Consider the following 243,793-nt stretch of genomic DNA (forward strand, 5'->3'; position numbering starts at 1 on the left):
AGGGCTCTGGAATGCAAAAGGAAATGTGTTACATTCGTTACAATGATTCCTATATCTAAAATTCCATCTACTCAATGCTCTTACTGATTACTAGGTAACTGTCGCTATATCTACTATTCCCTTTGCTCAATGCTCTCACTGGGTTTCTGGGTAAAAGTCGATATATCTACCATTCCATTTATTCAATGCTCTCACTAGTGTTTGGGTAATTGTCGATATATTTACCATTCCATTCATTCAATGCTCTCACTGTGTTTCTGGGTAACTGTCAATATATTTACCATCCATTCATTCAATGCTCTCACTGGGTTTCTGGGTAAATGTCGATATATTTACCATTACATTCATTCAATGCTCTCACTGGGTTTCTGGGTAACTGTCGATATATTTACCATTCCGTTCATTCAATGCTCTCACTGGGTTTCTGGGTAATTGTCGATATATTTACCATTACATTCATTCAATGCTCTCACTGGGTTTCTGGGTAACTGTCGATATATCTACCATTCCATTCATTCAATGCTCTCACTGGGTTTCTGGGTAACTGTCGATATATTTACCATTCCGTTCATTCAATGCTCTCACTGGGTTTCTGGGTAATTGTCGATATATCTACCATTCCGTTCATTCAATGCTCTCACTGGGTTTCTGGGTAACTGTTGATATATTTACCATTCCATTCATTCTATGCTCTCACTGGGTTTCTGGGTAATTGTCGATATATCTACCATTCCATTCATTCAATGCTTTCACTGGGTTTCTGGGTAATTGTCGATATATTTACCATTACATTCATTCAATGCTTTCACTGGGTTTCTGGGTAACTGTCGATATATCTACCATTCCATTCACTCAATGCTCTCACTGGGTTTCTGTGTAACTGTCAATATATCTACCATTCCATTCATTCAATGCTCTCAGTGGGTTTTTGGGTATATATTTACCATTCCATTCATTCAATGCTCTCACTGGGTTTCTGGGTAAATGTCGATATATCTACCATTCCATTCATTCAATGCTCTCACTGGGTTTCTGGGTAACTGTCGATATATCTACCATTCCATTCATTCAATGCTCTCACTGGGTTTCTGGGTAATTGTCGATATATCTACCATTCCATTCATTCAATGCTCTCACTGGGTTTCTGGGTAACTGTCGACATATTTACCATTCCGTTCATTCAATGCTCTCACTGGGTTTCTGGGTAATTGTCGATATATTTACCATTACATTCATTCAATGCTCTCACTGGGTTTCTGGGTAACTGTCGATATATTTACCATTCCATTCATTCAATGCTCTCAGTGGGTTTCTGGGTAAATGTCGATATATCTACCATTCCATTCATTCAATGCTCTCACTGGGTTTCTGGGTAACTGTCGATATATTTACCATTCCATTCATTCAATGCTCTCACTGGGTTTCTGGGTAACTGTCGATATATCTACCATTCCATTCATTCAATGCTCTCACTGGGTTTCTGGGTAACTGTCGACATATTTACCATTCCGTTCATTCAATGCTCTCACTGGGTTTCTGGGTAACTGTCGATATATCTACCATTCCATTCATTCAATGCTGTCACTGGGTTTCTGGGTAAATGTCGATATATCTACCATTCCATTCATTCAATGCTCTCCGTGGGTTTCTGGGTAACTGTCGATATATTTACCATTCCATTCATTCAATGCTCTCACTGGGTTTCTGGGTAACTGTCGATATATCTACCATTCCGTTCATTCAATGTTCTCAGTGGGTTTCTGGGTAACTGTCGATATATCTACCATTCCATTCATTCAATGCTCTCACTGGGTTTCTGGGTTATTGTCTATATATCTACCATTCCATTCATTCAATGCTCTCACTGGGTTTCTGGGTTATTGTCTATATATCTACCATTCCATTCATTCAATGCTCTCAATGGGTTTCTGGGTAATATCTACCATTCCATTCATTCAATGCTCTCAGTGGGTTTCGGGTTATTGTCTATATATCTACCATTCCATTCATTCAATGCTCTCACTGGGTTTCTGGGTTATTGTCTATATATCTACCATTCCCTTTACTCGGTGTGCCTACTTCCTGACTGCATAAAGATTCTGTATGGTGTGCGCAGTCTGTTTGATTCAGTTTATGTATCACTATTCTAATTTCAGTGTTCCTTAATTCTGACTTTGGTATACATGTATTCTGAATTCTGATATCTTCATTATGTTTTGTCTACAGTTTTGCTATAATTTACTTGTGTTCAGGTTTTGTCATCTCCTTCTAATTTCATATTTTCCAACATTCACACATATGAACATTTTTTTTCAGCTACCATAACACAAGGTATATATTTGAATGCCTAGGCAAACCTTAGCAGATTCAGCTGTTGTGGGCTATTTTTAGTGATGTTTAACATTGGTGTGTTGCAAGTTTAACTGTTATGCCAAAGATACGCTCTGACTTTAAAAAAAAAATAATGGCTAGAATTTATTGAAAAATGTTTGGCTACAACACATCAGTTTGGCCAATTCAGCAATCTTTGTTCAGTTCACTTACTGCAGAAGGTCTCATTTCTCCACTGAAGGAGGGTCCCGTTTGCTTTCTGACAAGCCCTGGTGTATGCCGTGATCACTTGGCAGAAAATTGCCTGCCTTCCTTTGTAGAAGCATGAGTCAGAGACGCAGTTCTGAAAGTATACTTCTGGATCCACCACACTATGACATTTCCGAAAAGGACCAGTTTTGTTAAGTAGTATCCCACAATTTGCATAGCTGTTTCTCTGAGACTGTCTCATGGCAGGCAGTTCCGCACATGTCCCTGAATCATACTCTCCACAGCCAGCAACTATCATTTTTGTCCTCCAGCTTTGTCCAAAGACTTGAATATTTTCTGCTATTTGACCATTTGTCATCTTTAAGTCATCATTAGGCTTGCCATTAAAATTGCCACAAAGTCCACAAACTGCACCAGAATAGGATTGTGGGAGCGTAACCGTAACTTCGCTCTGCCAGTCAAATGTAACTTTTAGACCAAATTGCATTAGAATGACAGAATTCCAGCCCTCCTGAAAAACCACTATTTGGTCCAACTTATATCTATACGGGAGGTTTATGGAAATACCATTTACCTAATAAAAAAAGGCAAAAACACATACATTCAATTAATACAACACACTACAATATATTTATTTGACATTGTTGTATTTGTTTAATAAACCTACATGGTTATTGCCATAAGTTGTAAGTATTGTCAATTGTTAAAATGTACATCTTCGATTGCTATTTGGTTTCTTTGTGTATTCATAGAAAAAACAAACCAGAAACAATGCAAAATACAAAACATAGTGTAGGACTGTGTGGCAGTGTGTATAGTGATTATTAATTTACCACTGACACTTGAGAAGCACTCTATATAATGCTAAATCCTTCCCTGGGATAGATATTCCAACTTTCTTCCAGGAACCAGTCCAATAAAAGGAACGATGTTTGTCATGCAGTTAAAAAAACAGTGGGAGAAAAGAGTATTTGATGTATTTAATACAGGTAACGAGCTGAGATACGGAGCACTAAGAGAGCGCTCCTAATCTCAGCTCGTTACCTGTATACAAGACGTTTGGGAGCCACAAATCTTGCTGATTGATAGGGGATCCAATACTTATTTCACTCATTGACATGCAAATCAATTTATAACTTTTTTGACAGGCATTTTTCTGTATTTTTTTTTTATTCTGTCTCTCACTGTTATAGACTGGTCATTTCTTTGTCAGTGGGCAAGCGTTCAAAATCAGCAGGGGGTCAAATACTTTTCCCCCTCACTGTAGGAATTGTAGCAAATTAAAATCTAATGGATGAAATTTCAGAAAAAAATAATGCTAAAATTAATTAAACTTTATATATAATACATTTCTTTTATTTCTATACATAGTTTATTTTTTCTTTATCATCTACTCAGACTATTGTTTCCAATAAATATACATCGGAATATTCCTCATGTTCAGATACATCCAGAAAGCTGTTCTGCCTCTTCTGACATCCTGTGAATTGCTGAGGAATGGATAGGGATTACACCAGTAAATGACATCATGCTTGAGCAAGCTGAATAATTATTCATTGGAATCAACGTGGTGCTGTAAGCACAAACACAAGGCAACAGCAAGCTGCATCTGATTCTAAAGATACAAACAGTGCCTTTGCAAGTGAATGGAAGATGGTGAAGTCGCCATATTCTGGCACCAGCATCTCCCATTCATTTTTACCAATAGCGATGATGCTGCTCCTGGCTACAGGACACGTTTATATACAGCATCGGTTCTGGGGTAAAACGGGTGACAATGTTTCCAGTTGGGATCTCTCTATTCCTAATGGATAATTGCTAGACTGCATGCCTTTTATTAACATTTGAATACATTTGACATTAAACAATGTTATTTCACTATGAGCTTCCTCAAACACCAAAACGGTCCTGGTCGGGGTGACTCCAAGCATCATAACCACTTTGGTAATTTGAAGTTGTCATGGTGTCTAGAGTCTGTATATGGACCATTTTGCTAGAAGCTTCAATATTGTACACATTAAAATGTACATAAAGCACGTGTGCCTACCATAGCTTTTCCAGGGTTCTCTCTATTGAAAATGATTTCGACGCCATACGCATTCACCCACACCGACCTAATATACGAGACTTTGGAGATAAGACTCTTCATTTTCAGGATGTTGACCTGGAAATCATTCAGCCCTTTGTTTTTGTTGCAAAGTCCTGAAAGTTTGTACTTGCAGCTCCCTTGGAAGTCATAACGGGCACCTTTAAACGTTATATAGTGATGGTCTCCGTAGACAGAGCAGGTGCTGTAGTGCATTGGGCGACAGTATTTCATGTCTCTTGTTATTACACATTGTTCTCCTTCCCTACAGGTGGCATTCACACAGTCGACCTTCCGCGTCACAGGATTACATGAACACTTCTGGTTACAGTGGCCCTCTCCCCAAAATACTTCTGTTGGAGGATAGTGGCGACCTTTCAAAAAGCAGCCGCAGCTGATCTTTGGGACACATTTGCCCTGGCTAAGCACAGAGCCAGGATTACACTCACAGGTCTCTATACAAGGAATTGGACAGCTGGAAGGTCTACCGAAACACGTGGCAGGACAAGCACTTCCACAAGAATTGTAATGGCTGTTCTCAGGGCACACGATCGCTGCGGATTAAAGGCACAGCACAAAGAAAATTATATTCTCATTCAAAACTCCTAGAAACAATGCAATTGCTTTTTATCCTTATATTTAATGATGTTTTAGTTCTTTAAAACAGTGACAGACAATACCACTCCGAAGAACCCTTAGAGCTTCACCTTTCTACATTTGAATTCTTAGGAACAAAAAACAGCTGTTCAGGGAGTATGAGAACTGTCTTAAAATCGACCTCGTTGTAAGCAGAAATCTATGACCTTGTTATGGAGGGGATTGTACATTGTCATGGCAGTTTGTGTAGCTGTCACCTGCACAGAAACTTATTATAACCTAAGAAAGGGTTTGGTGTAATAACGAAATTGCAGTTTATAAAAAAATGACTGTTTAAAAGATATGTATTCATTGTTTTTTTCTAACCATTAAGCTATATTTAAAATATAGGCATTTCTTTAATATCAAGGTCTAATATTTATTACTATGCCTTCTAAGACATACAGAGTCAGCTACTGAAATGAGAATTAAAAACAAAAATAAAAGTACCGTATATACTCGAGTATAAGCCGACCCGAATATAAGCCGAGGCCCCTAATTTTATCCCAAAAAACTGGGAAAACTTATTGACTCGAGTATAAGACTAGGGTGGGAAATGCAGCAGCTACTGGTAAATTTCTAAATAAAATTAGATCCTAAAAAAAATATATTAATTGAATATTTATTTACAGTGTGTGTATAATGAATGCAGTGTGTGCGTATCTGTGTGTGTATGAGTGCAGCGTGTGTGTATGAGTGCAGTGTGTGTGTGCATGAATGCAGTGTGTGTGTGCATGAATGCAGTGTGTGAATGCAGTGTGTGCAGGGCCGGTGCAAGGATATTTGCCGCCGTAGGCAAAAAACTTTTTGCCGCCCCCCCCCCCCCCCCCCATATGTCCTGACTTCCCCTCCTCCTCCCTCAGTGGTCCTTACCTCCCCACCCCCGTGTTCCTTCACTCCCCCCCCAGTGGTCCTGACTCACCCCTCCCCTAGTGGTCCTTACCCTCCCCTCCCATAGTGGTCCTTATCCCACCCCCTCCCTCTCATAGTGGTCCTTATCCCCCTTCTCCCTCCCATAGTGTTCCTTATCCCCCCCCCCATCCCTCCCATAGTGGTCCATATACCCCCCCTCCCTCCCATAATGGTCCTTATACCCCCCTCCCTCCCATAGTGGTCCTTATCCCACCCCCTCCCATAGTGGTCCATATACCCCCCCTCCCTCCCATAATGGTCCTTATACCCCCCCTCCCTCCCATAGTGGTCCTTATCTCACCCCCTCCCATAGTGGTCCTTATACCCCCCTCCCTCCCATAGTGGTCCTTATACCCCCCTCCCTCCCATAGTGGTCCTTATCCCACCCCCTCCCTCTCATAGTGGTCCTTATCCCCCTTCTCCCTCCCATAGTGTTCCTTATCCCCCCCCATCCCTCCCATAGTGGTCCATATAACCCCCTTCCTCCCATAATGGTCCTTATACCCCCCCTCCCTCCCATAGTGGTCCTTATCCCACCCCCTCCCATAGTGGTCCTTATACCCCCCCTCCCTCCCATAGTGGTCCTTATACCCCCCCCCCCTCCCATAGTGGTCCTTATACCCCCCTCCCTCCAATAGTGGCCCTTATCCCCCCCCCTCCCTCCCATAGTGGTCCTTATCCCCCCCTCCCTCCCATAGTGGTCCTTATACCCCTTTTTTATTATTATTAATTTTTTTTTTATTATTTTATTTATATTTTTTTTTTCGTCCCCCCTCCCTGCTTGATATATGGCAGGGAGGGGGGCTCTCCTTCCCTGGTGGTCCAGTGGCAGTTCAGTGGGGGGAGAGGGGGGCTGGCAGAGCTGTACTTACCTTTCCTGCAGCTCCTGTCAGCTCTCTCCTCCTCTGCGCCATCCGTTCTGCTCTTCTGTCAGCTCCCAGTGTAAATCTCGCGAGAGCCGCGGCTCTCGCGAGACTTACACTGGGAGCTGACCGAGGTGCTGAACGGACGGCGCAGAGGAGGAGAGAGCTGGCAGGAGCTGCAGGAAAGGTAAGTACAGCTCTGCCAGCCCCCCTCTCCCCCCAGTCTGTATTATGGCAATGCAAATTGCCATAATACAGACTCTGACTCGAGTATAAGCCGAGTTGGGGTTTTTCAGCCCAAAAAATGGGCTGAAAAACTCGGCTTATACTCGAGTATATACGGTACCTTTCAAATTTAAGACCTTAATAGCTGATTTTTTGTTTGTATCAATTTGGCTATTTTGGCCTAATTGGAAATTCAACTTTAATTCTCATTTTAGTAATTAACCGTGTTAATGTTATTATAGTGATTTTGTATCACCATTTTTCATCTTGGTCTGTTTTATAGACGGTTTTCTAGAGCATCATGGAATGTATCCTACTAACTTGAGCTTTAAAAATTGATTCTCTGCCATTTAGGAGTTAAATCACTTTGTTTTTGAAGCCACAGGCACACCTCCCCTGGCTGTTATTCACATTCACATTTTTTTCATTTTTAATCAGTTTGTACAGCACAGTGGGTTTATTCTATATCCTGAATAGCTCATTCTCTGTTAAATGGAGTGGTCTGGGTGCCAGGCCCCTCTAGTTTTAACCCTTTCTCAAACTTGTCTAATGAAAATAAAAAGAATCTATCAAATCAAATTTACTCAGAGATGTTAAAAATACAAGAACAAATTAATTTTAAATTAAGACAAAAATCAATTAGACAATTAGTCATTAGACAAGTTTGAGAAAATTATATATAAATCAGTCAGGTTTTTACCTTATTTTTTTTTTTTGCATTCATGTTCTAGCTTAATTAAATGGACTCTAATGACAACCTTAAAGGCACACCAGTTATTAGCTATGGATGTATCTTGTGATTTATTTTGTTTGAAATATAAGTTGATTAAGTTTGAGATATATACATTAGGTAAATATACATTTATCAATGCAAATACCTCTTCATTTATTTTACAAACAATTATTATATAACGTCTCATAGGGTCCCTATGAGACGTTATATAATAATTATATAATAATTGTATAATTATATAATAATTGTTTGTAAAATAAATGAAGAGGTATTTGCATTGATAAATGTATATTTACCTAATGTATATATCTCAAACTTAATCAACTTATATTTCAAAGAAAATAAATCACAAGATACATCCATAGCTAATAACTGGTGTGCCTTTAAGGCTGTCATTAGAGTCCATTTAATTAAGCTAGAACATGAATGCAAAAAAAATAAGGTAAAAACCTGACTGATTTATATATAATTTTCTCAAACTTGTCTAATGAAAATAAAAAGAATCTATCAAATCAAATTTACTCAGAGATGTTAAAAATACAAGAACAAATTAATTTTAAATTAAGACACAAATCAATTTATGCACTGATAAAAATCAAAATCAAATTCTATGCTAAAGGAAATAGAGCGGATAAATTATTATCTGATAGACTTAAAAAACAAGAGTCCAAATCAAAAATATCTAAACTGATAATAAATTATAAAACCTTATTATCCTTGGAAACTATAGCTTTTAATAATTATTATGAAGAGTTATATAATCTAGATAATTATTCACAAGAATTAGATATAGATAAATATCTCCAGAAAATACAATTCCCAAAGCTTTCACAACCACAAAAAAATAAATTAAATTTACCAATATCTACTGATGAAGTAGATCAAATTATATCGAAGTTACAACTGCAAAAAACTCCAGGCCCTGATGGTCTAAGTAATCCTTTTTCTTTATTATTCTAATTAAATCTGGTACCTCAATTAACAGTTACATTTAATGGTAGAGTAGATCAAAAATGTTTTCCCTCAGAATTAACAAAAGCTAATATTATCCCAATTTTGAAACCCAACAAAATCCCTTCTCAAATCCAATATTATAGGCCAATATCCCTCTTGAATACTGATATCAAATTATTTGCATATATTCTTGCAGAAAGACTAAAACAAGTGAAAAAATTATCTAATACATCCAGATCAAATAGGTTTTGTTCCTAATAGATTCTCAGGTTCGAATGTTAGACGTTTAATTGATATACTTGATTTAGCGGAGAGAGACAGCGCACTCCCCTCCTGACTCTCTCGATTGATGCTGAAAAAGCATTCGACAGGGTCGGGTGGGGATTTATAAAGAAAAATTACAAAGTTTTGGTATTCAGGACTGGATGCGCCAAGCAATTATGTCTATGTACCATGCTTCATCAGCAAGAACAGTTGGTATTCTATCCAAATTGTTTCCTATAAAAAAAAAACGGCACTAGGCAGGGTTCTTCACTCTCCCCTATTTTATATATTTTATCAATAGAACCATTTGCAATAAGATTTAGAAGTAATCTAAATATAAAAGGAGTATGTATTAAACAGAAACAATTTAAAATCAGCCTATATGCAGACGATGTTCTAATAACAATATCAAACCCACAGGAATCATTACCAAATTTATTGGAAGAAATTCAACAATTTAGTATTGGCTCCAATTATAAAGTCAATATAGATAAATCTATGATTCTGAATACAAAAATGGGTCAGCGCTAGATAACAATGAAAGTGAACAATAAGGCAGCAACTCAGTAAAAGGGTATCCCTCTCAACCCTTCAAGCAAATACAAAAGTAAAAGACAGATAAGGGCTGCACCACATGAAATAAAATAACTCTATTTTATTGCATGTGGCGCAGCCCTTATCTGTCTTTTACATTAGATTAAAAAAGTTAAAAATTGATAACGCGTTTCGTCAATAGACTTTTTCAAATGGTTTAGAACATACAATCTGACTTGTAAACTTCAAATAGGGGTAGGGACCATTAAAAAAAATGGCGCCAAAATTATGTGCACCAATCAGAGTATAGAGAAATGATAATAACTTAAAATAGATAAAAATCACATTCATACTTCAATATATAGACATAAGAGGTGTTGGGTATTAAAGGAAATCAAAAACGAGGGTGTAGAGGAGTGTAATTTGTCAAATCAAAGTGGTCATGTGATTTGCGACACTTTGCCGCATAAGAAATGCAGTTCCCCTTGGCTTAATGGTATTTTTAGCATTATAGGCGTGTGCAACCGCTGGAATGGTAGACGGTGCACACGTGGTTGTTTGTATTTAGTCATTGCGGCAATTTAGCCGCTTAAAGTATAGACCTGATGCACACGCCTATAATGCTAAAAATACCATTAAGCCACCAGGAACTGCATTTCCCATGCGGAAAAGTGCCGCAAATCACATGACCACTTTAATTTGAAAAACTACACACCTCTACACTCTCCTTTTTTATTTCTTTTAATATCCAACACCTCTTATGTCTATATATTGAAGTGTTAATGTGATCTTTATCTATTTTAAGTTATTATATTTTCTCTATACTCTGATTGGTGCACATAATTTTGGCGCCATTTTTTAAAGGTCCCTACCCCTATTTAAAGTTTACAAGCCAGGTTGTATGTTTTAATCCATTTGAAAAAGTCTGTTGACGAAACACGTTATGGATTTTTAACTTTTTTTTATCTAATGTAATAAAGGACTTTGGTTTCACAACACGTTTTATTGTACCAATACCTTTACTCATTTATTCTCCATGTCTTTTATACAAAATGAGTAGATTTTATTTTATTTTACTTTATTCTATCTTATCCCATTAAATTTGTATTTTTTAATTTTTTACTTCTGATCCATCTACTACTATTCTCAAGTATATCCACAGGTGGGGATTATACCACCAATGCTGATTCCCCAGAGCAGTGAGCCTGCTCTATGTCTGTAAGTAGAACTTTTTATATTCATATAATAACCGTATCTTACTGAGAGCACTATCTGTGACCTTTTTATTTTTGTCTTTCAGCATCCAAGACCCACCACCACCATTTTCTAAATAGTGGGGGTTATACCACTATTGGCGATTCATACTAGAGCTGGCGATAGCTCTCTGAAATTTGAGTGCAATACTATTATTTAATAACAGGCCTATTTAGCTCTGGCTTACTGCCCTAGTAGGTCTTCTTTGTGTTCCTTCTCACCACACATACGGAGACCCAAGACTACAAGATCCCCACAGTACCAAGAACCGCAGGTGAACCTACCTCCTGAATAAGAGACAATCTTATATGTGTCAATTTGGACATCTGGAATAAGACTCACAGCATTTACTTTTAATTTATTTTAATTTATTTTTATCCTACCAATTTATTTTTATCCACCTATTTTTTACTCTATTTTATTGCATGTGGCACAGCCCTTATCTGTCTTTTAAATCGATGATTCTACCTACAAAAACGTTTATATAATTTCACTTGGGTTAAACATAGTTGTATATTTGGGAGTCAAAATCACAAAAAAATATAGATAGATTAATGGAAGTTCACTTTATGGAAAGGTTAAAATCAACAAATAATTCTATTAAAAACTGGAGGAAGGTTGAATTATCATGGTGGGGTTGTATCAATTTAATAAACAGCTATATTATTCCCAAATGGTCATACATATTCCAAATGACCCCCCTTGCAATTTCTAATCCTTGGCTTTAATTGTTACAATCTAATATATCAAATTTCATATGGAAATTTCCTAGGATTAGTCATAAGATCGTATCTATGCCTAAAAAAAGGAGGATTAGGATTCCCAAATATTAAAAATTTGTATCAAGCCAGTGTTCTGACCCACTTATATCGGTTACAATCTTATTCCCCAGAATTTGAGGCATGGCAAGACATTGAAAGGTTTATGACAGGGTTTCAAGATTTATCTTTAATTATATGGAATGTTAATGAAAAACAATTAATTAGCTCCTTAAAGCAACAAAGTTTAGTTTTGACTCAATTAATACAAGCTTGGGTAACTATTAAAAAAAATATATATAAGTCAAGACTATTACCAATAAATAAAATCTGAATTTTGGAGGGTAACAACAAAAGATCTGAACTTGACTCTTTGGAAACAAAATAATATTTATAATATATTTCATTGCTTCCATAAAATCATTTGCAGATTTGAAAGATGAATTTAATCTCCCTATTTCCCAAATCTTTAATTACCTTAGAGTGAAAAATATGTTAAATACATATCTTATATTCCATGATTCCAATATAATTTCAAATATATATAAAATATTTAATCATTCAAAAATGGGAAAAAGTCTGTCAAAAACTAGACAATGAATTACAAATCTTAACATATAACACCTGCTATATCTAAATGGGAAAATGATTTGAAATTAATTATTGAACAAAAGGATTGGAACAAAACATTAAAGGAACACTATAGTAACCTAAATTACTTTAGCTAAATAAAGCAGTTTTAGTGTATAGATCATTCCCCTGCAGTCTCACTGCTCAGTTCTCTGTCATTTAGGAGTTAAATCACTTTGTTTCTGTTTATGCAGCCCTAGCCACGCCTCCCCTGGCTATGATTGACAGAGCCTGCATGCACAACAGCATGTGAAATTTATTGTCACTCAGTGTTGCTTCCTAAGTGGACAGTTTGATTTCACAGAAGTGTGATTGACTAGGAGTTACATTGTGTTGTTTAAGTGTTCCCTTTATTTTTTTGAGCAGTGTATATATTTTTTATTTTTTTTGGTGGGGGGGGGGGGGGGGGGTGGGGGGTAATGTTATTTTATTTGTATAGAATAATATATATTTTTACATTTCTGTTTATATTTCACATTTTATCTTTTTGTATTCCCTTTCATTTATCAAATCAATATAAACTCTTATATACATAGAGAAGAAATACATAGAAATACAACGTATACAAATTCTATACAAAAAAAATCAATTCATACAACAAAGATACATCCATCCCAAGGGAGAATGAATTACTTCCTCTTATTGGTCGTTAAATCATCCACCCTCTCTATATTTTCTATATGCACCCAACCTATGATTTACTCTTTTCTTTTTCTTTCCACAATTTTTACCCAATTATTGTCTTTCGTCAATCCACATGAGTTTTTTTAGTAATTCCCAATTCCATTTTACATAGATATATCGTTTGATTTTTTTATTTAATTCCACTTAAATATCTTATTGCTCTTACAATTTCTCGCCAGAACTACCTTTGTGGCCATCAAAATATGTATTATCATCATGCTTGTTTTAATAGGCATGCTAGGCCAACCCTAATGTAAAAGAAAACTCTGTGGAGTCAAAGGCATATTTACTTCACATATTACATTTATCTGATACTTAATATGCCTTCATTGCTTTTTTGTCAATCTTTGTTTTATTGTGCAAATCATGAACAAAACAAGCTTGCTGCGCCACGACAGCGGTACAAGCCCAATTTTAACATACATGAGATAACAGTGTCATGACATACAGATTTCTTGCACATTTTTGTGAGTGTAAGTGAATACTTGGACGTTGAGTACGTCTACTGTAAATAAGCAAAAACTAGTTAACATAAAGCAAACCCTCTCGCAAGATAGTTATCAGTCGCAAAACTAAAAACATTAAAAACTTAGGAATAAGCTAGTAACACCACTGGCATTAAGTTGTCGCGTTGACATATGGCAGTAAAACAGTGTGAGAATAACATTCGCAGGACACATAGCTATGACACATGATGAGTGTAGCTGGTTTGGCTGTGGGGGGCAATAGCTGCCAGCATATTATGGGTTACATAGAGTTAGGTTCTGAAGCATAATGATTCGCCGTGCATGGATGTTCATGAGAGTTATCCTATGTTGGTATGAGCTGTGTTGCGTTGTGTGGAAGCTCGGGGGAGCCATAGATAGATGGCGTGAGAGTGCTTTTGATTGTCGGTATTAGTGTGGGTGCTCCTGTAATATGTACAAAAATGTCAACAGTAATACGTTTTGTCTGGTTTAAGAGTAAAGTGAGTGTAGGAAGCAGTGCTGCTAAGATAGGATGGTCGGCCTAGTGTGATGGGTGATCTGTGATAGGCATAAGGGTCACAGCCTAGTGCTGCATAAGACCAGACCTGCAACGTTAGACCTTTATCTGCCGATGTCACCGTTTGGTGGCGCGTCGCAGCTGAAGCGGGTCCAGTGGAGGTGTGGTACTGCGTAGGAAGCCCCTATGCTGTAAGATAGTGTGCACTGTGTGTGTCAACATATGTGTAGGCATGGACTTATTAGGCACGTTCTGGTGAGGTTAGTGAAAAAAAAAAAAAAAAAAAAGAAAAACTAAAAGATTAAACTATTTCCGTAGTGTAAAATTAAAACTCGAAATCGTTTCAGCTGTAACATATATAGAGTCTCATGCAAATGGTCGACGGTGGGGGTATTGTATGTCCTAAAGTGAGTCCCATATTATCGAGCTCCAGTTCATGTAGTGGCTGCCACGTAAGGGTTTGCAGGGGATCGTCGAGGGACAAACTCCGGTGCGGCGGCTGCGTTCCTCCCTAGTGGGCGCGTGGATCCAGCCTTGTCTGTCGCTGTAGTGAGCGCGGTCGTGGGGAGGTTCAATAGTCCTAGTGCCTCCGTGGCCTCCTGAATGTTATGGACTATATGAAAGCTGCCTCCTCGGTCAATCTGAAGGGCGCGCCCTGGACCCCAGCGGTACCGGACTTGGTGTCGTCGTAGGAGGGATGTGAATGGGCCCAGGGATCTCCTCCACGCCAATGTCCCCCCTGATAGATCAGAGAAGAAGGATAGTGTCATCCCCTCAAAGGTAAGTGTCGGTTGGCCTCTAACTGCCGCCATAATTGCCTGCTTGTCACTGATGGACTGGAACCGGACTATGAGGTCCCCTGTGGCGGTTGGTGGGGCTCTCGCTGACTTTGGTAGGCGGAATATGCCATCGAGGGTGATTGCCTTGGCTGCTTTCGGGGTCACTAGCGTGGTAAGAAGCCTTCTGGCCAAATGTGGTAGTTCCGCCTCTGGGACGGAGTCCAGGACTCCCCTAAGTTTTAGGTTGTTACGGCGAAGTTTATCCTCTTGGGAGGCAAGTAGCTGCTCGTGGAGCAGGGTTTGCTGCTTCAGGCTATGTAATGCCGTTTGTAATTCTGCGATCTGTGTTGTGTGATTGTTGGCGGTGCCTTCCACAGCTCCCAGTCTGGTTGTGATGAGTTTAAAGTCCTCCCTAAGTAGGGCCACATCTGCAGCTATCTTTCTATGGTGGTCTGCCATGAGTTCCCCTAGGGCCTCCATAGTCACTGGGGTGGGTGCTTTCATGGGTGGCTGTGCCTGTACCAGCGCTTGTACCTGTATGGTCTCGGGCTGTGGGTGGTCCCCATCCTCTCCTTCAGAGGTCCCGTCCGAGAAATCAGAGCATCCGCCATGCATGGCCGCCATGTGCGCTCCGGTTGCGGCCTGTGCTTGCCGCCACATCGCCCCGATATCCATGCCTTGTCGTGGTTTTTCGGCTCTCGCCTTTTTCATTTTCCGACCCATTGAGGATGTGTGGGTCTCGGTGAGTATCTGGAGCGTATGTGGGTCGTATTTGCTCGTTTGTAGAAGGGGTTTGTCAGCTCGATTGTCGGGAGCCCCGCAACCATCCTTCATTGCTTTTTTAACTGCTCACATTGCCACCATACGTGGAGGTAATCCCCTTTCCTCATTTCACATCTCCAATAAATTTTTCCTATCTTTATATATTTTTATATAAGTTTTTCTGGGACCATGTACCAACTATTTACTCATTTATAGAAATTCTTGACAATATCTAGGCTGTGTACTGTTTTGTTGACATTTACTATAGCCAATAACCAATCTCCGTTAGTGATTTCTATATTAAGATCTTTTCCCCAGCTAATTTTAGCCTTCCAATCAGAGTTCTTTTTTATCTCTTTTACACATTCAAAACATCTAGATATATGACCTTTTTGCTTATAATTGATGATGGTATTTCTTAGACTATTATTACACTCTTCAAGCTATTATTAGCTGCTAATCCCCCATCTTTTTTTTGTTTGTTTCGATAATGTATTTACATTTATTCTGGGTTTCTTCCCTTTAGAAAAAGCTAACTGTATCATATTCAACCAGGGTAAGGGAACTCTTACTTGTAACATTCTAAAAATGTAAATCCACTTGGGCAGGATATATGATCGTATCGTATTTATTCGTTCCAACCAGGAAATCTCCTTACCCACTCATTCTTTTAAGATTTTATTCGTATATTTTATAAGCAGAAGAAAATGTGATTTTCTCCTTTGCCCAATTAAAATTAAATGTTATTCTAATAAACTTCATGTCCTCGGTATCCATCTTTCTTGTCATTATAATGGTCTTATTTATATTTAATTTATATTTTCAATCTTCACTATAATGTCCTATTACCTTGATCAATTCCGGCAGAGATGTCCTTGGGTTCTGCAAGGTAACCAAGACATTGTCCACGTATAGATTAATTTTATGTTCTGCTTTTTTCATCCTAAATCCTACAATCTCTTTATTGCTCCTTATATCTGCAGCTAGGGGTTGTATTGTTGGAACATATAATAAGGATGACAGGGGGCAGCCCTGTCTATTGCCATTTGTTATAGTGAACCATTCTGCATCTATTCCTGGGCCTACTGCCCTAGCTGAAGGTACCGTATATAGCACCATTACTGCGTCGTGCACATCACCCACCAGACAATATGCCGTCAAAGTGTTACTCAAAAAAATCCCATCTGACCCTGTCAAAGGCTTTCTCAGCATCCAGTGACAGGGTCAGAAGGGGAACATCCATCCGACGTGCTGCATCACATACATCCAAAACTCGTCTAAGACCTCCTGCTGCCACTCTTCCTGGGATAAAGCCAACCTGATCATTTTGTATTAAATCAGAAATACAGAGTTTTAATCATTCCACTAGGATCATTGCATAAATCTTAACATCTCCGTTAAGAAGGGAGATTGGGCGATAATTAGTTATTATCGCTGGATCTTTATCAGGTTTCAAAATTGGGACAATATTCGCTTGGAGCACCTCCCTAGGGAAAATACGGTTGACAATAATCTCATTAAATATCCTTGCAAGGCGTTCTGCTAGCACATCCCTAAATATCTTAAAAAAGAATTGAAATAAAAAAAAGAATAATATGATGTTTGTATACCATGCCCGGTTAAAGTGTAAAGTCATCTTAGAATTTCCTTCTTTGAGAGAAGTAGAAAGCCATTCTATACGCTGCCTGGTCAAAGAAAAAAACAAACTTAATATTTCATGCTTTGACTTAATGCTCAGTGTTGAAATAGAATTGTCTGTAAAACATTATTTCTTTGTATTTTGTCTGGTGCATAGTTCTGTGTAAGGAAAGCATATTTTGATTGAACAAACATTTAACCATTTTATTTACTATAGTTTATATTGTACTTACCACAGTCCGTGGTCTTTCTCCATTCTTCCACGTGGATCCCAAGTGTCTGACATGCCACTTGATACACATTAATCGCCTGGCACAGACTCTCTTTATGGCCTCCATTTCTTACAATATCGTATGTGCAGGCCTTCACGAATGGCTTAGGGTCAATGACCGGGTAGCAGTATTGGAAAGGTCCTTGCTCCTGGCTGCTCAGAAAACAAGAACAAAAATGATAGGGGTTTCCTGGTACCCGCTTAACCAGGTATATAGTAGTCAGCAAATATGTGTGTATATAGGGAGAGCAAATAAATAATGCAGAGATAACTGCACTATAACCATTTCAGCTTATTTAAGTGATTATAGTGCCTGAAGTCCCATGGCAATGTCTCTCCATTCAGTATTAAACCATTTTCAAGTGATTTAACACTGAATGAGGGTTTCTGGCCACCCAGAGCCCAGCCCCCATGGGAGGTGGGGCTAAGGCAGAGGTTATACACTTCCTTTTAACCATACCAAGTCATACAAGCAATGGGCACTGTGATAGGGTGAATGCGGTCAGCTGACACTCTCATCCAGTCACGGCCCCTTTAGATCCAAGTTACACTTTTACATTTCAAATTTCCTCACCGATCCTCCAGAGAGATTAAATAAAGAATTATATTTTGCTTTCACATCAGAGCATGAGCTGAATATTTAGAATATTCCCGCAAGCTTGATTAATTCTTAGAAAATACCCAATAAATATTGTCCTCTAATATTTTGGATTAACGTTTAAAATTATTTATCTTTAAAAAAATATTGTAATATTTTGATATTTGTTTAATATATTTTTATATACTATATATTTTTTGATATTTTAATATTTTTGAACAATCAATTTAAAAGTTTATACAGAAATATGAATTCATGCAAAAAGCTCGACCAAAAATGTATATCGAAGCCAAAATAAATTTTTGCCAAGCAAGATGTAATAATTATTCTGCTAATTCATATGAAAGATTCTCTACACAGTGTTATTAATTCATTACTATTTAACACATTACGATTTAATTGTCTACTATTTAATACTATATTATTTATTGTTCTACCATTTAGCACACTGCTGTGTATTTGTACCCATACAATAATATCGTAATAATTTATCAAGGTCGTGCATCTTATTAAGTATAAATAATGAGGCAGTAATACAGAAATATAAATTGTAATTTGTTTAAAACACTATGAAAGGAACAGTGCAAATATAATCAAATATAATGCATTAGACACACATGACATTTTGGCATAAGAATTTGGCTAATATGCTGCCCTACAGGCCACATATTTATTACATATATATATATAAAATGCCTCATGATTTTAAGGGAGAACAAGTTGAGTTACAGGGAGTACTATTTTCGGGTTTGTAATTCCTCTTTTCTTAGTATCCTCGTATTTCACATATTTTATCGAGTTATGAAGGTTTACATTAAATTAAATTGAATATGTTTCCACACTTCACATATATCAGTTTGCGTGTTACATTTATGGTTTTGTGCATGTAAACACACTCCTACTGTCAAACACCAACACTACATGGAAACACACATACAGACATTTTATCTATTTGAAGGATTGTTGTTGATGGTGGTGGACCTAATGCAGAGAGGACCACGGTGCAAGATTATTTTGGGCCACCATCTTGCCAAAAGGAGGCCAAAATATAGCTTCCCATCTTTTGTACATATCCCATAATGCATTGCCAGCTTTGAGCAGATTTTATAAGTTTGAATATATTTATTATTACTATTTACCACTGGCATTTATAAAGCACCAACTTCCGGAGCGATGTAAGCATGTTTATTGGGGTATGGAACATAGTGTGTTTACATGTAGTGTTGGTGTTGTATAGTAGGACTGTGTTTACATGTAGTGTTGGTGTTTGAAAGTAGGAGTTTGTTTACATGTAGTGTTGGTGTTTGATAGTAGGAGTGTGTTTACATGTAGTGTTGGTGTTTGATAGTAGGAGTGTGTTTACATGTAGTGTTGGTGTTTGATACAAGGAGTGTGTTTACATGTAGTGTTGGTGTTTGATACAAGGAGTGTGTTTGCATGTAGTGTTGGTGTTTGATAGTAGTAGTGTGTTTACATGTAGTGTTGGTGTTTGATAGTATGAGTTTGTTTACATGTAGTGTTGGTGTTTGATACAAGGAGTGTGTTTACATGTAGTGTTGGTGTTTGATAGTAGTAGTGTGTTTACATGTAGTGTTGGTGTTTGATAGTAGGAGTGTGTTTGCATGTAGTGTTGGTGTTGTATAGTAGGACTGTGTTTACATGTCACACTACATGTAAACACACTACTACTATCAAACACCAACACTACATGTAAACATACTCCTTCCATCAAACACCAACACTACTAGTAGTAGTGTGTTTACATGTAGTGTTGGTGTTTGATAGTAGGGGTGTGTTTACATGTAGTGTTGGTGTTTGATAGTAGGGGTGTGTTTACATGTAGTGTTGGTGTTTGATAGTAGGAGTGTGTTTACATGTAGTGTTGGTGTTTGATAGTAGGAGTTTGTTTGCATGTAGTGTTGATGTTTGATAGAAGGAGTGTGTTTACATGTAGTGTTGGTGTTGTATAGTAGGAGTGTTTTTGCATGTAGTGTTGGTGTTGTATAGTAGGATTTTGTTGACATATAGTGTTGGTGTTTCATAGTAGTGTGTTTCCATGTAGTGTTGGTGTTGTAAAGTAGGAGTGTGTTTACATGTAGAGTTGGCATTTGACAGTAGGAGTGTGTTTACATGTAGTGTTGGTGTTTGATAGTAGGAGTGTGTTTACATGTAGTGTTGGTGTTTGATAGTAGGAGTGTGTTTACATGTAGTATTGGTGTTCGATAGTAGGAGTGTGTTTGTATGTAGTGTTGGTGTTTGATAGTAGGAGTGTGTTTACAATTAGTGTTGGTGTTCGATAGTAGGAGTGTGTTTGTATGTAGTGTTGGTTTTTGATAGTAGGAGTGTGTTTACATGTAGTGTTGGTGTTTGATAGTAGGAGTTTGTTTACATGTAGTGTTGGCGTTTGATAGTAGGAGTTTGTTTGCATGTAGTGTTGGTGTTTGATAGTAGGAGTTTGTTTACATGTAGTGTTGGTGTTTGATAGTAGGAGTGTGTTTACATGTAGTGTTGGTGTTTGATAGTAGGAGTGTGTTTACATGTAGTGTTGGTGTTTGATAGTATGAGTTTGTTTACATGTAGTGTTGGTGTTTGATAGTAGGAGTTTGTTTGCATGTAGTGTTGATGTTTGATAGTAGGAGTGTGTTTGCATGTAGTGTTGGTGTTTGATAGTAGGAGTGTGTTTACATGTAGTGTTGGCGTTTGACTTGACAGTAGGAGTGCGTTTGCATGTAGTGTTGATGTTTGATAGTAGGAGTGTGTTTACATGTAGTATTGGTGTTCGATAGTAGGAGTGTGTTTGTATGTAGTGTTGGTGTTTGATAGTAGGAGTGTGTTTACAATTAGTGTTGGTGTTCGATAGTAGGAGTGTGTTTGTATGTAGTGTTGGTTTTTGATAGTAGGAGTGTGTTTACATGTAGTGTTGGTGTTTGATAGTAGGAGTTTGTTTACATGTAGTGTTGGTGTTTGATAGTAGGAGTGTGTTTACATGTAGTGTTGGTGTTTGATAGTATGAGTTTGTTTACATGTAGTGTTGGTGTTTGATAGTAGGAGTTTGTTTGCATGTAGTGTTGGTGTTTGATAGTAGGAGTTTGTTTACATGTAGTGTTGGTGTTTGATAGTAGGAGTGGGTTTACATGTAGTGTTGGTGTTTGATAGTAGGAGTGTGTTTACATGTAGTGTTGGTGTTTGATAGTATGAGTTTGTTTACATGTAGTGTTGGTGTTTGATAGTAGGAGTTTGTTTGCATGTAGTGTTGATGTTTGATAGTAGGAGTGTGTTTGCATGTAGTGTTGGTGTTTGATAGTAGGAGTGTGTTTACATGTAGTGTTGGCGTTTGACTTGACAGTAGGAGTGCGTTTGCATGTAGTGTTGAGAAAGCACCAAGGAGGGTGCGAAATGCATCCAGGGCTTTCACACTCTTTTTCAGGGTAGTCTTCTGAGTGGTCTTTCCCATGTCTGGTAGTTGCAGGTAGTACAGCAAATTGATATTTCCCCCCCCCCCCAAAAAAAAATTATCTTTTGCTGGGAAATTTGTGTCATCTACTGAGAATTTTTTTACTACAATGTTTTGGTGTGATTTGCCTGTACTACCTTTAGCATCTATGAGGGCTGCAGTGACATCATCATACCATGACTTTTTGATATGCATACTTTTTTAGATTATTATTATTATTATTATTATTATTATTATGCTATTTATAGAGCGCCGTCAAATTCCACAGCGCAATAAATGTGGACTCTTTTTGTATACATCATATTTCTGTGGAATATTTAGAATTATCTATGTGTGCGGACCTACCTACTGTGAGACATTATCCATATTTGGGAAAATTCCAGCACCGTGGCAAGAATCCTGATAATTTAACGGTGGAATGACTCACACGTACAATCTAATAGTATTTGCCATTTCTGAGATAATTTGGTGTTGCGGCTACACATGTGAATAGAATTGTATTTCCTGTTCACACTATCTTAATGCTCTAATTAATGGTAGTTCCTCCAATGGTTGTTGAGAGACAAACGTCATGCGACTGCTACACTACATATATATTGGTTTAGGGTTTTTAAGTGCTTCTGTTATTATCTGTTTATCTTAGTTTAGGGATTTGATGTATTAAACTTCTTATGCAGGGTTACTCTTTACCTGAGTATATCACACGATTTAAGATCTGGGTTCTCATTGCTATTTAGCGGCAGTGTAGGATCGCATGGCCCATTGCAATCGTCCGAGCACGTGTTATCATTCAGACCCTTCACTTTCCAGCTCTTCCCAAATTCCACCACCTTGGACACCAGGACCCCTGCTGGTGTTTGGAAATCATCCTCTGGTTTATCATTGTAATTACCGCACAAACCACAGACGTTCTCAGAGAAGCTGCTCGGGATGTTGATTATGAGAAAAGTGTTCCAGTCAAACAGAACTCTCATAAAATCTGTCTCCAGTAAAACGTTGAACCCAGTCATCGCGATTTGTATTCGTCCGGAATCCAGTGACAGGGGGAGAGGCCACCTCACATTGTTCACCTGAGATAATGATTGTACGCAAGTTCAGACATTTTAAATTATTCACATTTTTGGGCATCTTGAATTTCACTGGACATGAATAACCAGCCTTGGTGTGACTTTATAATGGTTACTATATGATGTATACTTTAAACAGATAACTAACACTACATCGCTTCTTATAAAAGAAGTCAATGTTTTAAAATGTAACACATAGACACATTAATATCATTAATATTTGTTTTCTAGTACTTCAATCTCAATTTTGTGACATTTCTGAAACGCTTTGCCTAAGTAAACTTATCAATCTCAGCGATAATTACATGAAAACAACATGGAGTGTGTCATGCTTCAATAATGGATTCTCTCTTCTTTGCATAAGATACATAATATTCATGAAGAATAATGATTTCCTTAGATAACAGGTACTCACCGTGACGTACCCAACTTCAGAGCGTGCTATACTAATGTTGAACTTCTGAAATCTAACATACACCATGGCAATGTATGAAAACTCCTGGGATGCATGGTTTGCGTTTTGTGCTTCAACTGCAAATTCCGGCAAGGTATGGTCTCCCTCAACCCCATTAAATCCAATGCAAGTCTTGGCCACAGTGTAAGTACAGGTCCCTTGAAAGTCAAAGCTGAGTCCATCAAAAGTGTAATAATGGGGGTCACCCCAAATCCTACAGTAGGCTTCACTATCAGGAACGCAAAGCGGATTATTCTGGAAGAACTGGCAAGATTCTTTTTTCCTGCATTTTAAACTCTCACAAATTCTAGTACCTGATAAAGGAACAAATACATAAAACATATTAGAGAGGCTTCCTCAATTGCTATACACATGCAGCTTAGAACAGTACAAAGCTAATAAAGAGGGGCAGTGCGATATTATAAAGAGTTATTAAGTGTTACTTACATACACAAGAAGTGTTCACTATAAAACTATTTTATACAGTCCAAAGTGCAGCAATCATCTACAGATTCTCGGCAAAGCAAAATGTTTTGTTTGATATAAACATACAGCAACAAGACAATGATATGTACTGGACCAATCAGCAGGAGATGCACACTGGTTCCTATAATGACTACTACACTTTAGGCCGCACACTTGATTTAAACAATGGACGTCATTTGACAGACCACAATAACATGTTTTTTTTTTTTTTTTTGTTGTTGGTGTTGTTTGTCTGTTTGTTTTGTGTGTGTGTTTTGTTTATATGATAGATGTACTTTCCTTATATTTTTGGACATTTTCCTCTGAGAGCACCATATTAAATATTAACTGGAGTCTATATTTTGGTCTAGACAGTTTGTAGGTACATTATATATTCAGCTCTGTCATAATATATTGTCCCCTCTGTTAGAAATATGTTTCCCCGAGTGCTTTAGTGTTAATACATTATATAAATAAAAGCAGGGAATATTTTTCCCAATATATAACAATCGAGTTAAAAAAAAAAAAGTAACGATGGGCGGAGCTAAAAGCAAGGTTCTCTTTCAGTTGCCAATCCGATTTACCCAAAATCTTTCGGTAAAATCAGTCCAGCAGAATGACAAACTGACGACATCATGGATGGTAGAGAATAAATGGTGGCGTCCAGGCATTCAGATCCAGCACAAGGAAGCAAAGATTAAGAAAACAGTAAAGGCATTTGGCAACAGGGGGTTATAGTCTTTAAAAACAGGGGGCACATGGGATGCAACAGGGAACAAAGTCTATTTTAAATGTATATCAGGCTGTTACTGCATTTAACTAGCCGGTATCTGGAAGAGCTGGATATGGAGAGAGCGTATCTCTTGTCAGACCATTGCAGAACACGGAGCAGTCAGTAGAATGTATATCAATCATTAACGGCATATATCAGTGACCACAACACATGGTTCATATAAAGCCTGGCTGATACCAAGTTCACAAATATACATTGCACAAATCATGCAATCACGACTAATTGTAACCGTATGCAAACTTCATAACAGGTGACAGTATTAGGGGACAGTTTTGTAAAGTGCAATTTTTTTGGAAAACTTACGTTTTGTGCAGACTCCCAGTAAGCCATAGCTGCCTTGAGAAGATGATAAACCAACACTCACGACTGAAAACACTGATCCAGAATGGCTAATACTATGGGACTGGAATCTTCGTCCATATCGATACTGGGTCCAAGAGTATATTGTCCCAGGGATTTTCCTCCAATTAATTTGTTGCAGATTTAATTTATTGAATTTAATTCCCTGAATGCTCTCAGTTTTGGCTGTGATTAGCACGGCATTAATAAACCCTTGGAGACCTTGCACTTGGTATTCAGTACAGTATCTGGAGGTGTCAGGAACAGAAATCAAAAATGGATCTAATAAGAACCCCTGGGCAGTGCCTCCAGTGCAGTAAAACATAACTTGGATTGAAACATTGGCACTGATGGCCAATGCCCTGCTTAATCGAATTTGAATTTTTAGCACCTGCCCTTCTTGAATGATCTGGTTTTGCTGCGTTGGTCCTGAGATGTAGTTGACTTGGGTGACTTGAGACGCAGATATAAACGCAAAGTCCCGATGGTACTGAAAAGGCAAGGGTTGGACAATGTATTCTTTGCCCCAGTTAGACACAGAGTACAGTTGCTCATAGACGTGGTCACAATGGTTGTTTTTCCACATGCAACTATAACCAGTGAGGACAGCAACTGGATTGTCAGATGCCACCATGGATCCTGACAGATCATTACCACTCTGTAACTGCAAAACCTGGAAGGGCTGGAGCTTCAGTGTTAATGGTACATCAAAAGTATGTTGGCGACCCTGGAAAATTATCGATCCTCTGACAAAGACCTGAACATAAGTGATATAGTTATAATTGACAACAGCAAACTCATTAGAGAAACCATATGGTTCCTCATTTGGAGTCACTATAAAGTACTGTTTGCCCAACATGTTCACTGGGTGTGCTATAATTCGGGATGATGACAAACTTTTCTTAGAATTCAGACACATCACTGAAATATCCTCATCGGACGTTATCAGAACAGAAGAGTTAAATAACCCTTTGCCGATCATCTCTGCACTGGACGGTAGTTGGATGGTTACTGTCTCGCCTTTGCTAAGAAGCAGGGACCATGTGGTTGGTGGGTTTGTCAGTTGGACTGTTACAGAAGTTGGAGTGCTGAAGGCAGTAACACTTATATTAAGCTCAGCAAGGCCAAAGGAGGAGTTTCCATTCTGAAGGAAGGCTGTGATAAACGCTCGGCCAAGTCTTGTGGTCAGGCCATTTCCTAAAAGATTTTTAAAAGTTTCAAATTATTATATATTGAAAAAGCATTGCAATACATCATATTCATATACTGTGTATCTTCATGGCATGCTCATCTCCCTTATAGAGTCTGGTTAATTGGTGTAAACACAGCACTTTGGAATATGTTGGAGCTATATAAATACCAAATAATAATAATAAATATTTTAACCCCTTGTCAAACAATGGTTTGCAAAGAATCCAGAGGTTGCAAGTACATTCTATAATGATCTATTAAGTACCTAATAAAGTATGCAGTGATTACTACATTATTCTAATTTAGAATATACTGCTTGTCCAACATTGATTGCCCTAGGAACAAAATAGGAGCAAGTACACTGTCTGCAGACCATTAGTGAGCACTCTTCTCTGCATTCATAAAAGGAAACAGATACATTTTAACTCACTGACTCCTGCAACTTACTGTAGGCAAAGATAATCAGCTCTGATCGTTAATCGTCCTTTCCTTTGGTAGAAAACATGTAATGCAGTTGGGTTTATATTTAACTAGGTCGCTATGTAACTATGTTTTTTTTTTTTGGGGGGGGGGGGGGGGGGTGTTTGTTTTGTTAGTTTTTTGTCATGGGGAAGAAGCACATACTGTTGGTGGTAAAATGAATGCACCTAATGGAATACTCTGTTTTCTCCACTTGTAAAACTCCATGTTTTTGTCATGGTTGTAGCTTCAAATGGTGTGCAGCTAAACTATCACAAGAGACCCAAAGCCTCAATGGCAGTTGTAAACTAATCGATTTGTCCTGTAAGTAAAAAAGTGGGAATCGACATTGAGCAAAAAAATGAATCATGATATTACATTTCATGTGCAAAAACACAAGAAAATACCTAAAAATATTGCAGTGATCGGTGCTAAAATAGCTCAATATATCATATTAAAAAGCTGCATGGAGGGAGTGTCTAAATTACAGAATACTTTCCTGCCTTCACAAGGTAAGATACATTGAAGTATTGTTGTCTGTATTCAACACTTAAATGCCAATTGTTCTGGTAAAACTGTGAAACAAAAATATGTATCGATGGGTAAAAAAGCAAATAAGATACCGCACTCAAAATTGAAATGCTCAGACTAGATTTGATTTGGAGGTAATATATGAGGGATATATCACAGGTCACCAGGGGCTGCCCGCTCGGGATACCAGGGCCTTTGAAGGGATGGTATCTCGAGCGCGCAGCCCTAGTGACCTGCACCCAGGATCAGAAAACACGACGATGGTGGCAAATGCTGAAACCGGATAAAGTCGGAGGAAGCCTTTCAATACCTACACGATTGGATACAAGTTGGATTCCCTCTGCAGGATCTTAAAAAAACTTTTTTCACTGAGTACTCAGCTGATTTTCATTTTTTCCCTTTTTTTCTCTTTTTGTTTCTTTTGATTTATTTTTAAATTTCTTCTATTTGTGTGTGTGTATACATATACGGACTGTTTTTTATATACATAGAATGGAAAGCAAATCCTTATTGGATCAACTTTTTAGATTTCATTGGTTGTCTTGTATAAACTCAGGTATTGGTTTTCTGGGACTGGGGCAGGATACGTTCGCTCTCCACGGTTTGAAATGTGCAGTATCCCCCATTTTTTGTACATACGAAAGTTTGTACAAGGATCACTTTATTGATTTAAAGACTTACTATAAATATACAGGTAGTATCACACATACATTACCTCAAAATAAAATCTAGGGTGAGCATTTCAATTTTCAGTGTGGTATCTATTTTCATATTTTAGGTTTATATTTAGAGGTTTTTTTACAGAGGAGGGGAACCTCAATACCAGCACCTAATTACAGTTGAGGGCAAACGTATATCTGATCTTATCAATGGGCAAAGTCTAACTCTTCGATATTGAAACGAGCAGTGTCTTAAAAAACGAAACTAAAACAGGCGTGAATGCTCTCCATGAGAGAGATGGTTTTTGTGTTTTAATAAATGTTTTCAAACCATTAACACAGTCATCACAAAGCAAACAAGGAGCACACACTGCGCAAACACAGTAAACACAACGCCAACACAGAGCAAGCCCAGCACAAAGAACAAACACAGAGCAAGTACAGCACAAACACAGAGCAAACACAGCGCAAACATAGTGCAAACACAGACAATATGCACAAAACAAACAGAACAAACACAGAGCTAACACAGAGCAAACACAGCACAAACACAGAGCAAACGCAGTGCAAACACAGACAATATGCACAAAACAAACAGAGCAAACACAGCACAAACACAGAGCAAACACAGACAGTATGCACAAAGCAAACAAAGCACAAACACAGAGCAAGCACAGCACAAACACAGAGAAAACACAAAACAAGCACAGCACAAACACAGAGCAAGTACAGTGTACACAAAACAAACAGTGCAAACACAGAGCAAATAGAAAACAAACACAGATAGCATACACAAAGCAAGCAGTGCACACACAGCACAAACACAGTAGACACAGCGCATAATGCAAAATAATACATAAAGTAATTTAAATAAAGAGATTGGAGGGAATTTATACAACATGAAAATAAACTATTTAATATTTTAAGTAAATCCAAACACTCTGCTCTCTCTGTATCTCTCTCTCCTTCTTTTGTCCTCCTTCTCAGTTTCTCCCATTCCATCTCTCTCTGTCTTTCTTTCTCTCCCTCTATCTGTGAGTGTCTATTTTCTGTCTCTTTCTCGCTCTCATTCTCTTACTTTCTCTCCCTCTCTCTGTGTTTCCTCTCTGTCTTTCTTTTTCTCACTCACTCTCTTTTTCTCTTTCTTTCTCACCACCTCTGTCACTCTATCTTTCTCTCTCTCTTTCTTCCTTTATTTCTCTCTGAGAGTGTCTCATCTCTATCTCACTCTCTTTCTATATCTGCCACTCTCTTTTCTTCCATTATTTCTCTCACTCTCTCATTTTCTCACGGTATCACTCTCTCTTTCTCACTGTCGTTGTCTCTCTTTATTTCTCTCTCTGTCTCTTTCTCTCTCTCTCTCTCTCTCTCTCTCTCTCTCTCTCTCTATATATATATATATATATATATATATATATATAGTTTCAAGTATAATATTTACTCACCAGACAGATAACAGATGCAGATGACAAGTCTGACGATCAGGGTGATTCTCATTTTGGCAGAGTGCACCTAGAAGATAAATACATCAAACGTTCTGACTGACACATTGTGCGTCATGTTCTCTTAGATTGTAAGCTTGCATGACAAACTTAAATACTCTACGGCATGTCTGTCAGATTAACTCTTGGCAGCTTTGTTATAGAGTGAAGAACAAAAATAATGTTTCCGTTTCTTGGAGCCTTTGTTAAGTCTAACTGGTTATAATAAAGTTGCCTACTAAAGAAAGCACCGCGGGTGCCTTGATCTACATTGTTCTGTTAGATCTTTCCTGGGTTTGTGGCCCTGCCTGTCAAGAGCACCTTGATGGGATTACTCCCCAGATAGTGTGTGCATGTCCTTTGCAATAACCCAGAGTGTAAATCCAAATTAGCCATACAGGGCATCAGTGATGGGCGGCCGTGATACTCTGTGAGCGCTCACTGCAAGAAGCAGAGCGTGGCTGGACTGCAGGGTGGCTGGGGACCCTCATTTAACACTGAACAGTGGGACAGCACCAGAGGACACCTGGCACAATAACCACTTCAATGAGATGAAATGATTATAGTACCTAGAGTGTCCCTTTAAACATTCAAGTTCAACAGCAGATTTAATTGTGGTCAGGCTCCTTTTAATTAATGTTTTTACTTAATTATTAATTAAATGGCTAAAAGCTTTGGAGCCTGCTAATAGTTTGCACCTGTATTGTCGGGAATCCGTCATGCTGGGCTGAGATTCTGCCTTCTAATTATTAAAATTAAAGGGGGTAAGACTGAGGGCACTGTAGCAACTTCAATAGTGCTTACAGAGCTCCTTTAACTGGAATCCAAACTGAATAATCCCGGCTACAATAGCCACGCGGTGACAATAACTGAGCTGTCAATAATCCCGGCTACAATAGCCACGCGGTGACAATAACTGAGCTGTCAATAAGATCAGCACTTTATTGGTTTCAGAACATTGCAATTTGGAGTTTAGTAAAATTTGTCCTCTGTTTTTTCAGCCTAGATGGTGTCAGTTACTCACATTTCAGGATCTCCTTTAACACAATCAATAGATATCAATCGATATGAGTTTATCACACAGAACGTACATCAATAAACACAGAGAGAGACTAAAGAAAACATAAATGGCTATTTACTGAACTGAGAATTGAAAGTGAATTTATAGCCCAAACAATCTCGAAATCGGCTATGCTTTCAGTACCACTACCAAATTTGAAATAATCTTTGAGTTCACTTTGAATTCCCATTTAAGTGAATAGACCTCTTTGAGATAAAGGGTGTCAGCTGAAACCTCTCTAATCGTTTCTAAAATCCAGCCTCCCAAAAAGCTCTAATAGTCTGTGAGTAGCGAGGATTTCAGTATATCTGTGTTCCTAGGATTTTACCTCTACTACTTTCTGTCAAACCTTGTTGTCAAACTCTATAGAATGGACTGGCGCTTTACATAAATAAACAGTTTTATAAAGAAGATATAAGCCAGCTCTTGTCTCATTTCACTATTTTACCTTTAGATTATAAGCTCACGGGCTATCTAGCTAAGCACTTTGTATAATAGAGCTTCAATGGCTAGATATCAGCTTACGGGCAGGGTCCTCTCTACTTCTTGTATTTGTCTGTGTATATTGTACGTTCTCCACTAATTGTACAGCGCTGCGGAATCTGTTGGTGCTTTATAAATACCAATAATAAATAAATAAATAAATAAATATACTATACAGTTCAATTTATAAAGATACACAGAGCAGAGGGTTAAGACAAAGCTTACACCTTAAGATTTACAACCATATGAATTTACAAAGCAAACATGGGGATTTAATATTCTCTAATTAAACTCACCCAACAGTAGCTACCCGCACCAAAATGCAATCTAGTCTCCTAGATGCCATCTCATATAAAGAGACTTTCTAAACAATGACAGCCAATAGCAGTGAGTCTTAAATGTGAGAATGATGGTCTATTTCAGCAGATAGACAAATGATACCCTACTGGTCTTTCATACTCTCCGTGATGTTGATTTAAAAAGAACCGCACAATTAATTGAACCATTGTTAATTGTTTTGTGACCTCATCTTCAGCAGAGCTTGAAGCTAGATTAGAGTAAAAGTGGAAATAAATGAACAGCTGTGAGCACCTTGTATTATGAAATGAGGAGAAGATCTTCAGTTGGAACAAACAGTCAGAACTTGATTCCAGGGTGCGGTTTATCGGTCAATGTGACTTCCACCAACTAAACATCACGTTGAAAGTATTATTTTATTTATCAAGCTATCATGTTTTCCAACACCAAATAATGAGGGACGCAGCAATCACGCAGTGATGCAAAAAGTCTTGGCTTTAGAGCTTACAATCTATGGAAAATGCTGCAGCAGTAAATGTACTGAAACAGCTTAGTATAAATACAGTTTGTGCTACTGTATGTAAAGTAAATTATAACAAAACAGTAGTGAATTTATAATTTAAATTTGACTCCTGTAAACTCAAATGTAAAGCAATATTTTGTTTTAATAATATACGATTTAATTGACTTGCTCCACATCCTTTGTCTCACATTCAGTTTTTAGAAATGTCCAGAAAGGGTCCATGGTTCCCCGAGCATATTGGGGTGAGCTTATACTTGCAATGAGTTTTCTTAAATGCTCTTTTTATAATTAACAGTCTATAGGCACATTCAGATTACTCTGGTTTTCAAGTACGTTTTCAATGCAGTGGAACATTCAATAAGTATAGGTAGTTAAGGATGCGTGCAGAGTCTTTAAGCTCGATAACACTTCATTTCTTCTCTCAGATTGCCACCTCCTATAGTTTGTTCCTGAGAGTCCCCTCACCCAACATCCTCAGCCTAACCCTCTCAACTCAGAAGGAGTTTTACATTATTAAGTTCTATATACGGGTATCCACTTGAGGTTTTATCTGAATCTGCCGAGATTTAGCAGGGCTTTTGCCGTGAAGTTCACATGCTTGCGCAGTGGATCTGTCGCTAGCGTGAATCTCGGCGGCTATTTTTTGGTTCCCGTTTTTGGATCCCCATGTTGTAGGGGTTCTTGGAGGATTGCCCCACTAGAGATGAACCTCTGGGAGAGGAGTGATAACCTATTTGTCACAGTTTGATCACTGACGTTGGGAAAGGCGACATATTGTATTATGTCGCTGAACACGATCCCAGCGGCCATCTTTTTGTTTGGGGCTAGAAACATGTCAACAGGAAACACGTGTTGTACACACAGAGAGACTGATTAGCCTGACTGGTGGGCTTTAAAAGCGGAACTTTCAGCTCCTGGGGATAAGCTCTGCCTTGAGGAAGAGACGAAAACCGGTCGGCATTGAGGAGCATTTTATACATTAGGATTTTGTTTCTACTCCCCCACTTGAAGGGATCCAGACCCAGCACAGGAAGGTTGACTAAGGACTGAATCCATTTCCAGAGATATACCTGCCAAGTACTACAGGTCTTTCAGACCTTATGATATGATCTACTGTTGGTTTTAAACTATGTTATTATTATTTTTTTATTATTCTTTATTTTTGTTGTGCAGGTGAGTACAAAACATAGTCATGCGCCACAACAGCATAGAATAATATGGAAACATAGATAGGTTGAACAGTGGCTCTGAGAACTTGCACATTTTTTGTTTAAAGGTAATATTAGTTACGTAGGTATGTCTAAGCGATAACAAATTATTTAAGAGTAAATATGCCTGTAGCATCCTGACACCTTTAGTAGACAGGGTTACACATATGTGTGAAAGCAACGCTCTAGCATAAACATTCATCCCCTCCTGTAACGTCTTATTATGCTTGCTGCTGTGCTAAAAAGGTCTATTAACTCACAGTTTAGTAGCTCACGGTCTGCCCTATTAAACTATGTTATTATTTTATGTATTTCATATCCAACAATTTAATTGCTGCTAAATCTCGCAGCCATTACTCTATCCTGATTCTCCTTGATCTTTCTGCTCTCCTTTGATCATCAACAGCTTCTTCTCATTCTCCGTAATTTTGGTCTATGGGATACTGCTCTCTCCTGGTGCTCCTCCTACCTCTCCCAGCGCTCTTTCAGTGTTTCTTTCTCTGACTCTGCCTCTTCCCACCCACCACTCTCTGTCGGCGTCCCCCAAGGTTCTGTCCTTGCCCCCCTACTGTTCTGTATCTACACTGCCTCCCTTGGTAAACTCTCCTTTGGCTTCCGTTATCATTTCTATGCGGATGAAATGCAAATCTACCTGTCCTCTCCTTTTCTCTCTCCACCCATCTTGACTTGTGTCTCTGACTGCCTCTCTTTGATTTCCAAATGGATGGCTGCTCACTTCCTTAAACTCAACCTGTCCAAAACAGAACTTCTGGTCTTTCCTCCCTCAAGTGTTACTACTCACGTGTCTGTCTCCCTCCAAGTCAACAGCGCTACCATCACCTCTACCTCGCAGGCTCGCTGCCTGGGTGTTCTTTTTGACTCCAACCTCTCCTTCACCCCTCATGTCCACTCAATCACCAAATCCTGTTGCTTCCATCTCAAAAACATAGCATGCATCCGCCCCTATTTAACCCCGGATGCAGCTATGGTGCTGGTCCATGCTCTTGTTCTCTCTCACCTGGACTATTGCAATACTCTTCTTAGTGACCTTACGTTTTCCCAGATTGCACCGTTGCAATCTATAATGCATGCAGCGGCAAGGCTAATTTTCCTGTCCGCTCACACCTCCCACGCCTCCCCCCTCTGTCAGTCCCTGCATTGGCTTGCAGTTAGATATAGGGCTCAATTTAAAATTCTGGTGCTTGCTTACAAGTCCTTACATAATGCTGCTCCTACCTACCTATCCTCCCTAATACACAAGTATGTCCCGTCAAGGCCCCTATGCCCTGCCAAAGACCTATGTATATCCTCTGTCCGTACTCCCATCTCTAACGCTCGACTCAAAGACTTTTCCAGGGTTGCACCTCTTCTGTTGAACTCACTTCCCTCCTCCGTAAGAATTTCACCCAGTCTCCACTCTTTCAAAAAAGCATATAATTAAACTGTTAGCAAACTCCTCTCCTGCAACTGTCAAAAATTACCTACTAAGCCTTCAGTGAATACTTTTCTAACAACCTACTTCGTACCCCTTCTTTTACCCTTTGTGTCACCCTACTCCCTCTAGAATGTAAGCTCATTGAGCAGTGCCCTCCACCTCTCTGTTCATGTACATCCAGTTGTCTGGTTAGTATTACATGTCTGTTAATCTACAGTGCTACGGAATCTGATGGCGCTATATAAATAATAAAATAATAATAAATAATAATAATAATAATATCAACTCAGAAGGAACCTGAATTCTATTGACCTCCAGCTACTCTCAGCTGACGTCAGTTCTGAACTCTCACCCATCCCTACCTTCTCATGTCCTTCTCTAGCTACCATTACTCTGCCCTGGACACTGCAGACCCACTCCAAACATGCACCTCAAGGAAGACGCACCGTAGCACACAAAGTCGACCCGCTACCCGCAGAGATACTTCCGTTCAGCTGAATGCTGCTGGAGGAAGTCCCTCAAGTCTCAGACTTTCTGCATTATAATTTAATTTTGCGTTCATACAGTGCAGCCCTCACCCTTGCTAAACAATCATACTTTTCCTCTGTCACTAGTTCATGCTCACACAATTCCAGGCATCTCTTGAAATCTTCAACTTTCCCTTTTCCCTGCTGAAGGCACCCCCAAAACTAACTTTTCAGTCGATACCTTTGCATTCCACTTTACCAACGAGATTAAACAGTTAAGGAAAGAATTCTCCCCCCATTGCTCCTCTTTCTCTCAACAGCATCTGGATTGAACCTTCCCTACCATTCAGGCCTTTTTCTCGGCGACTGAACAAAGGTGGTTGCACTTCTCCTCTCCATTCGTCCCACCACTTGTCCACTTGATCCTGTCCTTTCCTACCCTCTCAGATCTCTCTCCCCTTGTCTTGTACTCATGTCCTTCACTAGCTACCGTTACTCTGCCCTGGACGCATGTTTAACACACATCTTCAACTGATCTTTTTCATCTAGTGTTGTCCCTACTCGCCTTAAACATGCTACTATCGTACCCATCCTAAAAAAAAATCTCTAGACTCGTCTTCCCCTTCCAACTATCATCCCATATCCCTGCTCCATTTTTCAACAAAGCTTCTTCAAAGACTTCTCTTTACACTTCTGGCTTGCTTCCTTAATTACAACTCTCTCCTTGACTTCAGTATGGCTTACACCCTCTCCACTATACTGAGACGTGTCTGGATACGTCTGGATCTGTCTGTATGTGTCTGCACGTGTCTGTAAGTGTCTTTTAGATTGTAAGCTCTTCTCCTACTGTTCCTCTATATCAAGCCTGTTTTGTTGGAATTCATGTTTTGCTTACCTATATTATGTGTCTGTATGTGTCTGCATGTGACAGTATTGTGACAGACCTCTCTGTCCTTGGATTACTGTGATTTAACCTTGGTTCATCTGTTTGTTCGGTAATTGCCACTTGTCCGTACGTCTCTATGTTTCATTGCCCTTTATGCGAAAGAACTACCGAATGGCAGGCCACCCAGCAGGGAAATGTGCTGCTTGTTAACCTTTTTGCCCTCATTAATGTTGTAGTTAACCGCAGACATTTCCGACTCCCGAATGGTCGGCTGGGTGGTCGTCGTTCGTATGAACGAGCATGTGGCGGCGGCCATCTTGGACATTCGAACGCCCAGCGGTGTTCGTTGACAAAACCCATGGAACTAAAATCGGACACTATTTCATACGAACAGCGTTGAAGTCGTCGACCCTTCCTCGCCATGTTCCCGGTTCATACAAACGCCGTCCTGTTCGGTAAATTGACAATACGAACAGAGACGCCCAGATAGTCATCCCATGGAGCCCATTCGTACGACAAATACACTATGTGTAAGACTTTAGCTCCATGGCGATTGAACTGTGTTAATGGGATCTGAGCACTCTTCGGTGATATTGTGCACTCAGATCTAGGCTATCTGGGGATACTGAATGTGGTGATAATGAACGTGGGGATTCTGTTCGGTAGTTTGGGAATTATAGATTTTTATTGTATTTTACTATGCCTGTAAAATGGAGGTTATGCTCTATCCCTGGAGGTAATTGAGTTACTTCTAGCACTTAACCCAATTATCTCCAGGATAGAGAGGAGGGTTTGTAATGTCCATGTGGGAGTGTTTATCCATGTGTCTGTTTGTGATTGGTTAATGCATAAAATTGTCCCAGGCTTACACAAGGTCCCTATGGGAGTGTCCCTCGCTGTAAGACCTGCATAAAAGACGGGCATGTAGCCCACATTAAACAGATTCCTGCTTGACCCACAATACAGAGCCTTGTCTCGTACTTGGGGGGGATTATTCGTGTGTTTTCCTGTTCGGCGCTTAGGAGTGTTCGGTAGCTGCCTTCGTATTCGGAAAGGGAACATCTTTGGTGGCGTTAACCCCTTCTATATCCGGGGTGCCATTACAAGTATGTGTCTGTATGTGTCTGCATGTGTCTGTACATGTCAGTATGTGCCTGCATGTGTCTACACATGTCAGTATGTTTCTGTGTGTGTCAGTATGTGTATGTACATGTTTGTATGTGTCTGTATGATTCTGTATTTGTCTGTAGGTATCTGCACATGTCAGTATGTGTCTATATGTGTCTGCCGGTGTCAGTATGTATCTGTATCTGTCTGTAGGTGTCTGCATGTGTCAGTATGTGTCTGCACATGTCTGGGTGTGTCTGTATGTGTCTGCACATGTCTGTATATGTCTTTTAGATTGTAAGCTCTTCTCCTACTGTTCCTCTATATCAAGCTTGTTTTGTTGGAATTCATTTTTTGCATATCTCTATTAACCTAGAGTCGATGGTAACTAACTTTTTATACCTTAATTGAGATCACGGGAAAACAACTCATTTGTTCATTTTAGTTTTATCAAAGGAATAATGTGCAGGTAATTTAAAGTACAGGATGACTTTCTGTTACACTAAGCCCTTAATTGTTTTTTCTAACACAGCTGTCTAACAAAAAGAATGACGAGTCAGTCCAAAATCAATTTCACAGCCAATTTTCTAAACAAGGAATTAATTTCACCTATAATAATAGAGGTAAATGATGATCTTCTTGACCGTAATTAGACCAGGCCCAAAATCTTTTAAACATTTGGCAAAAAAGCACATTATAAAGCATTACTGGGTTAGCATTTAGCTCGGAACACACATAGAAATGTTTCAATATGACCCCAGAAAATTCACTGATATCTTTCTAGATCCAAGGTGTCAAATGATAGAAGCCTCAGTGACCTCAATAAGTCTTATTAATATACCCAACTAATCCGACATTATTCTTAGAGGCAACATTAATATTCTGTTCACTGGTGTATTCTCTAAAATTCTTAAACAACAAGAATTAGTTCAAATTTACACTGCGTATGAACATTAATATATCTGAATATGCCTGTACAGAAATAAAAGGCTATTAAAAAAAGGTTAAATCAATCATGAAATATTGTACCAAGTGGTTTTATCTTGCCTTTATCTATCACTAATTAGGTATAATATACATGGTGGCATTAAAACTATTTTTCTTGTAAAAGTTACAGGATTGAAACTTATTTTTTAAATGTATTTTGTTTTTACATTTATCCTATTTTTGAGCCTTTTAGATTGTTACAATAAAATTATCAGACAGAGAGACAAATTAAATATCACGTCTTGTGAAGTAATGATAGAATATCTCATCAATGACTCAGTAACAACAGAAAGATAATAATATTTTTGGGGTCCCTTTGAGACTGTAGGGTATGAAAACTGTACTGTAATACCCTGTATGTCCTCTTGGGGTGATGCAGTCTTCGCATGTCCCACCGTCATTAAATAGTCTCCATACCCCTGACAGATCTGGTCGTTGTAACTTCATATCTCTCTGTGCAGCCACACTCGCCTCCCCCTCTTATTTACTAACAAATCTTCCACCAAATGCACTCTCTTCTAATACAAAACACAAAGGCTGTACAGGAGGCATGTCTTTCTCTTCATGCCTGCTATTACTGGGGAGGCTCTATGGATCTTTCACATACTGAGAATATGGTGCAGCTTTTTCATTCACTAACTGTTGGCTGTAAATTGAGGCATGTTTCCAATAAATCATGTTGTTTTTCCCTTGTTTTTGAGTGTGTGTGTGTGTGTGTGTGTGAGTGTGCATGCGTGTGTGTGTCTGTGTGTGTGTGTATGTGAGTGTGCATGCATGCGTGTGTGTGTGTGTGTGTGTGTGTGTGCGTGTGTGTGCATGTGTGTGTGTGTCTGAGTGTGCATGTCTGTGTGTCTGAGTGTGTGTATGTGTTTGCAAGTGCATGTGTTGTACATATAGGTGTGTGTCTATGTGTCTGTTTATCTATGTATCCATGTGTTCTTGTGTGCCTATGTGTTCATGTTTGTATATGTAGGTGTGTGTGTGTTTATGTGTGTGTATCCATGTGTATATGTGCACGCGTGTATTGTAGCTGATCTCTCCATGAATATCAGTTATTATTGAATCTGTAGCAGTATCCTGATTTAAAAAACTTTGTTTTCAAATAACAGAAAATGTGCCATGTTGATTACAGAATGCATAAATCACAGGGAACGTTACACAATGGATCAACCTGTTTGTAATCAACAGAGCGTGATCAGAGCGGAGTAAAGAAACAGATTCATTTACACAAATCCGGCATCTAGTCTCTTCACTTTTATTTACAACGTTCTCTTTCAAAGTGTTCGCTTCTACTTTTAATAAAAATATTGATCTTTGGATCTACCATTCCCTGCGTACCATACCTCCCCCTCCCCCCCTCTAATCCAAGACACTGTCTACATATCATTTTTATTTTAAACAATAGACGAGCTTGAAAAGCATTATCACTACTAGCAAAACAACTGACATCATATTATCACTTATTGTGTCTCTTCTTCTTTTGATTCGTTTGCATCTGATTCCTGGCTGATCCTTGTAAGTATTGCCATGCCATCACGGACCTATAACTTCCTTCTCTCCATGATAGAAACACGGCATTCACATGCAGGAAGAGAGAGTCACTGACCAGTTCAACGTTCGGGTAATAGATCATTTGTAATGCCAATTTAGACCAGCAGGTGACAGCAAAGAGATCTCCAATCACAGCTAGTCACTAAGGTGTGAATTACTAGGAATTCAGAGCAAACTGAAAGTGAATTTAGATTTTTAAGTCAAAAATATCAAATTGAACAAATTCTTCATATCATTTACGTGTTTCAGCTTAGCTGTTGAGCCTAACATTTGAAAATCACTTTTGTTTTGTGAAAACCCTGTAAGATTTAATGTGCTTGGTTAATAATGATAGCTAAATGGATGTCATGAAAATAAATGAATTTTCCTAAAATGCATTAGTCAAAAATCATATCCCAAATAAATGAAACATTCCTGATGTATTGGTATTAACAGTGTGAGTGCATCACAGTCCCTTCTGCAGAAATACACTGACCTGCGGAGAGGTGAGACAATACAAAATGTTACGTCCGATACTGTAAGATAAACACGGACGTTTTCCCCTTTCACTGGTTTTCTAAATGTGTGACAATTAAAAGCATCTTATTACTATCTTATACAGCACCTGGCTCACATCAAGGTGAACAAAGGAAGAAAAGAAAACCTTAGCGAGACCTGACTGTCAGGCTGAGAAGAAGCTAGTATCCCACCATAAAACCATACGGAGAGATCACTCCAAAAATATCACATCCGGTCACATACAAAAGCCAGAGTGCCCCCAAACTCAACCACAAGCTCTACCATGCAGCCAACACAACAACCTGTAGGACATGCCCACTCCAACCCCCACAAGGTGGTACCTACAACCCCCAAATTCCACAAAACTCCTTACACGTTTTTGCATCACACGATGCTTGTTTATACTTGTTAATGTTTCATTGTTAAGTCTGCTTATAGCATTTGCAATACTTGGCATATCTGTAATCGTATTGACGTACACCCCATATGTATCATTATGTATCAGGTTGACAGAAAGCTGAGCTTGTATGTACACCTGAATACCAGCACAGCTATATAAACCACATGATCAAACCATATTCATACACATTATTCATATATAGTTACCACTAACCGGGCTTTTAGTAGGGAGGCAACGGCTTAGTATTCGAACTGTGTCTAGTATTGGAATCCTATCTGTTGTATAATTATATTGAGTAGCGTTAATGAACACTGGTGTTTATATGTGAAGCCTGTAGAATTAAATGTGTGTAAGTTACGTGGCTGGTACTATTAGGTATTGGTAAGTTCCTTCTGTCCAATTACACTGGATTAGAACATCACGTGATGAACTATATTAGGTACACACAGTAGTTTTGGTTATCAGTGGCAGGTATAGGTCCATATTTGCAATACCTGTTGGGTAGAGGCCGTTAGCTGGTTGAATACAGTAGGATTATACACTGCTCAAAAAAATAAAGGGAACACAAAAATAACACATCCTAGATCTGAATGAATTAAATATTCTTCTGAAATACTTTGTTCTTCACATAGTTGAATGTGCTGACAACAAAATCACACAAAAATTTAAAAATGGAAATCAAATTGTTCAACCCATGGGCATGCTCCTGATGAGGTGGCGGATGGTCTCCTGAGGGATCTCCTCCCAGACCTGGACTAAAGCATCTGCCAACTCCTAAACAGTCTGTGGTGCAACATGACGTTGGTGGATGGAGCGAGACATGATGTCCCAGATGTGCTCAATTGGATTCAGGTCTGGGGAACGGGCGGGTCAGTCCATAGCATCAATGCCTTTGTCTTGCAGGAACTGCTGACACACTCCAGCCACAGGAGGTCTAGAATTGAGTTGCAGGAACCCAGGGCCAACCACACCAGCATATGGTCTCACAAAGGGTCTGAGGATCTCATCTCGGTACCTAATGGCAGTCAGGCTACCTCTGGCGAGCACATGGAGGGCTGTGCGTCCCCCCAAAGAAATGCCACCCCACACCATTACTGACCCACTGCCAAACCGGTCATGCTGGAGGATGTTGCAGGCAGCAGAAAGCTCTCCACGGCGTCTCCAGACTCTGTCACGTCTGTCACATGTGCTCAGTGTGAACCTGCTTTCATCTGTGAAGACCAGTGACGAATTTGCCTATCTTGGTGTTCTCTGGCAAATGCCAGACGTCCTGCACGGTGTTGGACTGTAAGCACAACCCCCACCTGTGGAAGTCGGGCCCTCATACCACCCTCATTAAGTCTGTTTCTGACCGTTTGAGCAGACACATGCACATTTGTGGCCTGCTGGAGGTCATTTTGCAGGGCTCTGGCAGTGGTCCTCCTGTTCCTCCTTGCACAAAGGCGGAGGTAGCGGTCCTGCTGCTGGGTTGTTGCCCTCCTACGGCCTCCTCCACGTCTCCTGATGTACTGGACTGTCTCCTGGTAGCACCTCCATGCTCTGGACACTACACTGACAGACACAGCAAACCTTCTTGCCACAGCTCACATTGATGTGCCATCCTGGATGAGTTGCACTACCGGAGCCCCTTGTGTGGGTTGTAGACTCCGTCTCATGCTACCACTAGAGTGAAAGCACCGCCAGCATTCAAAAGTGACCAAAACATCAGCTAGGAAGCATAGGAACTGAGAAGTGGTCTGTGGTCACCACCTGCAGAACCACGCCTTTATTGGGGGTGTCTGGCTAATTGCCTATAATTTCCACCTGGTGTCTATCCCACAACAGCATGTGAAATTGATTGTCACTCAGTGTTGCTTCCTAAGTGGACAGTTTGATTTCACAGAAGTGTGATTGACTTGGAGTTACATTGTGTTGTTTAAGTGTTCCCTTTATTTTTTGAGCAGTGTATTTGTTAAATTATAAATAAAGCTGTGGCCTGTTTTATACCACAGATATGTCTCGGGTTTTTATTGAGGGGAGAATGGATGGTAAAAGAAGGTTGGTCGCACTACAAAGTAACCAGTACCTGCACACAAGTTACTAGATATCTGTAATTCATTATTATTATTATTATTATTATTATTATTGCCATTTATATAGCGCCAACAGATTCCGTAGCGCTTTACAATATTTTGAGAGGGGGGGATGTAACAATAAATAAGACAATTACAAGAAAACTTACAGGAATAATAGGTTGAAGAGGACCCTGCTCAAATGAGCTTACAGTCTATAGGAGGTGGGGTATTAGAAACATTAGGATAGGAAATATCAAGTAGGAGTGAAGCAGAGCTGGAGGAGAGAGCAAAGCACTATCCCATAGGAGAGCAAGAGACAGGTATGTAAGGGAGAGATTACTCTGGGAGGCCATACGCTTTCCTGAAGAGATGGGATTTAAGGCCCTTCTTAAATGATTGAAGACTAGGGGAGAGTCTTTTACAATTCATGGATTGTAAGCGTCAATATTCTATGTGTCAGTTATTTATTGACAGATATCCTCATTCTAAAACGTAACACTATTTATAATAATAATAATAATAATAATAATAATAACAATACGTTAATAATAATAATAATGGGTGTTATATTAGACTCCTTTCCCTATCCATGCCATGATATAGATTGAAAAAAACTGAAAATATGACACTATACATTTGCTCAGTTTTGGAACTAATGTAGTGAGTTTCCCTTTAGCGCAAAGATGGCCCAAAGATAGACCCCCATCTGTCGTACAACTCCCATGATGCTTTTGATGCTTTGCCAGCTGTGGTCTACCATGTTCCCACCGTTGCAAGGATGTATTTGTGAGCAGTGTTGGTGCGTTTGAATGTGAGCATGATTTTTATACAGTATGTGTGTGCATGTTGCGAAGTATTTGTATTGGCTTTTAAATGCAGGTGTGCATTTGTGCGTATTGTTGGTGTTTTAATGAAATGGTGTGTGTGTATAATGTTGACGTTTTAATGCAGGCGTGTATTTGTATGTAATGTTTGCATTTGATTGCAGAGGTGTGTTAACATGTAGTGCTGGCTTTTACATGCGGGTGTACATTTGTGTGTAGTATTGGTGTTTTTATGAAAGGGTATGTTTGTAAATAAGTTTGGAGTTTGAATGTTGTGGTGAGTTTGTATTGATTGTATTTAATTGAGGGGGGGTTGCATGTTGTGTTGGTGTTTGCTGGAATGTATGCACATACACACATATATTGCCACATACATACATAATTACACAGATATACATGCAAATTAACCCACTGACGCACACACATTCAGAGATACACTCCTGACTCACAGATATACACACTGACACACATCTTGGCACACAGATACCTACTGGCACATACACACACTGACTCACAGATATACACACTGATAGACACTGACACACACTGACTCACAGATATACACACTGACACACACTGACACACAGGTATACACACTGACTCACAGATACCCATTGACACATACACACACTGACACACACTGACATACAGATACACATTGAGACACAGATATCCACTGGTACATACACACACTGGCTCACATATATACACACTGACACACACTGACAAACAGATACACACGCAGACTCACAGATACCCACAGACACATACACACACTGACTCACAGATATACGCACTGACACACACTGACACACAGATATACACACTGACACACAGATACCCATTGACATATACACACACTGACTTACAGATATACGCACTGACACACACATACACACGCAGACTCACAGATACCCACAGACACATACACACACTGACACACAGATATACACACTGACTCACAGATACCCACTGACACATACATACACTGACTCACAGATATACGCACTGACACTCACTGACACACACTGACACACAGATATACACACTGACTCACAGATACCCACTGACACATACACACACTGACTCACAGATATACACACTGACACACACTGACACACATATATACACACTGACTCACAGATACCCACTGACACATACACACACTGACTCACATATATACGCACTGACACACACTGACAGACAGATATACACACTGACTCACAGATACCCACTGACACATACACACACTGACTCACATATATACGCACTGACACACAGATACACACACTGACTCACAGATACCCACTGACACATACACACACTGACTCACAGATATACGCACTGACACACACTGACACACACTGACACACAGATATACACACTGACTCACAGATACCCACTGACACATACATACACTGACTCACAGATATACGCACTGACACACACTGACACACACTGACACACAGATATACACACTGACTCACAGATACCCACTGACACATACACACACTGACTCACAGATATACGCACTGACACACACTGACACACAGATATACACACTGACTCACAGATACCCACTGGCACATACACACACTGACTCACATATATACGCACTGACACACACTGACACACAGATATACACACTGACTCACAGATACCCACTGACACATACACACACTGACTCACATATATACGCACTGACACACAGATACACACACTGACTCACATATACCCACTGACACATACACACACTGACTCACAGGTATACGCACTGACACACACTGACACACAGATATACACACTGACTCACAGATACCCACTGACACATACACACACTGACTCACATATATACGCACTGACACACAGATACACACACTGACTCACAGATACCCACTGACACATACACACACTGACTCACAGGTATACGCACTGACACACACTGACACACAGATATACACACTGACTCACAGATACCCACTGACACATACACACACTGACTCACATATATACGCACTGACACACACTGACACACAGATATACACACTGACTCACAGATACCCACTGACACATACACACACTGACTCACATATATACGCACTGACACACACTGACACAGAGATACCCACTGACACATACCATTCTATCCAGTTTACTATTATTTTTCCCCACATTACATCATTCACCTTTTCTACACAAACATACTACAATCAACACAAACAAATAATGATAGATCTCACTTACTGTCTTGGATTTAGGTATTTTCTACTAATTCAATCATTGCCGTGTATGGTAAACTTGTACAAGGTGAGAAATTTCAGTTTTGTAAAAAAATATTTTTTTTGGAATATAGGAAACGTTTCAGGACATCCAAAATTCATCCAGATGTCAGTTTGGGAACTGCATTAGGGGAACAAATCAAAAAGGCCCCAAAATTTGCAAATGAGTCTGCTGCAGTATATATGAATCATATAAAATGTAATTATAACGTAATATTCTGCAGGACATTGATAGGAGCATGTTCTCACCATTTGGTTCATAGATGAACTGAGATAAAGGAAACAATAGAGGAAAAACAGGAGGATCAGTTAAAAAAAATGAATCTTTATTTATATATTATACATGCGTGAAATAAATAATATGCATATTAAAACATATCTATTTTATTAAATATACAATATAAATATATATATAAATATAGCTAGTGTTTTCTCTTTTTAGTAACTTCTTGCTTGATCTGTACATAAAACCAACATTTAGTGGCTGTTCTACTGGTGAAATCCAGGATATTGACTGCCGCCCCCAAAACCTGTTTGGAATTGGGAGCTGTAATGGAGGCCATCTGGAGGCTGTGGGCATGTAATCTAAACATGAAAAAGTAGCTGATATAAAGGGCCCCACCTATGAAAAAGTGGACACTGAGTGGGGCTACTTCCAATTTTAAGACCTATTGTGCCCTCCCCTGGTCCCTGCTCATTGTTGACAAATAGGAACCTTAATATTTATCATAAAGAGGGGGAGAATTAGAGTCCCAACCCAGGCCCTCGCCTATGCCGTTGGGGAGGCTAATATTAACAATTGTCCCCTCTCTTGTTCATCACCCATGCCGGGGGTGGTGGAGGGGGGCTAATCTGAGAATACATTTGGGGGACTATTTGTCTCCTTACCCCGGCCCTATGTGATGCCTATTGTTTCCTTCCCAGGATGGCAGGTGGGGGCATATGGAGGTAATAGTCTACCATTATAACAATATGAGGGTCTTATTGACCCCATATGAGGTTTGTTTATACATTTTATTGCTAGCAAGCGCTGACTAGCCACCACAAAATTAAATTTTTCTCGCTCGCTGCTAGTTTAAACCCTCTGCTGCTAGTTGAAGCCTCTGGACCTGATTTTATTCCATGTGGTCTGTATTTCAACCATTCGGTTTCATCCAGTTACAATATCCAAATGTTGATGGAGTCCATGTCCAGTTTTTGCAGTTTTTGCCACATTCGGTTCAGTGCCATTTAGTGAATAACCCTATGAATTTGGAAATTTAGAAGTGCACCGAATTGACAGAAATTTGTCTGAATTTCGATTTAGCTTGAAACAAATCTCCAAGTCTCCAAGTGCCTGGCATTATATATGCAGCATAGTTTAAAACATTTCATTAAGTAATGTAAATGTGAATGATTATCGCGGTCACACATACCTTTCCATGGCTTTCCGCATTGCATTAATTATACCTTGATACTTACCAAATGACTAATGAAGGAAGCAGCTTGCATTCTTATTATTGGATGAAAATGAAAAAAAAGTGCACACAAAAAGAATATATATACACAAGTACACCTAACCAACTTAATGGTAGGAATATGCAGAGGTACTTAACTGCGTATAAGATGGATACAGCTTCCCAAGAGGTTTCCCCCAAACGAACCTCAAATATAAGTATGGATATAGACAAAAAATGGGATACAGCTGAATAATGTAGCTGAACTGACTTTCTGCAAGATAGCTTCTTCTTCTGCAAACCTTGTATTCTATAGCTCAATGGGATGTATTGCCTTGCTCTTCTTGTACAGTCTGCCTTCCGACTTCAAAAGCAGAATCCACTTTCACTCTCTGCTCAGTTTCTGACAGACCAAAATCGTCAAAGAATTCTTAATCCTTTAGGTGTTGACAGATTCTATCAAAAAAACGGAATAGCCCCGCTGGAAAGACAATCACCTGCGGCGAACGCAGCGCTACCATTATTATTGGAACTATATTTACAGAACAAACATAATGATCACAGTATAAGATGCCGATGAAATGGCTGACACAATGACAGTGGGATAGGTTGAGTTTGGGATAACGCACAAAGCAAGGACAGCCATGATGGCTGATAATTGCTTTATGGTCATGTTTTCTAGCTCTGTATTGTTATGTGCAAGCATTAGGGTTACGGCTGTAGCGACAGGTGCACACTTCCTGTCCTGGTGGAAGATGCCAAGAAACAGGTCAGAATTTCTCATCACTCTGGTATTTGGTGTGGGGCATCAGAAAATTTCAGTTGGGGCAGATTTGGGGTCAGTTGATTGGGACCCAGGATCAGAATAATGTAATCAGGGCTGTAGGTGATGAGGTTATCGCCAGGATGTGAATGGGATGAGGTGATGGGCATATTGTAGAATTAAGGGTTACTGTGAGGGAGTTAAGGGCATTGTGATAATATGATGGGGATGATGAGAGTATTAAAATAAATGTGGTGATATGATGATGTGATGTGGGTTATGGGAAGGCTAAGTGGATATCATTAATGGATGATCATTTGGCAAGAGGTAATGATGGATAAGAGGCTATGGTATGTGGCCTTGTGTTTGAGCCTTTGGAGTGTAAGTGAGATATCACAATAGAACGGGGATGGGGCACCCTCTGGTCTTACAGCAGTTAAGATGATGAGATTGGACATTGCCTGATCTGTCTATCTAGCATTGGTTTAGCGATTATGATATTTAATGCCTATTACCCTTCACCCTTATGGCCCAGCTGGTGGAGAAATGGGTTGAGCCCATTTGTTGGGCCTCTGTCTAGTTTATCACTCCCACCCGCACTGCACATGTTGTTGAGGAAGATGTGAGGCCATTTCCTGAGCCGTCTTAATGGCTGGCTTACATTAGATAATACATATCCAAGTATAACTAGGGACAAACAGCACAGGTTTTAATAACATATAGTATATTTTACCTTAATCTACTATAGCTGGGAATATAGCTCACTCAATCAATCCATCTGATATTCAAATTAAAAAGTCAAAGGTTCACTACCTGGTGCACTCAATTAAAACATGTTTTGTTTGTTAAAGGAGGAACTGTTTTTGTACAATAGCTATAATGTGAGTGCCATCTGGGATTTAAAATACTACAATACATCCTTGTTCGTGTTACTCTGATTAACTACACTAATGCTTTGTAGAGGTTGGAAAGACTAATACGTGAAGATTTGCATAATAACACTTACTTTGAAGATATATCCACATTCATTTCCTGAAGACAAGCCTGGGACTCTGTTCGGCATTATTAGAATGTAGCTGTATGTGTTATTAAGAAGGAGGATGTATCCAGGTTGTGGGGGTCTTTGATTGTTTTTAAGAATGTTTTCATGTAGTATGTTTTCTTCACTATCTGCACTTGGTTTCACAATGTTACAAACTGTCACCTTTGGATTAAGCAAAATCTCTTTTTTTTTTTTTTTCCATAAATGAGGATTTGGAAAATCAATTAAAACTAATAAAAAAAAAAGTAAAAATTATTTGAACATTATATTTTGTGACAAATAGCTGTTATATAGCACAGAGAGGTGGTTTATGTGTTCCCTTCCTGAATTAATGAAGGATTATATTGGTAAAACTAAAAAAAAAAGGAATGGTTCAATGAAAGTAACAATATTTTAGTTGGTTAGAGCCATGTTTCTTCTCTGCCTTAGAGCTGGGAAATCCAGGACAGACTGCCGTGCCAGAAAAGGGATTTAGGCAGAGACACCTACTATATCCACCTACCTCAAATACTCATAGACTGTAAGTTTTGAGGCTTCCAAATATCTCCTCTCTAAAATTGTAAAGTGCTGTGGACTATATTGATGCTATTAAAATGAGGATATTTATAAAGAGAAATATAACAAAGGCATAATGTTATTATGTGAATTCCTTGTTATATTTCACTGTGAGCACCGGAGTGATTGATCCCCGGTCTGTTTCATTGTCTAGAAGAGGTCTTCTCGTTGCGTCTCTATATCTACGTGCCCATCCATGTAAGTCCTTTATTCATCAGGCCATCAGCAGTTTTGTGCGCTCACCATTCCTTGTTAGAGGGGGTTTAACCACTGGGGAATCCCCTCAATGCCGGGGTCTTAATGAAGCAGATTCCCTCAGTGATTGAAGGCTGGAACAGCGAGAATCATTTACTACTGCTTTATATTGGCATTGAATTAGCGTTTTGTTGATTATGCGGAAAAAGTGTGTGGGAGTATGCATGCACTCAGGTATTGTGTGGTCATTGAGGTCCACATACATTTATTCTTCAATCAGGCAGTAAGTGCTTTATTTGAATTACAGAACAGAAAATATTCCAAACTTAACTACATAACATATTTATTATACTGAACACAGAGAAATGAGTGGGTTCAGCTGAAAGATATCAGATAAAATTCCTGCCAGAACCTTCTTCTTTTTTAGCGAAGTGTTTCTCAACATCGATGATATAAGCTACATATCCCGTCTCTCAGCTGGTATCCCTCATTCTTTCTTTATTTCAGCAACTGGCAGGTACAGAGCCGGCTTGGCATGTACATCGCTGGCTGCAGTCCTCCAACACCACACATTAATTTGCCTGGAGTCAGGGGACAGAACACGTTCACATTAGAAAGAGTAGAACCTTGACACAAGAAGAATTATTAGAATTAGTTCTAACAACCCATCACATTCTTACTGCATAGTGTCAAAGATGTACCCACATATGTGTTTTAATTTTACAAAACCACTAGTCACCAAGATATTCCTGCCAGAGTCTATGCTGAATCAAGAAAGGGGGTGCAGCATCACAGCCTCACAAATGTCCCTAACAACACCCCCTTTTTGTCATCAGAAAATGACAGAAAATCTTAAAGGGTATCTCTAAAATTGCTGTTCCACTTATCACCACCAGACTTCCGATAGATGGGTCTATCTATAGATTACTTAGCAATCTACTTGACAAATTCCCATTTGATCCCAACTCGAACCTGGTGATCAAATCTGCTATCTATTTAGCTTTCTATGGGTTCCTAAGACCTAGGGAATTTACCGTTGTTTGTCAAGGAGATATAACACACAGCCTTAAAACCTCACAACTCACAAAAGTAGAGGATTACTACGTTCTCACGATCCCATCTACCAAAACTAATCATTCACTACACCCCACTATCATTCCCCTCTTTCCAACAGATAATGTTTGGTGTCCGGTTAAGGCACTAGACCACCTACGGTCAACTCATAACACGCACTTACCAGATTCATCGCTCTTACAACTACAAGGGCATACACTCACCACAGCAAAATTCACCACGCATGTTAGAATCTTATTGAAAAAACTGGGGTACAACCCAGCTTTGTTCTCTGGGCACTCCTTCCGCAAAGGAGCCGCTTCATCAGCTTCTAGCAAAAACACCCCGGTCCACATCATCAAGAGACTGGGTCGTTGGAAATCCTCCATATACAATATGTACATTCCACGACCGGAAAGAGAGCTCCGCCAAGCCTTCAGGAATGTAGTTAAGTAATAAATGCAATAAAGTGTGTTTTTTTCAAACTTCTCTTTGCCCTCTTTTATTTAAAGGTCCACTCGGACGTTGGTTTCAGCACACCATAACCAACTTTCACCTCAGACACTATCCATTACATATTAAATTCCGAGCACAAGTAAAAATGCCATTAGGCCTGAAATTGTGGGAAGAGTAAGTCCCCTACTTAAAATCCCAGCCCCTACTCATCTCTGACATTCAAGTCCAAGTGTTCCCCACCCACCAGCACCCTTAGAACATACAATTCTCCTTGGTGGGCTCTCTTTTATTTACAGGCCCACTCGGACATTGGTTTTGGCACACCACAACCAACTTTCATCTCAGACGCTGTTCATTACATATTAAATTCCGAGCACAAATATATATATATATATACACATATATAGATAGCCGTATATTAGTCCAGTGATGTAGTTGTAAAATAGCGGATGAAACTAGCATTTTGTAACATCGCTTTTGAAATGACTATGAATTCTGTTAGTATAACAAAAAAGGTGTACAATACAATGAATACAATAAACGAAAGCTACAGAAGAAAATGTAAACTGTATAAAGCGTCCCCATCGTGAATCATGAAATTGTGCATCTCAATTAGAATTTCTGTAGGTGAACAAATATTTTTTAAAAGAATGGGGTAAATTATAGTCCAGTATCTGTATCTGGTAGATAATATTGTCTTAATTCTAAAATATATTTTCTGAGCTTTCGGTATGGATAAATTGTTATTGGTTAAAAGTGAACTTAATTTGTCAGCGTCATGAAAATCATGCAATTATTTTCTAGACATCGATTCTCTGGATTGTGAGGTTTATGACAAACCTGATCTCCCTTTATGACCCATTTTATAGTGCATGAGACGTGTTTTTAATCTGCTGTTTTGCATTCTGAAATTGATATGTTTTTATAAGAATTACACTTGTACCTGCGGAAAAATTTGTATCAGCCAACCATTTTTCCAAAAATACAATTTAGTTTGTACCCTTGTACGTTAATTCACGTGGCAATTCTACATATCGTGCATAAAAATTAATTGGGTGAACAATTCGGACAAACAAAATAAAGGTGTGAAATTGGGCCAATCAGTGTGCTGCAATGTCCATACATAATATAAATATGATCTATGTACTTTATGGTGTACTGATAGAACCATTTTTCCAAATTTAGTTCTCAGATCAAATGAGAAAAGAAGGAAATATCTGTATTTATATTTTATATATGAATTATTTTAGTGCTTCTTATTTTCCCTCTAATGGTCACATGATCTGTAAGTAGCATCAACATTTAGTTGCTGTGCCTTAACTATCATCTTTTTCCCATCGAGCATCTCTTATTTTGCGCTGTGGGTGAAACTCCAAAAACGGAATCAAGTGGACATGCTCGTCCAGCGCGAAGGTCTTTTTCTCGGTTACAGATCCCCATGGCACTTCAAAGATACAGAAATCAGCTAATTGGTCTAAGTTTACGCAAAACTGTAATTTGCTGAAACTGAATATACAAGTGTGATTTGAATCGGGCATTTTTAGTATCGCTCATGTATGTGTGTTGTGTTATTAATTGATCTTTTGTTGTTAAAGTACTTATTTGTGCTTTATTTACTCAATTTGATTAAAAGTAAATTGAATACGATTTCAGTTCCATGAGATTCATGCCCAAACACCGCTGCCTGCATTCATGCGAACAAGATGGCCACCACCTTGTGGTTGTTCATAGGAATCGCTGCCACCCAGGTGAACAATTAGAACACTGAGGTGAGAAACGTTCCAAGTTGTTAATAGGTGTTAACAAGCTCCAGGGTGGTCACTGTTCGTGCGGTTGTTCAGTAAACGAACCATATAGTCCCAATTGCACAAACGTAGCCTGTTTGAAGTATTTTAGCCAGGTCTATTGCAGGGTCCATCGTCATAGGGTAAAAGGCTGGCAAGTAGTCCCCTCCAAACCCCAGTGGTAAAGTGGCTTTCACCACACATCTTCCTTCCCAAGGGGTCTTCCTTCCTCAGTCGGTACCTGAGTTAGTCGAGTAGCCCACACACAACACGCAATTGCTGTACATGGTAGTCTGTCTCTGTCTTATAGCCAGCATTACAGCTGTGTAGTGGAGGGGAGTTGTTAGTTCCTGGATCAAGGACCAGAGGAGGGAAGAGGCTAACTGCGCTCTGCCCGATTGCCAGTGCTTCTGCTGAGGTGGCCTGCAGGTAGTCAGGCCCTGGACAAAGGTAAGGGGAGGGCAGAGGTCAGCAGTGCTCTGCCCTGATTCCACCTCTTCTGCTGGAAGGGGGTCAGTGGGTATGGTAGTCCCATCCACTAACCCCAGGGCAAGGCTGGTAATTGGCTGTGGAGGGGAGAAATCGCTTACCTACTGGTATCCCTTCGAGGTTAGTTGGGGATTTGGATTGGCCGTCCATCATCCCTGTAGATCCAGTACAGAGACTGCGGTCCCATCTGTACTATTAGGGTCAGTGCTGTCTCCTCTCCCTGCAAAATACACTGCCACTGGGGACTGAGACTGGTTGTCTCTTCTCTCAGTAACTCTGGCTGTAGCTGGGGATCTGGGCTGGCTGCCCAGCATCCCTGTAGGGCCGGTAGAGAGACCTTGGTCACTGGGGAGGTCTCTCTCCCTGAAACTCTGTCGCTGGGGAGTAAGGACAACACCTTCTGCTCCGTGTGATGCAAACTGCCGCTGGGGAGTGGGACCGACCATCTCTAACTCTCGCTGTAGCGGTGGATCTGGGCTGGCTGCCCACTATTCCTGTAGAGCCGGTGGAGAGACCTCAGTCCAGAGAATCCACCTCCACCTGCCATCTGGGGGTCTTCCCAGAATCCGCCTATGATGTCTGTCCAGATGAAGGGCTCTAGGTCTTGATCTGCCACCCAGCTCTCCTGCGGGGGGGGGGGGGGGGGAGGGGGGAGCGTCTCGATGCCCTATTATGGTTTACGTTTGAGCTACAGGCTGGGTGCTTCCCCTGCAGTGGTGGATAGAAATATGGCCATGCTCGCATTTTGGTTTCAGCTGCACGGTTAGGGGGATTTGACGAAGCACTTTGTGATCCGTCAGGCTTTAAACTGTTTCAAAAGGGGGCATGTCATTCCAGATGGGCAGTGGCCGGTGTCTATCAGTGTTTTGGGGAACCTGGTGCTGGTGTTGCCTGAGATTTGCTTCATGGGCAAGAAGCTGGCTTGTTTGGTGCTGCATTTGTTTTGGCCTTTTTCGGGGCTTTTCATATTGGGAAGCTTGTCAGTGCGAACAGGCAAGGTGTTGGCGGCATTCAGGTGGCTGATGTCCTTACAGGGGTAGATAGGGTGGTTATTCACTTATCTAGGTTGAAAACAGATGTGCGGGGGAAGGGGTTTGATGTGGTGTTGCACACTTTCCCAGGATCACAGTTGTGCCTGGTTACCATTCTTGCATGTGGGCACTTTCTTCTTGCATGACGATAGTTTGGGACTGTCACGCTTCCAGTTTGCCAGGATTTTTCGCTCGGGGCTTCGGCGGTTGGGTCTGAGGCTGGACCAATTCAGTACGCACTCCTTCTGGATCAGGGCAGCTACAGAAGCCATGCCACTGTGGCTGGGGGTACTGGTGTGAATGAAGTGGGTTTGGGGGATTCTCCGCTGGTTCTCCTAGGTTGATGGTCTTGTTTTGCTTCCACAGGTCGAGTTGCTTGGATCACAGGCCATTCGTTTATGTTCTGGGCAAAGAGGAGGGCTGCAGCTCATTTCCAGGGTCCACAGCTAGGCTTTCCTATGGACCAGATCTCGATTAAGTGGTTTGGTTGTCGGGGAGCTAGTTGGTAAGATGTTATTGGGGCGGTGTTTCGGCTAGTGGAAGGTGGGGAGTCTCCTGATTTCCTTTTGCTACATGCAGGGGGCAATGATTTGGGACTAGTGTCGCAAAGACGCTTGGTAAAATGGATGAAGCAAGATATTTTGGTTGTTCAGTCCGCTATCGGTATGGTCACTATCAAGCGTTGCCGGGGTAAGGTGAATAGTCTGAAGGTCGGGGGGTGGTAATTCAGCACAGGGAGCTTGAGCACAGGTTGCCTGGGTGTTTTAGGCAGGACAGGGTCCACCTCACGGATATGGGGTGGGATCTCTTGATTCTAGGGTTCCAGGAAGGGTTGAGTAGAGCCTTGTTCCTTTGGGGTGACGGAGCTCAGATGGCTTAAGGGATCAAGGTCTGAGCTTGTGGAATGGGGGCTGGAGAGAAAAATGTTAGGGGACAAACAGGCTCTGGGTTAGTGTATTAGAATAGGGCAGTTAGGCTGCTGGTTAAGAGTTTGGTCAAATTGTTCGTTATGAACTTTGGTAGGTTTCATGCTCAGTCGTGGTTCAGAACCTGGTGGGTGGTAGGGGTATCTGGGTATACCCCCACCGTGGTTATTTAACAAAGTGTGGCACTTATATTATGTTTATGATGTTTGTTATTATAGTTATTTATGATATTTATATTTACAGAAAAATATGGGTCATTACCTTTTGTTTCAGGGGCATATGATGTTATATGGCGGGATGGGGGGCAACGACTTTAATTTTATTGTTATAATATTAATAAAGCTGTGGACATATTGACCCATACATTAGTGTCAGTGTGTTATTGGGTGTATGTTTGGGGGGGTAATTCCACTTGCCCATATGGTTGACTATGCTCCTGTCATTCATTTTTGAGACAGTAACCTCCAAGTAGGGCAGGATTTACATATCTTTTGCCTATAGGTGCTGAATAAAAACGCAACACCCCAAAACATTTTTTTTTTTTTAAATGTACTTGTCTGTTGCTGGATTCATGCTTTCGATGATATAGGAAGAACACAACTCCCTCTAAAGGAATTGGTAGGAATGAAACCCACTAGGTAATTATTTATTGTAAAGTGCTGAGGGATATTTTTACTCTATATAAATGCTAATAATAATAATAATAATAATACCTAGTCCAGGGTCAAGATAAGGACCTGAGGTCTGCCTGACTGTGTGATCATATCCTTGAACAATCCCCCTTCCCGGCTAGTCATGTAATACATCTATACTCTATGTTTGGGTAAAGGTCAGGTGACTCGGGGCACAGGTCCTGTGTGTTAGCTGCAGAAGTGATGCATTATGGTCCTGCTCTCCATGCTGCTTTTGCTGACAGTACTCCATAACAATATAATAAATGTTAGATAAATAAATAAAAAGACTCAGCAGAGAAAGAGACAGACCTCCAGTGGCCACACTACATCACTAACCACATAGAAAGCAAGGAAAGAAGACCCGAAAGGTGAGATCCAATTGAATTAGAGAGAATAGAGGAGAAATAGAGGAGAAACACAATTTTACCACATGACAGGAGGCTTTATATTTGCATAAACATTCTTTACTTTAAACTTCAGCAGCACAGATCAATCAAAAAACCAATGCCAGATCACACAGACAGACAGGCACGGGCAGAGAGGCCATGACAAATGGGGTTTAGCTTGAGCAGGGACAGTGGGGAAAGTAAAAACAACATATATAGATAGATGGTGTTGCGGAACACTGGTGTCTCACAGACTATTTCCTCTGGTAGTCCAGGTGTGGCTCAGGAACAAGTAATAATCCCAGATACAATATCCATAATGCGAGAATAATCTAACAGCATAGTAATCTCCATCAGCAGTAGAATCCAATAATATCCCATCACCTTTCCCAATAAGTGGACGACACACAGTATCAGGAGTAGAACTGAGGTTTATTCACGCCATGCCTGCTTTTATGATATTCTCCCATGCATGGGAGGTACTCACCATAATTACCACAATACCCAATCACACAGACGTTACCTCCCACACATCTCCTCCCCTTAGCTCAACAGCTAACATAATTAAAATGCACACACTTTTCTACAATTCCTGGATGTACCCCAAATATTGTAGGTACACCTTTAAATTTAAATTTACCCCTTGGTAGCCCTGATCTGGGTGAGCAACATATCCAAAAATCACCCAGATCAGACCAGGGGTTCGGGAGTTATGAGGAGGTAAAGATTTGACCGACCACATGGGTAAAGTAGCCGGAAATAGTTCCATGAGATTTGGCCCTGCGGTCGGTCTCTGTTCATGCATCAAAAGTCCCGGAAGTCTATGCCATCCATGGCTAATTTTGTATTGGATGAATCCCCTGGTTTGTGTGAATATTTCTACCGAACGGCGGCTCATTCGGTAGTTTTGGCACGAAACCATGGAAGTCTGGAGGTCTCAGCTGTGTTTGCCTAGTGGAGTGTCTGATTTTAGTTCCTGACACTTGACGGCAACATACCGCTGTTCGGGAGTTTAAGATGGCCGCTGCCACTTGTTCGTTTCCCGAATGGCGGCCACCCAGAGGACAAAGAACACATTACATGAATTGCCAATTACCCATTTGCAACATTGCTGCAAACTGTAATTGGAGGCACACTTATTCCTGGGTGGTCTGGTTGTTCGGTAGTTTCACTCAATATAATGAATGGAGTGATTCTACTGAACAATCAGAGGAATGCTGTATACAATAGCACAATTTAACCGAACACAAGAAATATATATAATTTTGAAGCCAGCCTTACTGCAACCCGCTACAAAGTCTTAAAGGGGCATTGTTCCCAAAAGTCACAGTATGTCCACAGATGATTCTTAAAGGGCCAGTAGTGACGAACAAAAATCCCCTTAAGCCCAGTCAATGTGTTTAAAGGGTCCCATCTTCCCGGGACCATAATCACTGGGTAGGAGATGAGCAGGCAGTCCCCTCCAGGAAACTGGGGCAGACTCTGGTACAGCGCCTAGTCTGCTACAGATGGTAGTAACTGAAAACAGGGTTTAGTGTGTAGTAATAAAAGCGAGATTCAATACTCTGACCTGTACTCAGGGCCGGTGCAAGGATTGGCGCCAGCCCTGCCTGTACCCTAGCAGGAGCAGCAAGGAAAGAGGAAGAGGCAAGTACTACAGAACTATGTGTAGTAATGATTCTTGATTCTGATTGGTTTAAACGATGTGATTGATCTGTGCTGCTGGAGATTAAAGTAAAGAAAGTTTCTGCAAATATTCGCCTCGTTGTCATTACTAAAATGAAGATTATAGGTACACAACGTTAGCATAATCTACAATTTAAGGTTAGGGCAGTGATAAATTTGCCCATAAATCAGGCAGAGGGAGAATAAAAGAAATGAGGGGTAATGAGGACAGAGACACACAAATTAAATATATCTGTGCATTTGTATGTTTGTTTGCCTGTGCATGAGTGTGTATTTTCCTGGCTATGTACATTTTTGTATGTGTGTCTCAGTGCACAAGTGTACCTGTGTGTGTGTCTCTGTGTCTGCATACATGTATTTGTGAATGTGCATTTCTGACTGTATGTGTGTAACTGTGTGTATGTCTGTATTTACGCATGACTATGTCTATGTACTTCTATCCTTGCATGACTATGTCTGTATGTAAGGCCAGTGCAAGGATTTTAGGCTAAACGGATGAACATATATTTTGCAGCCCCTCCAGATAACATGTGTCTTTACCTGTGTGTCTCCGAACCCACCCTTTTAAATGTCTTACTCAGTTTACTGTATCTTACCTTCCCTTTTACCTCTAGGGGTCAGAAGGGAGGACGGCCCATGGGGTGGTGATGGTTCAACATGGCATGGACATCACATGACGGTGTTGCTGCCTGGTGGCGCTGCGCAAGGGCAGCACATGGGGGGGGGGGATGGTGCCAGTGAAGGAGGGGTGCAGGATCAGAGTCACCCCCATGTGTTGTCTGGGGCTGTTCCCATTGCCACGGGGATCTATGCCAGTAAAGCTCAATGTGATGTTACCATGGCTAAGCCTCTACGGTGTGTCTTTCACCATCTTTAGTCTAATATATCTCCCTTTTGGGTGTCTTAGACCTTAGTGTGTCTCTACTCCCCCCCCCCACTCCTTTGTGTGTCTCTTACTCCCCCCACCCCTTTGCATGTATCTTACTCCCCCACCCTTTGTGTGTTTCTTACTCCCCCACCCCTTTGTGTGTCTCTTTCTCTCCCCCACCCCTTTGTGTGCCTCTTTCATGGCACCCTTTGTCTCTTTTTTCAACCAGGCCCATTTATGTACAACTTACCCTTACAGACCCTTTGTGTGTCTTGTATGCAACCTTCCAGTTTGTATCTTTTTTCCATAGCCCCTTCATGTGTCTCTTTCTCCCCCAACCCCTTTGTGTGTCTTTTACTCCCCCAGCCTGTTTGTGTGTCTCTCTCATCCCCAGACCTCTTGTTTGTCTCTTTCACCCCATCCCTTTGTCTGTCTCTTTCACCCCAAAGTCCCTTTGTGTGCCTTTCTTCCCTCCACCTTGTACCTTCTCATCTCCTGTTCAAGCATAGGCGTGCAGATCTTGGTAGAGGTCTTCTTTGTCTGGAACTCAACAGCTTGCCTTCTGGTAAATCCCTGTTCAGGTCCCAAACATAGCTTTTACTCACTTTGGCCATCACAGAGAGAACATATACCATTTGCATATCAAGACTGATTCTGCCTATAAGTGCAGCCCATAATCGAAATCTAGGCAAGTTCCCTCTGCACGAGAGATACAGCAACCTTGATCAATTTAGCCTTCTTTGAGGTGTAGCTGATTCCCCTCTAGGCGCAGTGAGCACAGGGGCCATGTTTGAATTATCCTTTTAACTTAGGGAGAGCCTTAGCAAATGCATTAAAGAAAAAACTGAGAATATGATATCTTTCTGATTGTTTACATTTTATATAAAAAATTATTTGTCTAACACACCAAGCTAAAATTATCATTCATGTTTTCACACAAGAGACTTGGGTAAATATTATTTTTTTACAATTATTTATTTTTCATTTTTCGATAACATCGAATATGTTTGCTTAACATCAATGTAGACAAGTACAACAAAAATTAGGAAGGAGTATAAGAACAGGAGACAGTATCATCAATAATCATATAGCAAGGTTTTTACATTGTTACAGTTGTGCTGTTCTGACCCTCTCGCTGCCCTGTCCACCCAGGAGGTGGGTTGGTGGAGGAAGTAAAGGAGGTGGGGGGGTAGGGTTGGCTTGGGGTGGGGGGGGGGGGGGGGTTGGGTGTACGACATGTGTCAAACCTATGTGTAAGACATTGTAGTGATAGGTTTGATGTTAGATGTAACCACGCTAACGAGATGTCGCCTTTTATCCACCAGTCCCATGTTATGTGGAATGATGTAGGGGCATCTCGTATTTGTGAAGTGAGTATGTCTATCTGGACTCTGTCTTGTATTATCTTGTGTATGATGTGGGGATGGGGAATGTGTGGGGTGGCCCATAGTTCCACTATTGTTCTTCAGGCCGGCAGGGCAATTTTAGCTTCATGTTTGTGTTTGTGGCATGTAAAGGTGTCTAGGTGCTTTGAATGCAGTAGTGCCCATGGGTCTTTAGGGAAAGGTCTTTGAAGGAGTTGGGTGAGGTGGCATATGGTGCTGTTCCAGGTGGGTAGTAATGCGGGGCATGTCCACATTGTTTCCAGCATAAATTTGAGCTTGCTCAGTGCATTTCTGCCAGGCGTTGTGAGTTATTCTCAATTACACATACAGTTAAAACATACTTTCTACCCAATTTTCATAACTCTAAAACCATACATCACATTCACAATCAATCCATTCAGAGGAACAACATATTAAAAAAATTCATGAATCAGACCAGGGGTTCAAAAGTTAGTAAAGTATCTTTTGGGCCCTGGCTGGCACGTGGCTATCTGGCTCAAACCGGTTCCACAGAGGCCTCTGTCCTGGAGACAATGGGGAAAATAATCCAATTATATCCAGGGATAGAGGCAGACTCCATTGAGCACATGGTTGCAAAAAGACATAAAACTACACAATGCCACAATTACTACATAAAACATATACATGCAACATTTCCCCAGATAGCTTAGGCCTGAGCGCACATTATCGAATGGTGCTCAGACCACACACATACAGTTAAATTGCCATGGAGCTAAAGTCTTTCCCATAGTCTTTCATTATATGAATGGGCTCCATGGCATAGCTATCTGGGGGTATCACCGCTCACACAGGGCAAGTACCGAATTACCCCACTGTATTTAAAGGGCCAGAATGAGTGACATACACTCTGGTATGGCCAAATACTGTTTTTTAAAGGGCCCAATCTCCCAGGGCCATAGTCCAAAGGCAGCAGGCGAGCAACCAGGCTTCTCCAATGCAATGTGGCGAGAATGCTCTCGTCACACCCCTATATACTTATTAACCCTTAATAGGGAACACATGGGATGGGCGGCAGCATTGTAACAAAGCTGTGTGATACAAAGTAAATACAAATACAAAAAGAGAAGTCCTGCGCTCACTCCCATCACTAATGGGCCGGCAGCAAGGACTACAATACACATCAACCCCAATATATAGTAAAAAACAAAGAAAAGAGAGATCTATATTACATCTGGTATTGTCCGATGCTTCAAAAGAAAAAACAAAAAAGGCTGCGCCAGGGGAAATCAATATATAAATGACAATTAGTCCAAGTAAAAAGAGAAAGTCTTATCTAGAATATGCTCCTATGGAGAATGGGAAGTCTGTAGATCCATGGTCAGGGGAAAGTTCCTCGTTGGTCTCCTTCTTAGGAATTCACTCGTATGTGGAAAAAAACAGATACAAAACAGGATAGTGCCATACGTCTGATAGTGAGGTAGATAGGAAATTAAAAGCTGGTATAAAACTCACATTTATAAGAGCTATAACTCGCTCTAGTGTTGAAGGCGTACAGCGGTACAATCCTCGCTTATGGGATATAGGGAAAATTTCCTCCGTCAGTGATATGTTCCACGCTCAAAGATAAAAGAGAAACAACCAATAGTGCTCACTGGGTAAAATAGTGATAAAAAATATTTTTGTATAAAATGGTACTCACAATAGAGGAGCAGACCGACTGCTCCTTGAAGATAGCGCTGGTGGTATGATCCCCACCTCGGATTACTTGGATCCAGGGAAATAAAAATGCCAGATAACAAATTAATATACAGTGTAAAAAAGATAAATGGCACTAAATAAAAAGTGTCCAAAAAATCTTTAATATTAAAATACACAGTAAAATTCCATAAACGCGTTTCGCCAATGTGGCTTTATCAATATGGATTAAGAACCTGATACCTGGCAGAAAGAGGTTTAAATAACACATGTTATTTAAACCTCTTTCTGCCAGGTATCAGGTTCTTAATCCATATTTTAATATTAAAGATTTTTTGGACACTTTTTATTTAGTGCCATTTATCTTTTTTACACTGTATATTAATTTGTTATCTGGCATTTTTATTTCCCTGGACTCCAAGTAATCCGAGGTGGGGATCATACCACCAGCGCTATCTTCAAGGAGCAGTCGGTCTGCTCCTCTATTGTGAGTACCATTTTATACAAAAATATTTTTTATCACTATTTTACCCAGTGAGCACTATTGGTTGTTTCTCTTTTATCTTTGAGCGTGGAACATATCACTGACGGAGGAAATTTTCCCTATATCCCATAAGCGGGGATTGTACCGCTGTACGCCTTCAACACTAGAGCGAGTCATAGCTCTTATAAATGTGAGTTTTATACCAGCTTTTAATTTCCTATCTACCTCACTATCAGACGTATTGCACTATCCTGTTTTGTATCTGTTTTTTTCCACATACAAGTGAATTCCTAAGAAGGAGACCAACGAGGAACTTTCCCCTGACCGTGGATCTACAGACTTCCCATTCTCCATAGGAGCATATTCTAGATAAGACTTTCTCTTTTTACTTGGACTAATTGTCGTTTATATATTGATTTCCCCTGGCGCAGCCTTTTTTGTTTTTTCTTTTGTCTCATCTTTTAAGGGTATTTGAGGGATTCCCTTATTAGGTTGCTGCCTTTTTGTTACTTAGCGCTTACTCTCTCTCCTTGGTTTACATTGTCCGATGCTTGCCTATTGAGTATGAATCCTACCTGGTCGGGGTGGATGAGTTTTTCCATATGTGGTTTTAGTCTCATTGTCATTACCTTGGACATTAGTTACAAGTCAATGTTCAGTAGCGAAATCGGTCGAGAATATTTGGGTCTCTTGCCGGGCTTGGAGATAACTGTTATGTTAGCGCTAACCATTTCTGGTGGCAATAGTTATCCTTGTAGGAGTGTGTTGAGGACTTTAGTCAGTTTAAGGATTAGGAGCTCACTGAATGTTTTGTAGTAGAAGGCCATGAAGCCATCGGGGACCGGCTTTTGTTGGGCTTGAGGGAGCCTAAGGCTGTTGCTAATTCCTCGTCTGCTGCCTCAGCTGACAACGCTGATATTGCCGCTGTTGATAGGGTTGGGAAGTGTAGGTTGTGAAATACATTTTTCGTTAAGTTGTGTATAGAGTCAGCAGGTTTTATGTATTTTTTAGAATTCTAGTGTGGTCTTAAGTTTGTGGTCTAGCATTGTGTCTGCCTTGTTGCCCTTTTCTGTCTAGTCCACATTGGTGCCTCTGCTGTGTCCTGTAGGGATAATTGTTTAAGAGTGTCGCGGACAGCAGAAATTTGTGTGTAGAGAGTCGGGATAGGTGTTCTCTTGTGTAGATTTCCTAATCTTTTGAGTTCAGTCATGGAGTCAGTGAGGAGTTGTAGTTGCTTTTTACGTGTGGAGGCTATGGCTATTAATTTGCTTTGGATTACCATTTTATGTGCTGCCCACACAGTGTTAGGGGAGTTGACTGAGTGTTCATTCAATGTGTAGTATTCACAAATGTCAGAAGCCATGGTGGCCTGTGTCGCTGTTTCATGTAGGAGCAGGAGGTTGAGTCGCCATGTCCAGGGTCTTGTTAAGTAGTCTGAACGTTTTGGAGATCTCGGCATGTTCGGACCATGTGATGTTCCCTATTAGTGAAGTTGTTACATGTGGGGTCAATTGGGGTGAAATTAGAAAGTAATCTATGCAGGAATAGGAGTTGTGCGGGTACGAGTAGACAGTGAAGTCTGTTGTGGAGGGATGTTGGGCTCTCCAAATATCTAATAGATTATGGGTTTGTAGGAACTGTTAACAATGTGCGTCAGAGCTTGTTGGCCGTGGTCTTCCTTGGGATTCAGTGCATCTGTCCATTGTCATCGAGGCGGCTGCATTAAAGTCCTCGCCCACTATTGCGTAGGTGGTCTGGATGAATGACATGTGATTAGAGAGTGTGGTCTAGAAGTTTGGGTCCGGTGTTGTAGGTGTGTACACTGAGGTGAATGAATATGTGTTGTTGCCTATTTTCCTGGCTATTGTGATTAGTCTGCCCTCTGCCCTCTGCATCTGTGGGAGTGGTTATGATCACCAAGGGGCAGGTTGATTTAAGGAGTATTGCGACCCCTTTTGATTTGGCATTGGGGAGTTGGAAAAAAGGAGAGCTTGTAGCATCTCTCAATGAGGTGAAATTGTGAAGTGGGTCTCCTGGGCTAGAAGGACATCTGCTCGCTGCCTGTGGGCCCAGTGGAGCATGGAGTGTTGTTTGGTTGGATTGTTAATGCCTTTTGCATTGATAGAGACACAGTGTAATTTGTGTGGTCTCGTGGGGTTTTTGGTGTCGTGAGCCATAATTGTGTGTTGTTGGACGAGGGGTAGGAAGGGTGAGGTAAGGAAGGGGTAAAAGTCTCCAGGGTTGGCAAGGACCACTGAAGCCCAGTGGAGTTAGTTAACAAGAGGGAGAGGGAAACTGGGAGAGAGGGTAGCTACTGGTCTTACAATAGATGTTATTGGGACTCTGATTCGCCTGCCAACGGGTTATCCCTATTGGGTGGTAGGTTGTCCTTGCATGGGCTTAGTGTGAGTTTGCAGTATGGCAGTGGCTGCAGACATAGGTTGCAGATGGTTAGGTGGATTGGTAGGTTGTGTAGCGGAGTGACAGCGACAATGCTAGTTGCTCGCCCCAAGTTCCGGTTGTCCCCTCCTGTTCCCCCCCAAACAGGGCATGGTGAAGGGGAGGGGGCATGCTTTATTATATTGGGTCATGGGAAGTTTGGTTACTAGTTTAGCAGTCTGTATTTTGTCAGGGGTGGCATTTCGGGTTGCGATTGGAAGTTCAGTTGGTGGCTATGGTGCTGGGTATGTCCCAAGTGCTTAACAGGGAGGTTCTGTCCCTTGGTGAGAGTTCGGTGTCTCTGTATTGGGTGGTTACATGGGCTTCAGAATGTGTGTGGATGAGGTTAGTGCATTTGAGGTATGGGTTGAGCAGGCTGCACCACTGGAAGGCAACTTAGGTAACGGAATGAAGTGTGCCATTTTCGTGAATCTGGCCACTACTGTTAGAATTACCGTAATTCTCTCAGACATAGGCAATTTAACTATGAAATCCAAGGCAATGCTTGGCCAAGGTTTATTGGGTATGTCGATAGGTTGCAGTAACCCACAAGGGAGAGTATGAGACAGTTTGGTTCTGTTACATATGCAGCAAGCGGAAACATAATCCATGATGTAATCCTTTACGCATAGTCGTGCACCAGTATTCCTTATAAATTAAATTGAAGGTTTTGCGTATACCTAAGTGAGCTGTGATTTTACTATCATGGAAACAAAACAATAACTCTTTCTGGTGTTCAGGAGGAACGCATATCTTGTCCTCAGGAAAATTCTTAGGAGCTAGGTTTTGTTTGGAATACATTTCTGAAGCCAGTGGAGACTGTATATTTATTCTAGTATTAACAATATTACTTTGCTGAGCAACAATGGAAGTTATACTGGTCTCAGGACATGCAAGAGGTTCAAACTGTCTGGACAATACATCAGCTTTGGAGTTTTTCGACCCAGGTCTATATGTCAGCACATAGTTAAACCTGGTCAAGAAAAGAGACCAACGAGCTTGTCTGGCAGACAGATGTTTTGCCTCTCCATTATAGGAGTCTGTAAGCATAGTTATTGGAGTTGGAGTACCTTCTAAAAGATGGCGCCATTCCTTCAATGCCAAAATAATAGTTTTTTAGAATAAAATCCACAGGGATGTAGAGGTTGATCAGGTTCTTTATGCTGAGACAACACTGCTCCTATACCAGTCTCTGATGCATCGACATCTAACAGAAATGGAAGACTAAGATCAGGATGGACTAGTATTGGGGCGGAAGAAAAGGACCTTTTGAGATCTTCAAATGCCAGAAGAGCTTCATCAGACCATTTTGGGGGATTTTTGCCTTTTTTTGGCAGATTTGTTATGGGTGCTACTATGGACGAAAAACCCTTGATGAATCGTCTATAGTAGTTCGAGAAACCAAAAAATCTTTTAACTGTTTTAAGGCCATTAGGTAGTGGCCATTTGAGTATGGAGTCCAACTTACTGAATCCTGACTCCGAGATTACATAACCCAGAAAACCAATTTCAGTTTGGTCAAAAAAACATTTCTCTGACTTACAAAATAGATTATGTTGTAAAAATCCAGACAATACTTTTTTAACCTGTTTGTGATGTGTTTTATTATCCTTCGAGTATATAAGGATATCGTCAAGATACACTATCACACACTCTTGCTGGAAGTCATGTAATATGTCATTAATGAGGTCTTGGAAGACAGCCTGGGCATTACATAATCCAAAAGGCATAACCGTGTATTCGTAATGCCCATATCTGCTGTTAAAGGCTGTCTTCCATTCATCATGTAAGCACTTCTCAAGTCTAGCTTGGTAAAAATCTTAGCCCCTCTCAGCCTGTCAAATAACTTGGTTATCAGTGGTATTGGATAGGCATTATGTACATGAATCCTATTCAATCCTCTGTAATCTATGCAAGGTCTGAGGTTTTCCTTCCTTTTTTGACACAAAGAAAAATCCTGCACCAGCTATTGAAGAAGAGTTCCTAATAAAACCATTTTTTCAGGTTTTCTTCAATATATTCTTTGAAGACCTGATTCTCTTTCGCAGAAAGAGGGTATACAGTACTTCTAGGGGGTATAGTTCCAGGAATCAAGTTAATGGCACAATCATATGGTCTCTGAGGTGGTAATAATTCAGCTTTGCCTTTGTCAAAAACTTATTTCACTGTTTAATACTGTTCAGGTATTTTGACGGTCAAAGGGGATATATTAGGTACATTAGTAAGACAAATTGGAAGTACTTTGGTGATACAATTCTCAAGACAATTCTTACCCCAAGAGACAATTTCTCCCAATTCCCAGTTGATAGATGGGTTAGGGATATCTTAGTACTACTGGGCAGGTAGGATAATTAATGTCTTGGAATACACAGACCTCCTAAATCAACACACCCACTATTAGGATAACTGTAATGTATTCTTGTGTGATCATGGGTACCTGGAGGTCGACCGTCTATGGCTTCAACGGCTAATGGCGTATTCCTTCACCTAAAAGGTAGAGTTAACTTTAGCAAAATCCCTGTCCATAAAGTTCTCAGCTGTGCCAGAATCTATTAATGCCAAGGTATTAACCCTCTTATTGTCCCAAGTTAAGACAATGTGAGCTAGAAGTCGGTGCTCCTTATGAGCATTAGTAGAGGACACAAAAGAATCACCCAAGACCTGTCCTCCTCGTGGACTTAGGTGTGAGAGTTTTCCGTCCTATTAGGGCAATTAAGGCGAAGATGACTTTGTCCCCAATTGTCCACAATAAAGACACAGGCCTTCCCTTTTTCTGTATTGTCTATCTGCTTCACTTATTCTAGTCACCCCTAGTTGCATAGATTCTGGTAAAGCAAGTGTCATAGAATTGGGATGTTAGATCCAGGTGCCATAAGAATAGAATTCTTCTAGGTATATTTCTAGTATTCTGTCTGTATCTCAGGCATTTGTCTATGATTGATATTTATGTTATCATTTCCTCAGGTTCTCTGGAATATCTCTAGTAGCTATTTCATCTAATATAACATCGGAGAGACCGTTAAGAAACACATCAACAAATCCCTGATTGTTCCAAGCAATTTCCGATGCTAGAGACCAAAATTCTAGAGCATAAGCTACCAAGGTTCTGGTTCCTTGCTTAAGTCTGAGCAGAGACCTGGCTGCATTGTCCTTCCTACCTGGAGGGTCAAAAGTATGTCTAAATGCTTTGATGAAAGCAACACAATTATACACCAGAGGATTGTTATTCTCCCATAAGGGATTAGCCCATATCAAAGCTCTATCTACCAAGAGCGTGATAATAAATCCGACCCTGGTTCTATAGGATAAGATCGTGGCTGGAGCTTGAAGTGAATGCTTATTTAGTTTAAAAAAAAAAACTGTCAAGCTTCCGGTGCTCCACAATAGCTTAGGGGTGGTTTGACATGGGACAAGGCCACTACAGTAGCTACCTCCAGTCCCCCATATTGAGGAGTCATGGAGGGAGCACTGCTTTCATCTGGTACAGGATTCGACCTGTTAATTAAGGTTCGCAAAGCACTAGCTATCTGGTCCATACGGTGATCCATTTCTTGAAAACGGTTGTCGTATGGACCTTCCTGAGTAGTTACACCTGCCGGATCCATATGGCCCTGTTCTAATGTCAAGAACGTTCGGGGATCCTACACGCAGAATGCAAATACTAGTAATGATACTGGACCTTAGGATGGCCGTACTAACACTACACACACAAAAAATAGTCAAATAGCGAGCAGAGGTCAGGGGTACCAGAAATCAGGATCAATGATAATGCAATAGCCAAGGTCAAAGGAACACAGAAGGAGGAATTTTTAAACAAAGCCAAAGTCAGAATACAAGAATACCAATACGGAATACGCGATTTTGGGTCAAACAAGAACCACAACAAGGCAATGAGTCTCTCCCTGGTTTCTCTTTAAATACTGTGTTCAATTAGGTAGGTAACCATGCCCCCAAAATGTTCTTGTACGAACAGCTTCTAAGCAGAATGATGTCGGTGTTCATTAGCCGCATCATAAAAGGAGGCAGGGTTATCGTGGTTGGTGTGAGATTCGCTGGGGACAAGCTGAGAGTTGGTAGGAGTGTCCCCAGTACCCTGCAATGTGACGCCAGTCTGTGACATGTCTCTGACTGATACACAAGGTAACCTGACAGCTTCTTCGAGTAAGGTGAGTTGCTCTTTTAATTCTTGAAATGTGGCCTCATGTTCGTTGGAGGTGGTAACCACCTGTTCCATCTTGTGCTCTATCTCATGTGTTCTCCTAGTCAGATCCGCAAGGGGGCCAAGTGTTTTGACAGTTCTGTTGCCAGGTGGGATTTGATGTTGGCTGACATGTTTAGTAAGTCTCCCCTGTTGAGGGGTGAGGTGTCGGGGAGCCGACTCGCTGGCGTCGGAATCTGAGTCCGAGGCTTGGCGATCCTCCGCACATGGCGTTGTCGGCATGGCGCGAAAGATTGGAGCCACTGCCAATCCAGATTCGCACTTCTTGCCGCCACCCATGTTGTGCCGGGGAGCAGGTGTTCAGGGGCTTGTGAGGGTCTGTTTTGTCTGCTTTAGGTGCAGTCCAGTGCTTTTTTTAGCTAGTGTAGCACCCCAATCTGCGGAGCCTCTGAGATCTGCATCTGTCTACATTGGAGGTTTAGCGTCATCCCCGAGTAAATATTTTTAATAGTTTAAAACAAATAATGGATTTAATGTTTCACAAACAAGTGGAATTCCACTGAAAGAGTGGGTGGATGAAATTAGGAAAGATAAAACAATATTATATAAGATAAAGAAATAAATTAATGATGCAGACATTTCATCTCTGCATAAACAAAGCAAATTAAAAGAAGAGCATCAATGGTCATTAATTTCGAGTTCTTTTTGTTGTTAATATTATATTTCATCCATTTCTTATTGTTATTTGTATATATGTTATGTGCGTTATTCTTCATATAGTTATGTAGTGTAACAATTAGACAACTATGTATACCTGCGTGAATATAACCGAAGCTAAAACAGAGGGCAACTTTAGTAAAAGAGGCATTAAGAAAGTTAGCTCCTCAGTCTAAGAATTCAGAGATTAGAAACCTGTGGCTGTATCTTGTTTTATACTCAGACAGAGATACAAATCTGATAAGAATTATGTGTGAATCAATAGGTTACTGACACTGTGTTATGGTTTTAAGACAAACCACAAACAGAAGGAATTGCAGAATATGACATTCAAGGTGTACATTCCTTGGCTCTCTGGGTTAGTAAAGGACAGATGGTGTCAATAAGTCACATGGAATTCTAGAATTTGGCTCTAAACCAATAAGAATTGTATGTTTGTAAAGTTTATCGGTTTAACTACACAAGACAAGACAGGCTTCCTCACACATCCTTTCATCCTTTATATTAACTTGAGTTTTTGGTGACATTTTATTGGCCACATCTGCTTTACTTTCTATCGTTCCTGAACTTGTTCCCTTGTAACATCAAGCTGAGTTTATATTTCCATGTATATTTATGTTTTGTAGAATTTATAAATATAAATAGAAAAGTTAGATGCATTTATATTTTTTTGTGTAATACCAAAGAATGAATAAATATACTCACTGAAAAGATAAGGGTATTTTATTTTTATTTTATTTGTTAGTTTTTTTACACACATCATATTGCCACCATCACCCCAGGAGCAACTCTTCAAGCCACTGTATCCTTCACAAACAGATTATCTGACACAGTAATAACATCCGTAAACTAAGCTCCGTTATAAACTCAGCGACACTGTGAAAGAAGGACGGACACTCCTTCACTTATGCAAAGATAGAAACATAGAAACATAGAATGTGACGGCAGATAAGAACCATTCGGCCCATCTAGTCTGCCCAATTTTCTAAATACTTTCATTAGTCCCTGGCCTTATCTTATAGTTAGGATAGCCTTATCCCTACCCCATGCATGCTTAAACTCCTTCACTGTGTTAACCTCTACCACTTCAGCTGGAAGGCTATTCCAAGCATCCACTATCCACTCAGTAAAGAATAGCAGTTTCGGAGTCCATTTCTCACACTGCATTCTTCGCCAACTTTGCATGATGTTTCACGGCACGTCACTTGCAGGGTGATTGCATTGCAAATGCACTTCAGGGTACAGGTATCGTCCCCCCAAAATAACTGGTTAGGAGCATATGAACGCCCATTAAAGAAACAACCACAATTTTCTTTTGATAAACACTTTCCTCCGATCAGAAGAAAACCTGGATTACATTGACATTGCTCGACACAGAGCAGAGTACATTGGGAGGATGCAGTCGGATCTTGACACGTTGGGGCACATTCCCTCCCGCAGAGCACATATCTGCTGTTCTCGGGGCAGACTAAGGCTGGGGGAAATCAAGAAAAACAGTGTAAATATGATTAACATCTCTTTCACCAGATTTACTAAACTAGGTAGCGTTAATTTAAATAAAGGGGGTTTGGTACTCCTAGTAACCGAGGGTGGAGAAGACCATGCCTCCCTTGTATAGCTATTTAAAGCCCACACACATGGTCCACAGGTAAAGGATGGGGTAACCAGAACCCCCTGATGCTAATGGGTGGGGGCTGGGGTGAGGAAATTAGGTTGTCACATTATATCGCTATACATTCAGAATTCGGTCTGGCCAAGCGAATCTGCAGCAATCGGTGTCCGGATTAAAACCTTTGCTTTCGCATCGGAATCCTATACGTTATAGAATTCAGGATATTCACAAAGTATAGGTTTTACTAGAACTCTGAACAGATTGCATCCAGCAGGATACACAGTCACACATTACTATTCACTTGCTTTTTTTGACTGATAATCTGAAGTACTATCCTCACTGACAGTCCTAGCAGACAGATCAAATCTACTGCATGTTTGAAACTAATGACTGGGCAGCCACTGCCCCCATGCTTTGCTTTCTCATTGTATCACTCTGATTGGAAGGCTTGTAAACCAACCAATCAGAGCGTTCTGACAGGCAAGTCTCACTTGCTGTGGCAATTGTGTAATGAATTTAATTTGGCCTTTTTGAGGCAGAAGAACAGAAGAGTTAGAAGAAAGAAGACCTCTGATGATAAGTATAATTAGATTCATGAACCCCTCACTATTGTTATGGGGGGTGGCTAGGATCTTTGGTACCCCTAGCCACCGAGGGTGGAGAAGACCATGCCACAAATTGAGTGGGTTTGGACAATGGCATGTCCTCCTCTCTTGTATAGCTATTTAAAGCCCACACACACTGTCCACAGGTAAAGGTTGGGGTGGGGGTAACCCCCTAGTGCTAATGGGAAAATTAGGTTACCACGTTATATTGCTATAGCACCTACCTGCTGCCGGTGTGTCAGGACTGGGTGAGATACTAGGTCACCAAGTATAAAAATAGCAGGTCTCCTTAGTATAAAATTGACCATGCATGGGGTAGGAGAGGACAAAGGACACATTGTTAAATAGTGTGAACAAATTTTGCAGTCCAAATGGACTGGATGGTTTTGCCCCATTCAGAACAGGGCCATTCAGACTTCATTGAATAACCCTAACCGTAATTTAGTAAAAGAGTAGGAATGATCTGTGCTAACATGCATGCAGATGATTCCTGCTCCTTACTTAGAGATAGATATATAAATCTCAGGGGTCCAGTTGCAGCTGGAAGACTCACTAAACCATATAAATAAAAAAACAGGAATTAATTCTGTATGGTTATGTTGCAAGCACTTACGACATCTGGCTGCCCGTCTCCAGTCATTGATTTTCGCCCCAGCCCGCTGACAGGCATTCACATAGTCCTTAATTGCCTGACATAAAAGCTTCCTGTCGCCATTATTTACACACACATCGTACACGCAGTTATCCATGTATCTGCTGGGATCCACAAGAGCATGACATGCGCTGAAGGGACCGTTATCTTTCTTGGCAATAAGCCCACAATAGTCATCTTTTTTGAATGTCTCTGCCACAGCTGGAAGACAGGGTAGACAGGGCCCATTGCAGTCATCCCAGCATTGTGTGCCATCATTCACCTGGAAGGTCCAAAAAAAAAGAAACATAAAACTTGTAAAGAAAAAAAAAACGTGTCTTACTGTAACTGTAATTATTATTTTATATTGTTTAGCTTCATTCCATATCTCTCTAACAGTTCCCATCGCTGTCCATTGACAAGGCCCTGGGGAGATAGTACAGCTAAGCAGACAAGGGCACATGTATGAGTGTGGGGATGGATGTGTGTTATTGGTTGTGTATGAATGTGTGGGTGGGATTATGTGGTGTGTGAGTTTGGTGGGGGTAGTCTTACCTCAGTGCCACTTGGGATTCGGACTAGCAAACAGCTTCTTTTCCTCCTGTTTGTCCTGGCCCTGTAGCCAATCTGCTTGAGGGATGGAGGTTGAGGCTATCCTGGCTTCCCAAAGAGCTGCTGCGCTGGATGGTGGCTGGCAACTCCGCAAGCAATATGCTTGCCTCAACTACAGGTATGGCTATCCCCGGATGCTGCACCTCAGGCCTGGTTGAGGAGTAGGAGTCCAGGCCAGAGGCATCACCAGGCCCATGTGGTTGGGGCTCCTGACACACAGCCTGCTACTGCCAAGCAGGATGCACGGCTTACGACTGCCGCAGCCTTCCCTGGCCTCCGGCGTGGGATCGCAGGCCGGTGGCTGAGGGAAGCGGGCAACACCTTCCTGGCAGTGTGTGGCCATCCAGCAACCCTCTAGATCCTCCCGCGGCAGGTGCGATGGCGGGGCTGTGACCGGGCCCTGGTTGTGAGTAGGCACTGGGGGGCCACGTGGTGTACCACGGTACTGCCATTTGGGGACTGGGGGAAAGCATCGGGTGGGGTCGGGAGCCTCCTTTTCCAGTGAGGAAGACTCAAATGGGTCTCTTTCCCCTGTCCCCTCTTCTGTCTCTTCCATTTCCTGGTCTTTCCCTGGGGTCCTCTCTTGGGTCTTCCAGGGGGTCACCCTTCTTCCTCCTCTGGTCCCCCTGCTCCCTTCCCCCACCCCGCCCTGCTGGGACTATGCAGACCTTTGTTGATAATTTAATATCTTTCGTTTTTACCGGCTTGTCCAAGCTTGCCATAGCTTTCCTCCACAGAAGCAAATGTCTTTTAATTTCATGACTACAGTCACTATCTGAAGAGATCTTTGATCCCAGAAACCGAAAATCTGTCACTGCCTCCACTTCTTCCCAATCGATTTGCCAAGAACTAAGATTGCTGTTTGCAATGATCTTAGTCTTTTTAACGTTAAGCAGCAAGCCAGCTTTTGCACTCTCTTCTTTTACCCTCATGAACAGGTCCTTTTAGTTCTTCCTCACTCATATCTGAGGTTGTTGATATTTCTTCCAGCAATATTGATTCCAGCGTTGGATTCATCCACCCCAGCCTTACGCATTATGTATTCCGCATATAAGTTGAATAAATAAGGTGACAATATACAACCTCGTCGCACTCCTTTCCCAATCTTGAACCATTCTGTTGTCACATGTTCAGACTGGTCCACATACAGATTCCTCGGGAGCCGGATGAGATGATCTGTTACTCCCATCTCTTTAAGAACTTGCCACATGGTGCTGTGATCCACACAGTCAAATGCGTTAGAATTGTCTATGAAGCAGAAGTAGGTGTTTTTCTGGAACTCTCTGGCTTTCTCTATTATCCATCGTACATTGGCAATTTGATCTCTTGTGCCTTGTCCTCTGTGGAACCCAGCTTGTATATCTGGTAATTCCTGGTCCATATATAGTTTGAATTGAGCTTGTAGGATATTAATAATTACTTTGCTGGCATGTGAAATTAGTGGCATGTGAAATTCGATAATTGGAGCACTCTTTGGTATTGCCTTTTTTGGGGATTGGGATTGGGATGTAGACTGACCTTTTCCAGTCTTTTGGCCACTGTTGAGTTTTCCAAATTTGTTGGCATAAGTCAAGCAGAATTTTCACACCATCATCTTGCTGAATATTAAATTGTTCAATTGGGATTTCATCAACTCCTGCAGCTTAGTTATCTGCAAGGCATCGTAGGGCCCATCTCACTTTGCTCTTCAAGATTTCTTATTCCATCTCATTGCACCAACAATTGAGGTCATCACTGCTGTTAAGATCCTTCCTGTATAGATCTTCAGTGTGTTCCTGCCATCTCTTCTTCTATTAAGTCCCTGCCATTTTTGTCTTTTATCACACCAACTTAGGCATGAAAGGTAACTTAATACCCAATTTTCTTAAATTGTTCTTTGCAACAGCGGACTTTCCTTTCCCCTCCAAATACATCTGCAGTTGGGTGTCCTCTCGGACAGTAGATCTGGTGCTACTCGTACTCGCCCTCTGCTCTTCCTCAGTAATGTGGTAGGCACCTTCTGACCTGAGGGGCTCATATCATTATGTCTCTGGTTGTGCTTTTCCATATAGTTATCTTAGCAAAGTTACTAGAGTGGGTTGCTAGTTCCTTCTCTAGTGGACCACGATTTGTCTGACTTCTCTGCTATGACTTGCCCATCTTGCGTGCCCCTACATGGTATAGCTCATAGCTTAATTGAAGTATGCATGCCCCTTCACCGCGGCAAGGTAGCGATTCAGAAGGATCTGGGTGCTAAGACCCTAGGACTGAAAAACTAACGATGACCCTGCATTCTGTGTTACCACACCCTGAGTACATGAAAAAGTGAGTAAAGTAATTTGGGGTCCCAGGAACCTCGGCATTTACTATACTGCTTGAGCAAGAATGGAAGCGAGGGGAACGGCCTACAGTGACCCTTTGTTATTTCACTTTTCACTTATTTCTGATATTTGACAGATACACGTCCCTTTCTGCTGATGTTGCCTTTCTTCTGATGTTGACATAGCAAACAGCTGTTAGGTCTTTGTATTCTATAATAGGTTTAATAACTGGTGGCCAGGAATGATTTTTCACTCAGATTTCAATATGTTCTCTAAGTGCAGTGTCTCTGAAGAACTCATCAAAGGGGCAAATAACCCAGAAACGTCTAGAGCTCACTCCGTAAATCTATTATTTTACTGGAAGTACATACATTTGGCAATCAAATACTTGAACTCTTAAAACAGTAAAAAATAATACAGATTTTGAATCTAGTCATAAAAATGTCTTACCTTCCAACTCTTTCCAAACTCAATGGCATTAGGGGCCTGTGAGCCGCTAGGCATTTGAAAGTCATCTGCCGGATCCTGGTTGTAATTCCCGCACATGCCATCAACATTCTTCGAATAACGCCTTGTGAGCTCAATGCGTACAACGCTATCCCAATCATACGATACCATTACATCAGTCGTGAACTGGATGATTGCTGTATTCCCACTTTGGAAAATGTTTATCATAGAATCAGTTCCACTATTCAGGTTCACCGGCAGAAGGGACATTACGTTATTGATCTGTTAAAAAAAAAAAATGCGTGATAGGAGAAACAAATAAATGTGTGTACAGGAAATTCAGGGAAAATAGGTAAGAGTGATAATAGGAAAGCAAACATCAAAACCAACTATTAATCAATAAAACATGCAGGTTGGTTATAAGGACAGCTAAATAAAACATAAAAACTGTTTTTATATAGAATCTTTAAACAGTTTATATGTAAATTCTCCTTTTGCTCCATATTTTATGCATTTAGCTGAAATTCAGTAAAATGTATGGGTTCTCTCTTTGTACTCACTCTCACAGAGCCAACTTCCCCTTTCTTGATATCGATGGTGTAGCCGCTTGTTTTGAAGGTTACCAGAGCCACATAGGAAACAGCAATATTTCCTCGATTATCATTCTTGGCCAGAACTGTAAACCGTTTAAGAGTCATCGCCGCATCTTTAGTGACATTCACCAGAGTATATGTACATGTCCCCATAAAATCATAGTAACGTGTATCAAAGGTAGTGTAATGGGGGTCTCCTGAAGCCCAGCACGCATCCACTTTCAGAGGAATACACCTTGGCTTTCCATTCTCCATAATGCACGCATGTCTCCAAGGACAAACAGTGGTTCTACAAGATGGAAGTGGGTCCTGAGAATCTGAGCAAAACAAATAGGCAGATTCATTATTTTCAGGCTAATTGAAAGAAAATGGGCATCTGTAAAATCTGTCACATTTAGCATAAATAGGTGGAAATATTTTAACAACCAATTAGCCTTCTGTCCAATTAGCCTTCTGTCTGCATGTTGGCAGTAAAGCGTAAATAGGACAAGCTTGGGTGATTTATTTTGTGACGTACCACCCACTCAGAGTGTCTTGTTTGTTGTATTTCGCTTCTGTCGTTACATAGGAATACACTTTCTTCTAAAATCTGTATATAATGTGTCCTAAATATATGCATTGTGTCACAACATGTTTTATAATTATTTAGGAAATAATAAGAGAGCCCATACTTTCCATATGATGGATTAGCGATTTTATCAGAAAAGGTTATCTAAAAGTTCTACCTCGGGACTACCAGAAATCATTGCCTCTTACCTAATGAGACCCAGGAGTATGTATTTTATATAAGCACCCACGATAAAATCAGTGATTTAGTTTCTCTAGCCTAAATTTATTTTCACAGTTCTAAATTATAGTACATATATTCTCCGATTGGAATTTTGGACTTGTATGCGATTGCTTCCTTGCCGATTTCTGACTTCCTGTTGGCTTATGTGCGCATCAGCACCTTGTTGCCACCTACAGGAGTCTTAACCGAGGAACTTGGTTTATATGACCTGAAGAACAGCAGAATAAAACTGAAAGTCAAACCAAGCAGAGTACATCTTCTAAATGAGGCTTGTCCAACCATGGCCCTCCAAGCCAATGGCTGGCAGAGAATTTGGGGAAAGTAGTCTAAAAAGACTGCAAAACCTGTTTGTAATGATTATTATATTTTTTAGATTACAAATACATATTTTGTTGTTTTAATAGAAAGTCAACTGACGTGGTGGGATGTAATGTATCACCATCTCAAAAGTTGTCTTAGTAATATGACCAACATGAGAAGAGAACTCACAGTGAGAGGTACAATTATCGTTTAATCTCTACATAAACAATGGATTAGGATGAGTAAAATGGGAGAGAGATAACACTCTGTGGTGTGAATGGGTTCAGCCTTATCCAATAGAAGTACATTTTCCCCACAATCATACTCAATTCTTTTTAGGTCTGTTTAACCTTTTATACAGGATCTTGGTGAGCCGTAGCTGAACTGAACACCAACCCCGATGCTCTAAAGGCCAAATGAGTCACTTGGATGCTGCACCATGTTAGATATGAAACTGTTCCCAAAGTTGCCCATAAATGCTTGATATCAATACTAAAGTGCTTCCACACTTGTTATATGTTTTCTTATAATGATTAGAATTCCAATAAATCTAATAGGGGAACACATTCATTTTAATAACAAGCCAAGAAAAAGACAAAAGCCCACAGGCTTACACCCAAAGCATCTCTCTCACAAATATCTCAAGTTTCACTAGCATAGACCACTCAATCAGGTTTCTCTTGTATTCTTCACTGACAAGAAGACATCAGGGATGAACTCAGATATGACAACTGGCAAAATATTTGGAAAACAACATCTAAGCTTTGCACTTGTGCGACTCCTAAAGAACAGGTTTATAAGACACTCCTTCGGGGGTTTATTATTCCTACACAGCTTCACTAAGTAAAATAATCCTAATTAACAAACACTGCAAAGGGTTAAACTGGAGCTTATTACAACTAATCTCTACTATCTGTTGTCCATCTTTAAAGCACCCCATGGGGCACGATCTGTAGATTTTTAAATTTACTTTTCTATCTTATCACTTATTTTAATTCTAAAGTTTAAAATGTTCATTTTGATTATGTTGCTGTTTTGCTCTTTCCAAAAAGTAGCAAAAATATTATGAAGAATCTATAAAGAAATGTGGATTCTAAGTATTTATATGTTAAATTTGATGTGTAACATGCGAGATCCAGCGCACTCACACATTCACTAAACAGCAACTTAAAGCTCACAAAATGTCATTGATTTATTTTTTAAACACCTACAAAAACCGTGCAAGGTTTAGTTACAGTACATGATCACACCTTTCACAAGTCTGCCACAACATCAATGTACCCCATTCATTGCAGGTCCTACTCTAGCACCCAATGCCTGCACTTGTGAGGTTAACCCACTTGCCTGGTAAATCCTTCCTCCTGGGGCTCTATGAAGGACAAGGTCAAATAGGGTCCTGGAATGAGGTACCTGTGACAGGGAGGGGTACAGGGAGTTGGCCTGGACTCCTAAATATAAATATATGAAACCAAGAGGGCTGCACTTACCTGAACATTATAAGGGTGCTGATGGGGTCAAGTCATACAACATACAGCATCCGTATAATGTGTTCCTGTTTAGGTGAGTCTGATTGGTTTCACATGTAAATTAGATATGGAACTAATGATAGACATACTATTGACTTTAAAAGATTTGTTCTATAAAACCTTTCAACAAACCCTGCAGGAGGTTATTGATGAAATATGCCAAAGTGGAGATCGCCCAGCAGATATTACGATGACAAAAATTGTTCTCCTACCAAAAATGGATAAAGACCCTGTGTCAGTGGAATTAAAGCTAATAAATGTGGATATAAAGATAATAGCTAAAGTTCTGGCCCTATGACTTTCTCCGCTTCTCCCCACTCTGATTCACCCAGATCAAGTAGGCTTTGTTCCTGGAAGGCAGCTGTATGAGAATACGCGTAGAGCTGTAGATATTGCATGGTATGTGGAAACAGGGAAGACCCCATAGATACTCTTGTCATTAGATGCAGAGAAAGCATTTGATAGGGTTGCCTGACCTTATCTATTTCATTTACTACAACATTGGGGTTTTCTTGATCTCAATGTCACTAAAATTCAAGCCTTATACTTTAACCTTTAACCAAGCACTAATACAACTCCCTGGTACAGATAAGACCCCATTTAGAATATACAATAGACAAAAAAAGGTACATATAGACGAAAGATGTACATATGGGTTAACATTCTTGTTGAGCCGTTAAGATGTGTATGGATTGCTTTGGCCGAGTTTCGGCAGTGTTGTCACTATGGAATAATTTTCAAATGAAGGTGAGTACAGCTACTAGGTAATGAAAGTTAGAAATGTATCATGTATCTCGTATGTGCCTGACAGTAAAGTCAGAGTAATCTCATATCTGAGAAATCACGATTAAGGGCAGATGGAAAGAGTGCCTTCAAGGGCGCTCAGTATAGGCTAGATAGAAAAGAGAAATGAGATGTTAGTATCTACAGGTAACGGACATCAGCAGTAACTAATAAAGGGAGGCTGCACGTCCACTCGCTGCTGTCTGCTAATCCTGCTTAAATAGCCACAATTGATGCCCTGGTCGGAGTGTAGCGAAATTCCATGATCGGTATGAAGTTAAAGACTTGTTTGGGACACTGCCCCTTTAAGCCTGTGTCCCCAGTGTACCCAGACTTGGTTAAAACCCTTTGTTCCTGACTATTTCCCACTTGGTTCAGTAAATGGGGCTTACTGAACCAAGTACCACACAGGCAGACCACCCAGAAGTGGAAGTGTGCAGGCAATTTACCTCCCAGGTTGTGGGATTGCTGTAGGTAAATTGTCGACTGCTGGGTGGCCGCCGTTCGCGCAAATGAACACGTGGCGGGCATGAAAATGTGCTTGCGGTCTGTCATAAAGGACTTCCATCTATCTTTTTATCCACTGGAGGGATTTGTGTGATTTTTTGCTGATTCTGAATATGTAATTTTTCTGAAGATGGGATGTATGGTTTTAAAGTTATAGTACATGTGTAAAAACTGTATTTTTTCTGCCTGTGATGATTATGTTAACCATTGTGTACCATAATTATATCACAGGCAGAGGAGAGGATTTTGTGTGGGATTGTTTTCTGTAATGTACGTGTGTTATTGGTTGTTCTGTAAAACCCTGTGGGTGGTCCTATGTAAGGGAAACCTGCATAAAAGAAGGCCCTTTGGTGCCAATTAAACAGAATGACTTGACCCATGGGCGTCCGCAGGGAGGGGCAAGGGGGGGCACTTGCCCCCCCCCCCCTGGATTTTTCAGCTTGTTCTGCTATTTTTCGTGTGAGATTTAAAATGAACTGCAATACCGGCGCCGGCCAGTAGGTGGCGCTGTGTATGGAGAGAGACAGGGATAGGAAGCTGCATCTATCTCTGCTTCTCTCTGCTGAGTGTAACCGCAGGGGAGCAACACATGCAGCCAGAGACAGCCTACAGATCAGGGGAGTGAGGGATGGGTGGGGTTTAAAATAGCCTATAGATTAGGGGAGTGAGGGATGGGGGGGCAGCCTATATATTAGGGGAGTGAGGGATGGGGGGCAGCCTATATATTAGGGGAGTGAGGGATGGGTGGGGTTTAAAATAGCCTATAGATTAGGGGAGTGAGGGATGGGGGGGCAGCCTATATATTAGGGGAGTGAGGGATGGGGGGCAGCCTATATATTAGGGGAGTGAGGGATGGGTGGGGTTTAAAATAGCCTATAGATTAGGGGAGTGAGGGATGGGGGGGCAGCCTATATATTAGGGGAGTGAGGGATGGGTGGGGTTTAAAATAGCCTATAGATTAGGGGAGTGAGGGATGGGGGGGCAGCCTATATATTAGGGGAGTGAGGGATGGGGGGCAGCCTATATATTAGGGGAGTAAGGGATGGGGGGCAGCCTATATATTAGGGGAGTGAGGGATGGGGGGGGGGGGGCAGCCTATATATTAGGGGAGTGAGGGATGGGGGGGCAGCCTATATATTAGGGGAGTGAGGGATGGGGGGGCAGCCTATATATTAGGGGAGTGAGGGATGGGGGGGCAGCCTATATATTAGGGGAGTAAGGGATGGGGGGGCAGCCTATATATTAGGGGAGTGAGGGATGGGGGGGGGGGCAGCCTATATATTAGGGGAGTGAGGGATGGGGGGCAGCCTATATATTAGGGGAGTGAGGGATGGGGGGCAGCCTATATATTAGGGGAGTGAGGGATGGGGGGGCAGCCTATATATTAGGGGAGTGAGGGATGGGGGGCAGCCTATATATTAGGGGAGTGAGGGATGGGGGGGCAGCCTATATATTAGGGGAGTGAGGGATGGGGGGGCAGCCTATATATTAGGGGAGTGAGGGATGGGGGGGCAGCCTATATATTAGGGGAGTGAGGGATGGGGGGGCAGCCTATATATTAGGGGAGTGAGGGATGGGGGCAGCCTATAGATTAGGGGAGTGAGGGATGGGGGGCAGCCTATATATTAGGGGAGTGAGGGATGGGGGGGCAGCCTATATATTAGGGGAGTGAGGGATGGGGGGCAGCCTATATATTAGGGGAGTGAGGGATGGGGGCAGCCTATAGATTAGGGGAGTGAGGGATGGGGGGCAGCCTATATATTAGGGGAGTGAGGGATGGGGCAACCTATATATTAGGGGAGTGAGGGATGGGGGGCAGCCTATATATTAGGGGAGTGAGGGATGGGGGGCAGCCTATATATTAGGGGAGTGAGGGATGGGGGCAGCCTATATATTAGGGGAGTGAGGGATGGGGGCAACCTATATATTAGGGGAGTGAGGGATGGGGGGGGCAGCCTATATATTAGGGGAGTGAGGGATGGGGGGGCCAGCCTATATATTAGGGGAGTGAGGAATGGGGGCAGCCTATATATTAGGGGAGTGAGGGGTGGGGAGGGGCAGCCTATATATTAGGGGAGTGAGGGATGGGGGGCAGCCTATATATTAGGGGAGTGAGGGATGGGGGGCAGCCTATATATTAGGGGAGTGAGGGATGGGGGGCAGCCTACATATTAGGGGGGTGATGGATGGGGGCAGCCTATATATTAGGGGAGTGAGGGATGGGGGGGCAGCTTATATATTAGGGGAGTAAGGCATGGGGGGCAGCCTATATATTAGGGGAGTAAGGCATGGGGGCAGCCTATATATTAGGGGAGTAAGGCATTGGGGGGCAGCCTATATATTAGGGGAGTAAGGCATGGGGGGCAGCCTATATATTAGAGGGGTAAGGCATGGGGGGCAGCCTATATATTAGGGGAGTAAGGCATGGGGGCAGCCTATATACTAGGGGAGTAAGGCATGGGGGGGCAGCCTATATATTAGGGGAGTAAGGCATTGGGGGGCAGCCTATATATTAGGGGAGTAAGGCATGGGGGGCAGCCTATATATTAGAGAGGTAAGGCATGGGGGGCAGCCTATATATTAGGGGAGTAAGGCATGGGGGGCAGCCTATATATTAGGGGAGTAAGGCATGGGGGGCAGCCTATATATTAGGGGAGTAAGGCATGGGGGGCAGCCTATATATTAGGGGAGTAAGGCATGGGGGGCAGCCTATATATTAGGGGAGTAAGGCATGGGGGGCAGCCTATATATTAGGGAGTAAGGCATGGGGGGGCAGCCTATATATTAGGGGAGTAAGGCATGGGGGGCAGCCTATATATTAGGGGAGTAAGGCATGGGGGGCAGCCTATATATTAGGGGAGTAAGGCATGGGGGGCAGCCTATAGATTAGGGGAGTAAGGCATGGGGGGCAGCCTATAGATTAGGGGAGTGAGGCTTGGGGGGGGCAGCCTATAGATTAGGGGAGTGAGGCATGGGGGGCAGCCTAAAGATTAGGCAAGTGAGGCATGGGGGGCAGCCTAAAGATTAGGCAAGTGAGGCATGGGGGGGGGCAGCCTATAGATTAGGCAAGTGAGGCATGGGGGGGCAGCCTATAGATTAGGCAAGTGCGGCATGGGGGGAGGGGGGGTCTAAATGAAGAGTCAGCAAGGAGCAGGAAGGGTCTGCAACGAGCAGGGGCAGCAAGGAGCAGGAAGGGTATGCAAGGGGCAGGAAGGGTCTGCAAGGAGCAGAAAGGGACAGAAGGAGCACAACGGTAAAGGAGCAGAAAGAATCAGAAGGCGCACAAAGGTAAAGTTGAAGAAGGAGCAGAAAGGGACAGCAAGGAGCACAAAGCTAAAGTAGGAGAAGGAACAGAAAGGGTCTGCAAGGAGCAGAAAGGAATCAGAATGAGAAAGGAGCAGAAGGGCGCAAAATAAGCAGAAAGAAGCAGAAAGGTAAAGGAGCAGAAGGAGCCAAATATAGAAGACAGTGTCAGAAGAAAAAGAAGACTGTCAAATGAAGGAGAAGAAAAGGAGATTGGAGCAGGAAGGACAAATGAAGTGAACCCTCCACTTTATTCTGGACACCACATCATAAGGCTTTGGTACCTGGGCCTGGCAGGGAAACTCTGGACCTTCTCATCTCCCCCGGTAAAAAAAAATATCAGTGTTAATGTGTTCATTTTTTTTTACTGGGTGCCGCTTGGTAGGGGTGTTGCTGATTGGCTAGAGCGGTCAGCTGGCACTCTAAGCCAATCAGTAGCTCCCAATTCATAAAAAAGTAAAAAAAAAAATATGAACCGGGAACTAGCGATTGGCTTAGAGCGTCAACTGTCAACTCTAGCCAATCAGCGGCACCCATGCCTGACGTCAATCTGCACTTCCTGACACTCCGTTTCAGATGCCGAATACCACTGAGCGACCTGGAGCTGGAGGAAGCCTTTGGGGTTAAACCATTTGAGAGCGGTTTAACCCCTTAAAGGGAAGAGCACTCAGGGGCTTCCTGGCATCATAGCATTTTCATAGATTTAGATGAAGTTGTTATGGTGACCAGAATGTTACTTTAAATTGCTTAAAGGAACACTATAGTGTCAGGAATACAAACATGTATTCCTGACACCATAGTTGTGAAAACGCTATTCACCCTGGCTTTATGTGATAATCACTATGCTCCTCCCCTTCATGACGCTGTCAAAAAGGGGCCAAGCATAGATGTCATTACAATTATGCCCCCCCCTGGAAAAATTCCTGCGGACGCCCATGACTTGACCCTCTAACTTGTAGCCTTGACTAACCTATAAATATTATTGCTTACAATGTAAAATTCTGCATATTCTCGTGATTGGAATAAATACTTACTGCAACACACTACCATCCACAAACACAGGACGAGAACTCCACGGACCCCCATGTCTGGAAATGGAAAATAAAATGTTAAAACACCACTCAGGACACTTAGTGAAATACTATAATCTCCTGGTGCGTTAAAAGAACACTTCAGAGTAAGAACACACACATGTATTCCTGACACTACAGTGGTAAAATGACTATTTAGGTCCAGGCCCCCCTCTTTAATGTAAACAGGTGATTTTACTCACATTTTGTCCAGCATACATTTGGCAGTTATCACACCGTATGTGTTTCGTGCTATGTTGGCACCCTTTATAGACATAATTACATATAACCCTGGCATAATGTGCAATTTGATCTGCTGAGGTACCTTCCCACGTGTTATAGGGTGACTCCAAGCACCATAACCACTTAACCGATTTGAAGTGGTTGCCGTTTGCAATATTATAGAGATATCTGCAGTAGGTGCCAAAGTTGTAATAGTTATAGGTTTGCTATTATCAAATTCCAAAGGTGATACGCAACATTTTTTTATCAACAATAAATTAAACAAAACCAAAAATGTACAACATAAACCAGTGTATTGAATGTAATTTAGAGTAATGTTACTTCTCATTGACTTCCCCTGAGTCAGTGACATAGTGAACCTTTGTTATAAAAAAATAGGTAATAACAAAAAATGACCTCAGACCTTCCTTCTTTCATATAAATCATCCTCCAAATGCTATTATAAATCATACATTTTATATTATCATTATTATAATTACGTAAAAATATGTTATTTCTTTCTAAAGAGATTTTCAGTTAATAATGTAAATACAAATATTTTGGTTCTTGGGATTATATAAACATGATCAGAATTCAAGAAGCCACTTACCTGTTCCACACCCGACTAGCATAGGATGGCACCGGACACTGCTTATATAGGATTTTGCTGCATGACTAAAACCGAAGATTATTTGCATAACGTAATCTGATAAAGAAAACCAAAAAAAAGATTGAAAATCCATCCGCCAATTTACACAATGCAAGAGCGCGAGGTCGGCATGATGTCAATGTCACCTTGTACCATGTAGGTGGATTTAATGTACCGCTTCCCTGACCATTGTTCCCAACATTCGCTCATGTCAGTAAATCTGTCACAAGTCAGTAAGTCAGTAACCCTTTACTGAGTTAGAATTTATCGTTGTGTAAACTCACTTTCTTTGCAACTTTTTTTTTTCTTTTTAAATAAAAATGCTTTAATGATTCCCAGAAAGAAAGATAAATTATACATATATATTATTATTATTATTATTATTATTATTATTATTATTATTATTTATACATTCAAATTCCATAGCGCTGTACAATGGGTGGACTAACAGACATGTATTTATAAGAACAGGAAAAGAGGCATTGGGGGCAAGTAGGTGGCAAGGATAGTATTCACTGAGGGCTTGATGATAGTTGCAGGAGAGAAATCAGGGTGCAGGGAGGGAAAGCTATTGGCAGTTTAATTGATGAGTTTTCATTGATTTTTTTAAAGGAATGGAGACTGGATGAAAGTCTAACAGAGATGGAAAGGGAGTTCCACAGGAGCAGTGTAGACCTAGAGAAGTCTTTAAGGTGAGCATTACAGGTAGGAGTACGAACAGAGGATGACGTAGGTCTTTAGCAGAGCGGAGGGGCCTAGATGGGACATATTTGTGTTTTAGGGAGGATAGGTAGGTCGGAGCAGCATTGTGTAGAGATTTGAAAGGAAGCACCAGAATTTCAAATTGCACCCTATATCTTACAGGAAGCCAACATATGGACTGACAAAGGTGAGAGGTGTGGCAGGTGCAGGCGGACAGGAAGATGAGCCTCGCTGCAGCATTCATTATAGACTGTAACGAGGCAAGTTGGAAACATGTAAGACCACTGAGAAGCAGATTACAGTAGTCAAGGCGAGAGAGGACAGCAGCATGGACAAGCACCTTTGCCGTATCAGGTGTTGAATAGGGTCAGATGCTGTAACATATTCAGCCTCACCTCATGGTATCTGCAGTAATCGCCTTCCTGACAAATGCAGAAGTGCTGTTCAGCGGCCATGTGTCAATGTGTCTGACTCCTGCAGCATGTTGGTGGAAACCGGCCACTGCAGATCCACACCAATTTGTAACCCCGCCCACGTCCGCCCATTCTGGGGTCACAGGCCAGATTTGGCCAATCGGAGTTAAAGGAGACGTATTTAAACTCCTTTATGACTTTCCTAGTTGCCCTGTTGTGGTTTCCCATAATGGTTGTCCAAGAGTGTGTTTCTGAGCATTTAATTCTGGTTATTGATTTTGGCTTTGTTTTGTCTTCCCTGTTTTCTGGTATCCTTGACTTTTGGCTTTCCCTCATCGTTGTGTCTCATTCTGTGTCCCCGACCTCAGCAAGTATCCTGACTATTCTCTGGTACGTTAAGTCCGGCCATTCTAAGGCCCGATGAGACATTACCTTTAGTCCTAGGTATGATACAGTTCTGCGTGCTGGATGAACTTGTAATCCTGACAGATGCGCACAATGTTTTTGAGATGGAAGCAGCAGGATTTGGCAATTGATTGGACATGAGGGTTGAAGGAGAGGTCGGAGTCAAAAAGAACACCAGGGCATTGAGTCTTAGAGGTAGAGCGGATGGTAGCGCCATTGACTCAGATGGACACAGACAAGGGATAAGCAATACTTGAGGGAGAGAAGATCAGAAGTTCTGTTTTGGACAGGTTCAGTTTAAGGAGATGAGCAGCCATTCAGTTGAAAATAGCAGAGAGGCAGTCAGAGACATGAGTCAAGAGGGGTGGCGAGAAATCAGAGGAGGACAGATACATTTTTATAGGACACACTGAACCCAAACCACAGACCGGCATGAGCAAGGGCCATAACACTTAGGCCCAGAACCATATCTCCGCAGACAAATGCCGGACCAAGCCATGTGCAAGCCCCCCCCCCCCCCCTTAAGGCGACGCAACCCCCGATCCTCGCACCTAGCCGGAAGATCAAAACCCAGTGGATGATGGGAGGGCATACCACCCTTATCCCGAGACATGACTAACAAACCACCATACTCCATGACCCCCACACCAGGGTGGGGGCCACGCTAAATGACAGAATCTCACAGGCCCAAATCAGCACCACAGCACATCTACATCCACAAGTCCCTTGGGGATCACCAACAGAGAGGGATGGGGGAGAATAGGCAGAGCCAGAGAAAGAAACATGGAATGAGCATTGGGAGAGGTAGGAAGAGCACTAGGAGAGATCTGTATCTCGTAGACCAAGATTACAAAGGATGAGAAGAAGCTGTTGATGATCAACAGTGCCAAAAGCAGCAGAAAGGTCAAAGAGAATTAGGATAGAGTAATGGCCATGGGATTTAGCAGTGATAAGATCATTGTATACTTTGGTCACATCTGTTACAACAGAGTGACGAGCATGGAATCCAGATTGAAGTTGGTCAAGCACAGAGTTGGATTCAAGGAAGTTTGCCAATCTCGCATACACAACTCGCTCAAGGATATTGGAGACAAACAGCAGCAGTGAGATAGGGTGGTTGTTGGACGGAGAATTAGGGTCAAGGTTGGGCTTTTTCAGAAACATGATATCAGCAAGGATTCTGATAAACCTTTATTTCCAAGATAAAATACACCTCCACAGAATGAGTTATCTTGTCCAACATTTCCATCGGTTTGCCACCGTTTCCAGCGATCCACCAGACTGCCGACACTGCACTCGTAATGTAAGAATATGAAGTAGTTAACTTTTCTTGTTCATATGTATTTTATGCTTAGATAAGGTGTATAATCATTAGTGCTGACAGCAAGGATATGAAATAGTTAAACTCTTTTTGCTTTATATGCTTTAAAATAATGTTTGAAATAATTTTGCTGACTTTGGCAGATGTGTTTTGTACCAAGGTCTTCCTTCTAGAGGATGTGGGACCTTGCTCGACCTCAGGATGTTCCTGTCCCGTCTTTATTCAAATGCTTATCTTTTTAATGTCAGACAAGTATGTACTATTAACTATAAGGAAGTGATAAATCTCGCTGCTTGCGTGACAAACTGTGTATAAATGCTAGCCCTGAAAATACACTCATTTGAGAATCTTGTTAAAGCACATTTGTGGCGTCTGTGTCTTTATTGCTAACAATGATTCTCCATCAATATTGATTATGGCAACCGGAGAATCGAGAATCGAGGGGAGTTGAGTCCAGAACAGCATTAACCCTTTCATGTAACTCTTCCGGGAGGTGAGACTTTAGTAGTGCAAGTGATGATGTCACATGTGATGCTTGCATGATGATTTTTTCACCTAGACGGCTTCTTCAGTCCACTCTTATCCATACTGCCAGTCCATATTTAAGTCTGCCCAAAAAGGGCGTGAATATTGCAAGTCCCATAATAATTGGATGTTTTCTCAGCACTCTTTAAGAATATCACAGGGGTGCGCATACATTTTAAAACATCCTCATATAAAACAGTAAAGAACCTATTTCAAATCCAAATCGAACACATTCAAAAAGGACTTTTTTTTTCAAAACTGCCACAAATGTCCCATATGTTAAAAACAGCCCAAGCAATATGTGACATATTGCAAAACATTATACATATTGTATGTGGCATATAACCTAAACATTGTAAAATATTACCCAAAGAAAATCAAAAGTTTATTATTCATAATGCAAAGTCTACAAAAGGACAAGGAAACTTCACACAATGCATATACCAGACACAGTCATGTACATATAAAACTAAAATCACATATTTAGGGGGAAAAAGAGAAGGATATTAGTACCAATTTAAAAAAAGTAAACAAAAAGTAAAAAGATATTAAAAAAACAAAATAGAAAACATAAATACAGTTAAAAATACATATTTAAAAAATGTTTTTTTTCAAACAATTGTACAACTCAAAATCAATATTCAGTCCCTTAGGTTTCAGCGTCTCCAACCTACAGACTCATTTCCTCCCTCCCTATCGTACTAGTGATAAAATTACCACCATGCCAGGATTTTTTACAGTTTGAATTCCTAAAAATATTAAACTACTTGGGTCTTTAGTGTGACACTTTTTTTTAATGTCATTCTTTATTCATTTAAGTTTAATTTTTTTATGAAAATCACAGAAGTACAGAAAGTATTTGTGATATAATAACAACCTTGATAAAACATAAAGAAAATTGGTTGGCAGATCTTGTGAAAACACATTACCATTGTTAGAGTGTTGATCAGATTACAATGTTAACATTATTCATGTTTTAGTAGAGTGACACAAGTTAGACATGAATCTCATCAGTCTGCCATCGTGCAACAAAGAAGATGAACAATTATATACAGAAAACCAGTAAACATTGCATTTCTTCCAAGTTTATCGAGAGAGAATTACTGTTTATCAGAGTGGGTATGCATTCTATGGAGCCAATGTCAAGAAAATGTGATCATGTTGGGTAGGAAACAATGGTTTTTGACGAGTGTTCTTATTTGATACCTGGTACCAAGGATGATGAGAACAATGAGGGTATGAACAAATTGCAATATTGATCAGGCGCTATGCCACGAATTGCGACCAGTAACTGTCCCAACAATAGGAGGATTGCTCATCATAGGATCCCGTGACCCAATTATGAGGGGTGCCACTTTTGTTTCATATAAGAGGAGCATGGGTGCTCTCGGAGGGGCTGTGCAAAGTTAGTAATAGTGAGAAAAGGAAGGGTAAGAAGTTAAAAGAGAAAAGTAGGGATGAGGGAAGAGAAAGATTTAAAAAAAAAAGGTGGGACCCCCTTATTTACCTGATTGGGAGGGGGATATATTATCTAGAAGATCCGTAAAAATCGAATTACTTCACTTTATGCTTTATCTGGACATTTTTTAGGATAATTTCTCTGTGTATATTTTAAAATAAAAAGTATGCCTGTTCCTTAAAAACATCTTCATTCTTATTCTTTGCAATTGACCCTTGGGGTTATTATCTAGCCAAGGCGTGTAATATCTGTAATATTTTTTTTTTAATGTCTTTATCACACCTTCTTCTACATAAATATCCAGATCTAAAACATTTATATTGAATGTACTAAAATAGCTAGTCAACTCAAAGCCCCATTCATTCTTGTTAATATTGTTTAAAAATGCTTCAAGATTACTAGCAGAACCTTTTCATATGAAAAACAGATCATCAATATATCTATAGTATCTGACCAGATCCTCACCCCATGATGGGTTGCCATATATAAATATGTTCTCCCAGCCCAGGGTGGGGACCACGCTAAATGACAGAATCTCACGGGCCCAAATCAGCACCACAGCACATCCACATCCACAAGTCCCTTGGGGATCACCAACAGAGAGGGATTGGGGAGAATAGGCAGAGCCAGAGAAAGAAACACTGAATGAGCATTGGGAGAGGTAGGAAGAGCACTAGGAGAGAGCTGTATCTCGTAGACCAAGATTACAGAGGATGAGAAGAAGCTGTTGATGATCAACAGTGCCAAAAGCAGCAGAAAGGTCAAAGAGAATTAGGATAGAGTAATGGCCATGGGATTTAGCAGTGATAAGATCATTGTATACTTTGATCACATCTGTTACAACAGAGTGACGAGCACGGAATCCAGATTGAAGTTGGTCAAGCACAGAGTTGGATTCAAGGAAGTTTGCCAATCTCGCACACACAACTCGCTCAAGGATATTGGAGACAAACAGCAGCAGTGAGATAGGGTAGTTGTTGGAACAGGCATACTTTTTAATTTAAAAATATACACAGAGAAATAAGAATAAGAGTCAAAATGTTTTTAAGGAACAGGCATACTTTTTAATTTAAAAATATACACAGAGAAATTATCCTAAAAAATGTCCAGATAAAGCATAAGGTGAAGTAATTCGATTTTTACGGATCTTCTAGATAATATATCCCCCTCCCAATCAGGTAAATAAGGGGGTCCCACCTTTTTTTTTTTTATCTTTCTCTTCCCTCATCCCTACTTTTCTCTTTTAACTTCTTACCCTTCCTTTTCTCACTATTACTAACTTTGCACAGCCCCTCCGAGAGCACCCATGCACAAATTGGCATAACTAGGGGCAAACCTGGTCCCCATAGCCGCACCCGGACTTCGCAAATAACATTGAAATAAGGAAAATTGTATTATTGTTTAAAATCCATCCAATGATATCACTTAAAAACTTAATATGTCCTTTGTGACAAACTCCCCTCTCCAAGTGAGTTTGCCATGAGCTCCTGGAGGAGCCTGCTTGCCAGTCTCCTGCCCACAGACTATGGGCCCTGCAGGGAAACCTGTAAAAGACTACCAAACTTGACCGACCGTTAGCACTGATTTCATGGAACTGTTTTGGGCATAGGACCATGCTTGCAGTCGGTCAAAATGATGACTTCCAGGAAATTCCTGAACCCCTGAACCGATCTGGGTGATTTTTGGATATGCCGTTCACCCAGATCGGGGCTATCAGGGAATTATGGGGTTTTATGTGTTTTTAAGTTACTTTTTGGGGTTTCATAAAATTGTATGTTTTTTTTCCTGTGCTTGGAGATAATTGGGATAGATTAGTACAGTTCCTGATTCAATTATCACCCAAGCACAGAGGAGGGATTCTATTGTTTGTGTATTGTTTGTTTGTGTCTCACTGTATGACTCTTTTTAATGTTTGTTCACATTGTGTCCCTGTGCCCAACAAGGTCCACCTGGGTGTCATCCTTGTTGGGAAACTTGCATAAAAGGCCAGTGTGCCTCCATTAAAATGCTATTCCAGGGGGGGCGTGGTCTAACCCGCAACGAGGACGGTCGCATGTAGCCGGAGCTCCGCTCTCACAGACCCGAAATAAGCGTCTTTTAACAGCGAAATACAGGGTAAGAAGCCACCGGAGACCCTAAGAATGTCGCAAACAAAATGCAAGCCCAAAAACCCGGAAAAAGGGGACAGAAACACGTTCTTTGGAACGAGGCCGCAAACTCACAAACCGGCCGCAATGCGAGGAAGCGAGCAAGATGGCGACGACGGAGACGACACGCTGCCTTTGCAGCAAGATCCTACAGATAATTTGCCGATCACACAAGGAGTACTACAGAAATGCCTAGATTCAATGTCGGACAAAATCCTGACCAACATCAACAACACCTTGGCCGACATGAAAAAGGACATACAAGATCTAAGTGACTGCACAGCGAGAATGGAAAATAGAATGGGAGAATATGCGGAAGCCCATAATGACATGGCGGAACATGTACAAACCCTCGAACACCAACAAGAACAGCTACAACTGAAAATAATGGATCTGGAAGACAGATCAAGACGCCAAAACATAAGATTTAGAAACATTTCTGAAGAGGTGAAACAACCGGACTTACAGGAATTTTTGACTGGAATGTTTAAGTCGCTGGCTCCAGATATACCCGTCGATATGCTGCTCATTGATAGAGCGCACAGAGTGGCCAAACCGAAGTTTTTACCAGCGGAGGCCTCACGGGATGTGCTGGCCAAACTCCATTACAACCATGTAAAGGACATCATCATGCAAGCATCAAGGACGAAGGACAACCTACCAGAAAAATACAGAAATATCCAGCTTTTCTCAGACTTATCTGCCCTTACCCTCCAGAAACGCAGAGAATTCCGAGGAATTACAGAGGCCTTGAGATCCCAGAAGCTCCCTTATCGATGGGGCCATCCAGTCCGTCTAACCATCCACAGAAACGGGACTCTAACCACCATATTGACACCAGAGGAAGGCAGGCGTATCCTGAAAACGTGGGGAATCAGCGTCCGACCGAGTCCAGAGGACTCAGGGCCCCCACGGGACACTCGCGCGGACTGGAAAAAATCCCGCAAATGAATGATCTTCCCACAACCAGAATAACATCTAATGGTTTGCATATCATTTAACAGCCAATCTAATATGTTAATGTTGTTATATAAGTTACCGTATGTTTGAATAGCAGTAAATTTGCAATGTGTTACTGTGACCTAAAGAATGAGGTCCAGGGTCATAGTAAAGTAAATTGTTGTGTTTAAAGCTAAATAACATTCTAGATTCCATAAGCTATGCAATTAACTGTTATGTGTTTAGAAACAGTGAGACAATGTCATAATGTGCTTATTTTACACACGCAAGAACACTTATCGAGAATGTACACATAGCAACCCATAAACAGCAAAACGGGTAGCGTCTCCCACTCAATCCTCTTCCTCCAACAATCACCAGGCTGATCCATAGCACACTATTTAGGAGCTTGATACGAAACCAGCCAGAGAGAGGAAAGGGTGACAGTGGACATAAGTAAGGGTCACTGCAAAAACCCTATAGAACTAAGAGCTTAGACCAATACTCCGAGGAGCTCAATCCCTACGCATTCAAATTAAATATCAACCCTGCCAGCTAAAGACGAGGGTCGAGCAATATTGTTACCACACCGTTAATTAACCCCACATCACGCTCTCCATTAGTGCTAACCTTTAGCACTCAAGCCCGCCCTTGGGCATTAATAGTCGAGACTACTAATTTGTTACCTCCTCCCATCCCCCATTACCTAACCCCATCCCAGTTCTACGATAAACCCCATCCCGATTCAGTGAGTTCAGAACTACAAGATACAGCAAGGTCTAGATTTAAACTAGACATACGATACATAAGTACCGCAGGCCACGACACAGAGCCGAGCGACATACAAGATAAAACCACTACTACTGCCACATACGCCACCGCGCGCTCCCTATCACGGACAAACAATTGGGAAACAGGCAGGAACATAACACTAAATAATGAAAATATACTCTCACAATGTGAAAGGACTGAATACTCCTTACAAAAGGTACTGCTTAAACCGCGACCTAAAACAAGAACAGGCTGACATCGCATGCCTGCAAGAAACTCATTTCAAAACAGCACCCGCTTTTAGACCAGACCTATACCCTCACCAATACCACTCTGTCACGGGACAAAAATCCAAAGGAGTGTCAATCCTCATCAAAAACACAGTAGCATTCACACACCATGAATCACATATAGATCCCGCAGGGAGGTATATTATGCTGCTTTGTACGATTAACAGCGTAGAGTACACAATAGTATCGATATATGCTCCAAACACTGACCAGCGGAATTTCCTCCACAAACTACTGGCGAAAATAACGAAAATCCAGAGAGGCATGCTAATTCTCTGTGGAGACTTCAATCACATTGTAAATCCCTCCTGGGACACCACAGCACGCCCGAACTCTAAACAAAAAGCAAAAACCCAATCCAATTGTTTAACTTACAAAAAGCTACTAGATGATTATCAACTATATGACGTATGGCGGGTGCTACACCCGAACCAAAAAGATTACACATACTACTCTGCACCTCATAAGACATACACCAGAATTGACAGGTTCCACATCCATAGGCAGCACTTAGATCAATTAGCAAACAGCAGTATACAGGCGATCAGTTGGTCGGACCATGCAGCAGTGACAATGACCATCAAAGATCAATACGAATACAAACATAAAAGCCCATGGAGACTTAACGAGTCGCTACTAACAGATGAAACATTTACATCCTCATTAGAAAACGAAATTACACACTACTTCACCACCAACCAATCTCCAGAGATGCCAATGAGCACGATTTGGCAGGCACACAAGGCGGTGATCAGAGGACTACTACTGCGAAGAGCTGCGCAGATGAAACATAGCACACAGGCGCAATGGGTAAGCTGGCACAGACAACTACAAGAAGCACTAGCGCTACATAAAACCGAACCAACCGCCAAAATACAAGCAACCATAAAAGACTTACAAGACAAACTTAAAGAACATACTCTTCAACGAGTGCACTACAACCTAAGAAGACTCAACATGCACCAATATACTCAAGGAAACAAAGCCGGCAAACTCTTGGCGTCTCGACTCAAACAAAGAGAAGCAAAGAACAAAATCGAATACCTCATAGACCAATCCAACAAGAAAGTAATCTCACCGGTAGAAATCAGCAAAACCTTTGCCACATATTACCAGGCCCTATACAACTTGAAACAGGCAGAAGACATAGTAGAACCAAAGAAGGAAGATATCCGAAGGTACCTGGAGGACCTTCAATTGCCATCTCTAACGGATACACAAAGAACAGAATTAGTAGCACCTATCACAGAAGAAGAAGTAGAGAATACGATCAAATTATTACCAAAAAACAAAGCTCCAGGTCCAGATGGTTTCTCTAACTCATACTATCAAACCTTCCGTAAATCTCTGGCACCGCACTTGGCACAATTGTTCAACCAGGCCACGCAATTAGGCACCTTACCCCAAGAACTACTAACAGCACATATCATCACACTCCCTAAACCCGGCAAATCACCAACACAATGCCCTAACTTCCGTCCAATATCGCTACTGAATACTGACGCCAAACTTTTCGCCAAAATTCATGCACAAAGACTAAGCAAGATACTCCCATCACTAATCCACAATGACCAGGTGGGTTTTGTGGCAGGAAGGCAAGGATCTGACAACACACGTAAAGTGCTGAACCTAGTACACAGCATACGTAGAATGGGTAAAGAAAGTCTCCTAGTATCATTAGACGCAGAGAAGGCCTTCGACCGCCTCAGCTGGCCATTCCTTCAAGAGGTCCTCCATAAGTTCAATTTTCCCGAACAATTCTTAGGAACAATCAGCGCACTATATAATCATCCCACAGCTAGAGTAGTCAATGCGGGTTTTTGCTCGGAGGCCTTCGAAATAACAAACGGAACCAGACAAGGCTGCCCACTGTCGCCGCTATTATATGTACTAGCACTGGAACCGCTAGCAAGCAAGATTCGTAGTGAAACCTCGATCAAAGGTGTCAGATTGGGAGATGACGAATACAAGCTGAGTCTCTTCGCGGACGATGTTTTTCTCACACTAACAGAACCGCACATATCAATGCCTAACCTAATGAAACAGATCGAACAATATGGGAAACACTCATACTATAAGCTAAATGTAAACAAAACACAAGCTTTGGGGATAAACATCCCCACGCAAAAACTGGAAAGATTACAAGACAGCTTTCCCTTAGATTGGCGCTCAGACTATCTGACATTCCTGGGCCTAAAGATCACAAAAAACCCAACCAACCTGTTCAAAGCCAACTATAGACAAATCTTAGCCTCTATCAAAACGACCCTACAAGAATGGGAGGGGAAATTTCTATCATGGGTAGGCCGTATAGCAGCCATAAAGATGTCACTATTACCCAAACTACAATATTTGTTCAGAACCCTACAAATATCATTACCAAAGAGTTTCCTCATAGAAACCCAAAACATATTCCTAAAATTCGCCTGGCACAACAAGAAAACAAGAGTAGCTACCAAGATACTGCAGAAACCCATCAAGGAAGGCGGGCTAGGCTTCCCAGACGTCCAAGCATATTTCCAGGCAGCACTACTCAACACTATTGCACAAACAATGTCGAAAGCCAACACCCCCCAGTGGTCACACATAGAGACTCATTGGGCGAAACCTGTAGAGATAAGAACCATTCTATGGACCCCACCGAAGTGGAGACCGCAAACGTACCAACTACTACCCACGACGCAACTACTACTAGAAACCTGGGATTTACTCAAACACGACATGACTAATTACCAAACAATCCCGCTATCCACAAGCATAGAAGCACTTACGAAAATTATCCCTACATTGGACAAACAGCCGTGGCTGACACAAGGAGTGACACACGTAGTACAACTATTCGAAGCAGGGAAGTTGCTACCGTTTCCCGAGTTGCAATCTAAATATAACCTTCCAAGTCGGCTATTATTTCCATACCTACAAATCAAATCCTGCATGGCAAGCATAAATCCAACCGACAGCAAGACAGGTGCAACATCCATGCTGTCACACTTTGAGAAACTATGCCTAGATAGGATACCCCATAAGAAAACGATCTCGACATGCTATAGTCAAATACTATCCAACAAAACTGAAGGCAAAATTGGCTTCAAGCAAGCATGGCAAAAAGAACTTAAATGCACTATAGAAGAAGATCAATGGAAAAAAGCGTATGTATCACACAAAGGCGTCACATCATGCACGAACCACCTGGAACTGCAAAGGAAACTGCTTTACCGCTGGTATCTAGTGCCAGACAAAATACACAGAATATGGCCTAAAACATCCACAAATTTATGCTGGAGATGCAACACACAAGTTGGAACAATGCTCCACATCTGGTGGTCATGCTCGATATTGCAACCCTTTTGGAAGAAGGTCCAAGACCTCATAACGCAGGCCTCACAAACAGATATAACACCTGACGCAAACACCTGCATCCTGTTCATACAGCCAGAACACATGAACAAGGTACAATGGGCAACTACGTACCACATACTCATTTCGGCGGCGACGGTGTTAGCCAGACTATGGAAGAAAACATCCCCACCCCGGATAGAACATCTAATAGACCAAGTAAACATCAACTGGAAATACGAATCTATGCATGGGCGTCAATATGGGGAAAAGAAAATCTTAGCTAAGGCCAGTCTCATGTGGAAGGAATACTGGACGAAACAGAACAATAGTGGACCTCCTCAAGCTAGGGCAACAAACAAAACATAATAGAAGGGGAACACAAACATAGCCCAAGAACTATCAGACACCAGGCGCAACTACAGAGGCCCTAAAGGGGTAGTCGGACCCGTCAACCCCAAGCATCACAACCTGCATAATCTCCCCTTCACCTCCCGCAAAAAACAAACACATAGACCCCAGATACCAGAAGCCACCACTATGCACCCACCATTAGATGCCCAGTACGAGACCCTGGTTATTAGCAAGTGCAACATCCACATGTAGCATGTAAAGTACAGATAAATAGAATTAGAGTTGACCTATGTACTTTGTAACTACGCCAAACAAGTGATAATATTATGTCTACTAAGTAAGTACTGATTGTATTGTAACTGATATGTTGCAACAAAATTTTCTTGAGCTTGCTGATGATATACCCCCCCCCACCCACCCTTTTCTTCTTTCTGTACCCACCTCCTGTTTACTCATGAAAATAAAAATTGTCAAATTGAAAAAAAAAATGCTATTCCAGCTTGCACTCCCAAACTGTGTGTCGTCCTGTTATTGGAGGGAAAGAAGATTTGCTCCTGTGTCTGCTGTTCCAGCTTGCAGGGGATTCAATGGGGAAAGTCCTTGTAAGGACTAGAGCTAATTCCCCATTCAGCTCCCGGAAGGAGCGGTTCCAGGGCTCCAGTCAAGCCATGGCGACTGTGGGCAGTAGTGCTGTGGTCTGTCCCCTGTTCCAGCTAGGAAGCGGCCATTGGCGGAGTTGGTTTTAGGAGAGTCATTTTTATGGACTATTGCACTTTGTTGATGTTGCTATAGTTGCACATTTTTTTTCCTTTTGCATATATTAAAATTTTATTGAATTGTTTAGCGTCTTTTTACTTGTTTTCTATTTTATAAAGAACCTTCTGCATGAGAGATACAGTAACCTTGATCAATTTGTCCTTCTTTGGGCTTCGTCAGCGAGGTATAGCTGATACCCCTCTAGGCGCAGTGAGCACAGGATCCATGTTCAAGAACCCCTTTAAACTTAAGGAGGACTTAAGCAAATGCATTAAATAAAAAAACGAGAATAGGAGATCTTTCTGATTGTTTACATTTTATATCAAAAATAATTTGTCTAACACACCAAGCTAAAATTATCATTCATGTTTTCACACAAGGGACTTGGGTAAATATTTTTATTAGTTTAAAGCAAATAATGGATTTAATGTTTCACAAACAAGTGGAATTCCACTGAAAGAGTGGGTGTATGAAATTAGGAAAGATAAAACAATATTATATAAGATACAGAAATAAATTAATGAGGCAGACATTTCATCTCTGCATGAACAAAGCAAATTCAAAGAAGAGCATCAATGGTCATTAATTTTGAGTTCTTTTTGTTGTTAATATTATATTCCATCCATTTCTTATTGTTATTTGTATATATGTTATGTGCGTTATTCTACATATAGTTATGTAGTGTAACAATTAGACAACTATGTATACCTGCGTGAATATAACAGAAGCTAAAACAGAGGGCAACTTTAGTAAAAGAGACATTAAGAAAGTTAGCTCCTCAGTCTAAGAATTCAGAGATTAGAAAACTGTGGCTGTATCTTGTTTTATACTCAGACAGAGATACAAATCTGATAAGAATTATGTGTGAATCAATAGGTCACTGACAATGTGTTATGGTTTTAAGACAAACCGCAAACAGAAGGAATTGCAGAATATGACATATTCGAGGTGTACATTACTTGGCTCTCTGGGTTAGTAAAGGACAGATGGTGTCAATAAGTCACATGGCTTATCTTGAGTTTTGGTGCAATTTTACTGGCCACATCTGCTTTAGCTGTCATGTTCTATGAAGACAAGGAAGATCTGCCCTGAACTTCTTCCCTTGTAACATTAAGCTGAGTTTGTATGTGTGTGTATATTTGTTTTGATGAAATAAATCTACTTCATTTTTATATAGAAATAAAGTTAGATGCATTTATGTTTTTGTATAATACCCAGGAGTGTATGAGAAGGTTTCCCCCTTTTTTTTTTTTTACACCAATCATATTGCCACCATCACTGTCGATATGACTCTTTAAACAACTCTTTTCTTCACAGTCTCTCTGACAGAGTAATAAGCTCAGTTATAAATTCAGCGACACTGTGAAAGAGGGACAGACTCTCCTCATGCAAAGATTGGGGGGAAACAGTCTCGGAGTCCATCCCTCACACTGCATTCTTCTCTAACTCTGCATGATGCTCTACTGCACTCCACCTCCTTGGTTTTTTCATTGCAAATACACTTCTGGGTACAGGTATCGTCCCCCCAAAATGACTGGTTAGGAGCATATGAACGCCCATTAAAGAAACAACCACAATTTTCCTTTGATAAACACTGTCCTCCGATCAGAAGAAAACCTGGATCACATTGACATTGCTCCACACAGAGCTCAGAACACGTGGAAGATTCTTGTTCTTGACACGTTGGGGCACATTCCCTCCCACAGAGCACATATCTGCTGTTCTCAGGGCAGTCTAAGGCTGGGGGCAATCAAGAAAAAAAAATATGATTAACATCTCTCTCACCAGATTTATTAAATACCAGATTTTGTCTGTCTGGAGTTCTGACTGCAATGCCAATTCCCATATTTACTAAAGCCAAATACAGTCAGAATTTGGTCTGGCCAAGCGAATTTGCAGCAATCGGTGTCTGGATTAAAACCAGTGCTTTTTGAGGAGTCGGCAAGGCCTAGACAGGACAGGGACGAGTGAAGGGGAGTGTATAGATAGAATGGTAAGGAGTTGTTTAGAAGAGAGGGAGGAGGATTAGGGGCAAAGGGGTGGGATAGTATAATTAGGTGGACATTTTACAGAATAAGCAGCCATCTTCATAATCAGTTGGTAACAGCTTCCCACCCTCTCTCCCCTTGTCTGTATCTTTATTTGCGTACAGTTATGGATAACAGACGTGCCTACTGAGCCAATAATCAGCTAGTGGTTAGCATTACGAGAATGGAAGGCACAGACAAGCCTTGTGCTGGTTGGGAAGAGGGGGTAGGGCAGCTTCCCTGTTGAATGTTTTTGGTTGGGAAGGTGGTATTTAGTGATGGATATATTTACTGACTAAATTATGTATAGGATGTTTTATGTTATAAAGTTGAAGTTTAAAGATTTATACATATTTATATATTTAATAAAGCTGTGGCCTTTTTTCACCAAGTAAGTATGTGGTTTGATTATTTCGGGCAAGCAATGTGGTTGGGGTTTAGCTGTGGCTATGGGTTATGCCCATACACAATACCCTCTACCTACGCACAAGGTATAGGTTTCTGGATGTTCACAAAGTTTCAGTTTTACTAAAATTCTGAACAGAATGCATTCAGCAGGATGCACAGTCACACATTACTATTCACTTGCTGTTTTGCCAATGATTGATAATCTGAAGTACTATCCCCACTGACAGTCCTAGCAGCCAGAGGGCAAATAATTCAATAACCCTCAACGCTGCAAGAGTTTATTATGTGAGGTGCTGCTCAGAGCTTGCTAGCTAGCTGCCACTGAATGTTTGAAACTGATGACTGAGCATTCTCATCGGAGCACTCTGATTGGATGGATTGTAAGCTAACCAATCAGAGCGCTCTGACAGGCAAGTATCACTTCTCACACGACTTGCTGTGTAAATTTTGTAATGGATTTAATTTGGTCTTTTTGAGGCAGAAGAAAAGAAGAGTTAGAAGAAAGAAGGTTTCCATTGGTAAGTATAATTAGATTCATGAACTCACTATTTTTATGGTGAGGATGGTAGATTGGGTTAATTTAAATTAAAAGGGTGGCTAGGAACTTGGGGACCCCTAGCCACCCCTGGATGGGGAGGATCATGCCACTAATTGAGTGGTTTGGACAATGGCATGTCCTCAGGGCCAGCGCTACCCGGAGCGCCGGCCTCTAGGGGGCGCCCACCTGGTGGTTTCCCAGTGGACTGCCCTGCTAATGTCTGGGGATGCTGTGCTGGGCGAGCGGCTCCTTAGCCACCCCCCAACGCAGCCATACAATCAGACTCTCCCCTAGTCTTCAAGTGCCTTAAAATCCATCTCTTTAGAAAAGCTTACGGCCTCCCAGAGTAATCTCTACCTCACATACCTGTCTCTTGCTCTCTCCTAAAGGACAGCACTCTACTCTCTCCTCCAGCTCTGCTTCACTCCCACCTTATTTTATTGATATTTGCTGTCCTAATGTGTTTTACACCCCACCTCCTATAGACCGTAAGCTCGTTTGAGCAGGGTCCCCTTCAACCTATTGTTCCTGTAAGTTTTCTTGTAATTGTCCTATTTATAGTTACATCCCCCCTCTCATAATATTGTAAAGCGCTACGGAATCTGTTGGTGCTATATAAATGACTATAATAATAATAATAATCTGAGTGCTTTTTGGATATGTTGTGCACTTAGATCCAGGCTATCCAGGGATATAAGACTTGCTTGTACATGGTTGTTTTCTGTATGTTTTGGGGGTTATAACATTTTTTTAGATACTTCTGTACCGGAGCGATAATTTAATTATATGTTGTTTTTTTCAGGTAATTATCTCTCAGGCACAGAGGATCGTGGGAAGGATTACCCTGTAATGTTGTATTGGAAACCCCATGTAGGGGCTTTTGCATAAAAGGCCTTGTGTGGCCCTGAATAAAACAGTCTACTCCTAGCATTAAGTCTCGGCTAATGTGTGGAGGGAACAGCTATACTGCTATGCCGGCTATACTCTCTGGAGGAGAGGTCTACCCACTAGAAGCTGGATCCAGGACTTGGGTTCAGGGTGCGTCAGCTAGTGCTGAAGTGCTTATGGTGTCCCAGTGAAGTGCTTATGGTACTTGGTGACTACGAGGAAGCGTGATTGGCGGAGGTACCCAGTCGGGGTACCAGCTGGTCCGCCACACTGATCATGTCCCTTCTATTACTTTTCAGGCCCTCTCCCATTTGAAATGGATGCCTAGTTGCTAGTTTTTAAAATCTAGTAGATACACCCACACTTGCCATGTGGGCCAGCCTTAAAGTAATATGTGGGTCTTTTATTTTTTACCCATATGGTTATCCCTCGCAGTGTCATGGGTTTTTTAATATTTGAAAATAGTTTGCATTTTTTTTTAAAGTTAGGACCAGATTTGAAGCATTCTGATCTGGATTTTGGCCATTTGGCCCGTTTGGTGCATGAATAATTTTTTTTTTTAAATTGTTAAATAGTGTGAACAATGTCCGAATTTTGCAGTCCAAATGGACTGGATAGTTTTGTCCAATTCAGAAAAGGTCCATTCGGACTTTAGTGAACAACCCTGACCGTGTAAAAAGAAGGAATGATCTTCACAACCATGCACACAGATCATTCCTGCTCTTTATTGAGAGATAGATGAACATATCTCAGGGGTCCATCTGCTGCTGCAAGACTCTCTAAATCATATAAATGAAAGGTCTGGTATAATTTTGGCATTGTTATGTTATAAGCACTTACGACATCCGGCAACCTTTCTCCAGTCACTGATTTTCGCCCCAGCGCGCTGACAGGTGTCCGCATAGTCCTTAATTGCCTCACATAAAAGCTTCCTGTCGCCATCATTTAAACACACATCGTACACGCAGTTATCCATGTATCTGCTGGGATCCACAAGAGCATAGCACGCGCTGAAGGGACCGTCATCTTTCTTGGTAAGAATCCCACAATAGTCGTCTGTTTTGAATGTCTCTGCCAATTTGGCATGGCAGGTTAGACATGGTCCATTGCAGTCATCCCAGCATTCCGTGCCATCGTCCACCTGGAAGGACCAGAAAGAAAGAAACATAAAACATGTAAAAAAAAAAAGTCTCCCAGATCTGTGTCTCACACGGACTGTAATTATTTTATATTGTTTATTTTAATAGCACATCTCGCTAACAGTTCCCATCTCTGGTCATTGACACAATGAGTGACACTATCAAACTGTAAGCAGACAAACCCTTTTATAAACTCACACTTAGAATGCAACTCTGCAATCCAGCACAGAGTAAACAAACATGTTGAATATTTACATACAGAAAGAGCAATAAATACAAAGTTTAAACCAATATAAATGAATTCATGAAATGTTTAAGTAATGATTAAAGTCGGCCGCCATTAACGTGTCCACTGCTTCTCACTATCACCTACTGGTGGTGGATCCTCGGGACCACCTATGAAATGCAGGCAGCTGCTGCCCCTTCCCCCCACACCCAATTCTAATGCTTAATGTGCAGACTGTAATCCCCCCCCCCCACTAAAATGTTACAACCACCCCATGATACCATTTCCACTTGTACAAAATCACATGGTTTCATCTATGTTCGCTCGGTATGAGGGCAATCTGATTATTTTTTTATTATTATTATTAAGTATGGTTACCTTGCTAGATAGATTTTTTAAGGTTTCTATACCCATAAATAGTGGCCTTTTTCATTGTGTGTGTACTTTAGGGGAAGGCTGGCTTTAGCCATCTGCATTTTGAGCAACAGCGCCATATTAATCATAAGAAAAACTAGAAGCGAGTTGTACAGCGGGGAAGGGGGTGGGGGGGGGGGGGGAGGAGGACCGGCCTGCTGTCACCTACTGCTTTGTTCATTTTTCACTCAACTCTGATATTTGGACAACACTCATTCCTTTCTTCTGATGTTGCCAGTAAAGTACCACTGACATAGTAACCAGCCATTAGGTCTTTGTATTCTATAATAGACTTAATAACTGGTGGCCAGGATTGATTTTCTACTGAGATTTCAATACCTTCTGCAAGTGCAGTGTCTGTGAAGAATCAATCCAGGAGACAAAATAACCCAGAAAAATCTAGAGCCCGCTCCGTAAATCTATTATTTTACTGAAAGTTCATACATTTGGCACTAAAATACTTGAACTCTTAAACTACTGATAAACAAGATAGAATTTAAATCCAGTCATAAAAATGTCTTACCCTCCAACTCTTTCCAAACTCAATAGCATTGGGGGCCTGGGAGCCGCTAGGAGTTTGAAAGTCATCTCCTGGATCCTGGTTGTAATTCCCGCACATGCCATCAACATTCTTTGAATAACTCCTTGTGAGCTCAATGCGCACAACGCTATTCCAATCATACGATATCCTGACTACAGTCGTGAACTGGATGATTGCTGTGTTTCCACTTTGGAAAATTTCTATCATCGAATCAGTTCCACTATTCAGGGTCACCGGCAGAAGGGACATTACGTTATTGACCTGTTCAAAGGAATTCAGGATAGGAGAAACAAATAAATGTGTGCAAAAAGGAAAGTCAGGAAAAAATATAAGGAATATAAGGAAATAAATATCAAAACCAAATATGAATTAATAAAAGGTTGATTATAAGGACAGCTAAATAAAACATAAAAACTGTTTTTACATGGAATATTTAAATCTATTTTGTGCATATAGCAGAAGTTCAACAAAAGGTATGGATTCTGCCTTTGTACTCACTCTCACATAGCCAACTTCCCCTTCCTTGATATCGATGGTGTAGCCACTTGTTTTGAAGGTTACCAGAGCCACATAGGAAACAGCAACATTTCCTCGATTATCATTCTTGGACAGAATTGTAAACCGTTTAAGACTCTTCTCAGCATCTTTAGTGACATTCACCAGAGTATATGTGCATGTCCCCATAAAATCAAAGTAACGTGCATCAAAGGTATGGTGATGAGGGTCTCCTGAAGCCCCACACACATCCCCTTTCTGAGGGATACAATTTGGCTTTCCATTCTCCATAGTGCACTCATGTCCCCAAGGACAAAGCGTGGTTCGACAAGATAGGTCCTGAGAATCTGAGAAAAATAAAAAAGTAGATGAATCATTTTCAGGCAAATTGAAAGAAAATACGCATCTGTAAATTCTGTCACATTTAACATAAATGGAGGGAACTATTTTCCAGAAAAGCAATTCCATTCCATTAACAACCAATTAGCCTTCTGTCTGCATATTGGCAGCAAAGTGTAGCAGGTAGGACACACTTGGGTGAAGTACTGCCTACTCAGTCTTGTTTGTTGTATTTGAGATTAACATGTTTTCTTCTAAAATCTGGATTTAATGTGTCCCAAATAGCCAAATATGTCACCACATGTTTTATAATTATTTAATAAATATCAAGACAGTCCCTGCCTTCTATATGATTGGTTAGAGATTTTATCAGAAAATGTTATTTAATAGATCTGCTTCAGGGCTGCCACTTAAGTATACACCAATCATTATTATGTTTTTAATTCAAATCCAATAAAGTATGTATTTTATATAGGCACCCATGAAGAAGTCAGCAATCTAGTTTCTCTGGCCTAAATGTATTTTTACGGTTCTAAATTATAGTAAATATATTCTCCGATTGGAATTTTGGAATTGTATGCGATTGCTGCCGATTTCTGACTTCCTGTTGGCTTATGTGCGCATCAGGAACTTGTGGCCACCTACAGGAGTCTTAACCTAGGAGGCACTTGGTTTATATGACCTGAAGAACAGCAGAAAAAAATGGAAGCCAAAGCAAACACAGTCAGGCTTGTCCAACCATGGCCCTCCAAGCCGAGAATTTGGGGAAAGTAATCTAAAAGCAACCGTAAAACCTGGTTCTAAAATCAACTGAGTTAAAATCAAAGTTTTTGTTTTAAAATGATTAATGTATATTTTAGATAACAAATACACATTTTGTTGTTTTAATAGAAATTCAACAGACGTGGTGGGATGCAATGTAACGACAACTCAAATAAGATCTACAATTATGGTATTAAACAATGGACTAAGATGAGCAAGATGAGAGGGAGATGGCACTCTGAAGTGAATGGGTTCAGCCCTATCCAATAGAAGTGCATTTTCCCCACAAGCATAATGCATTCTTTTTAGGTCTGTTTTACCTTTTTTTCCAGGGTCCTGGTAAGCCATAGCTGAACTGAACACTAACCCCGATGCTCTGAAGGCCAAACGAGTCAGTTGACTGCTGCACCATCTTAGATATGAAACTGTTCCCAAAGTTGCCTATAAGTGCTTGCTCTCAATACTAAAGTGCTTCTAAACTTCTTATATTTTTTACTTAAAATTATTATAATCATTATTCAAATAAATATAATAGGGGAATGTCTACAGGCTTGCACCCAAAGGATCTTTTTCACAAATATCTCAAGCTTAGCTACTAGCTAGCATAGACTACTCAAACAAAATGACAATTAGCAAAATGTTGGTGAGGTGACTTCTAAGCTTTCCCCTTGAACCTTGAAATAACAGGCTTATAAGACACTCCTTCGGGGGTTTATTATTTCTACACAGCTTCACCAAGTGAAAATAATCCTAATTAACAAACACTGCAAAGGATCCGGTCAAACTAGAGCGTATTACCACTGATGGGGGACAGACATGTCTGTATCTCCAGCCCTTCTAGAAACACGTGACATCATCGTTACCTTCACAGCTAGAACCAGATGCTATCCGAACGGAGCCTGGCTTCATGACAACTCTTCTATCATAGCAGCTCTCCATCTTTAGAGACCCCACTTTTTCCTGGGGAACAATCTGTAGAGTTTATAAATTAACTTCTCTTTTTTGTTATTTTTTACTTGCTTCTCTTACTCTTCCTTATAACTTATTCTTATCCTAAGGTCTGAAATGTTAATTTTGGTTATGTTATTGCTATTTCCAAAAAGTTACAAAAATGTTATGAAGAAATAATAAACAATTAAAAAAAATAATATGAACATTCACAAAACCTGGACTTATCAGTCTTTATATGTTAAATTCGATGTGGAACAAATGATAGACAGACTATTGCCCTCTGACAGGTAAGGATTGTAAATCCCATCAAGTTGGCTGACATTTGTTCTCCAGAATATCACTAACCTATAAATATTATCGCTTACAATGTTAAGTTCGCCATCTTCTTTTGATTGGTATAAATACTTACTGCAACACACGACCATCCACAAACACAGGACGAGAACTCCACGGACTGCCATGTCTGGAAATGGAAAATAAAATATTAAAACACCACTCAGGGCACTTAGTGACATATGATAATGAAGCCATGACCTCCTGGTGCTTCAAGGGAATCTTTTATAGTAAGAGCAGAAACATGTATTGCCTGACACTAAAGTGATAAAATTACTATATAGGCCCCCGGCCCCCCGCTTTACTTATAATAGATGATTTTACTCCACCTCGCTTTGCCTTCATGGCTGAGATCTCTTAAAGATCTCAGCCAATCTAATACTTTCCCATAAGAAAGCATTGGGGGGCTATTGTAGGGGAAAACACAGCCCTGGCCAATCAGCATTTTCTCATATGGATACATTGAATCAATACATGTCTATGGGGAACCATCAGCGTCTCCATGTAGAGATGGGTAACGCTAGTGCTGCACATTGCAACACTGACCCAGGAAGCATCTCTAGTGGAATTCTGAGTGACTACAGCTTAAGGTGTTCCTAGGCTTCAATGTAATCACTGCCTTTACTCTGAAAAAACAGCATTTACATTGGAAGGCCTGCAGAGACAGGATATAGAAATCAGAACAACTACATTAAGCTGTATATTATACAATAAGCTGTATACCGTACATTAAGCCGTATGCCATACATTAAGCTGTGTATTATACAATAAGCTGTATACCGTACATTAAGCTGTATACCATACATTAAGCTGTATATTATACAATAAGCTGTATACCGTACATTAAGCTGTATACCATACATTAAGCTGTATATTATACAATAAGCTGTATACCGTACATTAAGCTGTATACCATACATTAAGCTGTATATTATACAATAAGCTGTATACCGTACATTAAGCTGTATACCATACATTAAGCTGTATATTATACAATAAGCTGTATACCATACATTAAGCTGTATATTATACAATAAGCTGTATACCGTACATTAAGCTGTATACCATACATTAAGCTGTATATTATACAATAATCTGTATACCGTACATTAAGCTGTATACCGTACATTAAGCTGTATATTATACAATAAGCTGTATACCGTACATTAAGCTGTATACCATACATTAAGCTGTACATTATACAATAAGATGTATACCGTACATTAAGCTGTATATTATACAATAAGCTGTATACCGTACATTAAGCTGTATACCATACATTAAGCTGTATATTATACAATAAGCTGTATACCGTACATTAAGCTGTATACCATACATTAAGATGTATACCGTAATTAAGCTGTAGTGGTTTTGGTTACTATAGTGTGCCTTTAATCAAAGTGCGAATAAACAGAGATTTTCATTATAATTTGTATTAATATGATTATTACCAAGTTCTTCAGTAGCTGATACTTTGTATTCGGACTCAGATAACAGCATGTCATTGCCAGCAGTTTAAGTAATCGTAACATTAATTAACACGTGATTCACTAAACATAGAATACACTTGGCAGTCATCACACCGGATGTGTTTCATGCTATGTTGACTCTCATGATTTGAGGTGGTTGCAGTTTGTAACATAACAGAGATATCTGATGCTGGTGCCAGAAATGTAGTACTTCTTGGCTGGATAATATTAAATCTCTTGGTATTATGTAAATATGTGCTGGTAAAATTGTAAACGGACATAAAATACTAAATTAAACAAAAACAAAAATGTACAACATAAACCTGTGTATAGAGTGTCATTTAGAGCAATGTTAATTCCCCTGAGCCGGTAACATAATGAACCTTTGTTATAAATAGACAAAAAAAAGACTCATATAAATCACCCTCCAAATGCTATTATAACCCGTACATTTTATATTATCATGATTATAATTAATTATTACGTTGTTTCCTTCTAACAAGATTTTCAGATAATAATTTAGATTCAAATGTTTTGGTTTCTGGGACTCTGTAATTATGGTCAGAATTCAGGAGCCACTTACCTGATCAACACTCGATCAAGTTGCCTAGAGTAGCACTAGACGATGCTTATAAAGAATTGTTCTACGTGACTAAAACCAAACAGAAGATAATTTGCATAACTTAAACTTAAAAACAACAAGAAAGAGGGAAACCGAGCCCCAATTTACATATTGCAAGATCCCTAGGTTGACGTAATTCCATTGTCACCTTTTAGGTGGATTTAATTAACTGACACCCTGGGCCTAATTTCAGAACATTCCTTCACGTCAGTAAATATTTCACAAGTCAGTAATATTTATGGAGTTCGAGTTTACTGTTTCAAACAAAGCCCACTATCTTTGTAACTTCTTTCTTATTATTTTTTTTAATAAAAATGACAGATGGTGAAACAGAGCAGCTATACTTATTAGAATATAATAGAAAAAACACATAGTATAATAATTAAAATAGCAGCATGGCTAGCCATCAGGGGCCTTTCATTCTTTCTAGACTTTGTTTGGAATAAATTACATTTTAGTCAAATTTGGACCAAATCGGGTGATCGGAAGAATTTCTGATTTCCAAACTGCCAAATACCAGAATCTCAAGGTAACCAACTTATATGAGCAGAAACATGATTTGTTTCCATTCATCCCCCCCCCCCCCTTTGTATAATTCTAATTGGTTTACAAAAGAAATAAGGTAACAAGCATTGATGGAACATCTTCAGAGGTGAAGAACAAATCAGTTCATAATACAGATACTCAGCATACTGTAACGTAAGCCATCGTACATTAGGGTTAATAGAAATATTCAACAGATTGTGGGGCGTCTAGTATTACAAGTTGCGTGGGTGCTTGTTGCTAATTGTGCCATAAGGTAGGGTAGTGTGGCCAGAACAAGTAAAAGGTGTCACACAAAATGGGTATTATTTACATCACAGTAATCGGTTAGACTGCAATATACATTTAGTTCCATACCATTACCCTTGTATGGGTGGTACCTGTACAGTTACTGTGTGCATGTGCTGTCTGCGATATACCCAGTCAGGTCCTACCATCATGCTGAGATCTGTCAATTCCATAGAGTGACTTCTTTGAGGCACCACTGCTCTATCACCTAGATAATATGGTACTCCCGTCAATGTGGGTGTTACCCAAAGGATGGTGGAGAGGGAGTGGTAAGGGTAGTAGAGGTGAGAAGAAGGTTACTATGTAGGGGTAAGGAAGGCTTTAGGGGGAGGGGGGAAATTAAGATGAAGTAAATAAATAAATTAAATAAGGTTCACTGAAGGTAATGTAATGAATTCACAAGTTGTTAACCAGTTCCCAAGTTGTTACGTACACTGTCATGTTCACGTTCCTTTGGTATATTGTAAATAAAAAAGATTCTTAAATTTTCCTGGAATTTCACCATGTTACCCCTTTTGGCCCATTCTTTTTCGTGGTGGAATGTAAGGTCAACCCTTCTGAGTATTTCTGGTCTTGAAGGGCACACTGTGCTTTTCCAATGAAATGCGATTCCAAACTTTGCTGCCAGTAGAAAGTAAAGGACGGCAGTTTTAGATGGCATTGTTCCCAACCCTGCTGCCTTTGGACTATGGCCCCATGTTGAAACGCCTTATTTTCCCCTGCAAAGACACAAAAGCCGGGTCATTCGGTACTTGCCCTATTTGAAAAGTTATACCCCAGATAGCTATGCCATGGAGCCCATTCGTATAACGAAAGACTATGTGAAAGACTTTGGCCCCATGGCAATTGAACTGTATGTATGTGATCTGAGCGCCATTCAGTAATACTGTGCACTCAGATCCAAGCTATCTGGGTATATGTTGAATGTACCTGTTTTATGCAACAGCTGCGCAGTTATATATTTTTATGTATTTTATTGTCTTTTGCTACCATGTGTTCAATGGAGTTTTGCCTAAGTCCTTGGAGATAATTGGATTACTTCCCAATTATCTTCAAGGCTAGAAGACTCCGTAAAACTGGTTTTGGGGAGAAAAGCCATGCTTAATTTGGTCACAAAGGACTTTGATCTATCTTTTGAACCACTGGACCAAATTGGATGATTTTGACATATGTTTGTGTTTGGAGTATGCTGATTCTGAAAATGTAATATGTTTATGTGAATGTGATGCATACTTTTAAAGTTATGAATAATGTGGAAAAACTGTATTTCTCTGCCTGTGATGATTACATTAACCCATTGTGTAAGGTAATTGTATCACAGGCAGAGTGGAGGATTTTGTGTGGGAGTGTATTGTACGTGTTTATTGGTTGTTTTGCAAAACCCTGTGGGTGGTACTAATGTGTAACAATGTGTATATAAGAACAATAAACCCACAGCTCTGTCTGTTCCTGTTTTGACCCTCAACACAGAGCTTTGTCTTGTTCTTAGGGGGATTTTTTGTATGCTGTTCCAGTTCGACTGCTAGGAGTGTAAACCTTTCGTATGGTTTTTCCTATTCAACTGTTTACAGCATTTGTATGTTTGAGAGCATTCGTATGCTTCTCCGGTTCAGTGGATTCATGTCTACAGTAGCTGTGTCTCTGGAAGGGAAGATCTACTAAACGGCGGTTTAACCCTTTTATGCCTGGGGGTGCCGTTACAATAGGTGGCAAGCGGCAGGATCGTTCCTACAGCCAGAAGGACAGCTACAGGAGACACCATTCCATGGATTTTACAATTTGAGGGCAACGCATGTCCCAGTACAGTGACCCTGACAGCACCGGGATGGAACCAGCAGTGGAGTACGATGAGAGTGTCATGGATGACCGAGATGCAGTCCGCAAATGCATCTGGTACCAGGCACTGGGTATTGTGGAATATCTGCGGGACGAAAGGCTCCCCAAGGATGAGCAGCGACAGCAGAAGCGATTAGCCCTGCGGATATCCTTCCTGGGAGAGCAGCCCCTGGAAGAGTGGGTAGGAGATCTGAAGCACCTGGTATGGCGGGAGATGTGGCTGGAAGATGCCTACCAGGCACTCTGGTGGTATGAAGCTCAGTACCTACCCCGGACAGCCGAGCATGACAAGCAAGAGGGAGACGAGTTTTATGGTCCTGGCTTGTTACGGGAGACTTTTGCAGAATCTGACTTTGGAAGTCCTGAAGACCCAGTTCAATGATCTCTTTGAGTGGAGGGAGAGCAGGTATGACTGGGATGACCTTCATGAGATTAAGCAAGACCTGGTCCACCTAGTGACCCGACAGATGGAGCTGGAGCAGTACTACCAAAATCTGTTCCACTCCAGTGAGAAGGCTCAGCTGGAAAGTGGAGACCCAGATCCAGAGTGTCCAGCAGGGAATAGAGAGCCCAGTCTCCTTTCCCCAGCAGCAGGACACTGTATTGGGAGCGGAGACAGTCGGTCTCCCTCCCCAACGGCTGGGAGTATGTATGGGAGAGGAGCTTGTTACCCCCTCTACCCAGCGGAAGCTTAACGCACCAGGGGGCGACAGTAAGCCCCACGACCGTGCAGATGGGACCGCGGTCTCTGCACTTACAGTACAGGGGGTAGGGACAGTTGGTTCTGTCCCCCAGCAACAGGACTGTGTATCCAAAGGGGAGACAGTTGTTCTCCCCCTCCAGCAGCAGAGCTGTGTATCCAAAGGGGAGATAGTCGGTCTCCCACTACAACAACAAAGGTGTGGAAAAGATGCCTCTGCCACGTGTTCCTGGAGGGGCCTACTGGCCAGCCTCCTGCCCACGGACTATGGGCCATGTAAAAAGACTGGGTTTGGACTGTTCGGCAACTGAACTACTATTAACACCCTATTAACACCTTGTAACAATTCTAACCGCAGTGTTCTAAGTGTTCATCTGGGTGGCTGCCGTTCGTATGCACGAACACGTGGTGATGGCCATATTGTTCGAACGAATGCAGGCAGCGGTGTTTGTTCGTTGAGTGCATGAAACTAAAATCAGACACTCGAACTCCTAAACACCGCTGAACTTCCATCATCGCCTGCGTTCGGTAGGATTGTTCGTCTGGATGAGGGGAAAAAGCTCTATGGTTTAAATATTATTATTATTATTATTATTATTATTATTATTATGTTAATATTTATATAGTGGCAACAACTTCCGCAGCACTTTACAGTTGGTGGACGAACAAAAAAGTAGTTGTAACCAGACAAGTTGGACACACAGGAACAGAGGGGTTGAGGGCCCTGCTCAATGAACCTACATGCTAGAAGGAGTGGGGGAAAGTGACACAAAAGGTAAGGATAGTATTAGACTAATGACAGTTGCAAGAGAGGAATCATTTTTGAACTACCAAAGTTGACCGATCGCTACCACTTTTCTCATGGAACTATTTTGGGCAGGAGCCTCATGTGCGGTCGGTCAAAAGTTGACTTCCATGGAACTCCCGAACTACCAAACTGATCTGGGTGATTTTTTGGTAAGTTGGTCACCCAGGTTGGTGCTATCCGAAAAATGGAGATAATTGAGTTTGTACAGTTCCTGACTCAATTATCTCTCAGGCACAGTGGAGGGATTACCCTGTGATTTTGTGTGAAAAAAAACCTTGCATGGGCTTTTGCATAAAAGGCAGTGTGTGGCCCTGAATGTTTTATAAAAATGTGTGTTTTTGTGTATGGAGATAATTGAGTTAATACAGTACTTGACTCACTTATCTCCCAGGTACAGAGGAGGGATTGACCGAGTTATGTGTGGGAGTGTCCTGGATCTGAGAGCTAATGTAATCATGTATTTGTTTCTACTGTGGATTACTCTCAGGTACAGGGGGGGGGAGTGCCCCTTGCATGGGGACTGTCATAAAAGGCCAAGTGTGGTCCCATTAAAGTTGAGTTCACCTCACCCTCAGCACGCAGCCTCGTCTCGTGATTGTAGGGAACATCTATACCTTCTTCAGATTGCTATACTGGCTTTAATCACTAGCTCTTGTAAGAGCTACACAGCTATACCTGCTACACTCTCTGGACAGCGAGACCACAGCCAAGCTGCGATAGCTAAGGGGCTACTGTGCCTGCGGTGCTTATAGTACTCCAGGCTACTAGGAAGCAGTGATTGGCAGAGGCACCAAGTCAGGGTGCCATGCGGTCCGTCACATAAAGACAAGGGGTACAGCCCTTGGATATATCCGTAAGTGGGAATTACAGCAAGAAAGCAAGTCCAATCTATTCTATTCTAACAACAGTAGGCTAACATTGAATGTTTAAGGAAAATACATAAATTCTTACTTGCGTACTTCAAAATTATAGACTCTGCTGTTTCCACCGGGGGCTGCCAATTCATATATGGAGCCAATACCTCAGCCAGAGCAAGATTAAGATTGCCCAGAGCTCTAGGCAGAATGCCAGACTGTGACCCCCTGGAGCCCTTGGCTCTGTTCTATGTAGGGTTTCTTAGTGTGTTCCAGTGGAGAGCATTCACTGGTGATCTAGTGGGAAATGTAGATCACTTTGTGTGGTGGCAGACCCATGAGTAGCCACCCCTTAGCTCGCCCTTTTCCTTGTGCTTATAGCTCCAGAGTGATTAAGCTCTCTTCTGCAGTGTGTATCGCTGTCTCGCCCAAACACTAGCCGAGAATTAGTGAAGGGTGAAGAAGAACTGTTTTATTAGCATTCAGGTCACACTTTTATACCCAGTGCCTTCGTGTCTGTGCCTGATCTGGTACCTTAATTAGTGACCAGAAACCTTGGCACTGGGTTAACAAAAATGGCTGGAAAGGGCTTTTTGGAGCACTCATTATGTCCATAAAGATCTGGCATAGAGTTCCAGAGTGCTGGGTAGAGTTCCAGGTCACCTAAAATGACAGCGCTTTCCGTGTGTACATCGAGCTCCCCCAAGTCCTTGGTGCCATTCGATGCCTCACCGCTCCCTTTATTATCTCTTTAAAAAGCACCCTGATTGCTGGTTCTAGGACCAAGAGCTTCATAGTGGAGTCACCACAATGTCATGAGTTTGGGGTTAATGGGTTCAGTATGCAGAGATTTGGACAGACCCAGTTGTGACCGACCTCTCAAGAAGACATGCCCTGTTAGTTTTAAACTAATCTGGGGAAAGGGTTATGACCGGGAACCATCGCCAAATCGTCTGGAACTCCTATTCAGCTCAGGTGAACGCCCCGAATCGGTAAAAGGTTTTCTAGAGCGATTTTCGGTCCCAGATCAGGGCGTCGTTTAGACAGACTATGCTGGAGACTGAGAGGCATCCAGAGATACCAAACTTGTGGGAGAGTCGAACGCGCCATGGTAAAGTATTGACCGAGAAGACCCACCCTGAGCATTGGAACTCTGCACTCGAACCTTGCTAACCACATATGATTCGAGCTAGACAGCTCTGATCCTGGTGCTTTTTGGACACAGGGGACGCTCCAAAGAGACCTTTTCGAGGGATATAAGTCTTGTTTCGAGTTATGTCTATATTATGTGTATTTTTCATGTTTATCTATATTATACTAAGTCACACTGACACTGTATTTTGTGTGCATTGTGAGCCTGTATATGGATGATTTAGGGGTGTGTTTTCTGTACTCATATTTTGTATATGTGGGCCATTTGGCTGGATAAAACAGTTCTTCACCCTTCACTAAATCTCGACTAGTGTTTGGGTGGTATCGCGGTTACCCTTCTGCAGCCGCTATAATCACTGTCAAGTGGCTATAATCACTCTGGAGCTGATCACAACTGGAAGGGGCAACCTAGGTGGTAGTAACCCATCTCGGAGAGGGTATACCGCCACAACAGTCTTTAAATTTAAGGTCTTTATTATAAAGCAAATACATATAATGACAAAGTCCCAATGCAAAATAGGAGTGGAAGATAAGGCAATATCTTTTATCAAAATAAATAAAAGTCATTTTGAAAAAAATATAGTCTTTTACCAGAGTTTCAGCACTTGGCAAATAATGAAAGGCTTGATTGAAGCTGTAGCAGGATTGCAGGCGTTAACCCCACGCAGGAACAGGTTTGCAGGAGTTAACTCAGGCAGGAACAGGGCTGCTGGCATTAACCCAGGCAGGAACAGTGTTGCTGACGTTAACCTAGGCAGGAACAGGGCTGCTGGCATTAACCCAGGCAGGAACAGGGCTGCTGGCATTAACCCAGGCAAGAACAGAGCTGCTGGCATTAACCCAGGCAGGAACAGAGCTGCTGGCATTAACCCAGGCAGGAACAGAGCTGCTGGCATTAACTCAGGCAAAAACAGGTTTGCAGGAGTTAACCCAGGCAGAAACAGGGTTTCTAGTGTTAACCCATGCAGAAACAGGTTTGCAGGAGTTAACCAAGGCTGGAACAGGATTGCTGGCATTGATCTAGGCAGAAACTGGATTGCAGTGGTTAACCATAATCAAGACAGCCAAAGGTTAATTTAAGAAGCAAAGAGTATTATCAGAGTCCAAACAGGCAGGGGTTAATTCAGGAAATCCAGAAAGCAAAGAGTATTACCAGAGTCCAGACAGGCAAAGGTCAATTCAGGAAGTCCAGGCAAGTGAGGGTGTGATGAACTGGACCTCGTCACCGGTTCTTGGAGGGTTATACTTGCCAGCCTCTTGAACACAGACTATGGACCCTGTGAACTGTGATATAAAAGTCTCAGTTTGTCTATTTGAATTACATGGTTCGGTAACTGAGCAGCCGCCCGAACTAGAGATCACCCTGGAGCTTCTTAAGCTTAATTGATACATTGTTGCAATTTCCACCGCAGTGGTCTAAGTGTCCGTCCGGGTGGCCGCAATTCCTATGGACGACCACGAGGTGATGGCCATCTTGTTTGCATGGACCAAAACCACGAATAGATTTCAGGGGGAGTTAGCCGCGAATGCCCTGGAACTATTTTCGGCATGAAAACTTTGCAGTTCCCAGTTGGTCCTCCAACGGCACTTAGCTGCGATTCTATGGAACTATTTTTGTCTATAGGACCATGCCTGTGGTCAGTCAAATAAATGACTTCCATAGAATTTCTGAACTCCTGAACTGATCTGGGTAATTTTTGAATATGTTGGTCACCCAGATCAGGGCTATCAGGGAATGTGGGGTTTTATGTATTTTAGGGTACTTTTGGGGTGTTTTAAAAAAATATTTTTTTTCTGTGCTTGGAGATAATTGGATTAGAGTTAGTACAGTTACTGATCCAATTATTTAACAGGCAGAGAGGAGGGATTGTATGTTTGTTATGGGAGTGTCGAGCATTTCATCACTGTTCTTATTGGTCTGTGTCTTTGTGTTGGAATCCCCAACAAAGTCCATGTGGGTAACCTTTGCATGGGGATTGTTATAAAAGACCAGTGTGGCACCATTAAAATTAATTCCTACTTAAACCTCAACACGTGATTGTAGGGAACCGCTATACAGCTATACCACTAGCTCTTATAAGAGCTTCACAGCTATACTCTTTTGGAGCAGAGGCCCCGACGGCGAGACCCCAACCAAGCTGCGGAGGTTCATGGGGTCTACGGTGCTTATGGTGTCCGGTACAGAGGGAGAGAGACACACGTTGTGTACAAGGTAGATGGAGAGAGACACTCAGTGTAGAAGGTAGATGTAGAGCAACACACATTGTGTACAAGATAGAAGGAGAGAGACACACGTTGTACTTTGTACACAACATGTGTCTCTCTCCACCTACATTGTACACAACATGTGTCTCTCTCCATCTATCTTGTACACAATGTGTGTCTCTCTCCATCTACCTTCTACACAAAGTGTCTCTCTCCATCTACCGTATACACAAAGTGTCTATTCCCATCTACCGTATACACAAAGTGTCTCTCTATCTACCTTGTACACAGCGTGTGTCTCTCTCCATCTACCTTGTACACAACATGTGTCTCTCCATCTACCTTGTACACAGCGTTTGTCTCTGTCCATCTACCTTGTACACAACATGTGTCTCTCTACATCTGCCTTGCACACAATGTTGCCTCTCTCCATCTACCTTCTACACAAAGTGTCTATTCCCATCTACCATCTACAAAGTGTCTCTCTCCAGCTTCCCAACAAGGAAGTTTTTCCCAAGTAAGTGGATTAATCTCATAAGCGCAAGCATTAGGCTGTTAGAGTAGGACCTGCCAAGAATGGGGTACATTGATTACGGCCTATCAGATCCAGAGGAGGGGTATTTAGGCCCAGTTCTCATCCTGCTCAGTGCCCTGTCGTGGTTTCCCTTGTGGTTGTCCGAGAGCATGTTATTGATTCTGGTTATTCTGGTATTTTGACGTTGGCATTGCTTTTGACTTCCTTGTTTTCTGGCATCCCTGACCCCTGGCTTTTCCTTATCGCTGTGTCTCTTTCTGTTTCCCTTGACCTCAGCTATTCCTGACAATTCTTTGGTACGTTAGTCCGGTCATTCTAAGATCCAGTATACGTTACCTATTAGTCCTCTGTGTTACACAATTCTACGTGCTGGATCATACTGTAATCCTGACACTCCCCTCCCCTTCCCCAATGGTAGTATTCAGCCGCAGATAGTGGGATTAGCCGCATGTCCATTATGTCTGATTCAACACCCAGGAGGCAATTGTTTGTGGTGTCGATTCCACTGTCACTGCAGCTCTTTCTATTACAGCTGGGGGAGAAGGGGGAGGGGGGCAGCAATATGACAAAATGTTAGACTTCTACCTCTTAACTTCACTCAAACAGTGCACACTACCAAAAGCCTGAACAGGAAGAAGAAGGACAACCAGAGGAAAACCCCCAACACATGAATTTAAATTAGGATCTGATGTTTTTTTTTTTGTATATCGCTGTGTTTCAGTGATATCCCCTAATGCTGAGTATTTAGAGAATCTGTAGATACCTTTGGTAATGCGTAAAGTCAAAATATCAGCAGATACGTGTGTGGGCCTAGTGTCTCTTACAATATATATTGGTGTGTATGGCATAAAATAATTCCATTTATGGTTCCTGGAGACATAACACAATCCTGAGTCTTCAGAACCTAAATATGGCATGGGGATCTTTTATAAATACTACTGTGTACTTGTGGTAATAATATTCCATAATAATTAAGAATGCTTGATTGATCACTATTGAGCAAATTAAACTCTTATAGATAGTTAAGATGGCGCCGGTAAGCAAATAAGCACACAGAGGCAGTATAACTAGATGCAGGCCTGGATGCCACAGCTTCTAATACACAGCACTGAAAATGTTAATAACCACAAAACACAGCACCAGAATGACTCATGCATACCATCACAAGTTAATTGTTGTTACATAGCTAGCTTTTAGATACAAGATAATTAACCGCACAGACCTGGCATGGCATTGTTGATGGGTCTGAACAGCTGCCGGTCCCATCCAACGCTTTTGCAAGGTCTTTTCTGGCCTGCACTGATAAGGATACTTGGTGGAAGAGTTACAGACTTTCCATCCCATAGGTAAACTTATAAAAGACGAGAAAACTTTGCACTTGCTGGGAGTACTAGCCACCAGCGTATTGCTGGTTCTGCTGATTCCCAGTGAGAGGGTCCTCTTCAAGCCTAACTGCCCGAAGTTCTCTAAGTCGAGTGCAGCAAGCTTCTCTTATGGTGATGTATTAAGCTGTTTCCTTAAGCTGAATGATTACTTATTAATTAAGTCTCTGTTAATCAATAAAGTTTGTATTGATTATTTACAAGTACTTGGTGTTGGTGTCTTTCCCTTTTTCAAATACTCAATTCACTCATCCCGAAAAGGAGTAATTGATTATTGCTTTTTGATATTGGCACTTCATGAATTTAATGATTAGGCAGAACAGTACTGGGCTTTCATCTAGTGTAAAGACTATTAGGTACAATTGATTAGTTGTTTAAATTATAATCACCGAAACTCATCATGACTTGATTTGAGTATTGCCTGGTGACTTCATCCTTTAGCTTCAGTTTACTAAGCTTTCCAAGTTTATGTTTTGGTCATTAGTTAGTATCTGAATGCAAAGGCATCAATAAGAGAATTCTTGCATGACTGAATGGCTCACAAATCAAAGTGTGGTGGGTGCCATTCGGTCATTTGGTCATTGCATTACGCATGTCCTGACTGGCTGTTCGTTGTTTATCAGGCATGTCACCAACTTTTATACCTCCAACGTGCACCTGTCTTCCACAATACTAATGGGTACATGAGTATAAGGAAAGAAAGGTGTCTGCAAACACAAAAAGCTTGATAAAGGCTCCAGCAGAGAGAGAGACGAAACATTGCTTTGAGTCGTTAAAGATTGCTCACTAACAGCTCATGTGTGCCAAGGAAGCTATCTTTCTTAATACTGAAGTTATGATTTTTGGTTTCGCCAGCCCAGTTTGGATGCACCTTGAATGTGTTTGTCCTTCTCCTGGATTTGGATACTGACAGGGGCATGTCCGCCAAACTGCGGGGAGCCTAGCTATTTGTATTGTACATGTTTTTTAATAATGGTCACTGAGGAAGTTCTAAATGGGAGGAAATGTGAAGGACTTTAATTTGCTTTTAATATATTTTTAATAACCCTGCTTAATATTTAAACCTGCTGGACTACCTGGTTCCTACTTCATCGTACAGCTGTAACAGCAAGTGAAAAAGATTTTTCGGAGAGAATGTTGGGCATTTTCAGTCAACCTTGAAATTAGCAAAAATGAAACTCTTCTGTTTGAAAAATCTACAGTGAGGAATTTGAGCTATGTAACAGATCATGATCTCAAGTACTCACTTCATTTGACATCTGCAAGATAGGCTTATGGTAAAAAATCTGTGCAAAGTGCATCTTTTTCAGAAAACAATGAATTAATGGTTCTCTGACCCACCTTTTCCAACAGGCATTCAGTCCACTCATCTGACCATCAGAAACCCCTAACTTTTTTGTCTTTATGTTTTTATATTTATAAAGTGCTTTTAGTCTCACAGGGAAAAAAAACACTAAAAAAATTCTCTGGGTTGTGAAAACATTTATTAATCCACCAAGGGTAGACGATACAATCAGAATTTGTGTGACCTGTGAGAGAGATCTTCCGCACTCCAATAATTAACAGATTAATATAAAGAGAATATATGGCTGAAACAAAATTATGGAAGATCTGTGTAGGATACATGAATGTTTTACAGATAAGTGTTTAGATAATGATTATATATAGGACGCCATTTCCAGAGCTGTATCTGATATCACAGCAAAATGGGTTCCAGCGGAGGTAAAGGGTGGAAAAGCAGAAAACGTCTCACAAACTGCCACTCTTCATGGGACACTAAACGGGGAAACATAAAGAAGGTACACACAGATTATTTAATTCAACCTATTATTCCACTGAATTAAATAGTAAAATCAATCGTTTCTTTTACATGCATATTAATACCTTCACTACTGAGAACTTTTTGTTTGATAACATATTAGCATAACATATGTTTAATACAAGGGATGGATAGCTAGCATATAACCATTTAAGAAAAAACTTAGAGGAACAATTTAGTGTTAGGAATGTATTCCCAGCATAAGTGTGTTCCTCTACCCCTGCACGACCCAGTGATGTGAAGAGTTAAATAACCCTTTATTCACTTACCCGATTCCAGCTCTGATCTCCCTCGGCGCTAGGTTGCACTCAGCTTCCTCCGGTATCAACCGATGTGGTGACATAATGCGCATGCAATGAGGCAATGCTTTCCTTTGGGGTTTACCTTGACACAGAATGTCCACATGCAGAGCGTGAGTAGGTCCAACGTCGTTCCACAGAGTCAAACTCTGTGAAACTCCACAAAGCGCCTCTAGTGACTGTCTGGTAGAGGGTTGCTAGAGGCAGTCTTAGTTTCTCTAAACCTACGTTTTACATTGCAGGGCTAAGGTGGACAAGGATATTGCACCCAGACCACTTCAATAAGATGAAGCGGTCTGTGTGCCTAAAGTGTCCCTTTAAAAAGTTAGAATTATGTACATTTACACTTCTGTTTTTTATTTACTGATTTATCCTTTACAGCAGGGAGGCCCAAAAAGGTAGATCCCCAGCTGTTTTAAAACTACGACTTCCGTGATGCAAAGCATCATGGGATTAATAGTTCTACAACATCTGGGGGTCCATCTTTTGGGACTCCCTGCTTTCCAGGATGTGGACAGTTCTATTAACCAGGAAAACAAATAATAATAAAATAGGTGTGACATGGTTAGACATTGCGCTTTCAGTGGCTCAAGTCTGCAATTCTGTAAGGTGATTTACTAAACAGTGAGCTTTTATAAACTAACTTCGGAATGCAAAATATGGACCAATGTATCCAAGCCATAAAAATATCTAAAATGTTCTTATTTTGCTCCATATTGTGTGATGCAGCTCACCGTTAGCAAATCAGGTCCTTTGGTTCTATGCTATTTGTCATGATGTCATTACAGACATTCTGGTAACACCTGACTTTGATTATCACGATGGTCTACATCAGGGGTTGACAACCCTCACCACTCCAGACGTGGACTGCATCTCCCATAATGCTCTTTTAGCCGTACTGTGTGCAAAGCATCAGGGAGATATAGTCCACAAGATCTGCAGCTCTGAAGGTTGCCTACCCCTGCCGTGCATGCATTATATCAGTGCTGGTATCTATTTCTCTGTTTGTACATGAAGGCTAAGGTAAATCTAGGGAAGAGCAGTACCATGTGGAGAAGTATCTCGCTGTCCAGGAATGTATGGCGTATGTGACACTGCTAGCTGGTGTCCCATTGTCCAGACGAAGATCATCGTTTCCATCTCCGTTGAAGTTCCCGCAAGCTCCAGATAAATTTCTGGCTAATTTTTCTTTAGCAATCAAGGTAACCTTCCCATCATCATGTAACACTGCGGTGATCAGGTCAACCACCTCAATGGTCACGTTTAATGAAAATACTATGATCCGGGCAGAATCAAACGATTTGGTATCTTGGGCTTGCAGGTGCTCTCCATTCATCTACAAAGACCAGACAAGAAAGACCATTATTACATAGCAAGAAACCAAATATACAGCTACACATAATGATACTCTATGTTTATCTATTTGAAGCTGGATACATCATCTCTCTGTGATATTTATACATTCTGTCTGTTACTTTCTTAACGTTAACTAGCCTGGTAGACTGTGATTTATGATTTAGCCTGTGATACCTAGTGGGATATGTGATTGGAGCGGACTCCACATATGACATGCTACCTCACGTTTTATTAGGGCGTAGCAAGATGCCAAGGGGTATTCTAATAAATGGTGCCTATTATTTGTATTAAACTTTGCCACATTTAATAATCCTCCCCCAGCTTACTTAATAGGACGCTCTAAATACTTTCCATTTCCCACATAAGAAAAAAAATAAAAAATAAATACATTTAAAAATAATTGACATCTATGAGGCTGTGTGTAACTGTGAAGGTGGGGAGTTAAATTATATTATTATTAGTAGTAGTAATATTATTAATTGCCTCAGCAAATAACCCCAATCTCTCAGACAGCAATGTTTTACCTCGAAATGTGAAAACAAACCTAGAATGTGAAATTCTAAATAAACTCATCCGTCGGTCAAATAAATATATCTTACCCATATTTCCTGTGCTCCACTTGCTGTGATCAGGCCTTCAGAGGTGAACACATGCAGGGTTTTTCTGCTTGATGAACCAGTTTGACATTTTCTTGTGTCCACAACCACACTGAAACACCAATCCCTGTTTATATTGCAAGATGATGCCATCACAAAGGCCCCTTCAGAGGGGTACATGCCAGAGGCTCCATCAAAAGTGACAAAATGCTGCTCAGAACTGATGGTACATTCTGAATCCCGTGAGTAGCACCCACGTATACCATCTCTCAGCTGGCATCTCTCAATTTCTGTGCAACTGGACTGCAGGCAGGACACGGAGCCGGCTTGGCATGTACATCGCTGGCTGCAGTCCTCCGACACCACACTTTCATCTGCCTGGTGTCAGGTGACAGAAATCACTAACATTAGAATCTGAAGAACTTCAACACAAACAGAATTATTGGAATTAGTTCTAGCAACTCATTAGGTTCAAGATATCAAACATAGCAAAAATTTGGTAAATTACAAACGGTCATTAAACATAAGATTTGTTATTGTAGTAAAATATCTGTATTTGACCAGTACGTTTTACATTTTAAAATATAATAAGTTACTAATACGTTGACGTACCATTAAATATCGCCCATTGTAGAGGCAGCCACATTGCCCCAGAGTTACGCATTTATTCCCATCAAACAGGTAACCGACATCGCACTCACAGCCCTCGAAACATCTGTCAGTGCAAGAGCTTTCTGCAACAAGGCCACTACAAGAGTAATCGCACGTCTTTGTGCATTGTTCATAATGGCTGTTTGCTGGGCAGGGAAGTGCTGTGGAGACATAAAAACCCCAGATGTAATAAATATTATCAGAGATGACTTATTGAGTAGGGCCACCGAGTCTGCCACCAAAAATCTGTCCAATGTCAGTGAGTCGTGTCATGCAACCTAGAAAGCAGTGTAGGAACCTGGTCACTACCTTTATTGTAGGTACTTAGAATTGAGAAGATAAGAGTGTAAATATATGGTACATTCATCACACTTGAAGAAGCCTACACCTTACGTGAAACGCTTTGTGTTCTATTTTATTTCATGTTAGTGTTTAATAAAGGTAATATTACTTTATATTTGCTGTACCTCCTGATTCCTTTGCTGGTGGAACATCCTCTTCCATGATGGGGAATATACCACCTAAACATTCTGAATTGAGCAAAACCATTGTTTGTTCTCCCTAATGTGAGAGAGTATGATTTATTCCAATCCAAGCGCTACAAAAGGAGCCATCTAGAGGCTCCAATAAATGTGAGTGTGCAATTTTATTATACCTATTACTCAATTTTATCTTCTGACATTTTACACTATCCTGGTGCTCTATTCTATATCTGAACTATAATGTGTTGGACCAAGAAAAGAGAAAAATTACCTATATCCACAGACAGGGGTTATACTGCCCAAGAGCTGTAATTGGAGCTAAAAGTCACTTTCATTAAGTAAATGTCCTTTTTTCTCTTCAAGTTGAAATGTTATTATACTACACTATATAATTTTCTTGTCTCTTCTACCACATATAATCATGACTTTGAAGACTTCTCCAAGATGTTGCGCCCTCTTACTACATGTAAACGACCGGATGAGAGATACTCTGGTTTGGGTGTTCGAACTTGGATAATCAGTGCTATAAACCTATCTTGGCCATTAATTGAATTCCAAATAATACTTACTTGAGTGAATAACCCTAGTTGAATGCATTCCTTAATGAGGCACCAACAATGTGTCCTTTTTCTGATCTCTGATACAGTGATCTGATATAGAAACTTCTATGCTAGACCAAGTTCCTGAAATTTTTGATGCCTCTTTCCTGACTACTGATACTATAGCCACTCTGTTTTATAGCTATTGTTGGACTGAATTAAACTATTCTTTTGAATGACCCATGTGTGTAGCTCACTGGCTGTTCTCAGCAGAGCAGAATTTAACATAATGTTACATTGCACAGCTGATTAAGGACCAGGGGTTAGGCAAGGTCCTCATGACCAGGATTTGCATTGCTCTGTTCACCATTGCTACATGAAAATTTAAGGGAACACACTAGTAACCTTCCTAGGGCCCTGTGGGATTTTAATCCTTCTCTGATCCTCAGCAAGTCCAGGATGAACTTGCTAATTCAATCTACATGATGAGGGCAAAGAAATAACCAGCTTCTCTGCATCATAAACTCAATCTCTGGGGGAGGGTTCAGCGATGACGTAGCACGCTTGAGGTTTCGAGACCCGAGCGGCGTGCTTGAAGGCGAGCCGACTAACGAACCGACAGGTAGAGACCTCTACAAAGCAGAAGCCAGCAAGACGCGCTGGAAGAGGTGAAAAAGGTGCAAAGCACTGATGGCTAAACCAATTGTCACGACCGACGTACAGCAGAAGAGTACTGCTAGAGCAGAAAATTAAGCTGTGAGGTGGAGAGGTGGAGGGAATTGGGAGCTGTAGGTGTACTCCCACAGTCCTTTATGCCAAGATCCCCCATATATTGAAATATACTGAAATAGAAATATTTAAGGGCAAGACTGTGGGATAATTAACACAAAAGAAAATACTAATCTGACACCCCTGTGAATAGGGGAGAGGCACCAAAAATCACAGAAAATTCCCAGGATTAAATTTATATACGGTGTAATTCTGAACCTAATTTACACAAAGGGAATCTGAAAGAAGAAAGGAAATAAGGTGGAAGGATAGAAAATAAAAAAGTAAAGGGGGAAAAAGAAAAAATGAGAAATATTCTCTAAACTGTGAACTCTATCGTTGCACCGCATAGAATAAAGATATATCCCACTTAAAAATGTGACGCAGGTGAAGCTCTCCACTAACAAGTTCAGTGCTTCTGCATGATTGAAATTAAATCTAGAAAACCCGTCAAAGAGACAAAAAAAGTTTGTATTATTTTTTTTGTTTCTGACTAGTTTTTACACGTTGCACTTAATTATCCCTATTGGGATTAGCAATACGATATGGCAAACAGAAAGACCCAAGATCAAAGGCCGACAAAGAAAAAAAGCTTTCTTTTTCCACATACTCCTAAGGCTGTTTTTCAAATCCAATTCGAAAAAAGAAAAAATGAAATCATCTGGTTTACAGTATAAAATAAAGACCTTCTAGCAATAAACACAAAGATCTAAAAATTCTGAAAAAAATCAAAATGTAGAGCATACTTTATCACAAACTCACTTGGAATTTCAACAAATACAAGCTTAAGTGATCTCATTATAACAAAAAGCTGCTGACCTAGAAGATAGGACAAGATGCAATAATTTAAGAAACATCCCAGAGGAAATAACTAAAGAAAATTTAGAAGGATAATTGTAAAAATGTTTTGTATCCAATGTCCAATGAAATATATAGCTGTCTTATGGAACGCTGGCACAGAGTACCAAAACCACAACCTGCATCTTCAAATTCCCCTAGTGATGTCTCGATATGTTTGCTCACCGTTTCTTGTAAAAAAAGTAAACTTCACTATCTTCAAGAGAAGGGACTCTACAAGAGCTGGTATATCGTTCTACACTAGATCAAAGAGGAAAACATTCGCTAAATTAAAAGAGATTCTTAGAGCCAACCACTTACACTACCGATGGGGTTTCCCTGTGAAGCTCGTTTTGAAATTTGAAGCTAGAACTTTCGTCTTTGACACACCTGAAAAATTACAACACTGGATGAAAGAAAGGGATTTGATTACTCCTGAAAAATTAAAGCCTAAAGTAGATAAACAACTAAGGGAAGTTTACATCATAGATAATGAATATGGCATGTTCTTATTTATTACGCTGCGTTTAAGGTTTAATTCAAAGAGAAAAGAAGATGGGGGAAGGATTTGGAAGGGGAAAGAAAATGAAAAGCTTTCTAATAGCAGATAATACAGGAAGAATACAGGCTGAGCTGCAAGAAAACAGGACTGGCAAATAATTTTGGGGGTAACAAGTAAAGAAGATGTGGAAGAAGAATATGAAAAAAAAAAAAATTACTCCAATCATGTACAACACAACGGAGGAAGGCAGACAAAGAGCATCAAATTTAATCTTCAAACCTCTTGAGACGTCCCGACAAGCTGCTCATTTTGCTAAAGAACTTTTTTAAAGCCAAAAGAGAAATGTCTCACTGGCTCTACAGTTTCAACTTTTTTCCTTTTTCCTTTAGGAAATATTGGTACATATTTGATCAAAAAGGAAAGTGTTTGCGTAATTAATGGGTATCTTAGAACAAATCTCCTATAGAAACGTTATGTTTTCTCAGGGTAGGCCATTGTGAAACATGAAGCTAAAAAAAATTTCCCCCAATATTTCTGAAAAATGATAGAGATAGATGAAAAAAAAGAAAGTTTAGAATACAGTCGAAAAAAGAGAATGACTAGGAGGTCAAAGCTATTGACCCGATAGTCAAAAAATGGACTATATGGGTAAAAGAAGGGGCATTACCCCATATATTGTTATAACAGAGAAGAGAACAATAATTTATAGACGTATACTCTACATAGTCAGCTTTTGGATCTATCATAGCAAGCTCCACTAGAGCCCCCTTTTTAAATCACCGATACACTTTGCACTGGTTTGTTTAATTAATTGTGTGTTTTTTCTCACACTATTTTTAATGTCAGATGACTCATATAAAGGTTTTCTCTTTTCTTTTTTAGATGCTATTTTCCTATTTTTTGAGTTGTCTACCTTCTTACATGGTTAAAACCTGTGGATGGTCATTGCAATTAGGCACCTAAAGGATACTTTGGGCCCTTCTCTCCATTGCACAGACACACGGGAAGTTTAGAATACTCCTGTAAAACAAAAGCCCTCAGAACAACAATGTTTGGCCGACCGCCTGGCACCCCGACTGGGTACTTCCGCCAATCACGCTTCCTATTGCTCACCGAGTACCATAAGCACCCCACCGGACACCATAACCACTGTAGCCCCCTTTAGCCGCCACAGCCTGGATTGGGTCTTGCCATCCCTTCCCACCCTGGACCAACATCTAGATCCAGTTCCCAGTGGGAAGACCTCTCCTCCAAGAGAGTATAGCAAATATAGTAATCCAAAGAGCAGTATAGCAATCCCCCCTCCACACATGAGCCAAGGCTTAATGCTTGGAAGTAGTCTGTTTAATGGAAGCACAGTCACAGAATTTATACAAGTTACAAACTCCTCCTCTGTGCCTGAGAGATAATTGAGTCAGGAACTGTACTAACTCAATTATCTCCAGGTACAGGAAAACCACAAAGTTTTCAGACACCCCACAAGTACCCCTAAAACACATGAAAACCCCACAAAAGTTACATCCCCTGATAGCCCCCATTTGGGTGACCAACTTATCCAAAAATCACCCAGATCTGTTCAGGGTTTCGGGATTTCTATGGAAGTCATAATTTGACCAACCGGTCTTATGCCCAAAACAGTTCCATGAATTCAGTGCTAACAGTTCGGTAGTTTAAAAATTAACAAACTACTAAACATAGTCAATAGTCCTAACGTGGAGTTTGTTCCCCTCATCCAGACGAACGATTCCATCGAACCAGGCCACCAGGCCCCTCCGGGAACACGTAGCAGAGGCATTTCTGCCACACAATGTGTTTATTATTAACTTATTTATATTTTACAAATGGTACAAATTGCACATGTAATAGTTTAAGAATTATATCAATTCTTTATACACTTCAATATAGACTGAAATACTAAAAAGGGATTAGAGCATATTTTAAAGTTTGGAATGAAATTAAACATCCTCTTTATTTGCACTGAATTAAATAGTACACTAAAATTTTGTTTTTAGTACAAGATTGGATGAATTGCAAAGAATAAGATAACACGTGGTACATAATAAGAGATAATAATTGAAAATAGCCACGATGAAAAAGGGGGAGATAAGAAGAAAAAGGAAGCATAATGTAACGGACCGTTTCAGCATAGGAGGGGTTAAATCCGTTTAGGCGATAATCCCCTTTCCAGATGCACAGGCAGCTACTGCAAACACCATTCTCCAGACTGGAACCACACGAACACTGGAACAGCTGAACAAGAAAAGCAGACATCGGCTTACACTCTTGGCAGTCAGCATACAATCCCATTCCCCCAAAGACCGAGACGACACATCGCTTTGAGGGTTAAGCAAGAACTCAGGACTGGGACACCCAGTCTGGCTTTTATTACAAACAAGTACATACAGGACACTCCCAGGGGGAGGATGAATTTAACCAATCACCTGGATGTACCTCCCACACATTTCCTCCCCTTAGATTAACACTTAACACAATTATACCGTACACCTTTTTCCCCAATTCCTGGATGTACCCCAAATACATAGGCTACACCTCCAAAACAGGTATCCCCTGATAGCCCTTATTCAGGGGGACAACATATCCAAGAATCAGGTCATTCGGATGAATGGTTCGGGAGATATGAGGTTCCAAAGATTTGACCGACCGCATGGGTAAAGTATCCGAAAACAGTTCCATGCATTTTGGCCCTGCGGTCGGTCACAAACAAGGGAATGAAAACAGACGAATTGCCTGTGTTATAGAGCCTGGAGAGGGTTTGAATGAATTCCCTTGTTTGTGGGGTTCTTTCTACCGAACGGCGGGTCATTCGGTAGTTTCCATACGAATTTCTGGAAGTATGGAGGTCTCAGCGGTGTTTGCCTAGTCAAGTGTCCGATTTTAGTTCCAGACACTCGACGGCAAAACACCGCTGTTCGGTAGTTAAAGATGGCCGCCGCCACGTGGTTGTTTCCTGAATGGCGGCCACCCAGAGGACACAGAACACATTACATGATTGCCAATTACCCGTTTGCAACATTGTTGCAAACGGTAATTGGAGGCACACTTAATCCTGGGTGGTCTGGTTGTTCGGTAGTTTCCTCAATACAATGAATGGAGTGATTCTACCGAACAATCAGATGAAGGCTGCATATATATATATAACCCAGGTTAACTGCATACATAAATACATATACAATATACAGGCAGTACAATAGGATATGCTTCACAGTCTTAAAGGGACAGTAGTCCCAAAATGTCCATGGCTGATTTTAAAGGGCCAGTAGCAGCAATATAAATTAGTACATGCCCAAATATAGTCTTTAAAGTGCAATATGTCCAGGGGCCATAGTCAGCGGGCAGGAGGCTAGCAGCCAGGCCTCTCCAGTTCACAGTGGCGAAGCTGGTTTCGCCACATTTCTCCCCTTGGCCAATTAGACTAACAGGGTACCTGACTTTCTGCCGGTCAGTGCCCTGGTTAGTCCAGCAACCCACCCACAAAACAGAAATAACAGAGCAGCCCACCCACACTAACCGGTTACTACATCTGGGTGAGGAAGGATTTTGTCCAAGTTCTGGTGTTTCACCACTGCTGGGTGGGAGACGGGTAGGCTGCCTTGGTGGGTTGCTGAGGGGGCAGAGACCAGCGGTACTCTGTCCTGTTGCCAGCACTACCACGGGAGTAGTCTGGTGGGCGTCTGGTTGCTGGAGACTGGCTGTCTCCCCTTTAGGTGCGCAGCTCGACTGCCGGAGGGGGAGACCGACTGTCTCCCCTTTGGATCCATCACACTGAGGCTGGGGAACAGGACCGACCGTCCCTATCCCTTGTGCTGTAAGTGCAGAGACTACGGTCCCATCTGCACAGTTGTGGGGCTTAACATCTCCCCTTGGTGAGTTAGGCTGCCGCTGGAGAGAGGGTGTAACAAGCTCCTCTCTCTGGACGGTAAACTGCCGCTGGGGAGGGGGGTTAGCAGGCTCCTCTCCCTGCCACTCTCTCTGCTGGTGGAAAGGGGGACCAGCTGTCTCCCCTTTCATTCTCTTGTCCGGCTGCTGGGGTGCGAGACTGACTGTCTCTGCTCCCTGCAGGACACACTGCCGCTGGGGAGGATGGACGACACCATCAGCTCCCTGGGGCACACACTGCCGCTGGGGAGGGAGGACGCTGCTCTCCTCTCCCTTCGCTTCACACTGCCGTCTTGGCATCTCACTTTGCTGCTGGGGGGCAGGAACAACAACCTCTGCCCCCTGTAATTCAGCCTGCCGCTGGGGAGGAAGGACTGCACCTTCGGCTCCCTTGGACACACACGGCTGCTGGGGAGGATGGACGACACCATCAGCTCCCTGGGGCACACATTGCCGCTGGGGAGGGAGGACGCTGCTCTCCTCTCCCTTCACTTCACACTGCCTTCTTGGCATCTCGCTTTGCTGCTGGGGGGCAGGAACAACAACCTCTGCCCCCTGTAACTCAGCCTGCCGCTGGGGAGGAAGGACTGCACCTTCTGCTCCCTGAGGTACACACTGCCGCTGGGGAGGGAGGACGCTGCTCTCCTCTCCCTTCACTTCACACTGCCTTCCTGGCACATCACTTTGCTGCTGGGGGGCAGGAACAACAACCTCTGCCCCCTGTAACTCAGCCTGCCGCTGGGGAGGAAGGACGACACCTTCATCTCCCTGGGGTTGCTCACAGGACCAGTCTAGGAACTCTGCTACCTCGGGTACTGCTGGTTGCTGTTGGGCGGGAGGGCCGGTTGTCTCTTCCCAGGCCTCATTGATGAGTCGCAGGTAATCCCCCTCCAGGTTCCATTCCTGGGTAACTAAATATCGTAGGTCTGCCTCGAGGTCAATAGCGCCAAAGAGACCCAGCATGTTCTCTCGGATGCCGTACAGGTCCCAAAAACGATAGTCGGTATCTTCCCCAAAGTCCTCGTCACCACTATTATCCCAAAATAGACCGGGGCCAGTGTAATCTCCGCCTTCTGGGAACTCATACTCTGCCATCCTGGGGACACACTGAGCCGCGTACCACTGTAGCGCCTGGTATGCGTCGTCGAGCACCAGTTCTGCGTATACTAGAATCTCGAGTCTAGTCACCCACTTTTCTGTGGTCTGTTTTCTCAGGAGGGGCATCCGCTCTGCCATTCTAGCCAGAATTCGCTGCCTTCTGCTGCGGCGCTGATCCCCTCGTGAATACTGTACTTCCTCTAGGGCTTCGTCCCACAATTCGGCTCTGGCAGTCTCTCTGTACATCAACATGTCCTCTTCTGACATTGCTCTAGACCTCCGGAGTACGGAACCGTACAATCTATCCTGCAACTTCTCCTCCATTTTCTGAGTTCCTTTGTAGATAGGGTCGCTGTACGGATACTAGCGTTGCCCTCAATTTGTAATCCAGAAATAGTGTTGTCTGTAGCTGTCCCTCTGGTTGTAGGAACGATCCCGCCGCTGCCACCAATTGTAACGGACCGTTTCAGCATAGGAGGGGTTAAATCCGTTTAGGCGATAATCCCCTTTCCAGATGCACAGGCAGCTACTGCAAACACCATTCTCCCGACTGGAACCACACGAACACTGGAACAGCTGAACAAGAAAAGCAGACATCGGCTTACACTCTTGGCAGTCAGCATACAATCCCATTCCCCCAAAGACCGAGACGACACATCGCTTTGAGGGTTAAGCAAGAACTCAGGACTGGGACACCCAGTCTGGCTTTTATTACAAACAAGTACATACAGGACACTCCCAGGGGGAGGATGAATTTAACCAATCACCTGGATGTACCTCCCACACATTTCCTCCCCTTAGATTAACACTTAACACAATTATACCGTACACCTTTTTCCCCAATTCCTGGATGTACCCCAAATACATAGGCTACACCTCCAAAACAGGTATCCCCTGATAGCCCTTATTCAGGGGGACAACATATCCAAGAATCAGGTCATTCGGATGAATGGTTCGGGAGATATGAGGTTCCAAAGATTTGACCGACCGCATGGGTAAAGTATCCGAAAACAGTTCCATGCATTTTGGCCCTGCGGTCGGTCACAAACAAGGGAATGAAAACAGACGAATTGCCTGTGTTATAGAGCCTGGAGAGGGTTTGAATGAATTCCCTTGTTTGTGGGGTTCTTTCTACCGAACGGCGGGTCATTCGGTAGTTTCCATACGAATTTCTGGAAGTATGGAGGTCTCAGCGGTGTTTGCCTAGTCAAGTGTCCGATTTTAGTTCCAGACACTCGACGGCAAAACACCGCTGTTCGGTAGTTAAAGATGGCCGCCGCCACGTGGTTGTTTCCTGAATGGCGGCCACCCAGAGGACACAGAACACATTACATGATTGCCAATTACCCGTTTGCAACATTGTTGCAAACGGTAATTGGAGGCACACTTAATCCTGGGTGGTCTGGTTGTTCGGTAGTTTCCTCAATACAATGAATGGAGTGATTCTACCGAACAATCAGATGAAGGCTGCATATATATATATAACCCAGGTTAACTGCATACATAAATACATATACAATATACAGGCAGTACAATAGGATATGCTTCACAGTCTTAAAGGGACAGTAGTCCCAAAATGTCCATGGCTGATTTTAAAGGGCCAGTAGCAGCAATATAAATTAGTACATGCCCAAATATAGTCTTTAAAGTGCAATATGTCCAGGGGCCATAGTCAGCGGGCAGGAGGCTAGCAGCCAGGCCTCTCCAGTTCACAGTGGCGAAGCTGGTTTCGCCACATTAGTGTGGCGAAACCGACCTCGCCACGTGTCCTTGGAGGGGGCTGATTGCCCGCCTCTTGCCTTTGGACTATGGACCAGACTTTATGGGAATGTGATACCCCAGATAGCCATACCATGGAGCCTATTCATATAATGAAAGACTATGGGAAAGACTTTAGCTCCATGGCAATTGTACTGTGTGAGTAGGATCTGCGCGCTATTCGGTAGTTTTGTGCGTGCAGATCCCAGCTATCTGGGGATAGGTGAAATGTCTGTGTGTTATGTGTAAATGTGACTTTATGTATTTTAAAGTGTTTTATGTTGTTTTGCAACCATGTGGTTAATGGAGTCTGCCTTTAGTCCTGGGTAATTGGATTACTTCTCCAATTAACTCCAGGGCAGAAGGGAGGAAACCAGGGTGCATTGTGGGGATGTTTTTCTGCCAGCCAGAAAGGAACAAAAGATACTTTTAGTAACTTTTGAACCCCTGGTCGGATTCATGCCATTTTTTAATATGTTGTTCCCCTGAATGGATTGGTTGTGGATATGTATTTTTATGTGAATGTGATGTATGTTTTTAAAGTTATGAAAGTTGTGTAAAAGTATATTTTACACTGTATGCATAATGGGATTATGTGTCACACTAAGGGGAGGGGATGTGTGGGAGGTAACATCTATGTCATTGGTTCTTTTATGCCTCCCCCTGGGTGTGGCCTGTATGTGTGAGTTGGAAATAAAAGCCAGGCTGGATGAGCCAGTCCAGAGTTCCTGTTTTAACCTCAAAGTGATGTGTCGTCTCATTATTGGGGGAAGGATTTATTGTATGCTGTTCCAGTTGACTGCTAGGGGTACAAGCCTATTCGTATGGTTCCTATTCAATGGTCTACAGCATTCATACGCTTGGGAGAATTTAAAGGTTTTCTTGGATTCGGTGATTATGGTGTCTGCCAGAGTGCTTGGAGTCCTCAGGAAGCACTAGGAGCATCCATTAACGGAGGTACTCAGTTGGGGTGCCAGGCGATCCGTTACACATAATAAGTTAGATTTGAAAATAAAGAAAGAAAAAGAAAAAGGATAGCACAATTAGTTTAAAAAAAAAAAAAATGTTAAATATATATTTTTAAAAACATTATAAAAGTATAGATAGAGTCTACCGGGCAGTTAAAAAAATGATAAAAGGGTAAAGAGAGAAAATGGAAGATGAAAAAAGAGATTTCACGTTTAGTTTTCACTATAACCGCACGTCATTGTATTAATATGTGCATTACTTATGGGTATTTTTTTTTCTCTCTTAACCCCTTAGTGACCAGACTGTTTTTAAATTTTCTTACCGTTAAGGACCAGGGCTGTTTTTACATTTTCTATGTGTTTGTGTTTAGCTGTAATTTTCCTCTTACTCATTTACTGTATCTACACATATTATATACCAGTTTTTCTCGCCATTAAATGGTCTTTCTAAAGATACCATTATTTTCATGATCAAAAAAATGTAATATATGATGAAAAAATGTAAAAAAAAATACACACAGACAGACACACACATACACACACCCCTGAAAGACATACACACACACAGACATATAAACACAGACACACACACATACAGACACAGTATGTATGTGTCTGTATGTATGTCTGTGTGTGTCTCTGTATGCATGTGTCTGTATGTATGTGTCTGTATGTGTGTGTATGTGTCTCTTTCATGTGCGGCCCGGCAGTTTGCCACGCAGGCTGGGGTTACAAAACATGGCGGTGGGTACCCGGTCGCAGAGGTATGCAGGGCGGCCGGGCCCCCTGGAGTGATTGGCCCGGTCGCAGCTGCGACCCCTGCAACCGCGGTATGTCCGCCAGTGCTACAAGTATAAGTAGGACATTGCTGTTTCAAAATATATATTTTCAAAATTCATCAATAGTAACATTGCAACACTGTTATCTGTCATAAATCTCTGAATCACACCTCACATGTACATATTTTTAAAGTAGACAACCCAGTGTATTCAATATGGGGTATGTACAGTCTTTTTTAGTAGCCACTTAGTCACAAACACTGGCCAAAGCTAGCATTTATATTTGTTTGTGTGTTAAAACTGTAAAAAAAACAATTATGAACGCTAACTTTGGCCACTGTTTGTGACTAAGTGGCTACAAAAAAAAAGACTGAACATACCCCATTTGCAATACCTTGGGTTGTCGTCTTTTGAAAATGGTATGCCATTATGGGGGTAATTCTCATTCCTGGGCTACCATATGCTCTTAAAGGCAACATAACCAATCAGGCAAATTTCAATTTGACCCTGTAACTTTCAAAAACACTATGAAACCTGTACATGGGGTGTACTGTTATACTCAGGAGACTTCGCTGAACACAAATATTAATGATTCAAAACAGTAAAACATATCACAAAAATTATATCATCAGTGAAAGTGCTGTTTGTGTGTGAAAAATGGAAAAAGCGTCACTTTCACTGACAATATCATCGCTGTGATATGTTTTACTGTTTTGAAACACTTATATTTGTATTCAGCGAAGTCTCCCGAGTAAAACAGTACCCCCCATGTACAGGTTTTACGCTGTCATTGAAAGTTACAGGGTTAAATACAATGCTAGCAAATTAAATTCTCTGGACTTTCGGCCTGGGTTGTCAGGCAGGTTCCTCAAATTGCAATCAATACAATTACTTAATTATGTAAAAATATTACATAAATATGCACGTAGAATGTAAATATAAATACATAATATATTTGAAGTCTACGTGTATATTTATGAAATTATTTATGTAATTATGTATATGGATATATATATTTCATATTATTTTTATCTATTTATATATACATATGTAACAGATGCCCTGTTCGTTGGATTATAATGTTGTTGCTGTTCTGAACGTTTGTTGCGATATCCTTCACCCAGCAAGACATATGAATTAAAAACAAACAAACTGTACCCAGTTTGTACATATACCGAACATTTTACCGAACGTTCAACCACCCAAGCCATTCGTGTGCCATCAATTGACTTATTTGACACTATGCCAAACCGCAACCCCAACGTTCTAAGTGGTTCACTGGGTGGCCATCGATTCGTATGCATGAACACGTGGCTCAGCCATCTTGTTTTGTCAAACGCGTCCAGCGGGACTTGGTCGTCAAGTGTCTGGAACTATTTTCAGACACTCAATGGCCCGAACACCGCTGAACCTTTCAGGACCACTTAGATTCGTGTTAAATCATCCGAAGGAGGCGGCATTCGGTAGAAACAACATACAAATGAAACGGTACACGACCATCACATGCACAAACAATTATGTGAAATATTGTTTGACCTTTTACAAATGCACGAAAGAGACAGGCCGCACCAGTTGAATTCATGGAACTATTCTGGGCAGGAGCCTCGTAGGCAGCAAGGCAGAAATAGAACTTCCAGCTAACTCTCGAACCCCTGAACCGATTTGCATGATTTTTTAACATGTTGTTCCCCTAACTATTGACTATCAGAAAATACATGTTTTATGGGGTTTGGATATTGTTTTATGGTATTTCTAAAAATGTATGAAAATTGTCATGTTTTCGTTTGGAGATAATTTAATTGATACAATAATTAACTCAGTTATCTCCCAAGCAGAGGGGGGGATTGTGTGCAATTTACAAGGGAAAAGGACGTCTCTAACGGCATATACCCCTCTGATACTCTGGGTGGCCGTTACAACATATATATATATATATATATATATATATATATATATATATATATCAAAATACAGTTAGTATAAAAGTATATATATATATAATTTTTTTATTATTTTTACATGTTTTATTTTATTTTCATTTACTTATTATTTTTATGTTATAATATATATATATATATATATATATATATGCATACACACACTATATATATATATATATATATATATATATATATATATATATATATATATATAGTTATTAATACTAAGTGTATTTTTATATTAATATATATATATATATATATATATATATATGAAGGCTTGGCCTGTAGTTGTGGGAGGGGCTTGGTTTCCCTATAAAAGGGCTACCAATCCACTCTCACATTACCGTCAATGGTCTGGCGAGTCAGAAACGTTACTTCCGGTTCTGACCGCCATCTTGGATTTCGTCTTACCTGTTCCTCGTGGTCTCCTGGTCCGGTGCTCTCCTGCGTTGTCCGGGCTTCCCAGGGTTTCTTTTCCCGCCGCCGCCGTCCGCACAGTTTTCCGGTACTCGCTGCCACCGAAAAAAACGTAAGTGGGGCCCACGGTAAAGCAAACTGCTTCTTACACGGCGGAGCCCTTTCGCATTTCGGCACTTCTTTTGTTAAATCACTCCGCCGCTCAGTAAAATAATCCATGTCCTTTTAACTTCAAAACGAACGCTGCATTCGGCTACACACTAAAAAATTTTCTACTACCAAACTAAACGGTTAATATGTACTGTATTATCACAATTTAAATTCACACTTTAATAATGAATTTAAACACGATCCGGCACCCACTTCTTAGGTGGAATCTCGCCCCCTACCGGTCAATAACGATACTACACACAAAATTATTATTTTTATTTTTCTCCCCTCTCTCTTTCTCTCATTATATATACATAAAATTATGCTACACCTTAATTGTGATTTCTGACATCTTCCCACAGGTTTCCTTATCAGAAGTTATATTAAGAATTGGGCACCTGAGTCGGTACCATTTATACTTTATTTATAGGTTGGTAATATTGTCATATGATTTATGTAATGGCCATATAACATATGATATTAGGTTAAAAATATTATTTACTCTCCTAGGCTTAGTCAGCGGAACGGTAGCTTTTACAAGCAAGAAGCCGGTTTTCTCTCAGTTATATCTCCTCGGGTAGGTTCTGGTTCTAAGGTCCACGATCTGGCCTAACCACTACCCCAGATTCAGATATTTATATATCATCTTATACCCACAGGTTAACCACCCGACAAATCACAGTTACTCTTCAATTGAGAGGTCAAGCCTGACTCACTTTTCAGGTACTACGCCAGATCCCACTATTTCCTAAAAATATATTTGAGGGGTACTGGTCCTAGGTTAGGTGGCCCAATTAGATACATATTTTCTGGTCTTAATCCATAGGCTAGTGGTCCCGCGAGGCCAACATCCCTAACCTCACACTCGCCCAAATCATAGCTAGCCGCCTCGCATCAATGCAAAGAGAGGGCCTCACCTGTCACTCCCAATCTTTCTTATGCTTTAAATGACACCGAGAGGCCAACACCCCGCCACAACGTTCGGTGGCCTCAAACGTCCCCTCGGGCCCACGCATAGATAGTGCCTCTCAAGCCGCTTGGCAACTAGCAGGGCCTCATCTGTCACGTTCAAAAAAGCTTAATTGTTTCACCGCTTGGTATTTTGCTAGCCAACCAGTACCCACCCACAAAACAATTCATACGACTGACTATATATATTTATAATTTCAGTTATGTCACTAACGCCAGATATTCCTGAAGAACTGTCACTACCTAGCACACCCGCTAGGCCTGCCACCCCTGGCCCAAGTACAGACGTGAATAGCCCGGCATCCCTTAGATCATAGTAGACCATACCACGTCTTACAGCTGAACTAAGAAGACGCTGCATCCCTTTCCCAGCTACAGCTAGAAAGGCGGAGTTGTATAGGCTACTGAACACTACCACTGACAACTCTGAGGCAGGGTAAGGCCCTAGCGGGTCTCAAGTACCAGCATTTCATGCTATGATGACGTCCCTTATGACATCCATGGGGAAAATCAGCGACAGGCTGGACAAATTGGAGGCCGGTAGTGCTACTCACTCCACTACAAATACAACGGTCACCACTCAGCCTCTTGCTAATACCTTACCCGGTAATACCCTACCAGCCACGGCTGACATAGAATCTATTGATCCCTCACACAGGGTCCCAGCTCACCTTAAAAAGGACATTCTGGAAGGCAAGGACGTTAACCTAGCTTCATTGCTCATTGCCTCCCAGGATGTCCTTGAGAACAGGACCTTTGCTTGTGGGGACATTTCTGTAGTCCTTAAAGCTAGGGACCATTGCCTGAACAAAAAATTGAATATACCAGAATTTGTGTTAGGTTTTGGCATCTATAGGGATGTATATTGCACTGTATACCCAGGGAAAAGAGCCGAGCTAGATGCGTACACGCACAAGTTGGTGGATTTGGGGCACAAATACGGTGGTACAGCGTTTTACGATTACCACCGTTCCTTCTCTGCAAAGGTGGCCGCAGCTCTGGCTCAGTTCAATTTAAGCATTAAGTGGAACAAGTTGGACACTGAGCTATTCTGTAGGCACTTTGCAGGCCTCAAGCCCCCAACTTGTGCAGTATGCTCATCAGCAACCCACAGCACTAATTTCTGCCCTAATACAGCTGAGGTAGAACAAAACCAAGCAACTACTAACCCCTCAAGATCAAATAAAGGTTTGAAAGACAAACTAGGAAGAGATATTGTCTTCTTAGGGAAATCCCAAGTATGTAACAATTTTAATGCTGGCAATTGTGGGTTTAGTTCTTGTAGACTAATGCATGTTTGTTCACACTGTTTTAGGGCTCATTCCAAGACAATGTGCCCAAATAAAGCTTTCCCAAAACCCTATCTCACATGCATGAACCTCAGCTTATTCACCGATTTGCTACATCTACACCCATCACGACATTTCAGTGACTACCTCATAACAGGTCTATCGGAGGGTTTTCACACAGGGTTGATACATTTACTTACAGGCACACTGGAATGTGACAACTTACTTTCCACACGAGATGACCCACAGCTGGTACATAAACTTATCACAATCGAGGTGAACCAAGGGTTTTTGCTGGGTCCTTTCCTCTCACCACCTTTCACTTCTTGGAGAACCAATCCCATTGGGATTGTCACGGGGAAAAACTCACTTAAACCCAGGCTGATCATTGATTTATCCGCACCACATTCCTCCACAGTCCCTAGCTTAAATTCCCTCATACCATCGGAAGAGTTTTCACTACATTACGCCACTATCGACCATGCCATTGGGGCTATCATAAAAGCAGGCACAGGGGCATGGTTAAGTAAAACGGATGTATTGAACGCCTTCAAATTACTTCCTATGCACACTAGACATTTGGCACCTTCACGGCATTAAATGGGAAGGGTTATACTATTTCTTCACTCGTCTCACTTTTGGCTCTAAAAGCAGCCCGCGTATTTTCGACACATTTGCAGAGGCCTTATGTTGGTTGTTACTCAATGTATGCAAATGTCCCTCAGTGATTCACTATTTAGACGATTTCCTCACAATTGAGAACAACACACTTTCACCCACAAGTTTAAGACACATGTTGGCATTATTTGAGTCACTTTCTATCCCAGTCTCCCCACACAAGACCCTGGGGCCCGACACTCAGATGCAATTTCTGGGGATACAACTAGACACAGTACACATGCAGGCTAGCCTCCTTCATGAGAAAATTGAGCGTATCCTGGCAAGCATTGACCATTACCTACAGCAAGGTTGTTGCACAAAAAAAGACCTACAATCATTGCTGGGATCGCTTAATTTTGCAATGAGAATCATTCCTCAGGGGAGATCATTTATTTCACATTTGCTGTCACTATTTCCACAATTTACCTCAGACACATCTTACATTTCATTAGACAACCACGCAACATCCGATTTGCGCATGTGGAGAATTTTCCTCACTTCTTGGAACGGGCGTGCCATGTTTATACCACCTCACTCAGACACTTCACCTACACTATGGACAGACGCTGCAGCAAACACAGGGTTCGCAGCCATATGGGGAGACCAATGGCTTGGGGGGCCGTGGCCAACTGAGGTCAAATCACTCACAAAATTCACAGAGACCTCAGCTTTATTTGAGTTGTACCCCATTGTGGCAGCGGCCGTTACCTGGGGCCACCAGTGGTCCGGTCACACGGTTTGGTGCTATTCTGACAATATGGCTACTTGCCATATTGTCAATAAAGGCCGGTCATCATCCCTGGTAATTATGAGGCTCTTGAGACGACTCACATGGGTAGCAGCCACTTGTCAATTCTTTCTAACATGTATTCACGTTCCAGGGTGCACAAACATCAGTGCTGATCACTTGTCTCGATTTCGTTTTCAGGAATTCTTCACGACACTACCCACCGCCTCCAGACGGGCAACTCCAGCCCCACTTTTCACAGACATGATAATGGATTAAAAGCTTTGTTAAATCACGCACGTCACATTTCTCACCTGGCACTTTCTGTAAATACAAGAAACACTTACGACAGAGCATTTCACATATTCAGGAAATTCATCACTGATTTTCACATTCACGACATGTTCACGATAGAATCAATATTGGGTTTCACTTCTTTTTGCCACATCAACCTAAAACTATCATTTAACACTATTAAACTATACCTCACGGGAATTCAACACCACATGCTTATTCAACAACCCAAAGCCACCAGTTTCCTGTCCTCATATCAAATCAAGACAGTTCTTAGAGGCATTAAAAAATTAGACACACATGTCCCCGCAAAACGACTACCTATAGATAACCATATATTTCATGCACTAGTCAACTTGTTAGATTCCTCCCCTTTTGAGCCCAGGACAAACACGGTAATAAAGACAGCCATATATCTAGCTTTTTATGGATTCCTCCGTCCCAACGAATTCACAACTAGGACTATTACGACCACCGATTACTTAAGAACCATGGACTTAGAGAAACAAACGACCATTACCTACTCATACTTAAACACTCAAAAACCAGCACCATGGGTCATACCGTTACGATCCCCTTGTACCCTACTCATAACAAATGGTGCCCGGTACAAAATGTTGACAATTATCTGCAATCACTCCACAAACAACCATTACAACCTTTGCTAGAACTGCACGGTAACGTTCTAACTACAGCAAGGTTTATGCTCTATGTAAGACTGCTGTTGACTAGACTCGGCTTGAACCCTAGTCAATTTTCAGGTCATTCTTTTCGAATCGGGGCAGCATCTACAGCCTCTGCTAACCACATACCTCCGCACATCATCAAAACAATGGGACGCTGGAAATCTTCCGCTTATACTCTCTATATACCCAATCCTGTTAAAGAATTAAGACTAGCTTTCTGTGACTTATCTAAATAAAGTTTTTGGTCAACGTATTATGTCTTATGGTATTTTATTTTTGCCCACTTTTTACAGGCCTACTGCTCTGTCGGTTTCGGCACACCACAACCGACTAATTCCAACTAATCGGTATTTATGTTATTATATGCTATGATCTCATATACGGCTATATTGCCACGACCACAAATATGAAGGCTTGGCCTGTAGTTGTGGGAGGGGCTTGGTTTCCCTATAAAAGGGCTACCAATCCACTCTCACATTACCGTCAATGGTCTGGCGAGTCACCCCACCCGCCACTCCCTCTATTACAAACACCCTCTAAGGTGGGCCCACTTTTTACAGGCCTACTGCTCTGTCGGTTTCGGCACACCACAACTGACTAATTCCAACTAATTGGTATTTATGTTATTATATGCTATGATCTCATATACGGCTATATTGCCACGACCACAAATATATATATATATATATTAATATAAAAAATACACTTAGTATGACATTATATATGTATGTTATGGATAGAAATTAATGTTAGTAAAATGTCTATTTATTGAAATCGGCTGCTAGAGCATAGAGCACCCCCTCCCATCCTGTGTTCATTAACTACTCAAAATGTCCGCACCCCTCCCATTGTGTAAAGAATGTAAAGAATGTCATGTACTAAGATGGCATCTCCCTCCAGAGAGCTGCACCTAGAATGCTCATGACATCACATCCTGGGGGAGGCACATTAGATAAGACACTTAGCATTTACCAATTAAAACCGTATTCTCTCTGTTATCTTGCTTTCTGCATATGACGTATTTCTGCCTTTATAAGGGGCTCTCCGCCCTCCTGATTAAACATTCCAAAGTTTTTAATTGACCTGTGTCTCAGTGTGATTTAGTTCAGAGCGTGCACGCATTCTATTCAATCTGGACAGGGAACAGATACTCAAGTAAACACTTGGTTTGATCCAAAACATATACAGTATAAGATATAGATATATATTATACAGATATAATATATATATATCTTATATATATATTTTTTATTTATTCACATTTTTTATTTTATTTTACAGATGCCAGGAGACTGCCTGCAGTGGTCGGGTAAGTAAGAAGGACTTTGAGGACGTACTAGGTACGTCCGCAGTCGTTAAGGGGTTAAAAGAACAGTAGTAAGAAATATTGGGGATAGTTTAACGCTTAAACATGTTTGTTTGTTTGTTTGTTTTCTGTGTGTGCTCGTTTGTCTCTTCTAGCAGGTTCATAATTCAAGCCACCATTTGTCTCTCTTTTTTTTCCCTTTTTTTGTAAAAGGTGTCCTAGAAAATGGCATATCTCCCTGGCTAATTTGTGGTTGGGCTTGACAAGGAGGGTACTCTTTAAGAACCTAAATCTGGAGATTTTCTCCAGGAAACGTTGTATACAACCTATCTATGTCGAATTGAAGTTCTTATTTTTTTTAGTGTTCTATTTTTATTTTTTTTTGTATTTACTTTGCTCAATGGTTTAATTTCTCTAACACTGTGTTCAGTTAAATGCTTGATCTGGGCAAGAGAGGGTGGCCCCAAATATTTGATTATGGTTAAGTTCGCTACACTAAACGTGCAGGGCCTCAACTCCCATTTTAAGAGATCAATTTTGTTCCAAACACTGAAAAAGCAGAAAGTTGATATATGTGCCATCCAGATGACCCACTGGAAACAGGCAGGTAAATTCATTTTAAACTCAAAAGATTTTTCCACAATTATTTAGTCCTCAATGACTGACAAGAAAAAAAAGAGGTGTTGCCTTATTTTTCTCCAAGTCCTAAGATTTAATTATTAAATACGGTAGGTTGAATCCGATGAAGGAGTTAGATAAAATTGCTTATACCTTATTCAATATATATGCACCTAATCGTATGGCAATTTATTTTGTATCAAATTTTTGGGATAGACTAGACAAGATAATACAAGGTTCAGTAATTTGGTTAGGCGATTTCAATTGTGTCATGGAGTTGGACAGAACTTAAAGATGGACATTCATTCTCAGATAGAGCAAATGATAAAAAAAACTTTATCACGAGCAACTCGGTTTCGCTCCTTGATTCACAGTATTGCCCTTCTAGATACATGGCGAACCCACCACCCGGATGGAAGGGATTATACGTGTTTCTCTAAGACTCATTTGTCTTATTCGAGAATTGATTTTGACCAACTTTGACACAGCTGGAAGAGTAAAGAAAACCCAAATTATAGAAATTTCCTGGTCTGATCACAATATGACTTATATGGATTTAAAAGACTAATTTTAAAAGATAAGACCTGAATGGAAATTAATGGAATTCCTATTAAAACCTCCCAAGAAAAGGGACAATTTAAAAAAAAAAAAGGCCTTTATTTTAAAGAGAACATTACTCCCGATTCCTCACCCGCAAATATATGGGCAACGTTTACATGTGTTATAAGGGGCTGTAACAGATCCTTGCAGCTTCTCCCGAAATCCCAGCTGAATACTGGCAAAATAATGATTATAGCTCCCAATCCCCCAAACATGAGTCGAGACTTCATGAAGGGGTAAAACGATCTGGTTTAATGCTGGCCACAGCTCGGCCTTTTAGGATGGTCTTAGAGCAAGGGTTAGTCCCACAGGGACCTTGTGGAAGACTGTGACAAAATACAGTAACCAATCATTTTACATTACAATATTTAACACACCCACACCAACAGTGAAATCCCTCCTCTCTATCCTGGAGATAATTGGCTTAAGTAGTTGGAGTAAACTTAATTATCTCCAAGAAGAGAGAAACATGTTCTTTTTAGATTATAACAAAACTGTATTAACTGTATGCATCTACATTAGGTGAACTAAACAGTGTACCTGCAAGGGAGACTCACAGCGACATAATGCAGCGTGTGGAAGCTGCATTTGCCTGATTCTGGCACAACTTGTACGAAAAGCTGCACGCACACCCGGCAGCCCAGCACACCAGTACAAAAAAAGGCAAGCCGAGTCGTCCCCATGTGAACATGGGGAAAGTACCACTGCACCAGCGGACGGAGCGCAAGTATCGAGCCGTGCACGGAGGGAAGAGACGCTCCACTCCAGGCAAGGCCGCAGCCCCCAAGATACTTGCCCAACAGAGGCGGCGACGTCGCAACAAGAGCTCCGGCTGTCAAGTACCTCACAGAGACTTAGCCTCAAGACAGGGGGCCCGAGCATGCAGCCTCACGATGTTGGTCATCGATCCGACCCAGAACTGGGTGACCTGTGTGCCCGACCCATATACGGCAAGACTCCCATTGCAGCTCCCACAGCACCCTTTCTCGGAAAACCCAGTGGCCGCCTAACAGAGTGGGAATTGGCTAAAGAGGACTGCCTGACCAACACCGGTCCACTCCCAGCTTGGCTTCCAAATGGTGGACTCTCGTGGCACAGTTAACTGCACTCCGGATAGCCCTGTGTTTCTGACCTCCCTGGTACCCTGTCTTGCTGTGACCTGCCAAAATTGGGAACAGCGACCAGAGCAAAAAGCCCCATATGCTTACTCTGCTTGTTTTCTATTTCTCTTGTTCCCCACCTCTCGTTCAAATGATATACGCATCACCTGCATTGCCCCATGAAGGACTGCCATTATTAATTTACAGGACTGCAATGCTATGTTAGAATTGTCTCAGAAAACCAGACCAGCATCACTGCATAGTTACTCAGGGAGAGTCAGTCCGTTTAGCATATGCATTATAAATAGCATAACTCACAGTTAAACCAGTTTTCCCATCTTTGTTTGTATTATCGTAGCATGACTTAGCTTAACCTCACCTACTGAGATCTTAGCACACCCAAAACAACTAACTCCTGATAATTATGTCATAATATAAAAATGTGCACTGTATTCCCATGCCATGCCTTAGTTAAATGATACTAACTGTTAAATCGCGAACACATGCTGTTGGGGCATGACAACGTATATGTTATTGTTTTTTCTTTATGCACTCAAAAATAAAGAATTAAAAAAAAAATGCATATTAAAAAAATAAAATTAAATAAATAAATATAAGCTATAACCTCCATATAATCCTGCCATGTGGCTCCCAAGATGGTGCTGACTTTCTAAATCATGGGGCTTCTGCGGGTGTCCCTAGCTTGCCTCATCATAGTGGTAGACTAGGGATATCCAATCAGAGCTTGCCCCTATAACAGTATTTATTATAACTATGATTCCCATTTCTCTGATCAGGTCAATATTAGTAAATATTGACTCTGATCAGTGTGGATCTCCTTCCCTCTCTTCACTTGTGTTTTAGTGAGAGATCTGTGTTTAGGTAGAGAGATTTAGGTAGTTTTAGGTAGGGATTTGTAAAATTGTGAGACCAAAAGGCTCTTTTCAGAGCCATTAACCCCTATCTTGCCAGTGATCACTATAATCACTGGCTCTTGCACAGCAACACTTTTTTGCTGTCTTTGCATTTTTTTAGGGGTTAATTGTGTGTGTTTTTTTGTGACAGATCACTAAGTAAAGTGATTGTGATCATGTCACAGAGGTCACATAGGTCATATGGTGCGTCTATGTCAGACTCTGACCCTGATTTTGACAATGCCAGGTGCTCAGATACATCATCACTAGATACAGTGTCTGCTGCTAGTGATGTATCTAGTGATGATGTATCTGTGCCTGCTAGTCGCCCTGCCAGAAGGAGACGTGCTGCTCCAGCTGGCAGAACTGCTGAGGAGTGGGTAGTGCCTCATCGCCAGGGGCCAGACATCCCATCCTTTACTGCAAATCCTGGCAATAATTTGGATGTTACAGGATTTAGCCCTCAGAAGTTTATGGAGGTATTTATGGGCGATGATGTATTGGGGAACATTGTCGCCCAAACTAATTTATATGCAGATCAGTACCGTGCTGCAAAGCCTGAATCTTTTTTGGCAAAGCAACAATGGGCCCCCATCGATGTGCCAGAATGTAAATTATTCTCATAAATAAGCCCTCCATCCGCTTCTACAGTTTCAGCTCCAGATCATTTTGGGGATTTTGTACCGTGATGCACCTGCTCCGCAGGTGGTGATGGGAGAGAGCAGAGTTGGGGCTACACAATTTATTTTTAAAATCCCCCCTACCGCGGCAAAGCAGAATCTTCAAAAAAGATGCAGAGTTTGTTTTAAGTGGGTGCAGAGAAAAGATACTGTATATTAGTGTCCTGATTGCCCTGGACAGCCTGGACTCTGCAGTGGGGACTGCTTCAAACAATATGACACACTGGTTTAATTTTTTTTTATTTTTTTACATTTGCCGTCCATTTTTGGGGGGGGTTATTTTTACCCTATGTATGTAAAAGTTTGACAAAACCTGGTGGTATAATTAGTGCATGAACAGTGTTAAAATACCACCATTTGAAATACCCTAGGGTGTCTACCTTTCAAAAATATATGGTTTGATGGAGGTAAATTACACTGGCCGTCTTCAAAAATGTCCCAAATGGAACATGGGTGCATGATGACCAGCTGTTAATATTTCAAGTTGGAAAACAGGAATGCGCACCCTCCAAATAAGGTCTTTTAGCCCCCAGAGAACCCGACACACCTATACATGGGTGGCATCGCTGTACTCAGGAGATGTTGCTGAACACATATTGGGGTGTTCTTTGGCAGTAACCCTTAAAGCTCTCAGTATATGTATTCTTAAAGGGTTATGTGTATCAAAAGAATCACCAATTATTATTATTTTTTCAAATTTGGCATAGATTGGTGGTAAAATGGTTGCATGAAAAGAGCATGAAAAGAGTCAAAATACCCCAAGTTTAATACCTTAGGTTGTCTTCTTTTAAAAAACATATACATGTGAAGGGTTATTCAGGGATTCCTGACAGATATCAGTGTTACAATGTAACCTGCGTAAAAACTTTTTTAAAATGCAAAACTTGCAAAAAAAAAAGCTAAGAACATGTTAACATTGGGTATTTCTAAAATCAGGATAAAATTTGGAAACTATTTAGCACGGGTGTTTTTTGGCAGTTGTAGATGTGCAACAGATATTGGGGGTCATAGTTCCCCAAAAATGTTTTTTAAATTTTTTTCATTTTTTTAGTAAATTATATGATATGATGAAAATAATGGTATCGTTAGAAAGCCCATTTAATGGTGAGAAAACTGTATATAATATGTGTGAGTGCAGTAAATGAGTAAGAGGAAAATTACACCTAAACACAAACATGGCAGAAATTTAAAAACAGCCCTGGTCCTTAACGGTAAGAAAATTGAAAAACGGTCTGGTCTCTAAGGGTTTAATGAGGATCCTATGGCAAGAGATATGCAAATGATTGCTGAAAAAAAACCTGCTACAGAAGTTAAAGAAAATTAATGTAAATAAAGCTCTGGGGTCTGACGGTATTCACCCACGAGTACTTAAAGAGACTATCCAGAAACATATCCGTTTTCCTGGCACTCTCCCTCCCACCACCCATCCCATGTTGCTAAAGGGATTAAAACCCCTTTCAGTAACTTACATGAATCGAGCGCCGATGTCCCTCGAAGCTGGTTCAGGCTCCACCCACGCAATGGCTGCGCGCATTAGACCTCCCCATAGGAAAGCATTAATTAACGATTTCATATGGGCATTCCGGTAATGCTGGAGGTCCCCATGTATAGCGTGAGGAAGTCCAGCGTCCACTTTTCGGGTTTTAAGAATCCGGAAGTCCCTCTAGTCCCTCTAGTCCCTCTAGTGGCTGTCTGATTGGCGTATGGGATAAATGGTAAATGGTTAAATATCGGAATCTCTGTAAACTACTATCTCTTATAGGGAGGTGTTCCGGGCACGCTTGAGGGCCCACTGAACTGTCTCTCTTTCCCCAGAGAGTGTGATTTTTTATTTTATTTTTTGTCCTTTTAGACTTGTTGCTGTCTTTGTAGATTTAATGTGTGTCATGTATGTTTTATACTGTTAAAATTCGAATAAAGATTTTTTTTTTATTTTCAGCTTCTCTCAGCTGTGTTGTGATGCCTCTGCTGCAAGAGGGAGTTGCAGACATCTCAGGCTTCCACTGCACTTCTGCCTCATCCAGCATTCCATCTCTGGACATCATGCACTACTACAAAACCTCAGAAAGCTCCATGTGCACCTCCAAACCTCCTATAGGGAAACCCTCACAAGACAAACAGTCAAACATATCTAGGTAAGTGCAATAGAGAAGAGTAGAGAACAACTTACAGCAGCTGGTAATGTTCCGCCAAAGTCCATCAACGATGGCTCCAGCATCCTGGCATTCCTCCGCATAGGCTTGTAAATTCCTGCACAATGCTTGGTCTCCAACATCTCCGGTGCACATATCATTTACACAGTCCTTCAGATAGGTGTCTGGAGACACTATATCATGGCAATCTTTAAATGGTCCTAGGGGGTCTCTTATCAGCCCACATTTTGAGTTTGAACTGGCCTTTTTTTCTTCCTCTGGGGAACATTGTGGGCATGTCCCCTTACAACCTTTACAATCTGTCCAGTCTCCAGCAACAGCCCAGAATGAACCAAACTGTGCCGGATCATTAGCAATGCTGCCATTTGGAAAATGGAAATCATTAGATAATTCACCATTAAAATCTCCACAGATGCCTTCAGTATACCTAGCAAAGGGATTTTCAACCTTAGTAGATCTAGCAAAGGAGTTGGGAACATCATTAGACGTAGCAAAGCTGTTGAGAAGCTCTACTTTAATTTTTCTTGAAGATGAAAATGTAAGAATAAGACCAAAGCCACTGAAAATCATATTGTTTCCTTCTTTGTTGACCTGGATTTGACCATCACGTGACTGATAAGGCAGGTTATACTTCTCATTTTTTATCTATGTGAAAAGAAAAGTAGATGGGCTATTACTGGAGAGGCACAGAATATTAGTCACTTAATCATCATCTCAGGTAGTGGGGTATTATATTTAGTATGACTACACAAATATACTCAAAGTAAAATTGAAAATTACGATCATGAGAAGAAGTATGTAAATGTAGAAATTATAAAAGTCTATATCATTGCGATGAAGAGCTGACATAAGAAGAATTATTCTTATCATTTCTTTAATGACATTATATAATTTTAAACACTTGTATTGAGTAGATATTGTGACCCGTAAAGAAACATTCCATCTTTAATAAAAACAATATTTGGTTTTAATATCAGATAAAATAACAAGTACACACAGTTGTGAAACACACAGAAAAAAAGTTATAATAATTCCCCTTTTTAACAAGTGGCCCATCATCTGCCCCAGGGAGACTGTAATCAATAGTCTCCCCTTCCTCTTCTGGAAAAAAAAGTTGTTGCATGTATGGCATATGGCAGCAATGTTCCAATAGAATGCTTCTCTTTCAGTAGACTAATGCTTCCCTATTCTAACTCTTCACTTCCATGTGAATGATCGCTCAAGCAGAGTGAACCAGGAAGCCAATTTCTCTTGAAATAAGCGGGGGTTTTTTAAAGTTCAGACAAGGGGAACAGTAGTAAAGGGTCAGCGCTGAAAGAACAAACTGGGAAAAGTGAAATTAAGACAGCTTTCCTCCAAAAGGAAGGGAATCCCTCTATCCCTATAGTAGTGAGGCAAGTACAAAATATTAAAAAGTGTAGAGGATTTGCGCCACTCTAAAAAGACACTGGTGAGTATGTTATAACCAGCATAAGATGCCTTAAAAACAAATAAATATAAAATAAGATATATTGAAAATAAAATATACAAAATATATGTCCAAGATAGAAAGTCCAATAAAAAAAATTATGGTATACACTTTCCGGAGGAGCAATCACGAATTTGTTCAAGGAAAATTTTCTTGTTGGGATATCAGATGCGGTCCGTATATGGAAAGAAGGAGAGGATAATGGTGCAGTATGTCCAGAAAATATAAAAAATAAGAATAAAAGTATATATGGCCCTACTCACGTTTTTTAGAGCTTTAAGCCAGCTCTAGTATGAAAGGCATACAGTGGTACAATCCCCACTTATAGGATACGTGAAGAATGGTTTCAATGATGTGTGGACCAAAAAATAAAAATAAACATCAATAGTGCTCACTGTATAAAATAAACCAGAAGAATAAAGAAGAGAATATTACTCACATTTAACAAAGCAGACAAACTGCTCTGGCACTAGATAGGGCACGGGTAGTATAATCCCCACCTAAGGATTTCTTGAGTAGTTATTATTATTATTTATTATTATTGTATTATGTATATAGCGTCAACAAATTCCGTAGCGCTGTACAATGGGTAAACTAACAGACACATAATTGAGATCAGACCACTGGACGTACAGGAACAGAGGGATTGAGACCCTGCTCAATTAGCTTACATGCTAGAGGGAGTGGGGTATAGTGACACAAAGGGTTAAAGTAGGGGAATTAAATAGTTTGTTAGAGAAGGGTTTATTGAGTGCTTGGTAGGTCATTTTTGACAGTTGCAGGAAAGGAGTCATGGGGTGGAGGATGAGAAACCTGCTGACAGTTTAATTGATACGCTTTAATGAAGAAGTGAATTTTCAAAGATTTTTTGAAGAAGTGGAGGCTGGGTGAAAGTCTGATTGAGGAGGGAAGGGAGTTCCACAGAATAGGTGCAGCCCTGGAGAAGTCTTGAAGGCGAGCGTCAGAGGTGGGGATCGGGCAGAGGATAGGCGTAGGTCTTGGGATGAGCGCAGGGGTCTCGACGGGACATACTTGTGTATGAGGGATGATAGGTATGTTGGAGCAGCATTATGTAGGGATTTGTAAGCAAGCGCCAGAATTTTGAATTGGGCCCTATATCTAACTGGAAGCCAATGCAGGGACTGACAGAGCGTGGAGGCGTGGGTGGTGCGACCGAACAGGAAAATAAGCCTCGCAGCCGCATTCATTATAGAGTGCAGCGGTGCAAGCTGGGAACATATAAGACATCTGAGAAGGGGATTGCAATAGTCAAGGCGAGAGAGAACAACAGCATGAACCAGTACCTTAGCCGCGTCCGGCGTTAGATATGGGCGGATGCGCGCTATGTTCTTGAGTTGGAAGCGTCAGGATTTGACTATTGATTGGACATGAGGAGTAAAAGAGAGGTCAGAATCAAAAAGAACCCCTAGGCCGCGAGCCTGCGAGGTAGAGGTGATAGTAGGGCCGTTGACTTGGATGGCGACAGACACGGGAGTAGCAGCACTTGCTGGAGTAAAATCAGGATACCAGGCAATAAAATAATAAAAGAATAATAACGGAGTAAAAAGAGTAAAACGGCACACTCAATGTAAAAGTAGCCAAAATACCTTTATTAACACAGTAGTAAATTAAAAGTCCACAACGCGTTTCGCCACAAGGGGCTTCTTCAAGTGTACATAGTATTAGCCTGGCACATGTGGGTTTATATAGGGCACAAACAATCAGCAAATTGAAAATGGTGTCTTATTTGACCTTTGGCCCTAAATGAGGTCACATGACATGTTTAAAAGGTAAAAGGACATATTAACAGGAAGTAGGTAAACTAAAAACAATTTTACAATGTTACATAGTGGACTCAGCAAGCATAAATTTAAGCTGGATAAACAGCTCAGTTGGCCTATACACCACCAGAAGAATATCCCTCAAAAGCAATACAATTTGTCTAACAAGAGGGATTATGAGCATGTGGGAAGACTCAATATGCCCTTGGAATAAGGACAGGCATTGTGGGCAGGGTTAGCAACAGCTGAGAATACATTGCACAGGAATATACATAAAAATATATACACTTAATACTGTAGACCAGGGGTCGTCAGGGGCTGGGTTCCGCCAGGGTCCAGAACCAAGCCCGAGCACTCAGGGCCACCCGATGGGCCCTATATCTTCAGGGGCCCGGTCAGCGCTGCAGCTGTGCAATAGCGCGACCGGGCCCCTTTAAAAAAATCACAGCTGCAAAGTAGTGCTGGGAGGAAGCCCAGCAGTGTTTGTGGTCACTTTCTCCCAGCTCCCTACACGCGGGAGGGAAGCAAGACAGGCCGCGGGAGCCATGCCGATTCCCATCAGCGACAGCCATCCTCCTGCATGTATGTGTATGTATTTAAGTCTGTATGTGTGTCTGTCTGTTTATGTATGTATGTCAGTATGTGTGTGTGTATTTATGTCCCTATGCGTGTCTGTGGAGTGTGCATAGGAATTTGTTAATATTTTTTTATAGTCCTGCCCCCAACAGTGTCTGAGTGTCTGTGAACTGGCCCCCTGTTTAAAAAGTTTGAGGACCCCTGCTGTAGACCATTATAGGATATACAGAATGTTGCAATAAAAGAAATAAATATAAAATCAGTTATATATAAAACTGTAGATACATAAAACTGAGAAAGTATATACAGTTAATTATAGCTATTTTTTTATAAAAATGTGTAAGAGTTAAACTTAAAATGTATATGTTTAGGAATAAACCATATTAAAGGAGGGTAAAAACGTATTGTATAGGAAGGAATAGGATAAATTCTTAAAAAGGTATAAAAAGATAAAAAGTTAAAAATCTATATTCAGGCCTCTTGGGGCCAGGGTTTTTAAATTAAAACCCCAATTAATTTCTTTTTGGTCTACATTTTTTGTAAGATCTCCACCTCTCCAAGGGATTTTACATTTCTTAATTCCTATACATTTTAGATGCTTTGGATTTTTATCATGGATTAGAAAATGTTCCGATACAGAGTGGTTGGGATAACCTGTGATAATATTGTGGCAATGTTCTGCCAATCTTGTTTTTAAACATTGTGAGGTCATCTCAACGTATTGGAGGCCACAAGGGCACTCCAATTGGTATATGTGGCAAAAGCACCTTCATCACTGGGATTTGGAGAGGCCTGCATGCCAGCCTCTTGCCTGTGACTATGACCCATGTATGAGACCTGTATTCTGGACTAGGGAAAGGCTTTGTTCATCACTTTTTCCCTTCTACAGTTCAACAGGCTAATGGTGTTCGTTTACCGAACAAACTAACGAACAGCCAGACCACACACAATAGGAGTGTGCAGCCTGTTAACCTCCCAGAAGCTGTAGTTAACTGCAGCTAATTGACAAATGGCTGGGTGGTCGCCGTTCGTATGAACGAACACGTGGTGGCGGCCATCTTAAACTGTTGAGCGCCCAGCAGTGTTTTGTCGTCGACCGCATGGAACTGTTTTCGGTCACTGTTTCACACGAACACCGCTGGGACTTCCAAACTTCCATCCCTTTGTTTCTGTTCATACAAACGCAGCGTCGTTCGGTACATTAAGAACTCACGAACTAGACCGACCCTGATAGCTAACCACCATGGAACTAATTCTGGACAGATTTATGCCGAATGGCCGGTGACAACCCTTTAACACCATGGCGATTTGACTGTGTTCAGGGGATCTGAGTGCTTTTTGGATATATTGAGCACTCGGTTATGTGAAAGTTTAGTTACGGTATGTATTTTAATGTGTTTGGTTACAGTTACTTGGAAATATTTTCTCTACCTGGAGATAATTACGTTTTCTACGGCCACTTAACCCAATTATGTCCAGGATAGAGATGAAGGATTTTACCGTTTATGTGGGAGTGTTTCACAGTCTACTGTATGTTGATTGGTTATTGTAAATTGTGTCCCAGTCCTCCACATGGTCCATGTAGGAGTATCCATTGCTGGAGGACCTGCATAAAAGGCCAAGCTGTGGCCACCATTAAACAGATCGTTTTACCCCTTCATGAAGTCTTGGCTCATGTTTGGGGGATTGGAGAACTACCTACCTATTGCTATAATCACTATACTCCCCAGGGTATAATCACAACGCACTAGTAAGAGCTTGTTCCTGTTCCTTCTCTCTGGATTTAAGAGAGATCTACCTACTAGAAACTGGTCCCTGGTCTTGGGTCCAGAGAGGGTGGAAGACGGCAAGACCCCAGCCAAGCTGCGGCAGTTCGTGGGGTCTGCGGTGGTTATGGTGTCTAGTGGAGTGCTTGGGAAGCACCAGGGGCATCCGTCAATGGAAGGTACCCAGTCGGGGTGCCAGATGATCCTTTACAGTGGTGGCAGCGGTGGGATGGCATCCTAGTGCTTGGATAAGCAGCTTGGAGAGACGCCGGTATCGTATGAACTCTAATTGAGGGCAACGCTGGTATCCGTACAGCACCCCTGGCTACAGCAGTTTGGAATCGACTAGGTTTTGGTCAGTGTTCCATGACGAGGAGGAGGAGGCGGCTGTGGACTACAGGGACGCAGACAGGAAGGAAGTCTGGTATGATGCCCTGGAAGATGCCCAGCGGCGGCGAGGTGAGAGTCTCCCCAGTGATGAGCAGCGGCTACAGAAGCGTGTGGCGATGCGGATGTATCTATTGGGGGAGCAGACCCTGGATGAAAGGGTGACAAGACTAGAGTCCCTGGTATGGTGAGAGATTTGGCTAGACAATGCATACCAGGCCCTATGGTGGCATACCGTTAAACATACAGCCGAGCACAACTTACCTGAAGGTGATAATTATGAGTGTCCTGGGTTACTATGGGATGCCTTGGAGGAGGACATTGATCTTGGCAGCATGGAGGAGTCTAGATTTTGGTACATCTATGACTACAAGATGGGCATGTATGTTTGGGCACCCACCTGATAACAAGTGAGTGGGAGCTGGAGCAGGACTACCAACACCTGCTCAGCTTCGTGCAGCCCCAACCTACCCGACAAGCAGAACCAGACTTACCACCCTGTAGCTGGGAAGACCTAGCTTCCCTACCAGCTACAGAAATGGGGGTCCTCATCGACTGGCTCTGGGATGACCTCCAGATGGCAGGTGGAGATGGGACCTAGGTCTTTCCACCGGCCCTACAGGGATGCTGGGCAGACAGATATATATATATAAAAACAGTGTTGGCTACCTCATCCTCCTCCTCCACCACCACGGTCACCACCTCCTCAAACTATGGTTCACTTAGTATAAACTAGGTACACATTAGCAGAGGCTTGTGAAGTTGTAAAGGCCTTTTCTCCATGCATCAGGAATTGAGCATTTCTCCATGCATCAGGACTGCAAAAAATGGACCGCAGGAAGCAAATGTTTCTTTTTTTGTATGTCCCAATATTTTGTAGGCTACCACAATTAAAATAAAAAAATATATATAAAAACAGTGTTGGCTACCTCATCCTCCTCCTCTACCGCTGCTTCCACCTACACAGCCATGGTCACCGCCTCCTCAACCTATGGGTCACTTAGTATAAACTAGGTACACATTAGCAGAGGCTTGTGAAGGCCTTTTCTCCATGCATAAGGAGTTGAGCATTTCTCAATGCATCAGGACTGCAACAAATGCACGGCAGGCCGCAAATGTTTCTTTTTTTGTACGTCCCAATATTTTTGGGGGCTACCCCAATTAAAATAAATTAATAAATAAAAATGTAAAATTAAAAACAGTTTTGGCTACCTCCTCCTCTTCCACCACCGCTTCCACCTACACCACCACGGTCACTGCATCCTCAACCTATGGGTCACTTAGTATAAACTATGTACACAATAGCAGAGGCCTTTTCTCCATGCATCAAGCTCAGTTTGAACAATGAAAGAGAATACCCTGCACTCCAACCCTCTCTCAAATTGATAATTCTGGTGATCCTCCTGACAGTAATGCTTTAGATTTTAATTTATGTTCTTCCAATGTTAAAATTCAAAGATTCCATCTAGTGCTATTTTATGGCTCAGCTGTATTTTTAATTTTTATGTTATTTTAAGTGATTTCCCTATCCACATTTGTTTGCAGGGCACTTGTCCTACTCTTACCCCCATTTTACTTGCTTTTGCAGCTATGTAGCTCTTTCCAGGAGTTTTTTAGAGGCATTTTTGTAACCAGAAGTTTGGGTCCCCATTGACTTCAATGGGGTTCAGGTTCGGGGTCAAGTTCGGGGTCAAGTTGGAGCCCGAACCCGGACTTTATTTCCAAGTTCGGCCGAACCCGCCTGATCCGAACATCCAGGTGTCCGCTCAACTCTACACAGGAGTGCTTCTCTCTGCCTGTTCTAAATACTTTGACTTTCTAGCGCCCACATTTCTTTACTATTATACCATACCTTTTTTACACTTCTTTTATATGGTTTATTCCTAAACATATATATTTTAAGTTTAGCTCTTACATATTTTTATAAAAAAATAACTATAATTAACTGTACATATCTTCTACATTTTATATATCCTATAATGGTCTACAGCAAGCCTGTTCAACCTGCGACCCCCCAGATGTTGCTGAACTACAACTCCCATGATTCTTTCAAAATTAAGTGTGTATATCCCTGTGCAATGTATTCTCTGCCGTTGCTAACCCTGCCCACAATGCCTTTCCTTATTCCAAGGGCATATTGAGTCTGCCCACAATCCCTCTTGTTAGATAAATTGTATTGCTTTTGAGGGATGGGGGGATTTGAACTTGTGGCCCTTAAGTTTTAGGCATATTCTGCTGGTGGTGTATAGGCCAACTGAGCTGTTTAACCAGCTCAAATTTGTGCTTGCTGAGTCCACTATGCAACATTGTTTTTATCTTATCTACTTCCTGTTAATATGTCCTTTGACCTTTTAAACATGTCATGTGACCTCATTTAGGGCCAAAGGTCAAATAAGACACAATTTTCAATTTGCTGATTGTTTGGGCCCTATATAAACCCACATGTGCCAGGCTAATACAATGTACACTCAAAGAAGCCCCTTGTGGCGAAACGCGTTGTGGACTTTTAATTTACTACTGTGTTAATAAAGGTGTTTTGGCTACTTTTACATTGAGTGTGCCGTTTTACTCTTTTTACTCCGTTATTATTCTTTTATTATTTTATTGCCTGGTATCCTGATTTTACCCTCAGTAAGAACTACTCGAGAAATCCTTAGGTGGGGATTATTCCACCCGCGCCATATCCGTAGAGCAGTTTGTTTGCTCTGGTAAATGTGAGTAATATTCTCATTGTTATTCTTCTGGTTGATTTTATACAGTGAGCACTATTGCTTATTTTTAGTTTTTGGTCCACACATCATTGAAACCATTCTTCGCGTATCCTATAAGTGGGGATTGTACCAGTGTACACCTTTCATACTAGAGCTGGCTTAAAGCTCTGAAAATACATTATTCATTTGCACACTCAATATATAGTCATATCCAGAAGCAATGCAATTTCTCAACACCTTTAAGCATGTCTATTGGCGGGCATTCCCTCCAATGGCCATTGAAGTAACTAAATGACCTCCATTTGTCTAAATATACATAGGGATTAAGGAGAGAGCGCAGGTAACTTTTTCTTTTCTTTGGTTATTACTATATTTTGGGGCTGATGTGTACTGTAGTCAATGCCGGCCCAGTAGCGATGGGAGTGAGCGGAGGACTTCTCTTTTTGTATATGTCCAGTTATTATGCTCTTGACATTTTGAAGAGTAACTTTGGGTTGGTAAAAGAAGGTTTGCCACATCCTAGTAAATATTAATGAAGGATTTATGGGAATGAGGCAAGCAGTAGGGAAAATATAAAATACTTGTATGCGAATTACACCTGCAGATGATCAGTATTTGCATCTTTTTGGACTTGAAGTGTATCTTGGAGAGATGCTGCGCATACATGCAGTGTTAATCTGAGTGAGAATGTGGGGGGAAATAATAATTTACAATATACTATCTAAGTATTGACAAAGACTGCCTCTTATATCTGGCACTAGCAAAGCAAGAAGTTGGCCACAGCCGCAGGTTTATTTATACCATTGATGATAACTGTCTAAAAAAAGAATGATAGGAAGAATGGAAATCTGTAAAATAGAAATCATACATAAACACAGCAACCGTAAGAAATACTAAGCAAAATGGAAAATGGATTCCAAACAGAGACCAACTCACCATAAGTGTACACTCGCTACCGATCTCCATACGAACATTTTGATCTCCTATTTGCACAGTGACTGATTTGGGGCCTGAGACAAACCCCCTTGAATTGGGTGCATTTTCCATTGTCACTGAGACATTATGTTTGCCATTATTAAATTTGACCAAAGTGTAGGTGCAGGTGCCATGGAAATCAAACTTGCGCCCATCAAAGGTTTTATAATGCTGACCTCCCTGTACTGTACAATGGCCAACAATTTTCGATTGGCAACCCAGACGGCCTTGTGTTACTTTGCATTCCTCGTTAAGCCCGCACACGTGGTTTTGGCAGCTGAGAGCATTGTTCTGCCCACAGCTACATATCTCTTGACAGCGACTATCTTTGTAGAATTTCTCGTCAGCTTTGAAGTATGTTCCATTAGAGACGCATCCACATTGTGCGATGGGGACACAATCCTGTCCACTTAGTATGAACCCATTATTACAGTAGCACCCCTCAGTGCAGGACGGCACACAGTTGGATGGAGGTGACCGTGAAAGTCGATAGCAGGTGTTGGGGCAGCCATTTCCGCACAGTTCATAATGACTGTTCTGTGAGCAGGTCATAGCTGAAAAGACAATCAGCAAAGAAATTAGATATTAAACATACTGTCTGAGTTAATGTGTCATTTTAGGATATATTAGATTGTAACGAAGAGAAACTCATATCTTTGATTTGCCTGAAAATCTTATACTTTTATAAACTGGTACTTGTTTTAATTTACATTTCTGCCTTCCACCCTTCAATCATTGCACGGGAGATATTAAGTCTAATTATTTCAATAATTGACTCTAGGTGATAAAATCGTTAGATGCTAACCTGCTCAGTCTCAATAAAAAGTGTGTGAGCAAAGATATCCCTAAGCAAGGACGGGAAGTATCTTCTAAACAGCTACAGGAAATGCAGTGATATGCACTTATTCATTTAAGAAATAATGATGCATTTTATAGAAATAATTTCATAATTATGTGTTTTTTGTTAGGGTGACTCCAAGCAGTGCGTTCCTAAATTACCTTAAGTGAGACAAAAGCCAGGTGATTTTGAAGGATATTGGGGGTAACTATCCCAAATTGCTTAAATAAAAATAACCTATAAAGTGGGGTTTTATGAGTGTTATTATATTTATGATGACTACACAAATATACCCAAAGTAAAATTACAACGATGAGAAGAAGTATGTAAATGTAGAAATTATAAAAGCATATATCATTGTGATGAAGAGCTGACATAATATGCATTCTTATCATTTCTGTAATCCTGCAAGTATTAGTATACATTGGTATCGCTTAATATATATATATAGAGCCAGCACCTTAACTCTACAATAAAAAATAAACTGTGTTACGTAGTAATGCAAGATTTTACATACGGCAGAAAAGTGGAGACCTCCATTCCTTGATCTTAACACCTTTGCTCTGGCATTCTGAAACATAAGATGCTATGCTATGGCAGACGAAAGGCCGGTATCCTCCGTACTTGCAGGCAGCATGTGCACAGTTTTCCAAATACGGAACTGGGTCAATTACACCATGGCACAGGCTGAAGGGGCCATTGGCATTTGAAATCATTCCACAATATGTTTCAGCTTTGTAATGTTCCCTCTGCACGTTGGTGCATGGTGGGTTTATAGGATTTTCTGTAGTGCACCCTGGTATCTCTTCCAATTTCCAATATTTTACAAATTCTACCACGGAGCTGGTTATAAGTCCTTCCTCTATGCCTAAATCATCAGCAAGATCTTGGTTGTTGTTACCACACAAGCCGTTTACTGCCCCTGTGTAGGTGCTGGGTAGGGTCACTCGTGTAGAAAAAAACTGGTCAATAGAAACAGTGAGGCCAACATCTACCATAATTTGAGTTACAATTCCATTGTAGTGCACAGTGATCTTCGGAGAATTGTCTCCACTCTGTACATATGGCAGTTCAGTTAGAATTCCATTTACCTATGAGAAAAATATAATTAAAATAGCTGATTTTTAAGATCAACTAATGTGAAAAATATATAATTTGTTGTGCCTTTTATCACAAAAGAGTAAATTAGGCATTTCACCAAACATAAATAAGGTGAACCTACTGATACTTTAGACATATAGAAAAAATAGTACCACATAAAAAAGGAACATTCTGTGGTCTTTTTTTAAATGCTTGTTATTATAAACATGATACTTTGCCACGTTATAGCTAGATTTATAGCCAACCTGTTAGCAAAAAGACAGATAAAATTATTCCTGTTATTTTTTCTTGATTTCCTCCACATTTACTTTAATGCCAGGGATTCAATATTCAGTCCTTGAAGCACATCAAGAGTGCAAGATTTAACCATTTCCCTATTCTGTTCAAGTTGGGATACTGACAAAACCTGGACCATTGCTGGCACTTAAACATAGCTTTCCATTAAACGTTGTAGGCTACTAGTCAATCTTAGAAGTTACCAATGACAGAAAATATCCTCCTACTCTGTGTGGAATGGACAGGGCAGCAGCACGTGCAAACATCTACAATTTGACAATATTTTAGGTGTCCCTCTCACCTCCTATCTCCAGTTCAATGGGCATACTTTACAGTTTATCTTAACAGCTATCATACAATTCTCATTTATTTTTATTTATACAAATATATATATATATATATATATATCTACCTCTATTTGTTTCGATGTGGCCCTGCTTATTGTTATACGTTGCTCAGTTGGATTGTGGATTTGGAATGTGACATCTTTGATTTGCGACACAGCTTTGTTGCCACGGATAACATATTGAGCATTGATGGTGAAATGCGTTAGGGATGAGTCATTTGATGTTACTCCAACTAGCTGGTACATGCAAGTTCCCAAAAACTCAAAAGTTCTCCCATCAAATGTGATTGACTGAGCGTAAGTACTTAGTGTGCATGTGGTATATGTGGTAGGGTAGCATCCAAGTACTCCATTGTCAACCATGCATGTCTGCCCAGATTTACAGCTGGATGGCTGGCAGACTACTATTCCCACTGTTGGATCACATTTGCAAAGGACCTTGCACTTTGTATCAGACCAGAATTCTTGGTTGAGTTGGTAATACTGTCCATTGTACTGGCATCCACACCTTGATATGGGCACACATGCGTCAACACTAAGTACAAAGTTATCATTACACTGACAAGTCTCGACGCACGGCTTAACACACCTCGAGGGTGCATGTCTGTCAGAGCAGCTTGCTGGGCACGCATTCCCACAGGATTCATAATGGCTATTCTCTCCACAAATCATAGCTGAAATTATGTAAGGATATGTCATCAATATAACAGCATTATCTTAGTACAACCATCGCTTAATCTAACCATATTATAATTAACACTGCTTGCATGTGATAACTTATAGTATGGCATTAATTATTCTGCTAGTATATATTATTATTTAACTGGGTTATTTGCCTTCTTTCAGTAGACTAATTAGAACCTTTACTGGTCTTGGCTACACTTGGACTCCTCTTATAATACACCACAAAAAACAATTATTGTAAAAAAGTTAATTCAAAAATACATGTAAATGCAGGACAATATAAAAAATCACTGTAAACATGAGGGTTGACAGAAAGAAATCAAAATAAGCAGGAAAGCCCTACATTTGTATTAATGTCTTTTCAACAGGCTCCTATGAGACATAAAACATACTATATAGCTTGCTATGATATTGGAAACTAACAGGAAGAATATTCTATATTCCAGTGATATACTCTAGAATACTGGTTATACAATAGAGCGGTTATGGATTACACATTACACTAAACGTGTGTTGAATACCAGACATTTATGGGGTTTGCCTTTCTTGGGATTTACATTAGACTTTGACAACTTAAATGATTTTCAACATGATAAACGGTTATATCTTCTCTATTTGTGCCCATACGACAAACTATCATTTCTCATCAACATTTCTAGAACCATAAACCACCAATATTGATACATTTATATGAAGTCCTTCATTTAAGCATTATATACAATTCTAGTTTAGTATCCACTTCATTGTTTTCTTTGAATGCGTTATATTCTTTTGCTCTTTCTATATTTCCTACTTGAATCTGAGTGAACAAGTACATTGCAATTTACTTACGACAGTTAGATGGGGTTCGCCAGTCATAAATTTTAATTCCTTGTTGCAAGCAGGTGATGGCATAGCTCTCAAGTGCTTGACAAACCATCACTTGGGCTCCATTATAAGTGCAGGCATCATAGAGGCAACTGTTAAAGTAGTTATTTGGAGAGATTTCTGATATGCATTCTCTGAAAGGTCCATCATTTTTAAATAGGATACCACAGGAGTCTTCACCAGAATATAGATGTTTCTTACTTTCCTCACAAGTTGGACAGTTCCCAGGACAAGAGTGCCAGCAGAAGGGGTCTTGGTCATAAACCGACCAGTGCTCTGCCCATTCATTAATTAATGACATCTGTGTACCATTGGATGACATCTGGTCATCATTCGGATCTTGGTTGAAATTTCCACAGAGACCTAATACTGCGTTATGATAGCTGCTTGGGAGAATAACGTTAACATGCCAGTTATAATCATAAGTGACCTCCAGGGCAAAATCAGTTTCAATTTTTGCAGTCATACCACTTTGAGTCATAGATATTTTCCCATCTGCCAAGGTGGTGGGTAGATTTGTCAACAGGCCATTAACCTGAACCAGAAAAAAAAATATAAAATATATATATTTATATATTATATATAATTTGAAAGAGTTCCTTTTTTTCTTAAAACTTTGACACCATGTCTGTGACTTTAGACCAGTATTTCTAAGTATAGTCCCCATAGAACTCTAATAGTCTTGAATTTTCAGGTTTTACCAGTTAGAAGAATTAAACAATCACTCAATTAACAAATGTTTCTTGGTGTCTATAGCCACGGAGGATTGATTTAATGAATGCTCAAAGCAAAATAAAAGTACAAACTATTTGAATTGTGGTTTATCATGTCTGTTAGTGTTTGCTTCTTATAAAGTCTCATTTTCTATATTTGTTTATGATTTGTTTTCATGGACACGGTTCTTCTTTATGAATTCCTTTAACTGCATCATGGAGGTAACACTAAAACCTATCACTCTGACTCGATTTAATACGCTTTCTTAATGATTCAATACTGTTGGAAAAATCTCCCATAGGTTTTAATGGTGACTTCTGTAGATAAATCCCTAAGACATTAATACCGTCTTTTCCTGAAAATAAGCCCTAGTGCTCATTTATGTGTATGAGAGGATATGTGTAAATGTATGAGAGGGACCTGTGTAAGTGTATGAGAGGGACATGTGTACGTGTATGAGAGGGACATGTGTACGTGTATGAGAGGGACATGTGTACGTGTTTGAAAGGGACCTGTGTAAGTGTATGAGAGGATCTGTTTTATGCAAGTATAAGGATTATCAGGTATATATATTTTTTATTTACCCGTTGATTGTTTGTGCTGCCAGAACCAAATAATGTCTGATTTTTATAGCTCAGCCTGCAATTTTTATTTATAAAATATTTTACCGGGAAGGATACATTGAGATTTCCCTTGTTTTCAAGTATGTCCTGGGTCCACAAAACATTGCATTGATACAAAAGGGTACAATAAAATACAAAACCAATATTAATACACAATACATACAAATTTTAACACCTGGTAGGATGTACATTAGATGAACCACTTAACACCTAACCAATTATTGATGTATTTTCTCTGTTATCTATAATTATGCATATGATGTATTCTTGCTTTATAAGGGACATGCTGGCCCCCTGAAATAAACATTCCTGAAGTTTTTCATCAACCTGAAACTTGTGTCTGGTGTGAGTTACTCTAGGAGCGTGCACACATAAAATATAAATAATTTGGACAGGGCCAGATATTCAAATAATCAAACACTTGATTTGATCCACGACACTGGAATCCAGCAACAACCAGTTAAGTTATTTTAGCATGTCACAATGGTGGGTCCTGTAATTACATTGTAGCACAAATCGGCAGAACGAGTTATACAATGTATTACGTTTATTAATGTGGGATTGCGGTGCAGATGCATATACTACATCCCCATAATCAATGATTGGCATCAGCATTGTAGGACTTAGGCAGGATTTATTTCTCTACAGGGCACCTAGTTTTGGATAAAGTTTAGATGCAAGTTTTTCTATGTGGAGGCCAAAAGATAGATTGGGGTCTAACAACAATTTGAAAGAGTGGACTGCGGTCAGTGTGCTATTTGAATTTGTTCTAATGGATAGGTGTGAATTGTGTAATTTGTGTAATTTAGGTACTGTTCCAAATTGTTACATTTTTGTCAGTGTTAAGAAAAGTTCGTTTTTTGCAATCCACTTTTCTACCTCTGTGAACTGGTCTTGGAGCACAGCCTCAAGCTGCAGTAGATTGGATTTGCTTGCATAGATTACTGCGTACATGTGTACATTTGAGGATTTGAAAACATTAGGCAGATCATTTATAAAACTTGTGAATATCAGGGGGCTGAGAATGGATCCTTGGGGGGAACACCACATGTGACTGGGAGAGGGAGGGAGTCGCTGTCAGAAATGGACACATATTGTGAGCAATCCAATACATATGATCGAAACCAGGTTAGTGGACAAACACCAATACTTGAGTTTTTGAGTTTGTGCAGTAGAATGTCATGGTCTACTGTGTCAAGGGCCTTTTCAAAATCAAGGAAAATAGCTCCAGTTAGGTATCCTTGTTCCATGCCAGTTTGGATGTCATTGCAAACTTTTAAGAGGGCAGTTGTAGTGGAGTGATTTGGGCGAAAATCTGATTGATCAGGGTCAGATAGTTAGATTATTGGTAATACTCACTGTAGTTCCACGCACTCACCGACCAAACACAGTTGGGTGTTCATGCGCAAAGATGGTCGCAACCACGTGTTCGTTCATACAAATGGCGGCCACCCATCCGACCATTTAGAATTTTGCAGTTTTAAGGTGTTACAATATTCAATTGGAGACACACGACTCCTCTGGGTGGTCTCCCTGTTCAGTAGTTGGTTCAACTGACGAACAATATGTCCATATTCTCTTCGTGGAATAGAAATAGTCAAACCAACTTAGTCTCTTACACAAGGAAGTGGCTAGTTTTGCCACACTCACATAGTTGCATATGGATGCATTTTTGACAATACTGGGAGCAATGATATTGTGCAATAGTTAGAAACCAAAGTAGTGTCACCACTTTTATGGATAGGCACTACTCTCTGTCTTCCAAAGTTTGGGTATGTATCCAGACACCAAGGATTTGTTAATTAGGGTTGTGATGGGTTTAGCAATTGCCGGCGCACTGAGCTTCAACAGCATTGCTGAGATTTGATCAGGTCCAGACTGGTTTTGAATTTTTAGGTTATTAAGGTGTTTCTTAATGACACTAATAGGTACAGGTCTAAAAATGAACTTCTCTATATTGGGTCTTTGCAAATGTAGTGGGGCCTGATCCACATTTGTAGTTTCAGGATGTGTGTCATTTATTAGCTTGGCAATCAGGGTAGTGGAGCATCCGACAAAATAATTGTTAAAGGCATTTGCTACATCTAAGGGAAGTTTCAGGGTTTGGTTATCCACTTTGACAGTGGAGGGTTAGGAGTGGATTGGGGAGTTTGTAATTTATTTATGACTTTCCAAAAGTTTCTAGGGTTTGATAGGTTATTGTTCAGATTTTCACAGAAATAGTGGGCATTAGCAAATTTAGTTACTTTTGTGCATATATTTCTCCATTGTCTATATGCACAGTGATCGTTCATAGAGCCAGTACGCTTGAACGTTGACCACAATGAATCCCGAAACTGGTACATTTGGATGAGTTCAGCTGTGCCCTGTAACGGATCACCTTGCACCCTGACTGGGTACCTCTAAAGGAAGCACCTAGAGCTTCCTGAGGGCTCCAAGCACTCCACCAGAGACTATAATCACCGCAGACCCCACGTAACGTTGAAGCTTGGTTGGGGTCTCGCCATCTCCTAACCACCCTGGACCTTTGACAAGACTCCAAATTCCAGTGGGTGAACCTCTCTTTCCCCAGAGAGTGAAGCAGGACAGGAACATAACAAGCTCTTACAAGAGCTTAGGGGTTATTCAAGGGAGTATGAAGAGCATAGCAATCCCTTGTAGCAGATTCCCCCAATAACCTTAAATTGAGGGTGAAGTAGAACTCCTTTAATTAGCACAAAGTCATTTTTAATACAGTTTTCCCCACAAGGTTACCACCCACGTGGACCTTGTGGAGCAAAGGACACAAAGTCACAACAGCCAATCAAAACAGTTAGACACTCCCAGCTAATGTACACAAACCCTCCCCTCTGCCTGTGATACAATTACCAAACACAATGGACTAACTGAATTACCACAGGCAGAAAATATCAATTTTTACCCAAAGTCCAGAAACACCCCAAAACACAAACATATTCCCATAAATCCTACATCCCTGATCTGGGTGAACAACATATCCAAAAATCACTCAGGGGTTCAAGTTTTACGGAAGTCACGTTTGACCGACTGCAAGCATGGCTTTTATGCCCCAAACAGTTCCACAGATTTAGGCTGTGCGGCCAGTCTATCTTCTCCTCTATCCTGGAGATAATTGGCTTAAGTGTCTGTGGTAACTTAATTATCTCCAGGTACAGGAAATATATTTAAGTCAAAAACTGTTACAAAAATCACATAAAAATAAATAACTATTATAATACAATGTTTAACCTATATGTCCAACATATCCCCAGATAGCTTGGATCTGAGCGCTCAATATGTCCAATGTTAAAAGTGCCCTATAGTACAGGGCTGATGAAAGATTGAGGAGGGACAAATCAGCCAGTTTCAACTGGTCTGGCAGTGTCCCTGGGACAACACCCTGCTGGAGAACAATAGGTCGGGAAAAAGGGGGAGGGGAAGAGGCAACATTTTCCCATGGAAGTCACTCTTTAGCCTGTCTTTTTGCAGGGCCTAGAGTCTTGGGGCAGGAGGCTGTCAAGTAGTCCCCTCCAAAAACTCATGGCAAATTCCCTAAAAAACAGTAATTGTATTTACCGTAATTTCCTTTTTTCTTAGTATAGTGGCAGTACTTACAAGTGTTCCTTCCGGTTTTGGACAAGAAGCTCCCCCTTCTTTGAAGATAATTGTTGTGCTCTGCCTGCTGCCTTATATAATATAACCTGTGAGCCAGAGTATAACTCCAGTAATACAAAAGAACCAAACGGAGACTGAATAATGCAAAAGTTATTTAATCCATATGAAAGTGGAGGGAAATCCAGTACTGCCACTATACTAAGAAAAAAGGAATTTACGGTAAGTAAAATTACTGTTTTTCCTCTCGTATATTGGCAGCACTTACAAGTGGGATATAGCAAGATCCCTGCAAAAAAAAAGGGTGGGGACTCAGAAGGCCACTGCCTGTAGCACCTTACACCCAAAAGCAGCTTCAGAGGATGAGAATATGTCCAGCCTATAATGTTTAATAAAGGTATGCAATGACAACCAAGTAGCTGCTTTGCAGATGTCTTCAGGTGAGGCAGCTGCTCTTTCAGCCCAGGAGGTTGCCATAGCCTTAGTGGAATGAGCCTTTAAAGCCTTTGGATTGATAAGCCAACCTGATGGTATTGGTCAGCCATCTGGCTAAAGATGGTCTGGAGACAGCACAACCTTGAAAGGAGACAAAGAGATGATCCGAGGTCCTAAACCCCTGAGTCTTCTGAAGGTAGACCTTCAGGGCTCTTCTAACATCAAGGAGATGCCACTTTCTTTCAAGATCAGATGCAGGAGACTGGCAAAAAGCGGGCAGAATAATAGGTTGGTTCATAGAAGCACTTGAGATAACCTTGGGTAAAAAAGAAGGCCTGGGGTGCAGGACAACTTTATCTTGATGAAAAACGGTGAACTAAGGAGAGGAAAATAGAGCCCGGATCTCACCTATCCTCCTAGCTGAGGTGATAGCCACCAGGAATGCCATATTGAAGTTAAGCAGTTTAATGGGAACCTCCAGTAATGGTTCAAACGGTGGTTCACAAAGGGCTTGAAGCACCAAGGACAAATCCCAGGTAGGGAAAGGGACCAACTTGGGAGGCCTCTTCAGCCGTATGGACTTAACAAACCTTCGGATAATCAAGTCAGAGGCAATGTCACAAACCAGGAAGTGACTTAGAGCTGAAATCTGGCCCTTGAGAGTAGAGACCCCTAGGCCGGCTTCAAACCCATCCTGCAAAAAAGAAAGAATTTCCAGGACTGATGCTTTGGCAGGATGCGAACCTCGAATGGAACACTAGGCTCTGAACTTCATCCAAACCCTGAAATAGATTTTTGTTGTGGACAAGCGGACTGAAGACAGCAGAACGTCACATAAGCGGTCTGAAAGACCATGTCCTTGGAGGATCAACCTTGCAGCAACCATGCCGTCAGGTGGAACATTTCCAGGGAAGAGTCACATGCTCTATCATTTTGGAAGAGATTGGGAGAGACCAACGTGAGATGGTCATGTTTTTTTCACTTCTGAAAACCAACTCCTGTTTGGCCAGAAGGACAGGACGTCTAGAATTCTTGCCTTCTCCCGTCTTACCTTCTGAACAATTCATGGAATAATGGAGGGAATTCCAAGTGATCGATAGACCGTCTAAAATATCTGGGTAATCTCGTGCTTGGAGAGAAGCAAATCTCTGCACTTTTCTGTTTCTCTGTTTGTGGCCATCAGGTCTATATCCGGCCTGCCGAAGCGGGTAACCAGCTCCAAGAAAACTTGGTTTGATAGTGACCAGTCTGCCTGAGACCAGTGACTCATGCTGAGGTTGTCTGCAATAACGTTTAGAGACCCTCTGATATGGGTAGCTGAGATTGCGAGAAGTTTCGCTTGGGCCCAAGACATTATGCGATAGCAAAGGTCTTGTAGAGCTTTCACTCTTGTGCCTACTTGTTGATTTAAATAAGCCACTGTAGTGGTGTTGTCCGACTGAATTCTCACTGCCTGATTGGTGATGACTGAACTGAAGGATTTTAGTGCCTTCCATACCGCCTTTAACTACCTGAAGTTTGAGGAAGCGTTTGCCTCTTCCCTGTTCCAAAGACCTTGATGGAACTGAGATCCTATATGGGCGCCCCAACCAGTCTGGGAAACATCTGTGGTTATCGTAATCCACTGTTTTTGTGCAAACGAGAGGCCTTTTGAAATGTTGCTTCTTTCTTTCCACCAGTTCAGTTGTTTTTTCACCACTTCGGATAGGTGAAAGGCAGAGTCTAGATACTCCTGTCTTCTTGATCATTGTGAAAGAATGTCCCATTGCAATTGTTTTGATTCTGCCTTTGCCCAAGCCACTGCTGGGATTGCAGAAGTGAGGAGGCCCAGCAACCTCATAGCATCCCTGATGGAGCTTGGGTTTTTCTGTAGACTTGACACAGCTTTGAAAATCCTTTTTTGTGTCTCTATTAGAAGAAAAAGAGACAGGGACTGTGATTCTACCCGAAGACCCACGAATTCCAGACTCAATGAAGGAATCAACTTGGATTTTTTTAGGTTTAGGAGCCAACCGTGTTCTTTCAAAACCTTTATAGCAATCTTGAGATGATATCTCTTAGAAGTTGTTCTGATTGGGCTTTCAAGTCCAGGTATGGAACTATCGAGACACCTTTCAGGTGTAAAGCTGCTGCTATGGGTGCCAGGATTTTCCTAAATACCTGAGGAGCCTGTAAACGCTGCTGGTTCATTCTAAAACTTGTAATATTTGCATTTTCCCATAACAAGCCGATGACAGGCCAAAGGGTAGAGCCTTGAATTGAAAATGGCGAATTCTTTGCCTTCCTGTCAAGACTTCAAATCTGAGGAACTTCCGTGAAGATTCTGATACCGGAACATGGAGGTAAGCATCTTTTAGATCTAACTTTGCCATGCAATCCCCTTTTTGTAAGATGTGTGTGACAGACAGAATATTCTCCATACAAAACCTTTGATACAGTATGCAGGTGTTGACATGTTTTATTTTTTTTATAATATATTTTTATTTTTCCAAAAGAGTTTTTACAGTTATCAAAAATACATACAATACCTCAATGAGCAATACAAATATACAAATAAATGTATTTCCATTAAAAACAGATGTCTATAAAGTGCATTTATACAGACATTACTTCATATAACTTTAAATGCGTACACATAAAAATCCATATATTGCAGAGCTAAAATAAACCGCAGTAGGATTACAGTATCTAGAAGTTACATAATTAGCAGAATTGAGGTATCACCAAACAACATTCACACTGAAACACACATACAGTCCAGAGGAACTAGCATTGTTTTAGCCATTTATGCATTTACTTCCCAAATGGGTGCATCTTTCGCTAGTTTCTCTCCGGAGTCAAACACACACTGGGGGCATCACAAACCTTCTATATTATACACCTTATTACTAGCCATAAACTTGTCAACTATATTTTTCCATCTACTAATTTTCCTCAAACCGACAGAGTTTCCTTGAATTATTCCAATTTCCATTTTACATTGGTATGTTACTTGTTTTTTAATTTCAGACCACTATAACACTTTATTGCTTTTTCCAATGCCTAGCTAGAACTATCTTAGCTGCCATTAAAATGTGTTTTATTAACATGCTTTTTTCAATAGGCATAGAGGGCCATCCCTGATGTAACAAAAAGCTATGTGGTGTGAAAGGAGATATATATCTGGCAGGTATTATAAATCTGATAAATATTCTTCCATGTATTGCTTAAAGATTTACATTGCCACCATACATGGAGATAATCTCCTTTCCCATCATGACATCTCCAACAAGCATGATTCTGATCTTTATACATTTTAGCCAATTTTTCTGGGACCATATACCATCTATTTATGAGTTTATAAAAATGCTCTACTTTATTCAGACAATGTACCGATTTATTGACCTTAACTATCGCACTTATCATGTCTTGCTCAGTAATTTCAATATGTAGATCTTTTTCCCACTTGATCTTAGATTTCCAGACATAGGGCTTCTGAGAGTCCTTTAAGAACTCGTAACATCTAGTAATATGGCCTTTAATTCTATTTTTCCAGAATCTTTTTAAGATTACGTAAGTTTTTATTAAGCTGGAAATCCAAGGATTTAGCCATAGAGAACTTGATTCTTAAATATGTAAATATCTCCCTGTTATCAATCCCGAACTCTGTTTGTAGCTGGTTGAATGGCTTGATTTCCTTTCTATCTACAATCTCTTGAATATTCTTAATTCCCTTCTGTGACCATCCGCTGATATTAATATCCACAATATTCCCCTTAATCACCTCTATGGGTAAGAATGGAAACAGTCTGTATTCTATTTTGAGGTCTTTCTTGATTTTATTCCAGTATCTCAAAATGCTGTCAATGATAATCGAATTTCCTGGACATACTGGTTTGCTCTTATGTTTCTCCTTTCTTGTTGCCCAAAAAAGGGCGGACAGACTGTCTGTCTCTACTAATGATTGCTCTATTTGGTACCTATTTTTTATCTGTACTTAAGGTATTAACAGCATGTGCCAACATACAGGCATTGTGATATTCTATTATATTTGGGGCAGCAACACCCCAATCTTTTTTTTTGTCTTAGATAGCACATATAGACTTATTCTGTTTTTTTTCCCCTTCCAAATGAATTTAGAGAAAGCTGACTGTATCATTTTTAACCAGGGAATTGGGACTTGTTTTGGTAGCATTCTAAAAAGATAATTCCATTTGGGCAGAATGAAGCCCATGGAGCAGCGCAGCTAAGGGGAATGGGCCTTGACATTGCCAGGAGGCAGGCAGCTAGTTGTCAGTAGTTGGGGGCTGGTCTAAGGACATGGAGTAGGGAGGAGTTACTAGGGGGGTATAAGTAGCGGCCATCTTAGGTCTAACGGCACTTTTAATCCAAAGTTACACTTACCTGTTCGTTGTCCCACCCACCCTCCCTTTGCTTTCAGGTGTTTCCCGTTTGGTCACGGCGGCGGGGGATGGAGAGTAAAGTTGGGGGGAGAAAAGAGTGAGAGGGGGGACAGTTTGGAGTTCAGGGCTAATAGGTAGGCCTTTGGACTGGTTTGGTAGGTTCGAGCTCGTAGGTAGCTCCGAACCAGGGTGTGTAGGGGTGTCTCGGTATGCCCCTACACTGGTGGTGCCCTTTGGTGGCAATGGATGGTGCCCTTGGTGGCAATGGTTGATGCCCTTCGGTGGCAATGGTCATGTTTCAGGTTAAGCTAATATGTTACAATGTTGGTGTATTATGTTATGATGTTACGTTGGGGTGGGTCATTGTCAAGGGGTTAAATTGTAAATAATGTGGTAAACTGTGCAGGCCAACGTGGGCCTGTTGTGTGACAATGACCTTTATAATTCTATGTTAATAATAAATAAAAGCTGTGATATACTTTTGCCAAAACCCAGGTGTCAGTGTCATTATTATAATTAAGTATGTGGTGGGGGTTTTTGTGCATATGCCGACAAGGACGACTGTGCACATGTCATGTATGAGCGAATAGTGTTTATACGCCCTATCCAGGAAATCATCCTACTAGCCCATTATTTTAGGGTCTTATTTGTATATTTCATGAGAGGGAGAAAATTAATCTCTATAACTTTTTTATGTTTCTTGGTATTATCATACCAAGGAACATAGTATTGTCCTTTGCCCAGACAAAATCGCAAGATATTTTAATAAAATGCTTATCTTCACTAGATATATTAGTTGTCATTATTGTAGTCTTATTAGTATTTAACTTATCATTTGGGTATTCACTATACTGACCTAGTAGCTTTATCAATTCCGGCAGCGAGGATCTAGGATTCTGCAACATAAGCTGTTGATCTTGTGTTCATAAGTTGATCTTGTGTTCTACTTTATTTAACCTTTATTTAATTTAAGAGTCCCTTAATCTTCCCATTTTGCCTTATATCTTCCGCCAGGGGCTCCATGGTTAAAACATAAATCAAAGGGGACAGGGGGCAGCCCTGGCTAGTGCCATTCGTGATATTAAACCAGTCTGCGTCTATTCCTGGACCTACCGTCCTTGCTGAAGGTATAGTATATAACGCCATAATGGCGTCATACACTGCCCCCCATACGACTTCAATGCATTCCCCAGAAAATCCCATCTGACCCTGTCAAAAGCTTTCTCAGCATCCAGTGACAGGGTCAGAAGGGAAACATTCTTCCTCGATGCAGCATCATGAACATCCAATATCCTTCTGAGACCACCTGAAGCTGCTCTGCCAGGAATTAATCTGGCCTGGTCCTGGTGTATCAATACAGATTTTTAAGCGGTCTGCTATGATCGAGGCATAGATCTTTACATCTCCGTTGAGGAGAGATATAGGGCGGTAATTCACCAATTTAGCTGGATTTTTGTCCGGCTTCAAGATTGGGACAATATTTGCTTCAAGCATCTCTTTAGGAAATTTACAATTTACCACTATATCATTAAATATCCTCGCAAGGCACACTGAAAGAGTATCTCTGAATATCTTATAGAATTTATTTGAGTAACCGTCCGGGCCAGGGGCTTTGTTGATCTGTAACTTATTTATTGCTACTTTACCATCATCAGAAATTATCGGTTTATTTATTTCCATAAATTGTTCTCTAGTTATTTTTGGCATTTTTTTTTATTTTTAAAATATTCTGATGAGGGAAATTGTTGACCTACAGATTCTAAGTTATATCATCGGCTATAATAGTCATTAACGGCTGACCCAATTTTCTTTGGGCACAAAAGCGTTTTTTCCTTTTGGGTCTCAATTTTATGAATCCTCCTCAGTTGTTTTTTATTTTTCAATTTATTTGTGAGCAACCTATCTGCCCTGTTACTCTTATAGTACCAATTTATCTTTAAGGATTGTAAATTTCTATTTTTCTCCTCAAATAATAATTAATTTATGCTATTTTGCGTTAATACATTTTTTTTATTTATCTCCTGGGTTGGTGAGGCTTTATTTTCATTAGATAATTTATAATAATCAACAAAGAGATCCATCAGGGATTTACCCTTCTTTTTTTTATCAATTGTACCCAATTTAATTAGATAACCTCTTATAACACATTTATATGCGTTCCATGCTACTGGGAGTGAGACTTCTCCACCCTCATTTTCCTGAAAAAACCTTTCTGTCATCTCCTCGATATATTCTCTATTTTCTTTTCTAGAAAGGATGTTATCATTTAATCTCCGGTTTGTTCTTCTAGCACTATTGCTCTCTGTGTCCAACTCCAAAATTATAGCATTGTGGTCGGAGCATGTAACTTCATCTATAAGAACTTTTTTAGTACAATTGGCCAAACCATCATTACCCAAGAATAAGTCAATTCTTGAATATGAAAAATAGGTTCTGGAGAAACATGTAAAATCCCTCTCCATTGGATGAAAGACACGCCATATATCCATTAATCCATATTCCCGGAGTATCTTTTGGAATTGAACTGCCTGAGAAATAGCAGCTTTATTTGGCCCAGCAGTATTTAATGTTTTTCTGTCTAAACTAGCATCCAGAATTCGGTTGAAATCCCCCGTTAAAAGTAGTTGACCCTGTTTTATTTTTTCAACTTTATCTAAAAGATCACATAAATACTTATTGGAAGGATTATTAGGCGCATAAACATTTACTAGAGTATAAATTTCAGTTTGAATTTTGATTATCAGTATTATAACTCCGGCTTCCTGGTCTGTTTCTTGATAGATGATTTTAGCATCTATATCGTCACTTATCAGAATAGCCACCCCTCTCTTCCTCTGCTTCTCTAATGAGGCCCTTTCTGGGACAAATCTTAAACTATCCACTCTTCTCCAATGTGTCTCTTGTAAAAAGATAATTTTAGCTTTTTCTCTCTTAATATAGTCAAACAAAATCGCTCTCTTACAAGGAGAATTTAAGCCCTGAGAATTTAACAACATAATTTTAACCATTACAATTTTTCATCCTCGATATAAAAATTTATCCAAGATCCAGAATCCATTATCCATAATCTTGTTGGACTTGGACTTGTTTTGTAAATGTATTCCTGGTCTGAATTTGAGCCCCTGCCCCTAACACACTAACCACACCAATCATACACCATCCCCTCATATATGAGTCCTAAACTCCGGGTATAGATCCCAACGGGGAAAAAACCCTAATTGGGATCTTGTCCTCATCAGGATAACTCCTAGATAAGGAAAAAGCTGAGCTATGACGATCCCATATTATTGAATTATTCCTTCGCCTTCTAAATTGCTACAACAATATCCAAAAAAACCTCCCCACTACATGCAAAGTTACCGAAACCTTTTACCCTTCAAACTTTGAAATCCCCGACTGTAAGACAATCCTATAAAACCCTATGATCTCACAATTATTTGGAATCCCATCCAATCTTTACCACCAAACCTTGCATTAGAACTATTAATGGGGTTACTTCTATATGATACTAATTCTTTTTACCCATGTAAATCAAATTTATCAACTTGTGCGAGTGTAATATATATCAGTTTTCCATTCATTTTTTCCAAGTGCTACACAATTTTTAAAAAAGGTGCACTACCCTAATAAATGTAAAATTAACCCAATGGTACATAAATATATCTACCACTAATTATTTTCCCTTGTATTCCTCTTGGTGCTTTACCTAACAGCAAAAATTTGTCTGGGCAATCCAACTTGCTACTCTATGACGTGATTCTCTCCCCTATCGTGTTAAAATGAAATATACTCTATTTTTATGCTTATCTGGGTACCCTTATTGCCTTGCCACAAGATCCATCATTATATTCAAACAAGCCATATTGTATACCTTTCGAAAGAAAAACACATCCTTTGTACTCAGTGCATTCCATAAACATTAAGACTAATTCATTTACTATCTCTTCTTTTCACCCCCCCCCCCCCCCAACACACAAAAAAAAGGTGTTGACATGTTTTAGGTCTAGGATAGGCCGAAAGGATCGGTCTGGTTTTTGAACCAGGAACAGGCGGGAGTACAATCCCTGAAATTCCCATTGTTTGGGTACCTTCTCTACTACATCTTTCCTTAAAAGGATAAGGGCTTCTGTTAGGAGTGTCTCTGATTTCTTTCTTGATGAATAGCTTGACAGTAGGAAGGATGGTTGTGGCATTGCGGAAAACCTGATTCTGTAACCTTCTGAAACTCTTCTTAGAATCCACCTGTTTGATGTACTTTTTTCCCATTCGTGGGCGAAGAACCAAAGGCGTCCTCCTACTCTTTTGGCGTCAACATTTTCTCTTTTTGTCTTGCCTGTTGGAATCCTGTCTAGACCACTGACTCCTGTTTTCACCATGTTTTTGAAATCTGCGAAAACGCCTCTGGTAACAAAAGGAATGCTGACCCTTGAACTGATATCTTTTATATCTCTGGGGTCTTAAATTGCAGAGGTAGAGCTTTCTTTGTTTCCGACATTTGTCTAATAATGTCTTCCAAAGGAGTGCCAAAATGTTTGTTCCTCTCAAAGGGTGATTCCCACAAGGCTGCCTTAGAAGCTGAATCAGCTGTCCATGTTCGTAGCCATAGCGCTCTTCTGGCCACTGATGACAAATCCATAATTCTTGCTGATAAACGAAGAATCTAATCAGAGGCATCCGAAAGAAATTTGTTAGATAATTTCAGGAGGAACATAAGCTGGGCAGGGTCGGTATCAGACTTTCCCATAAGAGACTCTTCCAGGGCTTGAAGCAAACGCTCTGTGCCCTGAGAACCGCTGAACCTGCTATTTCGGCTCCTCACTGAAAACCTGCGGCTTGGAAGATTCTTCTACACGAAGTTTCGGCTTGTTTGTCCATTGGGTCTTTAAGTCCTGAGACCTCACCAATGGGTATAGTGGTGTCCTTTGAAAGCTGGGCTATCTGAATATCTACCTTGGGAAGATCCTCCCATTTCTCTTCAGACTGTAGTTTGAACAGAAGTTAAAAATGTTTTGAAATAAATGCACGTCTTTCAGGATTCTTCCATTCTCTATGAAGGAGATCCATTATCTTAGGGGGCATCGGAAAACCTTTAACCTTACCCTTGGTAGGTTCTGGTTCTTATACAGCTGTCGTCACTTCTTCAATACATTTTTTAAGCTCTTCTGGTGGAAAACCCTCTTCCACACTTGAAGCTAGGCTGGAAATATCAGAAGGTGATGAGGAAGAGCATTCTCCTGAAGAAATATCAGACAAAGAAGGAGATCTATTTCTCCTACATTTCGTAGGCTGCTTCTCCTGAATAGCTGGTTCTTTATTTACAGCATCTTTAAAAGATTCAAATGTCTGGGACAAATTTTCCTAAAACCAGCACAGGAAGGATGACATATCAGTCTGCTTGGCTTTTTCTTGCAATTCCGTAGAGCACTGATTGCATGTCTTTTTTGCGAAATCTGTCAGGTAGAGGCACAGCACATTCCAGAGAACATAAGTGCTTAGATTTGCTTGTGGCTTTTTTAGGAACAGATGCTGACATCTTGTCTTTATCTGCCTTATCCGGAGATATAGGACTGGACATATCTGGGAAAAAGGAAAAACACACCAGTAATTATGTATAGGAGCATGCAATAGTGATAGGTGACAAAAGGAGAGTTTTAAGAGTTAAATCTCACCTCAAACCACCTTAGAACAGTGTAGGAGGGCTGGTGACACGGAGAACCAGGACTGTACACCCACCAATGATTTTGGTGCCAAAAAACGCGAACACCGTTTCGCACATGCTCAGTAGCGCGATTCGGTGCTCAGTGGAACGCAACGCCTCCCGGGCGTGCGTTCCACCGCTGTGCGCATGCGGATTGCTCCATACGTATTGCTCCAGGTCCGCCCGGGAACTCCCAGGGATGCCACAAATAGCGAGGTATCCGGTCGCGTTCTGTAATGCGAACCCGGAAGTACTGTTGCCGCTCAGTTCCCGCCCGGGGAGCTATCGGGCACTCACCTCCCCAGTCAGCAGCCTGTGCTGACCGCACCATTCTCCACCTGGACCTGTGGGGAACTTGTCCGTCCCGTTGCCGGGACAAGAAAAACTGGAGTTGTACTCTGGCTCACAGGTTATATGGAGGCAGCAGGCAGAGCACAACAATTATCTTCAAAGGAGGGGGAGCTTCTTGTCCAAAACCGGAAGGAACATCCCACTTGTAAGTACTGCCACTATACAAGAGGAAAAGGGGGAGTTTGTCACATGCCCCATTCACTCTCCCCTTATGCAGCAGGGCATGCAAATTCCAAACTTGTAGGAGTTCAGACTGAAAGAATTCAACTGCACAGTCTAGATCTAGTATAATGTTTAATCTGGGCCATGGGAGGTTCTTGATGTTATTAAGAAAGGATTCAAGATTACATTTTTTGAAGGATCTGGTGATTTTAACCTTGGGAGAGGAATTAGTAACATGTATTTTGAGCATGCAGTACACTAAGCAGTGATCAATGAAACTGTTAGGGAGAACACCGGCCTCCTGGATTCTATCAGTAGAAGTGGAGAGAATCCAATCGAGCAGGGTATGGTTATGGCTTTTAATGTTTATGCGAGTTGGGGAGGAAAATAATTATGTTAGCTGCAAAGTCTTAAGCAGCGAGCAAGAACTAGGATTCAGCCAATCAATATTAAAATCTCCAAAGACCAACAGTTCACTTTTTGGGTTTTGAGCTAGGGTTTCACTAAGGAGATGGGCTATGTCAGAAAGGGAATGCACAGGGGAGCTAGGTGGGCGGTAGATTCCTGCAACAATGATTGATTTACTGCACAGGATCTCAATTGTGCCAGAAAGGAAACCAAATGTGGCAGGAGGGATACAGTTTTGTAAGGGGGTAAATGTTATGGAATTTTCAACATAAATATCAATGCCTCCTCCTCTCTCTGCTCTATCATTTCTAAAACATGAATAACCCTGTATTGCAATGGCAGAGTCTGGTATTTTAGTCGTTAACCATAATTCTGAGAGCACAATGATTTTTGGTTTGTAATGGGAACACCAGGCTTGCAGTGCATCCAGTTTAGGGAGTAAACTACAGATGTTGCAGTGCACAAAAGAGAGGCCTTTTTGAGTGGGGAGATTAGGACTGAATTAGCTGGGGGACCAGTGTTAGACTCTGCATCATTTGCAAGGTCAAGTAACATAAGGAATAGAAATTTGTTTTGGCCATATATTGAATGGGATATTTTATAATTTTGTGAGGTGGGGGTAGGAGGGCTATTTTTTATAACTCTCCACCAGCATTCAGCAGATAAGTTACAGCAACAGAGCAGGCCATGGTGTACAATAATTTGTTTTCCAGTTTGAGGTGTGTGCTTATGGTGGTAATGAGAAAAGGGTTATAACAGATTAATAAATATATTTTCAGATTCCCTGCTACAAAGCACGATTCATTAGAAATCCGATGATAAATATGCAAATTATAAATGTTGGGTAGGATTTACAATTGTAAATAGGTGAAGTTAAAGCAAACATTGGGTGTGCTTATTATTTACAAAATACTGTATTCATGCCAGATTTACAATGAGTAAATATCTGATTCGCATATCTTGTGGAAATTTAATCATTTACTTCGGATTTTTCTAATCCATACAGAATTCAGACTAACCCTGTCAATGTCCCACGCATGACTCAACTGAGCATCGTTCTGGAACTCCCAACACCCAGACATGAAGAGAAGTGGCCAAATCATGTTATTGCGTAAAATGTCTCCTTACAATAGGATTAAATAATAAATCAGATTACTATGTCCATGAAATCTACTCACCCGTACTTTTCCGAACTCCATATTACGGATTGAGATCACAAGGCTGTGCACCGTAAAAGTCACCATACTGACAGAAGACACTGCTTGATCTCCACCATTATCATTTTTGGCTTCCACTCGAAAAGGTACTAAGTCAGTGTCTTCACCAGTGAATTTGGCTAGAGTATAGGTACAGGTTCCTTGAAAATCAAATGTTCGACCATCAAAAGATTTAAAATGGGAATCACCCCAAGCCCCACAAGTAGATGTGTAGTCTGGAACACAAATAGCTTTTCCATCTTGGAGTTTGCATGTTTCCTTCAATCGACAGTGTTTGGACTTGCATGGATCTATAATTTGGAAAGATATTTTTGTTACACAGTAATATCTTCACTATAGAAAGTAATGTGAGATGAATACGTGTTTTCTCTAGAATGTTTTTACTTCTACACAAGAGCCAAGATCAGTCTAGGAGTATAGTCTAAAAGAGGTCTTATGACTGCAGCCTTTGTAAGCCCTCCACTTTTTTTCCTGGGAGATGCTTTCAGTCTCTTCACAGGGAAATAACCAATCAGAGCTTATAGAAGCAGGAAGGAATCCTCCCTGGCTGTTTAACAGCCGGGGGAGTTCTCTAGTTAATTTATAAAAGTGCTGATTTCTCATAATAAATCAGCACTTTTATAAGCTGGGATTAAATAAGGGTACTTGTAACGGAGCTCCAGTACTCCGACCGAGTACCTCCGCCAAGTCTGCTTCCTTGTAGCTATCAGGGACCCTGAAACACTTCAGACCCAGACGCCGAGGCTTGACTGGGATCAGTTAGGGCCTTTTCCACCCTGGACCAAACACCAGACGACACATGGTGAAGGTTAAACAGCAACTCCTTTAATGAATACAGCACACATAGTTTAAGCCCCCAACAGCCTCATTTACATACAATAGGTTACATAGATTACTATAGTACAAGGAAGGGTGGGGTCAGACACTAGCAAGGGCTGATGGGAGATTAAGGAGGGACAGAGCAGCTAGATTAAACTGGTCTGGCAGTGTCCCTGGGACAACGCCCTGCTTGGGAAACAATAGGACAGGAAAAAGGGGGCAGGGGGAGATGCACAGACCAGCAATACACTCAACATACCCTGCAAAAATAATAGGCACAACGTGACAAAACACAAAAGGAATTTGGGAGCCCACCCATAGTGTCTGTCTTCCATCCCCAGTGATGGTGACTACCGTCACAGTACTCCTCACCCATAAAGCTTTTTAGTAAGCTGAAGGGCTTCTGGGGTTTGAAATGATCCTTCAATGTTTGTGATATTATGAAGGAGAATCCAGTTGGCCATCGGAATGAGTGCAAGAAAGCAGACAAAATGTCTCTTTTAAAGAGAACCACATGATTAGAAAATAGATGTAGTAGGAAACATATATTGCATTTATTGCTTTTGTTTCCAAATTAATCATTTTCATTTTTTTTTGTAAAACATTTTATTACGTTTTATTGGTACATGTACAAGTAAACAAAAAAATCCAGGGGTTTTGCAAAGTATGGCACATCATAGTTCAGTTTTGCATGGTACATATTACAATGGTGACATATCTGCCATAAAGCAAGTGCTAAATCTTCTGGTACCTCAGCTGTTACCATGTGTACCACTGCATGCGCCTCAAGGCGAGAAAAAAAGGGGGGAGAACAGGAGAAGAACTAGAGGTTGGGAAGGGTTTGGGGAGGGGGAAGTTGATCCAGTTGGACTCATTTTTGGACTCATATTTTGTGGTAATCACCGGAGGAAGGGGTGAGCCTCGGTCTACTTTGGTATCAGGGTGCTTAATGTGATTAGGAATGGCCTCAGCTCAAGTGTGCAGGCCAGTACAGTTCAGTGTCACCCATAGTTGAATAATCCCTTGTGTATCAAATGGTCTGCAGTTCCCACATGGACTCAGGAGTCCCTGTGGTTTCCCATACTGTTACCTAACTACATGTTGTAGCAGGGTGCTCCACCATTGTTAGGTGTTTGGCTTTGGTTATGCCTGGTGTGAGGTTGTGTGTTTGTGTGGTGCTTCTATAGGTTATTAACTCTGTGTGGTGGTAGGGGACATTCCCTCTGTTGCGTTGCCTTGCCTCCACCATTCCCACTCTTCCCATGCTGAGCTCCAGAAGCGTCTGGGGGGGCATCATTCTTCATGCCATAGAATCATACGTCTTTGTGATCTCTATTGTGTTAGTTCATTGCGCCACGCTAGGCAGGGTTGTTTGTAGCAATGATCTACTTATTAGTGTTAATGCTGCTATAATTATATGGTATATGAAGTACCTCTTGGCTTTGGGCATCATCCCCGGTAACCTAAGTAGTAAGTATCTTGGGTCGTGTTGCAGAGTTATGCCTATAGAACCTGTTAAGATTTTAGAGATTCCCTTCTAATAATTTGTGAGTACCCCACATGACCACCATACGTGGAGCATGGACCCAGGCTCTTGGAGGCACCTCCAGCATGTCCCTGATTTAGTGCGGTCGAGGTGTCTCAGTCGAGCTGGGACCATGTACCAGCGGTATAGAACCTTCCTACTAGTTTCAATATGCAATGCGTTTAGTGTGAGCCCTTTGTGGTCCAGTAAGATTTGAGACCGATCTGTGTCTGCTATGCTGTGTTTGACGTATTTTTCCCACACCACCATGAACCCCATCATTTTGTTTATAATACAAAACCTTTTGATTCATTTTAACAAATAGGAAGGCTTAGTTTTTGATTCGGAGCTCGGATTCACAAGTATTTGATCTCCAATTTGTTTGCAGCAAATGCACATTTCTAGTAAACAGCAAATAACGGTTTCACTGAGAAAGCCTCTGCAACAATATGTAATATCACCCTACTAAAGCAGGACTCGGAAACATTGCCTAACATGCTGCACTCCAAGCATCGGTGAGCAAGGTATCTCCATGGGATCTCCATGGTATCTCCATGGTATCTCCATGGGATCTCCATGGGATCTCCATGGGATCTCCATGCATGGGAGCTCAGATTTTTACTGAAAAGGAACAGTTGGATGTTTCAGATTAGTTACAGTGCTCCCAAACTTTAAAACCCTCTTTTAAATATGCAGCTATAAATGATGTACATTTTTATTTAAAAAAAAAATTGTTATTCTGAATTTGCAACATGGTTACAGTAGACAGATTGAGATTTCCTTTTTTATAATTTACCCAGAAATTAATACGATTAGACACAGTTCTCACCAATGTTGATACGTGCTCTGATGCCGTCCAGAATTTGACATTTCTCATCTTCTGAGGAGGTAAAATTATGGCAGCTCAAGCCCAGGGTGGGATGACAGTTGCACTGATAGCTACAGTCCTCGTTCAGCACGGTTTCATTCAGCTGTGGAAAGAAATGGTCAGACATAACATGAGGGGGCTATTGACTGAATACAAAGTAACAAAATAGAGTTCTAAAGTACCAAGGTTTTTTTTTTTTTTTTTCTTCTTCTTTTTCTTCTTCTTTTTCTTCTTCTTGTTTGGATATTTTGGTCTGGCTGTGGTTCTCTCCCATTGTGTAGTACATACAAGAAGGTATAACTACACCCAATTGAGATTATTCATCAAATGTGAATTATATAAACCTAACTAGAGAGATTACATTTCTAGACAAGAATAGCCACATTGGCCAAATTCTTTGATTCGCTCATGTTTTCAGCCATTTTTAATAAAACCTCCCAGGAATAAGCCTTGCCCTGTCAGTCCCTGTTAAATCCCAATTTAGTGGATTACCCAGACTGTGCCAGTTCTAAAATTTGGGGGTAACACCTCAGCCATCATCCTTCCGCCCCATATTAATAGCATGAACTGTGCTGTATGCTCTACAGCTTTAACAGCTAACCTTTGCACTGCAGATCTGTGAACTTCATATCCCATAATTCTCTCCCAACATAGGGGCTTGCAAACATCTGAGTGTCAGGGGTGGAACTCTACCCTATCTATCCAACAAATGTGAACATTCCCATGTTTCTATATATACAGACGCAACATTCATATATCACTTTTGTATTTGATGTTTTAAGTCACGTTAAAACTTTTAAAACAATTCCTGCATCTTAAAACAAAAAAATATTTTCTATTTCAGTCCTATGTCTAAACACCATCGTTAAATCTTTGGACGTGTAACATGTTCCACTCGTATCTATTCACCTGAGTATCTTGGCAGATGTGGGGCACACGGGCAGCACAATCCAATCAGCTGAGGCAAACCGTCAGCAGATAAATAGGAGGATATACTACTTTTAGAGAAAATGAAACCCGGCTGCTTTGCCTTCTAAGGAGTACATGTGGAAACATGGATTGAGTGAGTGACGTCCCCCGTGTCCTTCAGATCGATGTGAGTATGTTACATGTCATTAAACGTGTTCCACATCATCATACCACATCTAGATCTCGTCTTCTGTTATTTGGCAAACAGTGGCATTTTAAAAAGGTATAGTTGGTGCACAGTAGATTTTTAACCAGACATTTACTATTTGTGTCTTATTAAAAAGAAAACTCTAAAGTTGCCAGATATTTTTGTCTTCCTGAAAAAGTTAAACAAAACAAAAATAACACATACATTGACGGGCTGCATACGTAATAGTTATTATTAAAGGACACAATAGTCACCAAAACGACATTGGTTTAATGAAGCAGTTTTGGTGTATTGATCATGCCACTCCAGTCTCACTGTTCAATTCTTGCCATTTAGAAGTTAAATCACTTTAGTTTCTGTCCATGCAGGCCTAGTCACACCACCCCTGGCTCTGACTGACACAGCCTGCATGAAAAAAAAACGGTTTCACTTTCAATCAGATGTAACTTACTTTAAAAGTTTTTATCTTCTGCTCTGTAAATTGAACAAGCTATTAACAGTGCAATTTTTAAAATAATATTATATAGTATTTAGGCAGGCTGTGTAAGTCACATGCAGGGGTGTGTGGCTAGGGCTGCATAAACAAATAGATATAACTCCTAAATTGTAGAGAGTTGAGCAGTGAGACTGCAGGGGCGTGATCTACACAAAAACTGCGACATTAAGCTACAGTTGTTTCGGTAACTATAGTGTACCTTTAAATTTGTGAGAATTTGGGATATGTCTCCGCCAGCTTGCAAATGTGGAACTGAATAATTCTTACAACTCTTCTTGGCACACTCTGCCACATTGTATGGGAGTGCAATGTGTTTGGTATGCTACATAAATTAATTGGCAAAAAACTTGAAGCACTAAAAAAATCTGGAAAAGTCTAACAAGGTGAATTCTAACAGGTGCAATAATTAAAAAGTCAATATCTTACGAGACCAGCAGGTGGTGGTAAAAGAATCTTGAATCTATTGTTCCACTAGCAACATTTGATAGATAGATACATACTGATACAATAAAACAATACAATCATAATAAAGTAATCAATCAAAAAAATATCATGAATAGTTACATGAAGTAAACATTTACCTTTTATTTATCTAAAGACAAAAGAGTTACTGGACAGCCTAGAGGGGCAATACGGCCCCTTTACCACGTCTGCTAACGTAGAAACCCTTTCTTGCTTTTTTGTGAATGTTAATAAAATGCTCATTGTGTAGAAATAGATTGAAATAATCTGCATGTTTCATGGTACGTGTTTCCTTATCTGTACCTTGTAATACCGCCCATTTCCAAAACAGCCACATTCTTCTACAGGTTTGCAATCTGTACCATCGAATAAGTAGCCAGTGTCGCATTCACAGCCCTCAGTGCAGGTCTTGGAGCAGCCATACGTGTCAGTGAGGGTGGCACAACTGGTGGAACAGAGCTCCGAGCATTCACTGTAATGACTATGAACGGGGCAGGCCATAGCTGTAAATAAAGAGGAGATTACAGGATAGAAATTGGAGAAAGCAGACCGGGTCAGGACTCTGCAAGGGAATGCTGCAAGAATGCTTAACAAAATGAATAACAGCCATATTGGCATCTTTGTAAATCCCTACAGGTGGTTCTATGGAATTGAATCTACTTGATGTCATTTCCATGTTTAACATTGAGAGACTCATTGAGAAGTTAAATCTGGCAGTTTTGTCGTAGCACTGAGAACAAGCTTGGCTAGTCTCTGAGAATTATACTGTTATCTTAGTATTCAGTATCCCAGGGCTGTACGTTACTCTTAGTTACTGTATCTAACTCACTGGTGGTTTTACTTCCCCCACACTATTGGATAGAAAGTATTACAATGTGTACCATTCGTCACACCTACCGCAGAAGTCTTCTCTCCTCCATTGAATGCTCGGACCGCCAGCATCTTTGCATGCAGCTGCGTAGGTCGCTACATTATCACACAATATACTGGGGTCCCCATCACTCTGGCACAGGTCATAAATGCAGTCCTTTATATATTGACTGTAACTGATGACAGAATGGCATTTGCCAAATATAGCTGAGCTCATGATGCCGCAGTAATTCTCTCTAGAAAATATTTCAGTTTTCGGCCCTTCGCACGTGGGGCAAGGGTTATCGCTGGCACCACATCCTACAGAGCAGGAATTGCTGGGATCTGACATTTTCCATTTTTCCCCAAAAGTATAAATTCCGCTTGCCGTCCAACCCATGTCATCGTCAGCATTTCCATTATAGTTACCGCACAGCCCACAGGTCCTGCCCTTGTAAGTGCTCGGGACAGACACTGTGACACCAGAAATTTGATCAAAGGTCACCTCTACATTGAAATCAGTCCTAATGATGATACCCTGACCGTAATATTCAGCTCGGACTTTTCCAGAAAGTAAAGTAACAGGCAATCTGTAATCTGTTCCATTTACCTGCCAATCAAGAACACAAACTGAATTATATGGCAAATAAAATGAAGCAATAAAAAAGGTAGAAAGATAAAAACTTTGAGGCTTTGCAAAAAAATAAAAGACATTTTAAAAGTGAGTATTTTTTTCTGTTTTTATTATTTTATAGTGGTTGTTTATATATATATTCACATGTATGATTATTATTATTATTATCAGTTATACAATGTTTTTATAATAAATAGTTGGTTCCAGCCTGGAATGTCCATGTGAATTATAGTTTTCTATTTTTTCGCTGTTTTTTCAGACTTTAGGCCTGGCTTCCCCAAACTCCAGCCCTCCAGATGTTGCTGAACTACAACTCTCATGATTCTCAGCCTATTTCATTTATAGAGTCATGGGAGTTGTAGTTCAGCAACATCGGGAGGGCCAGAGTTTTGGGAAGCCTGCTCTAGACTAAACTACAATAACATTATGTTATTTAATGTGACACCCAAAGCACCAAAACAACTTCACTGTAATGAAGCAGTTTTGTTGTATAGAACATGACCTCACTCTCACTGCTCAATTCGCTGCCATTTAGGAGTTTAAAAACTTTTGTTTCTGTTTATGCAGCCCTAGCCACACCTCCCCTGACTGTGACTGACACGGTCTGCATGGAAAATGGTTCTATTTTCAATTCAATCTTACAGCACAGTGTGTTTACTTTACATACTCTTTTAATTCAGCTTTACTCATACATATAACTCTGTTGCATGCTCTAGCAAGCAAATCACACAGCAGGAGATAATACGACAAAGTATATGCAATGTGTTGTAAGAATGAAACTTTTTTTATTCACGGAGACCGTCTGATTGACAGCCAGGACAGGTGTGGATAGAAATGCATAAAAAACACAATCAGACTAATATATTTATTGTTAAACGTGAGAATACAAAGTCAATTTGAAATCTAAGGCCAAAGTAGCTAAACTGGAATTATATCTGGATCAGATCATGTTTTACTGTTGGCTAGTTTTACCTTGAAATCCACTTTGAATTCTCACTTTACTGAATAATCCTGCACATTGTATATCAAAATAGTTCAATTGGGAGCACACGTGCCTTGCAGGTTTTTTTTATTTACCTATTTTGGCCTTAAATTTTATCTGAGTTTACTTTGATCTCCGACTTTAGTAAATAACTCTGAAACCTCTAAAAGAGAAGCCAATCAACATGGAAACCAGTGGAATATTAAACGTCCCTTTCAGAACTTTGCTCCCCGATTACGGTTTGTGCGTATATGATATGTTGTTACATATTTTTCTAGATATTTCTAAATAACAACATAATTACCTGGACAGTTCCTTTTTGCTTTCGTGTCGGGGTAATAGTATGCCCATCGATTTCCACAGTTTGGAGTCTGACCACTGCAGCACTGCTTACAAACTTTTCATGCTGCACGATGACCTTGAAGTCAGCTCCACTTGTCCTCACTCCAGTCATACCATTGTCACAGCTCTGAGCCATTACATAAGAGCACAGCCCCCGGGAGGCATAGGTGCGCCCATCAAAGTTGTTATAGTGAAGATTTCCACGTGCAGTACAGATGGCTAAACCTTTGGGGTAACAGCCCCATTTACCATTTTCCAAGCCACAATCTTCATTGGGAGAACAAGTGTTTGGCAAGCAGATCATATCACCACCATTACTGCAGGTACATCTCTTCGAACAACTCTCCTCTTCATAAACAGTCTCTCCGAGAGTGTAATAGGCTCCGTTATAAACACAGCCACATTGTGAAAGGGGGATGCACAATGCTTCGCTCAGCACAAAGCCATTGTCACAGACACAGCCCTCACTACAGGTAGAGTCACAGCCAGCTAGGGTTGTGAGGCCATTGCAGGTGAGAGGACAGTCACTCGCACAGTCTTCATAGTGACTGTTAGGAGGACAGGATAATGCTGGAAGGGACAATAGAGATACAACATTAATCCCAGTATATGTTTTCCTTTTTAAAGAAACATTGCCACAAAACAGTTTACATTCATTGAAATAATGTCCTTAGGTGTATTCTTAAACCAGGACAAAAGGGAATTACAAAAAGCTGGCGAGGGAATTGTAATTTTAGGTCAGAATAATTAAATTACAAACAATTTACAAAGTAGCAATTTTCCAGATAGCTGTTTTGGGCTAAACTCTACAATCTGCACAATGTATGATTTAGTTAAAGAACTTACGCTGTTGCAGCAATGTTGGTATTATATATTTGTCACATAATATTTACCCTAATTGCATTGGGACACATTATTCTCGTCGTATTTTGAACATTTGCTAAATATAATCTGTGATGAAGTGCCCTTCGACACTTTGTCCTGGAGAGGCCTGCTTGCCTGCCTCCTCCCCTGCGACTATGGCCCCTGGGAGATTGTACCCTCTTAAACCAGCATTTGGGCTTATGGACTTTTAAGAACCGTCGGTGGGCACATTGTGACTTTGGTGAACAAGACTATGGCCCCTGGAAGATATTGCCTGTTGAAGACTATTTAAGCAGATTGGATTTTAAAAGACTCTTGTTGCCCCTTTAAATTGTATTGGAGCAGTTCTGAAGCTTTAAATTGGCACTTCGGATGCAGCCGAAGTGCCAAAGTAGTCGAAGTGGCCGCCATTTGACAAACGAACACGTGGCGGCTTGTTCATTCGAACGAGGTCAGCGGTATGTGTAGCCAAATCCATGGAACTGAAGCCGGCTACACATTTCAACGAATACCGCTGACCCTTACTTTCTTCTACACTCCGTTTTCAGCTGAAGAGACTTAGTCCCGTTCGGCAGTTTGAACTCACTGCTATACTAAGCTAAATGCACGAACAGTTACATAATCCTTTCCTTCAGTTTTTTAATATAACATTAAAATGAATCATTTTCAAATGGGAGTTATTCTGGGCAAGTGTGAAATGTGTAGCAAAGAGCAGGAGCATCCCCTTGGTTTCCATCGAAACGTATTATACTCTGTCCCAGAATTGCTCCACTTTTGCCTTGATGAATATAGCTCATAACAGAGAGTTATTGGGCGAAGTGGAAAATTGTGCTCTAAACACAAGAAACAAATATTATCAGGGAGTACATTAGAGATATGCTAAACAATGTCGAAACATCTTAAAATAAACAGGTTTACACTATATACATTGCAGACTAATGTTTACACTCCAATGATTAATAGAAAATTCGGGAGATTTTTATTTGTTTAGTTTTTAAAAGAAAATTCACCAACTGTTTGCCATATGGATATTACTGTGACTTTTTTAACCCGACATAGAAATTATGGCTACACATTAAAGGAAGTGCAGTCCACATCTATAGTGTCAAGGATAGATATAGGCAATCTATGCATTAACCATTGGCTTTACATTCTCATTATCCATCGACATTTCTTAATATGCAAGAACTCACAGCAGAACGTGTCACTGTGCCAGGGTTGGACGGTGCCACCAGCTACCTGGCATGCCGTGGTGTAAGCAGACAGAGCTGAGCAGAGGGAGTTCTGGGGTTTCGGTAAAATACAGGAGACATAAGTACAGCTCTTGAAATAATTTTCAGGATTCACTAACGTATGACATTTATGGAACGGGCCTCGACTGTCCAGTAAAATGCCACATTCGGTGCCTTTATCTCGCTGTGTCCGTTCCTTTTCTGCCAATCCAGTACATTGTGGTCTATCTATATCTTCACATTGTGCATCTTGTTTCCAGTTATTACAAAATGCAGCGGGTGATGCTCGGGATGTTCCTTCATTTGTTACATCGTTATCTTTGTTCTGATCGAAATTACCGCAAAGACCACCAACCGCCCGAGTATAAGTGCTCGGAAGGGTAACCATGACATTCCATGACCTGTCATAGGACACAGACAATCCATAGTCAGTTCTGATTACTATGGAATTAGGGTTCTGATACATGGTAATACCTCCATCCTTGTAGCTGTAGGGCAGATTCTGCATCAAACCATTGACCTGCAGAGAGACAAGAAATGGGAAAATAAACAATGGATCCCCTTTTCCAATTAACAGCCATTTAAGCAATTAATATATATTTTACCAATAACAATTTATTTATCCATTCAACAAGATTAAGTGGTCTGGGTGCCTATGGTGTCCCTTTAATTGACAGTTGAGGGGAGGGAAAACAGCACAGTGTGTAGATTAGTTGCAAAGTTCTTTAACCCCTTAAGGACCGCAGATGTATGAGGTACGTCTGTAAAAAACGGTATGAGGTACGTCCGCGGTAAATTTGAGCTCTGGCAGCGATCGTGATCACTTCCAGCCACTCTATGGGTATTACAAGATGTCTCGATATTGAGGCTTTGTGGAATACTCCCCCACACTGCCGGGCATCCGAGTAATGGCTCCCCCCGTAGCGATCACTTCCAGGTTGCCGCACGTTGCGCCCGGCAGTGTAGAGCAGAACATCGGAAGCCATCAGGCAGGCTTCTGATGCTCTACCTGTACTGAGTGCCTCGAGGGGTCAGGGCACTTAGTTAAAAAAAATGTTTTCAAAATTAACCCCTACCCTCCCTCCCCATGTACTTACCGTTCGCCGCCGTTCCCCCTCTGGTGTTCGGTCTTCTTTTGAGGGCCCAGACAGTCCCACCTCTCCAATTTATATTCTATCTATCTATATCTTATATATAACGTCATACTAAGTGTATTATTTTATTAATATATACACCCTGTTCCAAATTTTTATGCAAATTATATTTTTCTCATTTACCTAAATAATTTATGTAAATAACAGTCAGCATAATTCTCATGTTATCAACTATTAAGAGTACAATTCAAATTTTATTGAACAAAACTCCTAATAACAGTCTTTTTTTAAAACAGAAAAAACTTACAATGCCCTGTTCCAAATTATTACGCACAGTAAGTTTCAAAACACTTTATTTGTTGTAAAGAACTGAAAATTGTCCTTTGTTGTGTTTGCAGCATATTTACTGAAATCAAAAGCTATTTCAATCAAACTTATAACAACATTTTAACTTTTTAAACATTTCAACAGGTCACGTAACATTTTAACATAGGACCCCTTATTTGATAACAGCTTCACAAGTCTTGCATCCATTGAACTTGTGAGTTTTTGGACAGTTTCTGCTTGAATTTTTGCAAGATGTCCCAGAGCTGCTGTCTGGATGAAAACTGCCTCCCACCCTCATAGATCTTTTTCTTGAGGATGCTCCAAAGGTTCTCAATAGGATTGAGGTCAGGGGAGGATGGAGGCCACACCATGACTTTCTCTCCTTTTATCCCCATAGCCACCATTGATGCAGAGGTATTCTTTGCAGCATGAAATGGTGCATTGTCATGCATGAAGATGATTTTATTACGGAAAGCATAGTTCTTCCTTCTGTACCAGGGAAGAAAGTGGTCAGTCAGAAATTCCACATACTTTGCAGAGGTCATCTTTACACCTTCGGGGACCCTAAAGGGGCCGACCAGCTCTCTTCCCATGATTCTGGCCCAAAACATGACTCCACCACCGCCTTGCTGACGTCGCAGCCTTGTTGGAACAGGGTGTCCTTCCAACCATCCACTACTCCATCCATCTGGACCATCCAGGGTTGCACGGCACTCATCAGTGAACAGGACTGTTTGAAAATTAGTCTTCATGTATTTTTCTGCCCAATGCAGCTGTTTCTGCTTGTGAGCATTGGTTAGTGGTGGCCGAATAGAAGGTATATGCACAGTTGCAAGACTTTGGAGGACTCTACACCTTGATGTCCGTGGGACTCCAGAGGCACCAGTCGCTTCAAATGTCTGTTTGCTGCTATGTAATGGTATTTTAGCAGCTGCTCTCTTGATCCGATGCATGGATCTGGCAGAAATCTTCCTCAATGTGCCTTTATCTGCACGAACTCGTCTGTGCTCTGAATCAGCCACAAATCTCTTAATAGTGCGATGATCACGCTTAAGTTTTCGTGAAATATCTAATGTTTTCATACCTCGTCCAAAGCATTGAACTATTTCACTCTTTTCGGCAGCAGAGAGATCCTTTTTCTTCCCCATATTGCATGAAAATAGTGCTCTGCTTAATAATGTGGAACACCCTCCTTTAGTAGTTTTTCCTTAAATTGGGCTCACCTGGCAATCTAATTATCACAGGTGTCCGAGATTGTTTTCAGTGATCAAAAGAGCCCTGAGACACAATGCCATCCATGAGTAAAACTGAAAAACAAAATACACTTAGAGTAAAATTACACACTTATAAATAATAACTATATATATATATATATATATATATATATATATATATATATATATATATATATATATATATATATATATATATATATAAAAACATGAAATCCTTGCACACCGACTTAAGCAGTAATAATGTCCGGGTGCTTGTAGTCCAGGGTGAATTCAAATATCAACATGCAAGGGATGACCAGCACTCACGGTTTTAGGTGAAAGTTAAAATCTGTAGACTTTATTTAAACATATTAAAAAGTATCAGCTCGACGTTTCAGTCCTCTTCTGGGACTTTCATCAGGAATACTAACCATATACAAGACAAAGAAACAAATATATAAGAGAAAGTTGATTAGAAAATTAGCTTACCCCAGGTGTATACTTATTTTCTGCTGCCGCCCGCGTCCCGGGATGCCCAGTGCTCATGCGTGTGCGTGCTCCACCCCTCAACCACGTGGTCACTTAACGTACGTTGCCATGGGAACCGGAAGCAAGCCCGGTCACCCTGGCAACCCGGTCACAGCGTGTATGCTGTGAAGAATTAATAATATGTGCCATAGTGAAGTTAAGGGTGGTGAAAGGCATGTACTGCCTAAGAGAGTCAATCTATAAAGAGATAATAAAGTAGGCTATCTACCAAGTATCCACATTAAGATGTATATCGTCCATTAATTAGTATTTAAAGAGATAGACAGCAACTAGACATTCAACCATACCATACACATAAAATGGGAAAATGAAGAAATGGTGAAAAGAGATGAAACTCATCTAGGGACTTCAGTGATAAAGTGCAATAAAAAGTGCAAAGTGAATAATTCAGCGTGGTCCATGTTATCATACTATATATTAAAGTGATAGTGGCATTTAAGTATAATATTTTAAAGTGCATAGAGCACTAATTTTCTAATCATCTTTCTCTTATATATTTGTTTCTTTGTCTTGTATATGGTTAGTATTCCTGATGAAAGTCCCAGAAGAGGACTGAAACGTCGAACTGCTACTTTTTAATATGTTTAAATAAAGTCTACAGATTTTAACTTTCACCTAAAACCGTGAGTGCTGGTCATCCCTTGCATGTTGATATATATATATAAATAAATATTAATTAAAAAATAAATAAAACACTTTAAAAATAATTATCTATCTATCTATCTGTATATATACCTCAAAATACACTTAGAATGAAATTACATATATATCTATGTATATCTCCTTAAAGACCGTGGACGTACTAGGTATGTCTGACAAAAAACGGTTGTAAAGGAGCGCGGATGTACCTAGTACATCCGCGGCAAATAAAGTAAAAAATAAACTATATTAAACATATACAGGTGGTCCTCATTTAGCGACCTACCTGTTTTATGACGGCTCAGACTTACGACAATGCATAAGTGCGAGCCGTTGTGGGGATTCCCTGCTCTGTGCACTTGTCTATGTTCGGGGAAACTTCCCTGAACATAGACAAACACGCACGAGCAGGGAATCCCTCAAATCTATGTTCGGGCAAATTTCCCAGAACATATGCTAACGTACCACAGCAGGGAATCCCTTAACTCCTCACTTACCGATCGATTCGTTCTGCGACTTGGTCGGTATGTGAGGAGTGTCTATTATATATGTATAATATATTATAAAATAATTGAAGCATTTTATAATATATTATGCATATTTATGATTTCATCATAAGTGTACTTTGAGTAGTATTATTATTATTATTATGATGATGTTATTTACAGAGCGCCAACTAATTCCGCAGCGCTTTACAGTGGGTGGACGAACAAACATGTAATTGCAACCAGACAAGTTGGACACACAGGAAATACACTTATAATGAAGTCATATATATGCATTATATATGTATAATATACAATGCTTTAATATATTATACATATATAGGAAATAAAAGAATGTTTGTGTGTGTGTGTGTGTGTGTGTATGTATATCACACTTGGTGATGGTAAGCACTTAATTTTTATGTGTATATATTATGTTTGCTATGTATGTCATATCTGCCATCCTGAAGAAGGCTCCAGATGTGAGCCGAAAAGTTGATGTATATTTTTTTATTTTGTATATGAATTAAAAGTTAAATTTTACTTTACAAAGACCCTGGAGTGCATTCCGTTTTTTTGGATACCTATATATATTTCTGTTCGTTGTTATTCTTGTAATGTTAGCGTGTGTATTGTTTAATGTATTATATAGATAGGAACAAGTCGGTTGAAGCGTGCCAAAACCGACATATGCGGTAGGTCTGTAATAAAGCTGGCCCACACTGAATATAAAATAAAATATAAAAAAAATAAAAGAGTTGAGGGGGTGGTGCGTGGGGCCTGCCGAACGTCTGATTTCCACGGTGATGCAGGTAAGGGGGAAGTGCCTTAAGTAGGATCAACAAGCCCCTCCCACAACTCCAGGCAAAGGCTTTATATTTGTGTTCGGTGCTATTCTTGCAACGTTAGCGTGTGTATTGTTCGGTGTATTATATAGATAGGAATAAGTTAGTTGAAGTGTACCGAAACCGACGTATGTGGTAGCCCTGTAATAAAGTGGCCAAAAATTAGCAGTATCTTGCCAAATAAATATTTATTCAATACATGAAACATAGTGCAAAGAAAATACCTCAAGATGACAGTTTAACAAAGGCAGACCTCATTTCTAACACAGGTTGAGGTATGTACAAAGCAAATGCAGATGACTTCCAGCGGCCCAAATACATAATTACATGTATTGGAATATCATGACTAGAGGCAGTGGAGGTTGCACTTATCCTAAAAGAATGTCCAGAAAAGTTACTGGCGTTCAGACCTAGTCTGGTCAGTAATATGCGTACGTATTGCATAAACTTAGCGGTTGTTAAGACAGCTTTGTGGAGGACTAGCAGAGGGATATCTGACTAAGGCGGTAATGATTGGAGATATGTATCCATCACTTCTACCGGGCACCATTTATTTAAAGTAGGATAATAAGTGACATGAATTACTTTACCAAGCTGACTTGTTTTTGTAATGGGTAGGGATAAGATATAGTAATCTTGTCGTTTGATGAGATAGGAACGTTTAAGGCAGTCTCGTGTATATTTGTTACTATGTATAGTGAATTCGCATGGTCTAAGAAAACTGTAATATGCCAAGTAAATGGCCATTTTGATTATCAAATTTGTAATGTGTTCAAACGGGGCTGTATCCAATAAGTCGGACATATCCTTAAATATCTGTTTATGTATGGGTAACCTTAGGATTGGAGGAGTGGTACTGGCTTTCTGTATGCCTCTTAGTATATTCTTAATGGGGTAAGAAGATAAAAAAAACTAGGGTTGTCAGGATATAATGTATACATGTGATGTTGGATGCCGGTTAAATGTAATTTAATAGTGTTGTGTGATAGTTTGAGTTTGAGATGACAAAATTATGCAAAAGCTACCAGTGTATAAATAGTGAAAAACTGAACCAGGTTATGTTCTAACATAAATTTATTATACAGTGTGAAAGCTCTATTGTAAGACAGCCTTGTGTTTTCAGAGAGGGCCAAACTAGCCAAGGCGAGACTATGCTGTGATAACTCTTTTAATCCATTACAAGTTCCTGAAAAGACGGTGCTGCAGTGGCTGTGGGTGAGGCCGTGGGTACCGTGTCTCTAAAGGCCTGGAAGTCAAAGCGAGACAATTTGTCAGCTGCACTATTATAAATCCCTGGTACATGACAACACACCAAATACAATTGCCAGCCAGGTCAGTCTCCTCATGAATCTCATGATCGTTAGTGATGAGGAACGTCCCTTGTTTTTGATCTGGCAGGTAGCTAGGTTGTCGGAGAAACAGCGTACCGAGCTACCTGCCCAAGACTGACCCCATACCACGGCTGCTGCAACTATAGGTTATACCTCGAGTAAGGCTGAGGTGCGTGAAAACCCTTCGATGAGCTGTACCTCCTCTGGCCAACCATCCCAGAGCCACTCATTGCCACATATGGCTGCAAAACCTGTGTACGCTGCAGCATCCGTCCAAATTACAGGAGAATGGATAGACAATTGTAGTAGAAACATACTTCTGCCATTCCATTGTTATACGAATTTACGCCACATTAATAAATCAGCAATAGCCGAGGCATCCAAGCAATTACGGCTAAAGTCATTAGGCAGTTGTGGAAGAAGGCAAAGGAGTCTTGAAATAAAGGCTCTACCTTGCGGAATATTTCTTATTGCTAAATTTTGTAACCCCAACAGAGATTCCTTCCGATTGCATGTCCTACTATGCAGAAAATTGTTTATGGTCTGCAGGATACTATCAATTTTCTTGCTCACGCAATCAAGAAGGATACCCAAAAAAATTTACCAACGTGTCAGGGCCTTCTGTTTTCTTGGGAGAAACTGGCACAACCAAGGAATGAAAAAACGAGATGGTCTTGGTTAGATCACTGGTGGGAGAGGAATTATTCTCCACAAACAGAAAGTCATCTAAGTAGTGTATTACTGTATGGCATCTGCATTTGTTCATCAGAAGCCAACACAAAGTCTCGGCGAACGTATCAAATATTTTTGGGCTGCTTTTCGATCCGAAAGTGAGCCATGTAAAAAAAAATATATTATAAATCTTTCCATTTCAGACCATGAAGATGCTATAGAGACAGACGTATGGGAAGTAATTTAAATGCATTGATGATGTCTGTTTTGATCAGCCAAGCTCCTACACTTGCCGTGATGATGGTGTGTATAGCGTTGTCTATGGTGGCGTATTAAAGGGAAAATTCCTTCGGATGGAATTAGTGAGTTAAGGCTTGGTATGGCCAAGGAGTTAGGTGCAGAAAGATCTAAAATGAGTCTGTGTTTCCCTGAGGACTTCTGGGTGACGAATACTATATGGTTGGTTCTCCAATTGGAAAATGAGGGCACGTGAAAAGGTCCCAATAAAAACCCGTCTTGCAATTCTCTTTGTAAAAGAGCATCAACTGTTTCCATGTCAGAAAACGCTGATTGTAAATTGTTGCATTCGTAAATGCCCGCAGGAATATGCACCAGACCTGTATGAAATCCCTCCGAAAAACTATTAATCAGGAAATCCAATAGATGTTTAGATGGGCGAGAAGCTAAAGCGTGAGCCAAAGAGCCAACATTTTCAGAGGTCAGATAAGGTTTAGCATGTTTTTTATTAGGACACATAGACTTGTCATGAGCCCTAAAACAATGTGAACACACATGCAACAATCTGCAGGCACTTTATCCGCATGTACCTACATTAAAATTATTGCACACCTGCGACCAAGGTAAATAGGACGACCGAGCTTGTCCTTGCCTGATCTGTCTGTCCTTGTATGTGTCTCCGGGAAAGCCCCAGGTGTGGACTCGGGCAAGATGGGACAATAGTCCGAGGCATGTGAGGTGGAAGCACAAATTGCACAAGCCGTTGTCTTTAGACCAGCAAAGTGTCTGCAAAATAGCTCAGTATCCATGCGGCTCCAGTCAGTTTTTACGTACTGAGCCAAAATTGCAAACGTCCTTGCCGAAAAGGACCGGTGGTAATCATAAAAAGATGAGCCACTGTATTTATTTCCCAAATCCACCAGCGTGTGCAAATAGAGGTCAAGTTCCTCTCGTCTATGCGGATATACCGAGCAAATTACATCCCGACATATACCAAATGCAATGATAACATCGGGTATAGACAGTTTCTTATTAAGTCTAGGGTCCCTGGCTTTTATCACCACAGAAATATCACCATAAGCATAAGTGAGGTTCTCAATAACATTGTGTGAAGCAATAAGCAGTGCAACAAGATTAACATCCAGTGCAACAAGATTAACAAACTTTCTTAATGTTTGCTGGAACCATGTGGACTGGATTTATAATATGGGTTTCAGAATCCCATGGTAAGAAATGACCTGTTTCTAATAGTGGAGCATCGGGGAGTACAGTAGCTGAGGGCATAGTTAACATAATAGGAAGGCTCTGAGCCTTGATCCTATAGAGTCTCTCATTGACCTTCCCCATAGATGCTACTAGTGAGGCAACCATGGCATGAAGGTCTGAGTTGCCTGGACCACTTGTCCCTTCTCCCGCTCCTGTGTTGTCGGTGTTTGTTCACATCCATTCAGTTCAGCTTTTCTGGCAGTAGCAGGAAAAGGGATACTGCATCTATGAAGCTCCGCAGTAATACGAGGGATGGCCCATGATCGTATAGAAGTAGGGCTACCGATGTCGCCTTTTTGTGAAGGTGACAAGGACCTGACCGGAGTACTGGGAAAAGACAAATTGTCTTCATCTTCAGGTAGCTGAGACATACTAAAAGAAAAATATTCAAAACATAATTAGCAACTGCACCATATTGGTTACTGGCTGGCTATCTAGTGCCAAGTGGCAAAACAATTTCCTAGGTGTGGTAACAGGAGGGGCCCTACTAGATGGCTTGAGAGGCTCTATCGATTGGCGCGAGGGAATATATTGCCACCGGACGTTGTGGCGGGGTGTTGGTCTCTCAGTGACAACTAAAAGCATAAGATAGAAAGGGAGTGACAAGGGAGGCCCTCTCTATGCAACTGTGTGAGGCGGCTAACTATGATTTGGCCCGAGGAGCGAATGTCCTCAAGCGTGGAGGAAAGGGGTTGGCCTTGCGGGACCACTGTGACTGAGACGAAGAGGCCAGAAAATTCTATACTAGTGGCAGACTAACACTCAACTCATAACCTTAGGGGCGGGGATGGGGGACGGGAGGGTTAGGCAAAACGTACCTGACACCCACTTGCGTCTTGGTTAGGTCAGAAAATTGGTCACAACCCAACACAGAACCTAAGACTTCAACCACAACTATAGTGGAAGGAGAGGTTTAGACCTAATGATAGCAGAAAGAGGAGTACATGTTATAATGAGTAACGAGGGACTCCCCTTTATATTAAGAATAAAACCCCTTACCCTTCCACCTTACTCACTGAAAAGTGATATTAGAGGTTTGATTGAGCAAACACAGGTAATATAAGCCAACCTGATACGTTAAAGTAAACATACAGAAATAAGTGTGGGAATCCCCGTTAATACTAGTCTTAATACAAAATGAAGTGAGTAGCATATTTGATAATTGACCAGTATACAACCTTCTTAAACCAAACTTTATATATAATGATGAATATGCATGATATGCCCACAGATCATACCCAAGACAAATAGTTTATGCCAGTACTGGCGCATGGCGTTCCTGGGCAAAATAACATAAAGTGGATAAAAGAGGCTGTTCAAACGCACTTTATATCAATTAAAATAACTAATTAAGAAATGCAGCTCTTATCTGATGGTGTTACAGTTATCAGCTTATAAATAGTCCAACTCACCCTATGTAGTGAGTAGCACGTGATTAACATTCAGTTTTAATTCACAGTCTGATATATTATGCCCTTCTATATAGAGATATATATGTATATGGTGCTGTAGATAATAAGAGCCTCCATAAGTACACTCTCCTTTAATATGTAAGCCAATCCCCATATCCATTTACACAAACCAATACATATACACACACATATATATACTCATGATGTTGCTGCCAAACATAAAATACCAACCAGTCTATCAGTATTGTATTGATACTTTTATGGATTGCTCCCAGTGATTTGAACTCTTAATATATGTTACTTGAGAAAACTGAGTCTCCCTTAATAATATGTAGGAGGGCAGAATGCCCAGTAATGGTAGAGTGGAGTAAAACAGCAGCTTCTCCCACATGGGAGAAGGAAAAAGCAAATCAGCCAGTAAATGAGGAGACCGTGGGTGGTGTTTAATGCATGTGTCCGTTTCTATGTACGAATTCCGGCCCCCCTAGAGCGGACCACAAGCATGTTGAAGTGGGGTGGAGGGACCGGAAAAGAACCATTGTAAATTACGGTTTACCGAGCACCCGAGCGAGTGGCAAAGTAGCAGCTTGTTGCCAACCGTGGACCGCACACAGGAAGTACCTAATGCCAAGTGGCAAAAAAAATTCCTAAGTGTGGTGACAGGTGAGGCCATACTAGATGCCAAGTGATTTGAGAGGCTCTATCTATCAATTGGGGTGATTGAATATGTTGCCACCAAACGTCGTGGCGGGGATCGTGACCCGGAAGTAGTGAACCGGAAGTGATCACCTGCCGAACGTCTGATTTCCACAGTGATGCAGGTAAGGGGGAAGTGCCTTAAGTAGGATCAACAAGCCCCTCCCACAACTCAAGGCAAAGCCTTTACATACACACATACATATATATATATATAAATAGTAAAAATAGAAATCCAGCGCACTCACTTATCTACTAAACAGCCATGTTTATCTACTTGTTTTCCCATATATATTTAGGAGTCTAGCCAGCTCCTTGGTTTTGCACCGCCCCCTGTCACAGGTGTCTCATCTCAGGGCCCTTTTTAGCCTTGTACTGCAGAGAACTCGAGATGGAAGGATTTCACCAAGTGAGTAGCTCATTTAGTAGACAGTTGACAGTGAGCGTAGGACCTGCCAAAGATGGGGTACATTGACGTTTGTGGCAGGCTTATGCAAGTATGATCATATAATGTAACTAAACCCTCATTATTTTTGCCTAGATTAGGTGTTTTTAATAAAACTAGTCAAATCTGTCAGCATCAAAGTAGCTGTTTAGTAGATAAGTGAGTGCGCTGGATTTTTATTTTTACTGTACTATTATACATATATATATTATAAATTTATAAAAAACAAATAAAAATGCTAACTTTGGCATGCGTTTGTGACTAAGTGGCTACTACAAAAGACTGGATGCCATGATGGGGTTATTTCACATTCCTGGGCTACCATATGGTCTCAAAAGGCAACACAGACCAATCTGGCAAATTTCAATGTGCAAACATGGAAAAGTGGAAAGCCCTACAATTGACCCCTGTAAGTTTGCAAAAACTCATAAAACCTGTACATTGGGGCCACTGTTGTATTCAGAAGATGTTGCTGAACACATATTGGGGTGTTTTGTCAGTAACACATGTATGTACGTAGTGGGCATTGGATAGCATTCCCTTCATCCCCCATAAAACCATAACTTACCCCCTTCAAATAACGACAGACAACTTCTTAGAGAAAACAGGCCACAGCATTTATTAACACAACCAAATACTGTATAACTCCTTTAACGTATAACGAAATAATAAATATCATAAATTAACATAAACAATTTGCATATAGTCATACAGTACCCGAAGAAACCGTCCTTGCCAATCTAACTTCCCCAAGGCTCTCACCTCCCCCCCCCCCCCCCAAGGCATAGTAAAAAAATCTTCCTTTTCAGGGCTCCCCACCAGTCGGTTTTCTGGTCGGTGGGGCCCAACCATAATGCTCCCCACCGGTCAACTTACAACCCAGTGGGGACACGTCCAACCTGGTACCTCCTCCAGGTTCACCATAAGAGACAGGGGGAGGATGAGATCCTTTTTCATCTAATCTACCAGACCATCCCTTATTTGGCAAGGACACAGCCCCGCCACAACCCCGCTGTTTGAAGCCTAAAATCAGTGGGGGACCCTAAACAAACCAACCATGGCCTGTTCCACCGTCTCTTGATTGAACTCCATCCGGCAGCAACAAATCTGCCGCCTCCTCCTCAAAACCCTATGAAAATGGGTATCCCCAAACGCCTATAACGAACCATGAAACCCAACGGTTGAACCCTTCGCAGCAGCACTCAAACTCACTCTGGCTGTGTGCTTGCCGCCAATAGTTCCTCGCCACAACCTCCAACCACACTATGCAAAAAAAAACGGAAATGACATAAGGATCTGGGATAAGTCCCGCTTCCCTATGTCCACCAAGTCCCAATGACACCCCTCCCCCCCGCAAGCAAGAGAGAGCTAGACCACTTCCGGGTCCCATCTTCCTATCCTCCGCACATGCCAATTCGGCATACCCAGCCGAGAGGCCTCAGTCGCAGCGCAAATGCGAAAGGAATGACCGCCAAACAAATTGAAAATGGGAGAGGAAGTTCCCCTCTGTCACGTCTAAACATTTGTTATGAAGGAACACAACTGCAGATTTCGTATAGTTTGAATATTTATTAAAGAAAGTAAAAGGTAAAGACTTTAATTCCAATTTACAGGTACTGTAGCTTTAAGTAGTAAACGATAACTGAAGTCCACAATTACAGGCACTGTAGCTTTAAGTAGTAAATTATAACTGAAGTCCACAGTTACAGGCACTGTAGCTTTAAGTAGTAAATGATAACTGAAGTCCACAATTACAGGCACTGTAGCTTTAAGTAGTAAATGATAACTGAAGTCCACAATTACAGGCACTGTAGCTTTAAGGAGTAAACGATAGTAAATTGCAGACACTGAATCAATAAAGAGTCTCTTAGTAGAATCAACGGTTTAGGTGACCAGTTCAGACTCACCAATACCCCAATCCTCATGGCCCCAAAGAAAGGAAGAAACGGCGAGGCATACCTCTGGGAGCACCTGGCACAATTGTGCCCATAGGGCCCCCAAACCGGCCTCTTTGGATCCACAAAAATACCCTGCACAGGCCCTGCACCGCCTGCCATACCAGAAACTCTGTGGTGACATCCACCCAGCCTTGGGACTGAACCAGAAAACTAAAATGGACACGCGCGAGGACACCCTGGAGGGCGACATAGCCGCCGAAACCCAACGCTCCAGCAGTCACAACAGACCTTGTATCGAGCAGGCGAACCCGCAAATACACCCACCATTGACTCCTGCGCCTGCCATTCCACCCCTACCCTGGAGTACTTTTGCCCAAGAGTAACTGGGCCTACACGACACATTAAGACCAAGGCACCGGAGCACCAGGCACTGGAGCAGGAGAAGTACCGAAGAGAAAGGGGGCCGAGAGCTGGCTAATCGCCTGGACAACCCCGAGGTTGGCACAGTGAATAACGACCCGACGGTCCTGTAGCTCCCGACCCCACAAATTCAATGCCACCACAATGGGAAAGCTCCAGGAAGGCAAGATTCCTGGTCAAGCCAGAGGTGGACCACGCCGCCGACCATGTCAGCACACCAGCGCGATCCCAGAATCGCCCCCCCAGACAGAGCCAGCCGCGTCTGGATAGAGGGGCAAGTCTGAACTGGACACCTCTGGCACCTGCCAAGATGACCTTCCAATATACATGGTCAGGAAGGAATCCCATACCTCCAGGTCAACCCGCAATCGCCTCGTGAGCCGGATAAAATGCCGCGGCCACTAGGTGCCTGCGGGGCAATTGCCCCATGGGCATGATCCAGCAGTTGAAGGTCAACCTCCCTAACAGGGACTGCAGCTGGCATGTCTGCATCCTCCTCAGACCCCTGGCCATCGTTACATCCCCTCAACCTTATCCCGCAGCAGCCAGAACTCCATGGCCACCGAGTCAATTTTGACACCCAAGAAGCTAAGGCAGGTCACTGGGCCCCACTGTCTTATCATGCTCTAAGCGGACCCTAAAGCACCTGAAAAACTCGCTCCGCCGAGTTGAGCAAGAGTCGACAAGTCAGCGAACGCCCACACACAAAAACCATCAAGTAACGCAGCAACGAGACAATCCTTGCCTCCTGCCGCACCACCCACTCCAGGAAAGCGCTGAAGCACTTAACGTAAAAGCAGGATATGAACAACCCATCGGGAAGCAAGTATCCACATAATACCATCCACAAACCCACCACCCAGGAGGTGATGACAGTCCATATGAACCCGCAACAAGCGAAACGCAGCTTCGACGTCGGCCTTTGCCAGCAAAGCCCCAGGGCCCACTGCCCCAACCATGCGCACCACAGCATCCAAGGATGCCTAGGGCGCCCGACACTGACATCTTTCACCGAAACCCCTTGAGGGTAGGGCAAACGATGAATCAGCTGAAACTCCCCCGACTCCTACTTGGGCACCAGGCCCAAGGGGGACCCACAACTTGGGGAGCGACTGGGCCTCAACTGACCCCGCGATTTGCCCCAAAGCCACCTCCTGCAGGAGCTTATCCAGCACCATCTGCGGGAAGTCGAGCACCGACTTAGAAACATAAACAGAATATGACGGCAGATAAGGACCATTCGGCCCGTTCAGTCTGCCCAATTTTCTAACTACCGTCATTAGTCCCTGGCCATATCTTATATGTAGGACAGCCTTATGCATATCCCACGCATGTTTAAACCCCTTCACTGTGTTATCCTCTACCACTTCAGCTGGAAGGCTATTTCATGCATCCACTACCGTTCAGTAACTTAATACATCCGGAGGCAGAGTTAGCCCCCACCACGATGGGAGCATTCGAGCTTAAAGCAGCACGACCCGCCCCACTTACATCGGCTGACATTAAACTTCCTGCAACAACCTGGCCGTTGCTGCGAGGCCAATAGGGCGGAGCCACCCCCCCACGAAAGGAGGACAAAGCCCCTTCATGCACCGCTGGCCAGGTTACGATGGAGAGCCAGGGGCCAATGTATATCTGATCCCATGCTACAGAGGGCCAAACCACAAGGCGCTGAAGAAAATGTTCTTCATAGCGCCACCAACCCAGGCCACCATCAGTATGACACGCATTCCAAGTGGTGTCCTGGTAACAAAACAGCGCCGCACCGTGCTGGGGAGCCCTCTCCCCAACCACGCTTTTAAAAATAGCGAACCCCAAACCCAATTCCCCAATGTCTTAGGCATGTCCCATAACGGAACTTTACAGTATTGTCGTCCGAGTCTCACCCCTCTCTGTGACCCAAGGGAAGAGCATCACCCCCAAGGGCCAAAGTTGGTTATCTTGCACGACTGCGCAGGGGAGAGGGGGGCACAGCCCCCAATGAGGAAGAGGCCCAACTCCCCCCCAATTGCCGCGCTGAGGACCGAGCACACTGCCCCCCACACACCGGGGAATGCACCGTCGCGCCAGGAGGGTACTACGCTAAACGCGACTGACCGTTTCACTTTTTTTTTTATAAACCCAACAGCAAGAAGACATGACTCACCTGACGGCACCCCAGGAACTGCTGGAAGCACCATAGTAGAGACAGCAGCTTGAAAAGAGGAGTCCATCACCTGCAGCGCAGTTCCCATGGCAACTGGAGCTTCAGACACCACCCGCTGGACGGATCCGGCAACTGCACCCAAAGCCTGAAGCAGCAGTGGAGAGATGAAGAGCCGACGCTCCAGGACAGGAGGCTGCCGAGACAGGTAAGGAGAGGGGGAGGGACAGGGCAAAGCAGGCCTGCTTGCAAGGGGGGGGGGAAGCAAAAGAAGGGGGGGAGACAAATAATGGAGGGGGACACAATAAAACAGAAGGGGGACAATAAACAGAGGGGTACAATAAAACAGGAGGGGGACAATAATACAGAGGGGGACTCAATAATTAATGAGGGGAGAACCACGGGAAGGAAAAGGGGGGTGAGGGGCCGCACCACCCGCGGCAAAATGGAGGGGAAGGCCGGGACAAGGAGGCCATGAGGGGGATCCAGAAACCATCCCCACCCGGCGGCAGCGGCTGAGAGCCACCCCGCGTGCCCCGCAGGGGGCTTATTCACCACTGCCGACCGAGAGGGGAGGACCCCAGGCGGCATCCCATGCACTGCCCGGGTCGATTGCCGTGCTTCCGCCCCCTACATCCGGGTGGGGGGGCACGGTCCACATCAGATGCCGCCGCCCGGATAGCAGGGGCGGCGGAAGGACCGGGAGCATGCGGCCCTGTTGCTGCAGATCATGTACTGGGCCAGAGGAGGAGAGTTGGGGCTCAGCCGAGCCGGAGCCATGAAGGGTGCCCATGGATGGTGCCTTGGAGGGAGACACAGAGGGAGCCACCGTCTGCAGCAGCACTAGTAACAGCCCTGAGGGTACACAGGATGGCTGTAACAACCAGGATCCAGCACCCAGGACCCCCAGGCAGAAAATCCAGCAAGCCCAGCAACAGGAGAGGCAGGAAAACTTGTTGCTGGCCCGGCTCCTAAGTGGCACTGAGGTCAGTCTAATCTGTCACCACCCACTTCCTCACATCTCACACTCCCACACATAGCACATAGCTAATCATGCATCATCCTTCCAACACTCATACATGTGCCCCTGTCCGCTAAGCTGCACACTCTCCCTGGGGCCTTAACAGGAACTGAGAATCCATGCCTAAAGTACAATGTGAGTGAAAAATAACACAAAAAAATAAATACCCACAAGTTTGACAAAGACTGCTGGTAGAATTGGTGCAGGGAAAGTGTTAAAATACCACCATTTGGGGTGTCTACTTTTCAAAAATATATGGTTTGATGGAGGTAAATTACATTGGCCGGCTTCAAAAATGTCCCAAATGGGACATGGGTGCATGATGATGATCTGTGAAAATTCCATGTTGTAAAACTGGAATGCGCACCCTCCAAATAAGGTATTTTAGCCCCCAGAGAACCCGACACACCTATACATGGGTGGCATCACTGTACTCAGGAGATGTTGCTGAACACATATTGGGGTGTTCTTTGGCAGTAACCCATAAAGTTCTCAGTACATGTATTCTTAAAGGGCTATGTGTATCAAAAGAATCACCAATTATTATTATTATTTTTATATTTGGCATAGATTTGTGGTAAAATGGTTGCATGAAAAGAGTCAAAATACCCCAAGTTTACCATAGGTGGTATTAGGTGGTCTCTTTCTAAAAAATATATATACATGTGGAGGGTTATTATTTTTTTTTGTAACTTAATTTTGAAAAAAAAATGGTTTGTAAATAGCAGTGCTTCTTGTACTTATTGCCCTATAACTTTCCAAAAACAAAACAAGTACATGTTAACATTGGGTGTTTTGTTGCGGTTGTAGATTTTGGGAGTCAAAGTTAGAAAAACTGTGTTTTTTACACTTGTTCCATCATATTTTATAATATTTTTTATAGTAAATTATATAATATGATGAAAATAATGGTGTCTTTAGAACGTCCATTTAATGGCAAGAAAAACAGTATTTAATATGTGTAGGTACAGTAAACGAGTAAGAGGAAAACTACAGCTAAACACAAACACAGCAGAAATGTAAAAAGAGCCCTGGTCCCAAACGGAAAGAAAATGACGGTACAAAGCTGCCTTTTGTGCTCTGGACTTTCTCCCTCGATATGTCCCAAAAGGTAGTGACTGCCAAGTTCCTATTGGCTGCAAGACTGTAAGAGTGTAAAATAATTTATCTACTTGATAAAGCCTATTAAAAGATGAAATGCATTTTATAATATTTTTTTACTTATTTTATTAATAAATGACCATTGGCTATTTTTATATTATTCTTGTGGCATACTTATTTATTTTACACTTTTTATCTACTGCCCGGCATCCTGACCATTGATTCCAGTGAGAATCTCACCAAGAATCCAGGGTAGAGATCATGCATCCACCTGCGCCCTATACATCGAGCAATGAGTCTGCTTGTCCAAATGTGAATACAATACTTATATTTTACTACTCCTAGATTTCAGACATACAGAGAGCACCATTTTATCCCTTTATTTCTGTTTTCCACCTACCCATATATCCTAGACATGGGAATAATACCACTCTACGCTCTACTTAGCTCAGGTAAATGTGAGTAGGATCTATTTATTATTTGCACAGTTCTCAAAATTTGGAATATAGTGTGTGGCAACGTAACCTCGCCACAGGCTCCTGGAGGAGCCTGCGGGTTGCCTCCTGCCGAAAGACTATAGGCCCTGTAAAAGCCATGTGAAAAGATTTGGTTCATGGGATTTTCCTATTGGTTCGGAAACTGGACCAACTCCTGAACTAAGGACCACCTTGTTAACCCCTATGAGCACCTTGTAACAATTCTGTCCGCAGTGTTCTAAGTGTTCGTCTGGGTGGCCGACGTTCGTATGGCCTAACAAGTTGTGGCGGCCATCTTGTTCCCGCAAACGCAGGCAGCGGTGTTTGGTCGCCGAGCGCATGAAACTGAAATCGGTCACTCAAACTCCCAAATTTCCATAATCGCCTGCGTTCGGTACATCGTGGAAGGGCACTGTTCGGTGAAATCGTTGGTCTGGATAAGGGGAACAAGCTCCACGTTATGACTATTGACTACGTTCGGTAGTTTGTTTGTTTTTAAACTACCAAACTTGACCGACCCCTACCACTTTTTCCCTGGAACTATTTTGGGCAGGAGCCTCATGTGCGGTCGGTCAAATTATGACTTCAATGGAAAACCCAAACCGATCTGGGTGACTTTTGGATATGTTTATCACCCAGATCAGGGCTATCAGGGGATGTGACTTTTGTGGGGTTTTCATGTGTTTTGGGGGTACTTTTGGGGAGTCTGTAAAATGTGTGTTTTCTGTGCCTGAAGATAACTAAGTTTGTACAGTTCCTGACTCAATTATCTCTCAGGTAGAGGGGGGAGGGAATCCATTGCATGAGGTTTGCATAAAAGGCCATGTGTGGCCCTGAATACATTAGATTACTTCCCAGCAAGGAGGGGGACAGCTATACTTGCTCTTTTACTGCCTATACTGCGATACTATCTTGGACTCTCTTGGTCTTCCTACTTCCTACTGGGAGCTGGATACAGGTGTTGGTGCAGGATGGGAAGCGACAACAAGACCCCAGCTAAGCTGTGGCTGCTAAGGGGGCTACAGTGCTTATGGTGTCCGGTACTGTGCTTATGGTACTTGGCAACTACTAGGAAGCACGATTGGTTGAGGTACCCAGTCGGGGGTGCCAGGTGGTCCGCCACATACTGTGCCATTGGATCCTTTTTTTTGTTCTCTCTACATATGTACGCTTGGATTTCGAGCCACAAGTGTCCCAGAACGCCATCTATCCCTATCAAGATGTGTCTGTTTCCATACCAGTGGTATTCAATTATGTTTGCATTTTTTTGTTGGACTTTTTTTTATTTATATTTATCTTTACTATTATTACTTCTAGTTTTTAACTTTTCAGTATATACTGCATATACTCGAGTATAAGCCGACCCAAATATAAGCCGAGGCCCCTAATTTTACCCCAAAAAACTGGGAAAACGTATTGACTCGAGTATAAGACTAGGGTGGGAAATGCAGCAGCTACTGGTAAATTTCTAAATAAAATTATATCCTAAAAAAATTATATTAATTGAATATTTATTTACAGTGTGTGTATATAATGAATGCAGTGTGTGTGTGTGTGTATGAATGCAGTGTGTGTGTATGAATGCAGTGTGTGTGAATGAATGCAGTGTGTGTGAATGAGTGCAGTGTGTGTGAATGAGTGCAGTGTGTGTATGAGTGCAGTGTGTGTATGAGTGCAGTGTGTGTATGAGTGCAGTGTGTGTGTGTATGAGTGCAGTGTGTGTATGAGTGCAGTGTGTGTGTATGAGTGCAGTGTGTGTGTATGAGTGCAGTGTGTGTGCATGCAGTGTGTGTGTATGAATGCAGTGTGTGTGTGTATGAGTGCAGTGTGTGTGTGTATGAGTGCAGTGTGTGTGTGTATGAGTGCAGTGTGTGTGTGTATGAGTGCAGTGTGTGTGTGTGCATGCAGTGTGTGTGTATGAATGCAGTGTGTGTGTATGAGTGCAGTGTGTGTGTATGAGTGCAGTGTGTGTGTATGAGTGCAGTGTGTGTGTATGAGTGCAGTGTGTGTATATGAGTGCAGTGTGTGTGTGATCCAGTGTGTGTTTGTGTATGTGTTGCAGAGCCTTGGTGGGGGGTGGGCATTTTTATTATTATTTTTTTAATTATTTTAATTTTTTTTTCTTATATTATTTTTTGTATTATTATTATTTTTTATATTATTTTATTATTATTTTATTATAATTTTTATTTTTTTTCGTCCCCCCTCCCTGCTTGATACATGTCAGGGAGGGGGACTCTCGCTCCCTGGTGGTCCAGTGGCATTGGCAGTTCAGTGGAGGGGGCTGGCAAAGAGTTTATTTACCTCGCCTGCAGCTCCTGCAGCTCCTGCAGCTCCCTCCTCCTCCACGCCGGTCCCGTCAGCTCCTCTGCAAGTCCAGTGTGAGTCTTGTTCTAACTGTATTTTAAAATTAATATACATATATATATATATATATTGATATAAAAATACACTCAGAACAAAATAATATGTATATATATATATATATATCTAAATACATAAGTATATACATATATATCACTATGTATATATACACCTACATAAACATACATACAAATAAACATACAAATAAAAATAATTAAAAAAAATTCTATACATATATTTAAACATATATATATATACATATATTTACATATATACACACAAACACACTTATATATATAATAATAATAATTCTACGTATATATTTATGTAATAATTTTACATAATTAGGTTTTTTTTATTACAATATGCGGCACCTGCCTGACAACCCAGGCCTAAAGTCCAGGAAATGTAATTTGCTAGCACTATATTTAACCCTGTAACTTTCCAAGACACCAGAAAACCTGTACATGGGGGGTACTGTTTTACTCGGAAGACTTTGCTGAACACAAATAATTAAACACAAATGTATTACAACGATGATATCATCAGTGAAAGTGATTTTTTACATTTTTTACATGCACATGGCACTTACACGGACGATATAATTGTTGTGATACGTGTTACTGTTTTGAAACATTAATATTTGTGTTCAGCGAAGTCTCCTGAGTATAACAGTACCCCTCATGTACAGGTTTTATGGTGGTTTCAAAAGTTACAGAGTCAAATGAAAGGCTTGCGTTTCAGTTTTTTCACATTGAAATTCGCCAGATTGGTTACGTTGCCTTTAAGACCGTATGGTAGCCCAGGAATGAGAATTACCCCCATGATGGCATACCATTTGCAAAAGTAGACAACCCAAGGTATTGCAAATGGGGTATGTCCAGTCTTTTTTAGTAGCCACATAGTCACAAACACTCACCAAAATTGGCGTTTAAATTAGTTGTTTTCATTTTTCACACACAAACAAATATTAACACTAACTTTGGCCAATGTTTGTGACCAAGTGGCTACTAAAGAAGACTGACCATACCCCATTTGCAATACCTTGGGTTATCTTCTTTTGCAAATGGTATGCCATCATGGGGGTAATTCTCATTCCTGGGCTACCATATGGTCTCAAAGGCAATGTAACCAATCTGGGGAATTTCAATGTGAAAAAAACTGAAAAATGTAACATTCTATATTTGACCCTGTAACTTCCCAAAACACCATAAAACCTGTACATAGGGGGTACTGTGTTACATGTGAGACATCGCTGAATACAAATATGTGTATTTTATTGCAGTAAAAGCAAACAGTATTATGACATTCACAGTTAGAATGTCACGTAGAACTAAACATTTCTTTTAAATTCTTATTTTCTCAGGGGGGCGGAGCTTGACCGCCGAGCCGTGCGGACGCAGCTGAAATGGGCTCCTGCCGAGCGGGCACAACCCGGGGTAAAAACGCCGACCATTTCACCCAAAGCCACTCAGGGGTGCGCCACCCACGTAGGGGGTGCCCCCCGGAATCCAGTGATACCACTCTGGGACCCGTAGAGGCTGGGAATGCAGATACACAAATGCGGCCTACTGAGGCTGAAACCGGGGAGAGACGGGCGCTCTCTCCGAAGCAAAAGCCACAAAGCGACTTCTCTGCAACCAACCCCCCCCCCCCTTTGGACCGGCGGGGGATATCCCGGTCCACAATGGCAGCAAGCAGGCAACCCAGACACAAGCCAAAACGGGGAAACTGTCCCACAGAGCAAACCCACAATGGCAGCCCGGCGCAAACAGGGAAGGCAGAGCACACGTACCCAGCAACCCATGTCACCTTTGGAGACATTTGACCACCTCTGCGCAAAATTCAGGTATGCCCTGCAGAAGAGGGGAGCTACCTATCGTCAAGCCGAGAGAATGGTGACCTCGTGGATACGGCCCGCAGCACGACGGAGCTACTATAAGCAGACGCCACGAGGCTCCAAAATGGCCGCCCGATTGCGCAGGTACAAGCGGGCCCAGAGACGGAAAATGGCGGAAAGCCTATCGGGCGCAACCCCCTACCCGCAACGGACACCACCGCTGCAAACAGGCCAGTCACCTGATCAAAATCATGGCGTACAGCACAGCTTACACCGACCCCATGCACAGATCAAGACGACCCGAGCGACTGTGCAGATGGCGCCACTAAACACCGCCGGAGCCGACTACCGACACAACGTTAGCAAGCTAAGGGGCGACAAGGGAGAGACCCAGAATGAAAAAGCCCAGCTCTTACCGGCAATAGGCATCGGCTGAAGCACCCAACACGCTGCCCCCCACAGGTATTCTTAGCCTGGACAGTTTCATGCTAGCATATCAGCGAAGCACCCAGACTCTGATGCCCAGTGCATATAAGGGAGACTACTATCAGCACTAATCTGTGCTCCTCAGGACTTTTGTGACTACATTTGTTCCCAGCGGTTTTGCCTTAAATAATGTTTGGCTCTACCCCAGGCCGCCCATGGTTGGAATGCAAGAACCCTTTTGATCAGAGGATGTTACAATCTTGTTTTGTATAAAAAGTCCTATCTAGACCTAGCTTAACCTGCAGTTACATATAGTGCCACATGCCCAAACACTACATTAGATATGTGACATCGTATAGGTCAGCCTCATAACAATTAACTCATTAACTGTTTGACGCTAGGATGCAGATGCATGCCATGTTTTCCCCCTTTGTCACTCCTCTGTTTTCGACCTTATGACAGGTCCTTCCTACTATCTGTACAAGCGAGAACCTACACCGTTATATATTGTCTTTCCTAATATAAACATGTACCTATTTAGCAAACGCCAAGATGAATAATGCCATGTTTAACTATCTATACAAGCCAGAACCTACACCGTTATATATTGTCTTTCCTAATATTCACATGTACCTATTTAGTAAACGCCAAGACGAATAATGCTATGTTTAACTATCTATACAAGCGGGAACATACGCCGTTATATATTGTCTTTCCTAATAGTAACATATACCTATTTAGCAAACGCCACGACGAATAATACTATGTTTAACTGTCTATACAAGCGAGAACCCACACCGTTATATATTGTCTTTCCTACTATTAACATATACCTAATTAGCAAATGCCAAGACGATTCATGCTATGTTTAACAAAGTTTCAAAAAAAAAAAATATGTGCTCTTACCTCAATGCCACATATGTATAAACCTGTGAACTTACTGTGATTATGTTTGCTGTTGTGGCTACGTACATCATTTTGTCAAACCATGCACGACAAAAATAAAGAATTCAAAAAAAAAAAAAAAAAAAAATTCTTATTTTCTCCCATTTTTTTATATTTTATTCATATTAAATTATGTTTTATACCTAAATATTTGATGTTAAATAAAATACCTGTTTCCCCTGAATAAAATGATATATAATAAGTGTGGGTGCACATAATATGAAAGAGGCGAATTACGCCCGAATAGGCATATAGTGCAATTCCAAGTTTTTGTTTATGTTTTGTCTTGTTCACAACATGTACATTTGGCTCAGTCCTTAACCCCTTGAGGACACTAGACGGTTCAGGACCGTCATCGGCATTTTCCCTTGCCGACCGACGACGGTCCTGAACCGTCCTAAATTTAAAAGGTACTTACCCGATCGCCGTCGTTCTCCCAGCGGCGATCGGCGGTGCTCCCGTTGTGGGGAGACTGCTTGCAGCCCAGACAGTCTCCCCATGGCGGATTAGGACCCCTGGGGCCATGTGATCGCCCAACAGGGCGACCACATGGTCACAATAGGTGTCCATGTGTCTGCCTGCAGGGGGACTGTCTGTGCTGACAGGCAGTCTCCCTGCTAGTGTAAAATCCTAAAAATAAAATAAAGTTAATGTTAATAAAAAAAAAATATTATTATATATGTGTATATATATATGATATATAGACATATATTATACCTATATAATATATGTCTATATATCATATATATAATGTCATGCTAAGTGTATTTTTATATTAATATGTACATATATTAATATAAAAATACACTTATAATTAAATTACACACGTATATATATAATATATATATAATAACTATATATATTTTATATATATTATTATAAAATACAAATAATAAGTAATTTAAATTAAATTAAACATGTAAAAATAATAATAAAAATTAAAAAAAAAATTTATATATCTATACGAAATGTTATTCTAACTGTATTTTGATATTAATATATATATATATTTATATCAAAATACACTTAGAATGAAATTGTATATATATCTATGTATATATAAATAAATAAAAAGAATACGAACTATTCATATGTCCATATACAAAATTACATAAATAATTATATAAATATACACGTAGACTTCAAAGATATAAATATGCATATATATTTAAATTCTACGTGCGTATTTATGTAATATTTTAACATAATTAAGTTATTTTATTGATTGCAATTTAAGGGACCTGCCTGCCAACCCAGGCCGAAAGTCCAGAGAATTTAATTTGCTAGCACTGTATTTTACCCTGTAACGTTCTACGACACCCTAAAACCTATACATGGGGGTACTGTTTTACTCGGGAGACTTTGCTGAACACAAATATTAGTGATTCAAAACAGTAAAACATATCACAGCGATGATATTGTCAGTGAAAGTGACTTTTTTTGCATTTTTCACACACAAACAGCACGTTTACTGATGATATAATTGTTGTGATACATTTTCCAGTTTTGAAACACTAATATTTGTGTTCAGCAAAGTCTCCTGAGTATAACAGGACCCCCCATGTACAGGTTTTATAGCGTTTTTGAAAGTTACATGGTCAAATATATGGGTCAAATATTTTTACATTGAAAATGGCCAGGTTGGTTACGTTGCCTTTGAGAGCGTATGGTAGCCCAGGAATGAGAATTACCCCCATGATGGCATACCATTTGCAAAAGAAGACAACCCAAGGTATTGCAAATGGGGTATGTCCAGTCTTTTTTAGTAGCCACTTAGTCACAAACACTGGCCAAAATTAGCGTTCAATTTAGTTTTTTACTTTTTTCACACACGAACAAATATGAACGCTAACTTTGGCCAGTGTTTGCGACTAAGTGGCTACTAAAAAAGTCTGGACATACCCCATATTGAATACCCTGTGTTGTCTACTTTAAAAAAAATATGTACATGTTGGGTGTTATTCAGCGATTTATGACAGATAATAATGTTACAATGTCACTATTGATACATTTTAAAAATGTATGTTTTGAAACCGCAATATCCTACTTGTACTTATAGCCCTATAACATGCAAAAAAATAGAAAAAAGCACGTAAACACTGGGTATTTTTAAACTCAGGACAAAATTTTGAATCTATTTAGCAGTTTTTTTCATTCGCTTTTGTAGATGAGTAAAAGATTTTTCACATAAAAGTCAAAAAACATGTATTTTTTTCAATTTTTCATCATATTTTTTCATTTTTTTTAAATTAAATTACATGAGATTATATAACTAATGGTATGTAAAGAAAGCCCATTTTGTCCTGAAAAAAACAATATATAATTTGTATGGGAACAGTAAATGAGAGAGCGGAAAATTACAGCTAAACACAAACACCACAAAAGTGGAAAAAGATGCCTGGTCGCAAATGTACAACATAGCAAAAACAGTCCAGTCCTTAAGGGTGTTGGGGAAAATATTATATATATATCTGTTTAATATGTGCTTGATTAAGTCTGTGTGTATGGGAGGTAAGGAATTATCTTCAAAGGGAGTTTCTGTTTAGATAGTTGGAAAGATACAGCACCTGAAAGGCACCGATCACATTTTACATATCAACTGGTCTTCAAAGGAGTCTCTATCTAGGAAATCACACCTTAGGTTAGAGGAAAAGGGATGGCTGGGAAAGTTAACACTTAAATAAAATAACAGGATAGATAACACTTTGGGCCTTGAGAAAGTAAATCACATTTTACATATCAATTGAGCTGAGGAGTTTGCTATTTACAACATGGGAACCAATTCCTTTAAAAATAGAAGATACTGACATCACATTAGATTAGGTTTTGGTAAGACACACATGCTGCACACAACATCTCACAGCACATACACAATGTAGCAGATATTATTAGATAGATGGAATGTATGAGTGTTATGAATGTATTTTAACTATAACTCTGTAACATTCTTCTTCTGTAATATTTAATTGGGCAGATTCTAAGTAAAGATTTCTCTCTGGTAAGAACTATGGTGTTGGCTGTTTATTTGTAATATCGGGTAGAATACCTTAGTAGTGCTAGTCATATATTTATCTGGACAAGGGGATAAAGATATATGTTAGTTCTTGGAAGAGGTGACACAGGGATATTACATACACTATTAAAACACAACGCAGAGTGGATTTCTCTCAAAAGGATACCAATTGGAAGTATTGGTGGTGAGAGAAGGATTATACAACATAATTGGTGCCGTGACCGTGGCCGGAAGATTTCTTTCTTCAGAATCTGCCTAGGATCCAAGTTTTAACATCAACGTATTTGGTTCTGTGACTGTCAGCCAGAAGAGGATTCCAGTGTCTGCATAAAGCTTGGTGAGTATATTTGCTATTTATTCTATTGCTGCAGTGTATATTTTTAATATGGCATGTAATAAGGTAGATGCAAAAATGGCTTGTTCAGAAAATGTTAAACAATGGCTTATGAATTATATTAAGAGACATGGTGGTCCTTATGAAATCTCTCAGGACTGTAAACAGTCATGGGAAAAGATGCAGGAGTTTTTAGGAGAAGTGTTATTTGATAAAAATGTTTCTGATAAAAAAAGAAAAGGATGTATTATGCAAGCATTACTATCATGTTGTTTAAAATTAGAGGGAATTGTAAAAATAAAGGAGGGTGAAATGGCAGAGCTTAACTCAGTAATTAACATGAAATCTGAGAAATTGAATAATAAGATTGTAGATCTAAGAGTGCATGCAGTTACAACTGGTGAAGCTTTGATTGAAAAGGCCAAAATGTGTGAGGAGCTTACAGTGGAGAATGAGAGGCTGAATGAGAAAATTTTGGAGATGCAAAAAGAATTGGATGAATGTAGACATGCTACTAATATGGCTTTTAATAAAATGGCAGAAAGCATGGCACCTTTGAGTAGGTCTCCTGTATCTGAAATTCCAGGGTCTATTGCTAACCCAAGGATTGGAGATACAGGATACAAACCTATTTATCCATTGGAGGATTTGAAACAAAAGTCAGTGACAAATCTCCCTGCTGCTCCAACTACAACAACCACAGTGTTGAATCCTGATAATTCTGGAGAGATTCAGCTGGTTACTAAGCAGTTAAAGCCACAAGAAATGGATGCCATAGTTAGAGAAATAGGGCAGGTCCCTCAGCAGGATATCAATCGCTTTTTGCAATGGTTTTGTGGAATTCAAAGAGTGAAAGAGATGTATAGTTTGACAACTAGTGATATGGAGAGAGTGCTGCAGAGAGTTGTTGGAAATGGATTGTGGGTCAGGATTGTACAGACATGTGGTCAGCAGCGTAGAACTAGGGATATGTTGAAAGAGATCTTGAGAGCACTTTATGGAGTTACATCAAATGTGTCATTGTCTGGAAAAATTAAACAGCTGAAACAAGAGTCTCCGTATGAATTGTCAGCTAGAATCTCCACAGTGATGGAACAGTTTGGTGTCAGTAATCCTGGTTTTGAACAGGGAGGGATGGTGCATAGATCAATGTTTTTGGATGCATTAGAGGAAGATATTAAGGATGAGATATTATCTGTAACCCCAAACCCATCAAAAATGTGTGATTTACTGTTAAGAGCTGATAATTTGTGGCGAAGAAAGGTTAAAAATGAGAGTTTTGCTGTAGATGCTGCCAGGATTTTCAGAGTAGAGAGGAGAGACAGACCTGCCATGTATCCTCAGAAACCATTCAGGGGAAATAGATTTCAGCATATGGGAAATTTTAGAGGTGAGAATGATTCTGGTAGTGAGAAAAGACAGATAGATCCACAGAGGGACCATAGGAATAGGGATAGTGCTAAAGGGAGCAATGTAATGGGAGATAATTGGAGACATAGATTGGAGAAGCCTCAGGTAATCAACAATAAATGGAATAATAATAATAACTGGGAGAGGCTAAAATGGAGAGATAATAACTGGAAAAATCGCAGTTGGGGAGAAAAACGGAGAAACAACAGGAACAGTTATTGGGAGAATAATTGGAGAAGGAACCATAGATGGGATGATCAGACCAATAGACGAAATTGGGATAATTGGAGGAATAAAGAAGGGACTAGCGAATACTGGGACCTAAAGAGACAGACTGAGAGATTGGAAGCAGAAGTAAAAGCACTTAGGGAACAGATGAGAGAGGAGGGAAAGACTGAGCAATTGAGGGTCCCCACCAATTAATAACTCCCATAATATTTTGGGTTTTCTTTTCTCTACATCTGTACGTATGTTTGTTTTTATTTTGTTTCTATTTATGGTTACCAATAAAAATAGCCTTAAGCTGATTTTTAATTTTTATCTTCGTATGGCAACAGACCGTTGTCAGTTTTCTTGCATGCTGACAAACATCTTTGATGGTTTGTCGTTGTTTTTTTTAAAAAAAGGGGATATAACCGAGCTTCAGATTGGAAACAGAGTAATGTTGCAAATTTTTTCCCCCTACCATCCATTTCCAAAACCAAAATGGAAAGGTCCATATATTGTGCTTGACAAAATTGGCCCTTATGTGTATTTGTTAGACGTGGGAGATGAGAACTTTATGCCAAGTTAATGTAAATGTTAACATAGTCTCTTAGTTCTCTTTTCCAGATAATAGGAGATGGAGTGGATCCCTGGAAGAGCAGCCCACATAAGGAATATGAAGTGCAAGAAAACAGCAGTCGTGATGTGGTGGTTATGTGTATCGTTTTTATGTATATACTGTATAGTTTAGGAAAAGGGAATGTCATGATGAAGAATAATAATAAAATGGTACATCCGAGTACTCCAGTAGAAGGTTATCATAGGGAGAAAAGGAGTTCAGAAGATTCAGAGAATATCAAAGTAACATTAAAAGTAAAGGAACAATCACCTGATGTTACATGTAAAGATAATCTTACAGTGGTTGGGCCTATAGGGGGGTGGATAGTCGTACAATGTAATATTTCAATGCCTAAAACTAACCTTCCCTCTGAATTTGCAGTTTGGAAATATCCTGGAGGAAGTGATTTACATAAGAGTACCAGTATATTTTGGGCCAATGCCACAAAGGATGTGAGGATAAAGATGCTGCTGGAGAGAAATTTTACATTTTCCCAGGATGGTGTTGTAACATGCAGCCCCCATCAGACTGGATTACGTAATACAGTTGACCCAGCAATTAACATAAGAATTATAAATTCTCAGGACTGTCCAACTACCACCCTGTGGCCAGAGCATGGCCTTTTCTTACATCTAACACAAACTGTTGCATATACTGATGTATCTTATGTAACATTACCATTATTGTTAAATTTTTCATTATTTAATATACCAGAGAGTTGCCCAGAGATGATGAAAGAATGGTATAAAATGTATTTCAAGCACATATTAATCTATTCTGGGATGCAACACAAGGGCTCAAGTTTAGAGAGAGAGAAAAAAAAGGGATCTGGGTACTGATATAATCTCAGGACTCAGTTTGGGAACATCAATTTGGAATAGGGCAGACATAGAGGGTCTTAACTCACGAGAACAAAATTATGTTAATGGGTTGCAGCTAATTATGCTTAAAAGAGGGACAAGTGGATTTTAACACTCTAGCTGAAACTGATGTCACGATACAGAACATTCACACAGTTGCTGCAGATTTGCAGTGGATTAATATATCTGTGAATGCTCTCAGAGAATCAGTTAATAACAATAATGTATCTAAAGCTATGGTATGTGGTATAGTTGGAAATTTACTAGACGAACATCTAAATTTAGGCCTCCAAGAAATAAAACGAGGGGAATGGCCCAGAATAATTAATTCTACCCTAGTCTTTGATCTGGTTAGGGAATATGGCATAGATTGTCAGAATGTAGTCCTTTCCAAAATTAAAGGTCTGCAGAGTTGGAATAATTGACATTCCAGTTTGGACAGAACAGCCTGTACCTGTTTATAAGATGACTATGTTTGGTGAGTTGGAAGTGGCTAATCACACTAACGTTTTAAAACAATTCCTTCAACAAACTCGCTTAGTAATAAAAGAAGACCAGTTCTGGAAAGTTATCAACCCCAGTTGCTGTGACAGACGTGGTAATGCTTGGCTTTGTTCCTGTGTACTTGAACCACTAGTCCAGGCAGATGGGTGCATGGTGGAAAACTCAGGGAGCTGCCCTGTTCACCTTCACAAACCCATAAATGGTTGGAAAAGAGTGGTGCACGGACCGGGTCCCACGATCTGCGCACTGGGAGTATCTTCAGTTCTGTGGCAGCAAACTATACAATGTAGGGTACCCCAAACAGGATGGTGTGTTAATCTTACCTATGGCTCCATGAAAGTGGGCAAGGAGGTCATAAGAGTCAATATCCAACTCACACAAAGATCTATGGACGTGGTACAGGAAGATCTAGGAAATTGGAATAAAATGGCTCCCTCACTTTTTAAGAAAATGCCACCACTTAATGTAGATTTGGATACATTATTTAAAAGAAATAATCGAAGGGTTGTGCAATTGCAAGAGCTGGTGAAGGAAAATGTAGCTAGCCTTAATGATTTAACAAATAGTTTTCAAGAGCCCTGGTGGAGCATACCCTATAATACTTACACACACACCCAGGATTAAGAACTGCTTCTGTAGTATTTGTTTGTCTACAATTTGTTTTAATCTGCTCTCTATTCATTTTATATTGCTGTTGGAGGAAAGAACTAAAAAAAATCCATACAAAGCAGGAAAAATTAGAGCTCACATCCATTTTAGGGATATAAAATATATGTGTGGGTTCATGTCTTGCCTTGATTTTTTTTAATATACAGAAATCAGAGTGGGTGGCGGGGTTGTTTGTGAATAATCTCCTTATTAGATCTTATTCAAGTGGGGGAGTGTTGGGGAAAATATTATATATATATCTGTTTAATATGTGCTTGATTAAGTCTGTGTGTATGGGAGGTAAGGAATTATCTTCAAAGGGAGTTTCTGTTTAGATAGTTGGAAAGATACAGCACCTGAAAGGCACCGATCACATTTTACATATCAACTGGTCTTCAAAGGAGTCTCTATCTAGGAAATCACACCTTAGGTTAGAGGAAAAGGGATGGCTGGGAAAGTTAACACTTAAATAAAATAACAGGATAGATAACACTTTGGGCCTTGAGAAAGTAAATCACATTTTACATATCAATTGAGCTGAGGAGTTTGCTATTTACAACATGGGAACCAATTCCTTTAAAAATAGAAGATACTGACATCACATTAGATTAGGTTTTGGTAAGACACACATGCTGCACACAACATCTCACAGCACATACACAATGTAGCAGATATTATTAGATAGATGGAATGTATGAGTGTTATGAATGTATTTTAACTATAACTCTGTAACATTCTTCTTCTGTAATATTTAATTGGGCAGATTCTAAGTAAAGATTTCTCTCTGGTAAGAACTATGGTGTTGGCTGTTTATTTGTAATATCGGGTAGAATACCTTAGTAGTGCTAGTCATATATTTATCTGGACAAGGGGATAAAGATATATGTTAGTTCTTGGAAGAGGTGACACAGGGATATTACATACACTATTAAAACACAACGCAGAGTGGATTTCTCTCAAAAGGATACCAATTGGAAGTATTGGTGGTGAGAGAAGGATTATACAACAAAGGGGTTAAGGGGTTAATAATGTAATAATTTCATTGTACAAAATTGATTCTCACCATGACTTGATTGGCATTCTGTCTGCTAATTTCAATCTTTGTCCCATAAGTTTCTATTTCAACCTTTGCAACGACTGATATGTTCAAGTTTCCTACTTTCTGATTCTGAATGTTGACCTGGAAATCAGTTAACCCTTGACTGTGGTCACAGAGGGCAGAGAGCTGGTACTTGCAGTTGCCAGTTAAATCATGTTTACCTCCATCGTATGTAAAGTAATGGGTACTGCTACCGGTACTACACTTTCCGAAAGTGGTGGGGTAACAGCCTTGGAGTCCTTCTCTCACATTACATTCTTCGCCAACTCTGCATGATGTTTTACTGCACTCCACTTTCTGGGTTTGTCCATTGCAAATACACTTTTGGCTACAGGTATCGTCCCCCCAAAATGACTGGTTAGGGGCATATGAATGCCCATTTATAAAGCAACCACAGTTTTCCTTTGATAAACACTGTCCTCCGATCAGAACGAAACCTGGATCACATTGACATTGCTCCACACAGAGTTTAGAACATGGAGATGATGCAGTTGGATCTTGACACGTTGGGGCACAGGTCCTCCCACAGAGTGTATAGGTGCTGTTCTGGGGGCAGTCTAAGCCTAGGGGCAATCAAGAACACAGTGTAAATGGGATTAACATCTCTTTTACCAGATTTCATTTTCAAAGGGATTTATATACAGCAAACAACAAGTTCTGTTCATTCTAAAGCTAAAATGTGACCAAGTTTACAAGTGTGATGAGTGCCGTTTTTGAACTCACTTTCTTATTTAATTCTATGTTCACTCAAAGTCCATTCACTTTATTGTATGGGGGATGAGAGACATGAGTTTGTGTTCCTGCAGGTCTACAAAGAGGAACAGGAGATCTGCACTAGAGATTATCTTATTTTCTCAGTGTCGTTGATAGACAGTTAGTAGGAATGAGCTGTGCCACCAGTGCACGTAGATGTCCTGCTCCTTACTATGCCACCAAAGATTGGTCTATCACTAGGTGCCTGTCAGGATGTTACCTGATGTGGAGTCTGATGTGCAGAGTTATACGCTCACCCTTGCAAATAAACACACACCAAGGTGACCAGGTAAGAAGCCACCTAGGCTGTGAGTCTGTGCAGGAATATAGCTCCAAGTCACAGAACAGGAGAGGACATGCAGAAGAGTAGTCATGGAAAGCTGAAGTTAGGGGAAGTCAGAGTAAACCAACAGGAGCCGCCTGGAGAACACTGGATCAAGATACACAATAGCAGGAACCAAAGTCAATGAACTGACACTGCCCTCAAAGAGAGGCAGTGTTTTATATCTGGCTAATTAGCGATATGCGAAAACAAGGGGCTGGCTGCATTCACCTAAACATGCTTAAAGGATCACTATAGTGTCAGGAAAACTAAGCAGTTTTCCTGACACTATAGTGCCCTGAGGGTGCCCCCACCCTCCGGGTCCCCCTCCCGCTGGGCTGAAAGGGTTAAAACCCCTTCAGCAGCTTACCTTATTCCAGCGCCGGGCTCCCTCTGCGCTGGTGACTTTTCCTCCCCTGCCGACGTCAGCAGAGCCGATTTCGCATGCGCGGAAAGTGCCGCGCGCGCATTCAAGCTGTCAATAGGAAAGCATTTTTCAATGTTTTCCTATGGACGCTCTGCGTGATGGAGGCATAATATGCCTCCAGCATCGCAGATGCGCCTCCAGTGGCTGTCCGGAAGACAGCCACTAGAGGCTGGCTTAACCCTGCAATGTAAACATAGCAGTTTCTCTGAAACTATGTTTGCATCTGCAGGGTGAAAACCTGAGGGACCTGGCACCCAGACAACTTTATTGAGCTGAAGTGGGAGTGAGGTTGGGGGAAACATTCTAAGGAGAAGGAGGGAGATGAGAGATCTCTTCCCTGATTGTAGAGATCTTATTAGTGAAGTAAGTTTCAAAGTTTGTGGCAGTTAAGTCGGTAGGAGGAGAAGGAGCAACAGGGCTAAGAAGAGAGTTAAAAGTGTGAAAGAGTAGTTTGGGTTGGCGGGAGAGTGTGGTTATGAGGGTATTGAAGTAATTTACTTTTGCAGAGGAAAGAGCCAAGCTGTAAGAGTGCAGCATAAATTTATAGTGGAGAATGTCAGATGCGGAGTGGGACTTTCTCCAGCAGCCTTCAGCAGTTCTGTAGCATTTTTTGAGGTATCGAGTCAGCTTGGTGTGCCAGGGTTGTAGTTGGGGTTGCTTGCTGCATTTAAATGTAGGAGGTGCCATGATGTCTAGTTGAGAGGAGAGGGTGGAATTTTAGAAGGAGATTGCAGAGCTAGGGCAGGTGAGGTTTGAGATAGGTAAAAGGAGAGTTTGGAGGTTAGTGGAGAAGTGCTCTAGGTAAAGACATTGGAGTTTTCTGTGATATTGATGTGCCAAGGGTGCTGTCAGTTGGGTCCTGGGTGTGCTGATATAAAAAGTCAGCAGATGGTGGTCAGATAGAGGAAAAGGAATATTGGAGAGATTAGAGACGGTACAGAGGTTGGTGAAGGTGAGATCAAGAGTGTTTCCCGCTGTATGGGTTGCTGAATTGGACCATTGTGTAAGGAAAAAAGATAAGGTTACAGAGAGCAGATGAGATGCATCAGTGCAGTTGGGGTTATTGATTGGAATATTGAAATCCCCAAGTATAAGGGAAGGAGTGCTAGAAGAAAGGAAGTCAGGAAGAAAAGTGCTCAATGAATAGCCTAGGATAACCGGGGGGGGGGGGGGGGGGGCGGTAGATGATAGCAATTCTTAAAGGAGTGGGTTAAAATACCTGGAGAGTGTGAACTTTAAAGCAAGTAAAGGATAGGGCAGGGGGAGTTATGATTGTTTGAAAGGTACATTGAAGGGAGGGAAGGGTGCCTACACCACCTCCTTTACAGTTGGGTCTTGGAGTGTGGGAGAATTGTAGCCCACCAAAACATAAAGAGGCAGAAGTAGCGCTATCAGAGGGGGACAGCCAGGTCTCTGTGAGTGCCAGTAGAGTGAGTGAGTTTGAGATGAAAAAGACGTGTATGGCTGTTGATTTCAGATTGCTGATATGAGGAAACTAATTTATTTAGATTGATTGAGTACTACAGAAATAAAAATAAAAAAAAATAAAATAAAAAAAATAAAATATAAAATATAAGAAATAAAAAATGAAAATGAAATTGAAGTTTTGTTTATGTACTTCCAGGTAATGTCACATATCCATTTCTATTTAATGCACTCTGAAATGTAAAATATGAGTTGGGCTTCATTAGAGCAGGATCACTAACCGATAATCGTTTTTATTGCAGCACATTTTTTCATTACTGTTATCGATCTAAACATCCTGGCATATCACTTTTCAAAATTGTACCCCTATACTATATTGCATGTACGTTCAACAAGTACCTATTGTTGGCACATAATTGGTTAAAGCTCTTTCCTGTTGTCAATTTTTTTATGGTAGATAATTTGGACTCTGAGTTACTTTCTTTTTGATATCAGTGACTTATTAAGTGTACTACTTTAAGGAAAGGCTTGCCCTGCTTAAGTAATTCCCAGGACACAAAGGGTTACAAGTCCGCACATTCTTTATCGCAATTAGGTGCATATGGTCCGATCTACGAGGAGCCTCACTTTCAGTGGACTTCTCCTATATATCTCCAGAATTTCCTTATGTTGAGAAAGCACCCAGGGGGGTGCGAAACGCGTCCAGGATTCTCACTTCATCTTTTTTTTATGGATAGCGGTGTAGGTGGTCTCTCTCTCGTCAGGCAGTAGCAGGTATTGCAACAATTCTGTTACTAAATATTCCTATTTTTGCAAATGTGTCATCTTTGCATGGATACCTATATTATTACGATTAGTACTGTCAATTATATGCTGTTTGCACCTTCATCAACCCTGCCTCTACACTCAGGATTCATGAAGACTGCCATGCCATTTCATGCCATATTTTGTTTTTACGTCCACGATCAATAAATGTGCACTTTCAGTATTTGACTTGCCTATTCATATTTTTTTTCTGAGGATCATAGGGGTATTCCACGAAGTACGGACTACAATATTTTGTTGTTGATTGGGAGAAGTCCTGCACTGTGATCCAACTAATTACCCAGGCCTTACGATTATTCCTGCTATTTAAAATGCATGTACTTGGAGTTGCGGCATTGTTTGTGGGTGAGATTCATTTCCCATCCACTAGTTTTTGTTTTATTTTAGCAGGAATTATATTTGCAAGGTTACTTTTTTAAGCACTTACGACATCCAGCCGCCTCTCTCCATTCAGTGATGTTCGCCCCTGCCTGCTGGCAGCTGTCCGCATAGTCCTTAATTGCCTGACATGAAAGCTGCTTGTGACCATTATTTACACACACATCGTACACACAGTTATCCATGTAAGTGCTGGGATCCACAAAAGAATGACACGCGCTGAAGGGACCCTTATCGGTCCTGGCAATAAGCCCACAATAGCCATCTGTTTTAAATTTATCTGCCACATTTGGAGGGCAGGTTAGACAGGGTCCACTGCAGTCATCCCAGCAGTCTGTGCCATTGTCCATCTGGAAGAACCAGAAAGAAAGAAACATAGAACTTACAAATAAAACTGTTTCTTAGATCTGTTCTTACTCTGACTATAATTATTTTATATTGTTTAGCTTAATTCTACATCTCTTGAGTCTCTAAATGTTCCAATCTCTGCCCATTGACATGATGACTGACACCATCAAGCTGTAGGCAGACAAACCCTTTTATAAACTCACACTTTAAAGGCAACTCAGTAATCTAAAATGTTTAAGTAATGATTAACCTTCAAGACTTCTCGAGGGCTGCACCGTTCCTGTGGAACTCGCTTCCCTCCTCGGTTAGATGCTCACCCAGTCTCCACTCCTCAAAAAAATCGTTAAAAACCCACTTTTTCATAAAAGCGTATCAATTAAACTGTTAATAGCTCCTGACTGATTCCTCTTCTGCAACTGTCACTAGTCTAATACTATCCTTACCTTTTTGTGTCATTTTACCCCACTCCCTCTAGCATGTAAGCTCATTGAGCAGGGCCCTCAATCCCTCTGTTCCGGTGTGTCCAACTTGTCTGGTTACAACTACATGTCTGTTCGTCCACCCATTGTAAAGCGCTGCGGGATTTGATGGCGCTATATAAATATCATAATAATAATAATAATAATAATTAAAGTGGGCAGCCATTAATGTGTCCACTGCTTCTTACCCCCAACTCATGCTGGAGGGTGAGTGTATGCGCAGTACTACCTATTAAATTGACCCAGCTGTTGTGCAGCATCCCTCCATTCTCATTAGTTTGAGTAAATATGATTTTATGGATACAATTGGTATTGATTGTTGAAGAAATTTTGGGAAGGGAAATATTCATTTTAATTGCAGGGTGCCCACATGTATTTGTTAACAGGGAACACAAATGCTGTGACTGAAAAACTCACGTCGACCGTGCACAATAATTCCATTTTACCACACACTGATTACATGTGAAAATTAGTAAAGTAATTAGAGGTCTCAGGAACCTGGGGCATTCTCCTTACTATCGCAGCATGAATGGAAGCGAGGGGACCGGCCTGCTGTCACCGACTGCTTTGTTATTTCACTTTTCACTCAACTCTGATATTAGGACAACACTCGTCTCTTTCTTCTGATGTTGCCAGTAAAGTACCACTGACATAGCAGCCTTTGGGTCCTTGTATTTTGTAATAGGTTTAATAATTGGTGGCCAGGAATGATTTTTCACTCCGATTTTAATTTGTTCTCTAAGTGCAGTGTCTCTGAAGAGTTCATCAAGGGGGCAAATAACCCAGAAACATCTAGAGCCCGCTCCGTAACTCTATTATTTTACTGGAAACACATACATTTGGCAATCAAATAATTGAACTCTTAAAATACTGGAAAATAATACAGAATTTAAATCCAGTTATAAAAATGTCTTACTTTCCACCTCTTTCCAAACTCAATGGCATTAGGGGCCTGAGAGCCGCTAGGCATTTGAAAGTCATCTGCCGGATCCTGGTTGTAATTCCCGCACATGCCATCAACATTCTTCGAATAACGCCTTGTGAGCTCAATGCGCAAAACGCTATTCCAATCATACGATACCATTACATCAGTCGTGAACTGGATGATTGCCTTGTTCCCACTTTGAAAAATGTTCATTAGAGAGTCAGTTCCATTATTCAGGGTCACCGGCAGAAGGGACTTAATGTTATTGATCTGTTCAAAGGAATCCAGGATAGGATAAATAAATAAATGTGTGTACAGGAAATTCAAGGAAAATACGTAAGAATGAAAGTAAAAATAAGAAAAAAAACATTTAAATCAACTATTAATCAATAAAACATGCAGGTTGAACATAAGGACAGCTAAATAAAACATAACCAACTGTTTTCACCCAGTAAGTGGGTAATCAGGATTTATGGATGGTCTATTCTACATAACAACAAACAGCGGTTAGAACGGGAAGCCGCTGTGTTTCGACTTTCCCTCTTCACCATACCCTTGCACGAGGAGAGCTTTTTTTTTTTTTTTTTTTTTTAATTCTTTATTTTTGTTGTGCATGTTTTAACAACGAGCGTGTGTTGCCACAACAGCAGTCACACGCAAAATCATACATTTTCAAACATGGCAAGTAAAATGTCTGCACAAGTTTTATATATTATGAAACAGAAATGATATGCATAGCATGGGTCTGTGAGTATATGGCCTAGAAACATGTTTGATCTATCTATCTATGCTAACAATAGTAGGAGCAGGCAATAGTCGCTTAACGGCACATTGCAATATTTAAGATATGAAACTGTTAGAGATTAGTCACATTTTTTTTTTCAATATTTATATGATCTTTAGAACACATTGTAGACAGGTGGAGTCAGCAGCTAAGGCTTAGATTATAAAGGCAAACAAGATGCGTTACTGCTTCCCTATCTACATGAAATGAGGTTCCACTGGGTGGCCTGGCAGGTGACCCGCTATTGCTAAAGTGGGATCAATAAAGATACAGGATGCAAATGTGAACTATTTAGCATGTGGTCGCAGGGAGGGGGGTATGTGTACCACCGGTGGTGTGGGGTGTCATTTTCTATGCTCCAATGACACATACACTCAAGGGATACTGTCATGTCCCTGAGCAGGTCAGAGAGGAGACGATTGCCAGGGTTATTGGTTGAAACTTTATTTGTCTGTTTAGACATAACAATTTACTTGAAAGAGGATATCTTGAAAGAAAATGAATAGAGTCTTTTATATACAAGTAGGTTTGACGTTATTCCCAAGTAGATTTGAAGCCCATGGAACAGCGCAGTCAGGGGAGTGGGCCTTGACAGAGCCAGGAGTAGGCAGGGGAGTAACCAGTTAGAGGGGCGTGGTTATTTGTAAATGGGGGTTGGATGATAGGAGTATATTAAGCAGCCATTTTATGAGTAAGGGACATTTTAACTAAACTGACACTTACCTGGTAATTGTTTTGGCAGGTCTGTGTTGGTTTTTCTTTTGTCTTTCAGATCATGGCATCGATGGAAGAAATCCTGGAGGGAGTGAGAGCTGCTGTGCGGGATAGAGGACTGGCCTGGCTTCATGAGCAACTGGGGGCTCAGGGTCCCCCCCCTACAACCCCTGCGGCGGCTGCACGGCGTTCCATGAGGAGGGCGAGACCGCCCCAGAGGCTGAGCCCAGGCATGGAGCCCGAAGTCGGCAGACGGAGGAGCCCGTCAGCGGAGTCTGTTGGGGCCCTGGATGAGGTAGCAGGCCCCAGCGGAGTGGAGGTACCGCGGCCGGCACCGTCTGTTCGACGCGGTGCTGGCCGGGCGCGTGCATCAGCTAGGCCGAGGCCTACCACGCGGTGCGCGCCCCGCCGGGAGGCGGCAGGCGGGACGGTTGCGGCTGGAGCCAGGACCCAGAGCGGATCGGATGGAGGGAGCAGTGAGCAGATGCGGCCCGGTGAGTCAGGGAATGGCGCTGGGGCCGGGCAGCGGGCGGGGGGCAGAGCGGAGGCCTCTAGAGACCAGGCGGTCCCCCTGATGGCAGGGGGAGCCCCTGTACAAGGGGACACAGCGGGGGCGGCCTATAGTGGGGCCAGGTGCAGCACTGGGGACACAGACGGCGGGTCCGCCCAGCCAGGTACCTTGGGGCAGGCAGGGCCCGCGGCTTTGGCGGACCGGGGACGCCAGGACAGGCAGGTGGAATCCCCAGTTCGCAAGGCGGCCCAAAAGGGGCCAGGTACAGCGTGTCGGGATAGCTCCCAGGAATCAGCCCAAGGCATGGAGGCGGGACGGGCTGGGAGAGAGCGGGAGGGCCACAGGGGCGGCTCCCAGGGGCGGCAGGGTCTAACGCACAGCCCTAGGCCGCATCGCAGCAGGGAGCAGCGCGGCGTCAGTGCCAGGCGTGACAGGAGGCAGGCGGACGGGTGGAGGGGCAGAGAGAGGAGCAGGTCAACAAGCAGGCATAGCAGGAGGAGATCAGTTTCAGGGGAACGGAGGAGGAGGCAGCGGCGCAGTGCGTCTGGGTCATCAGGCAGGAGCTCGCCAGGTCAGCGGCGCAGCGCTTACGGCCGAGAGGGCCAGGCAGGGAGTCGGGACAAGGTGCGGAACTACAGGCAGAAGCGTAAGGAGGTGGGGCGGGTATGTGATCATGTGGACACACTACCCAGGTGTCGTTCTCCTTGCAGGTCACGCAGCACTACACCCGCGGTCCTGAGGCAGGCCCAGGCTGACAGGAGTCGGCGCCAATTGGATGCTCCGGAGCCAAGCATGGCGGACGGAAGGGAAACGAACCCACGGCCTTCTGCGGCTTCGGGCTCAGGCGGTGAGTCAACTGTTGCACCACACGCAGGAACACTGTTGAATTGCTTAAAATCTTTCTTAGACTCATGGGCGGGTGGGGAAATGGCTTCACCTCAGTTTGGGAGAGTGTGGACGTGTGAGAAGGGCCAAGGGTCGTCGGGTAGGGCCGAGGGTCCAGCACAGGATAGCGAGGTGGGTTTATCTGTGTCTGAAGCTACTAAGGAGTCAGGGGAGAAGGTTGGTATAGGAGGCGAAATTACCGACGCTGCGCGGAAAAACGTGCACGTGTCTTTCTCGGGCCCATTAGGTTGTCATCTAAAATTGGACATAAAGGAAAAGATTTGGAAGGGTGAGTTTGTGGAGGTTTTTTCCCTACTCCCGTTGGAGGATTTCTTAGACATGAAGGAGGAGGACAAGAAGGACGCGAAGAAGGAAGAGGAGGAGAGAAAGCGTAGGTATCGGAAGATTCCCAAAACATTTGGGAACTGGCTAAGGGCTTTTTGTATCCTGGCCAGCGTAATAGGGGAAAAGTCACCGGATAAATGCTCCCAACTGTTTTGCTATCTAGACGGGATTGGGAAAGCGTACCGGACTTACGGCGGGGTCGCCTGGTGGCGGTACGACGAACAATTTCGCCAGAGGTTAGCGGCGAATCCCAGCATGCGGTGGGATCAAATGGATCTCCCCCTCTGGATGCGGCTCATGATGGCGCAGAAGGCTGCGCCCTTTCACGGGACGGCCGGTGCGGCCCCTGGGGGACCTGCATCGGCCGGGCAAAAGAAAGGCTTCTGTTGGCTCTTTAACGAGGGCCAATGCAAGTGGGGAACGTCGTGCAGGTTTAAGCACGAGTGCTCCGGTTGTGGGGGGGCCCATGGAGCCAGTCGGTGTTTTAAGCGAGGTAAGTCTGCACCAGGAGTGGGAGCCAATGGAGCGTCGGCCCCCTCCGCTGCCGCGGGGGGCAACCCCGGTGAAAATAGGCGAGATGCTACCGTGGCTAAAACAGTACGGTAACCATCAGGATGCCGACTTCTTATGGCGAGGCTTTACGGAGGGTTTTTCAATACCGTTTCAGAGTAGGGATGTGGGGAGGTTATGCAGTAACCTCAAGTCGGTGGGGGAGCAACCGGGAGTTGTGCGGGACAAGTTGCTGAGGGAGGTGCAACTGGGTAGGATGGCAGGGCCGTACGAGGTTCCGCCGTTGCCTGACTTGAGGGTGTCCCCGCTGGGGGTAGTCCCCAAGAAGGAGGCGGGCAAGTTTAGGTTGATCCATCATTTATCATTCCCAAAAGGGGCGTCAGTAAATGATGACATCGATGAGGCCCTGTGCTCCGTATCGTATGCATCATTCGACCATGCTGTCGAGTTGGTTCGGAGAGCAGGGCGAGGGGCTTTGATGGCGAAAGTGGATGTGGAAGCAGCATTCCGGCTCCTTCCTATCCACCCAGACTGTCACCATTTGTTGGGGTGCTTTTTCGAGGGTAAGTTTTTCGTGGACCTATGCCTACCCATGGGTTGCTCCATTTCATGTGCGTATTTCGAAAAGTTTAGCACGTTCTTGGAGTGGGTAGCGCGTAAGGAAACGGGCGGGGGTACGGTGGTCCATTACCTGGACGACTTCCTGTGTGTGGGCCCGGCTGGGTCCGACAGATGTGCCCAGATACTGCGGGTTTTTCAGAGGGTAGCGCAACAGTTTGGGATTCCTCTGGCTGAGGACAAGACAGTGGGCCCGACCGAGTGCCTGAGTTTTCTAGGGCTGGAAATCGACTCGGTCGTGGGGGAATGTAGGCTGCCGGAGGAGAAGTTGAGGGTGCTCCGCCAGCAAGTGAACGCGATAAAGGGCGCTAGGAAAGTTACGCTCCGGGGACTGCAGTCCTTGCTCGGCAGCCTTAACTTCGCTTGTAAGGTGATCCCTATGGGTAGGGTTTTTTGTAGATTGCTGGCTAGGGCTACCTGTGGTGTTCGGCTACCAAGTCACTACATCAGGGTGTCTGTAGGCATGAGAGAGGACTTGGACATATGGGACCGTTTCCTCATTAAATTTAACGGGCGGGTGTTTTTCAGGGATGCGACGAAGGCATCTGGTGACGCCGGGCTGTTTACGGACGCCTCGGGGAGCGTTGGCTTTGGGGCTTACCTTGGGGGCAAGTGGTGTGCCGAGGTTTGGCCTAAGGCTTGGTCCGAGAGCCCCTTGATTAGGAACCTTGCCTTTTTGGAGCTTTTTCCGGTAGTGGTAGCGGTATCGCTCTGGGGCAGGGAGCTCAAGGACAAGAAAGTTATCTTCCACTCTGATAATATGGCAGTGGTACAGGTAATTAATAGTCTATCGGCGTCGTCCCTTCCTGTGGTAAGGTTGTTGCGGCAGCTAGTGCTCTTGTGTATGTCTTGGAACATTGTCTTCAGGGCGTGGCACGTGCCGGGTCTGCTGAATGTGGTCGCTGACGCTCTGTCTCGTTCGCAGTGGGAGCGGTTTCGGGAAGCGGCGCCAGACGCGCAGGCGAAAGGGCAGGCGTGCCCAGAGGAGATGTGGCGGCTCGGGACGTTGTGCTTGGGCGATACATAAGGAGCTCGCTGGCACCGGGGACTTGGGCCGCTTATACAAAGGTTTGGAGTGAATGGGAGGAGATGATGTCGCAGGCGGGAGCGGGCGATTCCGCAGCCGGTAGGTTGGATACGCTGTTGTGGCTTCTTTGCAGGTTGGTGGCAGGTGGGTCGTCCCCTTCTAGGGTGGAGCGCTACATGTCTGCTCTGGCTTTCCTGTTCAAGTTTAACGGGTGGGAAGACTTGACAAAACATTTTTTGGTGAAGCAAACGTTGAGGGGATTCAAGAAAGGCAGGAGGTCGGTGGATGCGAGGAGGCCCGTGTCCTTTGCCACCCTTCAAGGGTTGGTGGGGTTGTTGAACGAAGTGTGCATTTCGGCATTTGAGGTAACTTTGTTTTCTGTGGCTTTCGTATGGGCTTTCTTTGGGGCTTTTCGAATTGGGGAATTGGTGAGCGCCAATAGGTCGGGGGCAACGGGTCTCCGGTTTGAGGATGTGGTGGTCGAACAGGACAAGGTCGTGATTTGGCTCCGGCGCTCGAAGACGGACGTCTTCGGAAAGGGTAAGAAAATTGTCCTGTCCTCGCTACCAGGGTCTACGGTGTGCCCGGTGGTGTGTGGGGACATGTTTTTGCAGATTCGCCCGAAGGTTGGTGGTTGCTTCTTGATCCACGAGGATGGGAGAGCGCTGTCGCGCTTTCAGTTCTTGCGGGTCTTTCGCATGGGTTTAACGAGATTGGGCTTGCAGCCCGGACAATTTGGTACGCACTCCTTCCGTATCGGGGCTGCGACTGAGGCGGCGCGTCTCGGGCTAGGGGAGGAGCGGATGAAGCGGATTGAGAGATGGGAATCCATCAGGTTCCGCGCATATGTAAGGCCGGAAAGGTTGGTGTGAATGGAATGTTGTGGATGTGGGAAACGGGTGCTCTGCCGGATAACTGAATTTGTTTCTTTTCAGGCTTGGTCACTTGGCTGGTGGGTCACTCGTTTGTCTACTGGGCGGAGAAGAGGGCCGCAGTTCGGAGACAAGGCACACAACTGGGTTTTCTTCTGGACACAGTGGACCTTCGGTGGTTTGGTTTTCGGGGTTTCAGCTGGCAGAGCATAAGTGGGGAGATTTTCGGGATGTTATCAAGGGGGTTTGCCCCGGATATACTTTTAATTCACGGTGGGGGCAATGACTTGGGTTTGGTCCCCCAAAAGGTGTTGGTCAGGAGAATGAAGAGGGACCTGGATAGGGTACGGGAACTGGTCCCTGGCGTTGTAATAGTGTGGTCTGAGATGGTGCCGCGGTTGAACTGGAGGCATGCCAGGGACCCGGCGGCTGTGGCACGTTGCCGAGGTAAAGTGAATAAGGCCATGTCTGTCTTTATTAGGAGGATAGGGGGGGTCCCAGTGAGGCACTTAGAATTGGAGGGCGGGTTGCCCGGTTATTTTAGGCGGGATGGTGTGCACCTGTCTGAGGTTGGGTGTGATCTCTTAAATTTAGGTTTCCAAGAAGGTAACGCCAAAGCCCTATTTATGTGTGGTGGGGGTCGCTCGAGACATTAAGGGATCAAGTCTCTTGCTATGGCGGGATAGGGTTTGGGTAATTGGAAGGTAGGAGGAGTATCAAGTGGTTAGGCTGGATTAGACCGGAGTGTTAAATGGTTTGTGGGTTCGAGCTCATCGGTGGCTCCGAACCAGGTGGTGTAGGGGGGTCTCGGTACACCCCTACAGTTAAAAAAGTTATGGATATGGGGCCTCTTTGGTAGGCCATGTGTTATGTGTTATTTGTTATTTATAATGTTATTTATTGTTATTGGTCGGGGTCATTGCCGGGGGTAATTTATGTACGGTGGGGGATGGGGGTAAATTTACATTATGTGGCAATGACCCCAATTTGTTACCTTGTTTATAATAATAAATAAAGCTGTGGACTTTTATATTCCAACAGAAATACGGTGTCTGTAAGTTATTGGGGGTTGGGGTAAACAGCGCACCTGCCGAATAATCGACTGTGCGCATGTCAAGTAGTTTGTGGAATCTCACACTGCAGCCAGGTTCAGTTAAAGCTGGTATTCCCTTTTATTCCAGAAGTTTGGTCCTTAAGGGGTTAAGTATAATATAGTACAGGTTGATTACAGGATTATGCAGAGTTGCAGTAGTTGAGACAGGTAAGTACCTCAATATAATGTAATACAGGTTGCTTACAGGATCTTGCAGAGTTGCAGCAGTTGAAGCAGGTAAGTATCTTCAAATGGTAGATCAAGCGATTGAAATAATGCAGATAATTACAGGATGTTTTCCTGAGCCAGGATCAGAAGTTCTATGTCGGAACACTGACTTCAATGTCAAGGCCCTGTTGTGTGCAGGGTGTAGACTTATGAAGCCTCCTCATTAGTTAATACAGGTGAGGATGTTAAAGTGAGTGAAGAGATTTAGCGGCTACGGAGGCCACTGGAGGTGAAGATAATGAAGTTCACTTAAAGGGCCAGTAATAAATGAGAAAAGCCTTGCTTGTCGGATTTAGAATCTGACAGATACACTCTAGCCTATGTAACCTGTACATTTTTGCATACGATGCTAATACTTACTTAAATGAATGAGACACCGTCGGTCGTAGCAATAGCTAAATTTATGCTGATGCATTAATTCACTCTATCGCTGGGCATGCAACTACCTCTATGTGAAATTACTGTGTCTTCACTTGGCAATATTGCATAATACGCGTGTCCAGTGATGTTTACTCTATGTTTCTATATAGATCTGTAAATGGCATTTCTATTTGCTCAATAAAAAATGTATAAGAACACAAACAAAAAAAAAAAAAAGCACTGGTTTTATATGAAAGGTTTAAAGAGTACTATGTAAATTCTCCTTTTCTACCATATTTTGTGCAATTTTGGAAATTTAGGAAAAAGTATGGGTTCTGTCTATGTACTCACTCTCACAGAGCCAACTTCCCCTTTCTTGATATCGATAGTGTAGCCGCTTGTTTTGAAGGTCACCTGAGCCACATAGGAAACACGAGTATTTCCTCGATTATCATTTTTGGCCAGAACTGTAAAGCGTTTAAGATTCTTCTCAGCACCTTCAGAGACATTCACCAGAGTATATGTGCATGTCCCCATGAAATCAAAGAGATGCAAATCAAAGGTTTTGAAATGGGGGTCTCCTGAAGCCCAGCACGCATCCACTTTCTGAGGAATACACCTTGGCTTTCCATTCTCCGTAGTGCACTTGTGTCTCCAAGGACAAACAGTGGTTCTACAAGATGGACGTGGTACTTCAGGACCTGGGCAAAATAAATAAGTAGATTAATCCTTTTTCGGGCTAATTGAAATAAAATGGACATGTGTAAAATCTGTTACATTAAGCATAAATGGGTGCAACAATATTCCAAAAAAGCAATTAAATTCCATTAACAACTAGTTAGCCTTCTGTCTGCATGTTGGCAGTAAAGCTCAGGTAGGACTAGCGTGGGTGAAGCAGATTAAAACATAGTGATTTATTTTGTTGCATACTGCCACTTAGAGTCTTGTATGTTGTATTTTTTTCCTGTCATTATAGAGGAACATGTTTTCTTCTGAAATCTGGATATAATGTGTCCCAAATATATGCATCATGTCACAATAGGTTTTATAATTATTCATGAAATATCAAGACAGCCCCTACCTTTCATATGATGGTTTAGTGATATTTTCAGAAAAGGTTATTTAAAAGACCTGCTTCAGGGCTGACACTTCTTAAGTATACAGCAAACATAATTTTTTATTTAAATCCAATAAAGTATGTATTTTGTATAAGCACATGATAAATCAGCGATCTAGTTTCTATGGCCTAATTGTATTACCAAAGTTTGAAAATATAGTAAATATATTCTCTGATTGGAATCTGGGAATTGTATGTGATTGCTTCCTTGCCAGTTTCTGACTTCCTGTCTGCTTGTGTGCGCATAGAAACATAGAAACATAGAATGTGACGGCAGATAAGAACCATTCGGCCCATCTAGTCTGCCCAATTTTCTAAATACTTCCATTAGTCCCTGGCCTTATCTTATAGTTAGGATAGCCTTATGCCTATCCCACGCATGCTTAAACTCCTTTACTGTGTTAACCTCTACCACTTCAGCTGGACGGCTATTCCATGCATCCACTACCCTCTCGGTAAAGTAATACTTCCTGATATTGTTTTTAAACCTTTGACCCTCTAATTTAAGACCATGTCCTCTTGTTGTGGTAGTTTTTCTTCTTTTAAATATTGTCTCCTCCTTTACTGTGTTGATTCTCTTTTATGTATTTAAATGTGTCTATCATATCCCCCCTGTCTTGTCTTTCCTCCAAGCTATACATGTTAAGTTCTTTTAACCTTTCCTGGTAAGTTTTATCCTGCAAACCATGAAGCAGTTTAGTAGACATGTTCAATTTGTTTCGTTCCGAATATAAATTCGGACAAATTTCGGGCAATTCGGACATTCGATACTTTTGAATTGTCGAATAGCTCAATTGCCGAATTACCAAATTTCTGAAGTGCCGAAGTTCCGACGTTGCCGAAGTTCCAAAGTGTGGAAGTGCCAAAGTGCAGAAGTTCCAAAGCACAGAATTGCCGAAGTACTAATATACCCAGTGGAAGAATGAAGAATGTTACACTTTATACCAGTTTAAATAAAAAGTATACAAACATAGCCAGGATTCAGCTGTAAGCATCTGCAATACTTACAACAATCAAGTAACACATTCATATAAAATGTTACTTAGCCAGTCAATGAATATGAATGAGTAAGTAGATAACTCCCTAATTTCCACGGTATTAGGGAGCTATCTACCAGAAGGCTGAAAGACCTGTGAGGCTGGTGGGGGCCCTAAAGTAAAATAAGGGGGGGGACCTATTATCCTCCCTCCGCCCCCACCGCTTTGCAGTGAGTGGGAGCCCAAAATACCAATATGGAAGGGGACCTATTGTCCTCTCCCCGGGCCCCCACCCCTGTCCGGCGGGTGGGGTCCCTAAAGTAAAATAAGGGGTGGGACCTATTGTCCTCCCCCCCAGCCCCCACCCCTGTGCAGCGGGTGTGGACCCTAAAGTAGAATAATGGGGGACCTATTGTCCTCCCCCACAGCCCCCACCCCTGTGCGGCGAGTTGGGGCCCTAAAGTAGAATATTGTCCTCCCCCCAGCCACCATCCCTGTGCGGCGGTGGGCCCTAAAGTAAAATAAGGGGTAGGGACCTATTTTCTTCCCCCCTGGCCCGCACCCCTGTGAGGCAGGTGGGAGCTCTAAAGTAGAATAAGGGGGGGGAACCTATTGTCATCCGGAGGGAGGGTATATTTTTATTCAGGGCCCACATCCGCCACTCAGGGGTGGGGGCTGGGGGGAGGACAATAGGCCACCCCTTATTCTAATTTAGGGCCCCCACCCGCTGCTCAGGGGTAGGGGCCGGGGGGGAGGGCAATTGGTCCCCCCCCCTTTACTCTAATTTAGGGCCTTCACCCACCGCTCAGGGGTGGGGCCTGGGAGGAGGGCAATAGGTCCCCCCCTTATTCTACTTCAGAGCCCCCACCCGCTACTAGGGCTACTCACTGTTTACTAGACATGCCCCTGCTCACGGTTTAGCGAGTAGGGGCAGAATTTACTAATACTAAGTAATCTTTACTTAGTATTACTAAATGTGGCTGAAAGACCAATTTATGTCTTTCAGCCTTTTGGTAGATAGCTTTTAGTAGATACCGTGGGAATTAGGGAGTTATCTACCAAGCGGCTGCAAGAGAACATCTGAAGTCCTGAAGTTCCGAAGTTCCAAAGTAGCGAAGGTCCGAAGTACAGAAGTGCTGAACAAACCGAAGTGACAAAGTCCCGAAGTTCCAAAATGCCTAAGTCACGAATTTCGGAATGCCGAACCAAACCGAATATTTTCTCCATGCACATCTCTACAGTCTAGTAGCCTTTCTCTGAACTCTCTCTAAAGTATCAATATCCTTCTGAAGATACGGTCTCCGTATCCTGATTTAGAAGATGTACTGTGCCAGCTTTGACTTTCAGTTTTATTCTGCTGTTCTTCAAGTTTTATAAACAAAGTTCCTCGGTTAAGACTCCTGTAGGTGGCAACAAGGTCCTGATGCGCACACAAGCAAACAGGAAGCCAGAAATCGGCAAGGAAGCAATCACATAAAAAATCCCACATTCCAATCAGAGAATATATTTACTATATTTTTAAACTTTGACAATACAATTAGGCCAGTGAAACTAGATTGTTGATTTTATGATGGGTGCTTATATAAAATACATAATTTATTCGATTTAAATAAAAAATAATGATTGCTGGATGTAATGTATCACCATTTCAAAAATTGTCTTAGTAATATGACCAACATGAGAAGACAACTCACGTGAGAGCTACAATTATCGTATTATCTCTACATAAACAATGGACTTATTAAGATGAGAGGTAGATAGCTCTCTCTGGAGTGAAAGGGTTCAACCCTATCCAATAGAAGTGCATTTCCCCCCCTGCCATTATTAATTCATTTTAGATCTTTTTTTACCTTTTATACAGGATCCTGGTGAGCCGTAGCTGAACTGAACACCAACCCCAATGCTCTGAAGGCCAAACGAGTCAGTGGGATGCTGCACCATGTAAGATATGAAACTGGTCCCATAATAATATTGAAGCCACATGTAATCTGTTCCATGAATTTGCTGCCATACTGGATTTTTTAATCTCAGTCCACCAAAAGTAATTCCGTTAACAGAGACATTCTTAGCTATAATAATGGCGTAATTGTCAATGTCCCTTTGACCATAGATGTAGTAAGAGGAGCAGTAGCTCCCTGTATCTAAGATATTCATAATTGCTGGATTATAATTAAGTCTTTTGGCAGTTCCACCAGTGTTGAAGGACATAACTTGTATTGGACTACTTGCTGTAATTGATAGTGTTTCACCTGGCATTTCTATCTCTTGGACTTGTCCATCCACCATATTAATGCTTCTTTTATTAGTGCCCAAGTCATAGCTCACCTCTGTGTTGCTAGCTGCAACAATGAAAACAATATCAGACTTTGTTTGAAAGGAAAACGGTGCAACATAGAAGCTCTTTCCCCAAAGGTCAACAGGCATAAGTTGTTCAAAGACATGGCTACACTGAGTGTTCTTGATGGCACAAGTGTGACCACTCAACACGGCCACTGGTTTTTCAGACTTGACTTTAGAACCGGAGAGATCATCTGAGCTCAAAAGCTGGATACCTTCAAAGGCAGCTAAACCTACTGTTAGAACACTGTTTGCTGGGTACTTTCTACCTTTGAATTCTACCTTTCCCTTCAAATGAATATCAACTGATGTATCCTCCTTAGATGCAATGACTGAGAATACCTTATATGAACCAGTGGAGCCTTGCTTGGGTGTCATTAGGTAATATCTTGTACCCAAATTGTCCAATGGATGCACTATAGATGTTTCAGCACTACGGAACCTGTGGTTAAGTGAGAGAATATTGATAGGTTTATTGGATGTCACATGGACGCTGTTCCTGAAGGTCAAG

At 41.4% G+C, this 243,793-nt stretch overlaps 3 protein-coding genes across 3 annotated transcripts; all 3 read right to left on the bottom strand.

Annotated features, from left to right (window-relative positions):
• Positions 1 to 70,595: 70,595 nt before the first annotated feature.
• On the bottom strand, positions 70,596 to 76,298 carry LOC134577693 (alpha-tectorin-like). The gene is made up of 4 exons (XM_063436554.1): positions 76,010 to 76,298; positions 75,453 to 75,731; positions 72,195 to 72,373; positions 70,596 to 70,716 (listed from the first exon to the last, which is right to left on the bottom strand). The coding sequence occupies exons 1-4, from the start codon at positions 76,295 to 76,297 to the stop codon at positions 70,596 to 70,598; spliced, it is 867 nt and encodes a 288-aa protein (XP_063292624.1). The 5' UTR covers position 76,298.
• A 22,696-nt stretch (positions 76,299 to 98,994) lies between these two features.
• LOC134577471 (IgGFc-binding protein-like) lies at positions 98,995 to 107,798 on the bottom strand. Its single transcript, XM_063436232.1, has 5 exons — positions 107,748 to 107,798; positions 105,290 to 105,633; positions 104,774 to 105,052; positions 103,312 to 103,612; positions 98,995 to 100,350 (listed from the first exon to the last, which is right to left on the bottom strand). The coding sequence occupies exons 1-5, from the start codon at positions 107,761 to 107,763 to the stop codon at positions 99,995 to 99,997; spliced, it is 1,296 nt and encodes a 431-aa protein (XP_063292302.1). The 5' UTR covers positions 107,764 to 107,798; the 3' UTR covers positions 98,995 to 99,994.
• Positions 107,799 to 121,540: 13,742 nt separating this feature from the next.
• LOC134577694 (IgGFc-binding protein-like) lies at positions 121,541 to 243,369 on the bottom strand. Its single transcript, XM_063436555.1, has 20 exons — positions 242,796 to 243,369; positions 239,203 to 239,552; positions 230,896 to 231,174; positions 229,202 to 229,502; positions 224,987 to 225,585; positions 192,447 to 193,005; positions 190,352 to 190,959; positions 188,480 to 189,041; positions 187,886 to 188,085; positions 185,469 to 185,610; positions 182,257 to 182,585; positions 164,661 to 165,231; positions 163,212 to 163,819; positions 161,940 to 162,513; positions 160,546 to 161,138; positions 150,938 to 151,565; positions 124,748 to 124,947; positions 124,139 to 124,513; positions 123,230 to 123,519; positions 121,541 to 121,841 (listed from the first exon to the last, which is right to left on the bottom strand). The coding sequence occupies exons 1-20, from the start codon at positions 243,367 to 243,369 to the stop codon at positions 121,832 to 121,834; spliced, it is 8,352 nt and encodes a 2,783-aa protein (XP_063292625.1). The 3' UTR covers positions 121,541 to 121,831.
• Between the last annotated feature and the right edge of the window lie 424 nt (positions 243,370 to 243,793).

The sequence above is a fragment of the Pelobates fuscus genome, chromosome 11 (assembly GCF_036172605.1).
Source record: "Pelobates fuscus isolate aPelFus1 chromosome 11, aPelFus1.pri, whole genome shotgun sequence".
NCBI classification, from domain to species: Eukaryota; Metazoa; Chordata; class Amphibia; order Anura; family Pelobatidae; genus Pelobates; species Pelobates fuscus.

What these genes read in the sequence shown, in the direction of transcription:
- LOC134577693 (XM_063436554.1), bottom strand. Translation starts at nt 76,297, where the DNA reads ATGGAGAATGGAAAGCCAAGGTGTATTCCTCTGAAAGTGGATGCGTGC. An exon ending in GGGAAGTTGGCTCTGTGAGA is followed by an intron (nt 75,732 to 76,009) that starts GTGAGTACAAAG and finishes TTTTTTTAACAG; the next exon opens with ATCAATAACGTAATGTCCCT. An exon ending in AGTTTGGAAAGAGTTGGAAG is followed by an intron (nt 72,374 to 75,452) that starts GTAAGACATTTT and finishes TGGACCTTCCAG; the next exon opens with GTGAATGATGGCACACAATG.
- LOC134577471 (XM_063436232.1), bottom strand. An exon ending in AGTTTGGAAAGAGTTGGAGG is followed by an intron (nt 103,613 to 104,773) that starts GTAAGACATTTT and finishes TGGTCCTTCCAG; the next exon opens with GTGGACGATGGCACGGAATG. An exon ending in GAGAAAGGTTGCCGGATGTC is followed by an intron (nt 100,351 to 103,311) that starts GTAAGTGCTTAT and finishes GATTGCCCCCAG; the next exon opens with CCTTAGACTGCCCTGAGAAC.
- LOC134577694 (XM_063436555.1), bottom strand. Translation starts at nt 243,369, where the DNA reads ATGCCTGTTGACCTTTGGGGAAAGAGCTTCTATGTTGCACCGTTTTCC. An exon ending in GAAATGGGCGGTATTACAAG is followed by an intron (nt 185,611 to 187,885) that starts GTACAGATAAGG and finishes TTCTTTCCACAG; the next exon opens with CTGAATGAAACCGTGCTGAA. An exon ending in GTAGCGAGTGTACACTTATG is followed by an intron (nt 151,566 to 160,545) that starts GTGAGTTGGTCT and finishes CTTTTCACATAG; the next exon opens with ATAAAAAATGAGAAGTATAA.